At 44.3% G+C, this 284,071-nt stretch overlaps 2 protein-coding genes and 2 long non-coding RNA genes across 5 annotated transcripts; 2 read left to right on the top strand and 2 right to left on the bottom strand.

Annotated features, from left to right (window-relative positions):
• Positions 1 to 103,418: 103,418 nt before the first annotated feature.
• On the bottom strand, positions 103,419 to 226,514 carry AP3S2 (adaptor related protein complex 3 subunit sigma 2). Of its 2 annotated transcripts, XM_069766187.1 has the most exons (6): positions 226,358 to 226,514; positions 224,891 to 224,982; positions 223,798 to 223,909; positions 156,540 to 156,611; positions 119,185 to 119,292; positions 103,419 to 105,012 (listed from the first exon to the last, which is right to left on the bottom strand). In XM_069766187.1, exons 1-6 carry the CDS (start codon positions 226,424 to 226,426, stop codon positions 104,884 to 104,886), a joined length of 582 nt encoding a protein of 193 aa, XP_069622288.1. In that variant the 5' UTR covers positions 226,427 to 226,514; the 3' UTR covers positions 103,419 to 104,883. The 2 variants fall into 2 exon arrangements, with proteins under 2 accessions (XP_069622288.1, XP_069622289.1); XM_069766188.1 differs by lacking the exons at positions 156,540 to 156,611; positions 223,798 to 223,909; positions 224,891 to 224,982; positions 226,358 to 226,514 and adding an exon at positions 124,505 to 124,977.
• LOC138674241 (uncharacterized) lies at positions 189,855 to 192,643 on the top strand. Its single transcript, XR_011320544.1, has 5 exons — positions 189,855 to 190,150; positions 191,722 to 191,799; positions 191,879 to 191,986; positions 192,078 to 192,149; positions 192,278 to 192,643. It is a non-coding gene; the product is annotated as an uncharacterized lncRNA (long non-coding RNA).
• A 28,164-nt stretch (positions 226,515 to 254,678) lies between the features above and the next one.
• LOC138676671 (uncharacterized) lies at positions 254,679 to 258,249 on the top strand. Its single transcript, XR_011320803.1, has 2 exons — positions 254,679 to 254,868; positions 257,014 to 258,249. It is a non-coding gene; the product is annotated as an uncharacterized lncRNA (long non-coding RNA).
• ARPIN (actin related protein 2/3 complex inhibitor) lies at positions 258,162 to 283,454 on the bottom strand. Its single transcript, XM_069766186.1, has 6 exons — positions 283,096 to 283,454; positions 276,180 to 276,255; positions 266,496 to 266,628; positions 261,879 to 262,085; positions 260,988 to 261,154; positions 258,162 to 258,847 (listed from the first exon to the last, which is right to left on the bottom strand). The coding sequence occupies exons 1-6, from the start codon at positions 283,185 to 283,187 to the stop codon at positions 258,839 to 258,841; spliced, it is 684 nt and encodes a 227-aa protein (XP_069622287.1). The 5' UTR covers positions 283,188 to 283,454; the 3' UTR covers positions 258,162 to 258,838.
• Between the last annotated feature and the right edge of the window lie 617 nt (positions 283,455 to 284,071).

The following is a 284,071-nucleotide window of genomic DNA, read 5'->3' as shown; positions in this document are numbered from 1 at the left end:
TGGCATCTCTTTGAGTGGTCAGTCTTACCCCTCCCTCACTTTATGACCTTTGCTTAACTCTCTACATCTGGTCTCCCATACCCAGCCACCCCCTCATTCACACCTGATTGCCCTTAACTGGGGATATATTCACATGCAGGAGTCTGCTATAGACTCAGTCTGCTGCAAATCATCTTTTAACTTCCATCTTTTAAATTACATCTTTTTAATGATGATTCTGAATTAGACTGAATTGGACTGGAATTGACTGGAAGGTAACAGAACACTAACCACTACAATGTTTCGGTTTCTTTTCTCTTTCACCCCCATACTACTTTCCTTCTTACAATCTCCTGCAATCCCTCCTCCTAGTAAGGAACTAGTCATTTCTTCCTCCATACTCCCCAGCCATCTCACCTTCCCCTCAGAACTGTTCCTCCACATACAATCCTTTTTATCCAGACACACACGGCCGCATCATGTCCTATCCTGCTCCCACCTTCTAATGATCTGTCTGTTACTCCTCATTGCTGGTGACATATCCCCAAATCCCGGCCCTCCCCAATTCATCCCCACACTCGTTTCTATCCCCCTGCCACGATCCTCCGCACGTTTTCCCAACCACGACAACCTCATACCCATTCACATCCAGCCCCCACTCCCCCGCTCCCCCTACTTGGAGCACTATGGAACGCACGCTCCATCTGCAACAAACTGCCATTTATCCATGACCTCTTCATCACCAACAAACTCTCCTTCCTCGGCCTCACTGAAACCTGGCTCACCCCCTCTGACTCGGCCTCTCCAGCTGCGCTCTCCTATAGCGGATTCCACCTCTCTCACACCCCTCGCCCCAGCAACAAACGCGGTGGAGGAGTTGGCTTGCTCCTGTCCGACACCTGCTCCTTTACTCCAATCCCGCTACCACCCTCCGCTACTCTTCCCTCGTTTGAGGTGCACTCTGTCCGCATCTATTCCCCCTCCAACCTCCAGCTGGCTGTCATCTACCGCCCCCCAGAACTAGCCATCTCCACCTTTCTCGACCACTTCACCACCTGGCTACTTCATTTCCTCTCTGTTGACATCCCCACTATCATCATGGGTGATTTCAATGTCCCCATTGACACTTTCACCTCAGCTACCTCTAAACTTTTATCACTGACTGCCTCCTTTGGCCTCACTCAATGGTCCTCTGAGGCCACTCACAAAGATGGCCACACGCTGGACCTCATCTTCACCCGCCTCTGCTCCCTTACTAACCTCACTAACACACCCCTCCCCCTGTCTGACCACAACCTACTGACATTCTCGTCCCTCTCCTCTCCTAGTGTGCAACCCCCACTCCACAAACTCACTCACCCTCGCAGAAATCTCAAACATCTCAACTTACAATCACTCTCTGAGTCCCTTCTCCCTCTCACAGACATAGCCTCCCTTCATGACACAGATGCTGCTGCCACTTTTTATAACACCACAATAACAACAACACTCGATTCGGCCACCCCACTCATGCATAGTAAAACTCGTACAATTAACAGGCAGCCCTGGCTGACCAGCCTGACCAAAGAATTGAGACGGGCTTCCAGGATTGCTGAGCGGAGATGGAAGCGATCCCACTCTGCCGACCACTTCACTGCATACAAGCAGTCCCTCGCCAGCTTCAAGTCTGCGCTCACTGCCGCAAAACAAACTTACTTCTCATCCCTCATATCCTCCCTGTCCCACAACCCTAAACAGCTTTTCAACACTTTCAATTCTCTACTCCGTCCCCCCGCACCTCCTCCCTCCCCCCTCATTTCTGCTGATGACTTCGCCTCTTTCTTTAAACAGAAGATCGATACGATCAGAGAAAGCTTTGGCCCACAGCGCCCACTGCCCCTCTTAGCTGCTCAACCCTGCTCCTCCAAAACCAGCTTCTCCACCATGACAGAAGATCAGCTCTCCACCCTCCTGTCAAGATCACACCTCACCACCTGCACGCTTGACCCGCTCCCATCCCACCTCATCCCTAACCTTTCCACGGTCTTCATCCCAACCCTAACACACCTCTTCAACCTCTCACTCACAACAGGTGTCTTTCCCTCATCCTTCAAGCATGCCAAGATCACACCCATCCTCAAAAAGCCCTCCCTCGACCCATCCTCTGTGTCTAGCTATCGCCCAATATCTCTTCTCCCTTATGCCTCCAAATTGCTGGAGCAACATGTCCATCTTGAACTGTCCTCCCACTTCTCCTCCTGCTCCCTCTTTGATCGGTTACAATCAGGCTTCCGTTCCCATCACTCAACTGAAACTGCCCTAACTAAAGTCACCAATGACCTACTAACTGCCAGGAGCAAGCGACACTACTCTGTCCTCCTTCTCCTGGACTTGTCTTCTGCCTTTGACACTGTAGACCACTCCCTTTTGCTACAAATCCTCTCATCCCTTGGCATCACAGACTTGGCCCTTTCCTGGATCTCGTCATATCTGACAGACCGAACATTCAGTGTCTCCCTCCCCCACACCACCTCCTCACTTCGCCCCTTGTCAGTCGGTGTTCCTCAAGGCTCTGTTCTAGGACCCCTACTCTTCTCCATCTACACTTTCGGCCTGGGACAGCTCATAGAATCCCACGGTATGCAGTACCATCTCTACGCTGACGACACGCAGATCTACCTCTCCGGACCTGACCTCTCCTCCTTGCTTACCAAAATCCCGCACTGTCTGTCTGCCATTTCAGCCTTCTTTTCTGCTCGCTTTCTACAACTGAACATGGACAAAACAGAATTCATCATCTTTCCCCCATCTCACTCTACCCCTCCACCAGACCTACCCATCAATGTCAATGGCTGCTCACTATCCCCAGTCCCACACGCCCGGTGCCTCGGGGTGATCCTCGACTCTGCCCTCTCTTTCAAGCCACATATCCAAGCCCTTGCCTCCTCCTGTCGTCTCAAACTCAAAAATATTTCCCGGATCCGTGCTTTCCTTGACCGCAACACTGCAAAAACGCTAGTGCATGCCCTTATCATCTCCCGCCTCGACTACTGCAACCTCCTACTCTCTGGACTCCCCTCTAGCACTCTGGCACCACTCCAATCCATCCTACACTCTGCTGCCCGACTAATCCACCTGTCCCCCCGCTATTCCCCAGCCTCTCCCCTGTGTCAAGCCCTTCACTGGCTTCCTATCGCCCAGAGACTCCAGTTCAAAACCCTCACACTGACATACAAAGCCATCCACAACCTGTCTCCTCCATACATCTGTGACATGGTCTCCCGGTACCTACCTACACGCGACCTCCGATCCTCCCAAGACCTCCTTCTCTACTCCCCTCTCATCTCTTCTTCCCATAACCGCATCCAAGACTTCTCCCGTGCTTCCCCCATACTCTGGAACTCTCTACCCCAACACATCAGACTCTCGCCTAACATAGAAACCTTCAAAAAGAACCTGAAGACCCACCTCTTCCGACAAGCCTACAGCCTGCAGTGATCCTCAACCTACTGAACAGCCGCGCAACCTGCCCTACCCTCTCCTAGTGTATCCTCACCCACCCCCTGCAGACTGTGAGCCCTCGCGGGCAGGGTCCTCCCTCCTTATGTACTCGTGTGCCTTGTTATCTGCTCATGTTTAATGTATTTGTCTATATTTGCCCCGTATTCACATGTAAAGCGCCATGGAATAAATGGCGCTATAAAAATGTATAATAATAATAATAATAACACACAAACTCCATGCAACAGTTTTTTGAACAACTCTCCAGATGCCTACTCCAAACACGAACTTCACCTCCAACTCCTAAGCAGGCAGTAAAAACAATCACTGGCAATTCCCAAGCATATATAGCAGGGTGGAGTGGCCAACACTGACCAGCTGAGAAGACAATCCAGCTTAGAGAGCTCCAGGAGATCAACTGAACTGATTAACCTTTGCACTGCCAGCAAGGAATTAACCTGAACTGTTTAATAAGAAGGTGAAGCTGTTCTAATCAGTGCAGGAGTTCATGAAACCAGACACTGAGATATTCTGGCCCCTCACTGTCCTGGTATTCCGGTGACAGCAATATATTTGTTTGAGCAAGATGCTTAGTGGTGCAACAGATGACGGTATTATCTGAGCGCTATATAAATTTATTAATTTCATTATTAAGTGCTAGTGTGGTGTTTGCAGTTTTAGTAACATATGTATTACTGATTTTATTGTTGTATCTAGTAGAGATGATCAAAGCTTTTGAAAATTGAATTTTGTCAGGTTTAGCAGCATTTTTTTCCCAAAATTTGATTTGCTGCAAATATATTCATGGTAAATCTTAAGTAGTCCAATTGCTCTAAAAACATATGAATAACATTCTGAGGTACCTTAAGAGTGTAGCCATTCTGTTTTATTTTTGAGGTAGAGGGGCAGGGGGAAAGGCTGAGGAAAGGGGAAAGTATGTGTGTGTGGGGGGGGGGGGGGGGGGGAGAAATGGAGGTGGGAGAGAGACCCCAAGCACATTGTCTGACACTGCTTTTATGATTTTATATTCCAAACGATTGTACTGCTTTTTGCTGAAAGAAGGTTGAAAAATATGTTTAATTTGAATACAAATACAGCAGACTTTATACCAGATAGACCATATCTTTAGTCAATTCCACTGGCACTGCCACTTAACCTATCTTTCTCTATTCCTATTGTATCGCAGACTACAACTCTCTTCTTCTTGCAGATATTCTACATTAGGCCAGGTTCCCATTAGCGTATGACATCCGATAATTCTCTCATGCGAGAGCATCGGATACGACATGCCAATGACACCCGGCTCCTGCTCTGCTTGGTGCGTGCGATCCAATTCTCGGGTGCAATCACAGCATGAGAAAATAATCGAAGATGTGAGCTTCACAATAAAGAAACATTGGGGTGAGTGCAAACTGCAATTTTTTTATCAGATTGCACTCGTCTGACTGTATCGCAAGTGGGAATAAGCTCACACAGACTGAATGGTTAAGGGTCCGTTTACATGGACCAGCTGGCGGCATAATAAGACTGATCTGCGGTGGTTTAAATGCCTATTTACACATGCAGACCAGAGAAACCAATGTTCACCAAGTGATCTATTATAGATTGTTCAGTGCACATAGCCTGCACTGTTTCTCGGCAGACTCAGTACAGGACGATGCACTGTCAAGAATGATGAGTTTTTGGGCTGTGCTAACCAAGGAAGAGTGTTTTGCTCATTCATCGTGTGATTAGCAGCCTCTTTATGTGGCAAAATAATTGTGAAATGAGCCTTTTTGCAACTCTTGTTATTTTGCAGTATAAATGCAGCTTTAGGCACTGTCTTCTTGTCTCTTTTGCTGAGTTCTAACATCTTTTAGCGGGCCTAAAATCACCCTAACATAGCTCCTGCAATCCCTGCCTCAGCTTTTATACAGGCTATGATAGTCCCTTCTGATAGGCTGTGCTATACCATGTGATAAGAAATCTTACAGGCACTAAGGGGAAGCCGAATGAGCTCATGTCAGCCTTTTCTGACTGATACAGTCTTCTTCAATTTGTATAATGCTGATGGACATTTTTTTTCATTCACGCAATCAAATTTCAAGTTGTTTGAATTTGTCGGGACATGTGATTTTCATTAACTTGGAATTAAAGTCAATTTACGGCAGATCGATTGATCATCTCTAATATCTAGTGTATAAATGTATTATAAAGATTGAATCTTCATAAGTCACAGGATAACATGCATTCTCTTAGGTTTTGCTGAGCCATCTAAGACCATCTACATATGTTTGCACATGGATTATCCCTACACAGGTGCTCTAGGGATACTGAGCTTCTAGCTTCTATTATAACCTTGAGAATCTATGAACTTTTTATAAGTGGTTCACACTACAAGATTTTATGCCAGAAAGCAGAAAAAGTATGAACTTAATAGCATAATAGAATTATAAATTTTCACAGATTACTTTACTCTCTGGAAAAGATGATGTAGCACCAGTAAAGGGGATGGATGGAGTAACACAATAGGTACAACGTTCACCCATATTTACATGGGGAATCAGTGTGCTCCTATGACATAGCAGGTAGCAAAATAAGCACATCAAAGTAAGGAGGCATCCATGATAAGTCCAGGTTACATGCAGGCACTACAATAATGCAAGAAATGTCAAAAGGCCGAAGGATTAGAGAGAATTATTGTAATAGTTAATTGGCCCCATAATGGCTTGTCTAGAGGTACCTTCACACATAACGATATCGTTAGCGATATCGTTGCAACGTCACATTTTTTTGTGACGTAGCAACGATCTCGCTAACGATCTCCATATGTGTGACAGCGACCAACGATCAGGCCCCTGCTGGGAGATCGTTGGTCGTGGGGAATGATCAGGACCTTTTTTTGGTCGCTGATCACCCGCTGTCATCGCTGGATCGGTGTGTGTGACACCGATCCAGCGATGATTTCACTTGTAACAAGGGTAAACATCGGGTTACTAAGTGCAGGGCCGCGCTTAGTAAACCGATATTTACCCTGGTTACCATTGTAAAAGTAAAAAAAAAAAAACAGTACATACTCACATTCCGATGTCTGTCACGTCCCCCGCCGTCAGCTTCCCTGAACTGACTGTCAGCGCCGCCGGCCGTAAAGCAGAGCACAGCGGTGACGTTACCGCTGTGCTCTGCTTTACGGCCAGCACTGACACAGTCAGTGCGGGAAGCTGACGGCGGGGGACGTGACAGACATCAGAATGTGAATATGTAGTGTTTTTTTTAACTCTTACAATGGTAACCAGGGTAAATATCGGGTTACTAAGCGCGGCCCTGCACTTAGTAACCCGATGTTTACCCTGGTTACCCGGGGACTTCGGCATCGTTGAAGACAGTTTCAACGATGCCGAAGTCTTTCCCCGGATCGTTGGTTGCTGGAGAGAGCTGTCTGTGTGACAGCTCCCCAGCGACCACGCAACGACTTACCAACGATCACGGCCAGGTCGTATCGCTGGTCGTGATCGTTGGTAAGTCGTTTAGTGTAACGGTACCTTTTGGGTAAGGCAGATAAGACCAAATCGTCTGACACTGCTGCAAGTGCCTTTTACTTTCCAGACAACAGATCAATATATTCAGCACATCAGGGGAAACAAGCGCTTTTGTTTCTAAGTGTAAGCTTCTGTTTTGACAAAACACTGCATCTTTTATATTCGCACTATGGTCTTTCGCTAACATCCGGATGTTTATCTTACGCCTATATTTATCTCTTCCCAGAGTTAGCAATTTTCTAATTACTGGCTTCAGTATATTCTGTCTAATTATTTTTCTTGCTTATATATTTTAATTCTATTTCAGGACAAAGATTTTCTATTTTTTGTCAAAGTTGTCAACTTCCTTCAAGTTGCGTATAAATCAGATTTTACTGATTGACAGCATAATAATCATTTTTTGTATTTGTTTCAGATTGTTTCAGTTTTTGTAACTGTAATTTGTCCTTGACATTCATCGTTTATTTAGAGAACTGTAAATACTCATGTGATAAGCACTTGTACATTCTCATACACTCCTGTCTCTTTTACTTTGCTTTTTAATGTAAAAATATCTAATTTATCTCTAATCAGTTATACACAATGTATAGCACGTCTCCAGATATGGCACAATGAGTACCATTACTGCCTTGTAGCACTACATCACATGGATAATATAGGATAACATGTTAAAGAACTGGAGTTTCCTAATATTTAATACCATGGCAGCTGTAAGGCTGGGTTCCCATTGCGTTATGGGAACGCGCTTAACGGACAGCGTTGCACGGCGAAATTAACGCCGTGCAACGCGTCCGTTAGCGCGCCCATTCAATGGGAACGCGCAGCACTAGCGCGTGCCATGTTCGGCATGCGCTAGCGACGCGCCGGTGTTTCCTGGCGCGCCACGGACGCTGCTCGCAGCGTCCAAGGCGTCCCCGCGGTCCGTTCCCCGCTCTCGCAGATCGGGGATCTGCGAGAGCGGGGACGTTACCGCGACCCCAGGACGCGGCCCCATTAAAAACATTGCGTTAGCGCAACCCGCTAGCGCTAGCGCTAAACGGGTTGCACTAACGCAATGTGACCCTAGCCTATAGATGCCAGTCACCTGAGTAAACCACTTTAACCCCTTCACGACCTAGCAATTTTCCATTTTTGCACTTAAGTTTTTTGCTCCCCTTCTTCCCAGAGCCATAACTTTTTTTTCTGTCAATATGACCACAAGAGGGCTTGTTTTTGTAGGATCAGTTGTAATTTTGAGTGGCACCATTGATTTTACCATATATTATACGGGAAAACGGGAAACAAATTCCAAGGGCGTTAAAATTGCTAAAGAAAAGTGCAATTCCACAATTGTTTTAAAGGTTTTTTTTAACCATGTTCACTAAATGCTAAAACTGACCTTCAATTGGCGGGCACTAATGTAGCTCATATTAGCATAATACCAAAAGGGAAAAATGAGGAGGACCCAGCATCCTATAGACCTATATCCTTGATAAATCAGGATATTAAAATATCCAAACTCATGGCAAGCAGACTAGCAGAGATACTCCCAATATTAGTAACTCTCACACAGGTGGGCTTTGTGAAAGGTAGGAGTGCGGTCACAAATGTAAGACGTACACTGTTAGCCATAGATGTAATAAATAAAAGAGAAAACAGTCAAGGTAAGCCGCCTTTGGTTACATTAAATGCAGAGAAGGCTTTTGATAAGGTGAAGTGAAATTGGGTAGGACAAGTTTTGGACAAAATTGGACTGGTGGGAAATTTCAGAAATGTTATAAAAGCCCTGTATGCTAACCCCGCAGCAAGAATTCGAACCCCGGATCATCTATCGGCAAATTTTCCACTTGGAAAGGGAACGCGTCAAGGATGTCCTTTTGTCCCCCTTATATTTGACCTGGCACTAGAACCCCTGGCGCAATACATAGAACAACATGAAGTATTTGAAGGGATACCAATAGGGGACATGAAGCTTAGGTCCTCGTACTTTGCAGATGATATAATACTCTACATGGCTGAGGTAGCAAGAGATCTGCCAGGTGTCCTAGATCTTATGGAAAATGTTGGTAGGTTTTCGGGATTTACTCTAAGTAAAAGCAAATGTGAAATTCTCCACTTAACAGATAAAGGTTGAAGTAATATGGTAAAAAAAAAGGAAATATGTGGTATTCCGATATCCAAAACACATATAACATATTTGGGTATCAAGCTGGGTAGAAAACCAGAGTCAGAATATAATTTGAGCTTTCCTCCAGTCATCTCCAAAATCAAACAAGAATTAGAAATATGGCAAAATTTGCCTTTGAGTCTTTTGGGCAGGATTCACCTTTTAAAAATGATGAGTTTCTCAAAACTCATGTATCCATTATAGACCATCCCTGTTCTAAAACATGTGGACATGAGAAAAGTATACTGGGCTATTAGAAAATTTATCTGGAAAGGTTGAAGATCCATACCCGTGGAAATTAGTCGCCTTATTACACACACCATAAAGCCTAATGCCTAAAAATATAAAAAATTCAATAGTTCAATAGTGTACAGAGACACAATAGCCACGTGGAAGGAGCACGGGCAGCACGGTAGCGCAGTGGTTAGCACAGCAGCCTTGCAGCGCTGGAGTCCTGGGTTCAAGCCCCACTAAGGACAACATCTGCAAAGAGTTTGTATGTTCTCTCCGTGTTTGCGTGGGTTTCCTCCGGGCACTCCGGTTTCCTCCCACATTCCAAAGACATACTGACAGGGAATTTAGATTGTGAGCCCCAATGATAATGTGTGTAAAGCGCTGCGGAATATGTTAGCGCTATATAAAAATAAAGATTATTATTATTAACTTAGGAGAAAATTCAAATTATCATGGAAAATCTCAAGAGATTTAGTCATGTGGGGGAAACCCAGCGTTACAACAAATAGCAGAGAACAAACTATTTCAGGAGTGGAGGGTGAAAAGGATCCATAAAATTGCTAATCTACATGAAGAAGAAAATAGGTGGCTGAGTATGGAGGAGATAATATCAAAATTCAAGCTTAGTGAACAGCAATACCTACAATTTGGACAAATAAAAGGAATGATTATGACACATTTGATAAATATGAGGGAAGCAACAAGAAGGAATGCAATGGATAATCTATTATTTGACCGAGTAGGCACACACAATATATCCACAATATACAGAAGTCTAAAAGACATCCTTGGGAAAATGGACATAGAGCAAACATTTAGATTCTAGGGTAAACAAATAGAGGGTGAGGAAAATGGGGGAAAAATACTAGCAGGTTGGCAGGCAGTAAGGAAAAATATTTTGAGTGAAGTTTGGAGAGACACACAATTTTGGATTATGCATAAAGCTATACTGGCCTTCAACATACCAGTATCTAGAGCAATGAGAGTTTGCCTGGTACATTGTCCAAAATGCAAAGTTAGAGAGTCCGATTTACTACACGGACTATGGGGCTGCCCTAAAGTACAAGAATTCTGGAAAGACATAAAGCATATGATGGAAAATTTGGGCATTAGGAATATATCATTGCACCCGTTAACATTCCTTTTCCTTCACTGGAAAGGAGATGGAGCCACTCAACAAAAAGGGAAGGAAACATTAAAGGTACCTTCACACTGAACGATATCGCTAGCGATCTGTGACGTTGCAGCGTCCTGGCTAGCGATATCGTTGAGTTTGACAGGCAGCAGCGATCAGGATCCTGCTGTGCCATCGTTGGTCGGAGCAGAAAGTCCAGAACTTTATTTCGTCGCTGGACTCCCGCAGACATCGCTGAATCGGCGTGTGGGACGCCGATTCAGCGATGTCTTCACTGGTAACCAGGGTAAACATTGGGTTACTAAGCGCAGGGCCGCGCTTAGTAACCCGATGTTTACCCTGGTTACCAGCGTAAACGTAAAAAAAAAAAAACACTACATACTTTCATTCCGGTGTCTGTCCCCCGGCGCTGTGCTTCTCTGCAGTGTAAGCGCCGGCCAGAAAGCAGAGCACAGCGGTGACATCACCGCTGTGCTCTCCGGCTGGCGCTCACAGTCAGTGCAGAGAAGCACAGCGCCGTGGGACAGACACCGGAATGTAAGTATGTAGTGTTTTTTTTTTTTACGTTTACGCTGGTAACCAGGGTAAACATCGGGTTACTAAGCGCGGCCCTGTGCTTAGTAACCCGATGTTTACCCTGGTTACCAGGGGACTTCGCATCGTTGGTCGCTGGAGAGCTGTCTGTGTGACAGCTCTCCAGCGACCACACAGCGACGCTGCAGCGATCGGGATCGTTGTCTAGATCGCTGCAGCGTCGCTAAATGTGATGGTACCTTAACTCCAATGTTCCACTTAATTTGTCTGGCAGCCAAAAGAAGCCTATTAAAGGATTGGTTGAGTGATTCCATTCCAAATACGAAAGCTATAATAGGTCAACTGAAGACTTTATTTCACTTAGAATGGCTGGAAGCAGAGCGCAACAAGGAACAGAGTATAAAATCACTCATGACTAAGTGGAAAAGCTTTTTACTTAAACATTATACAAACAAAGAACTTCAGGGAATTGTGAAACTCTTTGAACAGACCAGCTGGTACATATTGGAGGACATGGGTGGAACATTCAAGAGAATGCCAAGAGTGTGCAAAGCAGCCATCAAAGCAAAAGGTGGCTACTTTGAGGAACCTAGAATATAAGACATAATTTCAGTTGTTTCACACTTTTTTGTTAAATACATAATTCCACATGTGTTAATTCATAGTTTTGATGCCTTCAGTGTGAATGTACAATTTTCATAGTCATGAAAATACAGAAAAATCTTTAAATGAGAAGTAGTGTCCAAACTTTTGGTGTGTACTGTATTTATTAATAATATTTTTTATATTTTTAAATTGTAAGCTATATGGAGTACTAATGGCAGGTATAAATTTATTCTTATTATTAGTTTTTTTTTTTTAGGTTTCTCCAACAATTCTATTCATTTTTTCCACTATATTTTTATAGGAATTGTCAACATTTTATTTTTATGCCCTCTATTTTCAATCTATTTTTAATAATCATACGTATTCTAAAAAATGCTTCTCTTTTGAACACGTGTTTTACTCGTAATAATTCTGAATATGGTATTGCATTTAAAGTATGATTAGGGTGACAACTGTTTGCATGAAATACAATGAAATACAAAGTAATGTAATAGATAAACCATTATTTCTTATTTTTAGGGACTCTATAGCGACAGGGTCTGTTCCCCAGGATTGGCGCATAGCAAATGTGGTGCCAATATTCAAAAAGGGCTCTAAAAGTGAACCTGGAAATTATAGGCCAGTAAGTCTAACCTCTATTGTTGGTAAAATATTTGAAGGGTTTCTGAGGGATGTTATTCTGGATTATCTCAATGAGAATAACTGTTTAACTCCATATCAGCATGGGTTTATGAGAAATCGCTCCTGTCAAACCAATCTAATCAGTTTTTATGAAGAGGTAAGCTATAGGCTGGACCACGGTGAGTCATTGGACGTGGTATATCTCGATTTTTCCAAAGCGTTTGATACCGTGCCGCACAAGAGGTTGGTAGACAAAATGAGAATGCTTGGTCTGGGGGAAAATGTGTGTAAATGGGTTAGTAACTGGCTTAGTGATAGAAAGCAGAGGGTGGTTATAAATGGTATAGTCTCTAACTGGGTCGCTGTGACCAGTGGGGTACCGCAGGGGTCAGTATTGGGACCTGTTCTCTTCAACATATTCATTAATGATCTGGTAGAAGGTTTACACAGTAAAATATCGATATTTGCAGATGATACAAAACTATGTAAAGCAGTTAATACAAGAGAAGATAGTATTCTGCTACAGATGGATCTGGATAAGTTGGAAACTTGGGCTGAAAGGTGGCAGATGAGGTTTAACAATGATAAATGTAAGGTTATACACATGGGAAGAAGGAATCAATATCACCATTACACACTGAATGGGAAACCACTGGGTAAATCTGACAGGGAGAAGGACTTGGGGATCCTAGTTAATGATAAACTTACCTGGAGCAGCCAGTGCCAGGCAGCAGCTGCCAAGGCAAACAGGATCATGGGGTGCATTAAAAGAGGTCTGGATACACATGATGAGAGCATTATACTGCCTCTGTACAAATCCCTAGTTAGACCGCACATGGAGTACTGTGTCCAGTTTTGGGCACCGGTGCTCATGAAGGATATAATGGAACTAGAGAGAGTACAAAGGAGGGCAACAAAATTAATAAAGGGGATGGGAGAACTACAATACCCAGATAGATTAGCGAAATTAGGATTATTTAGTCTAGAAAAAAGACGACTGAGGGGCGATCTAATAACCATGTATAAGTATATAAGGGGACAATACAAATATCTCGCTGAGGATCTGTTTATACCAAGGAAGGTGACGGGCACAAGGGGGCATTCTTTGCGTCTGGAGGAGAGAAGGTTTTTCCACCAACATAGAAGAGGATTCTTTACTGTTAGGGCAGTGAGAATCTGGAATTGCTTGCCTGAGGAGGTGGTGATGGCGAACTCAGTCGAGGGGTTCAAGAGAGGCCTGGATGTCTTCCTGGAGCAGAACAATATTGTATCATACAATTATTAGGTTCTGTAGAAGGACGTAGATCTGGGGATTTATTATGATGGAATATAGGCTGAACTGGATGGACAAATGTCTTTTTTCGGCCTTACTAACTATGTTACTATGTTACTATGTAATGTTGCCACTTACTAGTTTACAGAACATATGAGTGTGAAAAACTTCCAAATTTTTGGTCAACAATTAATTCAATGTCCAGAAACTGTTTTTTTCTTTTGACCAGGTGGCTGTAAATCTAATATTAATTTCATTGAAATTTAGATAATAGTTAATAAAATTTGGTATGGTCGCCGTGTTGCCTCTCCAGATCATGAGGATATTGTGCTTTATAACATTTCTGTCAGTAAACTGATAACATGGTTCCTTAGAAAGTAGAGTAGAAAAGTTTGATAAGTGCCCAAAAATACATAATTGTGATCAAGGGTGCAAAAAGGTTGTATAGATTTCTGCTATAACCATTACAAAGAAGAACTACACAATGCTTCCTATAAACTTATTCAATGATTGTGTCTTGTGACATGGCCTACATGTCTTGTAATTTTCGTCGCCATGAATTTTCTTGCTGAGAATTAAAATTTTGGGAAATACTAATTCAGTAAGAAGTGAGTAAAAATTTTTAAATATTTTTAAAAATATGAAAAAAATAAAAATCACCCCCCTTTTGCCCCATTAAAAAGAAAACAATAAAAAAATACACATATTTGGTATCGCTTCATTTGTAAAAGTCTAACCTATCAACATCTAAAATAAATAAATCCCATTTGTAAATAGCGTAACAAAAAAAAAAAAACAACAGAATTAGTTTTTTTTGGCACCGCAATATTGCAATAAAACAACGCATACTGTATACCCTAAAATGCTATCAATAGAAACGTCAGCTCAGGGTGCAAAAAATAAGCCATCACACAGCCCCATATCTGAAAAACAAAAACATTACAGATCTCTGAAAGAGGTGGCATACTTTTTTCGCAAAATGTTTTTTTCTTAAAAACTACCAATTTTGTTTTCACCACTTAAAAAAAACTATACATGTTTGCTATCTGCATACTCGTAATGACCAGGAGAATCATATTTCCATGTCAGTTTTAGCATATAGTGAACATAGTAAATAAAAAACCCAAGCAATTATGAAATTGCAATTTTTGCAATTTCAATGCACTTGGAATTTTTTTCCTGCTTTCCAGTCATCACATGATAAAACGAATGGTGTTTCAAAAGTTCAACTCATCCAGCAAAAACTAGCCTTAATACAGCTATATTGACAGAGAAATAAAAAAGTTATGGCTCTTGAAATAAGCGGAAGAAAAGACAAAAAAAAAATCGCAAGGTCATGAAGGGGATAAAATTTCTCAATTTAACTGGCAAAAAGGAAATAAAAATTGTTAAAGAGGACCTGTCACCGGGTCAAAAGTGGTAATTTTTAGCTCTTATTTAATTCCTGCTGCTCCCCTGAATATACCATGTGGTATGCGGTGCTCATAAACATGACTGAATTGCTTTAACCCCTTAACCCCCAAGGGTCGTCTGCATGTTAATGACCGGGCAAATTTTGACAATTCTGACCACTGTCCCTTTATGAGGTAATAACTCTGGAACGCTTGCATGGATCCCGGTGATTCTGCAATGTCTTCTCAAGACATATTGTACTTCATGTTAGTGGTAAAATATCCTCGATATCACTTGTGTTCATTTGCGAATAAAATGGAAATTTGGTGAAAATTTAGAAAATTTTGCAATTTTCCAACTTTGAATTTTCATGCCCTTAAATCACAGAGATATTTCACACAAAATACTTAATACGTAACATTTCCCACATGTCTAATTTTCATCAGCACAATTTTGGAACCAACATTTTTTTTTTTTTAGGAAGGTATAAGGGTTAAAAGTTGACCAGCGATTTCTCATTTTTGCAACACCACTTTTTTTTAGGGACCACATCACATTTGAAGTCACTTTGAGGGGTTTATATGAAAGAAAATACCCAAAGGTGACACCATACTAAAAACTGCACCCTCAAGGTGCTCAAAACCACATTCAAGAAGTTTATTAACCCTTCAGGTGCTTCACAGGAATTTTTGGAATGTTGAAAAAAATGAAGATTTAACTTTTTTTCACAAAAAATTTACTTCAGATCCAAATTGTTTTATTTTACCAAGGGTAACAGGAGAAATTGGACCCCAAAAGTTGTTGTACAATTTTTACTGAGTACGCAGATACCCCAAATGTGGGGGGGGGGGGGGGGGCGGGGGGGAACCACTGGGTGCATGGCAGAGCTCGGAAGGGAAGGAGCACGGTTTTACTTTTTCAACACAGAATTGGCTGGAATTGAGATTGGATGCCATGTCGCATTTGGAGAGCCCCTGATGTGCTTAAACAGTGGAAACCCCCCAATTCTAACTCCAACCCTAGCCCGAACACACCCCTAACCCTAATTCCAACCCTAACCATAACCTTAACTGTTATGATCTGGTGGTTTAGGAGCAACATGGGACGAGCTCTGAAGGAGGTGGTACCTGTACTGACCGCATTTCCTAAGCTCAACACAACACTAGAAGTAGCCGTGGGATGTTCCTGTCACTCCCTAGACACCTCATCACAGCCTGAGAACTAACTACCCCTAAAGATAGAAACAGGAAAGCTATCTTGCCTCAGAGAAAATCCCCAAAGAATAGATAGCCCCCACAAATAATGACTGTGAGTGGAGAGGGAAAAGACATACGTAGAATGAAACCAGGATGTAGCAAAGAAGGCCAGTCTAGCTAGATAGATAGGACAGGACAGAATACTGTGCGGTCAGTATTAAAAACTAGAAAAATCCACACAGAGTTTACAAAAATCTCCACACCTGACTAAAGGTGTGGAGGGTAAATCTGCTTCCCAGAGCTTCCAGCTTAACTGAATAAATCCATACTGACAAGCTGGACAAAAACATAGAATGTACAGAACAATTAAGTCCACTACATGTGGACAGAAAAGAGCAAAGCAAGGACTTATCTTTGCTGAACTGGTCAGGATATCAGGGAAATCCAAGCAGAGATGTGAATCCAACCAGGAACCATTGACAAATGGCACTGGCTGAAGGGAAGAGCCAGGCATAAGAGCCGAGCAGAAAGACAATCAGTGGAAGCAGCTGCAGACTGCTAAATCCAAGGAGCAGCCATTCCAATTAAAACCACCGGAGGGAGCCCAAGAGCAGAACTCACAAAAGTGCCACTTACAACCACCGGAGGGAGCCCAAGAGCGGAATTCACAACACTTAACCACACCTGTAACCCGAACACGCCCCTAACCCTAGTCCCAGCCCTAACCACACCCCTAACCCCAACACACCCTTAACCCCAACACACCCCTAACCCTTATCCCAACCCTAACCATAACTGTAACCCCACCCTTACTGTGACACACCCCTAACCCTAATCCCAACCCTATACCAAGCCATAAACATAATTCAAACCCTAACACCATCTCTAGCCCCAACCCTAACTTTAGCCCCAACCCTAACTAGCCCCAACCCTAACTCTAACTTTAGCCTCAACCCTAACCCTAACTTTAGCTCCAACCCTAACTTTAGCCCTAGCACAAAGGCTTCTTTTACACATACTGGGTTTTTTGCGGCCCGTTATTGCGGGCCTTTTTTGCCGGCCGTATCACCGCAATTTTCACGGTCTGCCGCCATGACGGACTGTGAAAAACTTTCAGATCGCCGTTTTTTCGTTGTTCTGCAAAACTGGAATTCCAGGCTTGATCATCACCAATCCTTCCTCCACCAAATTTCACAGTAAGTGCAAGACACTCCAGGTCTCTGTCTAACCATTAGATGACCAGGTGTTGATCTGAGGATGCGTCAGCAAGGCTGGAATTGGGCAGGTTAATCTTTGTGAAGGACGTATGAATCAAGCAGCTTACAAGGTTATCCTGGAAAAAGTGTTGATTTTATTAATTCTTAACTCTTCCTGAGTTAAAACATTAGTATTGTTATTTCTAAATGATTATGAACTTGTTTTTTTGCATTATTTGAGGTCTACAAACAATGCATTTTTTTGTTATTTTGACCATTTCTAATTTTCAGAAAATAAATGCAAAATTTATTGCTTGGAACTTCGGAGACATGTTGTCAGTAGTTTATAGAATAAAAGAACAATTTATATTTTACTCAAAAATATACTGTACCTAAAAAGAGAAAAATCAGACAAACTGAAAATTTTGCAGTGGTCTCTTAATTTTTGCCAGAGCTGTATATATAAAAGGATATTTCCTCTGAAAACCATTTTTAAATGACAAAGAATTACTCTGCGTTAAAACTTATGTTAAAATAGCATTGAATACAGATTCGATTTTCATGTTACTCGGATGTCATTCGGATGCTATTTGATAAAAATCACATTGTACTTGCATGAAAATCGCATGCCACTTGCATGCCACTCATCTGACTTTTCAGTAAAAACATTGGACAAAGTTTTTTCTCAACTGTTATGGGTATGAGCCCTTAACCTTGCAAAATCTCTTTAAGATAAACCTGCTTTTCTATTTTTTCCGCATTAGATTACCATACATGTTGTAGATCACACTAGTGAAAGGCATTTGCTATACTTCATATTTATGCCTGGCAATCAAATGGCCATGCTTAAATTGTAACTTTCAAATTGCACATAATAAAGCATTAAAAGTTAATGTTAAAGTTAATCACCCGATATATAGGGCCATAATAAGCAATATGAAATATTTTTAGAGTAAACAAAACTGTTCAGGTATTTATATAAGGGTTACAGTTATGTGAATCAGTGCTGTCTTATGTCTAAAAGAAATTTAATGCAATTTACAGATCATTTCTCTCGGTTCCATTTCACGCAAACATGTCTCAATCAGGGGACCACTCTGTGGTTATCATATGCCCCAATACAAAATGCATTGCATCTGTATTATCATTATACTGTGTTATTTCTGAGGCCCTAATACATCCAAAATGAACACAAAATGTGATTCAGGACCTTTTCAGCTGGATTATGTATGGCTGGCTAAAAAGACAATTGACATTTTATTACTGATGCTATAGTTCAAATAAAAAGTCGTGCAAGCAATGTCTCTTCTGTTATCCCTTCATATATTCGTCTACCATAAGGAGCAGTGTAATTGGTCTGTATTACAGATCTAACTAACCCTTACCACCAGGGCCGGCTCCAGGTTTTCGAAAGAGTCTCAGTGGGCCCCTTTAACACATACCACAATTCATAATGCACAGTTACAGCAGAGAAATATACAGTGCCTACAAGTAGTATTGAACCCCCTGCAGATTTAGCAGGTTTAATAAGATGCAAACAAGTTTAGAGCCTTCAAACAAGAGCAGGATTTATTAACAGATGCATAAATCTTACAAACCAAAAAGTTTTGTTGCTCAGTTAAATTTTTATAAATTTTAAACATAAAAGTGTGGGTCAATTATTATTCAACCCCTAGGTTTAATATTTTGTGGAATAACCTTTGTTTGCAATTACAGCTAATAATCATCTTTTATAAGACCTGATCAGGCCGGCACAGGTCTCTGGAGTTATCTTGGCCCACTCCTCCATGCAGATCTTCTCCAAGTTATCTAGGTTCTTTGGGTGTCTCATGTGGACTTTAATCTTGAGCTCCTTCCACAAGTTTTCAATTGGGTTAAGGTCAGGAGACTGACTAGGCTACTGCAACACCTTGATTTTTTGCCTCTTGAACCAGGCCTTGGTTTTCTTGGCTGTGTGCTTTGGGTCGTTGTCTTGTTGGAAGATGAAATGACGACCCATCTTAAGATCCTTGATGGAGGAGCGGAGGTTCTTGGCCAAAATCTCCAGGTAGGCCGTGCTATCCATCTTCCCATGGATGCGGACCAGATGGCCAGGCCCCTTGGCTGAGAAACAGCCCCATAGCATGATGCTGCCACCACCATGCTTGACTATAGGGATGGTATTCTTGTGGTCGTATGCAGTGCCATCCAGTCTCCAAACGTCACGTGTGTGGTTGGCACCAAAGATCTCAATCTTGGTCTCATCAGACCAGAGAACCTTGAACCAGTCAGTCTCAGAGTCCTCCAAGTGATCATGAGCAAACTGTAGACGAGCCTTGACATGACACTTTGAAAGTAAAGGTACCTTACGGGCTCGTCTGGAACGGAGACCATTGCGGTGGAGTACGTTATTTATGGTATTGACTGAAACCAATGTCCCCACTGCCATGAGATCTTCCCGGAGCTCCTTCCTTGTTGTCCTTGGGCTAGCCTTGACTCTTCGGACAAGCCTGGCCTCGGCACGGGAGGAAACTTTCAAAGGCTGTCCAGGCCGTGGAAGGCTAACAGTAGTTCCATAAACCTTCCACTTCCGGATGATGCTCCCAACAGTGGAGACAGGTAGGCCCAACTCCTTGGAAAGGGTTTTCTACCCCTTGCCAGCCTTGTGACCCTCCACGATCTTGTCTCTGATGGCCTTGGAATGCTCCTTTGTCTTTCCCATGTTGACCATGTATGAGTGCTGTTCACAAGTTTGGGGAGGGTCTAAAATAGTCAGAAAAGGCTGGAAAAAGAGATAATTAATCCAAACATGTGAAGCTCATTGTTCTTTGTGCCTGAACTACTTCTTAATACTTTAGGGGAACCAAACAGAATTCTGGTGGGTTGAGGGGTTGAATAATAAATGACCCTCTGAAAAGACTTTTCACAATTTAAAAAACAAAAACAAAGAAATAACATTCTTTTTTGCTGCAGTGCATTTCACACTTCCAGGCTGATCTACAGTCCAAATGTCACAATGCCAAGTTAATTCCAAATGTGTAAACCTGCTAAATCTGCAGGGGGTTGAATACTACTTGTAGGCACTGTAGGTATAGTACATTGCCAAAGATTTCACTTCTTACATTACATGAGTGATATCAATTGTAAATTCTTGAATAGGTCAGAAACTGGAAAGTATAGTCCTCTATACAGTATTATGGGCTTCACATAATGCTCCATGCAGAATAATGTGCCCCATATATTGCTCCTTACAGTATTATGGGCACCACATAGTGCTCCATACAGAATAAAGTGCCCCATATATTGCCCCATACAGTATTATGGGCACCACATAATGCTCCATACATAATAATGAGCCCCACATATTTCTCCATACAGAATAATGAGCAACATATATTGCTCCATACAGAATAATGGACCCCATGCAATGCTCCATACAGTATAATGAGCCACATAAAATGCTCCATACAGTACAATGAGCCACATATATTGCATCGTACAGTATTATGGGCACCATATATTGCTCCATTTGGAATAATAGGCCCCATATAATGCTCCATATAGAATAATGAGCCCCATATATTTATCCATACAGAATAATAGACCTCATATAGTGCTCCATATAGAATAATGAGCCACATATATTGCTCCATACAGTATATAATAGGCTCCATATATTACTCCATACAGTATAATGAGCACCATGTATTACTCCGTACTGTATAATGGGCCCCATATGTTGCTCCATAAAGTATATGATGGGCTCCATATAATGCTCCAGTATATGATGGGCCCCATATATTGCTCCATATGTAGCGGGCCACATATAATGCTCCATACAGTATAGGGTGAGCCCCATACAGTATAATGAGCCCCAAATAATGGTCCATATAGTATAATAATCCTCACATAATGCTCCATACAGTATATGATGAGCTCCATAAAATGCTCCATATAGAATAGTTCCCATATAATGCTCCATATATAATGGGCCCCATATATAATGCTCCAGTGTATGATGTGCACATATCATGCTCCATATACTGTATAATTGGCCCCATATATGATGCTCCAGAGTATGATGGGCCCATATATGATGCTCCAGTGTATAATGAGCCCCATACATGATGGGCCCCATATATGATGCTCCAGTGTATGATGGCCCCCATATATAATGCTCCAAACATAAAAAAATTAAATACTCATCTCTCATCGCCGGCTGCTGCTTTGCTCCAGACTCCTCAGCGTCGTCGTCTTCCAGCTCTCTGAACTGTGACTGCTCAGGCAGAGGGCACACAGATGTGACATCATCGCACCCTCTGTCCTGAATGTCACAGTCATCAAACACCGCAGCAGTTCAGCTGGGAGAGGTAAGTATCACAAGTGACGGGACCCTGATCAAGCGGAGGGGCCCACTCGCTGGTGTCTGCACTAGCACAGACACCAGGCCCCCATAGTGCGCCAGTGTCCCCGATGGCGAGTGGGGCCCCACCTGCTCAGGGCCCTGGCCCTTGCCTGGGTACGCCGGGTGCTGATGCCGACCCTGCTTACCACCATGACACAATGTATGTGTTGGAATAGAAAATACACTTAAACTGAGGGTCTTTCACTTAAACTGCAACCCATTCTTGACTGAAAGATTTTTCATTTTTACGTTTTTGTACTTTCCGCCTTTTTTCCCCAAGAAGCATTCTGCCATTGTTTTTGGAGTTTGTTATATTTCAGTGGCTCAAACCATTCAGAACTTTGTAAAAACACATTTGTGGTTTGTTTTAGCGTTTTCTGAGACCGAAAACTCTATAAACTTTGCAGTTGATGGAGCTGTGTGAGCGGTAGTTTTTTAGTATGGAGAGCTGACATTTTACTCACATTATTGTATGGTACTTACAGTGTTTTGATTGATTTTTCTAAAAACAAATTGGGGAAGTTGTGGCAGGCAAAATAGACAATTCTGATGTTTTCTTTTCTGTTGTCTATTCTTACCTTTCAGATTGCCGTAAATTTATTTGTTCATATATTGGATTTTTACAGAGGTTGCTGATACCAAATATGGGTAATTTTTTTATTTTTCAAAATTTTGTTATTTTTGAACTGGGAAAATGGGCATTAAACATATTTTTTCAATAATTCATACTTTATTTTGTATCTCTTCGGGGACTAAATCTTGCAATCATTTGATCGCCTGTTCCGTATATTGCAATACCATAGTATTTCACCATTAGTAAAATTTCTGTAGACTTACAGCTGTGGCATCCATACAACACATTGATTATTATTATTATTTATTGTTATAGCGCCATTTATTCCATGGCGCTTTACATGTGAGGAGGGGTATACATAATAAAAACAAGTACAATAATCTTAAACAATACAAGTCATAACTGGTACAGGAGGAGAGAGGACCCTGCCCGCGAAGGCTCACAATCTACAAGGGATGGGTGAGAATACAGTAGGCGAGGATAGAGCTGGTCGTGCAGCGGTTTGGTCGATCGATGGTTACTGCAGGTTGTAGGCTTGTCGGATAATTTCATTGCGGGAGTGGAAGTGTTAAAGGCCCCTTCACATTAAGCGACGCTGCAGCGATACCGACAACGATCCGGATCGCTGCAGCGTCGCTGTTTGGTCGCTGGAGAGCTGTCACACAGACCGCTCTCCAGCGACCAACGATGCCGGTAACCAGGGTAAACATCGGGTAACTAAGCGCAGGGCCGCGCTTAGTAACCCGATGTTTACCCTGGTTACCATCCTAAAAGTAAAAAAAAACAAACAGTACATACTTACATACCGCTGTCTGTCCTCGGCGCTCTGCTTCTCTGGTCTGGCTGTGAGCACAGCGGCCGGAAAGCAGAGCGGTGACGTCACCGCTCTGCTTTCCGGCTGACCGACGCTCACAGCCAGTACAGGAGGAGAGCAGAGCACAGCGCTGGAGGACAGACGGCTGTAGGTAAGTATGTAGTGTTTGTTTTTTTTTTACTTTTAGGATGGTAACCAGGGTAAACATCGGGTTACTAAGCGCGGCCCTGCGCTTAGTTACCCGATGTTTACCCTGGTTACCAGTGAAGACATCGCTGGATCGGTGTCACACACGCCGATCCAGCGATGTCAGCAGGAGTCCAGCGACGAAATAAAGTTCTGGACTTTATTCAGCGACCAACGATCTCCCAGCAGGGGCCTGATCATTGGTCGCTGTCACACATAACGATTACATTAACGATATCGTTGCTACGTCACAAAAAGCAACGATATCGTTAACAATATCGTTATGTGTGAAGGTACCTTAAGGTAGCGGGAAGAATTGCACTATTGAATCACAACATTTACATGCTACTGTCAGAAGATGAGTGGTAGATGGCAACTTTGTGTTCCAGCTAGCAACCACCATGTATGGATTGACTTAGCTCCATATATCCAGACCAAACATAGGGCATATTAGTGTATTGCTGGAATAAACGTTCATTTCTCGGTCTGCGGAAACAAGACAAAAATCAGCCAACAAACGAGTAAAATGCTCATTCATTGGGTAAAATTATTTTTGAACTTACAATGATAGCACAATGCCCTATGTAAACAGAAAAAGTGCTTCCGAGAACAATGATTTTCTATATGCATAGAGTAATAATATGAAAGTGAACCTGTCAGCAGGATTGTGCAGACTGTCAGGTCGGCGCCGTTATTCTGATTACAAAGATACCTTGGTTGATGAAATCCATCTTGTGGTTGTTGTTTAATCTTTATTTTCACTTTTGAGTCAATGATATGCTCCTGCTTTGGGGTGGCCTGTGGGGGGTCTTCATGTGGTGCTTTGCTTAGGTATTCATAATGCAGACTTCTGACAGGTCACTAATCCCTCACTGACCTGTCCCCTAGTTTGCATGATGAATATCTGTACATACTGAAGAAACAAAAAAAACCTACTGCAAGGAGGTGCCAGCCTCTTCGCCAAGATGTCTTGTTTTCTTCCATAATCAGGGCTTCAATCTGCTTTGCAGTTAAGGCCCCTTCACACTAAGCGACGCTGCAGCGATACCGACAACGATCCGGATCGCTGCAGCGTCGCTGTTTGGTCGCTGGAGAGCTGTCACACAGACCGCTCTCCAGCGACCAACGATGCCGGTAACCAGGGTAAACATCGGGTAACTAAGCGCAGGGCCGCGCTTAGTAACCCGATGTTTACCCTGGATACCATGCTAAAAGTAAAAAAAAACAAACACTAGATACTTACCTACCGCTGTCTGTCCTCCAGCGCTGCGCTCTGCTTCTCTGTCCTCCTGTACTGTCTGTGAGCCGGAAAGCAGAGCGGTGACGTCACCGCTCTGCTTTCCGGCTCACAGACAGTACAGGAGGAGAGCAGAGAAGCAGAGCGCAGCGCTGGAGGACAGACAGCGGTAGGTAAGTATCTAGTGTTTGTTTTTTTTTACTTTTAGCATGGTATCCAGGGTAAACATCGGGTTACTAAGCGCGGCCCTGCGCTTAGTTACCCGATGTTTACCCTGGTTACCAGTGAAGACATCGCTGGATCGGTGTCACACACGCCGATCCAGCGATGTCTCCAGGGAGTCCAGCGACGAAATAAAGTTCTGGACTTTGTTCAGCGACCAACGATCTCCCAGCAGGGGCCTGATCGTTGGTCGCTGTCACACAGAACGATTTCATTAACGATATCGTTGCTACGTCACAAATAGCAACGATATCGTTAACAATATCGTTATGTGTGAAGGTACCTTTAGCTTAAGTGATTTTTACAGAAATTTAACAGGTCTACACATAGTCTCGTGGCTCGCATAGTGTCTCCCCGTGGTATGTACTTTGTTTCCAGGTTCTGTGGGGCATTCGGCAAGAAGATCTCTTTGGACTTCTCAGCTTATCAGTGATTACCCCCAAGTAATGGGTAGACTGAGAAAATCAATCAGTTCATGGAGCAATATTTATACATTTTCTTCAAGTCCCATCAAGATAATTGGTTGCATTTACTTTCTTGGGCTGAATTCAAACAATTCAGTTTAAGAGTCTTCTGGTAAACCTCTGCTTGCTATAGTGTATGGTAAAGAACTTTATCTTTCCCCTACTAATTGAACCTAAAAGTCTTCTCCGTTGTAAATATCAACAATCAGGACATTCATAACAATTGGAGATTGCAGACCGGGCCGAGGAGATTTACATACAACGCAGGAGGGATAAAAAAGGTATTCATCAAAGGTGGGGAGTCAGTGGGTATCAAAGGTACTGCTGTAATGCAGAACTGACGCTGAATTGATGGATGTTTTTACCTCATATGATAAAAATGGGGTGACAGATTCCCTTTAACCTGGTCACTTACTGTCCAAACTTACCTCCCGCTCTAAAAATAACTAATTTCATGTCTCTGTACTAGCTCTCAATAAAGTCTCTCCTAATGCCAAGACAGTTCCTACTTTTGCCTGTGTTCTAGACATGGAGAGTGACATCAAACAAATTCTGGACTGGAAGAAGTTTTGTGGGAATCTCTTCTACTTGATTGACACAAATGGATATAATCCAGAGGAGAGATGCTAGGCACCCAAAAGGTGCACTAATGCTCCAATCTTTATCAAGAGATTTCATGCTAAGCATTTGTTTTCTTCTATCTGACTGTTCTGAGAGGGGTTCAAGCTTTTCGCTGTGCACCACGTTGGGTTTTGCAAATCATCTGGTGTCTCTGTGATATCATCTCTCTAGGCCTCTTAAAGCCTAGGTATAGGTATACAGGTGTCTTAGTATAGGGATTCTAGCATTCAGTCATTGTTTACATTGTTCCACCTTCCATTCACACTGTATAGCTCTGTGATTGCCGCATGCCTCCAGGCCTGCTGTTTAACCCTCTGCTAACCACCTTCCAAAATAACCCTTCAGTGGTAGTAAGGAACTGGTATGGCACTCTATTCATGTGGCTCCCTCATACCCCCAGTCCTTCTATTTGATCTACTGCTCCCTTCTCCTAGTTATGCCATCAGTTGCAGTATGTTACGAACTGTTATTAGACTGTTCATATTGTGGATTTATCATAGCAACGCTTCTGTAATTCATCTGTGTTCCAATGTGTGTTGCTTCAGAATTGCCATTTCCCCCTTCATCTTCCTTGCTGGTGCTGTGGTTTCCAGTGTGCCCCAGTCTTTGCAGTTCCATGTGCTCTCCAGCCTTATGCACTAACGCTCTTGGTCCATGTGTCTACACTGACCTGCATCTTTTTGAGTCCACCTCGCCTAACATAATCTTTCTGTGAGCATGGAAATGCGGTCAGCCTGTATAAACAGGCTATTAAATGATCGCCGATTGGCTTCCATTGGTCATTTAATGGCCATAGTTGACAGTGCAAATTCACCCTAAGGCTACGTTCCCATGATGAGTGTTTTAGGGTTTGTTAAACGATTGCCAATCAGCTGCATGCAAGTCAATCATGTACATAGTATATAATGTTATTGGCAGCACAGTTCTGCTTACAAAGGACAATGTGCTGCCGAATATTAAGAAAGTAAGCACTCTTGTGTGGAGGAGTCAGGAGAAATAACTGCCAGATGAAAGTTCATTCAGCCATCACCTATCTATTGTGTGTGGCCCCTTACTCTGACTTATACAAGGGGTCTTAGGTGGGCGATATCATTTATGACACCCATATGCAAACGGTTTGTTAGGGTAAGACAATCTCACTAACCATAATCATCACCTTTAAATAGGAAATGATTCATTTTATGACAAACTGACTATGGAAACAATGTACAAATGTACAGTACAGACCAAAAGTTTGGACACACCTTCACATTTAAAAATTTTTCTGTATTTTTTATGACTATGAAAATTGTACATTCACACTGAAGGCATCAAAACTATGAATTAACACATGTGGAATTATATACTTAACAAAAAAGTGTGAAATAACTGAAATTATGTCTTATATTCTAGGTTCTTCAAAGTAGCCACCTTTTGCTTTGATGACTGCTTTGCACACTCTTGGCATTCTCTTGATGAGCTTCAAGAGGTAGTCACCGGGAATGGTCTTCCAACAATCTTGAAGGAGTTCCCAGAGATGCTTAGCACTTGTTGGCCCTTTTGCCTTCATTCTGCGGACCAGCTCACCCCAAACCATCCCAATTGAGTTCAGGTCTGGTGACTGTGGAGGCCAGGTCATCTGGCGTAGCACCCCATCACTCTCCTTCTTGGTCAAATAGCGCTTACACAGCCTCGAGGTGTGTTTGGGGTCATTGTCCTGTTGAAAAATAAATGATGGTCCAACTAAATGCAAACCGGATGTAATAGCATGCCGCTGCAAGATGCTGTGGTAGCCATGCTGGTACAGTATGCCTTCAATTTTGAATAAATCCACAACAGTGTCACCAGCAAAGCACCGCCATACCATCACACCTCCTCCTCCATGCTTCACAGTGGGAACAAGGCATGTAGAGTGCATCCGTTCACCTTTTCTGCGTCACACAACGACACGGTGGCTGGAACCAAAGATCTCAAATTTTGACTCATCAGACCAAAGCACAGATTTCCACTGGTCTAATTTCCATTCCTTGTGTTCTTTAGCCCAAACAAGTCTCTTCTGCTTGTTGCCTGTCCTTAGCAAGGGGTTTCCTAGCAGCTATTTTACCATGAAGGCCTGCTGCACAAAGTCTCCTCTTAACAGTTGTTGTAGAGATGTGTCTGCTGCTAGAACTCTGTGTGGCATTGACCTGGTCTCTAATCTGAGCTGCTGTTAACCTGTGATTTCTGAGGCTGGTGACTCGGATAAACTTATCCTCAGAAGCAGAGGTGTCTCTTGGTCTTCCTTTCCTGGGTCGGTCCTCATGTGAGCCAGTTTCTTTGTAGGACTTGATGGTTTTTGCCACTGCACTTGGGGACACTTTCAAAGTTTTCCCAATTATTTGGACTGACTGACCTTCATTTCTTAAAATAATGATGCCCACTCGTTTTTCTTTACTTAGCTGCTTTTTTTTGTCATAATACAAATTCTAAGGCCATGTTCACACGATCCTTTTTTTCATGCGGAATTGCCGCGATTTTCCCGCTGCGGGTCCGCAGCTGTTTTCCATGCAGGGTACATTACATTGTACCCTATGGAAAACAGGAACTGCTGTGCCCACAATGCGGAAAATAAAAAAAAAAAAACCGCGCTGAATAGCTGCGGGAAAAAAGAAGTACCATGTCACTTCTTTTTTCGGAGCCGCAGCGGTTCTGCACCCATTGACCTCCATTGTGAGGTCAAACCCGCAGTAAAACCCGCAGATGAAAAAAATATCTGCGGGTTTTACTGCGGTTTGTGGTGCCGAACCGCTGCAGCAGGAAGTGTGGGGAAGCGGGCGGAAGTGCGTGGGCGGAGTGTGGCTGCCCCCCCGTGCTCCGGTCCCGCCCCCCCCGTGCTCCAATCCCACCGTCCCGTGCTCCGATGCCCCCCCAGTGCTCCGATGCCCCCCCCCCGTGCCCTAATCTCCCCCCCTTATACTTACCCGGCGTCCCGGTGTCCGTCCGGCCGTCTTCTCCCTGGGCGCCACCATCTTGCAAAATGGCGGGCGCATGCGCAGTGCGCCCGCCGAATCTGCCGGCCGGCAGATTCGTTCCAAAGTGCATTTTGATCACTGAGATATAACCTATCTCAGTGATCAAAATAAAAAAAAATAGTAAATGACACCCCCCCCCCCCCCCTTTCAAGTATCAAATATAAATAGTAAAGCCGCACCCTATAATGGCAACGTCTCTATGGACAGCAGAGTGCACGTCCTCACCAGGGGATCCATCCCAGTAGGTAAATCCAGAAGCACATGAAGAAAAGGACAGCACCACAGCAATTGTGAAAAGACAGCTCCAAAGTTTATTCTGCCATCTGCAACGTTTCGGTCCGTGGACCTTTTTCAAGCATAGTGAAAAGACAATACAGCCACCATTATATACCCTTAGGCCAAACCCATTAATTAACAAGCAACCAATGGTGTGGCTCCATATACCTGGAAAAAATACATCATAGTGCAACGTACATATATACATATAAAAACAGTCCCACATTGCCAGCCCCCTATATATACTAGCCGCTAACATAGTCCAACTACCTCTGATCGCTCGCCACTATTGTGTGACACTCGTAAATCCCCAATAAGTCCCCAAAGTCCACAATGTAAACAAATATCACTCGCACCAATCCAGGTACTGCATCCACCATCGTCATGGCATTGTGGGCGTGTTCAAAACAAGAGCAGTCCAATCAGCTCCTCAATCTTAAATCATGTGATCGACATATACCCAGCATGCAGTGCTCCTCACCGCACTAGTTCATAGGCTGCTGGACCACATGTCAGTGGTAAACAAACACCGCCCACTCTTGTCCAATGGTGCACATTGTATTGTACATGTCCGTGACATTATCCCTGTCCGTAGCTCATATGCGCATGTCGCAGTCCCGGACTCCAGTACAATCAGCACACTGAGTCCATATAGTCAGCGACTGCGTATGACAAAGGAATTCTCCATAAATCTCTTCATGACAGATGGTTCCAGTGAGCGGTCCCATAGCGCTATAATGACGGAATCCAGCATAGTCAGCACACTGAGTCTATTTAATCGGCAACTGCAAAGTAATGCTCCATAGACTTCTTCATAATAGATGACTCCAGTGAGGGGTCACATAGCGCTACAATCAGCGCACAAAAGTACATCCAGGCTCATAGCTAGGTATAGTATTTTTTCACTCCAGGTCCATAGTATACAACGGTATACAATATGACATTTCTCCACTGGACACCTTATATATTTATCCCCAATATCGACTATTCATATATTATGTGATCCGTCATTTTAAATATTTACATCTATTCATACGCGCCTGTAATGAAAAACGACATATACCGAAAAAACAACCATCATAATAGCTTAAACTCAGTCCGTATAAAACTCCTTGCAAGGACATACATACATTACAAACACCTTTGGTACCAGGGATTCCCAGCCCGTCTCCCATGTTGGCAATTGCCCAGCCTCAAGCTGCTTAGCATTTGGGATCTGACGAGAGCAGGCACATTAACTCCATAGACATCTATATTTTTTTTATCCTGGAAAAACTACATCCAAGCATAAAAAGGGAAAAAGGAGGGGAAAAAAAACGGATTAAGGTAGATATCAGGGATTCCCAGCCCGTCTCCCATGTTGGTAATTGCCCAGCCTCAAGCTGCTTAGCATTTGTGATCTGACGAGAGCAGGCACATTAACTCCATAGACATCTATATTTTTTTAACCTGGAAAAAATACATCCAAGCATAAAAAGGAAAAAGGAGGGGAAAAAAACACAATATATAAAAAAACGGATTAAGGTAGATATCAGGCAAATAGCCACACTCTCCTCAGATCAAATTGATCAAGAGGCTACATTTGTATATATAGGACAGATCTAAAAAGCAACTGTTAATGAGACCACCCCTAACAAAAATAAACAGTATATAATAGAATTAAAAACAATAATACACCGATAAGGTACCACAAATGACCAAAAAGAACCTTACAGGAGACAACTTTGTTGATAATCAATATTTAAGCCTTTTGGAGAGAGAGTATCAAGCTCATAGATCCATTTAAATTCTTTTCTCTTCAGAAGAGAGACCCGATCGCCACCCCGTCTTGGCATAGGTACATCATCAATGACTCGGTATCTGAGCTGATTAACCGAGTGCCCGAACTCATGGAAGTGCCGAGGTACTGGAAGGTCAATCAAATTCGTTCTAATAGTACTCTTATGCTTTGAAATTCTCGCTTTGACCTCCATTGTGGTCTCCCCTACATAGTAGAGACCACACGGGCAGCTAAGGATGTAGACCACAAAACTACTTCTGCATGTATATCGTTTCCGTATCGTATACGGGGATACCACATGGTTGGTGTCATTTGATGTTACATCTCTATACACTTCCATCGAGCATGCCAGGGGGTTGTCTGCTGTCGGTGTGGCGCTGGCCGGCTCCGACATGGCCCCAGACTGTGCACGGTTCGCCCTGGCGCTGCTGGAGTTCATTCTTGAGAGGAATTTTTTTCTCTTTGGGGATGATTTCTTCCTGCAGTGCCGCGGGACAGCCATGGGGTCCAATGTGGCCCCTACGTATGCTAACATCTATATGGCTGTCCTGGAGGGCGAACACGTGTACAAGTCGCAGTTTTGGGGCCATGTTAGGGGCTGGCGGCGCTACATCGACGACATCTTCCTGGTTTGGGATGGTGATTATGATGAGCTCGTACAATTCCACCTTTTTTTGAATAATATCTACTCTGGGTTGGGTTTCACAATGGAGTGCTCTCAGACCAGGATGCAATTTCTGGATACATGTGTCTATAAGAGTGAAGGTTTTTTATATACTGACCTGTTTGTCAAAAAGACAGACAGGAATAATGTTTTACATTTTTCCAGTGAACATCCACGGAGAATGGTGGAGTCCCTCCCATGGAGCCAACTCCTAAGAGTCAGGAGGATTGTCTCGAGTGACTCTCTTATAGATTTGAGGCTTAATGAGATGTGCCAAAAATTTCTGGCGAGAGGATATCCTAAGGAGGACTTGGATACATTCAAAACTAAAGCATTGTCTAAAGGAAGAGATGAGCTCCTTACTCCCAAGGTTGCTATAGAATCTGATAAGAGGATACCATTTGTGACAGCATTTAATGGTTTGAGTGGCCAGATCTCGGATGTGATTCGAAGGCACTGGTCACTTTTGGGGAGGGGACATGACAATGTGAGTGAGTTTCAGTCGCCCCCATTATTCTCATATAGGAGAAATAGAAATCTGAAGGACGAGCTGGTGGTGTCTGATGTGGGCAGCTCAAGGAGGGATCCGCAGACTACTTTAAGCCGTCCGAGCCTGGGTAATTTTCCCTGTCTCGGATGTGCAAGCTGCAATAATTTAATCAAAGGGGCATGTTTTTATCATCCCCACACTGGAAAAAAGTATACGATACGGAAACGATATACATGCAGAAGTAGTTTTGTGGTCTACATCCTTAGCTGCCCGTGTGGTCTCTACTATGTAGGGGAGACCACAATGGAGGTCAAAGCGAGAATTTCAAAGCATAAGAGTACTATTAGAACGAATTTGATTGACCTTCCAGTACCTCGGCACTTCCATGAGTTCGGGCACTCGGTTAATCAGCTCAGATACCGAGTTATTGATGATGTACCTATGCCAAGACGGGGTGGCGATCGGGTCTCTCTTCTGAAGAGAAAAGAATTGAAATGGATCTATGAGCTTGATACTCTCTCTCCAAAAGGCTTAAATATTGATTATCAACAAAGTTGTCTCCTGTAAGGTTCTTTTTGGTCATTTGTGGTACCTTATCGGTGTATTATTGTTTTTAATTCTATTATATACTGTTTATTTTTGTTAGGGGTGGTCTCATTAACAGTTGCTTTTTAGATCTGTCCTATATATACAAATGTAGCCTCTTGATCAATTTGATCTGAGGAGAGTGTGGCTATTTGCCTGATATCTACCTTAATCCGTTTTTTTTATATATTGTGTTTTTTTCCCCTCCTTTTTCCTTTTTATGCTTGGATGTATTTTTTCCAGGATAAAAAAGTATAGATGTCTATGGAGTTAATGTGCCTGCTCTCGTCAGATCACAAATGCTAAGCAGCTTGAGGCTGGGCAATTACCAACATGGGAGACGGGCTGGGAATCCCTGATATCTACCTTAATCCGTTTTTTTTCCCCTCCTTTTTCCCTTTTTATGCTTGGATGTAGTTTTTCCAGGATAAAAAAAATATAGATGTCTATGGAGTTAATGTGCCTGCTCTCGTCAGATCGCAAATGCTAAGCAGCTTGAGGCTGGGCAATTACCAACATGGGAGACGGGCTGGGAATCCCTGGTACCAAAGGTGTTTGTAATGTATGTATGTCCTTGCAAGGAGTTTTATACGGACTGAGTTTAAGCTATTATGATGGTTGTTTTTTCGGTATATGTCGTTTTTCATTACAGGCGCGTATGAATAGATGTAAATATTTAAAATGACGGATCACATAATATATGAATAGTCGATATTGGGGATAAATATATAAGGTGTCCAGTGGAGAAATGTCATATTGTATACCGTTGTATACTATGGACCTGGAGTGAAAAAATACTATACCTAGCTATGAGCCTGGATGTATTTTTGTGCGCTGATTGTAGCGCTATGTGACCGCTCACTGGAGTCATCTATTATGAAGAAGTCTATGGAGCATTACTTTGTAGTTGCCGATTAAATAGACTCAGTGTGCTGACTATGCTGGATTCCGTCATTATAGCGCTATGGGACCGCTCACTGGAACCATCTGTCATGAAGAGATTTATGGAGAATTCCTTTGTCATACGCAGTCGCTGACTATATGGACTCAGTGTGCTGATTGTACTGGAGTCCGGGACTGCGACATGCGCATATGAGCTACGGACAGGGATAATGTCACGGACATGTACAATACAATGTGCACCATTGGACAAGAGTGGGCGGTGTTTGTTTACCACTGACATGTGGTCCAGCAGCCTATGAACTAGTGCGGTGAGGAGCACTGCATGCTGGGTATATGTCGATCACATGATTTAAGATTGAGGAGCTGATTGGACTGCTCTTGTTTTGAACACGCCCACAATGCCATGACGATCGTGGATGCAGTACCTGGATTGGTGCGAGTGATATTTGTTTACATTGTGGACTTTGGGGACTTATTGGGGATTTACGAGTGTCACACAATAGTGGCGAGCGATCAGAGGTAGTTGGACTATGTTAGCGGCTAGTATATATAGGGGGCTGGCAATGTGGGACTGTTTTTACATGTATATATGTACGTTGCACTATGATGTATTTTTTCCAGGTATATGGAGCCACACCATTGGTTGCTTGTTAATTAATGGGTTTGGCCTAAGGGTATATAATGGTGGCTGTATTGTCTTTTCACTATGCTTGAAAAAGGTCCACGGACCGAAACGTTGCAGATGGCAGAATAAACTTTGGAGCTGTCTTTTCACAATTGCTGTGGTGCTGTCCTTTTCTTCATGTGCTTCTGGACCCCCCCCCCCCTTTGTCACCCCCATAGGTAGGGATAATAAAAAAAATTAAGAATTTTTTTTTTCCACTATGGTTAGAATAGGGTTAGGGGTAGGGTTAGGGTTAGGGGTAGGGTTAGGGGTAGGGGTAGGGTTAGGGGTAGGGTTAGGGGTAGGGTTAGGGGTACGGTTAGGGGTAGGGTTAGGGTATTTTCAGCCATTTTAACTGCATAGAAAACTGCATAAAAAAAAGGATCAAAAAAAGGATCAAAAAAAGGATAAAAAAACGCATCAAAAAAGGACAAAAAAAGGACCAAAAAAAGGACCTGCGTTTTCTGCCAAGAGCTGCAGTTTTTTAAAAAACAGTCCTGAAAAAAAAAGGATGGAAATCAGGAACGTGTGAACATACCCTAACAGTCTATTCAGGAGGACTATCAGCTGTGTATCCACCAGACTTCTGCGTAACACAACTGATGGTCCCAACCCCATTTATAAGGCAAGAAATCCCACCTATTAAATCTGACAGGGCACACCTGTGAATTGAAAACCATTCCCGGTGACTACCTCTTAAAGCTCATCAAGAGAATGCCAAGAGTGTGCAAAGCAGTCATCAAAGCAAAAGGTGGCTACTTTGAAGAACTTAGAATATAAGACATAATTTCAGTTGTTTTACACTTTTTTGTTAAGTATATAATTCCACATGTGTTAATTCATAATTTTGATGCCTTCAATGTGAATGTACAATTGTCATAGTCATGAAAATACAGAAAAATCTTTAAATGAGAAGGTGTGTCCAAACCTTTGGTCTGTACTGTATATAATTAGTAAGTGGTCAATAGGATAAGAAAGTAGTAGGAAAGAAACAATAGGAAAAACAGGAGAAAAGTCAGTGCAAAGATACTGCTAATAGAAGAGATAAATGTTATAACAGAAACCACATAAAATATTCCAATGTGCAAAGTACCTTCTGCAATAAATGACTTCATGACTTGAGTTTCATTTCACGCTCTTGGAAACTATCTAGAACTTTAGTCTAAAGTAAGGACTTAGAAGAGTAATTCAGAGACATGAAGAGCTGGATCCCAACAACATAAACAGCACTTGCACCCCTGGACTTTTTCCTGTTTTATAGTAAAATGACATTGGATCACACTAGACCTAATGAGGTTATTTGACAATGATCAACAGAAAAAGACATGTGAATGTCAGATCTCTGAAACGTGCTCTATACCTAGAATGCTCTATTAAAGGGAATCTGTCACCTCCCCAAAATCGAAGATGAGCTAAGCCCACCGGCATCAGGGGATTATCTGCAGCATTCTGTAATGCTGTAGATAAGCCCCCGATGTATCCTGAAAGATGAGAAAAAGAGGTTAGATTATACTCACCTAGGGGCGGTCCCGCTGCGGTCCGGTCCAGCGCCTCCCATCTTCTTACGATGATGTCCTCTTCTTGTCTTCAAGATGTGGCTTCGGCGCAGGTGTACTTTGTCTGCCCTGTTGAGGGCAGAGCAAAGTACTGCAGTGCGCAGGAGCCGGGAAAGGTCAGAGAGGCGCAGACAAAGTACACCTGCGCCGGAGCCGCAGCCTGAAGACAAGAAGAGGACGTCATCGTAAGAAGATGGGAGGCCCCGGACCGGACCGCGACGCCCATCGAATCGGACTGCCCCCCCAGGTGAGTATAATCTAACCTCTTTTTCTCATCTTTCAGGATACATCGGGGGCTTATCTACAGCATTACAGAATGCTGTAGATAAGCCCCTGATGCTGGTGGGCTTAGCTCATCTTCGATTTTGGGGGTGACAGGTTCCCTTTAAGTGTAAAAGTAAATGCAAAAAAATTCACCTGTTGCAGTTTTTAGTAGGGAAGCCTAAGGCTCTGTTCACACATTTTTTGTTGTGTTTTTGTGCAAATTGAAAGCTGCTTTTTACAGTACCAGCAAAACCTATGAGATTTCAGAAATCTCATGTGGTTTTTTTTCTGACAGAATTGGGAAACTGTTGCATTATTTTTAAAACTGCAGCACGGCACTTCTTTCGGCATTTTTGCATGGTTTTGTAACCCATAGAAAGCAATGAGCATGGTAAGTGCAAAAACAGAAAAATACTGCTATCAGTTTTGCAGCATTTTTTGTGAGAGAAGTGCAGGTACAGCAGGATGTAAAACCCATTTGTTTTTGTGATTTTCCCAAGTTTAAACCATAATGTCTTGGCATCCTTCACATGAGCATGGATGTTAGTAGTAGTACATTTTAATTAAATTAATGATATGTGTGAAAGTACACAATGCTCTACCAACTCAATGCCCTACAAATGTATGAAAGTAAACGATGTCTGACCAACTCAATGTCCTACCAATCAGTGAAAGTAAACAATGTCCAACCAACTCAATGCACTACCAATATGTTAACCCCTTCACCCTGAAAGCTGTTTTCACCTTTCTGACCAGGCCAAGTTTTACAATTCTGACCAGTGTCGATTTATGTGGTAATAGCTTTGGAACACTTCAACGGATCCTACCGATTCTGAGAATGTTTTCTTGTGACATATTATACTTCATGACAGTGGTAAAATTTGTTCAGTATGACTTGCATTTATTTGTGAAAATATCGAAAATTTGGCAAAAATGTTATAATAATAATAATCTTTATTTTTATATAGCGCTAACATATTCCGCAGCGCTTTACACACATTATCGTCGCTGTCCCGGTTGGGGCTCACAATCTAAATTCCCTATCAGTATGTCTTTGGAATGTGGGAGGAAACCGGAGTGCCCGGAGGAAACCCACGCAAACACGGAGAGAACATACAAACTCTTTGCAGATGTTGTCCTTGCTGGGATTCGAACCCAGGACTCCAGCGCTGCAAGGCTGCAGTGCTAACCACTAAGCCACCGTGCTGCCCAAAATGTTGCAATTTTCAAACTTTAAATTTTTATGCCCTTAAATTAGAGAGTTATGTCATACACAATAGTTAATAAATAACATTTCTCACATGTCCACATTAGCACAGTTTTTGAAACATGCATTTTTTTCTTTTTAGGAAGTTATAAGGGTTAAATTTGACCAGCGATTTCTTATTTTTCCAACAAAAGTTACAAAATCTTTTTTTAGGGACCACATCACATTTGAAGTGACTTTGAAGAGACTATATGACAGGAAATACCCAAAAGTGACCGAATTCTAAAAACTGCACCCCTCAAGGTGTTCAAAACCACCTTTAAGAAGTTTATTAACCCTTCAGGTGCTTAACAGGAATTAATGGAACGTGGAAGGAAAAAATGAACATTTAACGTTTTTTCACAAAAATTTTACTTTACACCCAAATTTTTTTATTTTCACAATGATAACAGTAAAAAACGGACCTCAAAATTTGTAGTGCAATTCCTCCTGAGCACCCTGTATGGGGAAAACCACTGTTTTGGCACACGGTAGAGCTTGAAAGGGAAGGAGTGCCATATTGAATTTGGAGAGCCCCTGATGTGCCTAAACAGTGGAAACCCTGCACAAGTGACCCCATTTTAGAAAATAGACCCCTCAAGGAACTTATTTAGATGTGGTGAGCACCATCAAACCCAAGTTGCTTCATAGAAGTTTATAACGTTGAGCAGTAAAAAATCAAATTTTCCCCACAAAAATGTTCATTTAGCCCCAAAGTTTTTATTTTCACAAGGGTAACAGGAGAAAATGGATGCTAAAATTTGTTTCTTCTGAGTACGCCAATATCCCATATGTGGAGGAAAACTACTGTTTGGAAGCATGGCAGGGCTCCGAAAGGATGAAGTGATGTTTTCTAACTCAAATTTTGATGGAATGTTTTGTGGTTGTCATGTCGCGTTTGGAGAGCCCCTGATGTGTCTAAACAGTGGAAACTTCCCACAAGTAAACCCATTTAGGAAACTAGACCTCTCAAGGAATTTATCTAAATGTGTGGTGAGCTCCTTCAACCCCTAAGGTACTTCACAGAAGTTTATAACATTGGGCCATGAAAATATTAAAAAAAAAACACATTTTCCTCACAAAATGTTCTTTTAGAGCCAAACTTTTTATTTTCACAAGGGTGACAGGAAAAAATGGACCCCAAAAATTGTTGTGCAATTTCTCCTGAGTACACCAATACCCCATATGTGGTCAAAAACTACTTTTGTGACACAGTGCAAAGCTCAGAAGAGAATAAGCACCATATTGGAGTTCAGATATTGCTGGACTGGTTTGAAGGAAACATGTCACTTTGGTAGAACCTCCTGAGGTGCCAGAACAGCAGAAACCTCCATAAGTGACCGAATTTTACAAACTACACCTCTCAATGAATTCATGTAGGGGTGCAGTGATCATATTGACACCACAGGTGTGTCACCAGGGGCTGACTGGCAAATTTTAGCCTGGGGGGCAAGCACACAGCAGTGGCCCATGAGTAGCGGCTCATCCTTAAAGGGGTTGTCGGATCTTATGCTACATGTCTACAGACACTATGTGTGAATCCTCATATCGTGCGCTGTGAAGATTCTCTGGTGCCGGCAACAGGTGGTCTTGTGACTGCAAGCATGCGATATATATATTCCCAGCCACATTTCGACTAGACTGTTTTGGGCCTTGTTCAATACAGTTGCATTAGGCCATGCAAGTCTGGTCGGCATGTGACCGCATGTATGCAAATCACAAACTTACAGCCACATACCCGCCAAATGACCACAGCACTGCCAGCAATGTGAGAAGCACAAGTCTGCAGTCCAAAGAATGACAGAGTGAATGCACCAATGACACACACACAGCCTCACTGTATAATGACAGACACATGCACAGCCCCACTGTATAATGACACACACACACAGCTACACTGTATAATGACACACAGCCCCACTGTATAATGACACACACACAGCCCCACTGTATAATGACACACAGCCCCACTGTATAATGACACACACACACAGCCACACTGTATAATGACACACAGCCCCACTGTATAATGACACACACACACAGCTACACTGTATAATGACACACAGCCCCACTGTATAATGACACACACAGCCCCACTGTATAATGACACACACAGCCCCACTGTATAATGACACACACACACAGCCCCACTGTATAATGACAGACACATGCACAGCCCCACTGTATAATGACACACACACACAGCCACACTGTATAATGACACACAGCCCCACTGTATAATGACACACACACACAGCTACACTGTATAATGACACACACATAGCCCCACTGTATGACACACACAGCCCCACTGTATGACACACACACACACACAGCCACACTGTATAATGACACACAGCCCCACTGTATAATGACACACACAGCCCCACTGTATAATGACACACACAGCCCCACTGTATAATGACACACACACAGCCACACTGTATAATGACACACACATAGCCCCACTGTATGACACACACAGCCCCACTGTATAATGACACACACATAGCCCCACTGTATGACACACACAGCCCCACTGTATGACACACACACACGCACAGCCCCACTGTATAATGACACACACACAGCCCCACTGTATAATGACACACACACACGCACAGCCCCACTGTATAATGTCACACACACAGCCCCACTGTATGACAGGCACACGCACAGCCCCACTGTATAATGACAGGCACACACACAGCCCCACTGTATAATGACAGGCACACGCACAGCCCCACTGTATAATGACAGGCACACGCACAGCTCCACTGTATAATGACACACACACAGCCCCACTGTATAATGACACACACACAGCCCCACTGTATGACACACATACGCACAGCCCCACTGTATAATGACACACACACGCACAGCCCCACTGTATAATGACACACGCACAGCCCCACTGTATAATGACACACACACGCACAGCCCCACTGTATAATGACACACACACGCACAGCCACACTGTATAATGGCATACACACACAGCCCCACTGTATAATGACACACACACACGCACAGCCCCACTGTATAATGACACACACACAGCCCCACTGTATGACAGGCACACGCACAGCCCCACTGTATAATGACAGGCACACGCACAGCCCCACTGTATAATGACAGGCACACGCACAGCCCCACTGTATAATGACAGGCACACGCACAGCCCCACTGTATAATGACACACACACACAGCTACACTGTATAATGACACACACACAGCCCCACTGTATAATGACACACACACGCACAGCCCCACTGTATAATGACACACACGCACAACCCCACTATATAATGACAGGCACACGCACAGCCCTACTGTATGACACGCACAGCCCCACTCTATAATGACACACACACGCACAGCCCCACTGTATAATGACACACACACAGCCCCACTATATAATGACATACACACACACACACATGTACAGCCCCACTGTATAATGACACACACACGCACAGCCCGACTGTATAATGACACACACACACACACACGCAACAGCACCACTCTATAATAACAGGCACACGCACGGCCCCACTATATGACAGGCACACGCACGGCCCCACTGTATAATGACAGGCAAACGCACGGCCCCACTGTATAATGACAGGCACACGCACAGCCCCACTGTATAATGACAAACACACACAGCCCCACTGTATAATGACAGGCACACGCACGGCCCCAATGTATAATGACAGGCACACGCACGGCCCCACTGTATAATGACACACCCACACACAGCCCCACTGTATAATAACAGGCACAAGCACAGCCCCACTATATAATGACAGGCACACGCACGGCCCCACTGTATAATGACACACACACGCACGGCCCCACTGTATAATGACACACACACTCACACACAGCCCCCCTCTGTATAATGACAGGCACACGCACAGCCCCACTATATAATGACAGGCACACGCACGGCCCCACTGTATAATGACACGCACACGCATGGCCCCACTGTATAATGACACACACACACACACACACCCATTGTATAATGACAGGCACACGCACGGCCCCACTATATAATGACAGGCACACGCACGGCCCCACTGTATAATGACACGCACACGCACGGCCCCACTGTATAATGACACACATGCAGCTCACAGATGCACGCAGCACACACACGCACGCAGCTCACACACACGCACGCAGCTCACACACACGCACGCAGCTCACACACACGCACGCAGCTCACACACACGCACGCAGCTCACACACACGCACGCACGCAGCTCACACACACGCACGCAGCTCACACACACACGCACGCAGCTCACACACACGCACGCAGCTCACACACACACATGCACGCAGCTCACACGCACGCACGCAGCTCACACACACACGCACGCAGCTCACACACACGCACGCAGCTCACACACACACACGCACGCAGCTCACACACACGCACGCAGCTCACACACACACGCACGCAGCTCACACACACACGCACGCAGCTCACACACACACACACTCTCCTCATACACACACACACTCTCCTCATACACACACACACTCTCTCCTCATACACACACACACTCTCTCCTCATACACACACACACTCTCTCCTCATACACACACAGACACTCTCCTCTGTGGTGCAGGGGCGGCTGATGTCCATGTGCAGCGCTTCAGTTTCTCCTGCTCACAGCTCTGCACTGTCCCGGCACCTCCCCCATCTCTCCTTCTCTGCCGGGATAGCAGATAAGAGCAGGAGAAGCCGGAGCTCCGTGCATACACAGGCCGGTATGCCGGTATTCTGACCTTTCATCTTGGCTGCTGGCTCTCTCCCTCAGAGTGGCAGTGGCGCATAGGAGCCTGCTCATCACATACCCCTGCAGCTTGCATGTTAGGGCTGCTGGCGGGATGACACCATCGCGCACTACAGGTGCGCTATGTATTAGTCACTGCCAGTCCTCCAGCGGCCCTGTGCAGCTGCTTAGACACCGGCCCGGGGGGCATATGCATTTCTGCCACCTGGGCCAGCCCGCGCCTGTGTGTCACAGAATTTTATATCATTGGGTAGTGAAGAAAAAATAATTACAGTTTTACCACCAAAATTTTGTTTTAGTCCCAAATTTTACATTTTCACTCTGGGACATGGGTAAAAATTGTACCAAAATTTGTCCCACAATTTCTGATGAATGTAGAAATACCTAATATGTGCCTGTACAGTACTACTTAGCCATATGGCAAGACTTAGGAGGGACGGAGCACTATTTGCCTCCTGGAGTACAGATTTTTCAAGAATAGTTTGAGGACTTTATATACAGAGCCCCTAAGTGCTAAAAGGACAGAATCCCCAGTCAAGTGACCCGATTTTGGAAACTATACCCCTTTGAGAGTTTATCTACAGTTGTAGTGACGATTTTGACAAAAAAAAGGGTAATGCCAGCTCACCATTGAAGTAAGTAGGAATCCAGCATCCACGGAACCACGAGTTGACCAATTGGCAATATAGGAAAGGAGGAAAAGTTCCAGCTTCTGGTAAACTTTCAAATATAATCTTTATTCCATCAAAAAAAAAATTAAAAATTTTTGGACAGGATGGTCAGCTCTGACCGACGGTCCTACCAGCGGTAGCATTACCGCCAATAAGAACTACCACGCCGGTGTTTCTCATGATGTCACACATATGACAGTGTGGGAAACCCGTAAAAAATGCAAACAAAAACTCAGCAAATCCACAGCAAATACGCAAATATTTTAATACCTGCATTTTTGCTGACTCAATTGAAGTCAATGTGTGAAAAACGCTTAAAATCCGCTCAAAGAAATGACATGCTGCAGAAAAAACGCACTGCAAATACTCAAGGAAAATTACTGATCATGTGCACAACACTTCAGGATTGTCATTAAATTACCTAGCATAAGGTTTCCATAGCGTTTGTGGTCCATTTCCAAGTGCAAAAACCACCTCCAAAACGCATCAAAAATGACTGTATTTTTAGTCCGAGTGCTATCCATGGAAAAAACTGAGATCACATGGAAAGAACTGGGACCAATGTTATTCACCTGTGCTGTTCAGATGACTTTTTTTTTACATAGTCCGAATGTCTGTGGGTGCACAATAAAAATCATATTCTATACAGATCAACCAAATAGATTCTGATTTTACAGATACATTGCCATTATTAACATAGGAAACTGTCCTTGGTCTTGTAAATTTTATCCACTGCTGATGTATAAAAATATGGATGCTATACAGATTGCATATGAATAACAAGTGGATGACAAAGCAGATGAAAAATCGTCCATTTTTTTCTGTATGAAAATCAGATGATTTTTTATACCCTCGTGTGAACTTAGCCTAATGAGCAGCAAGCTGTGATGTACGGACACCTATCACAGCCAGCAGAAACCTTTTTAACAATTTGCACTATATTAATTCTTCTGTGTAAAAGGACAACCTGGTAAAACCCTTACTACCCACGAGGATCGATGAGCCTTAAAGTTAAGGTACCGTGTTTGTAGGTCATTAATAAATCACGGTAATGTAGCATAACATGCTGCTATAAGCAAGTTTGAAATGCATGTGAAACAGATTTCATGTGTTATATGAGTTTAAAGAATGCACTGGGGGCTGACATCTTGGTTTTGCAGCAGTAGCAGGGCACTATCAGTGTCAGATTACGGCACCCCATGGACATAGGAGATAATAGACCGGTGCTGACCCTATCTCTAACATTGTAGCAGCATTAGCAGTGAGCTGGGCACGCTTCTGTGGGCTGCACACTCACTGCTGTAGGTGTGACTAGCTGCCATTTTATTATAGCCCTGTGCTATCTGCTGAGCTCCACTTACTCTCTATCGCAGGACAGAAGAAGCCCTCACTGCTCCTCTGTACTCCAAGCAGGCACATTCTCTGCTCCTCACATGCTGCCCTGTGTGCTTCTCCTGCTGTGTCTCTGGCTCCCCCTCACACACAGTCCCTGTGATCTCTGGTAAGCTGCACTCACAGCCTGCAGAGAGGGAGGTGACACCTGGAGAGAGAGCAGGGCAGCTGACAGGACAGGGATTAAGGTGGGGGAAGGGAGATGGCAAGAATGTTATTCACAAAAAATGCTGCTGAGCCCACTGTGTTCTGCTCCTCTGTAAACAAGCTGTGCCTCTGATGCAGTAACTGCTGGTGATAGCAGGTCACAGGGCAGTCACACACAAAATGGTGCTGCCCTGTGATGCTGCTCTTCATTCTGCCCCAGGGACATTAGACCACCCAAAAGGGGAGGGAAATGGTGATGTCAGCAGTTACTGCCCCAATTTTGCTGCTAACAGTAAAGCTGCTAAATCTTACTACAGCTGCTTGAGGTCTAAAACGAAAAATGCTCCCCCTAGTGGTAAATATGTATATTTGTAGAAAAAGATATATTTTTCATATAGAAATGTTTGCAAACAGTGCAAACATTGCATTAATACACTTTAATTACTATTTTAAGCTTAATTTCACACAAAAAACAAAATACAAGAAAACTGGTGGCACCTTCCCTTTAAGATCTCTGTTTCTGGTTAGATGTTTGTCCTTCTTGTATCACTATTAGTAACTACTCATGGCATAACAGATAAGGTTTGCCATTTTGGAGATGATCTAACCCATTTGTCTAACCGTAAAACTTTGGCTCTTTTCAAAATCACTCAGATGCTTCCTTTTTCCCATATTTTTGTGAAACAAAATTACAAAAACTCATTAGTGAAACAAACGGACCGCCCTCGGAGCAATGGGACAGTGCAGATGAGCAATATTTTTTCAGTGACTGAATCTGCATGTGAAAAAAATTGCAGTGTGCACTAGTTACTTCTGTAAATCGGATGAGACTCAGACATTCAAGTCTATTGGTGCAGTAAAAAAATCAGATGCCATACAAAGTCACAGTACATTATTTGATTTTTACGGATACATTGAAATTCTGTAACATAGGAATGTGCAAATGGTCCTGTAAATTAACCTCTAACCTATAGTATGATGTACTATTAGGTCATACGCCGGATCCCTGCCTTTAATCAGCCATCATGTGACTCAAACAGCAGCAGGTGGTGTGGAGCATGATGTGATCGTGGAGCACCGATGGGTTGTCAAGAAAGCTGCGGGTCTTGTGAAGACCACTGTGCCTGTCATTACAAGTCTGGGTTGGCGCCATAGCAGATTGTGATTTTAGCTATACATAGAAGTGCCCGAGCACATGAACTGCTGTGACGTCATCCCTGGCATTTTCCCAAGGTCCTGAAGTCACAGAAGTTTAGGCCGGCTGCGAGAACAGCTTCAGTGAACAGAGGTGATGTCACTGATGCTGCGCTCCCTCACAGCCTGACCCGCACTTAACTCTTTAGCGTGGGAAAATCAGCTGCCATTTTCCCACGCTCAAGAGTTCATCTGAGGCTGTGAGGGAGCGCAGCTTCAGTGACGTCAGCGCTAGTCACTGAAGCTGCGCTGGCAGCATTTCATTCATTCCCCAGTTGTTTACAGCCGGGGCGGTCACATTAGCACCGCTCCCGGTTGTAAACTGTATATACCCCAGATATGGATTACGGCGTGGGACTGAACGCCAGACAGGTATGGATATATTGTTGTTTTTTTTTGTTTTTTTTTTACAGGAGATCGAGGGTGTTGCATGGATTAGCAGTAACAATAAAATGATCAAACTGTGTTTAGTGTTTTATTTCATTAAAACACTTTTCTTGCTGTGTCTATTTTTAATCCATTAAGAACTATAGGATTAGTAATGGATAGGTGTCTTATTGACACCTCTCCATTACTAAGCCATCTTCATGTCACCTTATAATACAAAGGTGAAATTAACCCCCTATTACCTCTTATGCCACCGCTACAGGGCAGTGGGAAGAGAGAGGCTAAGTGCCGGAATTGGCTCTTCTCACAGATGCGCCATTTCTGGGGCGGCTGTGAGCTGGTGTTTGTAGCCGGGGGGGGGGGGGGGCAATAACCATGGTCTCTTCCTAGGCTATGAATATCAGCCCTCAGCTGTCTGTATAGCCTTTTCTGGCTATTAATTATAGGGGGACCCTCACGTCTTTTTTTGGGGGGTCCCCTTATTTTAATAGCCAGTAAAGGCTAAATATAAAGCTGCGAGCTGAGATTCATAGCCTGGGAAGATCCATGGGTATTAACCCCTTCCTAAGCTATAAACATTGGCCCCAGTCACTGGCTTTCCCTCTCTGGCGCAGAAAATTGTGCGGGAGCCCAAGATATATTTTTTCCCCGAAAAGATTCTTTTGTTAAATACATACATGTCCCCTAATTTGCACACACAATATACTATTTACATTGGTCACTGACATCTATATATCTAACTATTCTGCATGGATTTACTGTATGTAATCCATGTCTTCTATCCTTTCGGCTTCCGCATTGATTTAACAGAAGCTGACAAATGAATTATCGGCTAATCTTCTATCTGTCTATGAAATATAAAGATATATATATGTGTGTCAGTGACATAGAATATATATTGTATATATATATATATATACAATATATATTCTATGTGTATTTATGTAATGTATCTTTTCTATTGGAACCTGTCAGTGTGTTTTTACATTAACCGCATATGAAATGCCAGCTTTTCAAAGGACACTGGTGCGTAAAAATCGCACAGCACTCGCATGGTGCAAGTGCTGTGCGATTTTTTTTCTCGCACCCATCGACTTCTATTTTTTCTGATTACAATCGCAGTATGCTGCGATTTTTTTTTCAGCCCGATCGTGATACAATATAAGCTGGAAAAAAAAACACAGATGAGCACACCATCATAAATTAACATTGGTCCAAATTCAATCCGATTTTTTATCGGATTGAATTCGTCCGATTTCATCGCAAGTGAGCATGAGCCCTAAGGGTACTATTAAATAAAAAAAAAAAAGTTTCTAAAAATATGAAAAAAAATAAAAAAAAACACAAAAGTTCAATTTGGTATAAGTCCTATGTATCAGAATATAAAATAAATTAATTGGTAAATGGTTTAATGATAAAAAATTGAAAGGTCAGAATTATATTTTTTGCAAGATTGCAATAAAATGCAATAAGAGGCAATGAAAACATTGTGTCTACTCCAAAACGGTATAAAAAAAATGTCAGCTTAGGGTGCTTTTTTTTTAACGAACTTCCACATTTTTTTATTACCAATTAAATAAGAAAAGCTACACATGTTTGGTATCTGTATACTCGTACTGACCTGGAGAATCATATTGCCAAGTGAGTTTTACCGTACAAAGAACATGATAAAAAAAAAATATATGAAATTGCACTTTTTTTTGCAATTTCAGTACACTTGGAATTTTTTTCCCGCTTTCCAGTGCATCACATGATAAATGAATTGTGTCATTCAAAAGTACAAGCCTCATATGGCTATATTGATGGAGAAATAAAAAAGTTATGCCTCTTGGAAGAAGGGGAGGGAAAAACAAATGGAAAATGGCCACAGCGTGAACGGGTTAATAGCTGCTACTGTGAAAAAACAGATTGCACATGGATGACAAGTGGGAAAAAAATCATCCCACCTTTCTGGATGAAACTGAGGCTGTTTTTTTTATATACGCAGGTGAACCTACTCTTAGATGGGTGCTATTGATAATCAATGTTATTTACTTCAACCGCGGGTGTTTTATTGATGCGGCTGAGCGGTGTACACCTTTGTTGTGTCTCCGCAATATTAATAATAATAAGTAGTTTGATAAGATAAGGAGAATAGCTGTAAATCTGGATTGCTCAGTTATATCTGAAAAGGAAATATTAGGTCTGAGTTAATATAATTAATTTTCTTCCTACATGAGCCGTTATCACTCCATGCCTTTATTGTTTTGTGGAATTTATAAATCATCAGAAAGTGGGGAGATCTTGGAATAAGGATTATGTGTCTGTTCTAAGAAATTCATTCTATGTTAATGAGGGTATAGTGTCATATCACAGATGTTATCAAACCTGGTGCAATAAAGTGTAATACATAATGTACCTTTATTGTTTTATTTTCTGTTTAGATAATAATGAGAATTTGTGATTTTAATGATTTGTGTCTGTGAGAAACCCAACAAATTCACGTGTCCTTAAGTTCCCTGGGTTTGTAAAAGCACCTCATGTGGCCTTTTAGATGCCAAATGCTGTAAATCAATGACTGAACCAGTCTGTGAGTAACTTCCCGAATCTAAGTGCGCTAGGAGTCAGAGTTCTAGAAGCTGCATTGCATTGTTAAAGGGTTAATTAACAAAATAGTAAGTTAGACTCTATCAATAGGATATGGAATAAGTTACTGAATGTTGGGGGTCTAACTGCTGATTCAGCAATCAGCTATTTCCATCAGTCCCATAGACAATGAATAGGTCAGAGGTCGAGCATGTGCACCTCCTATACTTGCACGATATGCAGAGCCCAAGTTCTGAGTTCTAGAGCGCCATTCTCAGGAATTGCTGGAAGGACCAGGGGTCAGACCTTAAAGGGAACCTGTCACCTGAATTTGGCGGGACCGGTTTTGGGTCATATGGGCGGAGTTTTCAGGTGTTTGATTCACCCTCTCCTTAGCCGCTGGCTGCATGCTGGCCGCAATATTGGATTGAAGTTCATTCTCTGTCCTCCGTAGTACATGCCTGCACAAGGCAATACTGCTAGTGTGACGGTAGCCTTAGACGTTCGTGTTGAACGTACATGTTTTATCCATTTTCTCATGGACAGAACACATACCCCGTATCTATGGTGCTACTCACATGTCAGTGTTTTGTTACAGACCATGTTTCTGTGCAAAACTCACTGAGACATGTCCGTTTTTCTCTGGTATTATCGATGAAAAGTACCAAAACAAGTCTATGGGTCCATAGAAAACATGTGAAGAACACAGATAGCATCTATGTGCCATCCGTGTGCTGTCTGTATTTAACATTGCAAAGGATGGAAGAAGTTTTGTAATTCATTTATCAATTTGTGAAAAACACTAATGGCAAAGTTATGGTAAAAACACACATGGACCATACACTGATGAAACACTGATCCAAAATACTGATTACACGGGAACTACTTGTCAAATACCTGTTTAAACATGGACGTCTGATTGAGACCTTATTAATGTCCAAATAATCTCAATATATCTGGCTGTAGAAAAACACATTGCAACTGGCATCCAACCACCGATTTAACAACACACTGCAATATCAGACTTTTTAGGCTACTTCAATTGTAATAACAATCTAAAAAATGATCCATTTTGGGGGACAGAAGCCTTCCCTGCTGGTGTTAATACACAGGACACTAAAACAGAAAAACACATGGCTTTCTCCCATGGGGTGGTACCAAAATTATCATTGTTTAGGCAGTATCAAAAGCTTTTTTTCTTTGCTAAATGAAGAAGCACTGGCTTTTTCACAAGATGCACCAAAATGATCCCTTTATTTAGAGAACAAAAACAGGTGTACTGTTTTAAAAGTAAAGAAGTAATGATTTTTCAAACAGCAGGTTTGCTTTTGTCATAATAATTAAAGGAATCTGTTACCCCCATGAGACATATATGACCTATTAATATGTCTTAATATGTATTAATATGGGCATAAAGGGAATAGAAATGTCACACTAGTCATACCTGTCTGCCTCATATTAACCCCTTCACGACATGCTCCGTACTAGTACGGCGCATGTCGTGTCTCCCCTTTGATGTGGGCTCCGGCGGTGAGCCCACATCAAAGTTGCGACATGTCAGCACCCACATCAAAGTTGCGACATGTCAGCTGTTTTGTACAGCTGACATGTGCGCGCAATAGCGGCGGGTGAAATCCCAATTCACCTGCCGCTATCAAATACTGACAGCGGCATTTAAGCGGCGCTTCCGGCCGCGCGGCGGGAAATGCTTGTATCGCCGACCCCGTCACATGATCCGGGGTCAGCGATGCATCAGTATAGCAACCATAGAGGTCCTTGATACCTCTATGGTTACTGATACCGGTTTGCTATGAGTGCCACCCTGTGGTTGGCGCTCATAGCAAGCCTGCAATGATGATCGCTGTTATGTAGCTGAGCCGATCCAGTTGTGCCAGCTTCTAGCCTCCCATGCAGGCTATTGAAGCATGGCAAAAGTAAAAAAAAGTTTTAAAAAATATGACGTCACCGCTGGGCTTTCCGGCCGCTGTGCTTACACAGGGCAGAGAAGCAGAGCGCCGAGGGACAGACAGCAGTAGGTAAGTATGTAGTGTTTTTTTTTTTTACTTTTACGCTGGTAACCAGGGTAAACATCGGGTTACTAAGCGCGGCCCTGCGCTTAGTAACCCGATGTTTACCCTGGTTACCGGCATAGTTGGTCGCTGGAGAGCTGTCTGTGTGACAGCTCTCCAGCGACCAAACAGCGACGCTGCAGCGATCTGGATCGTTGTCGGTATCGCTGCAGCTTTGCTTAGTGTGACGGTACCTTTAGATTAGACTCTTATTTTGATAATTGGGCCTTGATTGCATCCAGATCATATCTGTTTATATCTATTTTTACCTAGACCATATTCATATTTATCATATTTATCACCTATTCTAAGGATCAGTTTAACTCTATCTTTAAACTTAAGGTATATTTATGTATATTTCTAACATTTTGCCATTACATTTTTTTTTAAATAGGGGAATACATTTTCATAAGTAAGCCTAGATTATATAAAGCAAAGTGGAGTAATCTTAAGATATCATCACGTTCTACAACAATACCCATTCTCCTGTTTTGATTTATGCGTGACTCCTTTTAGGCTAAGGTACGGAGAATAAAGGAAGTTACCATAAGTCATAATGATAAGGTGGCTATAGCACAGTCCACAAGAAATATGAACCTCGCTGTGGAAGAATAAACTATTCTACATCTTTCTACACTGGAGATCTATTTTAAAAAGCATGCGTTTATGTATTATTGGGCTGAAGGCACATCTACAAGAAAAACTATGCTGTTTGGGCAGAAGTTAGAACTTATGGTTAACTATGTGAATCAAGTGTGTAAAAATAAAAAAAATTATGTTTCCAAAAGAAGGATATAATTGGGTTTACTTGCCCGTATTACCCTTTTAACCAGTAGCATTAGATAATTAATCCCTATATGTTAGCATTGGCCACTGGCCAGGCATTAATTTTTACTGTAATTTACGTGGAAGATTGATTGTAGCTTTGGGGGTTAAAGCTGATACATAGAGAAGGGAAAAGTATAAGTCCTTACTTTATTTCAATAAATATCTATTGTTTAGTATTTCAATATACTCGTACAGTACATGAAATAATATTTATACGCCTTTAAATTGCAGATTAAAGCCCCATTACTCACTGCAAGCAGTCAAATATCTCAATTTTACTTTATTTCCTATTTAACAAGGAAGGAATAAAGAAAGAAAATAAGAGAAAGGTATCAATGAAAGCTGTCCGAGAAATAACAATTATAAGAAAGCTGCTGATCAAAATCACTCTGGGAAGCAATGTCAAACAATATCAGTATTTCACCACAGTCAATGCACTTGGACAATTGTTCATCAGGGTATGGGGAAGTTTTCTCATTGGAGATTTTGTCATCAGTCATGTGTCAACTGGTCAATTGGAAATAAATATGCATCACTAATAATGCTTTTACACTATATGATTCTGAAGGAATAATGAAATTAGGAAGTGGCAGTGATTAGTCAATGCAGAATGGAAAAAGTATTGAATTATTTAAAAGCATTGCTGCAGGACATTAAAATAACATTAATTAATTGGACACAATGTTGTTAAATGCAAAGTAAGAGGAATAAAGGTTTGATAGAGAGTTCTTTCTTACCTCCATATGTCATGATAGGTTAGGTTTAATCATTAATTAAAGGTTACGTTCTTTAAGACCGTTAGACACTTATTAGAGAATAGGAAAAATCTCATGCCTGCATAAGTAAATATATTTGCAAACAGTGAAGCTGACCATTTTTGAAAATGAAGTCCAATTTTTAAATCCCCAAAAGTTATTATGATGCATATGCAGATGTCCTATGTTCAATGCTTTTATATTGAGATTGCCATAACCTACAGTATTTAGTATGTGGCAAAAATGACTCTATAAAGCCCACTAGCTCTAGGCAAATAGCTATATCATTTAAAATACACAGACAATTACAACAGGAATACTTGTGGTTTTTCTGCCTTTTTCACAAAACAATGGGAAAAATTAAAAGTAATAAAAAGAGACATAATTATAACATATACAATTTGCGAGATTGTTGATTTGTTCAACAATTTTGGTTCTCAAGTCCTCAGACAGTTCTCTTCTTCTCTTTCTGTTCTCCATGTTTAGCGTGGCACACTCAGACACACAATGCAAAGATTGAGTCAACATCTCCCCTTTTTATCTGGTTTAGGCTGGAGTCACACACAACGTATAAAAATACGGTCCGTTTTTTACAGACCAAAAACGCAGAAATGTTCCCTGAACAGTGATCCGTATGTCATCTGTAGGCAAGGTGTGGCTACATATTTTGCGCATGTAAACCTCCGGATGGCATCCGTACGGTGAGATTTTCTCACCGGCTTGCAAAATGGACATAGAATGGATCCATGGGCTCAAATATTTGTGAAAACATATATACAGTATATATACCGTATATGTCAGTGAGACATATATATAAATATATATATATATTTATATTTTATACAGCGCTAGATAGCAGAAAAGCCAGTGATTCAATTGCCGGCTTTTGCTATCTCCTTATCGAACCCGACAGGATATGAGACATGGTTTACATACAGTAAACTATTTCATATCCCTTATATTTTTACATATTCCTCACTAATAATGTTAGAAGTGTCTGCGTGTAAAATTTGGGAGCTCTAAGTGTTAAATTAAAGGGTTAAATCACGGAAAAAACTGTCGTGGGCTCCCGCGCAATTTTCTCCGCCAGAATGGGAAAGCCAGTGACTGAGGGCAAATATTAATAGCCTAGAGAGGGACCGTGGTTATTGGCTCCCCAGTGGCTAAAAACATCTGCCCCCAGCCACCCCAGAAAAGGCACATCTGGAAGATGTGCCTATTCTGGCACTTAGCCACTCTCGTCCCACTCCCTGTAGCGGTGGGATATGGGGTAATAAAGGGTTAATGTCACCTTGCTAATATAAGGTGACATTAAGACTGGTTAATAATGGAGAGATGTCAGTAAGACATCTATCCATTATTAATCCAATAGTAATAAAGGGTTAAAACACACACATTATTAATAAAGTATTTTAATGAAATAAATACACATGGGGTTTTAAACATCTTTATTGTACATCTTTATTTTCTTTTCATTAACATCTACAGAATTCATCTAGAGTGTTAGGGTACCGTCATACTATACGATTTACCAACGATCACGACCAGCGATACGACCTGGCCGTGATCGTTGGTAAGTCGTAGTGTGGTCGCTGGAGAGCTGTCACACAGACAGCTCTCCAGCGACCAACGATGCCGAGGTCCCCGGGTAACCAGGGTAAACATCGGGTTACTAAGCGCAGGGCCGCGCTTAGTAACCCGATGTTTACCCTGGTTACCAGCGTAAAAAAAACCAAACACTACATACTTACCTTCCGGTGTCTGTCCCTTGCCGTCTGCTTCCTGCACTCACTGACTGCCGGCCGTAAAGTGAAAGCACAGCACAGGGGTGACGTCACCGCTGTGCTCTGCTTTCACTTTACGGCCGGTAGTTAGTGAGTGCGGGAAGCAGACAGCAAGGGACCTGATGGACACCGGAATGTAAGAAGATAGAAGATCGTTGGGTACAGCCGGGACCAGCTGCTTGGAAAGAATCACCAAACCAGGGATTCAAGCTTGAGGAGGCTAATTTGCATATTCCAGGTCCCTTCTGGGAAAAGCGAAGAGTCTCCCTAAGCTAGAAGATCGTTGGGTACAGCCGGGACCATCTGCTTGGAAAGAATCACCAAACCGCGCGCCTTACGGCGAATTTTTGCCTGTAGGACATTATTGCAAGAGAGCTTGGCTGAGTAGATTACACAAGAAGGAAAACACACAGCAAGTCAGCAGGATCTAGGAGCAACATGGCAGATGTGACAACCTACATGGTGAGCTGCAGCATGTGCTACATGTTCACAGATCGACCAGAAGAAGAATCAAATTTCACCTGTCAGAAGTGTAGACTAGTGGCCCTTTTAGAAGAAAAGGTGCGGGGTCTGGAAGAAAGAATAGCAACTTTGAAACTCATCAAAGAGAATGAAGACTTTCTAGACAGAACAGAAGCATCTCTACTGGTCACAGAAGGTGAAAAAAGTGTCAGAGAACCTCCAAAAGCAGATGAGTGGAAGCATGGGACCAAAAGAAGCAAGAAGACCATGGAGAAATCACCAACCACACAACTGAAGAACCAATATCAAATCTTTGTAGAGGATGAAGATGGCACACCTAAGGATGAAGCAATACCAGCAAGCAAAAAAGAAAAGGGCACACAGCAACAAGTGACAGCAAAAAGTACAGCCAAGAAGCAACGAAGAGTGGTGGTGGTGGGAGACTCACTACTGAGAGGCACAGAAGCAGCCATCTGCAGACCGGACATAACTGCAAGAGAAGTATGCTGCCTTCCAGGTGCGATGATCAAGGATGTGACCGATAGGATACCAAAGCTCTTCAACTCCAAGGACGTCCACCCATTTCTTCTGATACATGTTGGCACCAATGACACGGCAAGGAAGGACCTACCGACAATCTGCAAAGACTTTGAAGAGTTGGGGAAGAAAGTAAAGGAACTGGATGCACAGGTAGTTTTTTCTTCTATCCTTCCAGTAGACGGGCATGGCACCAAGAGATGGAACAGGATCCTTGATGCAAACAACTGGCTAAGACGGTGGTGCAGACAACAAGGATTCGGATTCCTGGACCACGGTGTGAATTACTTGTACGATGGACTCCTCGCCAGAGACGGACTACACCTCAACAAACCTGGGAAACACACATTCGCCAGAAGACTCGCTACACTCATCAGGAGGGCGTTAAACTAGAAGAAGAGGGGACGGGAAGAAAAATATTAGACTTGAACAAAGGAAATCCAGGAAAACATACTCAGAAGGGAGGTAAGAACATTTCTAAAACAATCCACAGCGAGGAGATTGGAACAAAACAAAATCCTCTAAACTGCATGCTCGCAAACGCCAGAAGCCTGACAAACAAGATGGAAGAACTAGAAGCAGAAATATCTACAGGTAACTTTGACATACTGGGAATAACCGAGACATGGTTAGATGAAAGCTATGACTGGGCAGTTAACTTACAGGGTTACAGTCTGTTTAGAAAGGATCGTAAAAATCGGAGAGGAGGAGGGGTTTGTCTCTATGTAAAGTCTTGTCTAAAGTCCACTTTAAGGGAGGATATTAGCGAAGGAAATGAGGATGTCGAGTCCATATGGGTCGAAATTCATGGAGGGAAAAATGGTAACAAAATTCTCATTGGGGTCTGTTACAAACCCCCAAATATAACAGAAACCATGGAAAGTCTACTTCTAAAGCAGATAGATGAAGCTGCAACCCATAATGAGGTCCTGGTTATGGGGGACTTTAACTACCCGGATATTAACTGGGAAACAGAAACCTGTGAAACCCATAAAGGCAACAGGTTTCTGCTAATAACCAAGAAAAATTATCTTTCACAATTGGTGCAGAATCCAACCAGAGGAGCAGCACTTTTAGACCTAATACTATCTAATAGACCTGACAGAATAACAAATCTGCAGGTGGTCGGGCATCTAGGAAATAGCGACCACAATATTGTACAGTTTCACCTGTCTTTCACTAGGGGGACTTGTCAGGGAGTCACAAAAACACTGAACTTTAGGAAGGCAAAGTTTGACCAGCTTAGAGATGCCCTTAATCTGGTAGACTGGGACAATATCCTCAGAAATAAGAATACAGATAATAAATGGGAAATGTTTAAGAACATCCTAAATAGGCACTGTAAGCAGTTTATACCTTGTGGGAATAAAAGGACTAGAAATAGGAAAAACCCAATGTGGCTAAACAAAGAAGTAAGACAGGCAATTAACAGTAAAAAGAAAGCATTTGCACTACTAAAGCAGGATGGCACCATTGAAGCTCTAAAAAACTATAGGGAGAAAAATACTTTATCTAAAAAACTAATTAAAGCTGCCAAAAAGGAAACAGAGAAGCACATTGCTAAGGAGAGTAAAACTAATCCCAAACTGTTCTTCAACTATATCAATAGTAAAAGAATAAAACCTGAAAATGTAGGCCCCTTAAAAAATAGTGAGGAAAGAATGGTTGTAGATGACGAGGAAAAAGCTAACATATTAAACACCTTCTTCTCCACGGTATTCACGGTGGAAAATGAAATGCTAGGTGAAATCCCAAGAAACAATGAAAACCCTATATTAAGGGTCACCAATCTAACCCAAGAAGAGGTGCGAAACCGGCTAAATAAGATTAAAATAGATAAATCTCCGGGTCCGGATGGCATACACCCACGAGTACTAAGAGAACTAAGTAATGTAATAGATAAACCATTATTTCTTATTTTTAGGGACTCTATAGCGACAGGGTCTGTTCCGCAGGATTGGCGCATAGCAAATGTGGTGCCAATATTCAAAAAGGGCTCTAAAAGGGAACCTGGAAATTATAGGCCAGTAAGTCTAACCTCTATTGTTGGTAAAATATTTGAAGGGTTTCTGAGGGATGTTATTCTGGATTATCTCAATGAGAATAACTGTTTAACTCCATATCAGCATGGGTTTATGAGAAATCGCTCCTGTCAAACCAATCTAATCAGTTTTTATGAAGAGGTAAGCTATAGGCTGGACCACGGTGAGTCATTGGACGTGGTATATCTCGATTTTTCCAAAGCGTTTGATACCGTGCCGCACAAGAGGTTGGTACACAAAATGAGAATGCTTGGTCTGGGGGAAATTGTGTGTAAATGGGTTAGTAACTGGCTTAGTGATAGAAAGCAGAGGGTGGTTATAAATGGTATAGTCTCTAACTGGGTCGCTGTGACCAGTGGGGTACCGCAGGGGTCGGTATTCGGACCTGTTCTCTTCAACATATTCATTAATGATCTAGTAGAAGGTTTACACAGTAAAATATCAATATTTGCAGATGATACAAAACTATGTAAAGCAGTTAATACAAGAGAAGATAGTATTCTGCTACAGATGGATCTGGATAAGTTGGAAACCTGGGCTGAAAGGTGGCAGATGAGGTTTAACAATGATAAATGTAAGGTTATACACATGGGAAGAAGGAATCAATGTCACCATTACACACTGAATGGGAAACCACTGGGTAAATCTGACAGGGAGAAGGACTTGGGGATCCTAGTTAATGATAAACTTACCTGGAGCAGCCAGTGCCAGGCAGCAGCTGCCAAGGCAAACAGGATCATGGGGTGCATTAAAAGAGGTCTGGATACACATGATGAGAGCATTATACTGCCTCTGTACAAATCCCTAGTTAGACCGCACATGGAGTACTGTGTCCAGTTTTGGGCACCGGTGCTCAGGAAGGATATAATGGAACTAGAGAGAGTACAAAGGAGGGCAACAAAATTAATAAAGGGGATGGGAGAACTACAATACCCAGATAGATTAGCGAAATTAGGATTATTTAGTCTAGAAAAAAGACGACTGAGGGGCGATCTAATAACCATGTATAAGTATATAAGGGGACAATACAAATATCTCGCTGAGGATCTGTTTATACCAAGGAAGGTGACGGGCACAAGGGGGCATTCTTTGCGTCTGGAGGAGAGAAGGTTTTTCCACCAACATAGAAGAGGATTCTTTACTGTTAGGGCAGTGAGAATCTGGAATTGCTTGCCTGAGGAGGTGGTGATGGCGAACTCAGTCGAGGGGTTCAAGAGAGGCCTGGATGTCTTCCTGGAGCAGAACAATATTGTATCATACAATTAGGTTCTGTAGAAGGACGTAGATCTGGGGATTTATTATGATGGAATATAGGCTGAACTGGATGGACAAATGTCTTTTTTCGGCCTTACTAACTATGTTACTATGTTACTATGTAAGTATGTAGTGTTTTTTTTTTTTTACATTTACACTGGTAACCAGGGTAAACATCGGGTTACTAAGCGCGGCCCTGCGCTTAGTAACCCGATGTTTACCCTGGTTACAAGCGAACGCATCGCTAGATCGGTGTCACACACACCGATCCAGCGATGACATCGGGAGATCCAGCGACGAAAGAATGTTCCAAACGATCTGCTACGACGTACGATTCTCAGCAGGATCCCTGATCGCTGCTGCGTGTCAGACACAGCGATATCGTATGGATATCGCTGGAACGTCACGAATCGTACCGTCGTAGCGACAAAAGTGCCACTGTGTGACGGTACCCTTAGGTTAAGTTCCCATGATGAGTTTTTGGTGAGATTTTGACCTTGCGTATTTTAGCGGTGTAAAAAATGCAGCATCTATCTGTTCCAGCAAAGTGGATGGGATTTATAGAAATGTCATGCCCAATATGATTTGTTTTACACTATATAAAGTGACCTGCGTTGCTTTTTTAACCCCTTAGCGACCGCCGATACGCCTTTTAACGGCGGCTGCTAAGGGTACTTAAAACACAGCGCCGTTAATTAACGGCGCTGTGGAAAAAGTGAATAGCGCCCCCCAGAGTCGGATTTTCTCCGGGGTCTCGGCTGCTGAGGGTAGCCGAGACCCCAGAGAACATGATTCGGGGGTTTTTTAACCCACCCCGCATTTGCGATCGCCGGTAATTAACCATTTACCGGCGATCGCAAAAAAACCAAAAACGCGATCTCTTTTTAATTTCTCTGTCCTCCGATGTGATCGCACATCGGAGGACAGAGAAAAGGGGTCCCAGGTAGCCCCCCAATACTCACCTATCTCCCCCAATGCTCCTCGTGTCTCCCGGTGGGCGCCGCCTGTTTCAAAATGGCGGGCGCATGCGCAGTGCGCCCGCCGGCCGGCCCCGCGAGAATCTTTGGGGTCTCGGCTGCCGGGGGTAGCCGAGACCCCAAAGAGCATGATCGGGGTCGGTTTTACCGACCCCTGTTTTGCGATCGCCGGTAATTAACTGTTTACCGGCGACCGCAAAAAAAAAAAAAAAAGAAGTCAAAGTGTAATTCTCTGTCCTCTGATGTGGTCGCACATCAGAGGACAGAGAAATAGGGTGATTCGGGGACCCTGCCATACTCACCTGTGTCCCTGGGTCCTCCTGCTGCTCCTCCTGGCCGCCGGCAAAAGAAAATGGCGGGCGCATGCGCAGTGCGCCCGCCATCTGTCTCCATCTGCCGGCCGGCAGGAGAAGAGCAATTGGGGCTAAAATTAGGGTTAGGGGTAGGGTTAGGGCTAGGGTTAGGGGTAGGGTTAGCGGTAGGGTTAGGGTTGGGGGTAGGGCTAGGGGTCGGGTTAGGGTTGGGGTAGGGTTAGGGGTAGGGTTAGGGCTAGGGTTAGGGGTAGGGTTAGGGCTAGGATTAGGGTTAGGACTAAATTTAGGGTTAGGGTTGGGGCTAAATTTAGGGTTAGGGTTGGGGCTAAATTTAGAGTTAGGGTTGGCGCTAAATTTAGGGTTAGGCTTCTTTCACACTTACGTCGGTACGGGGCCGTCGCAATGCATCGGCCCGACGCACGTTGTGAAAATTGTGCACAACGTGGGCAGCGGATGAAGTTTTTCAACGCATCTGCTGCCCAATCTATGTCCTGGGGAGGAGGGGGCGGAGTTACGGCCACGCATGCGCGGTCAGAAATGGCGGATGCGACGTACAAAAAAACGTTACATTGAACGTTTTTTTGTGCTGACGGTCCGCCAAAACACTGATCCAGTGCACGACGGACGCGACGTGTGGCCATCCGTCACGATCCGTCGGCAATACAAGTCTATGGGCAAAAAAGCATCCTGCGGGCACATTTGCAGGATCCGTTTCTTGTCCAAAACGACGATTTGCGACGGATGCCAAACAACGCAAGTGTGAAAGTAGCCTTAGGGCTAGGGTTAGGGTTGGGGCTAAAGTTAGGGCTAGGGTTGGGGCTAAAGTTAGGGTTAGAGTTGGGATTAGGGTTAGGGTTTGGATTAGGGTTGGTATTAGGGTTAGGGTTGGCATTAGGGTTACGCTTGGGATTAGGGTTAGGTTTGGGATTAGGGTTAAGGTTAGGGTTGTGATTAGGGGTGTGTTGGATTTAGGGTTTTGATTAGGGTTATGGTTAGGATTGAAATTAGGGTTGTTTTGGGGTAAGGGTTGTGATTATGGTTAGGGTTAGTGATTAGGATTATGGATCAGGTTGGGATTAGGGTTAGGGGTGTGTTGGGGTTAGGGTTGGAGCTAGAATTGGGGGGGTTTCCACTGTTTAGGTACATCAGGGGGTCTCCAAACACGATAGCCAATTTTGCGCTCAAAAAGTCAAATGGTGCTCCCTCCCTTCTGAGCTCTGCCGTGCGCCCAAACAGTTGGTTACCCCCACATATGGGGCATCAGCATACTCGGGATAAATTGGACAACAACTTCTGGGGTCCAATTTCTCTTGTTACCCTTGTGAAAATAAAAACTTGGGGGCTACAAAATCCTTTTTGTGGAAAAATATATATATATTTTTTTTATGACTCTGCATTATAAACTTCTGTGAAGCACTTGGGCATTCAAAGTTCTCACCACACATCTATATAAGTTCCTTGGGGGGTCTAGTTTCCAAAACAGGGTCACTTGTGGGGGGTTACTACTGTTTAGGTACATCAGGGGCTCTGCAAACGCAACATAACGCCCACAGACCATTCTATCTAAGTCTGCATTCCAAAACGGCGCTCCTTCCCTTCCGAGCTCTGCCGTGCGCCCAAACAGTGGTTTACCCCCACATATGGGGCATCAGCATACTCAGGATAAATTGGACAACAACGTTAGTGGTCCAATTTCTCCTGTTACCCTTGTGAAAATAAAAACTTGGGGGCTACAATATCTTTTTTGTGAAAAAAAAATATTTTTTATTTTCACGACTCTGCATTCTAAACTTCTGTGAAGCACTTGGGCATTCAAAGTTCTCACCACACATCTAGATAAGTTCCTTGGGGGGTCTAGTTTCCAAAATGGGGTCACTTGTGGGGGGTTACTACAGTTTAGGTACAAAATAAAGATTATTATTATTATCAGGGGCTCTGCAATCGCAACATAATGCCCACAGACCAGTCTATCAAAGTCTGCATTCCAAAAAGGCGCTCCTTCCCTTCCGAGCTCTGCCGTGCGCCCAAACAGTGGTTTACCCCCACATATGGCGCATCAGCGTACTCGGGATAAATTGGACAACAACTATTGCAGTCCAATTTCTCCTGTTACCCTTGTGAAAATAAAAAACTTGGGGGCTACAATATCTTTTTTTGTGGAAAAAAAAAATATTTTTTATTTTCACGACTCTGCATTCTAAACTTCTGTGAAGCACTTGGGCATTCAAAGTTCTCACCACACATCTAGATAAGTTCCTTGGGGGGTCTAGTTTCCAAAATGGGGTCACTTGTGGAGGGTTTCTACTGGTTAGGTACATCAGGGGCTCAGCAAACGCAACATAATGCCCGCAGACCATTCTATCAAAGTCTGCATTCCAAAACGGCGCTCCTTCCTTCCGAGCTCTGCCTTGCGCCCAAACAGTGGTTTACCCCCACATATGGGGTACCAGCATACTCAGGACAAATTGGACAACTTTTGGGGTCCAATTTCTCTTGTTACCCTTGTGAAAATAAAAACTTGGGGGCTAAAAAATCTTTTTTGTGGAAAAAAAAATATTTTTTATTTTCACGACTCTGCATTATAAACTTCTGTGAAGCACTTGGGCATTCAAAGTTCTCACCACACATCTAGATAAGTTCCATGGGGGGTCTAGTTTCCAAAATGGGGTCACTTGTGGGGGATTTCTACTGTTTAGGCACATCAGGGGCTCTCCAAACGCGACATGGCGTCCGATCTCAATTCCAGCCAATTCTACATTGAAAAAGTAAAACGGCACTCTTTCTCTTCCAAGCTCTGCGGTGCGCCCAAACAGTGGTTTACCCCCACATATTGGGTATCGACGTACTCAGGAGAAATTGCACAACAACTTTAGTGGTCTAATTTCTCCTGTTACCCTTGTAAAAATAAAAATTTGTGGGCAAAAAGATCATTTTTGTAGAAAAAATGCGATTTTTTTTTTCACGGCTCTACGTTATAAACTTCTGTGAAGCACATGGGGGTTCAAAGTGCTCACCACACATCTAGATAAGTTCCTTAACGGGACTAGTTTCAAAAATGGTGTCACTTGTGGGGGGTTTCCACTGTTAAGGCACATCAGGGGCTCTCCAAATGTGATATGGCGTCCAATCTCAATTCCAGCCAATTCTACATTGAAAAAGTAAAACGGCGCTCCTTCACTTCCAAGCTTTGCGGTGCGCCCAAACAGTGGTTTACCCTCACATATGGGGTATCGACGTATTCAGGAGAAATCGCACAACAACTTTTGTGGTCTCATTTCTCCTGTTACCCTTGTGAAAATCAGAATTTGTGGGCGAAAAGATCATTTTTGTGTAAACAAAAGCGATTTTTTTATTTTCACGGCTCTACGTTATAAACTTCTGTGAAGCACTTGGGGGTTCAAAGTGCTCACCACACATCTAGATAAGTTCCTTAAGGGGTCTAGTTTCCAAAATGGTGTCACTTGTGGGGAGTTTCCACTGTTTAGGCACATCAGGGGCTCTCTAAACGTGACATGGCGTCCAATCTCAATTCCAGCCAATTCTGCATTGAAAAAGTCAAACGGCGCTCCTTCACTTCTAAGTTCTGCGGTGCGCCCAAAAAGTGGTTTACCCCCACATATGGGGTATTGGCGTATTCAGGAGAAATTGCATAACAAAATTTATGGTTACATTTCTGTTTTTACACTTGTGAAAATAATAAAAATGGTTCTGAATTAAGATGTTTGCAAAAAAAAGTTAAATGTTCATTTTTTCCTTCCACATTGTTTCAGTTCCTGTGAAGCACGTAAAGGGTTAATAAACTTCTTGAATGTGGTTTTGAGAACCTTGAGGGGTGTAGTTTTTAGAATGGTATCACACTTCATTATTTTCTATCATATAGACCCCTCAAAATCACTTCAAATGTGATGTGGTCCCTAAAAAAAATGGTGTTGTAAAAATGAGAAATTGCTGGTCAACTTTTAACCCTTATAACTCCCTAACAAAAAAAAATTTTGTTTCCAAAATTGTGCTGATGTAAAGTAGACATGTGGGAAATGTTATTTATTAACTATTTTTCATGACATATCTCTCTGATTTAAGGGCATAAAAATACAGTTTGAAAATTGCAAAATTTTAAAAATTTTCGCCATATTTCCGTTTTTTTCATAAATAATCGCAAGTAATATCGAAGAAATGTTACCACTAACATGAAGTACAATATGTCACGAAAAAACAATCTCAGAATCAGCGGGATCAGTTGAAGCGTTCCAGAGTTATAACCTCATAAAGTGACAGTGGTCAGAATTGCAAAAATTGGCTCGGTCATTAAGTACCAAATTGGCTCTGTCACTAAGGGGTTAAACATCTCAGTTTCTCTCTCATACGCAGATTCTCAGCATTGAATTGCAAAAGATTCGGAAAATCCGCCGACAAATAACACATATAATTCGTACATCACTGTTAGCAGGTGCGCATCTATGGGGAAGGGGTTAGGCAAGGCATTTGTATTGGGTAAACCAATAATAGACTCATCGAAGAAAAACAACTTAAAAACACCCCATTAAAAAAAAAAAAAAAAGAAAGGCAGTCTGGTTAATGGTATGTCATAATATGACAAGAAACAGTAAAAAAAACAAAAAACAATAAATCAGTATTAAATCATAACAAGGAAGGTTTTAAAGTGGGTTAGTAACTGGGTTAGTAACTGGCTTAGTGATAGAAAGCAGAGGGTGGTTATAAATGGTATAGTCTCTAACTGGGTCGCTGTGACCAGTGGGGTACCGCAGGGGTCAGTATTGGGACCTGTTCTCTTCAACATATTCATTAATGATCTGGTAGAAGGTTTACACAGTAAAATATCGATATTTGCAGATGATACAAAACTATGTAAAGCAGTTAATACAAGAGAAGATAGTATTCTGCTACAGATGGATCTGGATAAGTTGGAAACTTGGGCTGAAAGGTGGCAGATGAGGTTTAACAATGATAAATGTAAGGTTATACACATGGGAAGAGGGAATCAATATCACCATTACACACTGAATGGGAAACCACTGGGTAAATCTGACAGGGAGAAGGACTTGGGGATCCTAGTTAATGATAAACTTACCTGGAGCAGCCAGTGCCAGGCAGCAGCTGCCAAGGCAAACAGGATCATGGGGTGCATTAAAAGAGGTCTGGATACACATGATGAGAGCATTATACTGCCTCTGTACAAATCCCTAGTTAGACCGCACATGGAGTACTGTGTCCAGTTTTGGGCACCGGTGCTCAGGAAGGATATAATGGAACTAGAGAGAGTACAAAGGAGGGCAACAAAATTAATAAAGGGGATGGGAGAACTACAATACCCAGATAGATTAGCGAAATTAGGATTATTTAGTCTAGAAAAAAGACGACTGAGGGGCGATCTAATAACCATGTATAAGTATATAAGGGGACAATACAAATATCTCGCTGAGGATCTGTTTATACCAAGGAAGGTGACGGGCACAAGGGGGCATTCTTTGCGTCTGGAGGAGAGAAGGTTTTTCCACCAACATAGAAGAGGATTCTTTACTGTTAGGGCAGTGAGAATCTGGAATTGCTTGCCTGAGGAGGTGGTGATGGCGAACTCAGTCGAGGGGTTCAAGAGAGGCCTGGATGTCTTCCTGGAGCAGAACAATATTGTATCATACAATTATTAGGTTCTGTAGAAGGACGTAGATCTGGGTATTTATTATGATGGAATATAGGCTGAACTGGATGGACAAATGTCTTTTTTCGGCCTTACTAACTATGTTACTATGTTACTATGTAAAGTGCTTGCAGAAAAACATGCAGGATAGTCATTCATATTGCACTTTAATGATGGTGAGCGCTGGTGGGTATTGGTGCTATTGCACATTGCACTGTAAAGGTACTCTCTCCTGCATATCAGTTGTCTCATATTTTATTATTCAGTCGGGTCAGAGACTCATTGAAGGATCTATATATGAACTAAAGTTCTGGTACATTCATTATGATATAATCAGGTTTGTGGTTCCTTGATTATTTTTGTGTATCTGATTGTTTTTGCGCAAGCAGGTTAAAAGGATCCTGTCACCTGAATTTGGCGGGACTGGTTTTCGGTCATATGGGCGGGGTTTTTGGGTGTTTGATTCACCCTTTCCTTACCCGCTGGCTACATGCTGGCCGCAATATTGGATTGAAGTTCATTCTCTGTCCTCCGTAGTACACGCCTGCGCAAGGCAATCTTGCCTTGCGCACGCGCAGTTTGCTTTGCCCAACTGCTGGCAAAGCCGAAAAGCATTAGAGCGCATGCGCCGGCGCACTATGTCCTGGAACACAGCGAAATACTTCCGGGACATAGTGCGCCGGTGCATGCGCACTAATGCTTTTCGGCTTTGCCCACAGTTGGGCAAAGCATACTGCGCGTGCGCAAGGCAAGATTGCCTTGCGCAGGCGTGTACTACGAAGGACAGAGAATGAACTTCAATCCAATATTGCGGCCAGCATGCAGCCAGCGGGTAAGGAAAGGGTGAATCAAACACCCGAAAACTCCACCCATATGACCGAAAACCGGTCCCCCCAAATTCAGGTGACAGGTTCCCTTTAAATTAATTGTGTGTTCACTGTTTATAATTATTTATGATTAATACAATTATTTTTTCATATTTCCTTTGATGAGTCTATTATTGGTCTATACTGCTTTTTGGGAGACTCTTATTAATAATAATTGTTTGCTATTTTAGTATGGGTCTCTGGATCCAGTTTTGGTTCTTAACCCTCCATCAGGGGCAACTGATCTGACAGGCGCAGCTCACTTCGTTACATTTCTCTATTTTCAGTGGTTTGTCTGGGTAACACCATCCTCCCAGTAACTTCATAACTTTAAAGACTGTGTGAAACCTGAGAAGCCTCTTGTGCTGCAGGAGATCAGATATCTGTGTTTTGGCTTCTCAGGCTCATTGCCCCTGAATGAGTCACACCTTTGACGATTAGAATTTGCTGTTTTTATTCATCCCAATAGTTTTTTTTAGCTTGTTTTATGAATAGCTAGTGCTAAATTTGTGTATTTGTCATAGAAGGTTTTGTTAGAAAGAAGAGTGTGCTTCTCTGGCACATTGCGCCCTAACACATATTCTCTCTTGCTTCTGCTTTTCTTATGAAATGGCGAGGAGAATATTTGACTTGTCCAATGCCTTTCATGTTGAGCAAGTGCAGAATATACTGCTTGATGATGAGACAGACCCCTTACAGCTAGAAGATTTAGGCTAAGTGCACAAGCTGCGGATTCCATTGCGGAATTTTTCGCAGCGGATTTGCTAAATCCGCAGTGAAAAAACGCTGCGGTTTTTACTGCGGATTTACCGCGGTTTCTTTTGCGGTTTCCTCTGCGGATTTTCACCTGCAAATTTCTATTGGAGCAGGTGTAAATCCGCAGCGGAATCCGCACAAAGAATTGACATGCTGCGGAAAATAAACCGCAGCATTTCCGCGCGTTTTTTTCCGCAGCATGTGCACTGCGGATTTGGTTTCCCATAGGTTTACATTGTACTGTAAACTCATGGGAAACTGCTGCGGATCCGCAGCAAAATCCGCAGCGTGTGCACATACCTTTAGGGGAAGAAAGTGACATTGATTCAGAAGATGATGTGGAAGAATGTCCAGATGTGTCTGATACAGATCAAGATGGAGAGAGTGAGGAGGATGCTCAAGACATAGAAACATATTACTTTTCTGGTTATTAAACACTTTTTTTACACCTGATTATGTGTATTCTCATTTATTACATTCCTATTAAGGTAACTGATCACTTTTAGAGTATTGAAATTTTTAAAAAAGGAAAATATAGCCAATTTTCTAGCCTGTGCCGGACAGGCGCAATGCCCCTAAACTCGTTATGAAACATATTGCCCCTGATGGAGGGTTAACCATTTGCTCTGGGTGCAGCCTGCAGGGTGGCGCCGTTAGTATGCCTGATGAGGTGATCTGAGATCTTTTACAGGCGGCTGTATTTTACCAGCTGCAAAGTGTGAGCCGGCTGCTTTCTCAGCGTGGTGTCAATCTGACACCTTGCTCAGAGAAAATGTAACATGCCAGCTCCCAGCTTTCAATTTTACTCGCAGCTTTCAGGCGTGAGTTCAAATGAAGCTCTGACTCACGGCACCTTTGTTTCAGTGTGACGTCAGCAGTATGATAGGAACGGCTAATCATGCTACTGACATCACAACTGCACCACACAGGTGGTGGATGGCTGCAATGTGAGAACTCCAATAGACTTGAAGACATAGGAGTTCTAATGGGGGAATAGTGTGAAGAAACAACAGTATGGGGGAAGTAGGTCAATGTTTGCGGTGACAACAACATGAGGGGAGTGGGTAAACGTGTGAGGAGACAACAGTATGTGGGGAAGTGGATAAGTGTTTTAGGAGACAGTCACTCTTCTGTGCTGCATAATAAATGGTTAGCCAATAAAGGTATCACTCCCAGAATACTTCTGTCATCATTGGGCAGGAAAGTATTCACATTGATTGAGGAATCTTGTGAGAGGTCAGTAAAGGAGAGAGAGGAGATTAACCCCTCTGTGACCTTAGACCTACTATCCCAACGAGGTGCCCTGGGCTTATCTGACCCTGGACGGGATAGTACGTCATAGCGATCGGCAGCGCTCACGGGGGGAGCGCCGCCGATCGCGGCCGGGTGTCAGCTGCTTATCGCAGCTGACATCCGGCACTATGTGCCAGGTGCGGTCACGGACCGCCCCCGGCACATTAACCCCTGGCACACCGCGATCAAACATGATCGCGATGTGCCGGCGGTGCAGGGAAGCACCGCGCAGGGAGGGGGCTCCCTGCGGGCTTCCCTGAGCCCCCCGCAGCAACGCGATGTGATCGCGTTGCTGTGAGGGTCTCACCTCCCTCCCTGCTTCCTCCAGCCCCGGATCCAAGATGGCCGCGGATCCGGGTCCTGCAGGGAGGGAGGTGGCTTCACAGAGCCTGCTCAGAGCAGGCACTGTGAAGCAGCCTGCACTGCTATCAGATCAGTGATCTGACAGAGTGCTGTGCAAACTGTCAGATCACTGATCTGTGATGTCCCCCCCTGGGACAAAATAAAAAAGTTAAAAAAAAATTTCCAAATCTGTAAAAAAAAAAATAAAAAAAAATATTCCAATATAATGAAAAAAAAAAAAAATATTATTCCCATAAATACATTTCTTCATCTAAATAATTAAAAAAAAAAACAATAAAAGTACACATATTTAGTATCGCCGCGTCCGTAACGACCCGACCTATAAAACTGGCCCACTAGTTAACCCCTTCAGTAAACACCGTAAGAAAAAAAAAAAAAAAACGAGGCAAAAAACAACGCTTTATTATCATACCGCCGAACAAAAAGTGGAATAACACGCGATCAAAAAGACAGATATAAATAACTATGGTACCGATGAAAACATCATCTTGTCCCGCAAAAAACGAGCCGCCATACAGCATCATCAGCAAAAAAATAAAAAAGTTATAGTCCTGAGAATAAAGCGATGCCAAAATAATTATTTTTTCTGTAAAATAGTTTTTATCGTATAAAAGCGCCAAAACATAAAAAAAGATATAAATGAGGTATCGCTGTAATCGTACTGACCCGAAGAATAAAACTGCTTTATCAATTTTACCAAACACGGAACGGTATAAACGCCTCCCCCAATAGAAATTCATGAATAGCTGGTTTTTGGTCATTCTTCCTCACAAAAATCGGAATAAAAAGCGATCAAAAAATGTCACGTGCCCGAAAATGTTACCAATAAAAACGTCAACTCGTCCCGCAAAAAACAAGACCTCACATAACTCTGTGGACCAAAATATGGAAAAATTATAGCTCTCAAAATGTGGTATTGCAAAAAATATTTTTTGCAATAAAAAGAGTCTTTCAGTGTGTGACGGCTGCCAATCATAAAAATCCGCTAAAAAACCCGCTATAAAAGTAAATCAAACCCCCCTTCATCACCCCCTTAGTTAGGGAAAAATAAAAAAAAATGTATTTATTTCCATTTTCCCATTAGGGCTAGGGTTAGGGCTAGGGTTAGGGCTAGAGTTAGGGCTAGGATTAGGGCTAGGGTTAGGGCTAGGGTTAGGGCTAGGGTTAGGGCTAGGGTTAGGGGTTACAGTTGGGGCTAAAGTTTGGGTTAGGGTTTAGATTACATTTACAGTTGGGAATAGGGTTGGGATTAGGGTTAGGGGTGTGTCAGGGTTAGAGGTGTGGTTAGGGTTACCGTTGGAATTAGGGTTAGGGGTGTGTTTGGATTAGGGTTTCAGTTATAATTGGGGGGTTTCCACTGTTTAGGCACATCAGGGGCTCTCCAAACACGACATGGCGTCCGATCTCAATTCCAGCCAATTCTGCGTTGAAAAAGTAAAACAGTGCTCCTTCCCTTCCGAGCTCTCCCGTGTGCCCAAACAGGGGTTTACCCCAACATATGGGGTATCAACGTACTCAGGACAAATAGGACAACAACTTTTGTGGTACAATTTCTCCTGTTACCCTTGGGAAAATACAAAACTGGGGGCTAAAAAATAATTTTTGTGGGAAAACAAAAAGATTTTTTATTTTCACGGCTCTGCGTTATAAACTGTAGTGAAACACTTGGGGGTTCAAAGTTCTCACAACACATCTAGATAAGTTCATTGAGGGGTCTAGTTTCCAATATGGGGTCACTTGTGGGGGGTTTCTACTGTTTAGGTACAATAGGGGCTCTGCAAACGCAATGTGACGCCTGCAGACCAATCCATCTAAGTCTGCATTCCAAATTATGCTCCTTCCCTTCCGAGCCCTCCCATGCGCCCAAACGGTGGTTCCCCCCCACATATCGGGTATCAGCGTACTCAGGACAAATTGGACAACAACATTTAGGGTCCAATTTCTCCTGCTAACCTTGGAAAAATACAAAACTGGGGGCTAAAATATAATTTTTGTGGAAAACAAAAAGATTTTTTATTTTCACGGCTCTGCGTTATAAACTGTAGTGAAACACTTGGGGGTTCAAAGTTCTCACAACACATCAAGATGAGTTCCTTAGGGGGTCTACTTTCCAAAATGGTGTCACTTGTGGGGGGTTTCTACTGTTTAGGTACATTAGGGGCTCTGCAAACGCAGTGTGACGCCTGCAGACCATTCCATCTAAGTCTGCATTCCAAATGGCGCTCCTTCCCTTCCGAGCCCTCCCATGCGCCCAAACGGTGGTTCACCCCCACATATGGGGTATCAGCGTACTCAGGACAAATTGGACAACAACTTTTGGGGTCCAATTTCTCCTGTTACCCTTGGGAAAATACTAAACTGGGGGCTAAAAAATAATTTTTGTGGGAAAAAAATTTGGTTTTATTTTTATGGCTCTGCATTATAAACTTCTGTGAAGCCCTTGGTGGGTCAAAGTGCTCACCACACATCTAGATAAGTTCCTTAGGGGGTCTACTTTCCAAAATGGTGTCACTTGTGGGGGGTTTCAATGTTTAGGCACATCAGTGGCTCTCCAAACGCAACATGGCGTCTCATCTCAATTCCTGTCAATTTTGCATTGAAAAGTCAAACGGCGCTCCTTCCCTTCCGAGCTCTCCCATGCGCCCAAACAGTGGTTTACTGACACATATGGGGTATCAGCATACTCAGGACAAATTGGACAACAACTTTTGGGGTCCAATTTCTTCTCTTACCCTTGGAAAAATAAAAAATTGGGGGCAAAAATATAATTTTGTGAAAAAATATGATTCTTTATTTTTACGGTTCTGCATTATAAACTTCTGTGAAGCACTTGGTGGGTCAAAGTGCTCACCACTCCTCTAGATAAGTTCCTTAGGGGGTCTACTTTCCAAAATGGTGTCACTTGTGGGGGGTTTCAATGTTTAGGCACATCAGTGGCTCTCCAAACGCAACATGGCGTCCCATCTCAATTTCTGTCAATTTTGCATTGAAAAGTCAAACGGCGCTCCTTCCCTTCCGAGCTCTCCCATGCGCCCAAACAGTGGTTTACTGCCACATATGGGGTATCAGCGTACTCAGGACAAATTGGACAACTTTTGGGGTCCATTTTCTCCTGTTACCCTTGGTAAAATAAAACAAATTGGAGCTGAAGTAAATTTTTTGTGAAAAAAAATTAAATGTTCATTTTTATTTAAACATTCCAAAAATTCCTATTAAACACCTGAAGGGTTAATAAACTTCTTGAATGTGGTTTTGAGCACCTTGAGTGGTGCAGTTTTTAGAATGGTGTCACACTTGGGTATTTTCTATCATATAGACCCCTCAAAATGACTTCAAATGAGATGTGGTCCCTAAAAAAAAAATGTTGTTGTAAAAATGAGAAATTGCTGGTCAACTTTTAACCCTTATAACTCCCTAACAAATAAAAATTTGGTTCCAAAATTATGCTGATGTAAAGGAGACATGTGGGAAATGTTACTTATTAACTATTTTGTGTGACATATCTCTGTGTTTTAATTGCATAAAAATTCAAAGTTTGAAAATTGCGAAATTTTCAAAATTTTCGCCAAATTTCCGTTTTTTTCACAAATAAACGCAGGTACTATTAAATAAATTTTACCACTATCATGAAGTACAATATGTCACGAGAAAACAATGTCAGAATCACCAGGATCCGTTGAAGCGTTCCAGAGTTATAACCTCATAAAGGGACAGTGGTCAGAATTGTAAACATTGGCCTGGTAAAGGGGTTAAGCAGGCAATATGAAGAGAGGGAAATGTGTGGGGAGACAGTATGATGAGTGGAGTTGATAGGTGGGAATGTGTGAAGATACAGACAGTATGGTGAGTGGGGGAGATAGTGGGGAATGTGCCAAGATACAATATAGGAAGTGGGGGAATGTGAGCAAATACTATATGGTGAGTGGAGGGAATGTTTGAGGAGACAGTGTGGGGAGCGGGGAGGAATGTATGTGGAGACTTTTCAGGGAGTGATGGGAATGTGTGTGGAGACAATTTAGGCAGCAGGGGGGTATATCTTAAATAGTCTCAGGTGTAATTTTCACTTTTTATCATAAGAACTGTTGTGAATTCTGTGGCAGAGCTCCCTCCTGTGGTCACAAGTGGTACTTCGGCTGATTCTCTCTGTGAGCTTCTGTTGGTGGAGGGAAGTGGTACTGCGGCTTCTGAGTTTCCTCCCTCAGGTGATCTGGTGAGGTCGTTAGGTGCTTCTCTACTTAACTCCACCTAATGCTTTGATCCTGGCTTCCTGTCAATGTTCCAGTGTTGGACTTGCTTCTCCCTGGATCATTCCTGTGGCCTGCTGCTCTGCATAGCTAAGTTCTTCTTTGCTATTTGTTTGCTATTTTTTCTGTCCAGCTTGTCTAATTTGTTGCTGGAAGCTCTGGGGCGCAGAGGGTGTACCTCCGTGCCGTTAGTTCGGTACGGAGGGTCTTTTTGCCCCCTTTGCGTGGTTTTCTTTAGGGTTTTATGTAGACCGCAAAGTTGCCTTTTCTATCCTCGCTCTGTTAAGAAAGTCGGGCCTCACTTTGCTGAATCTATTTCATCCCTACGTTTGTCTTTTCATCTTACTCACAGTCATTATATGTGGGGGGCTGCCTTTTCCTTTGGGGTATTTCTCTGAGGCAAGGTAGGCTTATTTTCTATCTTCAGGCTGGTTAGTTTCTCAGGCTGTGCCAAGTTGCATAGGCAGAGTTAGGCGCAATCCACGGCTGCCTCTAGTGTTGTTTGGAGAGGATTAGGGATTGCGGTCTGCAGAGTTCCCACGTCTCAGAGCTCGTTCTATGATTTTGGGTTATTGTCAGATCACTGTATGTGCTCTGACCGCTATGTCCATTGTGGTACTGAATTGCCTTTCATAACAAAGAACTACCCAGGGTATACTTTCTAATGAATATACCATGTCTTACTAAAACATATAAGTTACGGTAAATACTGTCATAATTGCATTGACAAAAAAGTGGCTAATGTGAATGGCATATTTATTCTTACTGACTCCTTGGATAATCCCTGCCCCTAAGGGGACAAACAAATCCAGTGAAAAGTGAGAAAAAAAAATATGAATAAAAAAACACAAAAGTTAAAATCACCCTCCTTTTGGCCTATTAAAAAAAGCAATTTAAAAAAAATATATATATATATATACACACACACATGTGGTCAAAATTGTTGGGACCCCTCGTTCAATGACAGAAAAACTCACAATGGGCACAGAAATAACTTGAAGCTGGCAAAAGTAATAATAAATAAAAAATCTATGAAAATGAACAAATGAAATTCAGACATTGCTTTTTAACCATTCTTCCACAGAATTAAAAAAAAATAAAACTCATGAAATAGGTCTGGACAGAAATGATGGTACCCCTGATAATAATGTGACAAAGGGGACATGTTAAATCAAGGTGTGCCCACTAATTAGCATCACAGGTGTCTACAATCTTGGATTCAGTGGGTGGGCCTGTATATAGGGCTACAGATACTCACTGTGCTGTTTGGTGAAATGGAAATGACTACATATCAGTAGCATAGCCCTGCCCTCTAAGGGGCTCATCTAGCGCTATGCTACTGTAACTGTATCGGCGAGCACAGCGCGCCCATACAGTTATATTCTGCAGCAGTGCAGGGAGACTCGATCTGCCTGCACTGCCACCTGGCCACTATGGGGAACGTGAGGCGAGGCGGGGGGACTGTAAGCTGAAGATGTGAGCCGAGGGGGGCCATCATCGAGTGTGCCATCTTCGACCCCCATCATCGCAAGTTCATCTGTGTCGGCTGGATGCCAATACAGTAGAAAGCAATGAGACAGAGAGCAAAACGCTCCCTCTCCCATCAATCCCCTCTGCGTCTGACATCAATGACGCAGACACTGACAGCTAATGCAATGACATCAAGACATGTGCCCACTGTGCTGAGATGAGCGGGCACTCAGAGAAGCGGGGAAATGAGGAGAGGCGAGTATTGTATTTATTTTTTATGGGGCGTGTATTACACTGTATAGAGGCCTATGGGGAGTGCATTATACTATATGGAGGCCTAAGGAAGGTGCATTATACTATATGGAGGCCTATGGGGAGTGCATTACACTATATAGAGGCCTTTGGGGAGTGCATTATACTGTATAGAGGCCTATGGGGAGTGCATTATACTATATGGAGGACTACTTAAGGTCACTATATGGTGGTGTTATCAGCGTTGGTCTTTGTGTAGAGATACTTATTAGTAACAGCCCAGTCCTCTGCTCAGGTTCTCCAACATGTCAGGGCATGTTAGATTAGGCTATGGGTTGAACTAGATGGACTTAGTCTTCCTTCAACCTTAATAACTATGTTACTATGTTACATCCACTATAAGGATGCGTCACCCAGTTGTAATCAGGGTTACCTGGTTAGGAGCCCACTCACAAGTTTGCCCACATCCCCACACCAAAACCCTAGCTACGCCTCTGCACATATGTATATGTATACGTTTTCCTCCTCAGCTTCCTCTTTGCTTACTTCATGCATAGCTTTTTATGGGCTTTCATATATCATTAGGCATTTCAGTGACTCCGATTTTCAACATATCTCTCTGTCTTTTCCAACCAAAGCTTCATAAACAGCATTCTTCACTGTGATAAGAGCACATGATTGCTGACATTCCTCTGCTATTTAATCTACTCACTCTGAATTAAAGGGTTATTTCCCCCCAAAATCAAGAACCTATGCATCTTCCAGTCAGAGCACTAAGATGGTCGCATTTTAGAAGACTGGTTTACCAGACAGTCATAGAGTAAGAATATGGACTAAACAGGAGGGACAATGGCTCCAATTCAATATTGTTGCTTCTCCAGTTTTCCGTAGTGACTTGCTCTTTTTTAGTTTCCTTAGTAAACTCACCTTATGCTTATCTTTTGTGCCACCTTTAAAGTTATCTTTCTATTTTAATTCTTTTTCCATTTGTGCTCGGCCACATTGCTTATCCAGATGTTTTTGACAAATTTATGAAAGGTGACTTTTTCAAAAGTTCCATCTCGTGTAACTCACTCTAGTTCCTTTTTGAAGTAAGGTTTCAGGCTGAGCTAAAATGTGGCAAAAACCGTTAAAGGCAAAAAATAAAAAAAAGGCCCAATTCATCATTTGCCTTTTCTTAAAGGGAACCTGGCTGCAGCATTTTACTAAGCAAAGTACAAGTTTATAAAAAAAAATGTCTATATAGTAAATAACTGGCACTTCAAATCAAAACATAAACACAAATTTGGGCTAACACAAAAAAATAGATGAACGAAGAGAACCAGAGGATAAAATAGAAAACAGCCTTTATTAAATCATTAAAAGACTAGTAGATTAAAAATACACATACAATAATATCCCAAAACAGAGTGCTCAGAAGAAGGGACACTTTGCTGTCCAGTAGGGCTAGTATAATGCATAGGATGTTGTCAAAAATACTAAGAGAGCGGGGATGATGTTGCAATCAAAATATAAGGTCAAGTGACCCCCCACCAATAAACAAGAAAGTAAACCTGTATGGCTCCCTGTGCTGCAATACACACAGCCGACCAATCAGAATCCGGAAGCTCACATCGGCGTACTTTGTCAGGCAGGTCAAAGCCAGCTTCCGGCTTCTGTGCCGGCTATAGAAGAGGACGTCGTGCAGCGACCCATGCCCAGGCCTGGGTCGCTGCACGACGTCCTCTTCTATAGCCGGCGCAGAAGCCGGAAGCTGGCTTTGACCTGCCTGACAAAGTACGCCGATGTGAGCTTCCGGATTCTGATTGGTCAGCTGTGTGTATTGCAGCACAGGGAGCCAGCAGGTCACTGTGCCGCATTGCATTTCAGCTGAATGTGTATCCTCAGACGTACTTGCAGCTGAAATAGTCGCTAGTGATGATGGGCCCCCTCCACCTCTGGGCCCCAGTGCAGTTGCATCAGCGGTATGACTGCCCTTGGTGCTGGGTGTAGGCCCTCAACCCATCTGATATTGGTGATCTATCCAATTGACAACTTTAAAGGGGTTTTCTCACGAACAAAACTTAATGTTAATCAATAGATCTTGGAATAATAATAATTTCCACAACTGGATGTGTTTAAATAAAACGTTCCTGTGCTGAGATAATCTTATAAATGTGCCCCTGCTGTGTACTGTGTAATGGCTGTGTCTGACTGTACAGGAACATGGTCTGATCATACCACAGCTCCTGGGCAGGGGAGGACACAAAAGAATATACAGACAGGACAGCATGAGATCACTGCTGATTCTTTCTTTGAAGTAACACATCGTTTAAAAAAAGGTAGGTAAATGTTTTACCTCACATAAATATATCAGCTGTGATCCCCTGCTGTAATGTCTGCATACTTTCTTTCTTCCTCCCCTATCCAGGAGCTGTGGTATGATCAGACCATGTCCCTGTATGGTCAGACACAGACATTACACAGCAGGGGCACATTTATAAGATTATCTCAGCACAGGAACATTATTTAAACACATCAATTGTGGAAATTATTATTATTCAAAAATCTATTGATTAAAATCAACTTTTGTTCATGGGAAAACCCCTTTAAGGACAGAAATGTCCAGAGAGAATGGGAAAACCCCTTTAATGATCGGGTACACATATACAGTGTGACGATCAAAAAAGATTATCCAATCCATCCCGAGTCACTAAGAGATACAAATAATAGAATTATGTATTACGCATACTGTTTGAAACTAAGCTAAGATAGTATCTGGCTACAGGTATGAGAACTACAAGTGCTGGTGGTGACGGGTCAGCAGTGACTGTCTTTCGTAATGGATTTTAATAGAGTCATAAATAAATCCTATGACTTTTCTTTGACATATGAATTCTGAAATTTGTCTTTTTTGGAAGTTGCAAGTGTCACTCTGAATATCCATGGATTATGCAAGAAGGTAAGCAAATCTAACCTCAAGGAAATGACTAAGAAATGTATCTTTTATACCCAAGGAACTATTTTTAATGCTTATATATTATCTATTAAAAGATTTACAAATTAGTTGCATCAGCAATTTCAGTCTTAAACATGTGTACTGTCATTCAGGGTCAAGTTGTGCAACCAGAGAAGTATTGCCATTTATGGCATAACCACTGGATTTTCATATTATATAGACTTTAAAGCACCTGGAATTTTAACCCCATCTTGCACTTCACATTTCCGGCTCTGGTGGGTGGTAGATCAAACAAATGTAAGATGCCAGCTCATCAGCAGTGGGTGTAAGTTGTAAAACATAGCTGACACAGTGCTTCAAATCCCAAGGTCACAGCTAACTTTTGCTTCCAAACTTCTTCTTTTTTTACCCCATAGATGCAGATATCACTGCAGCACCAAAGTGAACTTACAGGGGGAGGGGGATCCCTTTGTAATTCTTTTGATGTTGGCGGGTTGCCATTGTAGCCAAGAACCTTCAAAAGCCCCAAAGTCTGCTATTATTACTATTAAGGTACCTTCACACTAAGCGACGCTGCAGCGATACCGACAACGATGCGTCGCTGTTTGGTCGCTGGAGAGCTGTCACACAGACAGCTCTCCAGCGACCAACGAGGTCCCCGGTAACCAGGGTAAACATCGGGTTACTAAGCGCAGGGCCGCGCTTAGTAACCCGATGTTTACCATGGTTACCAGCGTAAACATTTAAAAAAACAAACACTACATACTTACCTTCAGCTGTCTGTCCTCCGGCGCTCTGCTTTCCTCTGCACTGTCAGCGCCGGTCAGCCGGAAAGCAGAGCGGTGACGTCACCGCTGTGCTTTCCGGCTGGCCGGCGCTGACACAGGACGCAGGAGGAGTGCAGAGAAGCAGAGAGCCGGGGACAGATAGCTGAAGGTAAGTATGTAGTGTTTTTTTTTTTTTTTTAACGTTTACGCTGGTAACCAGGGTAAACATCGGGTTACTAAGCGCGGCCCTGCGCTTAGTAACCCGATGTTTACCCTGGTTACCAGTGAAGACATCGCTGGATCGGCGTCACACACGCCGATCCAGCGATGTCAGCAGGAGATCCAGCGACGAAATAAAGTTCTGGACTTTCCTCAGCGACCAACGATCTCCCAGCAGGGGCCTGATCGTTGGTCGCTGTCACACATAACGATTTCCTTAACGATATCGTTGCTACGTCACAAAAAGCAACGATATCGTTAACGATATCTTTATGTGTGAAGGTACCTTTAGTATTAATTTATATAGCACCATTGATTCCATGGTGCTGTACATGAGAAGGGGTTACATACAAATTACAGATATCACTTACAGTAAGCAAACTAACAATGACTTTATATGACCATATCTATAATTACCCAAATTGTAAAGAAATTTAGATTTGCCTGCATTATCAACACTTAAAAAATTATTTAAAAGCACTGTCAGAATACACTGTGTTCCAAATTATTATGCAAATTGGATTTAAGTGTCATAAAGATTTAATTGTTTTGTTTTTCAAATAAACTCATGGATGGTATTGTGTCTCAGGGCTCAATACATAACTGAAATCAATCTTAACCCCTTTACCCCCAAGGGTGGTTTGCACGTTAATGACCGGGCCAATTTTTACAATTCTGACCACTGTCCCTTTATGAGGTTATAACTCTGGAACGCTTCAACGGATCCTGATGATTCTGACATTGTTTTCTCGTGACATATTGTACTTCATGATTGTGGTAAAATTTCTTCGAAAGGATTTGCATTTATTTGTGAAAAAAATGGAAATTTGGCAAAAACTTTGAAAATGTCTCAATTTTCCAACTTTGAATTTTTATGCCCTTAAATCACAGAGATATGTCACACAAAATGCTTAATAAGTAACATTTTCCACATGTCTACTTTACATCAGTACAATTTTTGAACCAAAATTTTTTTTTGTTAGGGAGTTATAAGGGTTAAAAGTTGACCAGCAATTTCTCATTTCTACAACACCATTTTTTTTTAGGAACCACATCTCATTTGAAGTCATTTTGAGGGGTCTATATGATAGAAAATACCCAAGTGTGACACCATTCTAAAAATTACACCCCTCAAGGTGCTCAAAACCACATTCAAGAAGTTTATTAACCCTTCTGGTGCTTCACAGGAATTTTTTGAATGTTTAAATAAAAATGAACATTTAACTTTTTTTCACAAAAAATTTAATTGAGCTCCAATTTGTTTTATTTTACCAAGGGTAACAGGAGAAAATGGACCCCAAACATTGTTGTACAATTCGTCCTGAGTACGCCAATACCCCACATGTGGGGGTAAACCACTGTTTGGGCGCATGGCACAGCTGGGAAGCGAAGGAGCGCGATTTGACTTTTCAATGCAAAATTGACTGGAATTGAGATGGGACGCCATGTTTCGTTTGGAGAGCCACTGATGTGCCTAAACATTGAAACCCCCCACAAGTGACACCATTTTGGAAAGTAGACCCCCTAAGGAACTTATCTAGAGGTGTGGTGAGCACTTTGACCCACCAAGTGCTTCACAGAAGTTTATAATGTAGAACCGTAAAAAAAAAAAAATCATATTTTTTCACAAAAATTATCTTTTCGCCCCCAATTTTTTATTTTTCCAAGGGTAAGAGAAGAAATTGGACCCCAAAAGTTGTTGTACAATTTGTCCTGAGTACGCTGATACCCCATATGTGGGGGTAAACCACTGTTTGGGCGCATGGGAGAGCTCGGAAGGGAAGGAGCGCCGTTTGACTTTTCAATGCAAAATTGACAGGAATTGAGATGGGACGCCATGTTGCGTTTGGAGAGCCACTGATGTGCCTAAACATTGAAACCCCCCACAAGTGACACCATTTTGGAAAGTAGACCCCCTAAGGAACTTATCTAGAGGTGTGGTGAGCACTTTGACCCACCCAGTGCTTCACAGAAGTTTATAATCCAGAACCGTAAAAATAAAAAATCATATTTTTTCACAAAAATTATTTTTTTGCCCCTAATTTTTTATTTTTCCAAGGGTAAGAGAAGAAATTGGACCCCAAAAGTTGTTGTACAATTTGTCCTGAGTACGCTGATACCCCATATGTGGGGGTAAACCACTGTTTGGGCGGATGGGAGAGCTCGGAAAGGAAGGAGCGCCGTTTGACTTTTCAATGCAAAATTGACAGGAATTGAGATGAGACGCCATGTTGCGTTTGCAGAGCCCCTAATGTACCTAAATAGTAGAAACCCCTCACAAGTGACACCATTTTGGAAAGTAGACCCCCTAAGGAACTTATCTAGATGTGTGGTGAGCGCTTTGACCCACCAAGGACTTCACAGAAGTTTATAATGGAGAGCCGTAAAAATAAAACAAAAATTTTTTCCCACAAAAATTATTTTTTAGCCCCCAGTTTTGTATTTTCCCTAGGGTAACAGGAGAAATTGGACCCCAAAAGTTGTTGTCCAATTTGTCCTGAGTGCGCTGATACCCCATATGTTGGGGGGAACCACCGTTTGGGCACATGGGAGGGCTCGGAAGGGAAGGAGCTCCATTTGGAATGCAGACTTAGATGGAATGGTCTGCAGGTGTCACATTAATAATAATAATAATAATTTTTATTTGTATAGCGCCAACATATTCCGCAGCGCTTTACAAATTATAGAGGGGACTTGTACAGACAATAGACATTACAGCATAACAGAAATACAGTTCAAAACAGATACCAGGAGGAATAAGGGCCCTGCTCGCAAGCTTACAAACTATGAGGAAAAGGGGAGACACGAGAGGTGGATGGTAACAATTGCTTTAGTTATTCGGACCGGCCATAGTGTAAGGTTCGGGTGTTCATGTAAAGCTGCATGAACCAGTTAACTGCCTAAGTATGTAGCAGTACAGACACAGAGGGCTATTAACTGCATAAAGTGAATGAGAACATGATGCGAGGAACCTGGTTTTTTTTTTATATATATAAATAGGCCACACAGGGATCGTTAGGTTAATGCATTGAGGCGGTAGGCCAGTCTGAACAAATGAGTTTTTAGGGTACGCTTAAAACTGTGGGGATTGGGGATTAATCGTATTAACCTAGGTAGTGCATTCCAAAGAATCGGCGCAGCACGTGTAAAGTCTTGGAGACGGGAGTGGGAGGTTCTGATTATTGAGGATGCTAACCTGAGGTCATTAGCGGAGCGGAGGGCACGGGTAGGGCGGTAGACTGAGACCAGAGAGGAGATGTAGAGTGGTGCAGAACCATGGAGAGCTTTGTGGATGAGGGTAGTAGTTTTGTACTGGATTCTGGAGTGGATGGGTAGCCAGTGTAATGACTGGCACAAGGTAGAGGCATCGGTGTAACGGTTGGTGAGGAATATGATCCTGGCAGCAGCATTGAGGACAGATTGGAGTGGGGAAAGTTTGGTAAGAGGGAGGCCGATTAGTAGAGAGTTACAATAGTCCAGACGAGAATGAATAAGTGAAACAGTAAGAGTTTTTGCAGAGTCGAAAGTAAGAAAAGGGCGAATTCTAGAAATGTTTTTGAGATGCAGGTAATAAGAGCGAGCCAGTGATCGAATGTGGGGGGTGAATGAAAGGTCAGAATCAAGGATGACCCCAAGGCAGCGGGCATGTTGCTTTGAAGTAATGGTGGAACCGCACACGGAGATGGCAATGTCAGGCAAAGGTAGGTTAGTAGAGGGAGAGAACACGAGGAGTTCAGTTTTTGACAGGTTTCAGATAGAGGGAGGACATGATGTTAGAGACAGCGGTAAGACAATCACTGGTGTTTTCTAAAAAGGTCGGCGTGACAACAGGAGAAGAGGTGCATTTGCAGAGCCCCTAATGTACCTAAACAGTAGAAACCCCCCACAAGTGACACCATTTTGGAAACTAGACCCCCTATGGAACTCATCTAGATGTGTTGTGAGAGCTTTGAACCCCCAAGTGTTTCACTACAGTTTGTAACGCAGAGCCGTAAAAATAAAAAATCTTTTTTTTCCCACAAAAATTATTTTTTAGCCCTCAGTTTTGTATTTTCCCAATGGTAACAGGAGAAATTGGACCCCAACGGTTGTTGTCCTATTTGTCCTGAGTACGCCGATACCCCATATGTTGGGGTAAACCCCTGTTTAGGCACACGGGCGAGCTCGGAAGGGAAGAAGCACTGTTTTACTTTTTCAATGCAGAATTGGCTGGAATTGAGATCGGACGCCATGTCGCTTTTGGAGAGCCCCTGATGTGCCTAAACAGTGGAAACCCCCCAATTATAACAAACCCTAATCCAAACACTCCCCTAACCCTAATTCCAACGGTAACCCTAACCACACCTCTAACCCTGACACACCCCTGACCCTAAACCCAACCCTATTCCCAACTGTAAATGTAATCTAAACCCTAACTGTAACTTTAGCCCCAACCCAAACTGTAACCCTAGTCCTAACCCTAGCCCTAATGGGAAAATGGAAATAAACACATTGTTTTAATTTTTCCCTAACTAAGTGGGTGATGAAGGGGGGTTTGATTTACTTTTACAGCGGGTTTTTTAGCGGATTTTTATGATTGGCAGCCGTCACACACTGAAAGACGCTTTTTATTGCAAAAAATATTTTTTGCATTACCACATTTTGAGAGCTATAATTTTTCCATATTTTGGTCCACAGAGTCATGTGAGGTCTTGTTTTTTGCGAGACGAGTTGACGTTTTCATTGGTAACATTTTCGGGCACGTGACATTTTTTGATCGCTTTTTATTCCGATTTTTGTGAGGCAAAGTGACCAAAAACCAGCTATTCATGAATTTCTTTTGGGGGAGGCATTTATACCGTTCCGCGTTTGGTAAAATTGATAAAGCAGTTTTATTCTTCGGGTCAGTACGACTACAGCGACACCTCATTTATATCATTTTTTTATGTTTTGGCGCTTTTATACGATAAAAACTATTTTATAGAAAAAATAATTATTTTGGCATCGCTTTATTCTCAGGACTATAACTTTTTTATTTTTTTGCTGATGATGCTGTATGGTGGCTCGTTTTTTGCGGGACAAGATGACGCTTTCAGCGGTACCATGGTTATTTATATCTGTCCTTTTGATCGCGTGTTATTCCACTTTTTGTTCGGCGGTATGATAATAAAGCGTTTTTTGCCTCTTTTTTTTTTTTTTTTTCTTACGGTGTTTACTGAAGGGGTTAACTAGTGGGCCAGTTTTATAGATCGGGCCGTTACGGACGCGGCGATACTAAATATATGTACTTTTATTGTTTTTTTTTTATTTATTTAGATAAAGAAATGTATTTATGGGAATAATATAAATTTTTTTTTTCATTATTTAGGATTTTTTTTTTTTTTTTTTTACACATTTGGAATTTTTTTTTTTAAACTTTTTTACTTTGTCCCAGAGGGGAACATCACAGATCGATGATCTGTCAGTTTGCACAGCACTCTGTCAGATCACCGATCTGATAGCAGTGCAGGCTGCTTCACAGTGCCTGCCCTGAGCAGGCTCTGTGAAGCCACCTCCCTCCCTGCAGGACCCGGATCCGCGGCCATCTTGGATCCGGGTCTGGAGCAGGCAGGGAGGGAGGTAAGACCCTCACAGCAACGCGATCACATCGCGTTGCTGCGGGGGGCTCAGGGAAGCCTGCAGGGAGCCCCCTCCCTGCGCGGTGCTTCCCTGCACCGCCGGCACATCGCGATCATCTTTGATCGCGGTGTGCCAGGGGTTAATGTGCCGGGGGCGGTCCGTGACCGCTCCTGGCACATAGTGCCGGATGTCAGCTGCGATAGGCAGCTGACACCCGGCCGCGATCGGCCGCGCTCCTCCCCTGAGCACCGCCGATCGCGCTGGACGTACTATCCCGTCCGTGGTCATAGGGGTCCACCCCACCTCGATGGGATAGTACGTCCGATGTCAGAAAGGGGTTAAACACATGTGATAATTGGCTTTCCAGGTGATTTTAATTAAAGGAAAACTTCTCAAAAATGATGTTCCACATTATTAAGCAGGCCAAAAGGTTTCAAGCAATATGAGAAATAAAAAGGATCTCTCTGCTGCTGAAAAGCATTAAATAGTGCAATGCCTTGGACAAGGTATGAAAAAATTAGATATTTCACAAAAACTTTGTGATCATCATACTGTGAAGAGATGTGTGACTGAAACAGAGCACAGACAGAGTTCATGCAGATAAAGGAATAATGAGGAAGGTTTCTGCCAGACAAATTCATTGGATTAAGAGAGCAGCTGCCAAAATACCATTACAAAGCAGCAAACAGTTATTTGAAGCTGCTGGTGCCTCTGAAGTCCCTCGAACCTCAAGGTGTATGATCCTTCAAAGGCTTGCTGTGGTGCATAAACCTACAAATCGGCCACCCATAAACAGTGTTCATGAGCAGAAACGGTTGCAGTGGGCCCAGACATACATGAAGACTAATTTTCAAACAGTCTTGTTTACTGATGAGTGTCGAGCAACCCTGGATGGTCCAGATGGATGGAGTAGTGGATGGTTGGTGGATGGCCACCATGTCGCAACAAGGCTGCGACTTCAGCAAGGAGGTGAAGAAATCATGTTTTGGGCCAGAATCATGGGGAAACAGCTGGTGGGGCCCTTTAAGGTTCCTGAAGATGTGAAAATGACCTTTGAAAAGTAAATAGCGTTTCTGACTGACAACTTTGTTCCATGGTCTAAAAGCAGAAACGTGCCTTCAGGAACAAAATCATCTTCGTGCATGACAATGCCCCATCTCATGCTGCAAAGACTACCTCTGAGTCATTGGCTGCTATGGGCATAAAAGGAGATAAACTCATGGTGTGGCCACCATCTTCCCCTGACCTCAACCCTATAGAAAACCTTTGGAGTATCATCCAGCACAAGATCTATGAGGGTGGGAGGCAGTTCACATCAAAACAGCAGCTCTGGGAAGCTATTCTGACTTCATGCAAAGACGTACAAGCAGAAACTCACCAAAAACTCCAGAATGAAAGAATTGTGAAGGTGATATCAAAGAAGGGGTCCTATGTTAACATGTAACTTGGCCTGTTAGGATGTTTTGGAGTCAAATAGTTTTTGCGTTCAGTGAATGTGATCTCCTAATGCTGCAAACTCCACAAATGAGCATTTTCAGTTCTTTAAAACATATCAAACGTTTAGAAATTCTACTGTGCCTAATAATTTGGAACAGTGCGTTTTGAGTTTTTATTCATTTTGGAGATTATACTGTTATCATTGGGAGGTTTCTTCAATAAAGTTCAATGTATACTCTAACGGGTGATGACTTATTGGACTGTCACTTGCACCGACCATTTAGGAAAATCCGAGAAAAATGTCATCTGCATAATAATTTGGAACATAGTATATTTAAAAAAAACAGTGATGAAAAAGTCATACAGTGTGGAAAATAAGTATTTGATGCACCGACGATTTTGCAAGTTTTCCCACCTACAAAGAATGGAGAGGTCGGTAATTTTTATCGTAGGTACACTTCAACTGTGGGAGACAGAATCTAAAAATAAAAAACAGAAGATTGTATGATTTTTACACAATTAATTTGCTTTTTATTGTATGATATAAGTATTTGATCACCTATCAACCAGCAAGAATTCTAGCTCTCACAGACCTGTTAATTTTTCTTTAACCCCTTTCCGACAATGAGCGTAATAATACGCCGATGACGGACTCCCTCCATTTGATGTGGGCTCTGGCAATGAGCCCACATCTTTTCCGGCACATGTCCATGTCTGGGCAGCTGTTTTGAACAGCTGACATGTGCCGCTAACAGCCGGGGGAGGAATTGCGTTCCTCCAGCGGCTGTTAACCCGTTAAAACTCTGACAGCGGCATTTAAAATGCGCTTCCGTAAAGTAAGGTGCAAATCAGCACCATCAGTGACCCCCGTCACGTGATTGCAGGTCAGATAGGTTGGCATGACAACCAAAGATCTCCTGCAGACTTCTATGGTAGTCACTGCCGGATTTCTTTGAGCGCTGCCAAGTGGTCGGCGCTCATAGCAGGTAATTCTGCTACATAAAGGCGATCTGATCATCACCTGTATGTAGCAGCGCCAAATGGGTTATGGCAGCTTCTACTGTCCCATAGAGACTATTGAAGCATACCAAAAGTAAATATATATATTTATTAGATGGTGGCTGTTGTGAATTCTGTTATCGAACTCCCTCCTGTGGTCATGAATGGTACTTCAGCGAGTTCTGCCCATGGACTCCCTCTGGTGGCTGTGAGTGGAGCTGCTGCTTCTGAGGTTCCTTCCACAGGTGACGTAGTTTATTCTTTGGCTGGCTGTTCTATTTAACTCCACTTAGATCGTTACTCCATGCCAGCTGTCAATGTTCTTGTACTGGTTCAGTTCGCTCTTGGATCTTTCTGGTGACCTGTCTACTCCAGCAGAAGCTAAGTCCCTGCTAGTTATTATTTGTTCATTGTTTTCTTGTCCAGTTGGCTATCATGATTTTGTCTTGCTAGCTGGAAGCTCTGGGATGCAGAGTGGCACCTCCGCACCGTGAGTCGGTGCGGAGGTCTTTTTGCACACTCTGCGTGGTCTTTTGTAGTTTTTTGTGCTGACCGCAAAGATACCTTTCCTGTTGTGAATTCTGTGGTCGAGCTCCCTCCTGTGGTCACAAGTGGTACTTCGGCTGATTCGGTCTATGGGTTTCCGTTGGTGGATGTGAGTGGTACTGCGGCTTCTGAGTTTCTTTCCTCAGGTGATGAGGTTAAGTCGTTAGGTGCTGCTCTATTTAACTCCACCTAGTGCTTTGATCCTGGCCTCCAGTCAATGTTCTAGTATTGGTCTTGCTTCCTCCTGGATTGTTCCTGTGGCCTGTCTCCCAGCATAAGCTAAGTTCTGCTTGTGTTTCTTTTGTTTGCTTTATTTTCTGTCCAGCTTGCTATATTGGTTTTTCTTGCTTGCTGGAAGCTCTGAGACGCAGAGGGAGCACCTCCGTACCGTTAGTCGGTGCGGAGGGTCTTTTTGCCCCTCTGCGTGGTTGTTTGTAGGTTTTTGTGTTGACCGCAAAGCTATCTTTCCTATCCTCGGTCTATTCAGTAAGTCGGGCCTCACTTTGCTAAATCTATTTCATCTCTGTGTTTGTATTTTCATCTTAACTCACAGTCATTATATGTGGGGGGCTGCCTTTTCCTTTGGGGAATTTCTCTGAGGCAAGGTAGGCTTATTTTTCTGTCTTCAGGGCTAGCTAGTTTCTCAGGCTGTGCGGAGTTGCATAGGGAGCGTTAGGCGCAATCCACGGCTACCTCTACTGTGGTGTGATAGGATTAGGGATTGCGGTCAGCAGAGTTCCCACGTCTCAAAGCTCGTCCTATGTTTTTTGGTTATTGTCAGGTCACTTTGTGTGCTCTGAACTTCAAGGTCTATTGTGGTTCTGAATTACCTATTCATAACACTTTCCTATCCTCAGTCTGTTTAGTAAGTCGGGCCTCTCTTTGCTGAAACCTGTTTCATTTCTGTGTTTGTGACTTTCATCTTAACTCACAGTCAATATATGTGGGGGGCTGCCTTTTCCTTTGGGGAATTTCTCTGAGGCAAGGTAGGCTTTATTTTCTATCTTTAGGGCTAGTTAGCTCTTAGGCTGTGAAGAGGCGCCTAGGTCGTGTTAGGTACGCTCCACGGCTATTTCTAGCTGTGTGATAGGATTAGGGGTTGCGGTCAGCAGAGCTCCCACTTCCCAGAGCTTGTCCTGTGTGAGTTTAACCATCAGGTCGTTCCGGGTGCTCCTAACCACCAGGTCCATAACAGGTGGCCCAATTCTAACGCATCGGGTATTCTAGAATATGCATGTCCACGTAGTATATTGCACAGCCCACGTAGTATATTGCCCAGCGACGTAGTAAGCGCTGCGGAATATGTTAGCGCTATATAAAAATAAAGATTATTATTATTATATTGCCCAGCCACGCAGTATATTGCCCAGTCACATAGTATATTGCCCAGCCACGTAATATATTGCCCAGCCACGCAGTATATTGCCCAGCCACATAGTATGTTGCCCAGCCACGCAGTATATTGCCCAGTCACGTAGTATATTGCCCAGCCACGCAGTATATTGCCCAGTCACGTAGTATATTGCCCAGCTACGTAATATTGCCCAGCTACGTTGTATATTGCCCAGTCACGTAGTATATTGCCCAGCCACATAGTATGCTGCCCAGCTTCGTAGTATATTGCACAGCGACGTAGTAGAGCACAGAGCCACGTAGTATACAGCACAGACACGTAGTATATTGCCCAGTCACGTAGTATATTGCCAAGTCACGTAGTATATTGCCCAGTCACGTAGTATATTTCCCAGCCACGCAGTATATTGCCCAGTCACGTAGTATATTGCCCAGCCACGTAGTATATTGCCCAGCTACGTAGTATATTGCCCAGCTACGTTGTATATTGCCCAGCCACGTAGTATATTGCCCAGTCACATAGTATATTGCCCAGCCACGTAGTATATTGCACACCTCCGTAGTATATTGCACAGCGACGTAGTAGAGCACAGAGCCACGTAGTATACAGCACAGACGCATAGTATATTGCCCAGTCACGTAGTATATTGCCCAGCTACATAGTATATTGGCCAGCCATGTAGTATATTGCCCAGTCATGTAGTATATTGCCCAGTCACGTAGTATATTGGCCAGTCACGTAGTATATTACCCAGTCACATAGTATACAGCACAGAGCCACGTAGTATACAGCACAGAGCAACGTAGTATACAGCACAGAGCCACGTATTATACAGCACAGAGCCACGTAGTATATTGCCCAGCCACGTAGTACATTGCCCAGCGACGTAGTATACAGCACAGAGCCACATAGTATAAAGCACAGAGCCACGTAGTACAGTTATATGAAAAAGTTTGGGCACCCCTATTAATCTTAAGCTTAATGTTTTATAAAAATAGTTTTTTTTGCAACAGTTATTTCAGTCTCATATCTAATAACTGTTGGACACAGTAATGTTTCTGCCTTGAAATTAGGTTTATTGTACTAACAGAAAATGTGCAATCTGCATTCAAACAAAATTTGACAGGTGCATAAGTATGGGCACCCTTATCATTTTCTTGTTTTAAATACTCCTACCTACACAGGTACAGTTCTTGTTAAGGCCAGAAGTGGCAGGCCAAGAAAAACATCAGAAAGGCAGAGAAGAAGAATGGTGAGATCAGTCAAGGACAATCCTCAGACCACCTCCAGAGAGCTGCAGCATCAACTTGCTGCAGATGGTGTCACTGTGCATCGGTCAACTATACAACGCACTTTGCACAAGGAGAAGCTGTATGGGAGAGTGATGCGAAAGAAGCCGTTTCTGCAAGCACACCACAGAATCGGCTGAGGTATGCAAAAGCACATTTGGAGAAGCCAATTTCTTTTTGGAAGAAGGTCCTGTGGACTGATGAAACCAAGATTGAGTTGTTTGGTCATACAAAAAGGCGTTATTCATGGCGGCCAAAAAACACAGCATTCCAAGAAAAACACTTGCTACCAACAGTAAAATTTGGTGGAGGTTCCATCATGCTTTAGGGCTGTGTGGCCAATGCCGGCACCAGGAATCTTGTTAAAGTTGAGGGACGCATGGATTCCTCTCAGGATCAGCAGATTCTTGACAATAATGTTCATGAATCAGTGACAAAGTTGAAGTTACGCAGGGGATGGATCTTTCAGCAAGACAATGATCCAAAACACCGCTCCAAATCTACTCAGGCATTCATGCAGAGGAACAATTACACTGTTCTGGAATGGCCATCCCAGTCCCCAGACCTGAATATCATTGAACATCTGTGGGATCATTTGAAGAGGGCTGTCCATGCTCGGCTACCATCAAACTTAACTGAACTGGAATTGTTTTGTAAAGAGGAATGGTCAAAAATACCTTCATCCAGGATCCAGGAACTCATTACGAGCTACAGGAAGCGACTAGAGGCTGTTATTTTTGCAAAAGGAGGATCTACTAAATATTAATGTCACTTTTCTGGTGGGGTGCCCATACTTATGCACCTGTCAAATTTTGTTTGAATGCAGATTGCACATTTTCTGTTAGTACAATAAACCTCATTCCAAGACAGAAACATTACTGTGTCCAACAGTTATTAGATGAAACTGAAATAGCTGTTGCAAAAAAAACAATTTTTATAAAACATTAAGCTTAAGATTAATAGGGGTGCCCAAACTTTTTCATATAACTGTATATTGCCCAGTCAAGTAGTATATTGTCCAGTCACATAGTATATAACACTGCCCACACAGTATATAACAGTGGCGACGTAATATCTAGCACAGCCACGGAGTATATCACACAGCCCACATAGTATATAACACTGCCTATGTAGTATACAGCACAGAGCCACGCGGTATCTAACACAGCCCACGTAGTATACAGCAGTGTGGGAACCATATCCCTGTTAAAAAATAATTAAAATAAAAAATAGTTATATACTCACCCGCCGGGATCGAATCCAGCAAGGCTCTGGCGCAGGCGATAAGCGTGGCTGCCGCCATCTTCCGTTCCCAGGATGTATTGCGAAATTACCCAGATGACTTAGCGGTCTCGCGAGACCGCCAAGTCTTCTGGGTAATTTCGCAATGCATCGCTGGGAACGGAAGATGGCGGCAGGCGCGAGCGGCTCGGCGGACTACGGAGGTTGAGTATAGCAGGGTTTTTGTTTTTTTATTATTTTCAACATTACATTTTTTTACTATTGATGCCGCATAGGCAGCATCAATAGTAAGAAGTTGGGGACACACAGGGTTAATAGCGGCGGAAACGGAGTGCAACGCGGTCCATTACCGCCGGCATTAACCCTGTGTGAGCGGTGACCGGAGGGGAGAATGCGGGCACTGGGCACTGACTGCGGGGAGTAAAGAGCGGCCATTTTCTTCCAGACTGTGCCCGTGGCTGATTGGTCGTGGCTGTTTTGACGCGACTAATCAGCGACTTGGATTTCCATGACAGACAGAGGCCGCGACCAATGAATATCCGTGACAGACAGACAGACGGAAGTGACCCTTAGACAATTATATAGTAGATATATTGCCAAGGAAAAATTAACTTTGCAAGTTGGTAAGTCTTACCCCTCAAATTTGTTCCTTTTGGCATAAGGATTCACCATGTAAAATATGTTGACATTAAATTTAGATTTACCACTTGCTCAAAGCATGTGAATTATTCCATGTTTCTCATTTTCCACAATATTGTACACACAATAACCACTCAGTTTGTCATCATATCTTTAACTGGACATACTATTTATAATTCAAAAAACATATAATGGCAGTAAGCATTCTATTACTGTAAAATATGCATTACACAATTATGTACATTGTACATGTATCAGTACTTAGTAGCAATCAGTTCAGTTTTTTGCGTAAATATAATTAATCTTATCGGTAAACGGCATAACATACCATACATAATGTGGGATATGCATGACGATAAATACTAAACAAACATTTAAAACCGCAATATGATGTGCCATTGAGCAACCAGTAAATGATAACTAATCTTAAAAAAAGAAAATTATAAAATATCTATGACCAAAAAGGAACAAAATTAGGAGGTAAGACCTTCAAAAACTTGCTACTTAATTTTTACCATGCATTTCCTTGGTGTGTGTATATATATATATATATATATACACACATACATATACACACACAGTACAGACCAAAAGTGTAGACACACCTCATTTAACCCCTTTACCCCCAAGGGTGGTTTGCACGTTAATGACCGGGCCAATTTTTACAATTCTGACCACTGTCACTTTATGAGGTTACTAGATGGCAGCCCGATTCTAAAGAATCGGGAGTCTAGAATCCATATATACTTGAAATTCGGCAGGAGCTTGAAGAGCAACGTCACTGGGCCCGCCTCCACGCAGTAGAAACTTGCTGTGAGGTAAAAATTCAAAAATCACACCAAAATGGCGGGCGGAGTGTGTCACAGTACGGCACGTTTCTGATTGGTCGCTCGCAGCAGGCGGCAACCAATCAGACACTGGACACTGTTGACGTCACTTATCTCCGGACATTAACTCCGGACATTAGCTCCGGACAAAGCCACGGCAGTTGGCACAAATTGCAGGAAGTAGTATTCTAGGCAATTATATATAAGATAACTCTGGAACGCTTCAACGGATCCCAGTGATTCTGACATTGTTTTCTCGTGACATATTGTACTTCATGATAGTGATAAAATTTCTTTGATATTACCTGCGTTTATTTGTGAAAAAAACAGAAATTTGGCGAAAATTTTGAAAATTTCGCAATTTTCTAAATTTGAATTTTTATGCCCTTAACCCCTTTACCCCCAAGGGTGGTTTGCACGTTAATAACCGGGCCAATTTTTACAATTCTGACCACTGTCCCTTTGTGAGGTTATAAATCTGGAACGCTTCAACGGATCCCAGTGATTCTGACATTGTTTTCTCGTGACATATTGTACTTCATGACAATGGTAAAAATTCTTTGATAGTACCTGCGTTTATTTGTGAAAAAAACGGAAATTTGGCGAAAATTATGAAAATTTCGCAATTTTCCAACTTTGAATTTTTATGCAATTAAATCACAGAGATATGGCACACAAAACACTTAATAAGTAACATTTCCCACATGTCTACTTTACATCAGCACAATTTTGGAACCAAAATTTTTTTTTGTTAGGGAGTTATAAGGGTTAAAAGTTGACCAGCAATTTCTCATTTCTACAACACCATTTTTTTTTAGGGACCACATCTCATTTGAAGTCATCTTGAGGGGTCTATATGATAGAAAATACCCAAGTGTGACACCATTCTAAAAACTACACCCCACAAGGTGCTCAAAACCATATTCAAGAAGTTTATTAACCCTTCTGGTGCTTCACAGGAATTTTTTGAATGTTTAAATAAAAATGAACATTTAACTTTTTTTCACAAAAAATTTAATTCAGCTCCAATTTGTTTAATTTTATCAAGGGTAACAGGAGAAAATAGACCCCAAACATTGTTGTACAATTTGTCCTGAGCACGACAATACCCCACATGTGGGGGTAAACCACTGTTTGGGCGCATGGCAGAGCTCGGAAGCGAAGGAGCGCCATTTGACTTTTCAATGCAAAATTGACTGGAATTGAGATGGGACGCCATGTTTCGTTTGGAGAGCCCCTGATGTGCCTAAACATTGAAACCCCCCACAAGTGACACCATTTTGGAAAGTAGACCCCTTAAGGAACTTATCTAGATGTGTGGTGAGCACTTTGACCCACCAAGTGCTTCACAGAAGTTTATAATGTAGAACCGTAAAAATAAAAAATCATATTTTTTCACAAAAATTAACTTTCGGCCCCCAATTTTTTATTTTCCCAAGGGTAAGAGAAGAAATTGGACCCCAAAAGTTGTTGTACAATTTGTCCTGAGTACGCTGATACCCCATATGTGGGGGTAAACCACTGTTTGGGCGGATGGGAGAGCTCGGAAGGGAAGGAGCGCTGTTTGACTTTTCAATGCAAAATTGACAGGAATTGAGATGGGACGCCATGTTGCGTTTGGAGAGCAACTGATGTGCCTAAACATTGAAACCCCCCACAAGTGACACCATTTTGGAAAGTAGACCCCCTAAGGAACTTATCTAGAGGTGTGGTGAGCACTTTGACCCACCAAGTGCTCACAGAAGTTTATAATGCAGAGCCGTAAAAATAAAACAAAAAATTTTTCCCACAAAAATTATTTTTTAGCCCCCAGTTTTGTATTTTCCCGAGGGTAACAGGAGAAAGTGGACCCCAAAATTTGTTGCCCAATTTGTCCTGAGTGTGATGATACACCATATGTAGGGGGAACCACTGTTTGGGCGCATGGGAGGGTTCGGAAGGGAAGGAGTGCCATTTGAATGCAGACTTAGATGGAATGGTCTGCAGTTGTCACATTGCGTTTGCAGAGCCCCTAATGTACCTAAACAGTAGAAACACCCCACAAGTGACACCATTTTGAAAAGTAGACCCCCTAAGGAACTTATCTACATGTGTGGTGAGCACTTTGACCCACCAAGGGCTTTACAGAAGTTTATAATGGAGAGCCGTAAAAATAAAACAAAATTTTTTTCCCACAAAAATTATTTTTTAGCCCCCAGTTTTGTATTTTCCCGAGGGTAAGAGGAGAAATTGGACCCCAAAAGTTGTTGTCCAATTTGTCCTGAGTACGCTGATACCCCATATGTTGGGGGGAACCACCGTTTGGGCGCATGGGAGGGCTCGGAAGGGAAGGAGTGCCATTTGGAATGCAGACTTAGATGGAATGGTCTGCAGGCGTCACATTGCGTTTGCAGAACCCCTAATGTACCTAAACAGTAGAAATCCCCCACAAGTGACCCCATATTGGAAACTAGACCCCCATGGAACTTATCTAGATGTGTTGTGAGAACTTTGAACCCCCAAGTATTTCACTACAGTTTATAACGCAGAGCCGTGAAAATAAAAAATCTTTTTTTTTTCCACAAAAATTATTTTTTAGCCCCCAGTTTTGTATTTTCCCAAGGGTAACAGGAGAAATTGGACCCCAAATGTGGTTGTCCAATTTGTCCTGAGTACGCTGATACCCCATATGTTGGGGTAAACCCCTGTTTGGGCACACGGGAGAGCTCGGAAGGGAAGAAGCACTGTTTTACTTTTTCAACGCAGAATTGGCTGGAATTGAGATCCTGATGTGCCTAAACAGTGGAAACCCCCCAATTATAACTGAAACCCTAATCCAAACACACCCCTAACCCTAATCTCAACAGTAACCATAACCACACCTCTAACCCTGACACACACCTAACCCTAATCCCAACCCTATTCCCAACTGTAAATGTAATCTAAACCCTAACCGTAACTTTAGCCCCAACCCTAACTGTAGCCTTAACCCTAGCCCTAACCCTAGCCCTAGCCCAAACCCTAACCCTAGCCCTAACCCTAATGGAAAAATGGAAATAAATACATTGTTTTAATTTTTCCCTAACTAAGGGGGTGATGAAGGGGGGTTTGATTTACTTTTATAGCGGGTTATTTAGCGGATTTTTATGATTGGCAGCCGTCACACACTGAAAGACGCTTTTTATTGCAAAAAATATTTTTTGCGTTACCACATTTTGACAGCTATAATTTTTCCATATTTTGGTTCACAGAGTCATGTGAGGTCTTGTTTTTTGCGGGACGAATTGACGTTTTTATTGGTAACATTTTCGGGCACGTTACATTTTTTGATCGCTTTTTATTCCGATTTTTGCGAGGCAGAATGACCAAAAACCAGCTATTCATGAATTTCTTTTGGGGGAGGCGTTTATACCGTTCCGCGTTTGGTAAAATTGATAAAGCAGTTTTATTCTTCGGGTCAGTACGATTACAGCGACACCTCATTTATATCATTTTTTTATGTTTTGGCGCTTTTATACGATAAAAACTATTTTATAGAAAAAATAATTATTTTTGCATCGCTTTATTCTCAGGACTGTAACTTTTTTTTTGCTGATGATGCTGTATGGCGGCTCGTTTTTTGCGGGACAAGACGATGCTTTCAGCGGTATCATGGTTATTTATATCTGTCTTTTTGATCGCGTGTTATTCCACTTTTTGTTCGGCGGTATGATAATAAAGCGTTGTTTTTTGCCTCGTTTTTTTTTTTTTCTTACGGTGTTTACTGAAGGGGTTAACTAGTGGGCCAGTGTTATAGGTCGGGCCGTTACGGACGCGGCGATACTAAATATGTGTACTTTTATTGTTTTTTTTTTTTTTATTTAGATAAAGAAATGTATTTAGGGGAATAATATATATATATTTTTTTTTCATTATTTAGGAATATTTTTTTTTTTTTTTACACATTTTGAAATTTTTTTTTTAACTTTTTTACATTGTCCCAGGGGGGACATCACAGATCAGTGATCTGACAGTGTGCACAGCACTCTGTCAGATCACTGATCTGACATGCAGCGCTGCAGCCTTCACAGTGCCTGGTCTGAGCAGGCTCTGTGAAGCCACCTCCCTCCCTGCAGGACCCGGATCCGCGGCCATCTTGGATCCGGGGCTGGAGGAAGCAGGGAGGGAGGTGAGACCCTCGCAGCAACGCGATCACATCGCGTTGCTGCGGGGGGCTCAGGGAAGCCCGCAGGGAGCCCCCTCCCTGCGGGAAGCTTCCCTATACCGCCGGCACATCGCGATCATCTTTGATCGCGGTGTGCCAGGGGTTAATGTGCCGGGGGCGGTCCGTGACCGCTCCTGGCACATAGTGCCGGATGTCAGCTGCGATAAGCAGCTGACACCCGGCCGCGATCGGCGGCGCTCCCCTCGTGAGCGCCGCCGATCGCGCTGGACGTACTATCCCATCCATGGTCATGGGGGCCCACCCCACCTCGACGGGATAGTACGTCCCATGTCAGAAAGGGGTTAAATCACAGAGATATGTCACACAAAATACTTAAGTAACATTTCTCACATGTCTACTTTACATCAGCACAATTTTCGAACCAATTTTTTTTTTTTGTTAGGGGGTTATGTTAGGTTGGTCTGCAAGTCAGACCCTCAGGGATATTGGATGGCTGCCAAATATAAGGATGCTCGAGCATTGATGGACAAAGACAGACGTAATCTGTTCAGATGCCATAGAGTTTACTGGTTACATGCAGTTATATACCCTTTTGGGTAGGCGAATACATTAAGGTCCGTGCGCAAATCAGCTGTTTATTACATATGAGATCATTCTTAATTCATCAGTTTATTCCTTATAAGGAGAGAACTGTGCACAGGTATGTGGTGTGAGAGGTCCTAAGTCTCATCTTGATTAGCATTACCTCTCTCAGTAATTCTAATTGGTAATCAATAGTCAGCAAAGTGACTTAGCAAAGTTAGGCATGTCCGGGCATATTCTGCTAGACTCAGAAACATATGAATGTGTATGAATTATAAGAATATATCAAGGTGGTCCCTGATTTCCCCATCAGTTATAAGGGTTAAAAGTTGACCAGCAATTTCTCATTTTTACAACACTTTTTTAGGGACCACATCATATTTGAAGTCATTTTGAGGGGTCTATATGATAGAAAATAACCAAGTGTGACACCATTCTGAAAACTGCACCTTTCAAAGTGCTCAAAACCACATTCAAGAAGTTTATTAACCCTTCGGGTGTTTCACAGGAATTTTTGGAATGTTTAAAAAAAAAAATGAACATTTAATTTTTTTTCACAAAAAATTTACTTCAGCTCTAATTTGTTTTATTTTACCAAGGGTAACAGGAGAAATTGGACCCCAAAAGTTGTTGTACAATTTGTCCTGAGTACACCGATACCCCATATGTGGGGGTAAACCACTGTTTGGGCGCATGACAGAGCTCGGAAGGGAAGGAGCGCCATTTGACTTTTCAATGCAAAATTGACTGGAATTGAGATGGGAAGCCATGTTGCGATTGGAGAGCTCCTGATCTGCCTAAACATTGAAACCCCCCACAAGTGACACCATTTTGGAAAATAGACCCCCTAAGGAACTCGTATAGATGTGTGGTGAGCACTTTGACCCACCAAGTGCTTCACAGAAGTTTATAATGCAGAGCCGCAAAAATAAAAAAATCATATTTTTTCACAAAAATGATCTTTTCGCCCCCAATTTTTTATTTTCCCAAGGGTAAGAGAAGAAATTGGGACCCCAAAAGTTGTTGTGCAATTTGTCCTGAGTATGCTGATACCCATATGTGGGGGTAAACCACTGTTTGGGCGTATGAGAGAGATCAGAAGGGAAGGAGCGCCGTTTGACTTTTCAATGCAAAATTGACTGGAATTGAGATCAGACACCATGTTGCGTTTGGAGAGCTCCTAATGTGCCTAAACAGTGGAAATCCCCAATTATAACTGAAACCCTAACCCAAACACACCCCTAACCGTAACCCCAACCACACCCCTAACACCAACACACCCCTAACTCTAATCCCAACCCTAACCACACCCCTAACCCTAATCCCAACTGTAAATGTAATCCAAACCCTAACCCCAACCCTAGCCCTATCACTAACCCTAGCCCTAATGGGAAAATGGAAATAAATACATTGTTTTAATTTTTCCCTAACTAAAGTGGTGATGAAGGGGAGTTTCATTTACTATTTATAGCGGGTATTCTAGCGGACTTTTATGATTGGCAGCCGTCACACACTAAAAGACGCTTTTTATTGCAAAAAATATTTTTTGCGTTGCCACATTTTGAGCGCTATAATTTTTCCATATTTTGGTCCACAGAGTCATGGGAGGTCTTGTTTTTTGCGGGACAAGTTGATGTTTTTATTGGTTACATTTTCGGGCACGTGACATTTTTTGATCGCTTTTTATTCTGATTTTTGTGAGGCAGAATAACCAAAAACCAGCTATTCATTGCTTTATTCTTAGGACTGTAACTTTTGTATTTTTTCGCTGATGACGCTGTATTGCGGCTCATTTTTTGCGGGACAAGATGACGTTTTCAGCGGTACCATGCTTATTTATATCCGTCTTTTTGATCGCGTGTTATTCCACTTTTTGTTCGGCGGTATAATAAAGCGTTGTTTTTGCCTCGGTTTTTTTATTTTTTTTTACGGTGTTCACTGAAGGGGATAACTAGTGGGAGTTTCATAGGTCGGGTCGTTACGGATGTAGCGATACTAAATATGTGTACTTTTATTGTTTTTTTTATTTTGATAAAGAAATGTATTTATGGAAACAATATATATATATTTTTTATTTAGGAATTTGTTTTTAATTTGCAGGACCCGGATGCAGCCCCGTGGCCATTTTGGATCCGGGGCCTGCAGGGAGGAGATGCTCGGTACAACGCGAGCACATCGCGTTGTACCGAGGGTCTCAGGGAAGCCCGCAGGGAGACCCCTCCCTGTACGATGCTTCCCTATGCCCCTGGAACACTGCGATCATGTTTGATCGCCGTGTGTCGGGGGGTTAATGTGCCGGGGGTGGTCCGTGACTGCTCCTGGCACATAGTGCCGGATGTCAGCTGCGATAGTCAGCTGACACCCGGCCGCGATCAGCCGCGCTCCTCCCGTGAGCGTGGCCGATCGCTATGAAGTACTATCCCGTCGGTGGGCATACGGGCCCACCTCGACGGGATAGTACTTCTAATGTCAGAAAGGGGTTAAAGACTTATGTATTTTCATGACTATGAAAATTGTAAATTCACACTGAAGGCTTCAAAACAATGAATTAACACATGTGGAATTATATACTTAACAAAAAAGTGTGAAACAACTGAAAATATGTCTTATAATCTAAGTTCTTCAAAGTAGCCACCTTTGCTTTGATGACTGCTTTGCACACTCTTGGCATTCTCTTGATGGGCTTCAAGAGGTAGTCACCGGGAATGGTTTTCACTTCACAGGTGTGCCCTGTCAGGTTTAAGAAGTGGGACTTCTTGCCTTATAAATGGGGTTGGGACCAGCAGTTGTGTTGAGAAGAAGTCTAGTGGATACACAGCTGATGAAGTCATTCCGAAAATTTGGGAAAACTTTGAAAGTGTCCCCAAGTGCAGTGGCAAAAACCATCAAGCACTACAAAGAATCTGACTCACATGAGGACCGACCCAGGAAAGGAAAACCAAGAGTCAACTCTGCTTCGGAGGCTAAGTTCATCCGACTCACCAGCCTCAGAAATCACAGTTTAACAGCAGCTCAGATTAGAGACCATGTCAATGCCACACAGAGTTCTAGCAGCAGACACATCTCTACAACAACTGTTAAGAGGAGACTTTGTGCAGCAGGCCTTTATGGTAAAATAGCTGCCAGGAAACCACTGCTAAGGACAGGCAACAAGCAGAAGAGACTTGTTTGGGCTAAATAACACAAGGAATGGATATTAGACCAGTGGAAATCTGTGCTTTGGTCTGATGAGTCCAAATTTGAGATCTTTGGTTCCAACCTCCGTGTCTTTGTGCGACGCAGAAAAGGTGAACGGATGGACTCTACATGCCTGGTTCCCACAGTGAAGCATGGAGGAGGAGGTGTGATGGTGTGGGGGTGCTTTGCTGGTGACACTGTTGGGAATTTATTCAAAATTGAAGGCATACTGAATCAGCATGGCTACCACAGCATCTTGAAGCGGCATGCTATTCCATCCGGTTTGTGTTTAGTTGGACCATCATTTATTTTTCAACAGGACAATGACCCCAAACACACCTCCAGGCTGTGTAAGGGCTATTTGACCAAGAAGGAGAGTGATGGGGTACTATGCCAGATGACCTGGCCTCCACAGTCACCAGACCTGAACCAAATCGAGAAGGTGTGGGGTGAGCTGGACCGCAGAGTGAAGGCAAAAGGGCCAACAAGTGCTAAGCATCTCTAGGAACTCCTTCAAGATTGTTGGAAGACCATTCCCGGTGACTACCTCTTGAAGCTCATCAAGATAATGCCAAGAGTGTGCAAAGCAGTCATCAAAGCAAAACGTGACTACTTTGAAGAACCTAGAATATAAGACATAATTTCAGTTGTTTCACACTTTTTTGTCAAGTATATAATTCCACATGTGTTAATTCATAGTTTTGATGCCTTCAGTTTGAATGTACAATTTTCATAGTCATGAAAATACAGAAAAATCTTTAAATGAGAAGGTGTGTCCAAACCTTTGGTCTGCACTGTATGTATATATATATATATATATATATATATATATATATATCTATATATATATGTATATAGAAAAATTGGAGGCAGCACACCATTTGTAGTGAAAGAGAGCTATTTAACCAGCCCAGAAAGCGACGTTTTGGTCCCAACAGGAACCTTTATCACGCCTGAGACATTGGGACCGAAACGTCGCTTTCTGGGCTGATTAAATAGCTCTTTTTCACTACAAACGGTGTGCTGCCTCCAAATTTTCTTTTTTTATAATTGAGGTTTGAATTTGCCTGGGGGGCTCTGCACCCGGACTCTTTCTTTGTGCTGCTCTAATTTTCTTTTATATATATATATATATATATATATATATATATATATATATATATATATATATATATATATATTATATCCAGGCACTCTTCATCACTTGCCCAATACAATCCCAACAGAGAAACATGGTGGTGGCAGCATCACGCTATGGAGGTGTTTTTCAGCTGCAGGGACAGGACGACTGGTTGTCATTGAAGGAAACATGAATGCAGCCAAGCACAGAGATATCCTGGATGAAAACCTCTTCCAGAGTGCTCTGGACCTCAGACTTGGCCGAAGGTTCACCTTCCATCAAAACAATGACCCAAAGCACACGGCTAAAATAACAAAGGAGTGGCTTCAGAACAACTCTGTGACCATTCTTAACTGGCCCAGCCAGAGCCCTGATCTAAACCCAATTGAGCATCTCTGGAGAGACCTGAAAATGGCGTCCACCAACATTCACCATCCAACCTGACGGAACTGGAGAGGATTCTGCAAGGAAGAATGGCAGAGGATCCCCAATTTTTTGTGTGAAAAACTTGTTGCATCATTCCCAAGAAGACTCATTGCTGTACTAGCTCAAAAGGGTGCTTCTTCTCAATACTGAGCAAAGGGTCTGAATACTTATGACCATGTGATATTTAATTTTTTCTTTTTTGATAAATTTGTAAAAATTACTACATTTCTGTTTTTTCAGTCAAGATGGGGTGCAGAATGTACATTAATGAGAAAAATTTAAAGGGGTATGATTACTTTCCGTACCCACTGTACGTTACACCTAGAGTTACTTGACCAAAAAAAGGGGGACTAGATATAGAGATCAAAGGAAATGGACAAGAACTGCAGGGTGTTTCATCAATTAGCCAATACTTTTAATTGCCTGCCTTTCATAGGGCACATTAAAAAAAAAGCCAAACAATAGGGCATCATAAATAAATGCACTTATCTGCATCTTGTGCTGTTTAAGGCTTCTTTTACACTTACTGTGGTTTTGCGGCCCCAATAGATTTCTATGGGGTCACAAAAACGGGCCGCAATAATTCCACGGAGTTCCATTAGGGCCGTTTTTACGGCCATGAAAAAATATCAAGCCTGAAAATCAATGGGGCTGAAAAAACAATGGAAGCTTGTTTTTGCGGTGCACCGTGACTTCTGGTTTTGCGGAACGCCGTTTTTTCCCCAATACTTTTTCCATAGTATTGGAAACCCAAAAAATGCGATCCGTTATTGCGTCAGACTGTGAAAATTGAGGCGATACGGCCCGCAAAAATCCCGGTAAGCGTAAAAGAATCCTTAGTAGCCTCAACGCATTTCCCCTCCGCCATCTGATTCATCAGGAGGCTCCAGAAAAAAACTGACATCATATACGTGTGTCATCCATGATGTGATGTGGACTCATTGTAGGTCATAAACCACACAGTGGATGATTCATATGAATTTGTGTAATAAGCTTAGTCCGTGATATACTTTTGGCTATTATGAAGGCTGGATGACTTTGGTATTTGAAGTCCCTATGGGATCTGGTTCTGGATTGGTTTAATTTGTTTTTGTTTACAAATATATTGGAGGAGGGATCTACAGGACCTGATCGGGTCCGTTGACATTGAGCAGAAGCGCAACTGGCACTCATCAATAGGGTGACAACCTCCAATGCCACAATATATATCCAACTGTGTCATTGGTTTGTGGTTTCTATTGTCAACTTTTTTTTGTGGATAATTAACCACCTCTGAATTGAGGCTATTTTGCCTTTTAAATATACATATTTTTAAAGTAATTATTAAAAGTTTATTTTTAATGGGTATTCTTTCTTGTTAAACTATGAATAAGCAGTGTACCAGAGAGTTAAAATGAAGCTAAATCATCAAAGTGATAGGCCGGATTCACACACATTACGAGATCCCAGTACGGATCATTGTACATGGACGCGTAGTTGGTCCGTGCATCACTGTTCAAGTATGGACTGCAAGAAACAGATGTGCAAATCTGGCCGTAAACTATGTGCCCAGGCTGAAATGAAATCACAAAAGAGGAAACAATGCAACACATAGGCTGTACACCAAGAGTCAGATTGCCTACCAAACTGATACTGATGGCCAATTATAACAAAAGGCGATCAAAGACTCGGAAAACATCTTTGACTCATAACTTTTAAAAAGTGGTGGAACCCAAAGAGTAGGAGAAGCCCAGATAAAGTTACTGAACTCACACCTAAAAAAAAATGTTGAAATAATTAAAAATCCAATTTCACTTATATAAAAGTAGGTTTAATTTCCAAGGCAAAGGAACTTAATGGAATCAACTCAAGGCACACTTAATATATTACCGAACTTGCTTTTCACGCTACGGAGACAATTTATCGAGAAACAGAAAACAACAAGCGAACATCCACAGGATGGAAAATGGAAAACAAAAATATTTCACATCATCATCAAGAATATTTTCTCCCCTAACAAATATTCAGCGTTTATAGGTCAGTATTATAGTGAACAAACATTTCATATTATATTGATAATAAATACATAAAATGATACATTCCCTTTTTTGACTTACTTCCTATGAAGAGCAGTGTGGCACCAAAAGATGTATATATATATATATATATACATATATATATATATATATCTCATTAACCATTTGCCTTGGGCTCTGTTCACATGGGTGTTGTGGCTTCTCCACTAACATATAATGGGGTCTGTCGGGCTCCACTGAGATGTCCAACACATTAAAGGGAATCGGTCATCAGGTTTTTACTCCCCCATGTGAGTTAAGCATAATCCAGGGGTGGAGACCCAGATGCCAGCAATGTGTAACTTACTTTACTGGTTTGTGCAGTTTCGATCCTATCCTTGTTTTCTCTGCTGCAGATCTATCAGTTCCCTGAATGCTGAGCTCTGTATAACCCCACCAACACCAATGATTGACACTGTGTACACTGTGCATAGGCACAACGCTGCCAATCAGTGGTGGGAACTCATGATTATGGAGGATTACATGGCAGCAGGTTTACTAGTCCTCTAGTGATAAAATCACGGTTTTATAAGCAGGAGATCATCAAATCTACGGCAAGCAGCCCATTAAATGACACATTGCTGGGAGCAGGGTCTGTCTCAACATTATGCTGATCTTAGATTAGGTAGCAAAAACCTGGTGAAAATTTCCCTGATTCCCTTTAAATGGAAAATATAATGCTGCATGCAGGTTTTTGTTTTTCCTATTACAAAAAATAGAACAAAAGGAATCCTTGAGCCTCCAGAGCAGAGGTGAACAAAGTCTTATACTGAAGAAAGGCCGATGAGTATATACCTATGCCTTTGGTTTTATAGCCAAAGAGATTGCTCCCTAAATATGGTTGCAGTCTCTCCATAATGTAGTGGAATCCCTTTTCTCACCTGTGCACACTGACCCAGGACGTGTGAGACAGATTGTGTGCAGTTTCTGCGGTAAGCTGCCAGTAACATTTATTCTGCATTCATTATCAATTGGTGTGCAGCCCGCTGAATTGATAGATTAAGCACACACTCTGTCTACCTACCACCATTATATATGAGAAGACTGGCTTCCATTACATGTCACAATAACATACAGTAGTAGGTCTACAACATCCTATTCTCTGAATACAGATAAAATGAGAATAAAAACAGTCCAGAGTATAAGTGTGAGATGAGCGGCTGCGCCAGAACAGTTACACCCGCAGGTCTTGGCCTCTTTTATACCAGGTGAGAGAGATTGGGAACCTTGATGTTGATGTCACCAATATTGATATTTCGTGGCAGCTCCGGTAAATTCATACTCTTCACTGCGGAAACCGCTCTGGCTGGAGCGGCAGAAAATCCAGTCTGTCAGAAATAAAGTTCACGTAGAAAAGAAGACAAAAAATAAATGGTAAGACCTCAAGATAAGTTACAATAGAAAAATACACTTAGGCATGTCAACTAATGATCTCTTAAAAGTACCAATCTGGCATTTCTTTACATCACCCCCTGAAGTATTACAGTATCGTCCATTACACGCATCTAGTAAAGTACTTACCAGCTGCCATCTTCTGCTGCTCTCGGCGCCGCTCCGGTCATGATCTGCTACTTGTGACCTGCCGGATCGCTTAAGTCACTTCTCAATGTAAGTCTGTGGGAACCAGAACAAGGCTCACATAGACTTACACTGAGAGATGTGGCGCTGTGGTCACACGATGGTGGCATGGAACAGGAGTGGCCCCAGGAAGAGCAGAAGACGGCAGCTGGTAAGTATCTTACTACACACAGGCAATAGACATTAGTGATACCACTCAGGTGGTGAAATGGGAAAGAAAAGATACTGGGGTGGTGGTCTAGGCTTGTACTACACAAAGTATGCTGTTAGATACAATGCACGCTCAGCTAAGCATGTATGTATGTGTAATAAATGGGGAGAGGGGGATTAGATGCCGCCACACACCTCTAGTGTCTGCAAAATGTAATAACTGTAGACTGATGGATCACACATTCTTCTGTCTAAAATAACGTAGAGCTGCTGCGCTGCTTAAAAAAGAACACCACAATAAACCTTTAACAATACCTACTACATATTGACTCAGGATCAGAAAAGCCACCTGAAATACGGTGGCAGCATGGGTGATCCTCTATCCAGCTAGCATACTGGGAAGAAATGCATGGCTATAATCCCGATAAAGGATTCTCTGGTCTTCTCTGCAGAGTTCTGCAATTGGCAGAATGGTAAGGCCAGGAAAGCAAAAAGAAACATAAAACAATTGGCAACAGTCTGATTGTTACTGGAACAGAAACTCCCAGCTCTTTATAACTTAATCCAGGTTACAGATTACAGAATACAGAAAGTCTATTGTGCAGAGCCCCGAGCAATGCAAGTATAGCGTCCAGTATCAGCCCGCCCCCAGATTTTCAGAATGAGTGCACTGAGTCACCAGTTAACTATCATAAAATGCACGCTAAAGTATAATATTTGTAACATAAGCCCCAAAATGTATACTGGCCAAAACCTCCCCACAAATACTCGAGCGAGAAATACTGGGCAAAGTACCAGGCCCTTGCAGCCATTACTGGAAAACAATCTTGTACAGCTGTTTTTCACAATGCAATACGCACCCCAGACCTGAAGGTCAAGTCATGATGCGATGCTGAGGGCCCGACAGAGCAGAGTGCATTGCTTTCCCAGCAGCCATTTTTCTGAAGCCATGGGCCGCCAGAGGCGGCGCATGCACAGACTGAGATCTCAGACCGGCTGAAATGTCTATCTGTACAAGCCGTGGGCTTAAGGGAAATGGCCTCTGGAGGCGGCGCTTGCGAAGATTGAGATCTCGGAACGGTTTCAGAAAAATGGCTGCCGGGAAAGCAATTCACTCCACTCTGCCTCACCGCCCACACCGGGCCTGCAGCATCACACCGCTTGTGCCGCTGACAGTTTCCTGCCTCCTGTGACCCTGCTCAACCACCGCAACCCTCCGGTAAACTACATTCGTAATATAAGACAGACCACATTTTCCCAAAAATTTTTAGGGGGAAAAGAAGTGTGTCTTATAGTCCAAAAAATATGGTAAATACCTTTATTTTGAAAACGTGGACGAGGGACCGCCACAGGACAAGGGGTACAGCAACACTCAGCAGACACGCACAAATATTAGTAAATATTACCGTATTTTTCACTTTGTAAGATGCACTTTTTTCCCCCAAATTTGGGGGGGGGGGAGGGAAATAGGGGTGCATCTTACAATGCAGATATACCACTTACCGGTACCGTTACAGGCTGGGATGAGGGGGTGTCCGCCGCCGCTGCCCAGGGTGATGCTGGTGTCTCGGCGCTGCAGGGGGGCTCTGCTGACATTTTGTGAAAGGCCAGAGCCCCCCCGGCAGTTTGTCCATGCTTTTCTGTACTGTTGATCTTGGGAAAATAGAGATCTCAGGACCAAGATCTTGGGAGATGAGATTTCAGCACTGAGATCTCATCTCTCGAGATCTTGGTCCCGAAAACTCCATCTGCGCATGCGCCGCCTCCCTGAGGCCATTTTCCCGAAGTCCACCGTACAGAAAACCATGGACGAACTGCCGGGGGGGCTCAGACCTTTCACAAAATGTTGGCAGAGCCCCACCCCGCAGCACCGGAGACGCCAGTATCACCGGAGACACCCCCGCAGCACAGGGCCCCCCCGCAGCACAGGAGCCCCCCACAGCACAGGACACCTGCATACCCCCTCATCCCAGCCTGCAGCAACGCTCCACACCTGCCTCCTCCAGCAGTGACCCTGGGACCCTGCTTCTCCGCAGCCACCACCCCCGGTAAGCAATAAGATGCATGGATTATAAGAAGCACCACCATTTTATTAAAAAGTTTTTTTTCCTATATTTATCCTAAAAAATTGGGGTGTGCCTTATAATCCGGAGCATCTTACAAAGCGAAAAATACGGTATATTATCTTACCAGTTTATTTAAAAAAAGGAAAAAGGAAAGGATGGTCGTTATCCAGTGTATTAGTAACAAATACAATGACAGCTGTTCCTCTCAACAACACCGATAAAGAGTATACGCAGGTACACTTAAAACACAATTAGCAGTTATAAGAGAGCAAAACACAACATGATTAACCCTTTCTATGCATAAATCAATAAAACTTCACTATTGTGTCAGTACTTTAGTAATCACCTACTCGTAGCAGTTTTCAAAGCGTCTCTTACAGAAGAGGCCTTTTCTCCTAACTGGACCTCTATATGGTTATTTATATATGCACATATATTCATGTATATGAGGATATATATTCAGATGTAAGATGGTACCGGTATGTTCTGAAACTGAAGTAGAAGGGTCATTGCTGGGCTGAGTCCCGAATAATCAGAAACGCCGTCTTGAAACTCTTAGGGAATGCCCATCTCTCCAACACAGGGCTTCCCCAAGTCCTTAGACATAAGGCCCCATGTTGCCTAGCCCAAGATGCTGTGTACTTGGTTGTCCTCAAAGACTCGGCTAATGTGAAACCGAACAACGCGTCCTAGAGTCACCAACAGATGCAGACTTTCACCACCCTATCCAGACTTTTTCCAAGGATCAGCAGCTTCACTTCCACTCGTACTTTACTTCAATTCCTCCCAACCGCCCACCAACCACCAAAAACCCCCACGCTCCAACTATGGCCTCTCGCTGCTGCCCTCTACTGGGCAGATTATATATTAAATCAGAAATCTCCGACAATACAGTAAACTGTGATTAACCCTTACAATTTCTCAAATCTTTCTGTAACCTGAGCTGCTCTCCTAGTCTCCACATGATCTTTGGCAGAGAATCCCCTAACTTCCTGTGATATCAAGTCAAATTCTCCCCGAGTTCCAGAGCTCTGAAAATTGATGGGCGGGTGTGGCTTGCTGTGTAGGCTGGGCTACATTCTGCAGAGCTCCCCCTGCTCCTGCTGTTACACACAGCTTCTGCCCCCTTCCCGCAAACACCAATACTCCTGCATGTACAGCCCTCCGCCCCTCCTGGCACAGCTCTCTGCAGACAGACTAAAAATATAGGTATTGGCTTATTTTAAGTTTTGTTGCAAAAACTGCTACAAAAAGGAAGACAGAAAATATTCTTTTTAGCTTTTTGTGAACTGTATTTTCTTTTTTTCTGCTACAAACCATTTTCAACTCTATACAGTCACCTGTATACTGAGAGGGATCCACAGTAACCAGACGAAACCCACACAAACAATGGAATAACATACAAGTTCAAAGCAGGTGTTGTGCCATGTCTGATTTGTACCTTGACTGCAGGACAATAATACTATCCACACTGACACCCTGCTGCAACGGGACTATAAATGTATATAGCAAGTATTTGAAATATTAACAAATCTTAAAACAGTCAAATGTGTCCAATCAAATCATAACTAAAGAGTTCTACAATATGCACCACTCGTATATGCATGCCCTCTTAGGGCAAAAAAAACACAGTGAGTGTCCTGCTGGAAACCAGCCTGTACTAGCTAAAATTAGATACATGCACATGCTGAAAGACTGGTGGTTGTGGACCCTGGGTCACTGGCTGGACTTTCCCTGGAGGAGCATGACTATGTGGCTACATGGTCTTCACTAGCACCTCTAATGGCGAGGAATAGCTTTGGCCATGGGATAGCCACAAGGTGCCACTCCAGGGCAGTCTCTATGCCTGCAGCATTTGACCCACAGATCAGAGCATGTATGCAAGGTACAGAAGGAACCATAGTTAGACGGTCCGGGGTTGGGGCAGACAATATAAGTTCAGGATACAAAGCCAAGGTCAGGAGCGGAGAGAACAGACAGGAGAAGAACACAAGCTTGGTCAGTAACAGAAGGTATAAACAACAGAACACCTTGACGGGGCATAGAGGTAAACTGGAACCCAAGCTCAGGTACAGGTGTGGAGGAGAGAGCTGCCTAATATAGCACCTGCTCTATGGCGATTGGCTGGGGAGTCCAGACCCTGGAGGACACAGCAGGGTTAAATTCCAGCAGGATCTGGCCTTGCCTCCAATAGCCATGTGGATAAATCAGGGATAAGTAGTAGAGTTGGTAGTGCTGCTTGGACTCAAGAGTGGCGGCCATGCAGAGCAGCAAACGCAGTAACACGGTGCCGGGAACACAAGCTAATTACCGCCATGACATATGCACTATATGATTGATCTCAATGGACACTGTATAGAGAGGGCCTATAATCTGTAAACATTTAAGGCTAATAGGTAACATGGGTATAGAAGCACCAACATGTGGCTTTCCAATTTTAGGCCAGATGGTGTCGTTTACATAAACCTGGGGATGTAGCTTTTTTAAGACCTGTCAACAAGAATCCATCAATTATTTTAATGTTTCATTTTGGTCTTTTGACACACTCCGTCCCGAACAGGGTCACAGTGACTAGGTGGGGTGGCTTTTATGTTGTTTTTGTTTAATTAAAATTACCGTATGTCAACTAAGAGCCCTATATTATATTCCTGCACTACTGCTATTCATTTCTTTTTTGCAGGGTATTTGCTTATTATGCTTTTATCCTGAGTTTTGATTGTATAAAGATCTATATTGTATAAAGTTCTATAAACTGTAAACATCTAAGGCTAATAAGTAACATGGGTAAAAAAGCCCCAGCATGTGGCTTTTCAATTTTAGGCCAGATGGTGTCATGTAGCATAAAACTCAGGATGTTATAGCTTTATTAAAGACCTGTCAACAAGGATCCCTCAATGATTTTAATATTTCATTATGGTCTTTTGACACCCTCTTTTTAAGTTCATTACTTAATGTGGTTGAATAACTCTTCTTATATTTGAATGTCAATCTCAAGCTTAAAAGGAACCAGTTACCATAAAAAATGGTATTTACCAGCAGCCCTAGTGATGGTCTTTTACAAAATATTCGATAGGCCAATATGATGTTTGGCTGCAAGGCAAAAATTAAGTTCCTGTATATTCTCCCTGCAGCTGTTTGCCTTCAGTCATCCAGGTAGCACTAGGGCTGTGATCTCTCTCCCTGCCCCTTGTATGACATCTTGCATGCAGCGCATGTGCAGAGAAGGCTGTCACTCAAGAAGCAGGAAGACCGATTTTATTTGGGGAATGAGGATAGGTGTTAGCCTTATTTATTATTTTTTATGACCTGTGTCACTGTTTTGTTATTTGCAATAAAACTTTTTGCATATGTTGATTCCATAGCATTTGTATATTTAGTTCTTCTTTTGTTTCAGGAAGACCGATCACAGCACACTGTAGAAAGCACGGACGGCTCAATGCTGGTGATGTCGCCCACTAGACAGGAAGTGAGCGGCTGCAGGGAGAACATAACTTAATTTTCTCCCTGCTATCAAACATCACATCTAACAGCCACATATGTTTGAAAAGTTATTAACCTGTAGATTAGCACCCTGACTGCAAGAAAAGACTGGTTTTAATTTACAAAAAAAAGGTTCACAAAAATAAATAAATAAAATAAGGGATCTCCGAGTTGTACTAATCTTTTGGAATCCACATAGACAGCTGCATCTGACAAGCTAAGTCAGATAATCAGGGCACTGTTAATGTCCATCATAAAGAATAGAACAGAGTAAATTGTACCAGAAATTTATGATACAACACACAATGATATAACCACATATTTTATAAATACAGAAGTAATTGAATAGATGCAGATAAGGACAATGAATTGGTTCACTCTACCCAAAACACGTTGTGTTCTATTTAGCTGTCCGTGATGACACATTATCTACGGAAGTAGTTTAATCTGTAATGTCCATTATAGATAACTGAAGTCAAATTCCAGCAGATTCTAGAAAGAGAAGTCATGAACTTTCCCTAGTATTACTACCTAGTCTCACAATGTGCAGCTCCTCTCATACCCGAGATCTGGCCCATCCCAGACACAAGACACGGAGTAATAATGCTCAGGAGATCTCGGTGAAGATATCAAACATATCATCTGTATATTGCTCACAAATGTGTAATATGCATAGTGAAAAATGGAAATAACTGGAAAATTAATTTTCTATTATTAAAAATCCTATTACTAAATCTCTGCAAAAAGTGGATTATCACACAGTGCTTGTATTTTAATGTTCAGTGGAACAATGATTTATACTATTCTCTCTATTGTTTAGGACTACATATCATCTCAATATGTAGCAAAGCCAAGCAACACAAAGCCAATATCTAAACACCTTTTCTGGCTAATAAAAAAAGTGATAGCACTTTATTATTAAATGGGTTGTCCACCTTTGGGGAAAAAACATAGTTACTTACCGATAACATTACTTCTCAGAGCCCATGACAGCACCACAGAGAGAGGGGATCCGCCCTTCAGGGACAGGAAACCTACAGGATAAAAGGGCGGTACCTCTCCCCTGCATCAGTTTGGTTTACAGAGCACCGGAGGACCTCCAGGTTTGTGACAATAAAAAATATACAATTTTATCATATTGCTTAACAAGTGAACACCGTGTCTATATAGAAAAAACACACGTCATACAAAACAATGTGCTCACTGCACACGTGATGAGGGGGGTAAATAAGCAAGTGCTGTCATGGGCTCTGAGAAATACCGTTATCGGTGAGTAACTATGCTTTTCTCAGTCCCCCATGACAGCACCAGAGAGAATTGCAGAGATTATTGCTTAGGGAGGGACCACAGCCTGCAGAACCCTTCTTCCGAAGGTTAGGTCAGATGAAGAGGCTAGGTCTAAGCGGTAGTGTCTAAAAAAGGTTGAAGGTGATGATCAAGTGGCCGCCTTACAGATTTGATCTAATGGTACCTCCGACCTTTCGGCCAAGGAAGTCGCCATAGCCCTTCTAGAGTGGGCCTTCAGTCCCTTCAGAACGCCGTTCCCAGTGGATGAGTATGCCAAGGCTATCGCGTCTGTTACCCATCGAGCTATAGTGCCTTTAGAGGCTCTGAGCCCTTTCCTGGGTCCCTGGAAGCAGATAAAAAGAGACCCTTCCTTCCTATGCTGCTGGGTGGAATTTATATACTGAACTAGACACCTTCTCACATCTAATGTGTGGAACTTTTCTTCTTTCTTATTTCTAGGGTCTGGACAGACAGAAGGAAGGAAGGATTATTTCCTGAGACCTATGGAATGTGGACACTACTTTTGGTAGATAGGCAGGGTCTGTTTTTAGTACAACCTTATCATCCAGGATTTGTGTAAACGGAGGGTTTGCAGACAGGGCGTGGAGATCACTTATTCTGCGGGCCGATGTTAGGGCTATTAGGAGGGCAGTTTTAAGTGATACAATTTTAAGGGGTATTGATTCTATAAGCTCAAACGGGGATTCTGTTAAAGCTGACAAGGCTAGATTTAAATCCCAGGCTGGTAACGTATGTATAGTTACTGGTCTAGAGCTTGCGGCTGCTCTGACAAACCGTGTTACCCAAGGGTTGGCCGCTATGTTTTCACAGTACAATGCTCCTAGGGCTGCTATCTGTACTTTTAAGGTACTTACTGAAAGGCCTAGATCTAAACCCTTTTGTGGAAATTCTAATATTTCAGCAACTGGGACTCCATCTTGTAATCTTACCCCGGAGGTGGACAAAAATTTTTTCCAGGTTTTGCCATAGATTTTTGTGGTCACGGAACTTTCTACTTTTCATTAGAGTAGAAACTAACTTGTCCGAAAACCCTAACTTTTCCTCCAACTATCCTCATCTCAGCAGTTCTGCGAAAAGTCAGGGAGGACAGGTCCAGGCTCATCCTAATAGCCCCCTTCTGGCCCAAGAGGACCTGGTTCTCCTGGCTGAGGATGTTATCGGTCACCGATCCCTGGGTTCTTCCGGACCTCCTATCACAGGGACCGGTGTTCCACCCTCAGAGAATCTCCACTTGACAGCGTGGAATTTGAGAGGTCACTATTGAAGGAAAGAGGATTTTCGGACAAGTTAGTTTCTACTCTAAGGGTACCGTCACACAGTGCCATTTTGATCGCTACGACGGTACGATTCGTGACGTTCCAGCGATATTAAGATAAGGGATCCTGCTGAGAATCGTACGTCGTAGCAGATCGTTTGGAACATTCTTTCGTCGCTGGATCTCCCGCTGTCATTGCTAGATCGGTGTGTGTGACACCGATCTAGCGATGCGTTCGCTTGTAACCAGGGTAAACATCGGGTTACTAAGCGCAGGGCCGCACTTAGTAACCCGATGTTTACCCTGGTTACCAGCGTAAATGTAAAAAAAAACAAACAGTACATACTTACATTCCGGTGTCCGTCAGGTCCCTTGCCGTCTGCTTCCCGCACTCACTGACTGCCGGCCGTAAAGTGAAAGCAGAGCACAGCGGTGACGTCACCGCTGTGCTGTGCTTTCACTTTACGGCCGGCAGTCAGTGAGTGCGGGAAGCAGACGGCAAGGGACAGACACCGGAATGTAAGTATGTACTGTTTTGGGTTTTTTTTTTAACGCTGGTAACCAGGATAAACATCGGGTTACTAAGCGCGGTCCTGCGCTTAGTAACCCGATGTTTACCCTGGTTACCCGGGGACCTCGGCATCGTTGGTCGCTGGAGAGCTGTCTGTGTGACAGCTCTCCAGCGACCACACTACGACTTACCAACGATCACGGCCAGGTCGTATCGCTGGTCGTGATCGTTGGTAAATCGTATAGTGTGACGGTACCCTAATACTCTTGCATACGCAAGACTCTGTGTCCAAGGAATCGTGAATGCATCTACGGCCTGAGGGTTCCCCCTGGGGTCTAGGGAACAAAAGGTTTTCACTTTTCTGTTGTGCATATTGGCAAAGAGGTCTATTACAGGGATTCCCCACAGATCTGTAATTTTGTCGAAGATGTACTGATTTAGAGACCATTCTCTGTGTTTTAATTGGGTATGGCTAAGGAAGTCCGCTTTCTGGTTCTCTACTCCTCTTATATGTAGGGCAGAAAGGGATAGGAAGTTGTTCTCTACTGGGCTGAAAATTTCAGAGATGGTTTTCATTAGTGCTTGAGACCTGGTCCCCCCTGGTGGTTTAGGTAGCCTACCACTACTCTGTTGTCCAAAAATACTCGGACATGATGCCCTTGTAATTTGTTTAGGAAAAACAGTAATGCACGACTCACTGCCCACAGTTTGAGGAAGCCCCGTGTTATTGACCTGTTCATACCCCCTGAGTGACCCTGTTGTCTAAATGAGCTCCCCACCCTGTGGGACTTGCATCTGTGGTAACTATCCGAGATACCTCTATCACCCAGGGAATCCCTTTTGACAGGTTGTTGGGATCCATCCACCAAGCTAGGGAATGAATAGTAGATAAACTTAAGAGTCATGTGACTTTCTAAACGTCCCCTTAGTATAACCTGGTTTCTCAGAATGTCCCACTGGAGATGTCTCGTGTGGAGTTGTGCCCACTGAACTGCTGGAAGGCAAGCAGAGAGGGACCCCAGTAATGACATCGCCTTTCTCAGAGTCATGGAAGGGTTTTTAACGAGCTTCTGACACTTGATTTATTATCTTTTGCCTTTTCTGGACTGGGAGGCGACATTGTTGAGAAATAGAGTCCAAGATGAGACCCAAAAATTCCTGAACTCTGGTTGGTTCTAGTTTTGATTTTTTAAGGTTTAGTAGCCATCCTAAATTTTTTAGAGTATCTATCACTCTGTAGCATTGTTGACGGCAGAGTTGGGTCGAGTTGCTCACAATCAGAAAGTCGTCCAAATTTGAGACTATCAAAATGTCTTTCTCTCTCAGATGGGCTATCATCTCTGCTATCAGTTTGGTAAATATGCGGGGTGCAATTGATATGCCAAAGGGAAGAGCTCTGTATTGGTATTCCCTTATCTCTCCTTTCATTACCACTGCTAGTCTGAGGAATTTTTGACACTTCTTGTGAATGGAGATGTGGTAATACGCGTCGCTGAGATCCAGTACTATCATGAAACAGTTTAGAAACAGGTTTTTGATCGTTGACTTTATTGACTCCATTTTGAATCTCTGGTTCCTTACATAAGTGTTTAACTTCCGTAAGTTTATTATTGTTCTGAAGGACCCGTCCGGCTTGGGAACTAGAAATAATGGGGAGTAAAATCCCATCCCTCTCTCCAGAGGGGGGACTTCCTGGATGACAGCTTTGTCTATCAGTTTTATAATTTCCAGTTCTAGGGCTTCTTGTTGTTGAGGAGAGGACCTCAGTGGCGTTACAACATAGTTTTGGGGAGGTAGGGATAGAAAGTCTATTCGAAGCCCCAACCTTATTAAGGTTAGCATCCAAGGGCTAGTTGAAATTTTCTCCCAGGCCGGGAGGAACTGAGATAATCTCCCTCCCACCCTGGAGGAGTTGTCACTTGGGGGGGGGGGGGGATTTCCTATCCCGTGAGGAATTACCAAAAAGGAACCCCTTGTCTCTTCTTTTCCCTTCATCCCATCTGCTCTGCTCCCTCAGTGGTTTTTTCCTAAAATATTTCCTATTCCGAAAGGGCCGTTTAGTGAATGGTGGGGCCAGGTAAGGGAACCCTTTTTTCTTGTCACCTGCTTTCTGCCAGATATCATCCAGAGTCTCTCCAAAAAGAAACTTGCCCTCACATGGGATTGAGCAAAGATTTTGTTTAGTTTGTAGGTCACCTGGCCAACTCTTTAGCCATAATGTCCTCCGGGCCGCATTTGAAAGGGCTGCAGATTTAGATGCTAGTTTATTTGAGTCGGCTGAAGAATTTGCCAAAAAAGCCGCCGCTCCTCTTGTCATAGGGATAGACTCTAATACTTTATTCCTAGGCACCCCATCCCTCAGCTGTTTTTTTAAGCTGTCAACCCAAATCATTAGGGATCGCGACGTGCAAGCAGCTGCTATGGCTGGTCTTAAACATCCCCCTGCCGATTCCCAGGCCCCTTTAAGGAAAGCATCTGCTCTTTAATCAAGAGGATCTTTCAGAGTTCCCATGTCCTCAAAGGGTAGTTTTAGCTACCGCAACGTCGAGTTTGGGGGCTTTATCCCATGAAGTAGAAGCCTCCTCTTCAAAGGGATATTTTCTTTTAACCGATGAGTTCTTTCTCTCTGGTTTTTCCCACTCCTTTTTAATTAAGGCTTGGATGTTCTCATTAAGGGGAAAACCTCTACGCTGTTTTTGACCTAGTCCTCCAAACATTATATCTTGGACCACTTTGTCAGGACGAGGGTCCAACACCCCCACAGTAGACCTTACTGCCTTTACAAGTGTGACTTCATCTAGGGGGAAGCAATGACGACCTCCACTCTCATTATCTGAGGAGGAGAAGGAGGAGTCCTGTGTATCTGAGTCTCTACTCTCGGAGCTGGAAGAATCAGGCTATGTGCACACGTCACGATTTCTGGCAGAAATTTTCCTGACAAAAACCTGACATTTCTGCCAGAAATCCGCATGCGGTTTTTTTTCGCGTTTTTGATGCGTTTTTTCCAAATGCATAGAATAGCGGGAAAAACGTGAAAAAACCGCAAAATTAATGAACATGCTGCTTTTTTTTACCACGATGCGTTTTTTTTGTGGAAAAAAACGTATCATGTGCACAAAAATTGCAGAATGCATTCTAAATGATAGGATGCATATGTCTGCAGTTTCTAATGCGGTTTTATCGCATTTTTATCGTGAAAAAACCTGAACGTGTGCACATACCCTCACAGTGAGGGTAGGCAATATGTTCCTTCCTTTTAATTTCCCCCCTCCTTTAAGTCAGTTTCTACCTCTGACTTAATTATGGATCGTAACTCAGAATCAAAATTTGGGGTTTCCTCACAGAGGACTCGTCCTATACAGGAGTCACACAACTTCTTATCCCAGGATTGCGGTAAAGCTTTTTCGCACAAGGGGCAGGTTCTGTGTTTTGTTTTCCCCAATCTTTTCCTTGGCTAAGATAAACGGAGAAGAGGGAACCCCAATTACAATAGCGAACTTTCACGAAGATCACTCACCAATCTGATGCAACCACAGGTACCGGTTCTGGAGGAGGGGTAGGTTCCTGTAGAGTAGGGTCCGTAGTTGGTAGCTGTTTAAGCACGTGGGAGCTTTTGCTGCGCTGTGTGGAAAGGCTGCTGGACCTAGAACTCAGGGTGCCATCAGGAGTTCGTTTTTTCTGTATATCTGGTTTTGTCCGTTGGTGGTGGCGCAGTTGCTGCTGCGGCGGTTGGAGCTGCTGGTCGCTGTCTTCCATGGTGTACCCTTAGGATGGCATGCAGCAAGGAGCTCCTTATATCTACCGCTTTTTAAAAATTTGTGCTTATTAGCCCCTCCCCTGTGGCTGCGTCGCTGAGGAAGCGCAATCTTTGTTTTTCCCCTTATCCTCTTCTCTGCGCATGCGCACGCCAAATGACCCCGAAATGCTGTATATAGATCCGGGGCGGCGGCCATCTTGGTAAACCTCATGTACTCAATGCACACGCGCCCGCCCCAAACCGGAAGTTTGTTATCATTTCCAGTGTCGGCGCCATCTTGGAACTCCTCGTGCGCGTCCAATCGTGGTAGCCCCTATCTCCTATCCAGAGTGGCGGCTGCGCTCCCCCTGCTCACGCTCCAAACCCCTCGGTCTCAGCAGTGGTGGCTTCAGACACCACCGCACCAGCTGTAACAGGGGCATCCCCGCTGCCAGGACTCGGACTGGCTTTGGAACACTTCAGGTACCATCCTAGCAGGTTTCCCATCAGGGACAGGAAACCAAAACTGATGCAGGGGAGAGGTACTGCCCTTTTTATCCTGTAGGTTTCCTGTCCCTGAAGGGCGGATCCCCTCTCTCTGTGGTGCTGTCATGGGGGACTGAGAAATTCTATTTTTCCTACACAAAGGGAACCTGTTGCATGATTCGTGCTACACAAGCAGCTGGCAGCACAACTGCAGACATATATCCCTCTCTAGAACACTCCAGAGGTTCAGAGACAATATATAGACACAGGAGAAGCTTTTCCCAATGCCGCCGCAGGTGACTGAAATGTGTCTCGCGATGGGGAGAGACCTGGCAATCACCTGGAGAACAAAGGCAGAGACGAGACTAGTCCAGCTCCACCCATGGCCGGCTCTTCACAGCACTGCTAGAGTTGATTGACAGGTCTCTCCTATATTGAGACACTTAACTACCTGCAGCCATGCTGAGAGAATATATTTAAAAAGTATGTTTTCTCTGAAACACTCAATATATACCTGGCAGCAATCTTACAGCCAGGCCCTAATTCATGTTGCCTGCAGTTTGGGCAGCATGAAGAAAGTGGCAGGTTCCTTTAAATGCGTGTAACTGTGGCTAAAGATCATTTTTGCAATTGGGTTTCATGAAAATTTTGTGCAGTGATTGCCTTCTACTCACTGGCTGCAGAATATGTTATCTGAAAAAATTGTCAAGTCAGCCCACTAGGAATTTTTGAGAGGGAGGTTGTAACTCGTACCTGTCTTTTTCGGAACTCTCCTAAGCTGATCTATGACCAAATAAGAGTTCAACGTGAAAAGACACAAAGAACCGTTAAAGGCAAACTCTTTACATGCAAGTAAAAAATAAACGTCGCCAAAGGTGGATATCAAAATCGCAATATGAAAAGTATTTGCTGTTCTTCATAGAAACTCACCTCTGATTTTTCCAATTTGTTTTGGGCTTCAACCTGGGCAACAACTTCATTCATATTTGTCTCCAGGACCATACCACCCATCACCATTTCATGTAATATATAATGTACCTGCAGGCAAAGCAAAAAACAATCACTGACCTGGTCTCAAATCGTGCTTTACCTTTAAAGGGATATTAGAGTTGTGTTTTCAACACCACAAAACTCTCCAGTTTCATTACTTGTTGCTTGGGGGGTAGGCCCTCCAACTATGTCTGGCCAGTAGATTCTCCTGGTACAACACATTAACCATGTGTCAGTGTTCTGAGTCTAAACGGTTATCTATTCTTGCATATATATTTGAACAAGCACATGGAAAGGGTAAGTGAGAGCCATGATTAGAAGTGCAATGGAAGCTGTGTGCTGGTGGGGTTCAGAGGATAGGGATCCTACAAGACTGATAACAGGTCAGGAGCTGTAGGAGAGGTAGGTGAATGCTGTATAGAAATCAATGGGCTAGACAGATATGATCTCAGGAGTTAAAGAGGTTGTCTGAAACCTAACTGAATTTGTTATGATTTTCTACTTAATGTAAAAAACTAAGCACATTTCTAATTAACTTTAAAAAAAAAACAATTCTTATCCTTCCCTCTCTAACATCATTTTTTTTTCTTACAACTGATCACATTTCATTTGAATCTCAATATGGTATCCCCGGTCGCCAATGTGTTACATACATTGAGCTTTGACAATGTCCTCCCGCCCCGGCTATTAAGAGAAGTGTCGAGCTGGTAAAATCTCTTGCTGGCTCGTCACTTCCCTTTAGAGCTGACAAGGACGTGCGTGGTTAGTGCGTAATGACATGAACACAGTGTTGATCAGGGGCAGCATACAGAGCATGTGTCAGTACTGAAAACCAGCTCAGTAATAGCAGAAAATAGCCCAGCCCCTGAAAGAGTCTTCCCTTATGGTCCATTTCAGGGTGGAGGCAGCAGCTACGGTAGTGACCACAGCACCTGTCCCCCTCCCCCCCCCCCCCCCCTTCCCGATGATGTCTCATTTGAGAGTCCCCACTGTATGCTGGGAGATTCAAATAAAACGTCATGGGGTGTCAGAAAAAAAAGACCAATAGCAAGAAGAAAGGGTTGAAATTCTATTTTAGGAGATTAGAAAATGCTTAGCGTTTTTCAGAATAAAAAGAGTATCATATTAAACTCAGCTATGTTTTAGATAACCCCTCTGAAGCCTGGAACGTTACTACTGCACATACATGGCCAGGGTTTGGTGGTCAGTCTCCTTGGCAACATGCTGTACACAGCTTAAAAAAATACCCCTGAAAAATGAACCTTTATTAGAACAATTATTAAAAACGTTAAACCAATACAGCAAAGAAAAATAATTAGATATAATCAAGATACAAGATACAAAATCTTCAAGTATAGCCCCAACAATTGCACATATATCAGGACAATGCCCAGAAAGAAAATACTGCAGCTTTCCCTGTATGGCCCTAACCCAGCACAACCTTACCACGGAGGTTGGCACCCTAGGATTAGCGCAAATGACACACTCACTCAACGGTGGTCTGCCCTGTGCGGTCCTATTAACCCCTTAGTGACGGAGCCAAATTTTTGAAATCTGACCAGTGTCAATTTATGTGGTAATAACTCTGCAACGCTTCAACAAATCCCAGTGATTTTGAGACCTTTTTTTTCGTGACACATTATACTTTATGATAATGGTAAATTTAGGTCAATATGTTTTGTGTTTATTTATAAAAAATATCAAAAATTTGAGAAAAATGTTAAAAAATTAGCAATTTTCAAAATTTGAATGATTATCCATTTAATCCAGATTGTCATACCACAGAAAACCATTAATAAATAACATTTCCCACATGTCGGATTTACATCAGCACCATTTGTAAAATGTTCTTTTATTTTGTTAGCATTTTAGGAGGTTTAAAAATGTAGCAGCAATTCATCATTTTTTCAAGGAAATTTACTAAATTTATTTTTTAGGGACTTAACCATATTTGAAGCGACTTAAGGGGTCTCATATATTGGGAAACCCCCAAACGTTATACCATTTTAAAAACAGCACCCCCTGACATATTGAAAACTGCTCATAAAGTAAAGGAAGGCTGACAGCACTCACTCTCATAGGGCGCTCGTTCCACGTCCAGGGAACCCTTCCCGGATATCTTAACAGCTTCAAGGTAAAGGGACAGCGCTCCAGTCGGGTGTTTAAGGTCCAAAATTTTTTATTCCAGCCATGATAAAAAGATTAACAGCAACGTTTCGACCGTACAATCGGTCTTTTTCAAGCATACACCAGAGTGTTTGGGGCCGTCTTAAATAGTGTGGACACCACGCAGGGAGCCAATCACCATTACAGACCCGCCCCCTTAACCATATAATATATACAAATAATAAAAACAATCCCAAAAGGGACATCAAACATATGTGCAAGTGTGCATCGCATAAAACCAAGACATCGCCATATAAGTACATGCATTTAATAGCGCACAATAGTTCAAAGAGACCATTATGCAGAGACGCCTCGCGTTAAGCTGCGGCTCCATCCCGATCATGTGATGGGCGTGGCTATGACGTGGAGCGCTGACGCCTGCACTCCATGACGGATGCCCGCATCTGCCGTTCGGTGCAGGGACCCTATAGGAGCTTGTGGCGTATAAGCGTAAGTACATTCCTCCTGACAGAATCAACTTAATTGGAGACGCTGTGCCGCACATAGTATACCGGTTAATTTGATTGGCCAAATGTGGAACATGGCGCCAGTGGACATGAGTGTTCAGAAGCACACAGGAAGTGCCCCCTATTGGTGATCCATTACTATGGAGACGAATATACAGCGTATAATTGCATGAAAATCAGAAGATGAACGGCATATCTTTGAACTATTGTGCGCTATTAAATGCATGTACCTATATGGCGATGTCTTAGTTTTATGCGATGCACAATTGCACATATGTTTGATGTCCCTTTTGGGATTGTTTTTATTATTTGTATATATTATATGGTTAAGGGGGCGGGTCTGTAATGGTGATTGGCTCCCTGCGTGGTGTCCACACTATTTAAGACGGCCCCAAACACTCTGGTGTATGCTTGAAAAAGACCGATTGCACGGTCGAAACGTTGCTGTTAATCTTTTCATCATGGCTGGAATAAAGATTTTTGGACCTTAAACACCCGACTGGAGCGCTGTCCCTTTACCTTGAAGCTATATTGAAAACTGCTGTCAGGTAGATTATTAACCCTTCAGGTGCTTTACAGGAATTAATGCAAAGTGGTATGACAGAAATGAAAATGTGCATTTTTATTACCTAAATGCCGCTAACTTCTGAACAGATTACTAGAGATGTCAGTCTCTAAGGCCACTATTTGGTCATGAATTGCCATGGCAAACATCAGGACCACAAAATCATGATCTGAGGGCACCAATTGGGATAAAGAAGAAGCCCCCACACTCTGTTAACCATTTATAATGATGTAGTCACTATTTACAGCAGCATCTAAGGGGTTAAACAGATTTGGACGGTGCAAACACTGATCGTGGCTGATACAGCAAGTTGTTAGCTATAGTGTACAGCCGACAGCTGCTGGATTGTCAACTGTATGGGGAGGCTATTCTCTTATATGTCAGGTCAGTTAAAAGACGTATTGGCTGTCATTAAGGGGTTAAAAGACTAAATTATTGGTAAACACTTCACAAAATATAAGATCTAATGAAGCTCAAAGTAGAGCAAAAAATCTATGCAAAAGCATCTCAATAATAATATCAGATAAGTCAAAATGATGAGCTCACAGGAGTATAGAAAGGCAATAAAAAACATGAGAACCAACAAGTGTACAATAATCAATCAATAAAGAGTATAATAGTTGTATCAAATTAGTCCATACACTGTAAAAGGGGGCTATGTGGGCAAAGATAAGGTTATAACCTGTGTGTAAACTCATTAGATACGTTCAAGATTAGTTCCATAAAAAAAAAAAAAAGTTTACTGTAGAGGCGTGCCCCTAGTCAAAGCACGGCCTTGCTCCATACAAATGTATGGAGCAAGGCCGGGTCCACTAGTCGGGTTCCAGACAGGATTATGCATAACCAGGGCCGTATTTAAATTTTCTGCTGCCCTAGGCACTGTTAGTGCTGCCTCCCCCATTGGTGAGTATGACACTATCGGCAGTGACTTTGCCATAAATCGCTGACGTGAAAGTAGCCTTTTGCAGCAGATTCGGCAGTTTTTCCGCATCTGTCGCGTAACGGATCACTTACGGCAACACTGTGTACGGCCTCATTCATTCCTTATGGGAGTTGCGGACATGTGCGGTTTTGCTGCGATCCAGCAAATGCGGTACTTGCAGCAATGGAAAAAAACACTGCTAGCAGTGTTTTTTTGTCTCACCGCAAGTGCAAAACCGCAAATGCCGCACATGTCCGCAAGTAGCCATCACTACCTGTCCCTGCACCTTGCTAGCTCATCCTTAACCATCCCTCCCTGACCTAAAACTACATTAGAAAGCTTTAGAAAAATAATTTATTAACTGACATATTCCTATGATAATGAGGGCTTCAGGCTACGGCGTAGACAGGGAAGGACAGTCTCCGGGTCTCCATTCTCTCTCTGTACACACCCTCAGTCCCTGCCTCACTACCTGTGCTGCACTGCGCACATACATCCCTCCACCAGACCCGGTAATCACCGCTCACAGTAGCATACCGGCAGAGGTGAATGTCGGTTTTCTTGTACCCGGGGTAAGAATTCATTTTGCCCCCCCCGGCAAACACATGCGATTTGCACAATTAGTCATGTACCTACAAGCTCTCAATGTTCAGTGAAAAGCAGAGAGAAGCAGAAGAGAAGCTCGTTGTCATCTGACCATAAGTGTGAAAGTCGCATGTGAGTGAAGTGTCCATGTGACGACTACTGGAACCTGCAGAGCTGAATCCTGACATCGCAGCTTCTGAATTCTCACAACGCATGCACTGCACATTTTTATGATTCTCCCTGGCCGGTGGACAGTCATGTCAGCACAAGCATGTGATTTGTATACTTCTGACTAGACGTGCCTGGCCTCGCTCAGTTCATTTTCATTGAGTGAGGCCACACATGTCTAGTCAGCATGTGACCACATGTATGTAAAAATCGCCAGCACGAGAGAATCCTGACAGCGTGCAGGGTGCACTGTGAGAAGTCAGAAGTCTAAAGACACATAGAATGACTGCAGACTCATTACAAACCTGGACATCCCCTTTAATGCTCCTAACATAAATAAAACATGAGAGTTAGTTAGTATCACAAATAACATTTACATCCAGGTACCTGATAGATGACGTCGCCTCTGGAGCCGTTCTCCTTTTCTTCATCTTGTCCAGATCCCATGATGAGTTTTCTCATCCACAGCGGTCTCTGCAGACCTCCATCTTCTCCGCTCTTTTGCAGAAAATCTCCACATGACGCCCTTAAAGATACACGTGTCATTATAATGCTCCTGACTGAAATATTGCCCCTCACTAAATTGTCTGCACAAAACATGACCCCCACACTGTCACTCTTATGGTACATGCTCTTTACACTGACCTCTCCTTTCCATACCGGCCCCCTCTTCCCACTGTCCTCTCATACTGTGTCCCCCTCTATGGGCCCAGTATTTATACTGTACTCTCTCATCACAATCCCCCTCCTTGGTATACTGTCCGCTCCTGGCTCTGCCCTTACACTGTCCCCCATGCTACAAACCCACTACTCAAGTCTCTATTCTGTGCCCACTCACTTTTCTCCCCCCATACTGTCTCATCACACTATTCCCCTCCCTCCTCATACTGTCTCCTCTCACATCCCTCCTGTTCACCATACTGTCTCCTCATATATTTACCCCCTCGCTTTCTAAACTGCCTGTGCACTTGACTCCCCATACTGTGTCTGCACACATCCCATCACCCTCACTCCCCGTACTCTGTCCACATACATTTTTCACATCGCTACTCATACTGTGCCCGCATACATTCCCCCGTTCGCTCCCCATACTGCCTGCACCCATCCCCCGTACTGTTTCCTCAGACATGCCAACCATTGCCCATACATGCCCCCCATTCCCCAGTACTGTTTCCTCATACATGCCCCATTCCCCCGTACTGTTTCCTCATACATGCCCCCCATTGCCTAGTACTGTTTCCTCATACATGCCCCCCATTCCCCCATACTGTTTCCTCATACATGCCCCCCATTCCCCAATACTGTTTCCTCATACATGCCCCCATTGCCTAGTACTGTTTCCTCATACATGCCCCCCATTCCCCAGTAGTTTCCTCATACATGCCCCCATTTCCCCATACTGTTTCCCCATCTCCACCTTTGCTCTTCATTTTGTGTCCTCAAATATCCCCCCACAGATTAAATCCCCCATCCCCACTCAAATTCTCCCCACACATAATAAATCCCCCTATCCTCACTCAAATTGTCCCCACACATAATAAATCCCTCATCCCCACTCAAATTGTTCCCCCTCCCATCTTGTATGAATGGCTCAGCTTTCCTCCCCCTTGTATGAATGGCTCAGCTTCCCCCTTTGTATGAATGGCCCAGCTTTCCCCCCCCCTTGTATGAATGGCCCAGCTTTCCTCCCCCTTGTAGGAATGGCTCAGCTTTCCTCCCCCTTGTATGAATGGCTCAGCTCTCCCCCTTGTATGAATGGTTCAGCTTTCCTCCCCCTTGTATGAATGGCTCAGCTCTCCCCCCCTTGTATGAATGGCTCAGCTTTCCTCCCCCTTGTATGAATGGCTCAGCTTTCCTACCCCTTGTATGAATGGCTCAGCTCTCCCCCTTGTATGAATGGCTCAGCTCTCCCCCCCTTGTATGAATGGCTCAGCTTTCCTCCCCTTGTATGAATGGCTCAGCTCTCCCCCCCTTGTATGAATGGCTCAGCTCTCTCCCCCCCCCCCCTTGTATGAATGGCTCAGTTTCCTCCCCCTTGTATGAATGGCTCAGTTTCCTCCCCCTTGTGTGAATGGCTCAGCTCTCCCCCTTGTATGAATGGCTCAGCTCTCCCCCCCTTGTATGAATGGCTCAGTTTCCTCCCCCTTGTATGAATTGCTCAGTTTCCTCCCCCTTGTATGAATGGCTCAGTTTCCTCCCCATTGTATGAATGGCTCAGTTTCCTTCCCCTTGTATGAATGGCTCAGTTTCCTCCCCATTGTATGAATGGCTCAGCTCCCCCCCCCCCCCCCCTTGTATGAATGGCTCAGCTTTCCCCGGCTCCTGCTCCCATCTTACACGCATGGCTCGCTCCCCCATCCACCCTCCTTCATTCCTCCCCCCCCCCCGTCCTCCCTCAGTCATACCCACCTTTCCACTACAGCGCCTAGGCATGCTCCTGATGAGGCAGCGGATGAGGGATCTCCTCCCAGACCTGGATTAACCCCTTCCCAACCTGTGAGGCCACGTAGGCGTCATGAAAGTCGGTGCCAATCCGACCTGTGACGCCTATGTGGCGTCATGGAGGGATCGCGTCCCTGCAGATCGGATGAAAGGGTTAACTCCAATTTCACACGATCTGCAGGGACAGGGGGAGTGGTACTTCAGCCCAGGGAGGGTGGATTCGATCGCTCTGATTGGCTGTTAAAAGTGAAACAGCCAATAAGCGCAATTTGTAATATTTCACCTATGAAAAGTGGTGAAATATTACAATCCAGCCATGGCCGATGCTGCAATATCATCGGCCATGGCTGGAAACCCTGATCTGCCCCCCGCCACCGATCTCCTCCCCAGTCCTCCATTCTGTCCCGTACTGTGGTTCGCTCCCCTCCGTCCTCCTGTCCACTCCCCCGTCCACCTGTCCGCTCCCCCCGTGCTCCGATCCACCCCCTGGTGCTCCGATCCACCCCCCCTCTCCGTGCTCCGATCCCACCCCCTCATACTTACTGAGCCTCCCGGTGTCCGTCCGTCTTCTCCATGGGCGCCGCCATCTTCCAAAATGGTGGCCGCATGCGCAGTGCGCCCGCCGAATCTGCCGACCGGATCCAGGTACATTTTGATCACTGTAATAAAACCTATCACAGTGATCAAAATAAAAAAAATAGTAAGTGAACCCCCCCTTTATCACCCCCATAGGTAGGGACAATAATAAAATAAAAAAAAAATGTTTTTTCCACTAGGGTTAGGGTTAGAATTAGAACTAGGGTTAGGGTTAGAATTAGGCTATGTGCACACGGTGCGGATTTGGCTGCGGATCCGCAGCGGATTGGTATCAGTTTTCCATGAGGTTTACAGTACCACGTAAACCAAATCCGCTGTGCCCATGGTGCGGAAAATACCACGTGGAAACGCTGTGTTGTATTTTCCGCATGTCAATTCTTTGTGCGGATTCCGCAGCGGTTTACACCTGCTCCTCAATAGGAATCCGCAGGTAAAATCCGCACAAAAAAACACTGTAAATCCGCGGTAAATCCACAGGTAAAACGCAGTGCCTTTTACCTGCGGATTTTTCAAAAATGGTGCGGAAAAATCTCACACGAATCCGCAACGTGGGAACATAGCCTTAGGGTTAGGGTTGGAATTAGGGCTAGGGTTGGAAATAGGGTTAAGATTAGGCTTGTGGTTAGGGTTATGGTTAGGGGTGTGTTGGGGTTAGGGTTGTGTTATGTTTGCTAATGACAGGTGTTATGAAGGCAATCCAGAAACACAGTGTGCTTAGCGATCAGAGCGCACACAGTGATCTGACAAATACCCAAAAATACAAGAACGAGCTCTGAGACGTGGAAACTCTGTAGACTGCACACCTGATCCTATCCTAAACACAACTAAAAGCGGCTGTGGATTGCGCCTAACAACTACCTAGGCAACTCGGCACAGCCTAAGTAACTAGCTAGCGTGAAGATAGAAAAATAGGCCTGACTTGCCCCAGAGAAATTCCCCAAAGGAAAAGGCAGCCCCCCACATATAATGACTGTGAGTAAGATGAAAAGACAAAACGTAGGGATGAAATAGATTCAGCAAAGTGGGGCCCGATATTCTAGGACAGAGCGAGGACAGTAAAGCGAACTTTGCAGTCTACAAAAAACCCTAAAGCAAAACCACGCAAAGGGGGCAAAAAAAACCCACCGTGCCGAACTAACGGCACGGCGGTACACCCTTTGCGTCTCAGAGCTTCCAGCAAAACAAAAGACAAGCTGGACAGAAAAAAAGCAACAAAAAAGCAAAAAGCACTCAGCTATACAGAGCAGCAGGTCACAGGAGCAATCAGGAGAAGCTCAGATCCAACACTGAAACATTGACAAGGAGCAAGGATAGCAGCATCAGGCGGAGTTAAGTAATGAAGCAGCTAACGAGCTCACCAGAACACCTGAGGGAGGAAGCTCAGAAGCTGCAGTACCACTTGTGACCACAGGAGTGAATTCAGCCACAGAATTCACAACAGTACCCCCCCCCCTTGAGGAGGGGTCACCGAACCCTCACCAGAGCCCCCAGGCCGACCAGGATGAGCCGCATGAAAGGCACGAACAAGATCGGAAGCATTAACATCAGAGGCAAAAACCCAGGAATTATCTTCCTGAGCATAACCCTTCCATTTAACCAGATACTGGAGTTTCCGTCTACAAACACGAGAATCCAAAATCTTCTCCACAATATACTCCAATTCCCCCTCCACCAAAACCGGGGCAGGAGGCTCAACAGATGGAACCATAGGTGCCACGTATCTCCGCAAAAAACGACCTATGGAATACATTATGTATGGAAAAGGAGTCTGGGAGGGTCAAATGAAAAGACACAGGATTGAGAACCTCAGAAATCCTATACGGACCAATAAAACGAGGTTTAAATTTAGGAGAGGAAACCTTCATAGGAATATGACGAGAAGATAACCAAACCAGATCCCCAACAAGAAGTCGGGGACCCACACGGCGTCTGCGATTAGCGAAAAGTTGAGCTTTCTCCTGGGACAAGATCAAATTGTCCACTACCTGAGTCCAGATCTGCTGCAACCTATCCACCACAGAATCCACACCAGGACAGTCCGAAGACTCAACCTGTCCTGAAGAGAAACGAGGATGGAACCCAGAATTGCAAAAAAATGGAGAAACCAAGGTAGCCGAGCTGGCCCGATTATTAAGGGCGAACTCAGCCAACGGCAAAAAGGACACCCAATCATCCTGGTCTGCAGAAACAAAACATCTCAGATATGTTTCCAAGGTCTGATTGGTTCGTTCGGTCTGGCCATTAGTCTGAGGATGGAAAGCCGAGGAAAAGGATAGGTCAATGCCCATCCTACCACAAAAGGCTCGCCAAAACCTTGAAACAAACTGGGAACCTCTGTCAGAAACAATATTCTCAGGAATGCCATGCAACCGAACCACATGCTGAAAGAACAAAGGTACCAAATCAGAGGAGGAAGGCAATTTAGCCAAGGGCACCAGATGGACCATTTTAGAAAAGCGATCACAGACCACCCAAATGACTGACATCTTTTGAGAAACGGGAAGGTCAGAAATGAAATCCATCGAAATATGTGTCCAAGGCCTCTTTGGGACCGGCAAGGGCAAAAGCAACCCACTGGCACGAGAACAGCAGGGCTTAGCCCTAGCACAAATCCCACAGGACTGCACAAAAGTACGTACATCCCGTGACAGAGATGGCCACCAGAAGGATCTAGCCACTAACTCTCTGGTACCAAAGATTCCAGGATGACCAGCCAACACCGAACAATGAAGTTCAGAGATAAGTTTATTAGTCCACCTATCAGGGACGAACAGTTTCTCTGCTGGACAACGATCAGGTTTATTCGCCTGAAATTTTTGCAGCACCCGCCGCAAATCAGGGGAGATGGCAGACACAATGACTCCTTCCTTGAGGATACCCGCTGGCTCAGATAAACCCGGAGAGTCGGGCACAAAACTCCTAGACAGAGCATCCGCCTTCACATTTTTAGAGCCCGGAAGGTACGAAATCACAAAGTCGAAGCGGGCAAAAAATAACGACCAACGGGCCTGTCTAGGATTCAAGCGCTTGGCAGACTCGAGATAAGTCAAGTTCTTATGATCAGTCAATACAACCACGCGATGCTTAGCTCCTTCAAGCCAATGACGCCACTCCTCGAATGCCCACTTCATGGCCAGCAACTCTCGATTGCCCACATCATAATTACGCTCAGCGGGCGAAAACTTCCTGGAAAAGAAAGCACATGGTTTCATCACTGAGCAATCAGAACCTCTCTGTGACAAAACCGCCCCTGCTCCAATCTCAGAAGCATCAACCTCGACCTGGAACGGAAGAGAAACATCTGGCTGACACAACACAGGGGCAGAACAAAAACGACGCTTCAACTCCTGAAAAGCTTCCACAGCAGCAGAAGACCAATTAACCAAATCAGCACCCTTCTTGGTCAAATCGGTCAATGGTTTGGCAATGCTAGAAAAATTACAGATGAAGCGACGATAAAAATTAGCAAAGCCCAGGAACTTTTGCAGACTTTTCAGAGATGTCGGCTGAATCCAATCCTGGATGGCTTGGACCTTAACTGGATCCATCTCGATAGTAGAAGGGGTAAAGATGAACCCCAAAAATGAAACTTTCTGCACACCGAAGAGACACTTTGATCCCTTCACAAACAAAGAGTTAGCACGCAGGACCTGAAAAACCATTCTGACCTGCTTCACATGAGACTCCCAATCATCTGAGAAGATCAAAATGTCATCCAAGTAAACAATCAGGAATTTATCCAGATACTCACGGAAGATGTCATGCATAAAAGACTGAAACACAGATGGAGCATTGGCAAGTCCGAACGGCATCACTAGATACTCAAAATGACCCTCGGGCGTATTGAATGCAGTTTTCCATTCATCTCCTTGCCTGATTCTCACCAGATTATACGCACCACGAAGATCTATCTTAGTGAACCAACTAGCCCCCTTAATCCGAGCAAACAAGTCAGATAACAATGGCAAGGGATACTGAAATTTAACAGTGATCTTATTAAGAAGGCGGTAATCAATACACGGTCTCAGCGAACCATCCTTCTTGGCTACAAAGAAGAACCCTGCTCCCAGTGGTGATGACGATGGGCGAATATGTCCCTTCTCCAGGGATTCCTTCACATAACTGCGCATAGCGGCGTGTTCGGGCACGGATAAATTAAACAATCGACCTTTAGGGAATTTACTACCAGGAATCAAATTGATAGCACAATCACAATCCCTATGCGGAGGTAGAGCATCGGACTTGGGCTCTTCAAATACATCCTGATAATCAGACAAGAACTCTGGGACCTCAGAAGGGGTGGATGACGAAATCGACAAAAATGGAACATCACCATGTACCCCCTGACAACCCCAGCTGGCTACCGACATGGAATTCCAATCCAATACTGGATTATGGGTTTGTAGCCATGGCAACCCCAACACGACCACATCATGCAGATTATGCAACACCAGAAAGCGAATAACTTCCTGATGTGCAGGAGCCATGCACATGGTCAGCTGGGCCCAGTATTGAGGTTTATTCTTGGCCAAAGGTGTAGCATCAATTCCTCTCAATGGAATAGGACACCGCAAAGGCTCCAAGAAAAACCCACAATGTTTAGCATAATCCAAATCCATCAGATTCAGGGCAGCGCCCGAATCCACAAACGCCATGACAGAAAACGACGACAAAGAGCATATCAAGGTAATGGACAGAAGGAATTTGGACTGTACAGTACCAATGACGGCAGACCTAGCGGACCGCTTAGTGCGCTTAGGACAATCAGAAATAGCATGAGTGGAATCACCACAGTAGAAACACAGACCATTCAGACGTCTGTATTCCTGCCGTTCAACTCTAGTCATAGTCCTATCGCACTGCATAGGCTCAGGTTTAACCTCAGGCAGTACCGCCAAATGGTGCACAGATTTACGCTCGCGCAAGCGTCGACCGATCTGAATGGCCAAAGACAAAGACTCATTCAAACCAGCAGGCATAGGAAATCCCACCATGACATCCTTAAGAGCCTCAGAGAGACCCTTTCTGAACAAAGCTGCCAGCGCAGATTCATTCCACTGAGTGAGTACTGACCATTTCCTAAATTTCTGACAATATACTTCTATATCATCCTGACCCTGGCACAAAGCCAGCAAATTTTTCTCAGCCTGATCCACTGAATTAGGCTCATCGTACAGCAATCCGAGCGCCAGGAAAAACGCATCGACACTACTCAATGCAGGGTCTCCTGGCGCAAGAGAAAATGCCCAGTCTTGAGGGTCGCCGCGCAAAAAAGAAATAATAATCAAAACCTGTTGAATAGGATTACCAGAAGAATGAGGTTTCAAGGCCAGAAATAGCTTACAATTATTTTTGAAACTTAGAAACTTAGTTCTATCTCCAAAAAAACAAATCAGGAATAGGAATTCTTGGTTCTAACATAGATTTCTGATCAATATTATCTTGAATTTTTTGTACATTTATAACGAGATTATCCATTGAAGAGCACAGACCCTGAATATCCATGTCCACACCTGTGTCCAGAATCACCCAAATGTCTAGGGGAAAAAAAAAAAGTGAACACAGAGCAGAAAAAAAAAAAAAAAAAATGATGTCAGAACTTTTTCTTTCCCTCTATTGAGAATCATTAGTTTGGGCTCCTTGTACTGTTATGTTTGCTAATGACAGGTGTTATGAAGGCAATCCAGAAACACAGTGTGCTTAGCGATCAGAGCGCACACAGTGATCTGACAAATACCCAAAAATACAAGAACGAGCTCTGAGACGTGGAAACTCTGTAGACTGCACACCTGATCCTATCCTAAACACAACTAAAAGCGGCTGTGGATTGCGCCTAACAACTACCTAGGCAACTCGGCACAGCCTAAGAAACTAGCTAGCCTGAAGATAGAAAAATAGGCCTGACTTGCCCCAGAGAAATTCCCCAAAGGAAAAGGCAGCCCCCCACATATAATGACTGTGAGTAAGATGAAAAGACAAAACGTAGGGATGAAATAGATTCAGCAAAGTGGGGCCCGATATTCTAGGACAGAGCGAGGACAGTAAAGCGAACTTTGCAGTCTACAAAAAACCCTAAAGCAAAACCACGCAAAGGGGGCAAAAAAAACCCACCGTGCCGAACTAACGGCACGGCGGTACACCCTTTGCGTCTCAGAGCTTCCAGCAAAACAAAAGACAAGCTGGACAGAAAAAAAGCAACAAAAAAGCAAAAAGCACTCAGCTATACAGAGCAGCAGGTCACAGGAACAATCAGGAGAAGCTCAGATCCAACACTGAAACATTGACAAGGAGCAAGGATAGCAGCATCAGGCGGAGTTAAGTAATGAAGCAGCTAACGAGCTCACCAGAACACCTGAGGGAGGAAGCTCAGAAGCTGCAGTACCACTTGTGACCACAGGAGTGAATTCAGCCACAGAATTCACAACAGGGTTGGGATTAGGGTTGGGATTAGGGTTAGGCGTGTGTTGGGGTTAGGGTTGTGGTTAGGGGTGCGTTGGGGTTAGGGTTAGGATTAGGGTTGGGATTAGGGTTAGGGGTGTGTTGGGGTTAGGGTTGTGGTTAGGGGTATGTTGGGGTTAGGGTTGTGATTAGGGTTATGGCTAGAGTTGGGATTAGGGTTAGGGGTGTATTGGGGTTAGTGTTCGAGTTAGAATTGAGGGGTTTCCACTGTTTAGGCACAAGAGGAATCTCCAAACGCAACATGGCGCCACCATTGATTCCAGCCAATCTTGTATTCAAAAAGTCAAATGGTGCTCCCTCCCTTCCGAGCCCCGACGTGCGCCCAATCAGTGGTTTACCCCCACATATGGGGTACCAGCATACTCGGGACAAACTGGGCAACAATTATTGGGGTCTAATTTCTCCTGTTACCCTTGTGAAAATAAAAAATTGCTTGCTAAAACATAATTTTTGAGAAAAGAAAAATGATTTTTTTATTTTCACGGCTCTGCGTTATAAACTTCTGTGAAGCACTTGGGGTTTAAAGTGGTCACCGCACATCTAGATTAGTTCCATGGGTGGTCTAGTTTCCAAAATGGGGTCACATGTGGGGGAGCTCCAAACGCGACATGGTGTCCACTAAAGATTGAGTCAATTTTTCATTGAAAAAGTCAAATGGCGCTCCTTCTCTTCCGAGCCCTGCCGTGTGCCCAAACAGTGGTTTACCCCCACATATGGGATATCGGCGTACTCGGAACAAATTGTACAATATCTTTTGGGGTCTAGTTTCTCTTTTTACCATTGGGAAAATAAAAAATTTTTTGCTTAAATGTTCATTTTTTCCTCCATGTTGCTTCTGCTGCTGTTAAGCACCTAAAGGGTTAATAAACTTCTTGAATGTGGTTTTGAGTACCTTGAGGGGTGCATTTTTTAGAATGGTGTCACTTTTGGGTATTTTCAGCCACATAGACCCCTCAAACTGACTTCAAATGTGAGGTGGTTCCTAAAAAAATGGTTTTGTAAATTTCGTTGTAAAAATGAGAAATCGCTGGTCAAATTTTAACCCTTATAACTTCCTAGCAAAAAAAAATGTTTCCAAAATTGTGCTGATGTAAAGTAGTCATGTAGGTAAAGTTATTTATTAACTATTTTGTCATATAACTCTCGTTTAACAGAATAAAAAATAAAAATTTGAAAATTGCGAAATTTTCAAAATTTTAGCCAAATTTCCATTTTTTTCCCAAATAAACGCAAAAAATATCGACCTAAATTTACCACTAACATGAAGCCCAATATGTCACAAAAAACATTCTCAGAACTGCTAGGATCCGTTGAAGCGTTCCTGAGTTATTACCTCATAAAGAACACTGGTCAGTATTGCAAAAAACAACCAGGTCATTAAGGTCAAAATAGGCTGGGTCATGAAGGGGTTAAAACATCAGTCAACTCCAGGGATTAGGGATTCAAGCTTCAGGAGGCTAATTTGCATATTCCAGGTGCCTTCTGGGAGAAGCGAAGTCTCCCTAAGCTAGAAGATCGTTGGGTACAGCCGGGACCAGCTGCTTCGAAAGCATCACCAAACCAGGGATTCAAGCTTCAGGAGGCTAATTTGCATATTCCAGGTGCCTTCTGGGAGAAGCGAAGTCTCCCTAAGCTAGAAGATCGTTGGGTACAGCCGGGACCAGCTGCTTCGAAAGCATCACCAAACCAGGGGTTCAAGCTTCAGGAGGCTAATTTGCATATTCCAGGTGCCTTCTGGGAGAAGCGAAGTCTCCCTAAGCTAGAAGATCGTTGGGTACAGCCGGGACCAGCTGCTTCGAAAGCATCACCAAACCAGGGATTCAAGCTTCAGGAGGCTAATTTGCATATTCCAGGTGCCTTCTGGGAGAAGCGAAGTCTCCCTAAGCTAGAAGATCGTTGGGTACAGCCGGGACCAGCTGCTTCGAAAGCATCACCAAACCAGGGATTCAAGCTTCAGGAGGCTAATTTGCATATTCCAGGTGCCTTCTGGGAGAAGCGAAGTCTCCCTAAGCTAGAAGATCGTTGGGTACAGCCGGGACCAGCGGCTTCGAAAGCATCACCAAACCAGGGATTCAAGCTTCAGGAGGCTAATTTGCATATTCCAGGTGCCTTCTGGGAGAAGCGAAGTCTCCCTAAGCTAGAAGATCGTTGGGTACAGCCGGGACCAGCTGCTTCGAAAGCATCACCAAACCGCGCGCCTTACGGCGCGCAAATTTTTGCCTGTAGGACATTATTGCAAGAGAGCTTGGCTGAGTAGATTACACAAGAAGGAAAACACACAGCAAGTCAGCAGGATCTAGGAGCAACATGGCAGATGTGACAACCTACATGGTGAGCTGCAGCATGTGCTACATGTTCACAGATCGACCAGAAGAAGAATCCAATTTCACCTGTCAGAAGTGTAGACTAGTGGCCCTTTTAGAAGAAAAGGTGCGGGGTCTGGAAGAAAGAATAGCAACTTTGAAACTCATCAAAGAGAATGAAGACTTTCTAGACAGAACAGAAGCATCTCTACTGGTCACAGAAGGTGCAAAAAGTGTCAGAGAACCTCCAAAAGCAGATGAGTGGAAGCATGTGACCAAAAGAAGCAAGAAGACCATGGAGAAATCACCAACCACACAACTGAAGAACCGATATCAAATCTTTGTAGAGGATGAAGATGGCACACCTAAGAATGAAGCAATACCAGCAAGCAAAAAAGAAAAGGGCACACAGCAACAAGTGACAGCAAAAAGTACAGCCAAGAAGCAACGAAGAGTGGTGGTGGTGGGAGACTCACTACTGAGAGGCACAGAAGCAGCCATCTGCAGACCGGACATAACTGCAAGAGAAGTATGCTGCCTTCCAGGTGCGATGATCAAGGATGTGACCGATAGGATACCAAAGCTCTTCAGCTCCAAGGACGTCCACCCATTTCTTCTGATACATGTTGGCACCAATGACACCGCAAGGAAGGACCTACCGACAATCTGCAAGGACTTTGAAGAGTTGGGGAAGAAAGTAAAGGAACTGGATGCACAGGTAGTTTTTTCTTCTATCCTTCCAGTAGATGGGCATGGCACCAGGAGATGGAACAGGATCCTTGATGCAAACAACTGGCTAAGACGATGGTGCAGACAACAAGGATTTGGATTCCTGGACCACGGTGTGAATTACTGGTATGATGGACTCCTCGCCAGAGACGGACTACACCTCAACAAACCTGGGAAACACACATTCGCCAGAAGACTCGCTACACTCATCAGGAGGGCGTTAAACTAGAAGAAGAGGGGACGGGAAGAAAAACATTAGACTCGAACAAAGACGACCCAGGAAAACATACTCAGAAGGGAGGTAAGAACATTTCTAAAACAATCCACAGTGAGGAGATTGGAACAAAACAAAATCCTCTAAACTGCATGCTCGCAAACGCCAGAAGCCTGACAAACAAGATGGAAGAACTAGAAGCAGAAATATCTACAGGTAACTTTGACATAGTGGGAATAACCGAGACATGGTTAGATGAAAGCTATGACTGGGCAGTTAACTTACAGGGTTACAGTCTGTTTAGAAAGGATCGTAAAAATCGGAGAGGAGGAGGGGTTTGTCTCTATGTAAAGTCTTGTCTAAAGTCCACTTTAAGGGAGGATATTAGCAAAGGGAATGAAGATGTCGAGTCCATATGGGTTGAAATTCATGGAGGGAAAAATGGTAACAAAATTCTCATTGGGGTCTGTTACAAACCCCCAAATATAACAGAAAGCATGGAAAGTCTACTTCTAAAGCAGATAGATGAAGCTGCAACCCATAATGAGGTCCTGGTTATGGGGGACTTTAACTACCCGGATATTAACTGGGAAACAGAAACCTGTGAAACCCATAAAGGCAACAGGTTTCTGCTAATAACCAAGAAAAATTATCTTTCACAATTGGTGCAGAATCCAACCAGAGGAGCAGCACTTTTAGACCTAATACTATCTAATAGACCTGACAGAATAACAAATCTGCAGGTGGTTGGGCATTTAGGAAATAGCGACCACAATATTGTGCAGTTTCACCTGTCTTTCACTAGGGGGACTTGTCAGGGAGTCACAAAAACATTGAACTTTAGGAAGGCAAAGTTTGAACAGCTTAGAGATGCCCTTAATCTGGTAGACTGGGACAATATCCTCAGAAATGAGAATACAGATAATAAATGGGAAATGTTTAAGAACATCCTAAATAGGCAGTGTAAGCGGTTTATACCTTGTGGGAATAAAAGGACTAGAAATAGGAAAAACCCAATGTGGCTAAACAAAGAAGTAAGACAGGCAATTAACAGTAAAAAGAAAGCATTTGCACTACTAAAGCAGGATGGCACCATTGAAGCTCTAAAAAACTATAGGGAGAAAAATACTTTATCTAAAAAACTAATTAAAGCTGCCAAAAAGGAAACAGAGAAGCACATTGCTAAGGAGAGTAAAACTAATCCCAAACTGTTCTTCAACTATATCAATAGTAAAAGAATAAAAACTGAAAATGTAGGCCCCTTAAAAAATAGTGAGGAAAGAATGGTTGTAGATGACGAGGAAAAAGCTAACATATTAAACACCTTCTTCTCCACGGTATTCACGGTGGAAAATGAAATGCTAGGTGACATCCCAAGAAACAATGAAAACCCTATATTAAGGGTCACCAATCTAACCCAAGAAGAGGTGCGAAACCGGCTAAATAAGATTAAAATAGAGAAATCTCCGGGTCCGGATGGCATACACCCACGAGTACTAAGAGAACTAAGTAATGTAATAGATAAACCATTATTTCTTATTTTTAGTGACTCTATAGCGACAGGGTCTGTTCCGCAGGACTGGCGCATAGCAAATGTGGTGCCAATATTCAAAAAGGGCTCTAAAAGTGAACCTGGAAATTATAGGCCAGTAAGTCTAACCTCTATTGTTGGTAAAATATTTGAAGGGTTTCTGAGGGATGTTATTCTGGATTATCTCAATGAGAATAACTGTTTAACTCCATATCAGCATGGGTTTATGAGAAATCGCTCCTGTCAAACCAATCTAATCAGTTTTTATGAAGAGGTAAGCTATAGACTGGACCACGGTGAGTCATTGGACGTGGTATATCTCGATTTTTCCAAAGCGTTTGATACCGTGCCGCACAAGAGGTTGGTACACAAAATGAGAATGCTTGGTCTGGGGGAAAATGTGTGTAAATGGGTTAGTAACTGGCTTAGTGATAGAAAGCAGAGGGTGGTTATAAATGGTATAGTCTCTAACTGGGTCGCTGTGACCAGTGGGGTACCGCAGGGGTCAGTATTGGGACCTGTTCTCTTCAACATATTCATTAATGATCTGGTAGAAGGTTTACACAGTAAAATATCGATATTTGCAGATGATACAAAACTATGTAAAGCAGTTAATACAAGAGAAGATAGTATTCTGCTACAGATGGATCTGGATAAGTTGGAAACTTGGGCTGAAAGGTGGCAGATGAGGTTTAACAATGATAAATGTAAGGTTATACACATGGGAAGAAGGAATCAATATCACCATTACACACTGAACGGGAAACCACTGGGTAAATCTGACAGGGAGAAGGACTTGGGGATCCTAGTTAATGATAAACTTACCTGGAGCAGCCAGTGCCAGGCAGCAGCTGCCAAGGCAAACAGGATCATGGGGTGCATTAAAAGAGGTCTGGATACACATGATGAGAGCATTATACTGCCTCTGTACAAATCCCTAGTTAGACCGCACATGGAGTACTGTGTCCAGTTTTGGGCACCGGTGCTCAGGAAGGATATAATGGAACTAGAGAGAGTACAAAGGAGGGCAACAAAATTAATAAAGGGGATGGGAGAACTACAATACCCAGATAGATTAGCGAAATTAGGATTATTTAGTCTAGAAAAAAGACGACTGAGGGGCGATCTAATAACCATGTATAAGTATATAAGGGGACAATACAAATATCTCGCTGAGGATCGGTTTATACCAAGGAAGGTGACGGGCACAAGGGGGCATTCTTTGCGTCTGGAGGATTGAAGGTTTTTCCACCAACATAGAAGAGGATTCTTTACTGTTAGGGCAGTGAGAATCTGGAATTGCTTGCCTGAGGAGGTGGTGATGGCGAACTCAGTCGAGGGGTTCAAGAGAGGCCTGGATGTCTTCCTGGAGCAGAACAATATTGTATCATACAATTATTAGGTTCTGTAAAAGGATGTAGATCTGGGGATTTATTATGATGGAATATAGGCTGAACTGGATGGACAAATGTCTTTTTTCGGCCTTACTAACTATGTTACTATGTTACTATGTAACTCCTGGACAGTCTGTGGTGCAATGTGGCGTTGGTGGATGGAACGAGACATGATGTCCCAGATGTACTCGATTGGATTCAGGTCTGGGGAATGGGTGGGTCAATCCATAGCATCAACGCCTTCATCATGCAGGAGCTGCTGACACACTTCAGCCACATGAGGCCTAGCATTCTTATGCATCAGAAGGAACACAGGGCCCACTGAACCTGCAGATGGTCTCACAGTGGGTCTGAGGATCTCATCCCAGTAACTAAAGGCAGTCAGGGTACCTCTGACTAGCACATAGAGGGCTGTGCAGACCTGCAAAGAAATGCCTCCCCACACCATTACTGACCCACTGCCATATCGGTTATGCTGTAGGACGCTGCAGGCAGCAGAACGTTCTCCTTGGAATCTCCAGATTGTCTGTCACATGTGCTCAGTGTGAACCTGCTCTCATTCGTGAAAAGCAAAGGGCGCCGATGTCAAATTTGCCAATCTTGGAGTTCTCAGGGAAATGCCAATCCCCTTCACGGTGTAGGGCTCTAAGCACAACACCCACTTGTGGGCCCTCATGAAGTCTGTTGTTTCTGACAGTTTTAGCAGACACATGGATGTTAATGGCCTGCTGAAAGTCATTTTGAAGGGCTCTGGCACTGCTTCTTCTTACACAAAGGAGGATGTAGAAGTCCTGCTGCTGGGTTGTGGCTCTGTCACGGCCCTCTCCATGTCTCCTGGTGTACTGACATGTCTCCTGGTACCGTATCTGCTCCATGCTCTGGACACTGTGCTGACAGACACAGCTACCTTCTTGCCACAGATCGTATTGATGTGCCATCCTGGATGAGCTGCACTACCTGAGCAACTTATGTAGATTGAACTGTAGACACCGCCTCATGCTACTGTACAGTACCTCTAGGGGTGTGAGCAATGACAAAATTCAAAAGTGACCAAAACAGCCAAAAAGGATGAGAACAGAGAAATGGTCTGTGGTCACCCCCTGCAGAACCTCTCCATTATAGAGGTGGTCATTTCTACCTGTTGTCTGATCCATTTGCACAACAGCAGGAGAAATTGATTCACAATCAGTGTTGCTTCATAACTGGACAGGTTGATTTCACAAATTTAGAATATATAACTTCCATATTTTATCTGCACTTTGCGGTCAAAGCGGGGACTTATATCTAATATTATACAGTTGTGGCCAAAAGTATGGACACCCCTGCAATTCTGTCAGATAATACTCAGTTTCTTCCTGAAAATGATTGCAATCACAGATTCTTTGGTATTATTATCTTCATTTAGTTAAATGAAAAAACACAAAAGAGAATGAAGCAAAAAGGAAAACATTGATCATTTCACACAAAACTCCAAAAATGGGCCAGACAAAAGTATTGGCACCCTCAGCCTAATACTTGGTTGCACAACCTTTAGCCAAAATAACTGCGACCAACTGCTTCCGGTAACCATCAATGGGTTTCTTACAATGCTCTGCTGGAATTTTAGACCATTCTTCTTTGGCAAACTGCTCCAGGTCCCTGATATTTGAAGGGTGCCTTCTCCAAACTGCCATTTTTAGATCTATCCACAGGTGTTCTATGGGATTCAGGTCTGGACTCATTGCTGGCCACCTTAGAAGTCTCCAGTGCTTTCTCTCAAACCATTTTCTAGTGCTTTTTGAAGTGTGTTTTGGGTCATTGTCCGGCTGGAAGACCCATGACCTCTGAGGGAGACCCAGCTTTCTCACACAGGGCCCTACATTATGCTGTAAAATTTGTTGGTAGTCTTCAGACTTCATAATGCCATGCACACAGTCAAGCAGTCCAGTGCCAGAGGCAGCAAAGCAACCCCAAAACATCAGGGAACCTCCGCCATGTTTGACTGTAGGGACCATGTTCTTTTCTTTGAATGCCTCTTTTTTTCTCCTGTAAACTCTATGTTGATGCCTTTGCCCAAAAAGCTCTACTTTTGTCTCATCTGACCAGAGAACGTTCTTCCAAAACGTTTTAGGCTTTTTCAGGTAAGTTTTGGCAAGCTCCAGCCTGGCTTTTTTATGTCTCGGGGTAAGAAGTGGGGTCTTCCTGGGTCTCATACAGTCCCTTTTCATTCAGACGCCGACGGATAGTACGGGTTGACACTGTTGTACCCTCGGACTGCAGGGCAGCTTGAACTTGTTTGGGTGTCAGTCGAGGTTTTTTATCCAACATACGCACAATCTTGCGTTGAAATCTCTTGTCAATTTTTCTTTTCCGTCTACATCTAGGAAGGTTAGCCACAGTGCCATGGGCTTTAAACGTCTTGATGACACTGCACACGGTAGACACAGGAACATTCAGGTCTTTGGAGATGGACTTGTAGCCTTGAAATTGATCATGCTTCCTCACAATTTGGCTTCTCAAGTCCTCAGACAGTTCTTTGGTCTTCTTTCTTTTCTCCATGCTCAATGTGGTATACACAAGGACACAGGACTGAGGTTGAGTCAACTTTAATCCAGGTCAACTGGCTGCAAGTGTGATTTAGTTATTGCCAACACCTGTTAGGTGCCACAGATAACTTACAGGTGCTGTTAATTACATAAATTAGATAAGCATCACATGATTTTTCGAACAGTGTCAATACTTTTGCCCACCCCTTTTTTTATGCTTGGTGTGGAATTATATCCAATATGGCTTTAGGACAATTCTTTTTGTGTTTTTTCATTGAAGACAAATTAAATGAAGATAATAATAACAAAGAATTTGTGTTTGCAATCATTTTCAGGAAGAAACTGAGTATTATTTGAGAATTGCAGGCGTGTCAATACTTTTGGCCACAACTGTAAGTGTAAATCAATACCATTCATTTATTAAGTGTTCACTGATGGAAACGACCATCATACAGTATTAGCATTATAATAGCATAAGTCAGTTACTATTGTAAAACAATAGAAAAAAAAGAAGGTATAGCGGATGGTATAAATATCACTGGAACCTGAAGGTGATGTACATGACATACATGATATATTTATAAAGGTGATGAACTTGATGTACCGGATAAGCCAGTAGAAGTATATTGAGCCTTTTAATTATCAGCCATACCAAGTGCAGTGACATCAATGACAATCTGAGAAACGTGCTACGTGGTGAATGTATGACGGCACCAACCATGGTTGAAGCCATAAAACACTGGACTGTTTTCTAATCTGCTAATTTTTTCTTTTGTGTTTTTTTTATGTGTGACAGTCAAGCCTGTACTAGCTTTTTTTTCTGGTATCATTAGGTAATGTTTTTACAATTCTGACCACTGTCACTTTATGGCTGTGTGCACACGATGCAGATTTGGTGCAGAATTTTCTGCATAAAATCTGCACTAAATCTGCATCTCCTGGCAGAATCCGCAGGTGCGTTTTTTGTGCGTTTTTGTGCACAAATCTGCACAAAAAACGCATCAAAAACGCATAAAAAACGCACAAAATGGATTTCTATCATGGAGGGGTGCAGAAACGCTGCAGAAATGCACAAAAGAAGTGACATGCACTTCTTTGAAATCTGCAGCGTTTCTGCGCAGATTTTTCTGCACAATGTGCACAGCTTTTTTTTTTCACATTGATTTACATTGTACTGTAAATCACAGTGCAGTTCTGCAGCGTTTCTGCTGCAGAAAAATCTGCTGCAGTTCTGCACTAAATCTGCATCGTGTGCACATACCCTAAGAGTTTATAGCTCTGAACACTTCAAGGGATTCCACTGATTCTGAGATTATTTTTTCATGACATATTGTACATGTTCGTAGTAAAATTTATTTGATATGACTTGCGTTTATTTATGAAAAAAAATGGAAATTTGGCACAAAATAGGTAATAAATAACATTTCCCACATGTCAACTTTACATCAACACAATTTTGGAAACATTTTTTTTTGTTAGGACGTTATAAGGGTTAAAAGTTGCCCTTATAAAAGGATTTCTCATTTTTCAAACAAAATTTACAAGACCATTTTTTTAGGGACCACCTCACATTTGAAGTGAGTTTGGGGTGTCAATATGACAGAAAATACCGAACAGTGACACCCTTCTAAAAACTGCACCCCTCAAGGTGCTCAAAACCACACTTAAGAAGTTTATTAACCCTTCAAGTGCTTAACGAGAACAAAAGCAAGGTGGAAAGACCCAAACTTTTTTATTTTCACAAGGGTAACAGAAGAAAATGTACCACAAAATTTGTTGAGTAAATTCTCCTGAATACACAGATACCTCGTATGTAGGGGAAAGCCACTGTTTGGGCGCATGGTAGGGCTCAGATAGAAGGGAGCACCGTTTGACTTTTTGAACACAAAATTGGTTGGAATAAATGGTAGGCACCATGTTGCATTTGGAAATCCCTTGATGTACCTTAACAGTGGAAACCCCCCAATTCTAACTCCAACCCTAACACAGCCTTAACCCCAACACACCCCTAATCCTAATTCCAACCCTAACCCCAACACCACAATCCTAACCCCAACACCACAACTCTAGCTCAATCCCAACCCTAGCTCTAGCCCCACCCCTAACCCCAACCCAATGGAAAAAAAATACATTTTTTCATTTTTTATTTTTACCTAACTAAGGGGGTGATAAAGGGGATTTTATTTACTTTTTTTTATTTTTATCACTGTGATAAAATGAACCAATAGGAAAAATCTACTATTGTTGCCGAGGGCTGGCCGGCAGATCTCGGTGGGCGCACTTGCGCATGTGCCCACCATTTTCTTCCAGGAAGAAGACGCCAGGGATGGAGCCGGAGGGTCTGCGGATACTGGGGGGGTGGGTCGGCGACCCCATTTCTCTTTACTCGGGTATGCTAGATCATATCAGAGGAGAGAGAAATGAATGGGAAATAGGACATTTTTTTGTGATCGCTGTTATTCCATGATAAACAGTGATCACGAGACTGGCGACGGTAAAAGCTGACCCGAATCATGTTCTCCAGGGTCTCAGCTACTCCCAGTAGTAGAGACCCCGGAGATTTTCCGACGTGGAGAGGCGCTATACCCTTCTTTCTCAGTGCCATTAAAAAGCGGTGCGGAGAAATAAGGCCCCTTAACTACCGCCGTTAAATGGCGTATCGGCGATCATTAAGGGGTTAAAGAATCAGTAAGTAAACACCCAATTCCTTTGATCCATTGTCCGAGATAGTAATCAAAATGATGAGAAATGTATAAATATCACCATGTCTGTCCCAGGAAAACAAACATTTCCCTCTCCTACTGTCTGACTGTGAAATAATTGGCTGCAGAAGGAGCCTCTCCTCACCACTGTCTGTAAGAAGATGAACAACCACACACCTTCCTCATTAGTCAGACAAAAAGGGAAGGGATCCAGGGGAAATTAAGACACGAGTCACAGTCAAAATTCATAACTAATAATGGAGAGGTAGCATCTATACACTATAAAGGGTTAGGTAACAGGAATAAACTCAAGTTTGTTAAATTATTGACAGGTTTTTAATATCAAGGTATTTCCATTCACTTGCATTGCTTCTATGGGTGGTGGACTTCTTGCAACACAGACTACAACAACTACAGGAAAATGGGGAATCAGTACATTGTCATTGCATGGCAGAAGCATATAAACTGCAGCCACTGTATTGGAAAGGTACAGTGGAATGTAAAAGTTTGGGCACCACTGGTCAAAATTACTGCTGTCATTGTGAACAGTTAAAGGGAAGGTGCCATCAAAATTATTTTTTTTCAGAAATTGTAAAAATGTAAAGAATTAATGATTACATTTTCTTAAAAAATATTATCATTTGTTTATAATTTAGTAAAATATGAAAAATAATTTGAAAAGTTTTGGAATTTCCACTTTTAAACACTAGGGGGAGCAGCTGCAGAAATTTCAGAAAAACCTAGTGTACAAATAGCTCACATTACAGCACTGCAGTAATTATGGGCGGAGTCTGCTGACGTGTGTGATGTCTCCTCTCCTCCCCTTCTGGGTGTTTGCTAAGGGATTAGAGAGGATGATAGTCAGGAACCCAGTGAGCAGCCATTTTGTTGGTGACTGCAGAGTATGGTCAGTATTTTACATCAGTATTTGTAAGCCAACACCAGGAGTGGAACAATTAGAGAAAAAGGATAATAGAAACATATGCACCACTTCTGTATATATCATTCACTCCTGGTTTTGGCTTACAAATACTGAGGTAAAATACTGACCAAATACTGATAGTGTGAAAGCAGCCTTATACTGACAAGTAGACAGTGACCGAGGATGGCAGGTGTCACGATATGGTATGAAATATCATATAAGTAGTTTCTCTTGCAGCAGGCTGTGGGCTAAAAAGCCCCCCCCCCCCCCCTTCCCTTTCACTCAGCCAAGAGCTGCTTTGCCAATGTACTGGGGGGAGTTTTATGGCCAAAAGGTATTTACGACCAGGTTAGAATCTTCCTCCAGCTAGAACAGGAGTCTAAGTTTACAGAAATGCATGGAAGTTCTTTGTTGTTTTTGTAAGATATTATGCCAACCGTTTACGTTACGAACACGAAAATATATATTCTTAATCTCACTCGGTGGACCTACCCATCCCTCGAAACACGGGCTTCTAACTCCATCTGGTAAAGAAGTAGGGATTTCTCTGTAAATATGTATCCCAGATAGGACATATTTGATCTCATTAGAATGCTCACGTTAATCCAAGATGAATGATAAGTTTGTTATGACTATGACATGTTTTGTAGCGGAGTTACTGAAATCAGATATAGATTAGGATAAAATGAGTTAACTGAAGAGGTAGGAGGGACGAGGTGATCCAACCCCTTTCTGGGATGTCACAGGCTGAAGCTATAACTGTCTGCCACGATCCCCAGCTCAGTCGTCTTCTTCTTGACTTCGTGTCTCCTCCTGAAGCCCTGAGCACGTCCAATGAGCTGGGACATATGGTTGCCTGCCATGCAATGAACTGAGAACGTGTGAGTGTTATCTTTTCTCATTTAATCCCTGTTTATTTTATAATTACCCTTGTACATATTTGCAATTGTCTCATTTGTAACATCTTTATAAAATATTTTTTGATAAAGAACTGCCTAATTTTTATGGGATATAATATTTAATATTAGTTCATTCTCCATGCTCTAAACGTACCCTAAGTCTTCTGAAGGGAAATACGCTACTGTGTTGGGTTAGCTTCGGACCCGTTTAATCGAAGCTGGTGGCAGTGATACCGGGTGCAGACTTTTGGGTGATGTTGCAGCGACTGCGGGGTTGATAATTATTGTTCCTGCCTGAGTGGAGAGTAGTTTATCGCGTCGCTGCAGCGTGCCTAATAGCCAGTATATAGCAGGCAGCCTGTCTGGCGACTAATTACCCAGGGTGCAGTACCTAATCTGACCTGAGAGTAAGGGGGGCGCCAGAGAGCTGCAAGTGTTAAGTGGAACTGTAAGCGGGATATACATAAATCCCTGCAGTTCGTGGTATATTGAAAAGCAGTGGGATACCTACAATAAGCCCCTGCTGTAAACTAAGAGGTCAATAGCCTTGTGTGTGTTTTCTCATCACATTGTTAGCAGTGGAGGGATAACTAAGATAAGCCCCCCTGCACGTGATAGCCGTCTGTTGGCCCAAAGTCACCCCGACCAGCGACGTAGGGGTGACGGTCACGGTGTGAATCGTGACAAATTGGTGGCAGCGGTCAGGGGATTCCTGACAGCAGGCAGCAAGGATTCTGGGAGATATGTGGTGGAGGGAGCAGGGTGATAGCAGCACAGAGTATTTCAGGAGAGCAGTGTGCTGGTCTATGGGGGGCCCCCTGTTCGGTGTGCGGAGCAGCCAGGGATTGTACATAGAGTGCTGTCTTTTATACACATGGATGGACCGTCTGCTTGTCTGCTCCACAGAAATCCAGGAAACATTTCTGCGGATTGATGGCCTGGTCTGATCCAGACTTTGCATACAGACCCCATTTCCCTCCTCAGATCCTGTCTTCCCCATCCTGTCCTGGCAATGTGTGAAAGCGAGGCGACAGGCGCAGTCTGGGGTGATACTGGGAAGGAAATGTAGCCATATAGTAACGATAAAAATGAGACCCCTCTCTTCAGCTACCTCACCAGCCTTCCCCTGACTGCACCTAACTGGAGGTCATGCTGCCTCCTCTATTACCCCAGACCCGCGTGCAGGTGCTCAGCCAGAACCACCATAGAATGGGTCCGCTTTCTGAAGATAATACTGCCATAGTGTTCTCACATAATACCACCATATAGATCACACATTACCGCCAGTGTTCTCACATACCGCCATATAGATCACACATATAATACCGCCAGTGTTCTCACATACCACCATATGCTTCTAACATAATACCGCCATATAGATCACCCATAATGCCGCCACATAGATCTCACATGTATTGTAAATACTCGGCCAGAATAAAGTCCTTTATTAATCTTTTTTAAACCATACCGAACGCATAATCCTCGACTCCCTCATCTCCCACAACAAAAATAATAAACCACAATGGAGAAAGACACGCAAGGGGGAGAGGAGTGCATAGGAGAGGATTAGATACTGACTGCTGAGCCGTGTATCTAATCCTGTCCTGTGTGATACTGTGCAGCGCCGTGTATCTAATCCTATCTTGTGTGATACTGTACACAGGACAGGATTAGCTACACAGGACTAGATTAGCTACACAGGACTAGATTAGCTACACAGGACAGAGGTAGCAGTGGTAGATGGTATATAGAGGCAGGCAGCAGTGGTAGACGGTATATAGAGGCAGGCAGCAGTAGTAGATAGTATATAGAGGCAGGCAGCAGTGGTATATAGGGGCAGGTATCAGTGGTATATAGAGGCAGGTAGCAGTGGTATATAGGGGCAGGTAGCAGTGGTATATAGGGGCAGGTAGCAGTGGAATATAGGGGCAGGTAGCAGTGGTATATAGGGGTAGATAGCAGTGGTATATAGGGGCAGGTAGTGGTATATAGGGGCAGGTAGCAGTGGTATATAGGGGCAGGTAGCAGTGGTATATAGGAGCAGGTAGCAGTGGTATATAGGGGCAGGTAGCAGTGGTATATAGGGGCAGGTAGCAGTGGTATATAGGGGCAGGTAGCAGTGGTATATAGGGGCAGGTAGCAGTGGTATATAGGAGCAGGTAGCAGTGGTATATAGGAGCAGGTAGCAGTGGTATATAGGGGCTGGTAGCAGTGGTAGGTGGTATATAGAGGCAGGTAGCAGTGGTATATAGGGGCAGGTAGCAGTGGTATATAGGGGCAGGTAGCAGTGGTATATAGGGGCAGGTAGCAGTGGTATATAGGGGCAGGTAGCAGTGGTATATAGGGGCAGGTAGCAGTGGTATATAGGGGCTGGTAGCAGTGGTATATAAGAACAGGTAGCAGTGGTATATAGGGGCTGGTAGCAGTGGTAGGTGGTATATAGAGGCAGGTAGCAGTGGTATATAGGGGCAGGTAGCAGTGGTATATAGGGGAAGGTAGCAGTGGTATATAGAGGCAGGTAGCAGTGGTATATAGGGGCTGGTAGCAGTGGCATATAGGGGCTGGTAGCAGTGGTAAATGCATAAGAAAATAAAAACTCTGTACTTACCTTCAGTCCTCTCCCAGGAAGTGCTGAATCATGTTCAGGGCAGAGCAGTGTGACGATCTCCCTGCTCTGCTCTGAACAGGTCGGCAGTGAGCAGTGATTGCGGCCTGTACTGTAATAATAAGTACAGGCTGCAATCACAGCTCCTGGCTGCAGATACTCACCCCGACCCTCTCTTCCCAGCAGCAGCTTCTCCCTGGCAGCTCCTGCTATGATCGCACACACTGAGCTGTGTGTGCGATGACAGAGGAAAATAAAAAACAAAATGGCCGCGAACTCCTCTCACAGCTGTGACGTAGCAGCTCAGTGGGCGTGCCCAAGTCACAGCTGAGAGGCAGGAGAAGCGGCCTCAATGTAAGAGATGTGGTCGGGTCCAACCGTTGGCTCCTATGTCCATGGCTGCCGTAAGTGAGGAGTGCAAGTGTCGTGCCCAGACACTTACACCCACACTAATGAAAATGGCGGCCTCCAGTGGTAAAAGTAAAAATGAATAAATAAAAAAGTATGAAAGTAGTACATTTACTTTTGTATTAAAAATAATTGATTATATAACACTTGGGAACAATTTGAAAAAAAATTTCTGTTGAGTTAGGTTTTTGAGCTGATTTATACTAAAATTGGCATGCTGATTCCAAAAATGTAGTCAGTTTTTTTCTAGCACGTCAAGTTTTTCCTCCACAACTTACCTGCCAGAGAAGCACAATTGCACTGATATCTGTAATTAGACTTGTTATCTGATTACAATTCGACTCATATAGAGCTATGTGGCAACTTGTAAGAGTAGTCACAACTGAGACAGTGTGGTGATAGGTGTGTGCAGTTCCCAATACGTCATAATTATCAATATCTTTATCATAGTAGGAATAAATAGGATTTGTGATAGCTTTTCTCTTTACATTGGGCGCTTAGTTGTAATTTATATATCTTTTATGATTTTTTTCTTTGTTAGTTTTCAAAGCTTATAACTTTCCATCTCAGTGTTTTATTTACATATGTACATATTTCCTTTGTTTCAGATCATGTCTGCTCCTTCTTCCTCTCGTGGTAAATGCCTATTTGTACTATTTAAAAAAACAACCACTTTTTAGGTACAGTAGTTTACATATTTTTGAGAAGACAAAAATCCTATAGTTCAAAAACTTGACGTGATGGAGAAAAACTGAGATCATTTCTGGATTCAGCATCCAAAAATTAGTTAAGAACAGTTGTCTGACCTAACTCCTAAAAAATTGTGTTCCCCAGTGTAATCAATAATTACACTGGGGAACACAATTTTTTAAGAGTTAGGTCAGACAACTGTTCTTAATTAATTTTTGGATGCGGAATCCAGAAACTCAGTTTTTCTCTATCACGTCAAATTTTTGAACTATAGGATTTTTGTCTTCTCAAAAATATGTAAACTACTGTACCTAAAAAGTGGTGTTTTTTTTTAAATAGTACAAATATGAACAAAAAATGAAATATATAAGAAATAGGCATGACAAAGTTGTGACTACTCTTACAAGTTGCCACGTAGCTCTATATGAGTCGAATTGTAATTAGATAACAAGTCTTATTACAGATATCAGTGCAATTGTGCTTCTCTGGCAGGTAAGTTGTGGAGGAAAAACTTGACGTGCTAGAAAAAAAACTGACTACATTTTTGGAATCAGCATGCCAATTTTAGTATAAATCAGCTCAAAAACCTAACTCAACAGAAATTTTTTTTCAAATTGTTCCCCTGTGTTATTAATACAAAAACTAAAATCACGGCACCCTCCCTTTAAGCAAGTTTAAGTGGAAATGATCTCTAAAAGGGCTAAAGTAAAAAATGACAAGTTTACTTTGTATGATTTTTACACAATTATTTCATGCAATATAATGCAAATTAATTAAGTATTTGATCACCTACCAACCCGCAAGAATTCTGGCTATCACAGACCTGTTAGGCCATGTTCACACGTTGCGGATTTTACTGCGGATCCACGGCGTTTTTGACGCTGCAAATCTGCAGCAGTTTCCCATGCGGTTTACAGTACCATGTAAACCTATGGAAAGCCCAATACACTGTGCACATGCTGCGGAAAAAAACGCGCAGAAACAGAGCGTTGTTTTTTCGCAGCATGTCAATTCTTTGTGCGGATCTGCAGCGTTTCTGCACCTACTGACTTGTATTGAGTCGGGCACATCTGCAGCAAAACCGCAGATGTAAAAAAGGTTTGCGGTTTAGCTGCGGGGGAAACGCTGTAGATCGGGAGGAGGGAAGTGTGTGGGCGGAGACTGTGCATGCGTGTGTGCGGGCGGGGTCTGCGTGTGTGTGTGTGGGTCTGCACGGGAGCTGCCGGGGGTCTGTGCGGGGCTGTCGGGTGTGTGTGTGTGTGTTTAGGCATCGTCTGATGGGACTACAAGTCCTATCGGGCTATGCCTGCTACAGTGACAGTGATTGACACATTAGCCAATGATGGGACAGTAGTAGTCCCATCATCCGGCTAATGTGTTGAATGTAAAAAAAAAAACATATAACAGTACATACAACATATAACAGAACATACAACAGTACATATATGTTCTATGTTGTATGTACTTATATGTTATAACAGTACATACAACATATAACAGTACATACATGTGCCAGTACATACAACATACAACATATAACAAAACATACAACATATAACATAGCAGTACATACAACAGAACATACAACAGAACATACAACGTATAACAATACATACAACATACAACAGTACATACAACATACAACAGTACATACAACATACAACAGTACATACAACACTACATATAACAGTACATACAACATATAACAGTACATACAACATACAACAGTACATACAACAGTACATACAACATATAATAGTACATACACCATACAACAGTACATACAACATAACAGAACATACAGTACATACAACATATAACATACAACACAACATACAGTACATACAATATATAACATACAATACATACATACAGTACATTCATACATTACATACAATACATACATATAGACATATAGTACATACAACATAGAGTACATACCGTCACCTTGATCCCCAAAGCCATTGTCACCTGTAAAAAATATTAAAATAACAAACAAACAATATACTCCCTGATGCGCAGATATCCAATTAAAACAAGTGTCCCACGACGATCTCCCATGGAGAGCTGCAGCATCAGCTGATGCGACCGCTCTCCAGGGGTTCCAGGAATACAATGACAGAAGGTATCCTTCCGCAATGTATTCCTCTACGCCTGTGAGAAATAGTCCCTAGTCTCACTTGTGGCACTGCTGTGTGGCAAAATTCCCACGCAGCATTGCCATAAAGTGAGACCCTGAACTCAGGTAACCTCTTCAGTGATGCACTGCAGAAGCCATTGTCTCCTGTCAGTATGTCACTGGAGGTCCTATAGAGCAGTGACGTCACCCAATGTCACTGTTCTAAAGGGGAGATCATCGTGGGACACTCGTTATTAATTGGACTACGGTGTAAAGTGAGTATAAGGTTTACTATTTTTAATTTTTTGCAGGCAATCGAGTATGGTAAGTATGGTTAAATTAAGAATATTAAAATACTTTTTCTGGCTGTGTCTATTTTTTTTTTACTTTTTCACTACTATAGGATCTTATTGACGCCTCTCCATTATTAACCGGGCTTAATATCATCTTACATTAGCAAAGTGACATTAACCCCTTATTACCCCATATCCCACCGCTACAGGGGAGTGGGAAGAGAGGGGCTAAGTGCCAGAATTTATGGAGAGGCTGTGGGCTGGTATTTGTAGCCGGGGGGGTGGTCAAATATCCATGGCCCCTCTCTAGGCTATGACTATCAGCCCGCAGCTGTCTGCGTAGCCTATCTGGCTATAAAATATAGGGGAACCCCACATCATTTTTGTGGTGGGTCGCCCTATTTTAATAGCCAGTAAAGGCTACAAAGACAGCTGCGGGCTGATATTCATAGCCTGGGAAGGAGCCATGGGATTTACCCCCTTCCCAGGCTACAAATATTGGCCCCCGGCCTTCGGCTTTCCCCCTCTGGCGCAGAAAACTGCGGTGGAGCCCACGCCATTTTTTTCCATTTTTTTTTTTTAATTAAACGTTCATTAATAAACATAGGGATTGCTATTATATATCTATGGATGGATAACTATGGATATATCTATCTATAGATATATTTAGAGATAGATATATCTGTAGATACATAGATATATCTATCTGGCTACTTTCACACATCAGGTTTTTACCGTCAGGCACAAGCTGGTGAGTTTTGAAAACAACAGCTCCGTTTTTTTTCCGCCGGATCCGTTTTTTCCTCAGAGTTGAATTAGCGCCGGATTGCACCTGATGGCCACACGTTTCATCCGTTTTTTGCAGGATCCATCAAAAAAGCTGTTTCCAGCAGACGGAGAAAACGTACAGAAGAATGGTTTTTCTGTTCGGCAAAAAAGCGCACAGCGAAGGATCCTTCGAAAAACGTATGAAACTGAGATGTGAAATGATGAATTTGGCCTCCGAATCCGTTTTTTCATGTTTCCATTCAAATCATGCACATTTTCCGTTCTCTCTAAAAAAAAAAAACGGATCAGTTGCATCAGTTTTTCACTATTTGCATTGGGGTTTTTTTTCAAAAATTCGCCGGATCCTGCCTGACGGAAAAAAACTGATGTGTGAAGGTAGCCTAACTATCCATATATCTTTCTACATCTATCCATAGATCGATAGATGTAGATAGATATATCTCGTTCCTTCTATCTATCTATCTGTGTGTGTAATGGAGTGTGGGTTGGACAAATGTAAAAGAGGGGGTTGGACAAGACATGACAAATCTTTTCTTTTTGTTTAATAATACATCTTTATTTAGCTTTCAAAAATGCATAAAAAAGCATCAAAAAACACAAAAAACGCGCAAAATTGTATCAAAAACGCACCTGTGTTTTCTGCAAAGAGCTGCGGATTTAGAGCAGAAAAATCCGCAGGCAAATCTGCAACATGTGCACATACCCTTAGTTCTTCTTTAAGAAGCCCTCCTACTCTGCACTCATTACCTGTATTAATGGCACCTGTTTGAACTTGTTACCTGTATAAAAGACACCTGTCCACACACTCAATCACACTCCAACCTCTCCACCATGGCCAAGACCAAAAAGCTATCTAAGGACACCATGGGCAAAATTGTAGACCTGCCCAAGGTTGGGATGGGCTACAGGACAATAGGCAAGCAGTTGGTGACAAGGCAACAACAAGGTGGAATTATTAGAAAAAGGAAGAAACACAAGGTGACTGTGAATCTTCCTTGGTCTGAGGTTCCATGCAAGATCTCACCTCGTGGGGTAAGGATGATTCTGAGAAAGGTCAGGAATCAGCCCAGATCTACACAGGAGGACCTCGTCAATGGCCTGAAGAGAGCTGGGACCACAGTCTCAAACATTATCATTAGTAACACATTACGCAGTCATGGATTAAAATCCTGCAGGGTGCTCAAGGTCCCCCTGCTCACGCCAGCACATGTCCAGACCCGTTCGAAGTTTGCCAGTGACCATCTGGATGATCCAGAAGAGGCATGGGAGAAGGTCATGTGGTCAGAGGAGACCCAAATAGAACTTTTTGGCATCAACACCACTTTTCGTGTTTGGAGGCAGAAAAATAATGAGTCCAACCTCAAGAACACCGTCCCATCCTTGAAGCATCATGTGGGATACATCATACTTTGGGAGTGCTTTCCTACAAAGGGGACAAGACTGCACTGTATTGAAGGGAGGATGGATGGGGTCATGCATCTCCATATTTTGTAGGTTGGAAACCTTACAAAAATTGGCAGTGTATCAAATACTTATTTTCCCCACTGTATATATACAATGCAGTGACTACAGTGACTGTATTCTAGCAGACAGTATCACATACATGAACGTTTGTCTTATCAATACAATAAATATAGTTCTAAACAGTATTAACTTTATTAAGGCAATAACTTGGGATTAGAGTCCATAAAACTATATTGTAAGGTTAGGGAAGAAAAATACTGTATTATGCAAGGAAAAGGAAGAGAACATGTCAGCAATTTTTATCTGAAGAGATAACGGAATGTGGTACCATAAAAGCGTGGCAACCTACAGCGTGCTGCTCTCCAGCTATTTCACGTCTAATGACGAATACAGCATCTAATTGGTGTTTGGTGATTACTTTATTGCCGTGTTGTGAACAGATAACAAGGCTGTAATGGCGTATCAAGAAAAATGCACGGGGGGCTATAACTATGACAACGCAATATTTACATGGTCAGCACCAAAGCCAAAAAAAAAAATGTAAACCACCACAACTGAGAGGTTTTTAATGAGGCATGCCTTTCTCATCGCAGATTTGCTGCTTCATGTGGACCAAAACTAACACAAAAGGGAATGTAGCTGCACCACTCTAGAGTAGAGATGGGCGAACCAGAACAGTGAAGTTTGGTGTCCGTACCGAACACTTACTGTTTGGGCACGGACACCGAACACGGATTTCACCAGAAAGATTGTTACTGTTCGGGTTCGGCACCCCGAACACTGAGTGTTTGTTGCACTGTCAGGTGCATGACAGCATGGCAAACTCTGCTTCTGATCGGCTGACGAACACTCCCATCAGCCGCCTGCTCTCACTGTTATTAGCGGCAGCAGGAGTAGGCTGATGGGAGCAGTAGTCCCATCAGCCGAAGCCAGTGACCGGAGGTAAACTTTTTACTTCCGATCATAGCTGCGGGATCACGCTGTCATTAGGACAGCGTGGGATATTTGGCTGCCTGACTGGCGGTAATTATTTTACCGCCGATCAGAAGCAGTGTTTGCCATACTGTCATGCACATGACAACGTAGCAAGCACGGGATGTTCGGGCCCCCATTCAAGTGAATGGTATCCAGGTTCGGTTTTGGTGCCCAAACTCAAACTTTTTATAACTGTTCGGCTGGACCCGAACATCCAGGGTTCGGCCATCTCTACTCTGGAGAAATGGGTAATATCCTTACTGAAGGAAAAAGAATGTCAAACAACATATTTTATGTAAGACATTCCCTGCTAAATTCACAAAAATTGCAAAATAGTAAATCAATAGTCCCTTCGAACTCACCTTATCCACATTAAAGATCAAGTCAAGCTCACATACATTTTCAAAGCATTTATCCAAAGTTTCCACAAAAACCTGCAAATACAGAACAAAGTCAGATTAATAGTGAATTCTCCAAAGTTTCTCCTACGCTGCGGTACTTAGGACCCAGGAATTACATCCCGATGGTGATGCCCAGTAAGTACGGTGATAATGGCTGAATGGACTGTTGAGCTTTTGACACTATTTATTGCCATTGACGGCAGATAATGTGGAGTACATATCATTATACACATTAAGGCGGATTATGGTAAGGCTTAACTTGCACGAAATGTCATTTTTTGCAGCTCCTCTGTTATGCCATCTGTAGAACGAGTTTTTTTTTAGGTGGTCAAAAATAACAAGCTTTGGAAGAAGAAATTGCTGAAAGAAATCTAGCCTTCTTTGACATCCGAGTGCAGTCCGATGTTTCATACACATCCTTTGACTTGTATGGGTGAGCATGATTCGAATATCGGAGCCACTGCAGCAAACTGAATTTTTTTCTCATGCCGAAACGGAGATCTGCACTGACCTTATTGTATAACATTGGGCCGAGTGCCATCAGATGAAACATCACATAGCACTAGGCCGTGTTATATGCTGGTGTAAGCGAGGCCTAAATCGACAGCACACGTTACCACTGCAGCTAATCTTGGGCTCAGTTATTGGCAGCAGCGGTGAGGTGTGCGGCCACAATAATATTGAGAAAAGGCTAACCCAACAGTAGTGTACATACCCAACATTTACTAAAAGATACAGACTATTAGAAAACAAGAATATATATAGAAGACCAAGCAAATTTCCACTTACAGAAAACCATTTGAAACATCACAAAATGTATTATGGTTGATAGGAGCTGAAACCATGGTCTCAAAACCCATAATAAGAGAGTACTATGCGATAAGCCACCAAATGTACTCAAAACACAAGAAGTGGAAGATTAGGGGATCAAACCAGTCAATGAGAACAGACCCAGGATATAAATAAAAAGAGCGTCAAATGCGTAAGACACCAGATGCATTTAATAGGATACTGAATAAGAGAATCAGAATGTAATGAATAATATCATATACAACGTATGCACAGATCATCTACGGTAGTTAGCGTATGACGCCTGAGTAGTGGGGTTAATAGAGGATCATAAAAAAGAACCCCACTCACAACAATGTTAAATCAGGGCTTCACTATGAAACTCACCACTGCAGCAAACACCCGCTGACTCGAGCACCGGCGGGGAGCTGGCACTGGAGACTAGGAGAGAGTACTATCTGGCTTTGCCATTTTACATTACAAGAATCACTTGGATCCATTTTTCTAAAGGATGGAAAACCCCGTTAGCATTGGAATGACTACAAAGTGTCTTTCAATCATTTTTAGGCAATTTTTGTGGTGTTTTTGGAATAGATCTGCTCCAACAGACTCTGGTAAAAATCCCTGTCTGCACATAGCCTTAGTATGTTCTTCTGCTCGGTCACAAAGCACTGCTTTCCTATCTCCTCCCAATAAAATCAGCTCGTAGCCATGTTAGAGTTTACAGGGATCAAAATGTATCTGTAATTTACGCATACAAAACTACTACTCCTCCATTGCACCAATACCATTCAAAGAGGAGGCACAAAGATTGTGATTAAAAGCAAACCTGTCACTAAATACCCCCAAACTGCCACCAACTTTTGTTACCCAAGGAGGCAATAGCTTGGTTTTTATGCATTTTGGCTGATTTGGCATAGGGTAGAAAATGTAATTGGTAAGTCAGTACGGGCCACTATTTCGATGACCTTCACGTGCTTCTGGGTCTTCTAGTGACCCACACAATCTTATGTGTTATATATGATAGCGCAGAACCTCATGAACTTGATGTTGGTATTGATGATTTCATAGCCTCTTACTATGGTGTCGGTTTCATTACGAACCTTGATCCAAAAAAAGGGCTATTGTAATTTTTTCTTTGTGAAATATTCAGTAGAATAGACATGTCACAAATGTTGCTGGTCAGCATACTGATCATTGGCTTAAGCTTGCGTTCCTGTATATTCCAGTGCTGTAATCTGAATTCTGTAGGATTTATAACTGAAATGTCCCAACCTATTCAGTGACAAGACTGACCACCATATCTGATGACAAGCAGTAGGACCGTAAGTGCAGCTCTGAGGTGTGATGGACAATCAACCATTGCTGTGTGACAGTAATGAGATGCCTTATAAAGTTACTCAACATTTCTGGAGATTATATAAGTAAAAGAGTTCACACATGAGGACATAGCTTTTAATTCTCAAGGGTTTAGGGCTTTGTTATCAGATATTATGGGAGAAGATCTTACGGTGCCAGTCAACGAGCTCTTACTGGTGCTGCAATCCTAAGGGTGGGTCCGAGTATCACGCCCTCACTTTCCTAGCTTCTTCAAAAATAAAGATAACATGAAGAGCTTTATTCACTGTCCCAATCAATCCTACAACCTAAAACCTCTGAGGTTACACCTAACACCCATCCGCTGAGAAACCACCTGGTGTGGACTTTATCAGTACTTCGGGGAAACGTGATAACTGCTAGCGGATAGTAACAGCCAGGCTGTGTGGTGTAACAGCATCGTGCTCCATGCCTTGATCATTAGGTCATAGTAGATTAACAATGACTTTCCATATCCTCCATGATTACCGAGACACTGTTTATAGGATCGGCTGTGACCAGCTACTTATAAAACCATTTGTAGCCATTGAGGAGAACAATGTGTTTGCATATGGCACAGTATAATAAAAAAGTTATGTCCTTCCAGCCAAATAATCCCGCTCCATCCAGCCAAAACATACTGAAAAGGCCATTTAGTCTCTTGAAGCTCCACTTGATATGAGGTTAGTATGTACCCACTTAAAATTAGGTTATTGCTCTTACAATCTGTAAATGAGGCAATTTATTATTTTCTTTCAATGCATAGATCCTTAAAGACAATGATATTCTATTATTACATCAGCTACATTTCATTTTATACGAGGTGTGATCAGAAGTATATATCATAATATAGTAACATGATGGCAAAACAAGTCACGTCAAGATTTTATTGCTGCCAACCAAAACCTAGTCATCAACGATTAGTAACAGCTTATTTACCATGGATTGAAAGAAGGTGCCAAGGTAAAAAGCATGGTAGGGCACACCACACATATAAATAAAAATAATAGACAATGTCGTGTGATCATCATTTGAAGAGAACTTGTCAGAAATGCTTACCCCCCTGAGGTCGCTGAGGGGAGATAAGTATCATTGTGGTTTGTAGCTTCGGTGATGTGAGCTCGAAAGCATGCTCCAGCACATATAGTGCAGAGAGAGTCATTAGGGCATTCCAGGGAAGGAATGACTGCTCACATATCTCAACTCCAAGGGTGTGGTTTGGCAGATAAGATGGGGACGGAGTGTCTCGAGATGTGTGGATCTCCTGAGTGCTGCTAAGTAAGGCTGGGTTCACATTGCGGTGAACCCGTCCGTTAGATGGACTACGTTACACCGCGGCATAATGCGGTGTAACGCAGTCCGTTAACGCCACCATCGTATCCAATGTCGGACGCATCGCTAGCGCACGCCCACAATGGGCGTGCGCTAGCGATGTGCCGTCATTGAGTGACGGACCCCGAGACGCGGGCTGCAGCGTTTCCGGGTCCGTCACCGCTATCGCAGGCAGAGCTAGCAGATGCTCTATCTGCGCTAGCGTGCTGCCATACCGACGCTTGCGTTAACAGCAGCCCGTTAACGTATGTGTTGAACGGGCTGCTGTTAACGCAATGTAAACCTAGCCTAAGGCCTAAAGAACTGGACACTATCCTATCCACTGTCCTATATTGCATGGACGTTTTACTTGGTGTTATCACTTTGTTCCAGAAACGGCTGTGCTTTTGCTTTGCTGAGCGGTTTATGCACTCTTAATAAAACTGCCTGGACGTTTCACCAATACCGCTTCCTGTGCCTACATCAACCGCAGCTGAGGGAGTACAAACCTCTACACCTACCAATCAACCGGAGGAGAGCTGCTCTAAAACAGGGATTACAGTGTGAGGCTGAGAGGCTAGAAATGCATCATTACACCCCAATGCACTTCGAGACAACTTCAAAATGCTATTTTGCAGTGAAAAAAGTTTTTTGGGTCATAAATGGACTTATTGGCTTATTTCTCAGGGCTATACAGACATATAAATGGCTTGAGGGGTAAAAAATTTATGACATGTTCCCTTTTAAATTATATAAATTAACAGTGTCTGAAGATCTGTCATGTTAGATTCTTTTTTTAACTGTCACGTAGAAGAAAAGTCCAAGCAGGTGTCAAAGGGCAAATAAGTCACCAACTCAAGGAATTAATAAGGTAACCAAAAAGTAAACAGGTGTCAGCATCCACCAACATGATACAAAAAGTTAGAAACTGTATTCCTTCAATGTGAATGGGAACCGCTGATCAGTGGTCGTTGGTCTGCCTATGATGGCTTATTGGTGACTTGTAACTCATCAATTTTTTTCAGCCTTAGACTTAGACAACTCCTTTAACGATAGATAGATACATAGATAGATAGATAGATAGATAGATAGATAGATAGATAGATAGATAGATAGATAGATAGATAAACACTGCTCAAAAAAATAAAGGGAACGTTTAAACAACAGAATATAACTCCAAGTAAATCAAACTTCTGTGAAATTAAATTGTCCACTTAGGAAGCAACACTGTTTGACAATCAATTTCACATGCTGTTGTGCAAATGGAATAGACAACAGATGGAAATTATTGGCAATTATCAAGACACACTCAAAGGAGTGGTTCTGCAGGTGGGGACCACAGACCACCATCTCATTACCAATGCTTTCTGGCTGATGTTTTGGTCACTTTTGAATGTTGGTTGTGCTTTCACACTCGTGGTAGCATGAGACAGATTCTACAACCCACACAAGTGGCTCAGGTAGTGCTGCTCATCCAGGATGGCACATCAATTCGAGCTGTGGCAAGAAGGTTTACTGGGTCTGTCAGCGTAGCGTCCAGAGGCTGGAGGCACTACCAGAAGACAGGCCAGTACACCAGGAGACGTGGAGGCGGCCTTAGGAGGGCAAAAGCCCAGCAGCAGGACTGCTACCTCAGCCTTTGTGCAAGGAGGAACAAGAGGAGCACTACCACAGCCCTGCAAAATGGCCTCCAGCAGGCCACAAATGAGCATGTGTCTGCACAAACGGTTAGAAACTGACTCCATGAGGATGGTCTGTCTGAGTGCCCGACGTCCACAGATGGGAGCTGTGCTCACAGCCAAACACCATGCAGGACGATTGTCATTTGTCACAGAACACCAGGATTGGCAAATTCGCCACTGGCGCCCTGTGCTCTTCACAGAGGAAAGCAGGTTCACATGGAGCACGTGACAGATGTGACTTGAGTCTGGAGACGCCGTGGAGAGCTGTCTGCTGCCTGCAACATCTTTCAGCATGCCCGGTTTGGCAGTGGGTCAGTAATGGTGTGGGGTGGCATTTCTTTGGAGGGCCGAACAGCCCTCCATGTGCTCACCAGAGGTAGCCTGACTGCCATTAGGTACCGAGATGAGATCCTCAGACCCCTTGTGAGACTATATGCTGGTGCGGTTGGCCCTGGTGTTATGATCAGGTGGCCTTGGAGCAGCATGAAAAGACCTTCGCTGGAGCAGTGGTAACTTTACTGACCGCAAACCCTGATCCTATCACGGCAACTAGAAGTAGCCGTGGGGTGTGCCTAACCAGACCTAGACACCTCGACACAGCCTAAGGACTAAATATCCCTAAAGATGGAAATAGGAAAACTCTCTTGCCTCAGAGTAGATCCCCAAAGGATAGGCAGCCCCCCACAAATAATGACTGTGAGTAGGAGAGGAAAAGACACACGCAGACAGAAAACAGGGATAAGCAAAGGAGGCACTTCTACCTAGATGGGAAAGGATAGTACAGGATACTATGCGGTCAGCATAAAACACTACAAAATATCCACAGCAGATAAATACAAAAACTCCACCACCTAACTAAAAATGTGGAGAGTATATCTGCGACTCCAGCGAGTCCAACTAGAATGAGAAAAACATCAGGCACAGTCTAGCAGGAACAAAATAGAAACAAGATAAGCACAGAAAATAAACACACAGCAGTGTGTCTAAAAAAAATGAAGCAAACACTTATCTTAGCCGAATTGGCAGCAAGCAGGAGAGGCCAGGCAGGGAACCAACACTTCCAAAGGAACATTGACTACTGGCAAGGACTAATGAGTCCTGCACAGCTAAATACCCCAGTCAGAATTGCAATTAGTCGAAACACCTGTCCAAGACTGCTGCTCAGGAATAACTGCATTACCATCAACAACCACCGGAGGGAGCCCAAGAGCAGAATTCACAACACCCTGGGTTCCTCCTAATGCAGGACAATGCCAGACCTCATGTGGCTGGAGTGTGTCAGCAGTTCCTGCAAGATGAAGGTATTGAAGCTATGGACTGGCCCGCTCGTTCCCCAGACCTGAATCCGATTGAACACATCAGGGACATCATATCTCACACCATCCACCAACGTCACGTTGCACCACAGACTGTCCAGGAGTTGGCGGATGCTTTTGTCCAGGTCTGAGAGGCGATCCCTCAGGAGACCATCTGCCGCCTCATCAGGAGCATATCCAGGCGTTGTAGGGAGGTCATACAGGCACGTGGAGGCCACACACACAACTGAACATCACTTCCTTGTCTTGAGGTATTTCCACGGAAGATGGACCAGCCTGTAATTTGAATTTCCACTTTGATTTTGAGCATCATTCCAACTCCAGAACTCAGTGGGATATTAGTTGCGATTTATGTTGATCATTTTTATGTTTTATTGTTCTCAACACATTCCACTATGTAATGAATAAAGATTTGCAACTGAAATACTTCATTCAGTGATATCTAGGATGTGGGATTTTAGTGTTCCCTTTATTTTTTTAGCAGTATAGGACTACTGTAACGCTCTATTAATAAGCCTCATCCTCACTCGACTTTCCCCTCTCCTGTCCATCCTTAATGCAGCAGCCAGGGTCGTTCAGCTAGCTAATCATTACTCGGACGTGTCCGCTCTTCGCCAGTCGTTACACTGGCTACCCATTCATTACAGGATACAATTCATAGTACTTGTTCTCACCCACAAAGCTTTCCACAGTGCGGCACCCCCTTACATCTCCTCCCTCATTTCTGTCTATCGGCCTAGCCGACCGCTGCGCTCTGCAAATGACTTTCGACTAACCTCTGTACTAATCCGTACCTCCCACTCCCTACTCCAAGACTTCTCCCGCGCTGCGCCAATCCTCTGGAATGCTCTACCCCAAGATATTAGGACCATCCACAATTTGCATAGTTTTAGGCACTCACTCAAAACACATTTGTTCAGAGCGGCCTACCACGTTCACTAATCAAAGTCATTTTATGTGTGTGGGTGTAGCCCATTCACTATCCCCATCTATCCCCCACCCCCGGAAGATGGCTGGACCATCATTGAAAATACATCATTGTAAATACACACCTGTACTTTGTATCTCTCCCACCTCATTGTAGATTGTAAGCTCTCACGAGCAGGGTCGTCTTATTTCGCTTTAAAGGGAACCTGTCACCCCGTTTTTTCAGATTGAGATAAAAATACTGTTAAATTGGGCCTGCGCTGTGCGTTACAATAGTGTATGTAGTGCACCCTAATTCCCCACCTATGCTGCGAAATATATTACCAAAGTCGCCGTTTTCGCCTGTCAATCAGGCTGGTCAGGTCGGGTGGGCGTGGTCACAGCGCTGTTTCTTCCTCAGCTTTACGTTGGTGGCGTAGTGGTGTGCGCATGTCGCAGTGACGAATCCACTGCGCGCACGTGAAGAAGCAGCGCGCGATCTGCGCTATTACCCCCTGTCATCGGTGGGGGCGGCCATCTTCCTGGGGCCGCGCGTGCGCAGATGGAGTGCTCTGCTGCACGGGGCTTCAGGAAAATGGCCGCGGGATGCCGTGCGTGCGCAGAAGAGACCGCGGCGGCCATTTTCCCAAAGCCGAGTTTGCATCTCGGCTTTGGGAAAATGGCCGCCGCGATCTCTTCTGCGCACGCGCGGCATCCCGCGGCCATTTTCCTGAAGCCCCGTGAAGCAGAGCACTCCATCTGCGTACGCTCGGCCCCAGGAAGATGGCCGCCCCCACCGATGACAGGGGGTAATAGCGCAGATCGCGAGCTGCTTCTTCACGTGCGCGCAGTGGATTCGTCACTGCGACATGCGCACACCACTACGCCACCAACGTAAAGCTGAGGAAGAAACAGCGCTGTGACCACGCCCACCAGACCAGCCTGATTGACAGGCGAAAACGTCGACTTTGGTAATGTTTTTTGCAGCATAGGTGGGGAATCAGGGTACACTACATACACTATTGTAACGCACAGCGCAGGCCCTATTTAACAGTATTTTTATCTCAATCTGAAAAAACGGGGTGACAGGTTGCCTTTAATTATTGTATTGTTAACGTTGTTACTTATGACTGTTGTGTTTGAAACTGTTAAACTGTAAAGCGCTGCGGAATATGTTGGCGCTATATAAAGATTATCTATCCATATACATATAGCTCCTGTGAATGTAGGTTGTGACAAAGTGTATAGGAGCCACATCTAAAGGTACCTTCACACTGAGCGACTTTAGAACGATAACGATAGCGATCCGTGACGTTGCAGCGTCCTGGATAGCGATATCGTTGCGTTTGACACGCAGCAGCGATCAGGATCCTGCTGTGAGATCGCTGGTCGGAGCTAGAAGGCCAGAACTTTATTTCGTCGCTGGATCACCCGCTGACATCGCTGAATCGGCGTGTGTGACGCCGATTCAGCGATGTCTTCACTTGTAACCAGGGTAAACATCGGGTTACTAAGCGCAGGGCCGCGCTTAGTAACCCGATATTTACCCTGGTTACCATTGTAAATGTTAAAAAAAAAAAAAAAAAAAACATTACATACTTACATTCCGGTGTCTGTCGCGTCCCCCGACGTCAGCTTCCCTGCACTCCTCCTGCATCCTGTGTCAGCGCCAGCCGGCCGTAAAGCAGAGCACAGCGGTGACGTCACCGCTCTGCTTTACGGCTGGCACTTACACATTGCAGGGAGGCTGAAGGCGGGGGACGCGAAAGACACCGGAATGTAAGTATGTAGTGTTTTTTTTTTTTTACATTTACAATGGTAACCAGGGTAAACATCGGGTTACTAAGCGCGGCCCTGCGCTTAGTAACCCTATGTTTACCCTGGTTACCAGGGGACTTCGGCATCGTTGGTCGCTGGAGGGCTGTCTGTGTGACAGCTCTCCAGCGACCACACAACGACGAAACAGCGACGCTGCAGCGATCGACATCGTTGTCTATATCGCTGCAGCGTCGCTTAATGTGACGGTGCCTTTACACAGTTTATTGTTTAATCTGCAAAAACAGGCTCAGGACGGATGCACAAATCTGTTTTAAAAAAAAAAAGGATGTGTGTATTTTTCATTAAATGTGTTCTGTGTTTTGGAAAGTTCTTTTCTTCTATATGACAGTTACTAAAGAAACTAAGAGGTCACATCATTGAACATTGTGAACAGATATCATTTTAAAATGATGATCACCCGAAATTGGCCATTATTTTTATTTTTTAATTTAAAAGGGTTGTTCACTATTTGCACAACCCCTTCTTAAAAGAAAAAGGGCCCCACAGAAAATAAAAGATTGTCCCAGCGATGTCGGGGGGAGTATTAGAGGGTGTTCTCGTGATGTCAGCACCCAATCAAATGCCGGGGCCCTGCGCAGGCGGGGGGCCCACTCACCGTCGGGGACACCGGCGCGCTATAGGGGCCTGGTCCCTGTAACAGTGTCCGCAAGTGGGCCCCCCCGCTTGCTCAGAGCCTTGGCACTTGCGATATTCACCTCTCCCTGTTCCACCGCTGCAGCGTCTTCCGCATCCTCTGACTCCGACGTTCAGGTCAGAGGGCGTAATGTCGTCACGTCTGTGCGCCCTCTGCCGGAACAGTCACAGTGCAGAGAGCCGGGAGCGAGGATTTTATTTTTTTTACGTTTTTTAAGGGCCAATTCCACATGGAGAATCTTACGGGGCCAATTCCAGATGGAGCATTTTACGGGGCCAATTATATATGGAGCATCATATGGGGCCCATCATATAATGGAGTATTATATCGTGCCCATCATATACTGGAGCATTATATTGTGCCCATCATATATCGTATGAAGCATTATATGGAGCTCATTATACTGTATGAAGCAATATATGGGACATTATTCTCTATGGAGCACTATGTGGTGCCCATAATACTATATAGAGGACTATACTGTACGAGTCCTGAGCTATTGATATCACTCATGTAATGTAAGAAGTGAAATCTTTGGCATTGTACTATACCTAGATTTCTCTGCTGTATCTGTGTATCAGCAATTGTGGTATGTGTTAAAGGGCCCCACTGAGACTCTTTCGCCCGGGGTCCACGAAAACCTGGAGCCCTGACGTGAGTGCTGCAGCCAATCAGCAGCCCCTAGTAGGCTGCAGTGCTTACACTACGCCTGGACATCAGAGAGAAGGGTGAGTGAAGAAGCCCATTAGCGCCCAATGATTAACTGCATCACTCAAGTGACATAATGTCAAGAGTGGCGGCAGACACAGCGCCAACATAGCAGAATCAGTGTCAGTTGGGGCGATGAGTATAAACGGTTTTTAATTTAACGGGACCATGTTTAATTTAAGGGGTTGTCCAAGTAGTGAACAACCCCTATATAATGTGTGTACCTAACCTTATTTTTCAAGTGAAAACGATAAACTGCAGCATAAGTATTGTGTGAGACTGCAGTGTTCCACCTTGTACACTGATTATAGCCTTAAGGTACCTTCACACTAAACGATATTACTAGCGATCCGTGACGTTGCAGCGTCCTGGCTAGCGATATCGTTCCGTTTGACACGCAGCAGCGATCAGAATCCTGCTGTGATGTCGTTGGTCGGGGCTAGAGGGCCAGCACTTTCTTTGGTCGCTGTCTCTTCCGCTGACATCGCTGAATCGGCGTGTGTGACACCGATTCAGCGATGTCTTCGCTGGTAACCAGGGTAAACATCGGGTTACTAAGTGCAGGGCCGCGCTTAGTAACCCGATGTTTACCCTGGATACCATCCTAAAAGTAAAAAAAACAAACGCTTCATACTTACCTTCGGCTGTCTGTCCCAGGCGCTGTGCTTACCTGCACTCACTGTGAGCACAGCGGCCGGAAAGCAGAGCGGTGACGTCACCGCTCTGCTTTCCGGCCGCTGTGCTCACAGCCAGTACAGAGAAGCAGAGTGCCGGGGACAGACAGCTGAAGGTAAGTATGTAGTGTTTGTTTTTTTACTTTTAGGATGGTAACCAGGGTAAACATCGGGTTACTAAGCGCGGCCCTGCGCTTAGTAACCCGATGTTTACCCTGGTTACCGGCATCGTTGGTCGCTGGAGAGCGGTCTGTGTGACAGCTCTCCAGCGACCAAACAGCGACGCTGCAGCGATCCGGATCGTTGTCTGGATCGCTGCAGCGTCGTTTAGTGTGAAGGTACCTTTACACAGGTCAAGAATTGTTCAGTCCTAGCCAACCTCTACGCTTTCCTCCTTTTTGTTCATCCTTATCTGTTGCTGAAGCACTGAGTTAAGGCTAAAGATTTGCACCTTTACAGCCAGGTCAGGACGATTCAGGAGCAACAAGACCATGAACCTCCAGCAAATAAGACGGATAGATGCAGACAAGGAAATACGGTATACAGAACCAACAATTTATTGACTGTGAGGAAAACAAACAAAAAAATTGTGTTTCTTTTACAATCTATCTGAAAAACAAAAATAAAAACTGGAGCTCAAAGCAGCTTTACCTGGCATTGCTCAGGTGAGTAGAAGACAATCCTCAGACTATGATAGAATTCTTCATCTCTGCCAAGTAAAATTGGAAGAAGCCAAACCGGCCCTGGCCTCTTACCGGGGGTCTCACAGCCCAGATATTACTTATGAAACAATCTGCTGTTCAGTAGACACATCAGAAATTTCCAAGAACTGGCAATGCTCCTACAATAAACCTTGCTTGAATAAAGGTACTGTCACACTAGACGATATCGCTAGCGATCCGTGACGTTGCAGCGTCCTCGCTAGCGATATCGTCCAGTGTGACAGGCAGCAGCGATCAGGCCCCTGCTGGGAGATCGCTGGTCGGGGAAGAAAGTCCAGAACTTTATTTCGTCGCTGGATCTCCCCGTAGACATCGCTGAATCGGCGTGTGTGACACCGATTCAGCGATGTCTTTGCTGGTAACCAGGGTAAACATCGGGTAACTAAGCGCAGGGCCGCGCTTAGTAACCCGATGTTTACCCTGGTTACCATCCTAAAAGTAAAAAAACAAACACTACATACTTACCTACAGCCGTCTGTCCTCCAGCGCTGTGCTCTGCTCTGCTCCTGCTCTGGCTGTGAGCGTCGGTCAGCCGGAAAGCAGAGCGGTGACGTCACCGCTCTGCTTTCTGGCTGCCCGGCGCTCACAGCCAGACCAGAGAAGCAGAGCGCCGAGGACAGACAGCGGAAGGTAAGTATGTAGCGTTTGATTTTTTACTTTTTAGGATGGTAACCAGGGTAAACATCGGGTTACTAAGCGCGGCCCTGCGCTTAGTTACCCGATGTTTACCCTGGTTACCGGGGACCTCGGGATCGTTGGTCGCTGGAGAGCTGTCTGTGTGACAGCTCTCCAGCGACCAAACAGCGACGCTGCAGCGATCCAGATCGTTGTCGGTATCGCTGCAGCGTCGCTATGTGTGACGGTACCTTAAGCTTAATGAAAGTCAGAGACACTAAAGAGATTAAGTGTGTGTCAGCAGGAGAGCTTTTACTGTTTTATGGCAAAGGCAATAATCTCTATAGCCGTTCAATTGCAATCTTGAAGATTGCAAAAAGGATCTGTGAACTGGGCCTAATCATCAAACCTCTGTATAGGGGCAAAGTGACAATGGTGCCAAACTGTGACTATAAAGTGCTATCTGCAGCCTATTTTATGGTCCACGGGTTCCCTGCTTAACCCTGCTGTTCTGTTCGCATTTGCTATACACTTGTACTGTTCCCGGGTCAATATGGCCCCACCTATTAATTCTTGATTTTTAGCTACTCTAAGGCCATGTTTACACGTTCCTGATTTCCCTGCTGTTTTTTCTGCACTAAAAACCGCAGCTCTTGGCAGAAAACGCAGGTGCGTTTTTTGGTGCTTTTTGGTGCGTTTTTTGATGCGTTTTTTAGTGCAGTTTTTTATGCAGTTTTCTCTGCAGAGTCTGTGTGTTTTCTAGGAAGTTTTTTTAGGGTTAAAATGGCTGAAAATACCCTAACCCTACCCCTAACCCTAATCCTACCCCTAACCCTAACCCCTAACCCTACCCCTAGTTCTAACTGTAGTTGGGGAAAAAAAAAAAATCTTTATTTTATTATTGTTACTACCTATGGGGGTGATAAAGGGGGGGGGGGGGCATTTACGTTTTTTTTACTTTGATCACTGTGAGGTTATCACAGTGATCAAAATGTGCCCGGAACGAATCTGCCGGCCGGCAGATTCGGCGGGCGCACTGCGCATGCGCCCGCCATTTTGGAAGATGGCGGCGCCCAGGGAGAAGACGGCCGGACGGACACCGGGAGGCCCGGTAAGTATAAGGGGGGGAGATTAGGGCACGGGGGGGCGTCGGAGCACGAGGGGTGGCATCGGAGCACGGGGGGGTGGGATTGGAGCACGGGGGGGCAGCCACACTGCAGCGGTTCTGCACCACAAACCGCAGAAAACCCGCAGATATTTTTTTCATCTGCGGGTTTTACTGCGGGTTTGACCTCACAATGGAGGTCAATGGGTGCAGAACCGCTGCAGTTCCGCAAAAAGAAGTGACATGGTACTTCTTTTTTACCGCAGCTATTCAGCGCGGCTTTTTTGGGGATTTTCCGCAATGTGGGCACAGCAGTTCCTGTTTTCCATAGGGTACATTGTAATGTAGAGAAAAGAAAAAAAAAAGTTGAATTCCAGCTCCTTAAAACATGACGTTTATTGTATCCAAATAAAAAATCCAAATGTCCATGGTGTGCAACCTCCCACCGGTAAGTGCCTGGGATGACAGAGATAAACGGCTACGCGTTTCGATCGGAGTGATCTTTATCAAAGCCATACCTGGATCAGGCAGCTTCTCCTACTTATAAGGAGGCTCACCCAACCAGATCATTCATTTGAGTCACATGGCAATTTGACAGGTCCTTTCATCTAAAATCATTGTTCTATATGTAACAACATAACAAAAATAAAGGATTAAAATCACATTCAGCAATAATGTAACATAACTTCATGTCTTTTATTCAATCCTGTTGGGACACAGGTGTTCAATTGGAAAATCCAATATGCTTCTCGTGTGAGAAGCCGGCGTCTAATGTCACCACCCCGACTAGGGGTATTAACCCGTTCTATGCCCTGAACCTGAAGAGTGACAGTGCTGCGTGCATGGTGCCTAACAAAATGTTTGGATGCTGCTGATATATTCCTGTCATTATTCTGAGTGTTACCTATGTCATATAAGTGTTCCCTAATGCGTGTTTTCAATTTTCTGGACGTACAGCCCACATACGACAGGTTACACTCTATACATTTGATTTTGTATACCACATTGCAAGAATTACAATTGATGTACTGCTTTATATCAAATTTGATAGTTTCAGCCGCATTATAAAATGTCTTTTCAATACTGGCGAATTTACATGTGCTACAATTTCGTGTGCCACACCTGAAAAATCCTGGATAATTTAACCAGGTTCTGATGGATTTATTTTTGGAGCAGAACAAGCTAGGGGCTATTTTATTACCAATGGTCGGGGCTCTTCTCGACACCACATTAATGCCAGAATTTAGTATGTTATACAGCTGCGGATCTTCATATAAAATAGGTAAATATCTGTTGACAATATCTCTAATTCTAGCGAACTGCGGGCTATATTGAAAGCATATGTATGGCTTTTGTTCCATTTGTAAATTTCTATGCTTTTGTGCTGTAACTAGTTCTTTACGATCTTTTCCTGCTACTATTTTTTTGGCCCGATTAATTGTCCATTGAGGGTATTGTCGATATGTTAATTTATTTGCTATTTGCTCGATTTCACCCTTGAGATCTTTTTCTGAGCTGCAATTCCTTTTAATCCTGGTGAACTCACCCACCGGAATTGATTTAATTGTATGCCTGCTATGGCTGCTTTTGGCATGCAGTATTGTGTTACCCCTCACTGGCTTGTGATGTGTTCTGGTGACGATATTTGAATCTATTTGCCCCGTGAGCTCCAGATCTAGAAATGATATACTTTTGCTATCTGCCCTATGCGTAAATCTAATATTGTACTCATTCTGATTCAGGTACTCCATGAAGCGCGGTATGGCAGACACATCACCCTCCCATATCATGAGCGTATCATCAATGTATCTGCCATACCACGCCACATATTCCAAATACGGATTGTTCACGGAAAAAACGCACTCCATCTCCCAAAAGGACATAACCAAATTAGCAAGGGAGGGAGAGTATTTCGCACCCATGGCCACTCCAGCTTGCTGCATATAAAATTGATTATCAAATGCAAAAAAGTTACTAGTGAGCAAAAAATGTATTACCATCAGCAGATATTCAATCAAATCCTCAGAATACTGACTGAATTTGACAAGGTGATATTGGATCGCTCTTATTGCTAGATCGTGCGGGATGCATGTATATAAAGATATAACGTCGCAGCAGAGCCAGGAATAATTTTTTTGCCATATCTTACCATCAAAAATACGTAATACCTCCTTAGAGTCTTTTATATATCCAGGGGAACGTTTTACAAGTGGCTGGAGGAGAGAGTCTACCCATTGACAGAGTCTTTCATTGCAGGACCCGATTCCAGATACTATGGGTCGCATTGGGGGAATCCCCTCTTTTTTATGTATTTTAGGGACCCCATATATTATAGGAGTGACTGGACATTCAACTATTAGATATTCCATTTGTGTTTTAGTTAATACCCCCAGATCGAATCCCTCCTTGATAATGACATCTCTCTTTTTAATAATTTCTTGTGAGGGATTATATGTTAGTTTCTTATATGTGATTTGATCAGATAATAGTTCCAGCAATAAAAAAACGTAACGCTATAAGAGAGCTACAAAATATGCCAGATCTTACAATTAAAATGTCAGATAAGGGAGGGGTGGTAGTGGTATTGGACACAGTGGACTATCAGAAAAAAATGCTGGAACTATTATCTGATCAAATCACATATAAGAAACTAACAAATAATCCCTCACAAGAAATTATTAAAAAGAGAGATGTCATTATCAAGGAGGGATTCGATCTGGGGGTATTAACTAAAACACAAATGGAATATCTAATAGTTGAATGTCCAGTCACTCCTATAATATATGGGGTCCCTAAAATACATAAAAAAGAGGGGATTCCCCCAATGCGACCCATAGTATCTGGAATCGGGTCCTGCAATGAAAGACTCTGTCAATGGGTAGACTCTCTCCTCCAGCCACTTGTAAAACGTTCCCCTGGATATATAAAAGACTCTAAGGAGGTATTACGTATTTTTGATGGTAAGATATGGCAAAAAAATTATTCCTGGCTCTGCTGCGACGTTATATCTTTATATACATGCATCCCGCACGATCTAGCAATAAGAGCGATCCAATATCACCTTGTCAAATTCAGTCAGTATTCTGAGGATTTGATTGAATATCTGCTGATGGTAATACATTTTTTGCTCACTAGTAACTTTTTTGCATTTGATAATCAATTTTATATGCAGCAAGCTGGAGTGGCCATGGGTGCGAAATACTCTCCCTCCCTTGCTAATTTGGTTATGTCCTTTTGGGAGATGGAGTGCGTTTTTTCCGTGAACAATCCGTATTTGGAATATGTGGCGTGGTATGGCAGATACATTGATGATACGCTCATGATATGGGAGGGTGATGTGTCTGCCATACCGCGCTTCATGGAGTACCTGAATCAGAATGAGTACAATATTAGATTTACGCATAGGGCAGATAGCAAAAGTATATCATTTCTAGATCTGGAGCTCACGGGGCAAATAGATTCAAATATCGTCACCAGAACACATCACAAGCCAGTGAGGGGTAACACAATACTGCATGCCAAAAGCAGCCATAGCAGGCATACAATTAAATCAATTCCAGTGGGTGAGTTCACCAGGATTAAAAGGAATTGCAGCTCAGAAAAAGATCTCAAGGGTGAAATCGAGCAAATAGCAAATAAATTAACATATCGACAATACCCTCAATGGACAATTAATCGGGCCAAAAAAATAGTAGCAGGAAAAGATCGTAAAGAACTAGTTACAGCACAAAAGCATAGAAATTTACAAATGGAACAAAAGCCATACATATGCTTTCAATATAGCCCGCAGTTCGCTAGAATTAGAGATATTGTCAACAGATATTTACCTATTTTATATGAAGATCCGCAGCTGTATAACATACTAAATTCTGGCATTAATGTGGTGTCGAGAAGAGCCCCGACCATTGGTAATAAAATAGCCCCTAGCTTGTTCTGCTCCAAAAATAAATCCATCAGAACCTGGTTAAATTATCCAGGATTTTTCAGGTGTGGCACACGAAATTGTAGCACATGTAAATTCGCCAGTATTGAAAAGACATTTTATAATGCGGCTGAAACTATCAAATTTGATATAAAGCAGTACATCAATTGTAATTCTTGCAATGTGGTATACAAAATCAAATGTATAGAGTGTAACCTGTCGTATGTGGGCTGTACGTCCAGAAAATTGAAAACACGCATTAGGGAACACTTATATGACATAGGTAACACTCAGAATAATGACAGGAATATATCAGCAGCATCCAAACATTTTGTTAGGCACCATGCACGCAGCACTGTCACTCTTCAGGTTCAGGGCATAGAACGGGTTAATACCCCCAGTCGGGGTGGTGACATTAGACGCCGGCTTCTCACACGAGAAGCATATTGGATTTTCCAATTGAACACCTGTGTCCCAACAGGATTGAATAAAAGACATGAAGTTATGTTACATTATTGCTGAATGTGATTTTAATCCTTTATTTTTGTTATGTTGTTACATATAGAACAATGATTTTAGATGAAAGGACCTGTCAAATTGCCATGTGACTCAAATGAATGATCTGGTTGGGTGAGCCTCCTTATAAGTAGGAGAAGCTGCCTGATCCAGGTATGGCTTTGATAAAGATCACTCCGATCGAAACGCGTAGCCGTTTATCTCTGTCATCCCAGGCACTTACCGGTGGGAGGTTGCACACCATGGACATTTGGATTTTTTATTTGGATACAATAAACGTCATGTTTTAAGGAGCTGGAATTCAACTTTTTTTTTTCTTTTCTCTGATGATTGGATCGTCTTCCTGCAGCGGAGTTCCGTGCACCTGCGGTGATTTACCGGTGAGCTGGCTACAAACTCCTTTTCTCTTTGTTACATTGTAATGTACCCTGCATGGAAAACAGCTGCGGACCCGCAGCAGGAAAATCGCGGCGGTTCCGCATTAAAAAAAGGATGGTATGAACATGGCCTAAGTGTTTTATTTGAATACTTTTTTCATTATTATACTGTATGTGAACATGGTTGATCATAAACTAATGAAAAATTTAAATTTAAACTTAAAGGGAACCTGTCACCCTGTTTTTTCAAGAAGAGCTAAAAATAGCGTTAAATAGGGGCAGAGCTGTGCTTTACATTAGTGTATTTTGGAGCCTTTATTCCCCACCTATGCTGCCGAAATACCTTTGTAAAGTCGCCGTTTTGGGCTGTCACTCACGCTGGTCAGGTCATATGGGCGTGGTGACAGCGCTTTTTCTCCCCCAGATCTCCGTTGGTGGCGTAGTGGTGTGCGCATGTCCAAGTGGCGAATCCACTGCGCAGCTTCAAGGAAAATAGCGCGATCTGTGCTATTCAGCCGTTTATCAGTGGGCGCGGCCATCTTTGTGAGGCCGCGCATGCGCAGATGGCTCTTCTCGGCTTCCCGGGGCTTCAGGAAAATGGCCGCGGGATGCCGCGCGTGCGCAGATGGCGATCTTGACTGCCATTTTCCTGAAGCCGAGTTCGCATTCCGACGCTAGTGTGAAAGAAGCCTTACTTGGTATATATTGTCTGAATGGGCACCTACCTCGGAATGCCACAAGTTGCTCATCAACAGTTACATTTTCACCACTATTATACAATTTTGGTAGAATCTCTACCCATTGATTCCAAACATTTCTAATAGGTGCTAGTTTATCTTTAGCTCTTCTTTCCATTCTATCTGTTTTAGAATCAAACCGCAGTACTCTAGAAATTTCATGAAACCTTTCAAGACAGATCGTAGCTCTAAATATGTGGCGACCGGTTTCGCAATTCCACAAACTTTTAGTTGATTCACCGTAAGATTTGTATACTCCCGCAAAAAGAAGTAAACCAATATAAGCATTTAGAGCTGTCACATCTAATTTTTTCCATTTATCACCATAACCTGCTTGTCCCTCAATGTTTGTCATTTGTATTATAATATTTAGGATAGTCATATTTAGGAACAATGCGAATGCTGACCCTATATCAGATATTCTTGATGTAGCGTACCTTGTAGGATCAGGAGATGAAGTACACATAAAAAAAACATAACTTTTGCAGTCAGAAATAATCAGAGACCTGTAGAACAGTATAAAATGCTATCGGGTCATATTGACCCAAACAGTACAAGTGTATCAATCAGCGTGCAGCAAAAAGTAAACAAAAAAAAAAAAAAATACATAGAGCTCCACAAATGAGGAGAAGTCAAGATACCACTAGTTTCAAATCCTCATAAAGAAATCTACAGGGTCTCAAAAATCATTTCGGGTCATATTGACCCGAACAGTACAGCAGGGTTAAAGAGAACCTAACTAGATAACTGACATATTCCTCAGCGTCCATCAGCCAGCAGTCTGCGCTTCCCATCAAAATAGTGTACCCAAAATCAATTAAAAGTCTCCTTGGTCCATATCAAAACCTATGTAGAGTAACATAACACATAGGAGGAGGGGACGTGCAGCTGTATTTCTCGCTCTATCAAACCTGCAATACATCGGCAAATGTGACCCTGACAAGAGAGGATGAGCGAGACAGTACTATGACACAGCGGCATACACCTGGGGGTTCAAGCACTGCCTTTCCTGAAAGGACGGGAACGGTCACCATTACATCAGTCTACGGATAAATCCCCACACAGTGAAGCATCATAAAGAGGAGAGAGGAAAGAGTAAAGGAGGGAGGCATCCGTCAGTTCTACCATCACGCCAGGAAGAGTCGGATACTCAAGTATGAATAAAGAACACGGAGACAAGAACAGGGTTTCCATATTAAAGCTTCAGCTTTTGCAGTAGCCTCCAGCCAAGTTATCATTCTTCTTTTTCATGGTGCTTTATTGGGGAAAAAACACTCAAAAAGGAAGGATAGTAAATAAATGAGAAAAAATAAAAAAATATATTACATATGTGTATGTATATAACTTATGCTTTGCGTTTTGAAATCTATCGCAAGTCCTGTGATAACGTTCTCCATAAAGGTGGTACGATGAGCATTTCCCATACATGTATCTATAAAAGAAAATGGATGAAGATTACAGAAAGTATTAACCCCTTAATGACCGCCAATACGTCTTTTTACTGACCTGAGATATAAGAGAATAGCCTCCCCATACAGGTGACAATCCAGCAGCTGACAACTTGCTGCATCAGCCACGATCAGTGTTGGCACTGTCCATATTTGTTTAACCCCTTAGATGCTGCTGTCAGTGACTACATCATATAAATGGTTAACAGAGTGCGGGGGCTTCCTCTTTATCCCAATCGGTGCCCTCAGATCATGATTGTGTGGTCCTGATGTTTGTGATGGCAATTAATGACCAAATAGCGGCCTCAGAGTCTGACAGCTATAATAATCCGTTCAGAAGTTGGCGGCATTTAGGTGGTAAAAATACACATTTTCATTTCTGTCACGCCACTTAGCATTAATTCCTGAAAATCACCTGAAGGGTTAATAAACTACCTGACAGCAGTTTTCAATATATCTAGGGGTGTGGTTTTTAAAATGGTATCACTTTTGGGGGTGTTCCAATATATGGGAGCCCCAAAGGCACTTCAAACATGGATAGGTCCCTAAAAAAATAAATTTTGTAAATTTCCTTGAAAAAAAATGAAAACTTACTGCTGCATTTTTAAACCTCCTAAAATGGTAAACAAAATAAAAGAACACTTTACAAATGGTGCTGATGTAAAGCCGACATGAGGGAAATGTTATTTATTAATGTTTTGCTGTGGTATGACTCTCTGGATTAAAGGGATAATCAAAGTTTGAAAATTGCTATTTTTTTTACATTTTTCTCAAATTTCTGATATTTTTTATAAATAAACACAAAACATATCGACCTAAATTTACCATTATCATAAAGTATAATGTGTCATGAAAAAACAGTGTAAAAATCACTTTGAGGTGTTGAAGGGTTCCAGAGTTATTACCACATAAACTGACACTGGTCAGATTTCAAAAATTTGGATCCGTCACTAAGGGGTTAAAAGTGTACAGATCTTTCCTCCAGAGCACAATGCTGCCAGACAAACATTATGTTAAGGGTACCGTCACACTAAGCGATGCTGCAGCGATACCGACAACGATGTCGATCGCTGCAGCGTCGCTGTTTGGTCGCTGGAGAGTTGTCACACAGACAGCTCTCCAGCGACCAACGATCCCGAAGTCCCCGGGTAAACATCGGGTTACTAAGCGCAGGGCCGCGCTTAGTAACCCGATGTTTACCCTGGTTACCGTTGTAAATGTAAAAAAACAAACACTACATACTTACATTCCCGGTGTCATGTCCCTCGCCTTCAGCTTCCCGCACTGACTGAGCGCCGGCCGTAAAGTACAGCGGTGACGTCACCGCTGTGCTTTACGGCTGGCCGGCGCTCACCAGTCAGTGCGGGAAGCTGACGGCGAGGGACCTGACCAGACACCGGGAATGTAAGTATGTAGTGTTTATTTTTTTACATTTACACTGGTAACCAGGGTAAACATCGGGTTACTAAGCGCGGCCCTGCGCTTAGTAACCCGATATTTACCCTGGTTACCAGTGAAGACATCGCTGGATCGGTGTCACACACGCTGATTCAGCGATGTCTGCAGGGAGTCCAGCGACAAAATAAAGTGCTGGACTTTCCCCAGCGACCAACGATCTCCCAGCAGGGGCCTGATCGTTGGTCGCTGTCACACATAACGATTTCGTTAACGATATCGTTGCTACGTCACAAAACGCAACGATATCGTTGACGATATCGTTCAGTGTGACGGTACCTTTAGAGGGGAAAAAAAAAGAATCCAGCTCAACAAACGTAAAATCTTCTGTTTCATTTGGAAAGTATTACAAACAGTGTATCCAAGAATCGTGACCAGGCCTAAGGGGAATTTTCTGATACAATGATTTTGCACTACTTTCCAAATAAAAATGAAGAATTTATATCCGTGGAGCTGGTTCCTTTTTTTTCTCTGAACATGATGGCTAATCTCATTCGAGGCATTAACGGTTTTCGAGCTCCAGAGAGAAATAGGCAGTGACGGTGAGCTGGCTTCCTCTTTTCCCTTTGCTTCAAAAGACAGCGTCATGGTTGCGCCGCTGATCCTAATTTTTCGCTCACAAATGCTGCTAGCAGTGGCAGCTTTACCTCCGCAGCATCTACTATATAATTGTCTAAGGGTCACTTCCGTCTTTCTGTCTGTCTGTCTTTCTGTCACAGATATTCATTGGTCGTGGCCTCTGTCATGGAATCCAAGTCGCTGATTGGTTATGGCAAAACGCCCACGACCAATCAGCGACAGCCGCAGTCCGGCGGCAACATGGCCGCTCTTTCCTCCCCGCAGTCAGTCAGTGCCCGCTCCATACTCCCCTCCAGTCAGCCCTCACACAGGATTAATGCCAGCGTTACCGGACCGCAGTGTAACGCACTCCGGTTACGCAGCTATTAACCCTGTGTGACCAACTTTTTACTATTGATGCTGCATTTGCAGCATCAATAGTAAAACGATCTAATGTTAACCCCTTAATGACCGCCAATACGTCTTTTAACTGACCTGAGATATAAGAGAATAGCCTCCCCATACAGATGACAATCCAGCATCTGTCGGTTGTACACTATAGCTGACAACTTGCTGTACCAGCCACGATCAGTATTTGCACCATCTAAATCTGTTTAACCCCTTAGATGCTGCTGTCAATAGTGACTACATCATTATAAATGGTTAACAGAGTGTGGGGGCTTCTTCTTTGTCACAATTGGTGCCCTCAGATCATGATTTTGTTGTCCTGATGTTTGCCATGGCAATTCATGACCAAATAGTGGCCTTAGAGTCTGACGGCTGTAGTAATCTGTTTAGAAGTTAGCAACACTTAGGTGGTAAAAATACACATTTTCATTTCTGTCATACCACTTTGCATTAATTCCTGTAAAGCTCCTGAAGGGTTAATAAACTACCTGACAGCAGTTTTCAATATGTTTAGGGGTGCTGTTTTTAAAATGGTATCACGTTTGTGGGTTTCCCAATATATGGGACCCCTAAAGTCACTTCAAACATGGATAAGTCCCTAAAAAAATAAATTTTGTAAATTTATTTGAAAGAATGAAAAATTGCTGCTACATTTTTAAACCTCCTAAAATGCTAACAAAATAAAATAACATTTTACAAATGGTGCTGATGTAAAGCAGACATGTGGGAAATGTTATTTATTAATGGTTTGCTGTTGTATGACTATCTGGATTAAAGGGATAATCATTCAAATTTAGAAAATTGCTAATTTTTTAACATTTTTCTCAAATTTTTGATATTTTTTATAAATAAACACAAAAAATGTTGAACAAAATTTACCATTATCATAAAGTATAATGTGTCACGAAAAAACAATCTCAAAATCACTGGGATTTGTTGAAGCGTTGCAGAGTTATTACCACATAAAGTGACACTGGTCAGATTTCAAAAATTTGGCTCGGTCACTAAGGGGTTAAATATAATAATAAAAAAAAAACCCTTATTCTCACCCTCCGCCGTCGTGTCCTCTCCTCGGCGCTGCAAGCGGCAGCTTCCGCTTCCAAAGATGCTATGGGAGAAGGACCTTCCATGACGTCACGGTCATGTGACCGCGACGTCATCACAGGTCTTGCGCTCATACCAATCCTGGGACCGGAAGCTGCCGTGTGCACCGCACACAAGTGCCGGAGCTACAACGAGCTCTTCAGATGGTGAGTATATATTTATTTTTTATTTTTTAACCTGTTACATACGCGGCTGGGCAATATACTACGTAGCTGGGCAATATACTACGTGCCTCTGTGCTGTATACTACGTAGCTGGGCAATATACTACGTGGCTGTGCAATATACTACGTGGCTGGGCAATATACTACGTAGCTGGGCAATATACTACGTGGACATGCATATTCTAGAATACCCGATGCGTTAGAATCGGGCCACCATCTAGTTGTAGTATAACTGGGGAACTAAATCTAGTGGGATCCAGCGATCTGGCCCTCAACCGAATGACATTTCCAAGTTATATAGCAAACAGCTTGCAAGTGCAAACTTCATGCTTAGGTGGCCGGTAACCTAGGCAACAAGCAGTAAACAAGTGCTGTGGATTAGGTAAGCAAGACCACCGACTCATTTTCCCTGCCTCCGACTCCACAGTACTGCCCCCTACTGAGCATGCACATAAAGTGCAGCAGATTCATCTCAACTAAAAGCCCAGATCCTTAGATCAGGAACAGAACAGACATTTATAGCACGTTTCATAACTTTCCCAAATTCCTAAGAAAACATTTAGAGCACATCCTGCACTGAACTACTGACCCAAATTTATTATATATTTTAGGAGTCAGAGTTGGTCCATTTGATACCGACTCCACCAAAATGGACACCGACGAACCGCAGTAATCTATAGAATTTAAGATCCCTCTGTTCTAAAGAATAGAGAGGAATAAGTAATAAGTAAATTGCACAGTAGCTTGTCTTTATAATCTTAACCATTACTGATAATGAGATAACACCTTTAAGTGGTGTCAATGTATATTAGCAAACAAGGACAAAGGGAATGAGCCCAAAGGTCACAGAAACAACACATCTTATTGTCGAAGATGGAAACACTAGGCACTGTAATGGTGGCAGGGTGGATAAAAATCAATGTTTTTTAAAAAAAAAAATCAAAAAAATCGGATTTTTTTTATTTAAATCTGATTTTTTTCAATAAACTGCTTTTTGAGGAAAATATTTTACCATCCAAAGGTTCTTCCATCATGAGATAAAGCTGAGTTGTTTAACTCAGTAGAATAAAGGCTGTATATGTGTAACATTCACAATGCCATGCTCTTCCAGAGGTTTCTGTAGGATTAGTGGGCAGTTTCTCTCCTATATTATCACAGACGCTCGCTTTACTTACGCAGTTCTCAAAACTGAATTTGACTCCGCAGAGGTCCCAGCCTCTTCTTCACGGCAAAAATGTTACAACATGAACAGAGTTGAGAAAAAGACCTTAATCCTATTGTTCTACAAACCTATGAATACAGAATCAACCCCTTCAGTGCCAAGTCCAAGAAGTTAGACAATATGTTTCTGATTGTTTGGAGTGGAATAGATCTGCACAACACAAGAAGAATGTGAATCTAAGTGTGAGGAGGAGGAAGGGCAAGCAGACAAGAAAATGAAAGTGAAACTTTGAGCACAGTACTGCAGCATAGCCACAGACAGACAAGTCTGGATCTGTTTGTGTGTACGATCTGAGGTTTATTACATTCTTTCCTTATAATGGCAGCAGGCCGTAAAAGAGACCCAGTTTGGGAATATTTTAATGAAGCTCCTTCGCCTATCGGTAAGGCAGGCATGCGTGCAAAATGCAAACGATGCAACAAAGAGATGCAAGGCCTGGTGGCGCGAATGAGGCAACATCATGAGAAGTGCGGTGATGAAGATGAGTCATCTCCAGGCTCTAGAAATTGACGTGACGTCAGCAGCAGGCGTGACCAGCCCCCACAGTCTGCAGTCACTCAGCAAGAGTGACTGGGCTGGGGGCTGCCTGCAGGGCTGTGTTGGGGGCGGCGCGGCTCTGTGTGTGCTCACTGCTCAGTGGCATGCTGGGATCTGAGGACGGGGCTGTGCTGCGGTCGCCGGGGGTCTGCCCGCCGGCGCTGGTGTTTCTGCCCGCCGGTGCCTGCCGGTGCTTGTGCCCGCTGTGCCTGTGTGTGTGTGCCGGTGCTGTGCCTGTGTGTGTGTGTGTGCCGGGGCTATGCGTGTGTGTGTGTCGGCGCTGTGCCTGTGTGTGTGTGTCTGTGTGCCGGCGCTGTGCCTGTGTGTATGTGTGTGCCGGTGCTGTGCCTGTGTGTGTGTGTGTGTGTGTGTGTGTGTGCCGGCGCTGTGCCTGTGTGTGTGCCGGCGCTGTGCGTGTATGTGTGTCGGCGCTGTGCGTGTGTGTGTGTGTGTGCCGGCGCTGTGCCTGTGTGTGTGTGTGTGTGTGTGTGCCGGCGCTGTGCCTGTGTGTGTGTGTGCCGGCGCTGTGCCTGTGTGTGTGTGCCGGCGCTGTGCGTGTGTGTGTGTGGGCCGGCGCTGTGCGTGCGCGTGTGTGTGTGTGTGTGTGTGTGTGGGCCGGCGCTGTGCGTGTGTGTGTGTGTGTGCCGGCGCTGTGCGTGTGTGTGTGCCGGCGCTGTGCGTGTGTGTGTATGCCGGTGCTGTGCGTGTGTGTGTGTGTCGGCGCTGTGCGTGTGTGTGTGTGTGTCGGCGCTGTGCGTGTGTGTGTGTGCCGGCGCTGTGCCTGTGTGTGTGTGTCGGCGCTGTGCCTGTGTGTGTGTGTGGGCCGGCGCTGTGCGTGTGTGTGCCGGCGCTGTGCGTGTGTGTGTGTGTCGGCGCTGTGCGTGTGTGTGTGTGTGTGTCGGCGCTGTGCCTGTGTGTGTGTGTCGACGCTGTGCCTGTGTGTGTGTGTCGGCGCTGTGCCTGTGTGTGTGTGTGTGTGTGTGTGTGTGTTTGCCGGCGCTGTGCGTGTGTGTGTGTGTGTCGGCGCTGTGCGTGTGTGTGTGTGTGTGTCGGCGCTGTGCGTGTGTGTGTGTGTCGGCGCTGTGCCTGTGTGTGTGTGTCGGCGCTGTGTGTGTGTGTGTGCCGGCGCTGTGCGTGTGTGTGCCGGCGCTGTGCCTGTGTGTGTGTGTGTCGGCGCTGTGCCTGTGTGTGTGTGTGTGCCGGCGCTGTGCCTGTGTGTGTGTGTCGGCGCTGTGCGTGTGTGTGTGTGTGTGTGTGTGTGTGTGTGTGTGTGTGCCGGCGCTGTGCGTGTGTGTGTGCCGACGCTGTGCGTGTATGTGTGCGCCGACGCTGTGTGTGTGTGCCGGCGCCGTGCATGTGTGCCGACGCTGTGCGTGTGTGTGCAGGCATCGTCCGATGGGACTACAAGTCCCATCGGGCTCTGCCTGCTACACTGACAGTGAGTGACACATTAGCCAATGATGGGACAGTAGTAGTCCCATCATCCGGCTAATGTGTTGAATGTAAAAAAAAAAAAAAAACACAGTACATACATACATACAACACACACCATGCGACTACATGCACCATGCGACGACATGCACCATGCGACATGCTGCATGCACCATGCGACGACATGCACCATGTGACGACATGCACCATGCGGCGACATGCACCATGCGGCGACATGCGACATTACCATGCGGCGACATGCGACATGCACCATGCGACGACATGCGCCATGCGACGACTTGCACCATGCGACAACATGCACCATGCGACATGCACCAAGCGGCTACATGCACCATGCGGCAACATGCGACATGCACCATGTGATGACATGCGCCATGCGACAACATGCACCATGCGACGACATGCACCATGCGCCGACATGCTACATGCACCATGCGCCGACATGCGACATGCACCATGCGACATGCACCATGCGGCGACATGCGACATGCACCATCCGACATGCACCATGCGGCGACATGCACCATGCGGCGACATGCGACATGCACCATGCGACATGCACCATGCGGCGACATGCACCATGCGACGACATGCGACATGCACCATGCGACGACATGCACCATGCGACGACATGCACCATGCGACATGCACCATGCGGCGACATGCGACATGCACCATCCGACATGCACCATGCGGCGACATGCACCATGCGGCGACATGCGACATGCACCATGCGACATGCACCATGCGGCGACATGCACCATGCGACGACATGCGACATGCACCATGCGACGACATGCACCATGCGACGACATGCACCATGCGACGACATGCACCATGCGACGACATGCGACATGACCATGCGACGACATGCGACATGCACTATGCGACGACATGCACCATGCGGCTACATGCACCATGCGACGACATGCGACGACATGCACCATGCGACATGCACCATGCGGCGACATGCGACATGCACCATGCGACGACATGCACCATGCGACGACATGCTACATGCACCATGTGGCGACATGCACCATGCGGCGACATGCACCATGCGACGACATGCACCATGCGACGACATGCACCATGCGGCAACATGCACCATGCGACGACATGCGACATGACCATGCGACATGACCATGCGACATCATGCACCATGCGGCTACATGCACCATGCGCCGACAAGCACCATGCGACATGCACCATGCGATGACATGCGACATGCACCATGCGATGACATGCGACATGCACCATGCGACATGCACCATGCGGCGACATGCTACATGCACCATGCGCCGACATGCGACATGCACCATGCGACGACATGCACCATGCGACGACATGCACCATGCGACGACATGCGACATACAGTACATACATACTACAGACATACAGTACATATAACATAGAGTACATACTCACCATCACTTGTCACTTTGTTCCCCGAAGCCATTGTCACCTGTAAAAAATATTAAAATAATAAACAAACACTATACTCCCTGTCCGCAGAAATCCAATTAAAACGAGTGTCCCACGACGATCTCCCGTGGAGAGCAGGAGCATCAGCTGATGCATTGCTGGGTGAGACATTTTCCCACGCAGCAATTGCCATAAAGTGAGACCAGTGAACTAGAGTAACCTCAGTGATGCACTGCAGGAGCCATTGTCTCCTGTCAGTGTGTCACTGAAGGTCCTATAGAGCAGTGACATCACCCGATGTCACTGTTCTATAGGGGAGATCGTCGTGGGACACTCGTTATTAATTGGACTGCGTCGGACAGGGAGTATACGGTTTATTATTTTACTTTTTTTTGCAGGCGCTGAAGTATGGTAAGTATTGTTAAAATGAAGAATATTAAAATACTTTTTTCCAAATGTGTGTGTGTTTTATTAAACCTTTCTTACTATTGGATTAGTAATGGATAGGCGTCTTATTGACGCTTCTCCGTTATTAACCCGGCTTAATGTCACCTTACAATAGCAAGGTGACATTAACCCCTTATTACCCCATATCCCACCGCTACTCGGGAGTGGGAAGAGAGGGGCTAAGTGCCGGAATTGGCGCATCTTACAGATGCGCCATTTCTGGGATGGCTGCGAACTGGTATTTGTAGCCGGGGGGGGGGGGCAATATCCATGGCCCCTCTCTAGGCTATGAATATAAGCCCGCAGCTGTCTGCGTAGCCTTTCTGGCTATAAAATATAGGGGGACCCCACGTCATTTTTTTGGGGGGTCCCCCTATTTTAATAGCCAGTAAAGGCTACGCAGACAGCTGCGGGCTGATATTCATAGCAGGCTACAAATATTGGCCCCCGGCCGTCGGCTTTCCCCCTCTGGCGCAGAGAATTGCGCGGGAGCCCACGCCGTTTTTTTCTTTATTTTTAAAAAATTCAACGCTCATTAAGGCCTCTTTCACTCTTGTGTCGGTACAGGTCCGTCGCTATGCGTCGGGCCGACGTACCGACACACGTTGTGAAATTTGTGTACGAAGTGGGCAGCGGATGCAGTTTTTCAACGCATCCGCTGCCCATTCTGAAGTGCGGGGAGGAGGGGGCGGAGTTTCTGCCGCACATGCGCGGTAGAAAATGGCGGGCGCAACGGCCAAAAAAACGTTCACTTGAACGTTTTTTCGTGCCGACGGTATTCCAAAACACGACTGATCCGTAGCACGACGGATGCGACTTGTGGCCATCTGTCGCTAATACAAGTCTATGGGTGAAACGCATCCTGCGAGCACATTTGCAGGATCTGTTTTTTTCCACCGGAACGTTTTTTTTCCGCCGGATCCGTTTTTTTCCGCCGGATGTTTTTTTTTTCCACCAGATCTGTTTTTTCCACCGGATCCGTTTATTTTCGCCGAATCCTTTTTTTTACGCCAGATCCGTTTTTTCTCATAGAGTTGTATTAGCGCCGGATTACACCTGATGGTTTTTTGCAGGATACGTCAAAAAAGCTGTTTCCGCCGGACGGAAAACACATACAGAGAAACGGTTTTTCGGTACGTCGAAAAAATGCACAGCGACGGATCTAGCAAAAAACGGATGAAACGTGTGGCCATCAGGCGCACTCCGGCGCTAATACAACTCTGAGAAAAAAAACGGATATGGCAGAAAAAAAAAGATCCGGCGAAAAAAAAACGGATCCTGCAAATGTGCTCGCATATAGTATATAAGACAGCCTCCCCCATAGAATATAATATACCCCCCATAGTATATAAGACAGCCTCCCCCATAGAATAGAATATACCCCCGCAGTAGTATATAACACAGCCACATCTATAATATAACACTGGGAGCGTCACTCTGTCCGAAGCCTTTATAGACTGCGCAAGCGCTGGCGCAGTCTGGACCTCACAGAGTGACGCTCCCAGGAGATCGAGGTATGCGTAAACGGAGAGGCAGGGACGCGCCAGGAGGGTAAGTATAAGCTATATTCACCTGTCCCCCGTTCCAGCGCTGTGTGCGGCACCGTCTCCCGGGTCCTCTGCCTGTGATTTTCACAGTTCAGAGGGCGCGATGACGCGCTTAATGCGCGCCGCCCTCTGACTGAACAGTCACAGCCAGAGGACCCGGAAGAAGTGGCGTGCAGCGCTGGAACAGGGGACAGGTGAATATAGCAAGTGTCAGGGGCCTGAGCTAGCGGCAATACCGGCACCTGACCCCCACAGCGCGCACCGGTGTCCCCGCCTGCTAAGGCCCCCCAGCACTCGGCGCCCAGCGACGATAGGTGAGTATGTTACTTTTTTTTAGATATATATATATATATATATATATATATATATATATATATATATATATATATCGCAGCAGCATACGGGGCATATAATACTATGGAGCATCTTATGGGGGTCATCAACATTTATGGAGCAGTGTACGGGGCATATACTATGGAGCATGTTATGGGGGCCATGAACCATAATGGAGCAGTGTACCGGCCATATGCATGGGAGCAGCAAATTACAGAACGGTGGCGCAGGATGGGAGCACATGACAGAACGGGGGCGCAGGATGGGAGCAGCGCATGTCAGAATGGGGCTGCAGGATGGAGCAGCACATGACAGGATGGAGACCATATACCAATATAAATGCTCGCCACCTGGGCGTAGAACGGGTTCAATAGCTAGTAGTATAAAACACGGCCTCCCCCATAGAATATAATATACCTCCCATAGTATATATCAAAGCCCGCATATAATATAGCAAAACTTGCATAGTATATAGCACAGCCCGCATAGTAGTATACAGCACAGCCCATGTAGTAGTATACAGCACAGCGCGGGTCGTAGTATATACAGCACAGCCCGTGTAGTAGTATACAGCACAGCCCGTGTAGTAGTATACAGCACAGTCCGGGTCGTAGTATATACAGCACAGCCCACGTAGTAGTATATACAGCACAGCCCGCGTAGTAGTATACACAACACAGCCCACACAGTGGTATATACACAGCACAGCCCACACAGTGATATACTGTATACACAGCACAGCCCACACAGTGGTATATACACAGTACAGCCCACACAGTGGTATATACACAGCCCACACAGTGGTATATACACAGCACAGCCCACACAGTGGAATATACACAGCACAGCCCACACAGTGATATATACACAGCACAGCCCACACAGTGGTATATATACAGCACAGCCCATACAGTGGTACATACACAGCACAGCCCATACAGTGGTATATACACAGCACAGCCCACACAGTGGTATATACAGCACAACCCACATCTCATCCCCCCGATAATGGCTCCACACTCTCCTCACCTTTCCTCTTGCCTGCGCTGCTCCTGTCTCGGCGGCTGCAGTCTGCCCGGGACACAGCAGGTGTGCGATGATACGACGTCATCGCGCACCCGCAGTGTCAGAGGCAGAGCGGGGAATGATGGGAGAGGGAGCGTCATTGCATTGCATTATTGCATTGAACTATACCGGCGTCATAGACGCCGGTATAGTTGAATGCGGCGGCGGCACTGGCGGAAGGAGGGGGAAAGAGTGCAGCGGCCCACTACTGGCACCGGCCCTTCTGGCATTTGCCAGAAGTGCCTGATGGCCAGTCCGGCCCTGGTCACCGCCCACACACTTCCCTCCTCCTGAACTGCAGCATTTCTCGGACCCTCATCCGCAGCAAAACTGCAGATATTTGTTACATCTCAATGAAAGTGTAAGGCCGGAGTCACACTACAGCGAGATACGGCCGAGTCTTGCAGGTTAAATCCAAGCTCTGGCACCGGCACTCCGGGGCGGAGCGTGCGGCTCCATTTATTGCTATGCGGCCGCACGCTCCGCTCCAGAGTGCCGGTGCCAGAGTTTGGTTTTTAGGCCTCTTTCACACTTCAGTCTTTCGGCGTCAGTCAAAAACCGCCATTTTCGTGAAATGGCGGATCCGCCATTTTTTTTTGGCGGATCCGCTATTTTCCCATTGACTTGCATTAGAGACGGATTGTGGCGGATGGCCGTCCGTTCCATCCGCCATGCGACGGATCCGTCGATATTTGGCGGACGTTGTCTAGACATTGACGGACTTTGTAACGTTTTTTGGCGCCGCCGAAAAGGCGGACCGCGGCGGATCCGTCGTGTCCGCCTTTTTTTAGAATGGGCGCCTATGGGCGACGGATCCGTCGCGATCCGCTTTTTGGCGGATCCGTCGCCTCAATCCGCTTTTTTTGATTGAGCATGCTCCAAAAAGTGGATACTTTGCCCAGACAACCCAAAAACTATATAAGGACAGGTCATTCCCAAATGTACCAGCCAGCAAGACAGACCCTTCAATGCAAGAGAGACCCAGCCAGACCCTGCCAGCAAGACCTTGCCAGCCAGCCAGAGAGGCCCTGCCAGCTAGCCAGAGAGGCCCTGCCAGCCAGAGAGGCCCTGCCAGCCAGAGACACACTGCCAGACCCTGCAAGCAAGACCTTGCCAGCCAGGCCCTGCCAGCCAGCCAGAGAGGCCCTGCCAGCCAGCCAGAGAGGCCGTGCCAGCCAGACCCTGCCTGAGACAGCCATGTGAGTACTGACATCCAGCGTGCATGTGTGTGTGTGTGTGTGTGTGTGTGCATTTGTGTATGACGTACTGAGTACAGCAAGAGCTTTTAAAACCTGAATCCAACCTGAGGCCTGCCGTCGTCCTGCAACAGCCAGTGCCCTGCTACAGTCCAGATCCACCCCGAGGCCTGCCACTGTGAATATATCAAGCTCCAGCTGGAGGACTGATGGCCGTGTGTGTGTGTATTTTTGTACTGCTGTGTGCTTTTGTATGTATGTGTTCATGTGCCTGCACCTTATTATGCCTTCGTCAATATTACGCCTGTTCATGTGTTATGCTTGCGTTATGACTCTGCTTGCAGGTATGTTTGTGTGCATCTTGTTGGTTGCATGTGCATTTGTCAATGCCATATTGGTTAATGTTGATTTTTGATGTATTTACTAAAGGTACCGTCACACGCTGCAGCGATACCGACAACGATCCGGATCGCTGCAGCGTCGCTGTTTGGTTGCTGGAGAGCTGTCACACAGACCGCTCTCCAGCGACCAACGATGCCGGTAACCAGGGTAAACATCGGGTTACTAACTGCAGAGCCGCGCTTAGTAACCCGATGTTTACCCTGGTTACCAGTGTAAAAGTAAAAAAAAAAAGGTAAATTCCGCTGTCTGTCCCCGTGCTGTGCTTCTCTGCATTGTGAGCGCCAGCCAGCCGTAAAGCAGAGCACAGCGGTGACGTCACCACTCTGCTTTCCGGCCGCTGTGCTTACACAGGGCAGAGAAGCAGAGTGCCGAGGGACAGACAGAAGGTGGCTGTGTGTGCGTGCGTGTGCCTGCCTGCCCTGTTTATATGTTTTTCATACTATGCTGGTATTTTGAATAGCTGTGGTGTAAAATTTGTTTTGTGTGTGTGTATAAATGATGTGTGATGTGTTCTGCATCTTTGTTGTTTTCCATAATGTACTTGTATTTCAAATAAAGAGCAGTGTAGCTCCTACTGTACCCTAAAAAAAAGAAAATTTAAAAAAATATAGTAATAAAAATTTCACAAAACTGTCAGTAGTCTCATTTCAAGATAAATGTAATATTGGGTAAACATACAGTAAAGGTTATATATACAAATGTGTAATGCAAATCTTTGCTATAGAATATGTTATCTGGTTTTAGAAAATACAAACTGTAGGGTAATCATAATTAACAATTTTGGGGATTGGTATTTTAATTTCGAATGAGGAACATTTTTTATAAGGTTAAACTTTGTTTAGGTGGGTTTTACCAGCATGCGCATTGCGCATATCAAGTTCTAAGTAGTTTTGGTGTTGTTTTAAAGGGATTTTTTTGGGGGGGGTTTTTATGGGGAAACAGGAGGTAGAGGGTTTGGAAGCTTGTGCATCAAGTTTGACGGTAGAATTTTTTTTTTCTTTTGTGGTGGGGGAAATCAAAAATAAGTTGGCACTGTAGGTACTGTAGTAGGTACTGACCCAAAACGTACACAAGCAGGCTCCCCATTTTTTTTTAAAAGTTGTAAGTGTAAAGTCCTGAAAGCTGCATCTATCCTTTTGTATAGTTGCTTAGAACTCTCTTTATGCTTGCAGATTCTAGGGACCAAGAGGACCCAAGCAAGGGACCGACCGACCCAAGCTATAGGCAAGCCCCAAGTTTTGGAAACAGATGTAAGTGTAAAGTCCTGAAAGCTGCATCTATCTATCGATCCTTTTGTATAGTAGCTTAGAACTCCCTTTATGCTTACAGATTCTAGGGACCAAGAGGACCCAAGCAAGGGACCGACCAACCCAAGATAGACGCAAGATCATAATGTCTTCTTCTGAGAGCCCCCCAGCACATCATCAGCAAACTGAGGTGTTAATTTTTTTTCTTCATAAATTTTTTATTTTGGTGCAACAATGGCAATTGTATTTTAAGCCTTTATGTGTTTATTCTGTATTCACAGGAATATGAAGCAGAGGGGCTAACAGAAGGAGACGGACAGGGTGGAGAAATACAAGGAGCGGGAGCGCATAGTGTAAGTTTTGAACAGACCGATCCTCACATACAATGCACTACACCCAACACAAACATTCAGCACAGCACACACAATACATATGCCTCGATCAAAGAACATTATTAATTTTATTTTTTTTTTTAAATTAGTCTTCACAATCCGGGGCTCGACGTAGAGTTCCTCAAAGCACCTCCCATAGTCGTCGGAATGATAATCGCGGCGGTCGCCGAAGAGTAAGTTCCTTTTTGGTTTGGTGTTTAGTAAAATGTAAAATTCATGTGTTGTAATCTTTCCCTTTTTATTCTTATCTTTTTGTTAGGCTTCACAGCGTGCTCCCGAACAAGATGATGAAGAGGAGGGCATCGATGTGAACACCCTCATCGAAGCAGTACAAAGTCGGGAGCCGCTGTGGAACATGTCGGACCGCCGCCATGCTGACCAGTTAATCACCCGACGGCTATGGGAGGAAGTGTGCAGTGCTGTTATGGATAACTGGGAGGAACTCGATGCTGGGGCCCAGGATCTAGCGCGTAAGTATTCACACTTCATAACCTTATGTTAGGCATGATTTAATGTGGTGTATAGTAACCAATTTTTGCTTTCTCTTTCCAGGTAACAGGATTATCGTGCGGTGGCGGTCACTCAGGGATCGCTTCAAGAGGGAGTTTAATAAGGAGATGCAGGCCCCGAGTGGATCTAGAGGACGCAGGAGCAGATACAAACATGCCAGAGCCCTGTCGTTCCTCCGGTCGACGCTGCTGAGCAGAAGGTAAATATTCAACACCACATATTTTCAGTCAAACTGTAAAAATGTGTAACCTTCAATTTTTTTTGCAGCAAGGGCAATTGTAATATCCAGATACTAATTTTTTTTTTCTTCTTTAACAGCACTTTCTGCAGCACTCGGGAGCCTGCATCAGAGTTGCACCCCTCTGGAGCGATCCCTCAAGAGTCCGCCACCGGGGACCACGTCGACCCCTCATTTTCTGCACCTTCCCTTTCGTTTGATCCCTCAGCCTCATCCACCAGCGCTGGAGCAGCAGGGCGGACTTCGTCACTTGAAGCTGCAGGTGATGAGTTAGAGTTCCCTTTACCCCACCCCTCTGCCACTGCCGCAACATCTAGACCAACTTTGTGGTCAGGACGGCAGCGCCAGAGAGGTCAGGAAAGGAGCTATGCGCCTGACTTTTTGCAGCTGAATGCATCCTTTCACAGTGCCATCAAGCTTTTGAGTGAGCAAACGTCTGCTGGGTACAATATGCTTAACAAAAGCATACTTGAACTCAGCAGTCGTCTTGATAGGATGCAATCAGATGCAAATCAGTCACCAAGGCACTGTTTTTTTCAGTCAGTCCTCAGGCACATGGAAAATCTAACTCCTGACCTGCAGATGCATGTGATGCAAGGCTGCCACACTGCTCTAGCGCAGGCGATGTCCCATGCCCCTCCACCTACCCTTCATGTGTCAACACCTTTCCCCTCTCAATCCGCCGTCTATCCTCCCGTCCGTCCTCCTCCTGTCCGTCCTCCTCCCGTCCATTCTACTCCTTCGTCATTTGTTCCTTCCCCCCTTAGTCTTTCCCAGTTTTTACCGTCCCCCTTCCATTCTTCCCCTTTAACTTCTCCGTTCCCAATCCCACCAACACCTTCATACCTCCCACACACCACATCTGCACCTCAACTCTCTACACAACCTCATGTTTTCACCACCCATTCTACTTCTGTTCCTCCCCGTGATGTCCTGTCCCCCACTCTTGACGTGGTCCGCCCTGTCAGCCCCTCCGCTACTATCTCCACCCCAAACTATGAGAATCTGTAAATAAATAAACAGTTTTTTGGTTTAAAAACAATTTTATTGTCTTTCTCTTTTTTTTTTTGTAAAGTTTTTAAATCACCAAGGTAATGGCAATAGTAACAATAACAGTGTTTAAAGGGTACCGTTGCAAAACATACAATGCTGCATTAAAGTACAAAGATTTTGTAAGCAAACAAAAAATGGTATTTTTACAAGTGTAAAAAGAAAAATTTTTTTACACCATTTCATACTGCCAGTCAACTGATCCTGCAGGAGACATGAAGTAGTCTGCAAAACTGTCCCGCATTCTGGAGACTGCTACTGGACTGCGAAAAGTGGGGTTTTGGTAATCCCGTAAGGTGCTTTCAGAAACATTATCCTCCAGGGAAACTTGTTCTTTTGATAAAACAAAATTGTGCAGGACAACGCAAGCTTTGACCACATCATCGACAGTTTCAGTCTGCAGTTTAATTGCAGTTAGCAGGACTCTCCATTTGGCAGTTAAGATGCCAAAAGCACATTCCACAACTCTTCGTGCTCTGGTTAAGCGGTAATTGTAAATTTTTTTCCTCTGGGTCAGTCCAATACTTCCAAAGGGTTTCAGCAAGTGTGGGGAAAGCTGGAAGGCATCATCTCCAACACAAACAAATGGTAATGGTGGACTAGTGGTTCCAGGGAGAGGTCTAGGGGGCGGAAAATCAAATGTCTCTCCATATAAACGGCGCCCCATTGGTGAATTTTTAAAGATTTGTGAATCATTTGCGCGTCCATATGCACCGATATCAACAGCGATGAACTTGATTTGTGCATCGGCTATGGCCATCAACACAATAGAGAAGTACTTGTTATAGTTATAAAACTGTGATCCAGAGCCTGAAGGTTTGACGATCCGTATGTGCTTTCCATCAACTGCTCCAACACAATTTGGAAACTGGCAAATTTGCTGAAAATTTTGGGCGATCTCCAGCCACCTCTCCTGTGATGGCTCTGGGATGTATTCCGCTTGTAGGCACTCCCACAATGCCCGGCAGGTATCTCTGATGATCCCCGAGATGGTGGATATCCCAAGTCGATACTGAAAATGGAGGGATGAGAACGACTCTCCAGTTGCAAGGAATCTGTTAACAAAACGAAAAGACAATAATTAATAAAAAAATTCAAAAAACAACATTACAGTTATAAGTCTGATGAATGAGAATCATTTAAAAAAAAAAAATTACTTACCGAATAGTCACCATGAGACGCTCTGCTGGTGATATTGAGAATCGCATCTGGGTGTCTCGTCTACGTATACAGTCTTCCACATAGCCCAATAAAAACTCGAAATTTTCAGCTCTCATCCTCACATAATTGAAGAACTTTTGAGGGTTTTCCCTTAGTTCCATGTAAAGCGTGGAATAAACACCACGGGTCATACGTTGTGCTGTGATGGGATGGATCCACAGCCTTCTCTTCCGCCGCTGCCGTAGGATGCGCAGTCTTTGTTCCTCCCTCTCTCGAACGCTGACTGCCAACTGATTTGCCTCAAAAGTAAAATCCGCATAGATCTTTGCAATGTTCGCCAGGACTCCTTCCATTTCTGCCACTTTCTCTACAACCTTTCAAAGATGTGGTGTAAATACACGCTATATATAGTTTTGCAGTAGTATCCAGTAGCCAATCACATTGAAATCCTCCCCTTTTAAAAAACGGATCCGTCAAAAAACGGTTACAACGGATGTAAAAACGGTCGCAACGGTTCTAACGGATCCGTTTTTTAAACGGATCGGGGCAGCTGATCCGTCAAAAAAACGGATCCGTTAGAACCGTTTTTCAACCAAATTTGACGGATCCGTCGATCCGCCACGATGTCGGACCTAACTGACGCCACACAACTGAAGTGTGAAAGAAGCCTAACCTGCGAGACTCGGCCATATCTCGCTGTGTGTGATCCCGGCCTAAGGGTGCAGAAACGCTGCAGTTCGGCACAAAAGAAGTGACATGCTGCGGAGAAAAAAAAAAGCTGCGTTTCGGTGCGGCCTTTTCCGCAGCATGTGCACAACAAGTCTGTGGCTCCCATAGACTTACATTGGTTGTGCACAACACTGTGGATTTAATGCAATTCCGTACGGCAAAAAATGCTGCTAATCTGCAATCAAATCCGCAACGTGTGCACACAGCCTTAGCATTTAGTGAACCTAGCAAAAAGGCAAGCAAAAAACAAGTGTGGGATTGCACTTTTTTTGCAATTTCATCGCACTTTGAATTTTTTTCACATTTTCTGTTACACGACAACATGGTAAAACCAATGGTGTCGTTCAAAAGTAGAACTTGTCCCGCAAAAGATAAGCCCTCACATGGCCATATTGACGGAAACATTATGGCTCTGGAAAGAAGGGGAGCGATAAACGAAAAAAGCTCCAGGGGTGAAGGGGTTTAGAAACATGGAAATGGACATATCTATGGAAATAGATATATAGATCTATCTGTTTGTATTTATCCCATATCTATCTAATTCTATCTGTCTGTCTGTGTCTATCTATCGATCTATCTATCTATCTATCATCTGTCTATTATCTATCTATCCCACATCTATCTATCTATCTATCTATCTATCTATCTATCTATCTATCTATCCCATATCTCTCTCTCTCTCTATCTCCTATTTATCTATCTATCTATTATCTATCTATTTATCTATCCCATATCTATCTATCTATCTATCTATCTATCTCTGTATGTAATGGAGTGTGGTTTGGACAAATGTAAAAGACGAGTTGGACAGAAATGACACCACAAATCTTTTTGCAGAGAGAGGAGGGAGAGGAGGGAGGGGTTTGGGTGTGTTTTTGCTAGATTCGGGCTTGGTGGCAGTGCAAAGCATCATGGAACTTGTAGTATTAGGTCACAATAAGGAAGTTGTCGATTAACCCCATGAGAGCTGAATCCAGCACTGAAGATGTGCTGCTACAGCATGATAACAGCTAATATTGCTAAAATAAACACAGTAGATGTTTTCAGTGGCACATAATAGCAAGATTTATGAAAAAAAAAAAAAACTTTATAGTACTGGACAACTTCTTTAAATATAAGCCTATACCTGACACCAAAAATATTAGAACTTCCATAAAACCTGCTAAACCTAAAAGGGCAAGATTAAAAAAAATCATGTTTTCTTCTAAAATCAGGTAATTCCAAAATTCCAGTCCTCAGATTGTATGCGGTGCTACAGGTCAACAACACAATGGAGCTGAACTGCATCACACATCCCAAGGACACGAGTGGTGCTGTTTTGCTAACCCTGTACAAACCTTTTGATGATGCCTATAAGGGTCAGTATGCATCCTTTGCACAACTGATCTGCCACTAAATGTCTCTGATTCTACTATGACACAGACCAATACCTTGTTTTTGTGGCTTCTCTTGCAATAACATTTCTTAAAAGGGGTAAACTGGCTCTGCTCATTTCCTCAGTGGAAGGCGAGTAGGCCCGGTGATGTCACATCTACAGATTAGCGTGCACATAAAGCACGTATCATGCTCCTTTCCTAGTCTAAAGAATTGGGATAGTTCCCTAAATCAGAGTTCTATCGCAGGACTCTAATACCCATAACCTGTAATATTACAAGCATCTAGGCCCAGGGGAATAAATCACCCATCACACTGTGTGACAGAGAGTTCCATAGCCTCAGCAATGTCAGACTTCCAAACTGGCGTTCGCCCCAATGCTTATATACAGTCAAACAGCCAGGGGGCCATCTTTTTTACATACACCTTTGCCTAATCTTTCCTCCGACACTTAACTGCCATTTGTTTCCCAATAGGAAACAGATTTTGGCTATTGAGCTTACGATTGGTAAATGTAGAGATCTGCCATTTATTCGTCACCGCACAGATCAGCCATGACAACTTCTATGACAACTCTTCATCGAGTCTAAATGGTACTAGTCAGTTTACATGCTATACACTTATGTGTCGGATTTGGGTATCTTGGGTTATGATGGTGATGGCTCCCCACTTATTTGGTGAGCTTACAGAGTTCACTTTACTGTTTTTCTATGTTCAGATTAATTACACTACATACGTTAACATTCATTGTTTTATAGTTTTTATGGTTGAAAGTAGACAAATTAATTGAGGTCAACTTATAGCATAAAATATATCCAATCTGTCATATACAATGGCAAAAGTTTGGGCATCCCTACTGTTATGAATAGTTATGCAAGTTGAAAATGAAATGATCTCTAAAAGGGCTAAAGTTAAAGATAACATTTCCTGTGAATTGAAGCCAAAAAGGAAAATGGGCCAATGCAAAGGGTTGGGCACACTTGGAGATTTGTTTGTTCATATATCTTTGACCAAGGTTTGAGACCTTAATTAACTTTTTAAGGTTATGGCTTGTTCAGTATTATCGTTAGGAAAGGCCAGGTGATGCAAATTTCCCAGCTTTATAAAAACCCAGCCTCTAACCTTGTGCCAAAAAACTGCAGCCATGGGTTCTTCTAAGCAGCTGTCTAGCACTCTGAAAATGAAAATGGTGGAGGCCCAGAAAGCAGGAGAAGGCTATAAGAAGATAGCAAAGCGATTTCAAATTGCCCTTTCCTCAGTTCAAAATGTAATTAAGAAATGGCAGTTACCAGGAACAGTGGAGGTCAAGAGAAGGTCTGGAAGACCAAGCAAACTTTCAATGAGAGCTGCTTGCAGGATTGTTAGGGAGGCAAATCAGAACCTATGCTTTAGTACTGTTAAAGACCTTTAGAAAGCTTTAGCAGACTCTGGAGTTGTACATTGTTCTACTGTTCAGAGACACCTGCACAAATATGGATTTTATGGAAGAGTCTTCAAAAGAAAACCTCTCCTGTGTCCTCACCATACAATTCAGCGTCAGAAGTAAGCAAAAGAACATCTAAACAAGCCTAATGCATTTTTTTAAACAAGTCCTGTGGACCTATGATGTAAAAATAGAACTCTTTGGCCACAATGATCAAAAGGTATGTGTGCAGAAAAAAGGGCACAGAATTTCATAGTTACATAGTTAAATAGGTGGAAAAAAGACCTAGGTCCATAAAGTTCAACCTTTCCCCATCAATTGTACATTTCATCATTAATTTAACTATAACCCACAATGTTACATGTATCAAGGAAATCACCCAGCCCTTTTTTAAAAGCTGTTATAGTGTCTGCCATTATTACCTCCTGTGATCGGCATTCCACAGTGTGACTGCTCTAACTATAAAGAACCCGTTCCTATTTAGCTACCGGAATCGCCTTTCTTCCACCTGTAATGAGTGCCCCCTAGTCCTCAGCACGGTCTTTGGAAGGAGTAAGTCATGTTCCGTCCTCTGTACCGTCCTCTGTACTGAGCACACATATACATATACATGTAAATGAGATCTTCTCGGAGGCATCTTTTTTCTAAACTAAACAAGCCAAACTTTTCCAACCTCTCCTCCTCATGAGAGACCTTCCATCTCTTGTAATAATCTAGTTAAAGCCCATCTTTGAACCGATTTTAACTTCTGAATACCCTTTTTAAAATGTGGAGCCCAACACAGGATCCCATATTCTAGATGTGGCCTTACCAGTGATTTATAAAGGGGTAATAATACGTTGGGATCATGGGATTTTCTCTTTCTTTTTATACATCCTAAAATCTTGTTTGCTTTTGCGGCTGCTGCTTGACATTGAGTACTGCTGCTCAGCTTACCTGTAACCAAAATACCCAAGTCCTTTCTCCTGTTCTGTAGTCCCGAGTATACTCCCATTTAATGTATATGCAGCAATAGGATTGCTCTGTCCTAGGTGCATTACTCCACATTTATCTACATTAAACCTCATTTGCCAAGTGTTTGCCCATTCAGACATCTTATCCAGATCGTTTTGCAATATTGTAATGTCAAGGTCAGACTTTAATATTCTACATAGTTTGGCGTCGTCAGCAAAGACTGACACTTTACTCAATCCCATCCACAAAGTAATTAATAAAGAGGTTAAAAAGAATCAGTCCTAGCACAGATCTCTGCGGTACCCCACTGCTGACCATATCCTATTTAGAGAACGTACCATCATTTCGGGTGCGGGGCTGGTCCCTGCACGGTGCAGTGTGCAATGTGCACATTGACAGCACCCGCTCTCATCAGTTCAGATCTGCAGTAATGAGCCAAGAACACAGCGGTGTAATAATACCCTAAATGCAGGAAATCAGCGTCGCCCCCGCAGGTGACGTCACTGGTCTCTGCTGGGTATTGTAACACCACTGTGTTGCCGGTTCATTATTGCAGATCTGAGCCGGTGACAGCGTGTGCTGTCACTGTGCACATTTCGCACTGCACAGTGCAGGGAACAGTCCCGCCCCCAATATGAACGTCACTAATGATACTTCGTTTCAGGGAGGGTGCAGAGGCTGTTACATTGACCGCAGCTTCTGCCTCCTACTTTGATCACACTTCTTTTGAGTATTCCAAGATGCGCTGGGGACTCTCAAACAAATTGTCATCAGATAGGAATACAGGCTCACAAAATAAAGTCCCTCTCAGTATGTTTTTGCAGGAGAGCATTAGAATATACACAATCTTTGCAAATGGTAATGATCAAGCGTTTCACTGAGTTTCCCGTCATTTTGATGACTACTATTGTGAGGCATGCAAAGTTATTTTTCCCATAAAAAGTGCCCGCCTATGAAACTTCACAACATCGATATAAACCAAGACTTCATTATCTCTGGGAAAGTTATGAATTTTTTCTAGAAATAAAGATATAGAAACAACACAAAGTCCTTTTCATGAGATATACCCGTTACATAGCACTTCAGTAAAACATTAAAGAAGGACTCATAAAAATGTTTATCCTCTTATTATATTGTAATATGCCTGACATGAGGTACAGAGATATAGCCAGGGAATTGATCTCTGCATGAGAAATGTCAGGTTGTCCCTCCTCCCCCAGAAGAAGCTGGACTTAACGCGCGTCGGGATTGCAGGGGCACAGGGACTGACATCATGCAGAGATAGATGTGTCAATAAAGGTATATCCAGTTCATCATTACATTACAAATATGACCATGCTATTTATGCATCTTGTATCTAACATACAGTAGGTTATTGAATATGGTGAGAACATATGCTGTATATCAATATTTGACATGCGGTTTCCCGCTACTATATCATTCTCACTTGTTAGTGCATCAGTATATTATTGCCTGGCTATATCTGTGTCCCTGATGTGAAGCATTTTTTATATGTTTTTTAATGTATGTAACTTTTAATAAAGTTTTATTGATTTAATTCATTTAGTTCACTTCTTTATGTCCTGAGGTTTATTGTAATCTTAGGCTGATGAGGTATTTAGAACTAAGGACAGTAGATTACCCATTCACGAGTTATAGTGCAACTTTAAGGTTATTACTTTCTGCCTATATATGAAAAAAAGCACCGCAATCCTACGTTTCTCTTTATGGTAGGTTGTAAAGTAAGTTTACCAGGTTCCCTCAATGTGTATTCCAGACATTAGTATTTATCATCTAACCCTAGTGATCACTAAAGAAGCGGAACCCTGGTCCTGATCTCTTACCCCCAGCACTTGGGAAGGAGTTGGATGGATTGATGGAGGAGCATGCCTACTACTGCTCCATACATCTCTTCGGGAGGTATAGGATCACCAACGTGTGGGCGCCATGGACAATGCAGCAAAGAAATAACTTGTATGAGATAGACAAATCAACCTCCAAACATCATGGCAAACTACCGCACCTGAACTTCACTCTACCAAAGTCTCTGGATTAAACTGTGTTTTTGTCTTTCCATTTTTCTTTCATACTTTGCGGTAAACATTCATGCAACATTGCAGCAAATAGGTTTGGAATGGGCATGGTCTATCTAAAGCTACAGTTTGCATAGTGCAGTCCCATTTACACATTGCAAAGCCTCTTCAAAGAAGAGGACTAGAACTCTAGCGCCACCTATAGGAAGCAGCAATCCTAACAGTCAATACTGACCTTTAAAGGGGATGTATCTAAGCACTAACAGGCAGGTAATTTCAGCTTACCTGCCTGTTGTGCACGACATAGCTCTTCCCCGCCACAGACACTCCTGCCAGGGATTCAGAAGCCTCTGCTGATGTCACGACTACATGGTGGAGACTGAGGTCATTCTGATTGACAGCCGAGTCCCCGCTGTCTAAATGTGGGAGCCGACTGTCAATCAGAATAACCTAGGAAGTCCTGCCCTGTCGTGTTAGAAGAGGGAACCTAATCCCAGGCAGCAACGGTCTGTGACCATTCTGTGCCGGGAAAGAACGGCCCCCTGCACAACAGGCAGGTAAGCTGCAATTACCTGTTAGTGCTTAAATAGATTTTTTTTTAAAGTCCTTGATATCTCCTTTAACAAGCCATATGACCTAGGATAAAAGCCAAACGTATCACTCTCCACAAGGAGAAACGTTACCTCTTAGGCCGGGGTCACACTTGCGAGTACAATGCAAGAAACTCGCATGAGTCTCTAACATCAATAACCGGCACTTGGGACCGGAGCGTGTGGCTGTATGTAAATCTATGCAGCTGAACGCTTCAGTCCCGAGTGCCGGCTCTTGATGCGAGAGACTTGTGCGAGTTTCTTGCATTGAACTTGCAAGTGTGACCCGGGCCTTAGTCTTAAGCCTCTCACCTAGCCAAATGAGAGCTCACACTTTGCAATGACGAGGGGCAGTGCCCTGAAACACCGTGTCTGCAAATTGAAAACCGGGCTTGGCTTAAATTCTAAGTCATATGGCAAGGCTCGTTAAAAGGTCGATATTGACATTTAGGATTGGTACTTCCAATAGTTGGCTCTAGAGTTCAGGTCCTCTTCCTCTCTGAAGAGACAATTTGCATATTTAGTTTCCCAGAGGAGCATAGCATGGCATAGAAGTCTCCTCACTCGTATGACATGCCAGGCCTGGCTTGTCACGCTCCACAAAAGAAACGTAACCGCTTAGATATATTGCAAAGGAAATATAAGGTTTTGATAATATGTTAGTTATATAATTGTTCTCAGTGGGAGAAACAAAAGGAAACAAGACCTAAAGACTTGTGATGCCACCTACTGGACAGAACACACAATAGCAAAAAACTACGGTATTCTTTTCATACCATATTCATCGCTGAAATGTTAATTGGCCAATGTACCCACAGAGGAATTAGATATCAGTTGGATTTTTTGTCCAACAGTAAATCTTATAAGAGAAAAATATCTTCAAGGGAACCTGTCACCTGAATTTGGCGGGACCGATTTTCGGTCATATAGGCAAAGTTTTCGGGTGTTTGATTCACCCTTTCCTTACCCGCTGGTTGCATGCTGGCCGCAATATTGGATTGAAGTTCATTCTATGTCCTCCGTAGTACACGCCTGCGCAAGGCAATCTCAGTCTATTACCCTACAGCTTTCCTACCCTCCGCAGTGGTAACAGCTGATCATCCAGGTTTCAAGGCAAGATACAACAAAACTTAACCAGCTCCCTGAATATGCACGCATTTTCTCTGTGAGCATGGAAAAAGCACTCCAGCCAGGAAATACCCTTCAACTTTCAATCTACTATATCATTGTCTAAGGGTCACTTCCGTCTGTCCTTCTGTCTGTCACGGATATTCATTGGTCGCGGCCTCTGTCTGTCATGGAATCCAAGTCGCTGATTAGTCGTGGCAAAACGCCCACGACCATTCAGCGACGGCCACAGTCCGGCGGCAACATGGCCGCTCTTTCCTCCCCGCAGTCAGTGCCCGCTCCATACTCCCCTCCAGTCATCCAGTCAGCCCTCACACAGGGTTAATGCCAGTGTTACCGGACCGCGGTGTAACACACTCCGGTTACTCAGCTATTAACCCTGTGTGACCAACTTTCTACTATTGATGCTGCGCATGCAGCATCAATAGTAAAAAGATCTAATGTTACAAACAATAATAAAAAAAAACAAAACGTTATTCTCACCCTCTGACATCGCGCTGTCCTCGGCAGTGCAAGCGACAGGTTCCGGTGCTAAGGATGCTATGCGAGAAGGACCTGCCATGACATCAAGGTCATGTGATCGCGACGTCATCACAGGTCCTGCGCTCATACCAACCCTGGGACCAGAAGCTGCCGCGTGCACCGCACACAAGCGCCGGAGCTACAACGGGCTCTTCGGATGGTGAGTGTATGTTTCTTTTTTTATCTTTTAACCTGTTACATACGTGGGTGGGCAATATACTACGTGGCTCTGTGCTGTATACTACGTGGCTGGGCAATATACTACGTGGCTGGGCAATATACTACGTGGCTGGGAAATATATACTACGTGGCTGGGAAATATATACTACGTGGCTGGGAAATATATACTACGTGGCTGGGAAATATATACTACGTGGCTGGGCAATATACTACGTGGCTGGGCAATATACTACGTGGCTGGGCAATATACTATGTGGCTGGGCAATATACTACGTGGCTGGGCAATATACTACGTGGCTGGGCAATATACTACGTGGCTGGGCAATATACTACGTGGCTGGGCAATATACTACGTGGCTGGGCAATATACTACGTGGCTGGGCAATATACTACGTGGCTGGGCAATATACTACGTGGCTGAGCAATATAGTACGTGACTGGGCAATATACTACGTGGACATGCATATTCTAGAATACCCGATGTGTTAGAATCGGGCCACCATCTAGTTGTAGTATAACTGGGGAACTAAATCTAGTGGGATCCAGTGATCTGGCCCTCAACAGAATGACATTTCCGAGTTACCGTATATAGCAAACAGCTTGCAAGTGCAAACTTCATGTTTAGGTGGCTGGTAACCTAGGCAACAAGCAGTAAACAAGTGCTGTGGATTAGGTAAGCAAGACCACTGACTCATTTTCCCTGCCTCCGACTCCACAGTACTGCCCCCTACTGAGCATGCACATAAAGTGCAGCAGATTCATCTCAACTAAAAGCCCAGATCCTTAGATCAGGAACAGAACAGACATTTATAGCACGTTTCATAACTTTCCCAAATTTCTAAGAAAACATTTATAGCACATCCTGCACTGAACTACTGACCCAAATTTATTATATATTTTAGGAGTAGGAGTTGGTCCATTTGATACCGACTCCACCAAAATGGACACCGACGAACCGCAGTAATCTATAGAATTTGAGATCCCTCTGTTCTAAAGAATAGAGAGGATTTTTAATAATAAGTAAATTGCACAGTAGCTTGTCTTTATAATCTTAACCATTACTGATAATAAGATAACACCTTTAAGTGGTGTCAATGTATATTAGCAAACAAGGACAAAGGGAATGAGCCCAAAGGTCACAGAAACAACACATCTTATTGTCGAAGATGGAAAAACTAGGCACTGTAATGGTGGCCCCATTTTTATCTTCTATGTTATTGCCTCTCTTTGTTGTATGGACACCGAGTGACAAATGCAATTTTTCCTCATTCAAAAATAAATAACAGCAAACTTTTTGGAAGTTTTCTGTCATAAAGAAAAAAGTTAAGGTTTTAATTGTTCAAGATCCGGATACCAAAGAAGTGAGAGTTGAAAGTAGGAAAGGGAAGGGTTGAGTAGAAGAAGAGATGCTGTTAGCAAATATTGCAGAGTCATGTCTAAATCGACATTTTCTTGTGTAAAGGTACTGTCACACATAACGATATCGTTAACGATATCGTTGCTTTTTGTGACGTAGCAACGATATCGTTAACGAAATCGTTATGTGTGACAGCGACCAACGATCAGGCCCCTGCTGGGAGATCGTTGGTCGCTGAGGAAAGTCCAGAACTTTATTTCGTTGCTGGACTTCCCGCTGACATCGCTGGATGGGCGTGTGTGACACCGATCCAGCGATGTCTTCACTGGTAACCAGGGTAAACATCGGGTTACTAAGCGCAGGGCCGCGCTTAGTAACCCGATGTTTACCCTGGTTACCAGCGTAAACGTTAAAAAAACAAACACTACATACTTACCTTCAGCTGTCTGTCCCCGGCGCTCTGCTTCTCTGCACTCCTCCTGCATCCTGTGTCAGCGCCGGCCAGCCGGAAAGCACAGCGGTGACGTCACCGCTCTGCTTTCCGGCTGACCGGCGCTGACAGTGCAGAGGAAAGCAGAGCGCCGGAGGACAGACAGCTGAAGGTAAGTATGTAGTGTTTGCTTTTTTAACGTTTACGCTGGTAACCAGGGTAAACATCGGGTTTCTATGCGCGGCCCTGCGCTTAGTAACCCGATGTTTACCCTGGTTACCAGGGACCTCGGGATCGTTGGTCGCTGGAGAGCTGTCTGTGTGACAGCTCTCCAGCGACCAAACAGCGATGCTGCAGCGATCGACATCGTTGTCGGTATCGCTGCAGCATCGCTGAGTGTGAAGGTACCTTTAGGCAATGTGTAGGCAGATTGACCTGTCACTAAAGCTAATCAGTATCACACTACAAAAACAGACGCCACCGGGTATAAGCATATCTACATACCGTACATATCAACAAAGGAAACAAGTAATAACAGAAGGGCCATAAATACTCTATATAGTCTAAAAGTCTACATACCGCACCCATTCACATATTTTATATGCACACTCAAGTGCATAGTAGAAAAAATCCAAGAACTTCCGGCCACCGCTGTTGAGGTTAAAAGCTGATCAGTGTGGGTGCCGGGTGTTGCACCCCCATAAGCAGATATTGATGATTTATACGAAAAGATAGGTCATCAATAAAAAGGTAGTGGCCAGCCCCTTAAATATAAGCCTATACCTGACACCAAAAATATTAGAACTTCCATAAAACCTGCTAAACCTAAAAGGGCAAGATTAAACAAAAATCATGTTTTCTTCCAAAATCAGATAATTCCAAAATTCCAGTCCTCAGATTGTATGCGGTGCTACAGGTCAACAACACAATGGAGCTGAACTGCATCACACATCCCAAGGACACGAGTGGTGCTGTTTTGCTAACCCTGTACAAACCTTTTGATGATGCCTATAAGGGTCAGTATGCATCCTTTGCACAACTGATCTGCCACTAAATGTCTCTGATTCTACTATGACACAGACCAATACCTTGTTTTTGTGGCTTCTCTTGCAATAACATTTCTTAAAAGGGGTAAACTGGCTCTGCTCATTTCCTCAGTGGAAGGCGAGTAGGCCCGGTGATGTCACATCTACAGATTAGCGTGCACATAAAGCACGTATCATGCTCCTTTCCTAGTCTAAAGAATTGGGATAGTTCCCTAAATCAGAGTTCTATCGCAGGACTCTAATACCCATAACCTGTAATATTACAAGCATCTAGGCCCAGGGGAATAAATCACCCATCACACTGTGTGACAGAGAGTTCCATAGCCTCAGCAATGTCAGACTTCCAAACTGGCGTTCGCCCCAATGCTTATATACAGTCAAACAGCCAGGGGGCCATCTTTTTTACATACACCTTTGCCTAATCTTTCCTCCGACACTTAACTGCCATATATTTCCCAATAGGAATCAGATTTTGGCTATTGAGCTTACGATTGGTAAATGTAGAGATCTGCCATTTATTCGTCACCGCACAGATCAGCCATGACAACTTCTATGACAACTCTTCATCGAGTCTAAATGGTACTAGTCAGTTTACATGCTATACACTTATGTGTCGGATTTGGGTATCTTGGGTTATGATGGTGATGGCTCCCCTCTTATTTGGTGAGCTTACAGAGTTCACTTTACTGTTTTTCTATGTTCAGATTAATTACACTACATACGTTAACATTCATTGTTTTATAGTTTTTATGGTTGAAAGTAGACAAATTAATTGAGGTCAACTTATAGCATAAAATATATCCAATCTGTCATATACAATGGCAAAAGTTTGGGCATCCCTACTGTTATGAATAGTTATGCAAGTTGAAAATGAAATGATCTCTAAAAGGGCTAAAGTTAAAGATAACATTTCCTGTGAATTGAAGCCAAAAAGGAAAATGGGCCAATGCAAAGGGTTGGGCACACTTGGAGATTTGTTTGTTCATATATCTTTGACCAAGGTTTGAGACCTTAATTAACTTTTTAAGGTTATGGCTTGTTCAGTATTATCGTTAGGAAAGGCCAGATGATGCAAATTTCCCAGCTTTATAAAAACCCAGCCTCCTCTAACCTTGTGCCAAAAAACTGCAGCCATGGATTCTTCTAAGCAGCTGTCTAGCACTCTGAAAATGAAAATGGTGGAGGCCCACAAAGCAGGAGAAGGCTACAAGAAGATAGCAAAGCGATTTCAAATTGCCCTTTCCTCAGTTCAAAATGTAATTAAGAAACACCAAGGTTACTTACTGGTAGCCGGTTTTTCCGGAGCCCATGACAGCACACATGAGAGAGGGGATCCGCCCAGTCAGGACAGGAAACCTACTGAAATAAAAGGGCGGTACCTCTCCCTCGCTTCAGTTGGTTTTCAAAGCATGAGAGGCCTCCTTGGTTAGTACACATGGTAATCCACCACCACATTATAATAATAACAAAAACACCCAACTAAAAGTGCACGCCAAAGGGTGAAAAAAGGGAGGGAATATACAGGTGCTGTCATGGGCTCCGGAAAAACCGGCTACCAGTAAGTAACCTTGGTGTTTTCCCGTCTCCCATGACAGCACACATGAGAGATTTTTGTAGAAAGGAACACCTTAGGGAGGGACCACCGCTTGCAGCACCCTTCTACCAAAGGTAAGGTCAGTAGAGGAGGATAGATCTAGTCGGTAGTGTTTAAAGAAGGTAGACGGTGAGGACCAGGTAGCAGCCTTACATATCTGATCAAGCAATACCTCTGCTTTTTCTGCCCAGGAAGTAGCCACGGCCCTGGTGGAGTGAGCCTTGATGCCTTCAGGGATCGGAACGCCACATGCAGCATAGGATAAGCTAATGGCCTCCCTAATCCACCTGGCAATAGTACCTTTGGACACCCCATGACCTTTCCTGCTACCCTGGAAAGCTACAAATAGAGACTGATCCTTCCTCCACTGACTAGTCAAGGATATGTACTGTAACATAGACCTTCTTACATCAAGAGTGTGAAACCTCTCCTCACCTGGATTTTTTGGATTAACACAAAAAGAGGGTAATACAATTTCCTGACTCCTATGAAATTTAAGGACTACCTTAGGTAGGTAAGCCGGGTCTGGTCTTAGAACCACCCTGTCGTCATATATCTGAGTGTATGGAGGACAAACTGACAGGGCTTGTAAGTCACTCACTCTACGTGCGGACGTCAAGGCTACCAATAGCACTGTTTTTAAAGTAAGAAATTTTATTGATAATTCTTGCAAGGGCTCAAAAGGTTTCTTAGTTAGAGCATCTAAAACGAGATTTAAATCCCAGGGAGGAATTTTTTGAATTACTACAGGTCTAGACCTACTGCATGATCTAATGAAACGGGCAACCCATTTATTGGAAGCTAAATTGCAATGATATAAAGCTCCTAACGCTGACACTTGAACCTTAAGTGTATTGGTAGCCAGTCCTAGCTGTAAGCCTGCTTGCAGAAACTCTAAAATAGCACCCACAGGAGCCTCATCTGACAAAGGTTGTCCTAAAAACTCTAGAAATCTCTTCCATGTCCTACCATAACTTCTTGATGTAACCGGCTTCCTGCTTTTCAACAGGGTGGAGACTAACCCTGGCGAGAATCCCTGTCGGCTCAGTAATGCCCTCTCAAATTCCAGGCTGCCAGATGGAAGCCCTTCACTTCCATGGATCGGTTACCGACATTTGTCTTAGGAGAGAGAACCATGGCCTTTTTGGCCAGAATGGAGCAATCAGAATCACTCTTGCCTGCTCCGTCCTGATCTTCCTCACTACAACCGGTATTAACGCTATTGGGGGAAACACGTAAGCGAGGCTGAACTTCCATGGTATGCGGAGGGCATCTACTGCAACCGGGTTCCCCCTCGGGTCTAGCGAACAGAACCTCTTCACCTTCCTGTTGTGAAGCGTGGCAAACAAGTCTATTGCCGGTTCTCCCCAGGCCTGCACTATTTGTCGGAATACCCTGGGATTCAGTGACCATTCTCCCTGTCTTAGCTTTTTTCGACTTAAGTAGTCCGCCTTCGTGTTCTCGACCCCCTTTATGTGTAGAGCTGTGAGGGACAGTAGGTGAGATTCCGCTAATTGAAGGAGCACCGATGTTGCCTTCATGAGTGAAAAGGATCTCGTTCCCCCCTGATGGTTGATATATGCTACTACCGCGTAATTGTCGGACATTACTCTGGTATGACGACCCTGAAGAATTGGAAGGAAATGTTTTACTGCCCTTTCTACAGCCCATAACTCTCTTATATTGGATGTTTGATGTTTTTCTGTATGGGACCAGGACCCCTGGATGGAAAGGGTCCCTAGATGTGCACCCCATCCTGTACCACTCACGTCTGTTGTGATCACGTCCTCTACTGGAGTCAGCCACTGAACCCCTGAGCTCAAGTGATCCCTTACTGACCACCAGGCTAGGGAATCTCTGACGCGTATTGAGAGGTGAATTTTTCCCTCTAAATGCCCTTCTAACAACCTCTGTGTTGACAGGACCTCCCACTGTAATTGCCTCAGGTGAAGTTGTGCCCATTTTACAGAGGGAATACAGGATGTTAGTGACCCTAGCAGGGACATCGCCTTTCTTAGTGTCATCACAGGTTGATGTATCACCAGTTCCACAAGACTTTGTATGTTGGAAATTTTGTTCTCCGGCAGGAGACAGAGTTGACGCGTGGAATCCAGAATCAACCCCAGGAAGGATTGAACCTTCACTGGTGTTAATCTCGACTTGGCGACATTTACCTCCCAACCTAATACTGCTAGGGTCGTAGTCACTTCTTTTATTTGCGCAAGACAGTGATCCACTGATCTGCCTATTATCAGGAAGTCGTCTAGGTACGGGACGATGACTATGTCCCGGGAACGGAGGAAGGACATGACCTCTGACATTAATTTTGTAAATATCCTTGGCGCTATTGATAGACCAAACGGAAGGGCAGCATACTGGTAGTGTTTGAGCTGACCTTGGACAAACAGTGCTACCCTCAGAAATTTTTGATAGTCTTGATGAATTGGGACATGGTAGTACGCGTCCTTTAAGTCTATAGCTGCCATGAAGCAGTCTGGAAACAGCATCTTTATGGCTGAGCTTACCGACTCCATCTTGAAGGAGTAATTTTTTATTGACCGATTTAGTTTTTTTAGGTTGACAATAGTCCTTAGTGAGCCATCTGGTTTTCGTATTAAGAAGAGAGGGGAATAAAACCCTTCTCCTTCCTCTACTTTTGGAACTTCTACTAGGACCTTTTTTAGAACTAGCCCCAATACCTCTGTTTCCAGAGCTAGCTGTTCTTCTGGAAGTTTCCTGCATGGTGTTAACACAAAAGTCTCTCGAGGTAGATGAATAAACTTTATTTTTAGTCCGTCGTTGACAACATTCAACGCCCAACGACTGGGGGAAATATTCAACCAGGAATGAAGATAGAACGAAAGCCTTCCCCCTACTTCTAGCATGGCGTCATTGGGGGGGGGGGCTTTTTTGTGGATGTGGAGGGGCCCTTAAACATGTACCCCGATCCTTTCCTATCTCTATAGTCCCAGTTTCTTCTATCTCCCGGAGGGCGACCTCTATTGAATTTTCCCCTCCGAAAATAAGGCCGTCTGATATCCACTGGAAAACGGGGAAAACCTTTTTTCCTGTCGCCAGCTTTTTCTAAAATGTCCTCTAGTTTCTGACCGAAGAGGAATTTGCCGTCGCACGGAATGGAACAGAGTCTATTTTTTGAGGGTAAGTCCCCTGGGCACCCTTTCAACCACAAGGCACGTCTTGCCGCGTTAGACAATCCCGCTGCCCTAGCTGCAAGTCTTACAGAGTCGGCTGAGGAATCCGCTATAAAGGCCGCTGCTCCTTGTGCCATTGCCATATTGGCTAGGATTTCATCTCTCGGCACTCTAGATTTTAATTGATCCTCTAATTGTTGCAGCCAGACTATAAGGGAGCGGGCAACACATGTACCAGCTATTGCCGGTTTTAAACCTCCTGCGGCTGCTTCCCAGGTATGTTTTAAAAAAGCATCAGGCTTTTTATCTAGAGGGTCTCTAAGGACGCCTGAATCATCCAAGGGTAGGGAAGCTCTCTTAGAAGATCTGGCCACTGCACCATCAATTTTAGGGGCTTTATCCCATATTTCTGAATCCTTATCATCAAAAGGATAACGTCTCTTGGAGGCTGAGGGAAGACTACCCGACTTTTCAGGCTTTTTCCACTCCTTTTCTATAAGGGTTTTAACTCTATTATTTACAGGGAAGGTACGCTTCCTTTTCTCCTCCAAACCACCAAACATAACGTCCTCCACTGATCTGGACTCCTTCTCATCCTTAAGGCCCATTGTAGCCCTAACAGATTTAACCAGTTTATCTGTATTCTCAGTCAGGAAGCATGGTCGGCCCCCAACGTCACTATCCGAAGAGGAGCCAGAGAACACAGAAGAGGATGAACAGGGAGACAGAGGTCGTTCTTGATATTCCTCATCAGATTGAGGGGTATCAGAATCTGGAACAGTCTCTAAGACCATGCTACTTCTCTTTTTAAGGGCTGATTTTAAAGACCCTTTAACCTCTGCCCTAATCATGGCCCTGAGGCTAGCGGCAAAGTCAGGGGATTCATCTTGAATAGTTTTTTCAATGCAGTCCGCACAGAGGCTTTACTGCCATTGGACTGCTAGCGGGGCTTTGCAGAGGGCACATTCTTTGTTCTTGGACTTGGCACTAGCCTTCCTCGGCGCCTGATGAGCAAGCAGAGATATGCAGCCCATTAACACCAAGTGACATTCACGAAGATCACTCACCACCCGCTGACACTCAAGGGTACCGGCTTTTGAGGCTGATCTGGAGTACGGATAACGTCCCTCCTAGAAGCTGAGGAGTCCTGTGATTTCCGATCCGGACGACTGCCGCTTCTCCTCCTAGCATGCTGGTGAGCAGACATAACTCCTGATAAGCTCTCCTGCTGCTGCTGCTGCTGCTGTGGTGATGACTGATTTGAGTGTTGCTCCATACAGTCTTCCACAGTTGAGCTCTGTATATGCGAGCACTTTTCTTGTGGATCCACTCCCTTTTAAAGGGTGATCCACTCTGCTCACCGCCTCCTCCGGTACCATTTCCTGCCCCTCCCCCGCCTCTGCGCCCACCGGAGACCGCCAGGGGATTCCTGAGACGCCGCAGCGTTTGTTCATGGGCGCCGCCATCTTGGATCCGACGCGCAGCAGTGACGTCACGAGGCCACGCCTACTCCCAGCATGCCCCGCGCGCATCACCGCCGCGCACCCGGAAACCAGAGCCGGCGGCAGCAGAGGGGGAAGAGAGTGGCGTGGCAGCCGCAGAAAAGCCCCAGGACCTGCGAACGGCGCTTCCACACCCTGAAGGCCGGCCTACAGGCATTCTGCCTGTTCTTCCAGAGCCGGGACAGGAGTGGGTGAGTTGGAATCTTCAATCAACATACCGCCGTACATTCAGTACAAGGGTTCCCCTCAGGACAGGAAACCCAATTGAAGCGAGGGAGAGGTACCGCCCTTTTATTTCAGTAGGTTTCCTGTCTTGACTGGGCGGATCCCCTCTCTCATGTGTGCTGTCATGGGAGACGGGAAAATGGCAGTTACCAGGAACAGTGGAGGTCAAGAGAAGGTCTGGAAGACCAAGCAAACTTTCAGTGAGAGCTGCTTGCAGGATTGTTAGGGAGGCAAATCAGAACCCATGCTTTAGTACTGCTAAAGACCTTCAGAAAGCTTTAGCAGACTCTGGAGTTTTACATTGTTCTACTGTTCAGAGACACCTGCACAAATATGGATTTTATGAAAGAGTCTTCAGAAGAAAACCTCTCCTGTGTCCTCACCATAAAATTCAGCGTCAGAAGTAGGCAAAAGAACATCTAAACAAGTCTAATGCATTTTTTTAAACAAGTCTTGTGGACCGATGATGTAAAAATAGAACTCATTGGCCACAATGATCAAAAGGTATGTGTGCAGAAAAAAGGGCACAGAATTTCATAGTTACATAGTTAAATAGGTTGAAAAAAGACCTAAGTCCATAAAGTTCAGCCTTTCCCCATCAATTGTACATTTCATCATTAATTTAACTATAACCCACAATGTTACATGTATCAAGGAAATCACCCAGCCCTTTTTTAAAAGCTGTTATAGTGTCTGCCATTATTACCTCCTGTGGTCGGCATTCCACAGTCTGACTTCTCAAACTATAAAGAACCCGTTCCTATTTAGCTACCGGAATCGCCTTTCCTCCACCTGAAATGAGTGCCCCCTAGTCCTCAGCACGGTCTTTGGAAGGAATAAATCATGTGCCGTCCTCTGTACTGGCCACAGATATACATATACATGTAAATGAGATCTTCTCGGAGGCATCTTTTTTCTAAACTAAACAAGCCAAACTTTTCCAACCTCTCATATGAGAGACCTTCCATCTCTTGTAATAATCTAGTTAAAGCCCCTCTTTGAACTGATTTTAACTTCTGAATACCCTTTTTAAAATGTGGAGCCCAAAACTGGATCCCATATTCTAGATGTGGCCTTACCAGTAATTTATTAGGGGGGAATAATACGTTGGGATCGCGGGATTTTCTCTTTCTTTTTATACATCCTAAAATCTTGCTTGCTTTTGCGGCTGCTGCTTGACATTGAGTACTGCTGCTCAGCTTACCTGAAACCAGAATACCCAAGTCCTTTCTCCTGTTCTGTAGTCCCGAGTATACTCCCATTTAATGTATATGCAGCAATAGGATTGCTCTGTCCTAGGTGCATTACTCCACATTTATCTACATTAAACCTCATTTGCCAAGTGTTTGCCCATTCAGACATCTTATCCAGATCGTTTTGCAATACTGTAATGTCAAGGTCAGACTTTAATATTCTACGTAGTTTGGCGTCGTCAGCAAAGACTGACACTTTATTAATTACCTTGTGGATGGGATTGAGTAAAGAGGTTAAAAAGAATCAGTCCTAGCACAGATCTCTGCGGTACCCCACTGCTGACCATATCCTATTTAGAGAACGTACCGTCATTTCGGGTGCGGGGCTGGTCCCTGCACTGTGCAGTGTGCAATGTGCACAGTGACAGCACCTGCTCTCATCGGCTCAGATCTGCAGTAATGAGCCAAGAACACAGCGGTGTAATAATACCCTACATGCAGGAAATCAGCGTCTCCCCCGCAGGTGACGCCACTGGTCTCTGCTGGGTATTGTAACACCACTGTGTTGCCGGTTCATTATTGCAGATCTGAGCCGGTGACAGCGTGTGCTGTCACTGTGCACATTTCGCACTGCACAGTGCAGGGAACAGTCCCGCCCCCAATATGAACGTCACTAATGATACTTCGTTTCAGGGAGGGCGCAGAGGCTGTTACATTGACCGCAGCTTCTGCCTCCTACTTTGATCACACTTCTTTTGAGTATCCCAAGATGCACTGGGGACTCTCAAACGAATTGTCATCAGATAGCAATACGTTCAGTTCAGAGGGCGCGATGACGCACTTACTGCGCGCCGCCCTCTGACTGAACAGTCACAGCCAGAGGACCCGGAAGATGGAGCGGCACGCAGCGGTGGATCAGGGCCAGGTGACTATAGCAAGTGTCGGGGGCCTGAGCTAGCGGCAACTCCGGCACCTGACCCCCACAGCGCGCCGGTGTCCCCGCCTGCTCAGGCCCCCCAGCACTCGGCGTCTAGCGACGATAGGTGAGTATGTTATTTTTTTTTTATATATCGCAGCAGCATACGGGGCATATAATACTATGGAGCATCTTATGGGGGCCATCAACCATAATGGAGCAGTATACGGTGCATATACTATGGAGCATCTTATGGGGGCCATAAACCTTTATGGAGCAGCATACGGGGCATATACTATGGAGCATCTTATGGGGGCCATCAACATTTATGGAGCAGCATACGGGGCATATACTATGGAGCATCTTATGGGGGCAATCAACATTTATGGAGCAGCATACGGGGCATATACTATGGAGCATCTTATGGGGGCCATCAACATTTATGGAGCAGCATACGGGGCATATACTATGGAGCATCTTATGGGGGCCATCAACATTTATGGAGCAGCATACGGGGCATATACTATGGAGCATCTTATGGGGGCCATCAACATTTATGGAGCAGCATACGGGGCATATACTATGGAGCATCTTATGGGGGCCATCAACATTTATGGAGCAGCATACGGGGCATATACTATGGAGCATCTTATGGAGGCCATCAACATTTATGGAGCAGCATACGGGGCATATACTATGGAGCATCTTATGGGGGCCATCAACATTTATGGAGCAGCATACGGGGCATATACTATGGAGCATCTTATGGGGGCCATCAACATTTATGGAGCAGTATACGGGGCATATACTATGGAGCATCTTATGGGGGCCATCAACATTTATGGAGCAGCATACGGGGCATATACTATGGAGCATCTTATGGGGGCCATCAACCTTTATGGAGCAGCGTATGGGGCATATGGATGGGAGCAGCAAATTACAGAACGGTGGCGCAGGATGGGAGCAGCACATGACAGAATAGGGCAGCACATGACAGAACGGGGGTGCAGGATGGAAGCAGCACATGACAGAACGGGGGCTCAGGATGGAAGCAGCACATGACAGAACGGGGGCTCAGGATGGGAGCAGCACATGACAGAACGGGGGCTCAGGATGGGAGCAGCACATGACAAGATGGGGGCGAAGGATGGGAGCAGCAAATGACAAAATGGAGGCGCAGGATGGGCGCAGCACATGTCAGAATGGGGGTGCAGGATGGGAGCAGCAAATGACAGAATGGAGGCGCAGGATGGGAGCAGCGCATGACAGGATGGGGGAGCAGGATAGGAGCAGCACATGACAGAACTGGGGCGTAGGATGGGAGCAGTACATGTCAGAATGGGGGCGCAGGATGGGAGCAGCACATGACAGGTTGGGGGAGCAGGATGGGAGCAGCAAATGACAGAATGGAGGCGCAGGATGGGTGCAGCACATGTCAGAATGGGGGTGCAGGATGGGAGCAGCAAATGACAGAATGGGGGCGCAGGATGGGAGCAGCACATGTCAGAATGGAGGCGCAGGATGGGAGCAGCACATGACAGAACTGGGGCGTAGGATGGGAGCAGTACATGACAGGATGGGGGCTCAAGATGGAAGCAGCACATGACAGCATGGGGGCACAGGATGGGGCTGCACATGACAGGATGGGGGTGCAAGATGGTAGCAGCACATGACAAGATTAGGGCGCAGGATGGAAGCAACACATACCAGGATGGAGACCATATACCAATATAAATGCTCGCCACCCAGGCATAGAACGGGTTCAATAGCTAGTACTGTATATCAATATTTGACATGCGGTTTTCCCCTACCCCCCTATGATTCTCACTTGTTAGTGCATCAGTATATTATTGCCTGGCTATATCTGTGTCTCTGATGTGAAGCATTTTTTATATGTTTTTTAATGTATGTAACTTTTAATAAAGTTTGATTGATTTAATTCATTTAGTTCACTTCTTTATGTCCTGGGGTTTATTGTAATCTTAGGCTGTTGAGCCATTTAGAACTAAGGACAGTAGATTACCCATTCACCACTTATAGTGCAACTTTAAGGTTATTACTTTCTGCCTATATATGAAAAAAAGCACCGCAATTGTTAGTTTATATTTTTCCTACGTTTCTCTTTATGGTAGGTTGTAAAGTAAGCTTACCAGGTTCCCTCAATGTGTATTCCAGACATTAATATTTATCATCTAACCCTAGTGATCACTAAAGAAGCGGAACCCTGGTCCTGATCTCTTAGGCTACGTTCACATTAGCGTTACGCTAATGTGCGTCGCTGTTGCGTCGGCGACGCAGCGGCGACGCGCCCCTATGTTTAACATAGGGGACGCGTGCGTTGTTTTGGTGGCGTTTTTCGCCACGTGCGTCGTTTCCGACGCTAGCGTCGGACGCAAGAAAACGCTACATGTAGCATTTTCTGTGCGTCCGATTTTCGTCAAAAACGACGCACGCGTCGCAAAACGCGCGCGGTTTTGCGCGCGTTTGCGCGCGTTTTTCCGTGCGTCGCCGACGCAACGGCGACGCGACGCTAATGTGAACGTAGACTTACCCCCAGCACTTGGGAAGGAGTTGGATGGATTGATGGAGGAGCATGCGTACTACTGCTCCATACATCTCTTCGGGAGGTATAGGATCACCAACGTGTGGGCGCCATGGACAATGCAGCAAAGAAATAACTTGTATGAAATAGACAAATCAACCTCCAAACATCATGGCAAACTACCGCACCTGAACTTCACTCTACCAAAGTCTCTGGATTAAACTGTGTTTTTGTCTTTCCATTTTTCTTTCATACTTTGCGGTAAACATTCATGCAACATTGCAGCAAATAGGTTTGGAATGGGCATGGTCTATCTAAAGCTACAGTTTGCATAGTGCAGTCCCATTTACACATTGCAAAGCCTCTTCAAAGAAGAGGACTAGAACTCTAGCGCCACCTATAGGAAGCAGCAATCCTAACAGTCAATACTGACCTTTAAAGGGGATGTATCTAAGCACTAACAGGCAGGTAATTTCAGCTTACCTGCCTGTTGTGCACGACATAGCTCTTCCCCGCCACAGACACTCCTGCCAGGGATTCAGAAGCCTCTGCTGATGTCACGACTACATGGTGGAGACCGAGGTCATTCTGATTGACAGCCGAGTCCCCGCTGTCTAAATGTGGGAGCCGACTGTCAATCAGAATAACCTAGGAAGTCCTGCCCTGTCGTGTTAGAAGAGGGAACCTAATCCCAGGCAGCAACGGTCTGTGACCGTTCTGTGCCGGGAAAGAACGGCCCCCTGCACAACAGGCAGGTAAACGACAAATACCTGTTAGTGCTTAACCCCTTCATGACCCAGCCTATTTTGACCTTAAAGACCTGGCCGTTTTTTGTAATTCTGACCAGTGTCCCTTTATGAGGTAATAACTCAGGAACGCTTCAAGGAATCCTAGCGGTTCTGAGATTGTTTTTTCGTGGCATATTGGGCTTCATGTTAGTGGTAAATATAGGTCGATAATTTTTGGCTTTATTTGTGAAAAAAAATGGAAATTTGGCTAAAATTTTGAAAATTTTGCAATTTTTATTCTGTTAAACGAGAGAGTTATGTGACACAAAATAGTTAATAAATAACATTTCCCACATGTTTACTTTACATCAGCACAATTTTGGAAACAAAGTTCTTTTTTGCTAGGAAGTTATAAGGGTTAAAATTTGACCAGCGATTTCTCATTTTTACAGCAAAATTTACAAAACCATTTTTTTTTTAGGGACCACCTCACATTTGAAGTCAGTTTGAGGGGTCTATATGGCTGAAAATACCCAAAAGTGACACCATTCTAAAAACTGCACCTCTCAAGGTACTCAAAACCACATTCAAGAAGTTTATTAACCCTTCAGGTACTTCACAGCAGCAGAAGCAACATGGAAGGAAAAAATGAACATTTAACTTTTTAGTCACAAAAATGATTTTTTAGCAACAATTTTTTTTATTTTCCCAAGGGTAAAAAGAGAAACTGGACGCCAAACGTTATTGTACAATTTGTCCTGAGTATGCTGATACCTGATATGTGGGGGGAACCACTGTCTGGGCGCACGACAGGGCTCGGAAGGGAAGGAGCGCCATTTGACTTTTTCAATGAAAAATTGGCTCCAATCTTTAGCGGACACCATGTCGCGTTTGGAGAGCCCCTGTGTGCCTAAACATTGGAGCTCCCCCACAAGTGACCCCATTTTGAGAACTAGACCCCCCAAGGGAGCTTATCTAGATGCATAGTGAGCACGTTGAACTCCCAGGTGCTTCACAAATTGATCCGTAAAAATGAAAAAGTACTTTTTTTTTCACAAAAAATTTCTTTTAGCCTCAATTTTTCATTTTCACATGGGCAACAGGATAAAATGGATCCTAAAATGTGTTGGGCAATTTCTCCTGAGTACACCAATACCTCACATGTGGGGGTAAACCACTGTTTGTGCACACGGCAAGGCTCGGAAGGGAAGGAGCGCCATTTGACTTTTGAATGAAAAATTAGCTCCAATCATTAGCGGCCACCATGTCGCGTTTGGAGAGCCCCTGTGTGCCTAAACATTGGATCTCCCCAACAAGTGACCTCATTTTGGAAACTAGACCCCCCAAAGAGCTTATCTAGATGCATAGTGAGCACTTTGAACCCCCAAGTGCTTCACAGAAGTTTATAACGCAGAGCCGTGAAAATAAAAAATCATTTCTCTTTCCTCAAAAATTATTTTTTAGCCCACAATTTTTTATTTTCACAAGAGTAACAGGAGAAATTGGACCCCAATAGTTGTTGCTGAGTTTGTCCTGAGTACACCGATACCCCATGTGTGGGGGTAAACCACTGTTTGGTCACACGTCGGGGCTCGGAAGGGAAGTAGTGACTTTTGAAATGCAGACTTGATGTAATGGTCTGCGGGCGTCATGTTGTATTTGCAGAGCCCCTGATGTGCCTAAACAGTAGAAACACCCCACAAGTGACCACATTTTGTAAACTAGACCCCCCAGGGAACTTATCTAGTTATGTGGTGAGCACTTTGAACCCCCAAGTGCTTCACAGAAGTTTACAACGCAGAGCCGTGAAAATAAAAAATCATTTTTCTTTCCTCAAAAATGATGTTTTAGCAAGCAATTTTTTATTTTCACAAGGGTAACAGGAGAAATTGGACCCCAATAATTGTTGCCCAGTTTGTCCTGAGTATGCTGGTACCCCATATGTGGGGGTAAACCACTGTTTGGGCGCACATTGGGGCTCGGAAGGGAGGGAGCACCATTTGACTTTTTGAATGCAAGATTGACTGGAATCAATGGTGGCGCCATGTTGCGTTTGGAGACCCCTGATATGCCGTAACAGTGGAAACCCCTCAATTCTAACTCCAACACACCCCTAACCCTAATCTCAACTGTAGCCATAACACTAATCACAACCCTAACCCCAACACACCCGTAACCCTAATCCTAATCCCAACCCTAACCCTAACCACAGCCTAATCTTAACCCTATTTCCAACCCTAAGGCTATGTGCCCACGTTGCGGATTCGTGTGAGATTTTTCTGCACCATTTTTGAAAAATCCACAGGTAAAAGGCACTGCATTTTACCTGCAGATTTACAGCGGATTTCCAGTGTTTTTTGTGCGGATTTCACCTGCGGATTCCTATTGACGAACAGGTGTAAAACGCTGCGGAATCCGCACAAAGAATTGACATGCTGCGGAAAATACAATGCAGTGTTTCCGCGCGGTATTTTCCGCACCATGGGCACAGCGGATTTGGTTTTCCATAGGTTTACATGGTACTGTAAACCTGATGGAAAACTGCTACCAATCCGCTGCGGATCCGCAGCCAAATCTGCTGCAGATCCGCAGCCAAATCCGCACCGTGTGCACAAAGCCTAATTCCAACCCTAATTCTAGCTGTAACCCAAACCCTAAGGCCAGGTTCACGTTGCGCTAGCAGCAGCCCGTTCAGCACATACGCTAACGGGCTGCTGCTAGCGCAAGTGCCGACGTTTGCATCGCGCTAGCGCAGATAGAGCATCTGCTGGCTCTATTTGCGCTAGCAGTGACGGACCCGGAAACGCTGCAGCCCGTGTCTCCGGGTCCATCACTCAATGACGGCACATCCCTAGCGTACGCCCATTGTGGGCGTGCGCTAGTGATGCGTCCGACATTGCTGTCAATGGCGGCCGTAACGGACTACGTTACACCGCGTTTATGCTGTGGTGTAACGTAGTCCGTCTAACGGACTGCTTAGACGCAGTGTGAACTAACCCTAACCCTAGTGGGGCAAAGAAAAAAAAAAAGTTATTTGTTTTATTTTTGTCTCTACCTATGGGGGTGATAAAGGGGGGGTTTATTTATCATTTTTTTTATTTTGATCGCTGTGATAGAACCTATCACAGCGATCAAAATGTACCTGTAACGAATCTGCCGGCCGATTCGGCGGGCGCACTGCGCATGCGTCCGCCATTTTGGAAGATGAGGGGTATGAAGTATGAGGGGGGGGGGGGGGTGATCGGACAGCGGGGGGGGGGGGGGTGGGAAGGACAGGAGGGGAGCGGAGGAGAGCATTTGACAGGAAGGAGGACAGGAAGCATCGGCCATGGCTGGATTGTAATATTTCACCAATTTTCATTGGTGAAATATTACTATCGCTCTGATTGAAAGTGAAACGTCACTTTCAATAGCCAATCAGAGCAATCGTAGCCACGGTCCCTGCAGGCCGGGTGAAATTACAGTTAACCCTTTCACCCGGCCTGCAGGAGCCCAATCCGGCCATGACGCATATGCTGCGTCACAGGTCGGATTGGCACAGGTTTTCATGACGCATACGGTGCGTCAAAGGTCGGGAAGGGGTTAAATAGATTTTTTTTTTTTTTTTTAAGTCCTTGATATCTCCTTTAACAAGCCATATGACCTAGGATAAAAGCCAAACTTATCACTCTCCACAAGGAGAAACGTTACCTCTTAGGCCGGGGTCACACTTGCGAGTACAATGCAAGAAACTCGCATGAGTCTCTAACATCAATAACCGGCACTCGGGACCGGAGCGTGTGGCTGTATGTAAATCTATGCAGCTGAACGCTTCAGTCCCAAGTGCCGGTGGCAGTGCCGGCTATTGATGCGAGAGACTTGTGCGAGTTTCTTGCATTGAACTTGCAAGTGTGACCCGGGCCTTAGTCTTAAGCCTCTCACCTAGCCAAATGAGAGCTCACACTTTGCAATGACGAGGGGCAGTGCCCTGAAACACCGTGTCTGCAAATTGAAAACCGGGCTTGGCTTTAATTCTAAGTCATATGGCAAGGCTCGTTAAAAGGTCGATATTGACATTTAGGATTGGTACTTCCAATAGTTGGCTCTAGAGTTCAGGTCCTCTTCCTCTCTGAAGAGACAATTTGCATATTTAATTTCCCAGAGGAGCATAGCATGGCATAGAAGTCTCCTCACTCTTATGACATGCCAGGCCTGGCTTGTCACGCTCCACAAAGGAAACGTAACCGCTTAGATATATTGCAAAGGAAATATAAGGTTTTGATAATATGTTAGTTATATAATTGTTTTCAGTGGGAGAAACAAGACCTAAAGACTTGTGATGCCACCTACTGGACAAAACACACAATAGCAAAAAACTACGGTATTCTTTTCATACCATATTCATCGCTGAAATGTTAATTGGCCAATGTACCCACAGAGGAATTAGGTATTAGTGGGATTTTTTGTCCAACAGTAAATCTTATAAGAGAAAAATATCTTAAAATGTATAAGACAGTCCAGTTCAGTCTATTAAACTACAGCTTTCCTACCCTCCGCAGTGGTAACAGCTGATCATCCAGGTTTCATGGTAAGATATAACAAAACTTTACCAGCTCCCTGAATATGCACGCATTTTCTCTGTGAGCATGGAAAAAGCACTCCAGCCAGGAAATACCCTTCAACTTTCAATTATGTATATTTTTCTAATAAAAATACTTAGTGCACCTACGACATAAGGCATGCAACTTTCTAAGTTGTACAAGCGACTGAGAAAGTCACATGTACTTCTTCAGTTGTCCAATAAGTCACCACTACTACATTAGTGGTCAGACATAGAAAGCAGATTGAAAAGTTACCGAGATGATAAAAAGCATCAGGATTAATTGTTTTGTCCAGGATCCAATACAAAACGTGACCTAACACAGCGAAATCCAACCGTCTGCTTCACGTTCAAGGAAGGAGACGGCACTTAAGTCGATGGGTAAAGCCAAGATTGATGGGTGAAACCACACAAATGATTATTCCAATTTACCACCCTGATAATAACATTTACCTGGATGAGATCCAGAATTCCTAGTTCACTCTCCGAGGAATCCACACAGAACACAAAGTAAAGAGTGGCATAATGGCGATAGATCAGCTTATAGTCAGATCCGCCAATTAAACTGCAAAGAAATTACAAAGGCTATGTAAGTCATTGAGCAACAATAAGCTTTTAAAGGGAACCTGGCAGCTGATACATGCTGTGTGATTTCAGCCATGGCTATTGGACTCCTGGGACCTTGTTACACAGGAGACTAGTCGGAGAGGTGGGTTCCATGGCACCATGCCGTGCTTCAGGCAGCATGTATCAGCTGCAGTTCCCCATATATATTCTTGGCTCCACTAGCAGGGCTTATTCAATAATCACAACATTGTTTTGCATTTTTAACCTCATGTTTTTCTCCATTCATCCCCCATCTTGCTCCCTAGCACTGATCGGTCCTTTATGTGAATGATGAGAGCCGGCCCCTTAGTGAGATCTACTTACAAATTTATGAGTGACTTTTAATAGAGTGTGTACAGACATGTAACAAGGATCCATGCGAGATCCTAAAGAGTTGAATCTTTTTGGTGAGTGGAGCAAAATGAACCAAATCACCAATAAGAGCTCATCAGTCATCACCAATTCCTAGAGTATCCCCACACTCTGCTGAATCCCATATTGCACTAGTACAGCATCACATGACCAGATGGAGCCAGTGCCATCTCTATCAGGTATCAGCACACAGTAAGGGGGCTGAGCTGTGACAGGAGCTGTGCAGTCATCATCATTAGCTTTGTTATCACTTTCTGTCCCTCCCCCTCATGGAGGGTCACCATAAAATCTCATGACTAACTGAAGTGCAATGGGAAACTAAAACGGGGAGTATGAACTGAAAAAATAGCTAGAAAATATGTATATTTTGCATATATAGGACTAGTGACTACATGAATTTAGAGAAAATGAATGCTGAAAAACTTGACTGCTGCTTTAAGGTCATCGTTCACAACGAGAACATGTCTTTCTACACTCGAATTTTCAATCATGTCTATGGCCACCACCCTCGCAGGATGTGACATGGGGATGGTTATATGGAGCTGCACACTAGTTCTCACGCTTGTACCTTCCTCCCTCCAGGAAGTTGCAGACATTGTCATCCCTCTTAGACACCAGGTGGAAGGTCTCCCTCACTATCTGCTGCTGCATCTCTTCAGTCTACAGGAGAGAACACAAGGTAATGAGCTGCTGTCAGAGCAGAAGGGTTCATCAACAGGAAGGGGGAGGTTAGAGCAGAGCGGTACAACCCAGGGAAGAGGGTGTCAGAGTGGGGCGGCACAGCCCAGGGAGAGGGGCAGTAGGCAGGGGCAGCACAACCCGGGGATCGGAGCGGCACAACACTGAGGGGACTGAGAGCGGAGCAGTACAGCATGAGGGGGGGCGGCACAGCCTGGGGAGAGGGGCGTCAGGGCAAGGCAGCACAACCCAGGGAAGGGTGGCGCTCAGAGCGAAGCGGCACAATGCTGGGGGGGTTCAGAGCAAAGCGGCACAATGCTGGGGGGTCAGAGCAAAGCGGCACAATGCTGGGGGGTTCAGAGCAAAGCGGCACAATGCTGGGGGGTTCAGAGCAAAGCGGCACAATGCTGGGGGGTCAGAGCAAAGCGGCACAATGCTGGGGGGTCAGAGCAAAGCAGCACAATGCTGTGGGGGTCAGAGCAAAGCGGCACAATGCTGGGGGGTTCAGAGCAAAGCGGCACAATGCTGGGGGGTTCAGAGCAAAGCGGCACAATGCTGGGGGGTTCAGAGCAAAGCGGCACAATGCTGGGGGGGTTCAGAGCAAAGCGGCACAATGCTGTGGGGGTTCAGAGCAAAGCGGCACAATGCTGTGGGGGTCAGAGCAAAGCGGCACAATGCTGGGGGGGCTCAGAGCAAAGCGGCACAATGCTGTGGGGGTCAGAGCAAAGCGGCACAATGCTGGGGGGGTTCAGAGCAAAGCGGCACAATGCTGTGGGGGTCAGAGCAAAGCGGCACAATGCTGGGGGGGCTCAGAGCAAAGCGGCACAATGCTGTGGGGGTCAGAGCAAAGCGGCACAATGCTGGGGGGGCTCAGAGCAAAGCGGCACAACGCTGTGGGGGCTCAGAGCAAAGCGGCACAACCCTGGGGGGCTCAGAGCAAAGCGGCACAACCCTGGGGGGCTCAGAGCAAAGCGGCACAACCCTGGGGGGCTCAGAGCAAAGCGGCACAACCCTGGGGGGCTCAGAGCAAAGCGGCACAACCCTGGGGGGCTCAGATTGAAGCAGCACAATGCTGGGGGGCTCAGAGCGAAGCGGCACAATGCTGGGGGGTCAGAGCAGAGCGGTACAACGCTGGGGGGCTCAGAGCGAAGCGGCACAACACTGGGGGGTCAGATTGAAGCAGAACAACGCTGGGGGGCTCAGAGCGAAGCGGCACAACACTGGGGGGTCAGAGCAGAGCGGTACAATGCTGGGGGGCTTAGAACGAAGCGGCACAACACTTGAGGGGTGGGGTGTGAGCAGTAGCTGGGGGTCTGGCTGGTTCCGGGTGGGCAGTGCGGTACACACGGTCACTCACAAAGTGCTGGTAGAAGCGCATGAATCGCGGCTTCCCATGATTATTAAACACCAGAATGGCTTTTATCATCCTGACACAGCGACTCTGACACCAAAATTCCTGCTCCCAGCGGGAACCCACTTCCGGTCCCGGTGTCACAGTGGAAGCCTTCCCCCGGCGGAGCTACTTCCGGTACGTGTTGGTGCCCGGGATCAGCGGTCCGGGCTGCTCTCTGCGGCTCACCCGGCCGGTGCTGTGGCTGCTGCCCCCCACATTCTCATCATTAGAGGCCTTGTTTTTATGTATTAACCCTTCCCGTGCCGGCCCGTGCCTTCCGTGTGAGGGATGGCTGTGCGGGGCGAGTTGCAGGTTTCACACCATGACATTTTCAGGACAATGCGCTGCGAACGTGTGGAATAAAAATGTGCAATTCCGGCTTTGTCTTCCAGGATCCTTCCAGTCAGTGCGATGATTACTGCCATGTATAGAAATGGTCAGAACCTTGTTGGTTTGTGTCCAAATCTCCCTTGTTTTCCTGTGCTGAGCTGTTGGGCTGTTGTACACTTTTTGTTGGTACATGAAAGCTTTGTTCACGCTTTAGCCCATGTTTTGGGGGGATCCAGAATCACTTTAATACTGTTAAACCTTTTTTTTGTCGCCATTTTTTAGTTCCCCGTCTTGAGCCTGCGATCATTTGATATATTGTACTCTGTATTCAGTATTAAGGTTTATTATAAAAATGATAATCTATGAAGCCCACACAGGTGTCATGGGAGTACAAAACTGGCTGACATGGTAAGCCATTGGCACTCCTCTCATGGATGCCTGAAGGGGCTGGCACAGAGATGGGAACCATTTAAATGCCGCTGCCAGAGGTTGAAAATGGCATCTAAATGTTTAAGCAGCAGCAATCGGCACTGGCTCAGGTAGCTGCTGTATAACGCAGGCTTCACCCGCCCTGTATGAAGTGGGTTCCCCTCCTCCTAGGCTATTTCTGTTGGTTCCTCCATCTGGAAGGGGTTAATAGGCTTCCTGGCCCCCTAGCAATGTCTCCTTACAGACTTAGCAGCAGGGTGCAGTCAGACAGCTGTATAAGGCCGGAGTCGCACACAACGTATAAAAAATCAGTCCGTTTTATACGGATGAGAATCGCAGAAATGTTCCCTGAACAGTGATCCGTATGTCATCCGTGTGCAGTGCAAGGATGGGATTTTCTCACATGTAAGCATCTGTGTGACATACGTATAGCGAGATTTTATCGTCAGCTTGCAAAATGGACATATAATGGATCCATGGGCTGAAATATTCGTGAAAACATATATATATGTTACAAAATTGGAACAGCACCAAATACAGTACCTTAAGGCCGGTTTCACACGTCCAGATAATTCCGGTACCGGAGAAATTGGTACCGGAGTTATGTGTTTCCGTATGCTCACGTGGCACATCAGTGTGGCACACGTGCGGCAGCCGTGTGCCGCCTGAGGACCTCACGGACAGTGCAGGAGACAGCGCTACAGTTCAGAGCTGTCCCCTGCTTTTGGTGCTGAAGCCGGCATTCATTCCTTCTCTCCAGCAGCGTTCGCTGGAGAGAAGGAATGAAAAATCAAGGTTTTTTTTTATTTTTTTAGGTAAAAACAAAGTTTGGGGGTCACCTCCCGCCTCCCATCCCCTGTGCGCCCGCCCGCTTGCAGAGAAATACCCAGCTCCCGCGATGTCTCCTCTCAGCGGCCGCCGGCAGCTTGTCCTGTGTGAGCGGTTACGCGGTACCGCTCATTACAATGATGAATATGTGCATATTCATCACTGTAATGAGCGGTACCACGTGATTTTTCATTCTCTCCAGCGAACGCTGCTGGGGAGAAGGAATGAATGCCGGCTTCAGCACCAAAAGCAGGGGACAGCGCTTACTGTAGCGCTGTCTCTCCTGCGGGCAGTATGTGCACACGGAGGAGAGTGCACACTGTTCTCCGTGTGCACGTGTGCGGGATGTATTGCGGTACGTGCTGCCGGCGGAAAGCGGACATGTCTCCGTGTTTTGAACATGGACACAAGGTCCGTGAAAAAACGGAGACATGTGCATAGACCCATTCATTTGAATGGGTCTACGTGTGTCAGCGTTTCCGGTACGTGAGAAAACTGTCAGTACACGTACCGGAGACACTGACGCCAGCAATCTCAGAAGGCTTCTTGCAAAAGTAGAAAAAAGGGGAAACAGCACAGCAGACTTCCAGAAAAAAAAGTGATGTTTATTGTCCAAATGGCGTGGTGACGTTTCGGATACAATCCTTTCTCAAGGCTTGAGAAAGGATTGTATCCGAAACGTCGCCATGCCATTTGGGCAATAAACATCTTTTTTTTTTTTCTTCTGGAAGTCTGCTGTGGTGTTTCTCCTTTTTTTTCTACTATATATCCATATATATCAGTGAGACACACACACATATATATATCTATATGTATAATTGCCTAAGGGTTTTTCCGTCTGTCTGTCTGTCCTGGAAATCCCACGTCTCTGATTGGTCGAGGCCGCCAGGCCTTGACCAATCAGCGACGGGCACAGCGACGATGATGTCATAAAGGACGTAGAAATCCCACGTTTCTGATTCAGCGACGGGCACAGTATCGACGTAGATGTCATAATGGTTGCCATGGCGACGATGATGTCATAAAGGTTGCCTCGACCAATCAGCGATGGGCACAGTCTGCCGCGAATTCTAGAATCATCATTGTCCATATACTACGGGGACATGCATATTCTAGAATACCCGATGCGTATCCACAATCTAGTATATATATATTTATATATATATATATATATATATATATATATATATATATATATATATATATACATTTATTTATATTTCATAGAGAGTTAGCAGAATATGGATCACTGTCCAGGGAACATTTCTGCTATTTTCGTCCGCGTAAAACGGACCCTTTTTTATACTGTGCGTGTGACTCCAGCCTAACATGGATGATCGCACCACATTGCTCGGACTGGCCAGCAGCTCTCCTGCTCCGAGTGTGACAGCATGTATTTCTATGCAGCGGTCACGCTTGGGTCGGGAGAGCCGGCGGCCAGTCCATACACTGCGTTGCAATCATACGGCCGGCTGACTGCGCTCTTAGACTCGGTTCACATTGCGTCCAGGCAGTCCGTTAGACGGACTATGTTACACCGCGGCATAAATGCGGTGTAACATAGTCCGTTATGGCCGCTATTGACTGCAATGTCGGACGCATCGCTAGCGCACGCCCACAATGGGCGTGCGCTAGGGATTTGCCGTCATTGAGTGACGGACCTGGAGACGCTGGCTGCAGTGTTTCCGGGTCCATCACTGCTAGCGCAGATAGAGCTAGCAGATGCTCTATCTGTTATTATTAAACGCCGGCACTTGCGCTAGCAGCAGCCCGTTAGCGTATGTGCTGAACGGGCTGCTGCTAACGCAGTGTGAACTTATCCTTATATGAGGTCTCATGTCATATCACATGACTGTAGCGACTTTGCACTGGCCGCTGTGATGTCATATCACAAAAATGACCAACATCCACAGTGATAATGTGACATCTTCATCACATCATTGCGTTTTGGTGACATCAAGAATCTTTAGAAGAGTAACATAGTAACATAGTTAGTAAGGCCGAAAAAAGACATTTGTCCATCCAGTTCAGCCTATATTCCATCATAATAAATCCCCAGATCTACGTCCTTCTACAGAACCTAATAACTGTATGATACAATATTGTTCTGCTCCAGGAAGACATCCAGGCCTCTCTTGAACCCCTCGACTGAGTTCGCCATCACCACCTCCTCAGGCAAGCAATTCCAGATTCTCACTGCCCTAACAGTAAAGAATCCTCTTCTATGTTGGTGGAAAAACCTTCTCTCCTCCAGACGCAAAGAATGCCCCCTTGTGCCCGTCACCTTCCTTGGTATAAACAGATCCTCAGCGAGATATTTGTATTGTCCCCTTATATACTTATACATGGTTATTAGATCGCCCCTCAGTCGTCTTTTTTCTAGACTAAATAATCCTAATTTCGCTAATCTATCTGGGTATTGTAGTTCTCCCATCCCCTTTATTAATTTTGTTGCCCTCCTTTGTACTCTCTCTAGTTCCATTATATCCTTCCTGAGCACCGGTGCCCAAAACTGGACACAGTACTCCATGTGCGGTCTAACTAGGGATTTGTACAGAGGCAGTATAATGCTCTCATCATGTGTATCCAGACCTCTTTTAATGCACCCCATGATCCTGTTTGCCTTGGCAGCTGCTGCCTGGCACTGGCTGCTCCAGGTAAGTTTATCATTAACTAGGATCCCCAAGTCCTTCTCCCTGTCAGATTTACCCAGTGGTTTCCCATTCAGTGTGTAATGGTGATATTGATTCCTTCTTCCCATGTGTATAACCTTACATTTATCATTGTTAAACCTCATCTGCCACCTTTCAGCCCAAGTTTCCAACAAATCCAGATCCATCTGTAGCAGAATACTATCTACTCTTGTATTAACTGCTTTACATAGTTTTGTATCATCTGCAAATATCGATATTTTACTGTGTAAACCTTCTACCAGATCATTAATGAATATGTTGAAGAGAACAGGTCCCAATACTGACCCCTGCGGTACCCCACTGGTCACAGCGACCCAGTTAGAGACTATACCATTTATAACCACCCTCTGCTTTCTATCACTAAGCCAGTTACTAACCCATTTACACACATTTTTCCTATCGCCACGACAGCACCCACAACGAGAGAGGGGATCCGCCCACCTTCCGGACAGGAACCTACAGGTTAAAAAGGGGCGGTCCCCCTCGCCCTCCAGTTTGGGTTCCTGTCCGGACGGCGGGAGCCTACAGGTCTCATTCACCTACCCGGGTCCGCCAAGCCTCTGTGCGGTGTCCAAGTGAGAACGGCAGAGTCGGGGGCCCGGAAGCAGCGTCGGGGGAAGTCCTGTGTCCAGCTTCCCCCCTCGTCTGGCAAGGAGCGGCTGAATGCCGAAGTGGCGTTCCCAGGGGAAGGCACGCCGCCCTGGGTCGTCCACACGCGCGCGACGCTGCAGGAGCAGGTCGGCGCTTATGACCCGGAAGTGATCGATCGACTTCCGGGGGAGACCGGGAGGAGGAGCGCGGGACTTTTGAAAAGGAGCAGCGCTCAGGTGAGATGTGTGTGCGGCAACATGTCTTCGGCAGGAGACGCTGAACACCGACAGGCAGGAGAGCACAGGTCTCATAGCGGCGAACGTGGGCAGCAGGATCCTGGCAAACCAGCGTCACGTCGCGCCTAACCCCCTCAAAAACCGGTACTCTACATTTTTTCAGCAGTGGTGAGTGTAATATGTAGACCATTGCCTGATACAGCCGTTTTCTACACTATGCTTTATTATAGGGGAAAAAGGTCTCCAAATCCAAGCATAAGCAGTGTGCTGTATGCACAGAGCCTCTACCTGACACCTATGTTAAAAAGTTATGCCAATTATGCATATGTCGTATGTTAGAAGAAGAGGCCCCTCTCCGGGTATCGGATCTGAGGGAAGTAATTAGGGAAGAAATAAAATCATCCCTTAAAACCAGACGGCATGAAAAAAAGCAGTGTGGAGTTGGTGTCCGATTCCAGCCCTTCGGTACAAGAAGGCGAGTGTTCGGAAAGTTCTTCGGCATCCTCTTCAGATGAGGAGGGAAGGCCTTGCTTTTCCACGGATGGTATGGAAACCTTAATTAAGGCAGTCCGTGCAACTATGGGGGTTGCAGAGAGTAAAGAACCAAAAACAACCCAGGAGATCATGTTCGCAGGGCTGAGCCAGAGAAGTCGAAAAGCTTTCCCAGTGGTGGATTCAGTTAAAGATCTGGTCAAACGGGAGTGGGATAAGCTGGATAAAGGGTTTTTACCTTCAGCTGCAAAAAGAAGGTACCCCTTTGAAGATGACACTTTATCACAGTGGATGAAGGTTCCTAAAATAGATGCGGCAGTAGCCTCTACTTCAAAAACAGCCTCATTTCCATTAGAAGATGTAGGGCTCCTCAAGGATCCTTCAGACAGAAAGGCTGACATGCTCCTTAAAAAACTATGGGAGTCATCATCTGGAGCCTTTAAGCCTGCTATCGCAGGCACCTGTACGGCCAGATCAATCATGGTCTGGGTGACTCAGCTGGAGGAGCAGCTCAAAGCGAAGGTACCCAGGGATAAGTTGCTGAATTCCCTGTCTCAGGTCAGAGAAGGAGCAGCTTATCTAGCAGACGCCTCAATTGATTCTCTGAAATTGGCCGCAAGATCGGCAGGTCTTTCGAATGCAGCCAGACGGGCTCTATGGCTAAAGACATGGAATGGGGATGCCCAGGCTAAGGCCAAACTTTGCTCCATTCCATGTAGGGGTGAGTACCTATTCGGCCCGGTGCTGGATGACATCCTTGCAAAGGCAGAAGATAGGAAGAAGGGATTTCCTAAAACGTTTAATCCCACTTTTAGGAACGCCTTCCGAAGACGCATGTCCTTCAGGAGATTCCAGCCAGCAGGGATATAATCGCGACTGGGAAACATCAGACCATAAGAAGAAAGGTGGATACTATAAGAACTCTTCATCTTTCTCAAGACGTAGGCGCAATTACAGATAAGACAGATCTACCAGTAGGCGGAAGACTAAAGTTCTTCTCAGATAGATGGAAAAAAATTACTTCTAGTGCCTGGATAATGGGGGTGGTTGAGTCCGGATTAAAATTAGAATTTTTGAGAACTCCCCCAGATCAGTTTGTGATAACATCACTGGACACTCCGGCCCAACAACAGGCCTTAGAATTAGAGATTCAACAATTGCTTACAAAGCGAGTTATTGAAGAAGTACCAAAACATCAGGAGAAGACGGGGTTTTATTCTCCGCTATTCTTAATCGCTAAACCTGATGGGTCCTTTAGGACTATCATAAATTTACGTAAATTGAATAAATATCTTCAGTACCACGCTTTTAAGATGGAATCCATTAAGTCAACAACTAAGCTTTTGTTTCCTAGGTGCTACATGTCGGTCTTGGATCTAAAAGATGCGTACTACCATCTTCCAGTTCACAGAAATCACCAGCAATTTCTCAGGATGGCAGTATGGGTAAACCATCAAATTAAGCATTTTCAATTTTTGGCAATGCCCTTTGGCCTGTCCATGGCACCTAGAGTTTTTACTAAGGTTGTTTCAGAAGTAATGGCACATATCAGGGAGAGAGAGACCCTTGTGGTGCCCTATCTAGACGATTTTTTGATAGTAGGAAATTCAATTGATCAGTGTACGTCTAGGGTAAATGCCATAATATCATCCCTACAGGAGCTCGGATGGATTATCAACTGGGAAAAGTCAAAACTGGAACCCACAAGACGTCAAATGTTCCTAGGAGTTCTTCTAGACTCAGAAGATCAGTCATCCTTCCTACCAGAAGAGAAGAAGCGGAAGATCGTTCAAAGGATCACGGCTGTAAGGAAAGCTCCAAACTTAAGTCTAAGAGACGCAATGTCGCTTCTAGGATCTTTGACTGCGTGTATATCGGCGGTAAGATGGGCTCAGGCTCATACCCGAGAGCTTCAGTACGAAGTTCTTCAAGCAGAAAAAGATCTTCACGGTGCTCTGAGCAGAAGGTTCAAATTATCACCCGCCACTCTTCAGGATCTGAGATGGTGGCTCAATCTAGCACATTTGTCAAAAGGAGTTCTCTGGACCATCACTCCGGACAACATAATTACAACAGATGCCAGTCCGTTCGGTTGGGGAGCCCATATGGGAGACATTCTAACCCAAGGGCGATGGTCGATTCAAGAGTCCCAAAATTCCTCAAATCTAAGAGAGCTTACGGCAGTCAATCAGGCTCTTCTTTCCTTACTACCATTCCTGAGGAATATGCATGTACAGATACAAACAGACAATATGACTGTAGTAGCCTACATCAATCATCAGGGGGGGACAAGATCTCGATCCCTGATGACCACTTCAGCACAGATATTGTCTCTGGCCGAGAAACACTTACAATCCCTGTCGGCAGTTCATATAAGAGGGGAACTCAATATAGAGGCGGACTACCTCAGTCGCCATTCCCTTCGTCAGGGAGAGTGGGCCCTGAACCATCAGATAGTCAATCTGTGGGGGTTGCCGACAATAGATCTGTTCGCTACGAGAAAGAACAGGAAGGTCAGAAGGTTCGCATCTTTACAGATAGCAGACCAACCATTTATAGTGGATTCCCTTCGGATCCGTTGGGACTTCCAGCTGGCATATGCCTTTCCCCCAATGTGTCTGATTCCGATAGTTCTCAGGAAAATCCGGGAGGAAAGAGCCAGAGTGATCTTAATTGCCCCTTTCTGGCCCAGGAGGCCTTGGTTCTCTCTCCTCAGGACAATGTCTGTGACCGATCCATGAGTGTTGCCAGTGGTTCCGGAACCCCTCTCTCAGGGGCCATTTCGTCATCCAAATTTGGAGACTCTTCACTTAACGGCTTGGAACTTGAGAGGGAGCTTCTGAAGGAGAGGGGGTTCTCTAATGCTTTAATAGATACCTTATTGAAAAGTAGAAAGGAGGTCACTACAAAGATCTTCACAAAAATTTGGAAAAAATTCCTTTTGTTTTATCAGCAACCATTAGGAGATAAGGCTCCGATTTCAGCTATTTTAGAATTTCTTCAGAAAGGCTGGGAATTGGGTTTAGCAGTCAACACTCTAAGAGTTCATGTTTCAGCCTTGGGAGCTCTATATAACAGTGATATAGCTGGTAATAGATGGGTTGCTAGATTTATTAAGGCATGTCAGCGGTCTAACCCAATCCATATTGTAAGAATACCCCCTTGGGATTTAAATTTGGTGCTTGAGGCGTTGACTGAACCTCCTTTCGAGCCATTAGACTCTATTTCAATAAAAAATTTAACCTTAAAAACAGCTCTACTCTTAGCATTAACATCTGCCAGGAGGGTCAGTGATATACATGCGTTATCAGTAGATCCTCCCTATCTAATAATTATCCAGGATAAGATTGTCCTAAAACCCGATCCTGCATATTTACCAAAAGTAGCAACTAAATTTCATAGAAGTCAGGAGATTTATTTACCATCTTTCTATGAAAATCCAGGTTCAGAAGAGGAGAAAAAATATCATACTCTAGATGTAAAGAGGGCGATATTAGAATACCTGGATAGGACACAAAGCTGGAGACAGAGTAGGGCTCTGTTTATTTCTTTCCAGAATCGGAAAAAGGGTTCTGGTGTCACGAAGAACTCTATCGCTAGATGGATTAGAGAAGCGATATGTCTTGCCTATTCTGCCAGGGGAGTAACACCACCAGAAGGCATCAGGGCGCACTCCACTCGGGCCATGGCATCATCCTGGGCGGAGAAGGCGGATGTCCCCATTGAAATGATATGTAAGGCGGCAACTTGGTCATCACCTTCCACCTTTTATAAGCACTATCGTCTTGATCTATCTGCTAATTCCAGCTTACAGTTTGGCCGTTCAGTACTTAGTGCTGTGGTCCCTCCCAGTTAAATAGTCTTTGAAAGTCTCTCGTTGTGGGTGCTGTCGTGGCGATAGGAAAACCGGTTTTTACGTACCGGTAATAGGATTTTACAGAGTCCACGACAGCACCCATACATTCCCCCCCGTAGTTAGTTACTTATTCCTGCACTCTGTTGAAAGGTGTGCCTTAGAGATCACTCTATAGAGGTGGTGGTATTTAGTATTGTTTAATATGATATTGTCATGTACTGATTCATTGGCGGTAACCCTTGTACTCTGGAACACAAACTGGAGGGCGAGGGGGACCGCCCCTTTTTAACCAGTAGGTTCCTGTCCGGAAGGTGGGCGGATCCCCTCTCTCATTGTGGGTGCTGTCGTGGACTCTGTAAAATCCTATTACCGGTACGTAAAAACCGGTTTCCCCCAGACCAAGCATTCTCATTTTGTGTACCAACCTCTTGTGCGGCACGGTATCAAACGCTTTGGAAAAATCGAGATATACCACGTCCAATGACTTACCGTGGTCCAGCCTATAGCTTACCTCTTCATAAAAACTGATTAGATTGGTTTGACAGGAGCGATTTCTCATAAACCCATGCTGATATGGAGTTAAACAGTTATTCTCATTGAGATAATCCAGAATAACATCCCTCAGAAACCCTTCAAATATTTTACCAACAATAGAGGTTAGACTTACTGGCCAGGTTCACTTTTAGAGCCCTTTTTGAATATTGGCACCACATTTGCTATGCGCCAATCCTGCGGAACAGACCCTGTCGCTATAGAGTCCCTAAAAATAAGAAATAATGGTTTATCTATTACATTACTTAGTTCTCTTAGTACTCGTGGGTGTATGCCATCCGGACCCGGAGATTTATCTATTTTAATCTTATTTAGCCGGTTTCGCACCTCTTCTTGGGTTAGATTGAGTAAGGTAAGGTATCATAAGATTTGGCAGTTTGCAGGGGTAAGAACCTCCTTTCAATGAGAGAAAACTCAATTTTGTGCAACAGATCTCAAACCTACCTAGAAGGTAAGACGTAGGCCTCATTCACACATCTGTGTTTACACTTGTACATGCAAAAAAGGTATCAGTGTATGGTCCATTTTTACCATCAGTGTTTTTTGCAGATGGATAAACAAATTACAAAGCTTCTCCTATCCTTTGCAATGTTTAATACGGGCAGCACTCGAACTGTACACAGATCCGTGTGCTGTACATGTTTTTTACGGACCCATAGACTCGTATTGGCCCCTTTCATTCGTGATACCAGAAAAGTGTCTCTGTTTGCTCAGACAGTGCACCCAGATATAAATGTATGACTTTTCAGACACCGAGTAGATGCCGCCATCTACTGAGCGATATTTAGATTGAACAGAAAGGCTTGCATTACATGTTGGGCTCTATTCACATTGCGATTGCAGTTAGCAAAGATAGAACAATCTTGTAAGGTTTAAAAGAATAGTATAAGACCAAAGGTCATGCACACAATTATGATAGAATCATATAGAGAAAATGGTTACAAAATAATAACAAAAAAGTATAATAAAAATGCAAAATTGCATTAAAAAGAAAATAGGATACATAAATATCAGCTGAACCAAATGATGGGACACGTCACAAAAAAGGTTAATCAAATATTCAATTTTTTAGAGTGCTAATAATATCGCCAAATAGATTATGCTGGGATCATAGATGCATAGTCCCATACAATCAGAGCCAGCTTGTATAATCATACAAAGATTTAGATTAGTAGAAGAAGGCAAGCGCCGAAACACACGTAGGGGACCCGACTGCACGCTCACGCTCTGGGTAAACTGAATTCTTTATCTCCATCTACTCTTACTGCACATGCACTTTACTTAGTATAACTTTGTATCAGCCAGCATTAATTTAACACGCAAAATGTTTGGCAGGCTAATAGCATCCAGTGACTTACAGGTGCTTCCCACAAAATTAGAATATCATCAAAAAGTTAATTTATTTCAGTTCTTCAATACAAAAAGTGAAACTCCTATATAGAGTCATTACAAACAGAGTGATCTATTTCAAGTGTTTGTTTCTGTTAATGTTGATTATGGCTTACAGCCAATGAAAACCCAAGTCATTATCTCAGTAAATAAGAATACTTTATAATACCAGCTTGAAACATTATTTTAAAATCCGAAATGTTGGCCTCCTGAAATGTATGTTCAGTAAATGCACTCAAAACTTGGTCGGGGCTCCTTTTGCCTCAATTACTGCATCAATGTGGCGTGGCATGGAGGTGATCAGCCTGTGGCACTGCTGAGGTGTTATGGAAGCCCAGGTTGCTTTGATAGCAGCTTTCAGCTCGTCTGCGTTGTTAGGTCTGGTGTCTCTCATCTTCCTCTTGACAATACCCCATAGATTCTCTATGAGCTTAAGGTTAGGCGAGTTTGCTGGCCAGTCAAGCACAGTGATACTGTTTGTATACCAGGTATTTTTACTTCTGGCAGTGTGGACAGGTGCCAAGTCCTGCTGGAGAATGAAATTTCCATCTCCAAAAAGCTTGTCGGCAGAGGGAAGCATGAAGTGCTCTAAGTCTATGTGCACACGATGCGGATTTAGTGCGGATCCGCAGCGGATTTTTCCGCGCAGAAACGCTGCATATCCGCACTGTGATTTACAGTACAATGTAAATCAATGTAAAAAAAAAAAGCTGTGCAGATGGTGCGTAAAAATCCGCACGGAAACGCTGCGGATTTAAAAGAACTGCATGTCATTTATTTTGTGCGGATCTGCAGCGTTTCTGCACCCTAGAAATCCACAGTGGTAAAAACCGCACAAAATCCGCATCAATTCCGCATAAAAACTGCACAAAATCTGCGGCAAATCTGCACCTGCGGTTTCTGCCAGGAGATGTGGATTTTGTGCAGAAAATTCTGCACCCCATTCCACAACGTGTGCACATAGCCTAAAATTTCCTGGTAGATGGTTGTGCTGACTTTGGTCTTGGTAAAACACAGTGGACCTACACCAGCAGATGACATGGCTCCCCAAACCATCACTGATTGTGGAAACTTCTCACTAGACCAACAGCAGCTGGGAATGTGGCCTCTCCACTCTTCCTCTAGACTCTGGGACCTTGATTTCTGTTATGATCTGGTGGTTTAGGAACAACATGAGACAAGCTCTGAAGGAGGTGGTATCTGTACCTACCACAAACCCTGAACCTAGCAGCGCAACTAAAAATAGCCGTGGGGGGTACCTGACGCTCCCTAGACCCCTCGGCACAGCCTAAGATCTAACTTCCCCTAAAGATGGAAACAGGAAACCTATCTTGCCTCAGAGAAAATCCCCAAAGGAAAGATAGCCCCCCACAAATATTGACGGTGAGAGGAGGGGAAAATAACATACGCAGAAATGAAATCAGATTTTAGCATAGGAGGCCAGTCTAGCTTGATAGATAGGACAGGAAAGGATACTGTGCGGTCAGTATAAAAACTACAAAACAATCCACACAGTTTACAAAATCTCCACACCTGACTAAAGGTGTGGAGGGTAAATCTGCTTCCCAGAGCTTCCAGCTAACAGAAAAAATCCATACTGACAAGCTGGATATATAGAATGCACCGAACAATAAGTCCACAACATGTGGACTGAAATGAGCAAAGCCAGATCTTATCTTTGCAGAACTGGTCAGGAAACCAGGAGAATCCAAGCAGAGATGTGAATCCAGCCAGGAAACATTGACAAGTGGCACAGGCTGAAGAAAGAGCCAGACTTAAATAGCGGACGATAAGTGGAGGCAGCTGATGACAGCTAACTCCAAGGAGCAGCCATACCACTAGAAACCACAAGAGGGAGCCCAAGAGCAGAACTCACAAAAGTGCCACTTACAACCACCGGAGGGAGCCCAAGAGCAGAATTCACAACAGATTTACAAATGAAATGCTAAATGTAGTTTCATCTGAAAACAACACCTTGGACCACAGAACAACAGTCCAGTTCTTTTTCTCCTTGGCCCAGGTAAGAGGCTTCTGACATTGTCTATTGGTCATGTGTGGCCTGACACAAGGAATGCGACATTTGTAGCCCATGTCCTGGATACGTCTGTATGTGGTGGCTCTTGAAGCAATGACTCCAGCAGCAGTCCACTCCTTGTGAATCTCCCCAAAATTTTTAAATGGCCTTTTCTTATCAATCCTTTCAAGGCTGCGGTTATCCTGGTTGCTTGTGCACCTTTTTCTACCACACTTTTTCCTTCCACTCAACTTTCCATTAATAGGCTTGGGTTCACACTCTGTGAACAGCTAACTTCTTTAGCAATGACCTTTCGTGGCTTACCCTCCTTGTTGAGTGTGTCAATGACTGCCTTCTGGACATCTGTAAAGTCAGCAGTCTTCCCCATGATTGTGGAGCCTACTGAAACAAACTAAGTCACCTTTTTAAATGCTTAGGAAGCCTCTGCAGGTGTTTTTGTTAATTATTCTAATTTACCGAGATAATGGCTTTTGGGTTTTCATTGGCTGTAAGCCATAATCAACATTAAGGCCGGGGTCACACTTGCGAATTGAATGCGAGAAACTCGCGCCAGTTCCCTGCACTGCCGCCGGCACTTGGGACTGGAGTTTGTGTTGCATGTATTTCTATGCAGCTGAACACTCCAGTCCCGAGTGCCGGCGGCAGTGCAGGGAATTGATGTGAGAGACTCGTGCGAGTTTCTCACATTGAACTCGCAAGTGTGACCCCGGCCTGACAGAAATAAACACTTGCAATAGATCACTCTGTAATGACTCTATATATGAGCTTCAGTTATTGTATTCAAAAACTGAAATAAATGAACTTTTTGTTGATATTCTAATTTAGTGAGAAGCACTAGTACTTTGTACTCAGTGTTCTCTGCATGTTTCATTCATTTTTATCTGATACAATGAGAAGTCACCAGGCAAATAAAAGATCAGACAGTCTGCCTTCTCAAGGTTATAAAAAAAGCTGAGCAGAAAGTGAATGAAAAATACAGGCAATAACACACAAAAAAAAACAAAAACGGTCATTTTACACAGATATAAAAATAGACATGGATGTGTGAATGTAGCCTCTGGCAATGTATTTGTAAGCCAAACCAAGGAGTGGGTGATAAATACAGAAGTGGTGAATATGTTTCTATTATACTTTTCCTCTGTTCCATTCGTGATTTTGGCTTACCAATATTAAGGTAAAATACTAAACATGTGAACACGGCCTTAAGATGACACACTGAAAATGAATGATAAAGTATCCCATAGACAGCATAATGCACACACTGGCCACAGGTCTTATGATCCGAGTGTGACTGCTTCATATAGGTCTATGAGATTATGATGCTCGGGTCGGGAGAGCCGTGGCCAGTCTGTGCATTAGTCCGTCCTTGGACCAGTTTGCAAAAACATTTAAATAAGCCCTAAGTATTCCTTCACACAATTGAAAGGGGTAGTCCACTACTGGACTGCAGCTACTTAATACATTATGGTGTCATCTATATATATAATCGTCTAAGGGGTACTTCCATCTATTCTGTAACGGAAATCCCGCGTCGCCGGCCACGACCAATCAGCGACAGGCTTAGTCCGGCTGCGAATTGGCCCCTCCCTACTCTCCTCCAGTCAGCGCCAGTGTGTCGCCCCATTCCGGACCAACTTTTTACTATTGATGCTGCCTATGCAGAGTCAATAGTAAAAAGATATAATGTTAAAAAAAATAAAAAATTGTGCTATTCTCACCTTCCGCCGTCCACCCATGCGCGCTAAGTCATCTGGGTAATTTCGAAATGCATCACTGGCAACGGAAGCTGGCAGTAGCATCGCGCGCATCGGGACAGCTTCATTGGACGCCAGAGGATGAGTATATAACTATTTTTTTTATTTTAAAGGGAACCTGTCACCCCGTTTTTTCAGATTGAGATATAAATACTTTTAAAGAAGTTGTCCACTACTATAAAGTTTTTTTTTTTTTTTTTTTCATAAATCTTGCTATTATGTGCCACTGAAAACATCTACTGTGTTTATTTTAGCAATATTAGCTGTTATCATGCTGTAGCAGCACATCTTCAGTGCTGGATTCAGCTCTCATGAGGTTAATCGACAACTTCCTTATTGTGCCCTAATACTACAAGTTCCATGATGCTTTGCACTTCCACTAAGCCTGAACCTACCACACCCACTCCAAAAACACACCCAAACCCCTCCCTCCTCTCCCTCCTCTCTCTTCAAAAAGATTTGTGATGTCATTTCTGTCCAACTCCTCTTTTACATTTGTCCAACCCACACTCCATTACACACAGATAGATAGATAGATAGATAGATAGATAGATAGATAGATAGATAGACACAGACAGATAGATAGATAGATAGAATTAGATAGATATGGGATAGATAGATACATACAAATATATCTATATATCTATTTCCATAGATATGTCCATATCCATGTTTCTAAACCCCTTCACCCCTGGAGCTTTTTTCGTTTATCGCTCCCCTTCTTTCCAGAGCCATAATGTTTCCGTCAATATGGCCATGTGGGGGCTTATCTTTTGCGGGACAAGATCTACTTTTGAACGACACCGTTGGTTTTACCATATTGTGTAGTAGAAAATTTGAAAAAAATTCAAAGTATGATGAAATTGCAAAAAAAGTGCAATCCCACACTTGTTTTTTGCTTGCCTTTTTGCTAGGTTCACTAAATGCTAAGGCTGTGTGCACACGTTGCGGATTTGATTGCAGATCCGCAGCGTTTTTTGCAGCACGGAATTGCATTAAATCCACAGTGTAGTGCACAACCAATGTAAGTCTATGGGAGCATCAGACTTGTTGTGTACATGCTGCGGAAAAGGCCGCACCGAAACGCAGCTTTTTTTTTTCTCTGCAGCATGTCACTTCTTTTGTGCCGAACTGCAGCGTTTCTGCACCCTTACGCCGGGATCACACTACAGCGAGATACGGCCGAGTCTCGCAGGTTAAATCCAAGCTCTGGCACCGGCACTCTGGAGCGGAGCGTGCGGCCGCACAGCAATACATGGAGCCGCACGCGCCGTGCCGGAGTGCCGGTGCCAGAGCTTGTATTTAACCTGCGAGACTCGGACGTATCTCGCTGTAGTGTGACTCCGGCCTTACACTTTCATTGAGATGTAACAAATATCTGCAGTTTTGCTGCGTTTGTGGGCCCGAGAAACGCTGCAGTTCAGGAGGAGGGAAGTGTGTGGGCGGTCACCAGGGCCGGACTGGCCATCGGGCACTTCTGGCAAATGCTAGAAGGGCCGGTGCCAGTAGTGGGCCGCTGCACTCTTTCCTGTTGTGAGTTCTGTTTTTGGGCTCCCTCTGGTGGTTACTGATGGTACTGGGTGATTTGTGTTCTGCTGTCTCTGGTGTCCACCTGTTCTATTAGGATTTGGGAGTTTCCTATTTAACCGGGCTTTCTTGTCATTTCCCCGCCGGCTATCAAGGTTATCAGAGTGTTTTGTTACCTCAGCTTCTGGCTTCAGTAATCTTCAGGACAAGCTAAGTTTTTGATTTTCTTGTTCCACGTTTTGCTTTATTTTTGTCTTGTCCAGCTTGCATATAATTGTCTCTTTGCTGCTGGTTGCTTTAGTGGGCTGTAATTGCTCCTCATGTTCCATGAGTTGGAACATGAGTTCAAGTAATTACAGGATGGTTTTTTGAAGGGTTTTTTGCTGACCGCGCAGTTTACTTTTGTATCCTCTGCTATCTAGTTTTAGCGGGCCTCATTTTGCTGAATCTGTTTTCATACTGTGTATGTGCCTTCCTCTCATTTCACCGTCATTATATGTGGGGGGCTGCTATTTCTGTGGGGTATTTCTCTGGAGGCAAGAGAGGTCTGTGTTTCTTCTAATAGGGGAAGTTAGATCTTCGGCTGGTGCGAGACGTCTAGGATCAACGTAGGCACGTTCCCCGGCTATTGTTATTTGTGTGTTCAGGTTTAGGGTCGCGGTCAGCTCAGGTTCCATCACCCTAGAGCTCGTTGGTGCTTGTCCTTTTGTGATTCCCTGCCATTGGAATCATGACACTTTCCCCCTTACTCCCGCCAGTGCCGCCGCCGCCGCATTCAACTATACCGGCGTCTATGACACCGGTATAGTTCAATGCAATGATGGAGGAGAGGGCGTCCATTGACGCTCCCTCTCCCATCATTCTCCACTCTGCCTCTGACACTGCGGGTGCGTGATGACGTCATATCATCGCACACCTGCTGTGTCCCGGGCAGACTGCAGCCGCCGAGACAGGAGCAGCGCAGGCAAGAGGAAAGGTGAGGAGAGTGTGGAGCCATTATCGGGGGATGAGATGTGGGTTGTGCTGTATATACCACTGTGTGGGCTGTGCTGTGTATATACCACTGTGTGGGCTGTGCTGTGTATATACCACTGTGTGGGCTGTGATGTGTATATACCACTGTGTGGGCTGTGATGTGTATATACCACTGTGTGGGCTGTGCTGTGTATATACCACTGTGTGGGCTGTGCTGTGTATATACCACTGTGTGGGCTGTGCTGTGTATATACCACTGTGTGGGCTGTGCTGTGTATATACCACTGTGTGGGCTGTGCTGTGTATATACCACTGTGTGGGCTGTGCTGTGTATATACCACTGTGTGGACTGTGCTGTGTATATACCACTGTGTGGGCTGTGTATATACCACTGTGTGGCCTGTGCTGTGTATGTACCACTGTGTGGGCTGTGCTGTGTATATACCGCTGTGTGGGCTGTGCTGTGTATGTACCACTGTGTGGGCTGTGCTGTGTATATACCACTGTGTGGGCTATGCTGTGTATATACCACTGTGTGGGCTGTGCTGTGTATACTACTCCGCGTGTTGTGCTGTATATACTACGACCCGGGCTGTGCTGTATACTACTACACGGGCTGTGCTGTATACTACTACGCGGGCTGTGCTATATTATGTGGGCTGTGCTATATACTATGCAAGTTGTGCTATATTATATGCGGGCTTTGATATATACTATGGGAGGTATATTATATTCTATGGGGGAGGCCGTGTTATATACTATGTGGCTGTGTTATATACTATTGCGGGGGTATATTCTATTCTATGGGGGAGGCTGTCTTATATACTATGGGGGGTATATTATATTATATGGGGGAGGCTGTCTGATATACTATGGGGGGCTGCATTATATTCTATGGGGGCTACATTATACTCTGGGGTGGCTGCATTATACTCAGCAAATTCAGATGTAAGGCTACTTTCACACTTGCGTCGGTACGGGGCCATCGCAAACCTTCGGCCAGACGTACCAACGGACGTTATGCTAACTTTAGCACAACGTGGACAGTGGATGCAGTTTTACAACGCATCCGCTGCCCGTTGTGATGAGCGTGGAGGAGGGGGTGGAGTTCCAGCCAAACATGCGCGGTCGGAAATGGCAGACACGTCGCACAAAAAAAGTTACATTGAACTTTTTTTTGTGCGTTGTGTCCGCCAAAACACGACGGATACGTTGCTAATACAAGTCTATGGGTACAAAACGCATCCTGCGAGCACATTTGCAGGATCTGTTTTTTTTCGCCGGATCTTTTTTTTTCTGCCGGATCTTTTTTTTCCGCCGTATCCATTTTTTACCACCTGATCGTTTTTTTCCGCCAGATCCGTTTTTTTCTCATAGAGTTGTATTAGCGCCGGAGTGCGTCTGATGGCCACACGTTTCATCCGTTTTTTGCTAGATCAGTCGCTGTGCATTTTTTCAACGTACCGAAAAACCGTTCCTCTGTATGTGTTTTCCGTCCGGTGGAAACAGCTTTTTTGACGGATCCTGCAAAAACAGATTAAACGTGTGGCCACCAGGCGCAATCCGGCGCTAATACAACTCTATGAGAAAAAACAGATCTGGCGGAAAAAAAAACATCCGGTGGAATAAAATGGATCCGGCGAAAAAAAACGGATCTGGCGGAAAAAACGATCCGGTGCAAATAAACGGATCCTGCAAATGTGCTCGCAGGATGCGTTTTACCCATAGACTCGTATTAGCGACATCGCCTCCGTCGTGCTACGGATCCGTCGTGTTTTGGCGGACCGTCGGCACAAAAAAAACTTTCAATTGAAATTTTTTTTGGCCGGCTCGCCCGCCATTTTCTACCGCGCATTTGCGGCAGAAACTCCGCTCCCTCCTCCCCGCACTTAAGAATGGGCAGCAGATGCGTTGAAAAACTGCATCCGCTGCCCACGTCGTGCACAAATTTCACAACGTGCGTCGGTAGGTCGGCCCGACGCATAGCGATGGACCCGTACTGACGCAAGAGTGAAAGAGGCCTTAATGAGCAATGAATTTAAAAAGAAAAAAAAAAAGCGGAAAAAAAACGGCGTGGGCTCCCGCGCAATTTTCTGCGCCAGAGGGGGAAAGCCGACGGCCGGGGCTAATATCTGTAGCCTGCTATGAATATCAGCCTGCAGCTGTCTGCGTAGCCTTTACTGGCTATTAAAAGAGGGGGACCCCCCCAAAAAAAAAAAAAAATGATGTGGGGTCCTCCTATATTTTATAGCCAGAAAGGCTACGCAGACAGCTGCAGGCTGATATTCATAGCCTAGAGAGGGGCCATGGATATAGCCCCCCCCCCCCCCCCGTCTACAAATACCAGTCCGCAGCCGCCCCAGAAATGGCGCATCTGTAAGATGCGCCCGCCAATTCCGGCACTTAGCCCCTCTCTTCCCACTCCCGAGTAGCGGTGGGATAAGGGGTTAATGTCACCTTGCTATTGTAAGGTGACATTAAGCAGAGTTAATAACGGAGAGGCGTCAATAAGACGCCTATCCATTACTAATCCAATAGTAAGAAAGGGTTAATAAAACACACACACACACATTTGGAAAAAAAGTATTTTAATATTCTTCATTTAACCATACTTACCATACTTCAGCGCCTGCAAAAAAAAGTAAAATAATAAACCGTATACTACCTTTCCGCCGTAGTCCAATTAATAACGAGTGTCCCACGACGATCTCCCCTATAGAACAGTGACATCGGGTGATGTCACTGCTCTATAGGACCCTCAGTGACACACTGACAGGAGACAATGGCTCCTGCAGTGCATCACTGAGGTTACTCTAGTTCACTGGTCTCACTTTATGGCAATTGCTGCGTGGGAAAATGTCTCACCCAGCAATGCCAATAGTGAGACTAGGGACTATTTTCTCACAGGGGCGTAGGAATACCTTGTGAGGAATACATGATGGAAGGATACCTTCCATCATTGTGTTCCTGGAGCCCCTGGAGAGTGGTCACATCAAATGATGCTCCTGCTCTCCACGGGAGATCGTCGTGGGACACTCGTTTTAATTGGATTTCTGCGGACAGGGAGTATATTGTTTGTTTATTATTTTAATATTTTTTACAGGTGACAATGGCTTCGGGGAACAAAGTGACAAGTGATGGTGAGTATGTACTCTATGTTATATGTACTGTATGTCTGTAGTATGTATGTATGTACTGTATGTCGCATGTCGTCGCATGGTGCATGTCGTCGCATGGTGCATGTTGTCGCATGGTGCATGTCACATGGTGCATGTCGTCGCATGGTGCATGTCGTCGCATGTAGCATGTCGCATGTTGTCGCATGGTGCATGCAGCATGTCGCCGCATGTCACATGGTGCATGTCGCATGTCGTCGCATGGTGCATGTCACATGGTGCATGTCGTCGCATGGTGCATGTCGTCGCATGTTGCATGTCGTCGCATGTAGCATGTCACATGTTGTCGCATGGTGCATGCAGCATGTCGCCGCATGTCACATGGTGCATGTCGCATGTCGTCGCATGGTGCATGTCACATGGTGCATGTCGTCGCATGTTGCATGTCGTCGCATGTAGCATGTCACATGTTGTCGCATGGTGCATGCAGTATGTCGCCGCATGTCACATGGTGCATGTCGTCGCATGGTGCATGTCGTCGCATGGTGCATGTCGTCGCATGGTGCATGTTGTCGCATGGTGCATGTCGTCGCATGGTGCATGTTGTCGCATGGTGCATGTAGCATGTCGCCGCATGGTGCATGTCGTCGCATGGTGCATGTCGTCGCATGGTGCATATAAAGAAAAAGAACCCAGCACTCAACTGATGCTTTAGTGCAATTTTAATCGTAGTAGTACCCAATAAACGTTTCGGTCCTTGAATGGACCTTCGTCAGTAACGTACTGTAGAATAATAGAATAGACCGTATGGTCATAGGGTACAAAAAAGCAGCGTCTTATGTGTGAGTCAGATAGGAGCGGTACTGAGGAGACCGAGCTGGATGGTGGTGCTGTCAGACGCGGTGTCCACCACGTCTGACAGCACCACCATCCAGCTCGGTCTCCTCAGTACCGCTCCTATCTGACTCACACATAAGACGCTGCTTTTTTGTACCCTATGACCATACGGTCTATTCTATTATTCTACAGTACGTTACTGACGAAGGTCCATTCAAGGACCGAAACGTTTATTGGGTACTACTACGATTAAAATTGCACTAAAGCATCAGTTGAGTGCTGGGTTCTTTTTCTTTATAGTCTATGAAGGTGTGGGAACCTAACCTAGCACCATTCTTCTCCAGTAGTGCACACGGTTTTTGTGTCGCATGGTGCATGTCACATGGTGTATGTCGCATGCAGCATGTCGTTGCATGGTGCATGTTGCATGTCGTCGCATGTAGCATGTCGCCGCATGGTTCATGTCGTCGCATGTAGCATGTTGTCGCATGCAGCATGTCGCCGCATAGTGCATGTCACATGGTGCATGTCGCATGTCGTCGCATGGTGCATGTCGTCGCATGCAGCATGTCATCGCATGGTGCATGTTGTTGCATGGTGCATGTCACATGGTGCATGCAGCATGTCGTCGCATGGTGCATGTCGTCGCATGGTGCATGTCGCATGTTGTCGCATGGTGCATGCAGCATGTCGCCGCATGGTGCATGTCACATGGTGCATGGTGCATGTCGTCGCATGCAGCATGTCGTAGCATATTGCATGTTGCATGTCGTCAAATGTCGCATGGCGCATGTCGTCGCATGGCGCATGTCGTCGCATGGCGCATGTCGTCGCATGGCGCATGTCGTCGCATGGTGCATGTCGTCGAATGGTGCATGTCGTCGCATGGAGCATGTCGTCGCATGTCGTCGCATGGTGCGTGTTGTATGTATGTATGTATGTACTGTGTATGGTTTTTTTTTTCACATTCAACACATTAGCCGGATGATGGGACTACAACTGTCCCATCATTGGCTAATGTGTCACTTACTGTCAGTGTAGCAGGCAGAGCCATCGGACGATGCCTGCACACACACACACATCGCCGGCACACACACACATAGCCGGCGGGCAGGCACCCGCACATGCCGGCGGGCAGACCCCCGCACATGCCGGCGGGCAGACCCCCACACATGCCGGCGGGCAGGCACCCGCACATGCCGGCGAGCAGGCACCCGCACACGCCGGCGGGCAGACCCCCGCACACGTCGGCGGGCAGACCTCCGCACACGTCGGCGGGCAGACACCCGCACACGCCGGCGCACACGCCGGCGGGCAGAGCCACGCACACGCCGGCGGGCAGGCACACGCACACGCCGGCGGGCAGACACCGGCACCGGTCCACAAAAACCGGCGCCGGCGGGCAGATCCCCGGCGACCGCAGCACAGCCCCGCCCGCAGATCCCAGCAGCAGTGAGCACACAGAGCCCCGCCCGCCCCCAGCACAGCCCTGCAGGCAGCCACCAGCACCGCCCACAGCCCAGTCACTCTTGCTGAGTGACTGCTGACTGTGGGGGCTGGTCACGCCTGCTGCTGACGTCACGTCAATTTCTAGAGTCTGGAAATTGACGTGACGTCGGCGGAAATGAGCAGCGGCTGCAGTCTGGGGGTCACGTGACCCGGACTCAGCAGGCAGAATAGCGCCGCTCACAGGCGAAAACGGCAACGCAAGGTATTTGCACAATTTATTAGGGGCCCCGGGGGGGTACATTGGGGGGTTAATTGAAAGTAGTGGACAACCCCTTTAAATAGGGCCTGCGCTGTGCGTTACTATAGTGTATGTAGTGTACCCCGATTCCCCACCTATGCTGCGCAATGCATTACCAAAGTCGCCGTTTTCGCCTGTCAATCAGGCTGGTCTGGTCAGGTGGGCGTGGTGACATCGCTCTTTTCTTCCCCAGCTTTGCGTGGGCTGTGTTATATACTGCGTGGGCTGTTATATACTACGTGGGCTGTTATATACTGCGTGGGCTGTGTTATATACTATGTGGCTGCTATATACTACGTGGCTGAGCTATATACTACATGGCTGTCTGTGTTACATGAGCTGTGCTATATACTATGTGGCTGCTATATACTACGTGGCTGTGCAGTATACTACGTGGCTGTGCAGTATACTACGTGGCCGCCTGTTTTATATACTACGTGGCTGTGCTATATACTACGTGGCTGTCTGTGTTATATACTACGTGACTGTGTTATATACTACGTGGCTGTGCTAAGCGCGACGAGTTAGAATCGGGTCACCAATACTGTACACTCACTTGTTGCAACAGCACCGCTCCAACGACATTGGCACTGCTGTTCCTGGAGGATGTGACATTATGTCACGTGACAACTGCAGCCAATCAGTGACCACTGTGCGAGGCGAGTATGTATAGTTTTTATGTTGTTTGGGTCTTGAGTTGATTAAGTCCACTAGTTGTACATCACTTTAGTATAGAGGACTGTTCACACTAGTGAGACCTTCCAGCAGCATTTGATCTTATAAAGAAATATTTGTATTACACTAGCCATGTTTGCCAAAATTTTTAAGTATGCAAAAAGACGCTATAATTATATATATACACACGTAGCTTTTTATGCGTTTTCTTCATGAAAAGCACACTATGGCCATTTCTATCATCTGCCCTGTTTTTCAATATAACAACACCAGGCTGCATCTTGCTGGTGCTACTGTGAGCAGCCTGCATGGCCTAAACATGCATCATGGCCTGCAGCATCTCTGGACTGTTCTCCTATCCCTTACATCTGGGACATTGGTTGACAATTGCAAAGGGAGCTGCGGGCGGCGGATCTTGATGACTTTTGAGCCCAAGTGCATTCAGCGTGGCAGAACACTCAGCAGACAACACAAATAACCTCATTGATAACATGCCAAGGTGTGTAAGGGCAGTCTCACACGTCCAGACAATTCCGGTACCGGAAAAATCGGTACCGGAATTATCCGTGTCCGTGTGCCGGTGCGTTTCTGTGGCACATCAGTGTGGCACACGTGTGCCGCCCGTGTGCCCACTGGGTACCACAAGCACCGTGCAGGAGACAGCGCTAAAGTTTAGCTCTGTCCCCTGCATCTGGTGCTGAAGCCGCGATTCATATCTTCCCTGCAGCAGCGTTTGCTGTAGAGAAGATATGAATAATCGTGTTTAAAATAAAGATCCATGACCCCACCCCCCTCCCACCCCCTATACAAGTTTGCTTCAGATGATGCATGACAACACACACACATTATTTAGTGAAACATTGACTCTCTTCTGAAGTATAAAACCACAAGGTGTTCTGGTCTCTAACTTAAACATCGAAAAGCCACTAACCAAAAGTCTGTGTTTCATGTCACCTCCCCCACGGAGGTCTGAGTATTTTATCCTATGCCAAATACCAGCATTTAAATGATTTGTTTGCTGGTTGCATGTGTACAGCGGCTTCCATTGGCATATTACGACACAATTATGGGGACCAATAGGTTACCATGGCAGTTGGGGACCTGTTGAAAGACCCCAATGCTTCCATCTTAGTCCTCATATAAAACCCAGCTTCAACTAGACTTCATAGGAAAACGATAGCGACGCTATGTATTGCAGTGTATTGTATGACCAAACAATCCCTAAAGGGGACAAAAAAATAAGAAATGTGAAAAATAAAATCTAAAAGTTTAAATAACCTCCTTTTCAAAAACAAAAAGAAAATGTAAAAAAATAAAAAAAAGTACAATAAATGCCAAAAAGAAAAAATGGAAAACACCAGAACTGCCATTTTTATAGGATACAGTAGGTGAGGATAGAGCTGGTCGCGCCGTGGTTTGGTCGATCTTGCCAGAAGAGCTAGGTCTTCAGGTTCTTTTTGAAGATAATGTGTGCAACCTGTAAAGCGCTGCGGAATATGTTAGCACTATATAAAAATTAAAAAAAATAATAAAGATTTCGATGGTAGGTGAGAGTCTGATATGTTGTGGTAGAGAGTTCCAGAGTAGGGGTGATACGCGAGAGAAATCTTGTATGCGATTGAGGGAAGAGGATATTAGAGGAGAGTAGAGAAGGACGTCTTGTGAGAATCGGAGGTTGCGTGCAGAAAAGTACCGGGAGACGAGGTCACGAGGTCACAGATGTATGGAGGAGACAGGTTGTGGATGGCTTTGTACGTCATGGTTAGGCTTTTGTACTGGAGTCTCTGGGTAATGGGGAGCCAGTGAAGGGATTGACAGAGGGGAGAAGCTAGGGAATAGCGGGGGGACAGGTGGATTAGTCAGGCAGCTGAGTTTAGAATAGATTGGAGGGGTACAAGAGTGTTAGAGGGGAGGCCACAGAGCAGGAGGTTACAGTAGTCGAGGCGGGAGATGATGAAGGCATGGACTAGGGTTTTTGTAGATCCTTGGTTTAGGAATGTACGGATCCGTGAAATATTTTTGAGTTGAAGGCGGCAGGAAGTGGAAAGGGCTTGGATATGCGGTTTGAAGGAGAGATCAGTGTCAAGGATTACCCCGAGACAGCGAGCTTGTGGGATTGGGGAGAGTGGGCAGCCGTTTACTGTAATGGATAGGTTCGTTGGGGGGGGGGGGATGGTCGCGTGAGATGGGGGAAAGACAATGAATTATGTTTTGTCCATGTCAAGTTTTAGAAATCTAGCGGAAAAGAAGGATGAAATAGCGGATAGACATTGAGGGATTCTGGTTAGTAGGGTGGTGATATCTGGTCCAGAGATGTAGATCTGTGTGTCGTCCGCATAGAGATGATACTGAAAACCGTGAGATTCTATGAGCTGTCCCAGGCCAAAGGTGTAAATGGAGAAGAGCAGGGGTCCTAGAACTGAACCTTGCGGGACTCCGACAGATAGGGGGCGAGGTGAGGAGGTGGTGTGTGAGTGGGAGACGCTAAATGTCCGGTCAGTTAGGTATGACGAGATCCAGGATAGGGCCAAGTTTGTGATGCCAAGGGATGAGAGGGTCTGCAGCAGCAGGGAATGGTCCACTGTGTCAAAGGCAGAGGACAGGTGCAGGAGGAGGATAGAGTAGTGTCGCTTGCTCTTGGCGGTTAAAAGGTCATTGGTGACCTTAGTTAGGGAAGTTTCAGTGGAATGTCGTGACCAGAAGCCTGATTGTAAGCGGTCGAAGAGGGCGCAGGAAGATAGATGGGAGGACAGTTCAAGATGGACGTGTTGTTCAAGTAGTTTTGAGGCATAGGGGAGAAGTGATATAGGGCGATAGCTAGATACAGAGGATGGGTCAAGAGAGGGATTTTTGAGGATAGGTGTGATTGAGGCATGTTTAAAGCTTGAGGTGAAAACACCAGTTGTTAGTTATAGGTTGCAGAGATGGGTTAGAGTTGGGATGAAGACTGTGGCGAGGTTTGGGATGAAGTGGGAAGGGATCGGGTCAAGTGCACAGGTGGTGATATGCGATCTTGAGAGCAGAGTGGAGAGTCGATCTTCTGTAATGGTGGAGAAGTTGGTTTTGGAGGTGGAGGGCTGGGTAGTTGGGAGGAAGGGGTCTGGGGGTTGTCCACTAAAACTGTCTCTGATGTTCTCAATCTTCTGCTTGAAAAGTGAGGCAAAGTCTTCAGCTGAGATGAGTGGGGAGGGAGGAGGTGCTGGGGGACGGAGGAGAGAGTTGAAGGTGTTGAATAACTGTTTAGGGTTGTGAGACATGGAGGATATGAGAGATGAGAAGTACAGTAGGTTTGTTTAGCTGTGGCGAGTGTGGTCTTGAAAGTAGTGAGAGACTTAACTGTTTGAATGCGATAAAGTGTTCGTTGGAGTGGGATTTTTTCCATCTCCGCACTGCAGCCCTGGATGCTCGCCTCAGTTCTTTGGTCAGGCTGGCGTGCCAGGGCTGTCTGTTGACAAGCATGAAGATTTGGTCTCTGGCGAGTGAGACTTGGTTCGATCCTGCTCGGGAGATGATTATATGAGAACGAACTTTGTTTTGAATGGAATAAATTCGCTGATTTTTTTCAGCATCTTGGCTGTGCATTACCATTCATTTGCTAGTTTCTTATGGAGAATGCATAAATATGTATATCATCATTATGTACCTCTACTAATTATATATTATGGACATCCATGTGTGTATGTATTTTTCATGTCATAATATCTAGTGTGGCATTCACACATCCTTATGCCTTATGCAACTTCTCTTTCAGATTAGGGGGCACGTTCTTCTGCCCTCCATCTTTTTCTTGGGCTTATATGACAGCGTTTTATTTATGTCACCATAGGACTTATCTTTGTCCCCTCTCTCTGCATATGTGCACAAATAATTTTATCTTTTCATTTTTCAGTGGGTTCTCTGTGGCACTGTGACAGTCGAGCATGTTTGACTGTCACATCTCCCGCTCCCGGGAGCCGCGCGTGCGCTTTAGCATTTCCTATCTATTTGTCTTCCCCTGCTCCAGTTTCTTATTTATTTATTCATTTATTTTTTCCTCTGTGCGATCCGTTGGTCTGGCAGGCCGGCACATGCGCTGTTCATCCACCAGGGGTCAGTGCAATATCCTCTTACTACAGCCTCTGACGCCATCGCTCCTGATTACCTGCGCACCAGACTGCGATCTGTTTTATTAGATCGGGTATATACAAGCGCTGTTGGTGCTTTTAGAGCTCACTTCCCCTGACGAAGCTGTCTTGAACAGCGATACGCGTAGGGCTCTCCCTCCGTTGCCCTTCACTTGCTGGCTGCCCAGTTATTGCTATATTTTCTCTATATTTTGTGAGCCTTCTGTCTGGATCACCTTCTAGCTGCCGCAGCATGTTCCCCTCTTTTGCTCAGGACGGGTGACAGCCGTGCTCCTTCTTCCTATTTGGGGTAATTATTTGGCCGTATTTGCTTGTGCCCTACTCATTATATACTAGGAGGACTATTTGCTGTGGGTAAGCTGCAGCCTGACAGGGTTTTGCTATCGACAGATATATCTTTTGCTGATCAGGACAGGGCGGATTTTTGCCAGTAATTAATTATATGTGTATACTATCTGACTATCTGCCATATTTGAAGCATGTTTTCCACTACTATATGGAAGTATTGTGTATTGGGCAGTGTTGGGCACACGTATATGGAGGGAGTTTTGTATGTATGGTTTTAATTGTTTTTATATGTTACCAATAAAGCTTGTTTGACTTATTATAACTTTTGGTGGTGTGCATACATTATAGTGGCTTTCCTTTTCTTGTTTATTATCTGCTCTGCGTATTAGCCATTGTTTTGCACCCCCAATATATATTTATTTATTTGATATCATTGTGGTGCGCCAACTAATTTTTCTATGAGGGCTGTCTGTTGATTTTGCGAGCTTTGGGCAAGAGATTCCAAAGCTGCAGCTATTGTGATGTTTTATAGAGTGGCAGCGTCATCCACTGTGTAGGGAACTTATGTCTGTGAGAGGGAGGACGGATTCAGAGAGTGAATGTAGATCAAGGTGTTTAAGATTTCTGCGAGGGTGTGCATGTTTGTGGGGTGGGGATTGTAGACAAGGAGTGGAGAGGGAAGAGAATGTGAGTAGATTGTGGTCAGAAAGAGGAAGAGGTGAGTTAGAGAGGTTAGATAGGGAGTAGAGGCGGGTGAAGATGAGGTCCAGTGTGTGGCCATTTTTGTGAGTGGCTGCAGAAGAGGCTGAAGGAGGAAGTGAGAGATAGAAGTTTAGAGGCAGCTGAGAGGGAAGTGTCAATGGGGATGTTGAAGTCGCCCATGATGATAGTGGGGATGTCCGCAGAAAGGAAATTAAGTAGCCAGGTAGTGAAGTGGTCAAAGAAGGTGGTGGTTGGCCCTGGGGGGCGGTAAATGACAGCTAGTTGGAGGTTGGTGGGGGCATAGATGCGCACAGAGTGCACCTCAAAGGAAGGGAGGGTAACAGAGGGTGGCAGTGGGATTGGGGTGAAGGAGCAGTTATCTGACAGGAGAAAACCAACTCCTCCGCCATGCTTGCTGCTAGGGCGAGGTGTGTGAGAAAGGTGGAAGCCACCATAGGAAAGTGCAGCAGGAAAGGCTAGTTGGAGGTTGGTGGGGGCATAGATGCGCACAGAGTGCACCTCAAAGGAAGGGAGGGTAACAGAGGGTGGCAGTGGGATTGGGGTGAAGGAGCAGTTATCTGACAGGAGAAAACCAACTCCTCCGCCATGCTTGCTGCTGGGGCGAGGTGTGTGAGAAAGGTGGAAGCCACCATAGGAAAGTGCAGCAGGAAAGGCTGTGTCAGAAGGGGTTAGCCAGGTTTCGGTGATGGCGAGGAAAGAAAGTTTGGTAGTAACAAAAAGATTGTGGATGTAGGAAAGCTTGTTGCAGACAGAGTGAGCGTTCCACAGAGCTCCTGTTAGTGGGACTGGGGAAGCAGGGGCTGAGCATATGGGTATAAGGTTAGAGAGGTTACGGAAAATTGTGATAGAGCGTGGATGGGAGGTAGAACTTACTGTGGGGATGTGGTGAGGAGGACCAGGATTTGGAGATATATCACCAGCAGTGAGAAGGAGCAGAGAAAGTGTTAGCAGGTGGGAGCAGGAGATGGCATGAGGTGGCTGTCTGTGCTTGGAGACAGAGGATTGTATGTTGAACAGTTCTGAGGAGGTGAGATGGATGGGGAGGATTGAAGAGGAGATGATCAGTTCTTTACTAGGAGTAGGGATTAGGGGAGTTTGCAGAAAGTGAAGGATTATAGGGGTGAGAGTGACAACAAACAGAAACATTGTTTACAGTGACTGGCCAGTTACCTTCAGTTCCCTTCTGGTTCAATTCTGGTTTTAATTCTAAATCAATCTTCACACTTCTAGGACACACTTATAGGAATCACACAGCATATAAAAACGTTTGCATCACCATAATAGTACTGAACTGTAGAATCCAATTGTCTGGTCATTGTTACTACACGCCGAACGGCGTAAAAACAAAACTTGAGAAAAATAGCGGAACTGACGTTTTTCACTATTTTGCCCCACTAAGAATTTGTTTCTTGTTTTTTTCCAGGACATTTGTTTGGTAAAATGGACACTGTCATTCAAAACTACAACTCGTACGTAAGCTTGCTTTTTGATGGACGACTATGATGAGGGGAAAAATAAAAGTTACGGTTCTTGAGAGAAGTGGAGGAAAAAAAATGAAAGCGCAAAGTGGAAAAAAATATAGCCAAGTTTTGAAAGGGTTAAGGACGTACATGCTGGAGCACATGTGGGTTTTACAATTGGAAATTGCCTGCTGCATAGGAGCTCCGAACATTCTAGATAAATACAAACCATTTATTTGTGGGTAAACCAGTTATTTTTCATGTTGTCCATTAAGGGATATCCTCTTTTAAAAAGGGTTCATTAAAAGTGCTATCTGGGACTTTCACACTGACAGCCTATCCTTACAAAAGGTCATTAATGTCTGAACAATGGGGGAGTAACATGCGGCACCTCCGCCGATCAGTTGCTCCCAGAGTTGGCCAGAACTGCTCAGTTGCACAGCATAGCTTCATGGATGGAATAGTGGCCGAAACCAGGTACTGCACGTCCGCCCCCCTACTGATTTGAATAGGTTGGCGGATGTGTAGTACCCGGCTGCAGCCACTACACAGTTGACGGAGCTGCGCAACTGAGCAGTTCGGGCCGCCGATACCGGGAACAGCCGACACTCCCCACTGATCAGACATTTATGACCTATTCTAGGGATAATCCCTAAATCTTAGTCCCAGATAACCCCTTTAGTCTTTTTTCACGAAGACTTGAATTCTGTATTCCAGTCGTAATGATGGGTGTGATGGAGTAAAATAAGCCTAACTCATTAGGCGCATTTTATCGCTGGTGTGTACCTCACCAGGAATGTTACTCTACTCAGAGTCTGGTGTATATTTCTGGCATAAGTTTTGTGGCGTAGTTTTTAAATATTTTTTTTGCCGTGCTTTGCCAAGCCCGTCGATGCTCTGCCCACTTTGGTGAATCTGGATGGACTGGCATGAACAGCTTCGAATTGAGCAAAGCTTTTGCAACTTTTCAAAGTGCATTATGACAGAAATCTGGCAAAAACACAGATGAATTAGGATCTATGTAAGAGAAATCAAGGCAAAAAGCATTACCATGAGATTACCGCAGGATTTATGCTGCAGCAAGCTGTAATCTCTGAATAATGACACCATGAAGTATACAAATGATTTATTTACCTTGTATAAAAATATTACAGATTATCATCACTCGCGTACATTTTAGTGCAGACGTTTTTTTTTTTCCAGAACCGTGAAATTAAAAAAATCCAAAATTTAGAATACAAATGATACATTTCCCAAAGCTGAAATGTTCTGTATTACTAGATTAATTACAAGTAAAACATCATATATATGAAAATCTATAACAGTGCCACCCCTATACACTGGGCAGGGCAATGCAGCGCCAGTATGCTACCAAAAATGCCTCCTAGTAAAAGGAAAGATCTATTCCATGAAAGACTGCCACTTCTAGCTGGAGCAATAATGCAAAGGAGTGCAGCTCTAATGTAATTGCCAAGGACATGGAGGAACCGCCTAGGCGCACGGTCCTGCACTACACGGACATAGCCATAGTCTAGGACCCTGTGATTGGCACATAAGTCTGAATGAAATTATATGTATTTACATACAAAACACACAAAGAAGTATATGGGGTATATACAGGCAAACACTGAAGATTGGTGCAGGGAGTGACCGCACCCGTCGTGCCAGTAGCAATATGGCAGGCCAGGCTACACGTGCAATTCAGAAATGTTACAAATGATGGTCCAACTTGTTCAGCCTGGGAGCTGGCCCATATTTTGGAGCTGTACTCAACCAGCAGCAAGTACTTCAATTATCCTGTAAAATATCCAAACAGACAATAGGTATTAAAGGCAACATCCCATTAACAAGTCATATGTTCTCATGCCACCAAGCTGGTGGCCTCATCTGAATAGCCGCCATGGCGTCCCCATGCAAAAATCATTGGTTTGCGGGTAGCAGAACCTGAGGCGATTGGATGAGACAACCACTTAAAGGGAATGTGTTATCAGAAAATGAGCTATTGTTTAAAATCAGGTTTATGTTTAACTTTTTTTGTTTTTTTTTTGTTTTTTTTAAATTCTGACAAGGTTTTATTTTGTTTTGTTTTTTGTCCATATCATGGTGTGTTAAAAACAAAACTAGTAATATTGCAGTTTACACATTGGCCACTGGGGCATTTTTAGACTCACGCTTCCTGTCCTTTCAGGAAGTTTTCGGTAGGCTCATTATCATTAGAGGCAGGATTCCAAAGACAGGCAACACTTCTGTACACGGCTGATTACATGAGATCCGCCAATCACAATAGGTGATGTCATGCGCCCCCTCCTTCCACAATGACTTTTGTACATGCTCATTAGATGCTTCAATACAAAATATAGGGTGCAAGTCTGTCTATTGCTGATAATGTACATATGGATGTTCTAAAATAAGAAGTCAAAGTTCAGAATATCTTCATTGGTAAGTGTTCAAACTGCACCATTTATGTTTATTTTTAATACAGATTGTGATATGGGCAAAAAGAATTGTTAGGTTTTTTTTAAAAAGCCGATTTACGCAATAGACCAGTTTCAGATAACTTGTTCCCATTAACATCATGTAATAACTGCATTAACATAAAGGTGTCACATAGCTAAACTATTGCTCATGAAAATTGTCACTGTTTTCTGAATATGTTCCTTTTTTCACCCTTACTAATAACAAATATTCTGTGTGTGTAATAAATATGGCATTCAGCAAGATTGTCACACTAGCTATGGTATATGTGCCACCGATTTTCTTCATATACAGTATTAGTCCACCCACAATAATAATAAATGGCAGGTAGTATTAAGCTGAAAGATATGTGCTAGATGGAAGATGATACAACATTTGCCGCTTAATGGTGAAAGAAAATATAGAAGAATTAAAAGTTAAAACTAAATATAGGAAATTGACAAAAACGGAATTTAAAAAAGCTAGCTTGTATTTAGTGTACCAGCGTTGGCTTGCATTGTCGTTGATAGGTAGGTTAAAGGTCATGTACCTTATATGTTGTAGTGGTTGTGTCAGAAGGGGTCACATGAACAAGGGCCCGATTCATTAAGGCGTTGTGCATTGGAGCAGTGATGAGCGAGCGTGCTAGAACAAGGTGTTATCCGAGCATGCTCAGGTGTTAACAGGGTGACCTCGGCACGCTCGAATACTATGCACGAGTCCCCGCGGCTGCATGTCTCATGGCTATTCGACAGCCACAACACATGCAGGGATAGCCTGTTTGCTAGTATGTACTGTAAATGCAGGATGTGCTGTAAATGTTTTCAGATTAATTTTGGAAAGTTATGAAATGTCCTATAAATGTATGTTCTGTTCCTGATCTAAGGATCTTGGCTTTCAGATGAATCTGTGCTGCACTTTATGTACATGCTCAGTAGGGGGCAGTGGTGTGGAGTCGGAGTCAGGGAAGTTGAGGAGTCGGCGGTTTGGCTTACTGACTCTACATCCCTGGTGCTAAAATATACTTATAGAGTTAACCATTAAATAAAAAAAGCATATAGTGATACCACTACACTGTGTGTCACAGTGAGGCCATGGTGGCTCTCCGACAGCTGTTGTGTAATTGATATATCAGAGTCTGAGGATGGATATCCTCGTTAGACAGGTTCCACTGCCCTCATAGTAGCAATGGTGGTTTATGCCTTTAACGGAATCCGAATCATCTTGCACATATATTTTTTTACTTCTTGTATCCATGAAAGCTTCTTATTTCACTCAAAACAAAAACAACTGTGCCATGTTCCATCGGGTTCCATATCCAGGAGCCATGCTGCCATGCCATACAGCGGTAAGTCAAAGCTCTGTGGCTTCAGGATGCATACATACAGCATACTACGAGTTGGTTATACACATTTTCATGTAGAAAGTGGCCTATCCCTTTAAAAGTATATTGGTTATTGGACAGTTCTTTTACTTTTCATACCCATTCATCATCTTCAGCTCCATCACCTTGGCCACGAGACTCCGGTGCGGGCTCAGCACTGCGAGATTTATTGGCCATAATGTTGTCTGTCCATGAAGCTCCAGTCTGAGCGTCCCCAGCAAAATTACATTTTGTCACTGTCCCAATGTCAATTTTTGCCAAGGAAACTAAAAGAGAGAAAAGACATTACTTAAGGTTGGCTTTGGCAATATCGATGCAAAAGGGAGACGAACCCTGCCATTAATACAAGAATAAAGTGTGAATAATCTGCCAACACGGCATGGATCTGACACAGCCTAAACATTGATAGAAAATCTGACTACTGTTATCGAATCCATCATATTTTATATAGTGTAACTTGCTAAATCATAAGGTCTTGTATCTACAGCAGCCTCTGCGCAGATAGATGCAGGCTGTGCAGTGTGAGAGCATAATAAGAGCTAGTATACCACTATAATACCAGTATACAGCTATATATATGTGTGGCAACTGATGGATTTATGAAGTCGAGTCAACAATAAAGCAGGTAACAAAACTAAAATAATCTAAGGGTATGTGTCCACGTTCAGGATTGCATCAGGATTTGGTCAGGATTTTACGCAGTTGTTCATGAGTTGTTTGAGCATTGTAAGGACATGCTGCGTTCTGAAAAGACGCGCCGCATGTTCGTTTCCGCGGGTCTGCCGCATGCGTCTTTTAATGCATAGTGGAGACGGGATTTCATGAAATCCCCTCCACTATGCTGTAACATCTGGACGCTGCGTGCTTGATGCTGCGGCTCTACGCAACGTCAAACACACAGCGTTTCCTGAACGTAGAAACATACCCTAAGATGTTGGAGAAGTTAGGGAAGTGCTTCTGCACAGAGTATTATTGGGGCAATGACCTTACATATAAATGGTCCGTCTCCCAGGGTTTTCACTCGCAGCTGGTCACCAAACTCAAGTTCGGTCTTCTCCATTTCGGCTTCTGGCAACCAAAATGCAACGCTGTCTTTGGGGGTAAATCTCAGGCTGATTTTCAGCAGCTCCTCCTTGTTAATGAGACGGTTCAGCTCCTCTGTTTGGAGTCTGTCGGTCTCCCCTTTTGCTTCCACCTCTGGTACAGAAAATATAGTTATTAATGGAACAATTGTGACGCCAATTCAGTACTGTGTAGAGGATTTAGATCATGGAGATTTCTGGTCTCTACGGTTCTAATACGTTGTGAAGATCTGTTCATGTAGACACAGACCTAAGTGACGGACACGAGCTCTGCACATATTGTAGCCTCCGCTTTGGTTTGTTTTATGGCCACAATTTGGAATTTATATCAGGTACATATTCTACAAAATGTTAATGCCTAAAATTGTAATGTGCTGGGTGGCAATTTTCCAATCTGTTGTGAAAAAGGCTAAAGGGGTTAAACAATTATCAAATCTTGTCAATCAGACAGATATAAAGGTACCTTCACACTGAGCGACGCTGCAGCGATACCGACAACGATGTCGATCGCTGCAGCGTCGCTGTTTGGTCGCTGGAGAGCTGTCACACAGACAACTCTCCAGCGACCAACGATCCCGAGGTCCCCGGTAACCAGGGTAAACATCGGGTTACTAAGCGCAGGGCCGCGCTTAGTAACCCGATGTTTACCATGGTTACCAGCGTAAACGTTAAAAAAAAAAACAAACACTACATACTTACCCTTCAGCTGTCTGTCCTCCGGCGCTCTGCTTTCCTCTGCACTGTCAGCGCCGGTCAGCCGGAAAGCAGAGCGGTGACGTCACCGCTGTGCTTTCCGGCTGGCCAGCGCTGACACAGGATGCAGGAGGAGTGCAGAGAAGCAGAGCGCCGGGGACAGACAGCTGAAGGTAAGTATGTAGTGTTTGTTTTTTTAACGTTTACGCTGGTAACCATGGTAAACATCGGGTTACTAAGCGCGGCCCTGCGCTTAGTAACCCGATGTTTACCCTGGTTACCAGTGAAGACATCGCTGGATCGGTGTCACACACGCCAATCCAGCGATGTCAGCGGGAGATCCAGCGACGAAATAAAGTTCTGGACTTTCCTCAGCGACCAACGATCTCCCAGCAGGGGCCTGATCGTTGGTCGCTGTCACACAACGATTTCCTTAACGATATCGTTGCTACGTCACAAAAAGCAACGATATCATTAACGATATCGTTATGTGTGAAGGTACCTTAAGATCCCTAAACGGATCACTGACCCCAGCACTCATCTACTGCGCAAATCTGACCCATTCGCAGCAAGCTAAAGCATTAGGATATGCTCACACGTTTTTGCAGTGTTTTTTCCCACAGAAAAAAATTAAATCTAGAAAAATCTGCATTAATAGCTGTGCTTTTTAATATGTCCACTGATGGGCTGGAGCACACAAGTGAGTACTATGGGGGACTATAGGATATAAAAAGGGGTTGTCCACTGACCTAGATATTATAATGTTAATGGCTTATGTAAATTTGTGTACATAGGGATCTTTAACCCCTTAGTGACCGAGACAATTTTGACCTTAATGACCAGGCCAATTTTTGCAATTCTGACCGCTGTCACTTTATATGGTTATAGCTCTGGAACGCTTCAACATACGAGGGGCAATCCAAAAGTAATGATAATCGGTTATTTCTATTGCACACAGAAATTAAAATAAAATGTTTTCTTCTCTCTTAGGTACCCACTAGTCCAGGGAAAAAAAATCACTTAAATAGACCACGATTCCCGGGAGCTACATTCATTTGAATATGAACTGCCGAGGAGTGAACATCAAAATGGAAAAAAATGAGCTCAGAGCTTTCATCAAATACCTCTGCTTGAAGAAAATGACTACCAAAGACATACACAGCGACTTGGTGGAAACATTGGGGGACTCTTCTCCTCCATATTCCACAGTTGCATGCTGGGCCAAGGAATTTAAGCTGGGAAGAACATCGACGGAAGATGAACATCGTCAAGGATGCCCATCCACGTCCCTCAATGAAGAAAACGTGAAAAAAGTTGAAGAAGTTGTATTGGCAGATCGAAGAGTGACTATCAGGCATGTATCTGAGGTCCCAGGGGTCTCATATGGCAGTATTCAAAGAATCCTTGCAAAAGAACTGCATATGAGAAAGGTCTCCGCGCGTTGGGTGCCAAAAATGTTAACCGACGAGCAAAAGAAGAACCGAGTTGACATTTCAATAGCAAATCTCGAAAAGTTCCAAGCAGACAAGGAAAATTTTTTGTCACGTTTTTTTGACCATGGACAAGACCTGGATCCACCACTTTGATCCGGAAACTAAACAACAATCGATGACGTGGAAACGAGCCGACGCCGAAGAAATTCAAAGTGTCAAGCTCAGCAGGGAAGGTTATGGCGTCCGTTTTTTGGGACGATGAAGGAATTATTATGGTGGACTATTTGGAGAAGGGAGCCACTATTACGGGCTCCTACTACGCAGAACAAATAAGAAGATTGTGGGAGGCTATCAAGGAGAAAAGGCGCGGCAAACTGCGGGCTGGAGTGCTGTTTCACCAAGATAACGCGCCGGCTCACAAAGCTGCAGTTCAAGCTACCATTCAAGAAGCGGGCTTTGAACTGGTGGAACACCCCCCCTATTGGCCAGATCTAGCCCCCAGTGACTTCTTTCTCTTTCCTCGACTCAAGGAACACCTCCGGAAAAGAAATTTGATGACAATAGCGATGTGATAACCGCTGTTGGGGATTTTTTTGAGGGTCAAGATCAAGAATTTTTTCTAAGGGAATTCTAAGTTTAGAAAAGAGATGGACTAAATGTATAGACTTGATAGGAGACTATGTAAAAAAATAAAAACATTTTTTTGACTATATTCATTGTGTTTAGTATTGATATCATTACTTTTGGATCGCCCCTCGTATCCCACTAATTCTGAGAATTTTTTTTTCGAGACATATTGTTATTCATGATTGTGGTATCATTTCTTTGATATGACTTGTGTTTATTTGTGAAAAAAATCAGAAATGTCAAATTTTAAACATTTTGCAATTTTCAAACTTTTAATTTTTATGCCCTTAAATCAGAGTCATGTCACATAAATGACAAACTAGTTCATAAATAATATTTCCCGCATGTCTACTTTACATCAGCACAATTTTGGAAACAGGAGAAATTGCACAACAAATGTCGTGGTCCATTTTCTCCTGAGCTTGCCGATTACACCATTTGTTGGAGAAATCTACTGTTTGGGTGCACGACAGGGCTTGGAAGGGAAGGAGCACAGTTTGACTTTTTGAATGTAAAATTTGCTGGAATAATTAGCGGATGCCATGTCACATTTGGAGAAACCCTGATGTCCCTAAACAGTGGAAACCGCCCACAAGTGACTCCATTTCGGAAACCTACTCCAGTTTGCATCGGGTGCTCAGATATGCATCGAATATTGCGGGGGCTTGAGTGACATGCTCGAGTCCCTGCCCCGTATGTTTCACAGCTGTTAGACACCCAAAAAAGAAAAAACATGCGGGGGATCTGCGATAGTCCGTGCATACTCAAGCACCTGATGCAAACTCGAGTAGCGAGCACTTGCGCTCAAAACTAGTTGGCATATCGTTTGTTTTTTTACTTTTGAAAAAAAACAAAAAAAAAACAACCCTAACACACCCCTTACCCTAACATAACTCCAACCCTAACTGCAATGAATGGAAAAAAAGTAAAATTATTTTATCATTTTTACCTATCTAAAGGGGGGTTTGATATACTATACTGCGCATGTGCCCACCATTTTTTTTCCCAGGAAGATGACGATGGGAGGGGGACAGATCATGAGGGACCGGGGGATGGCAAAGGTATCAGGGGGGATCTTTGGGGGCATCTTTTCTCTCTCCTCTGACATGTATATCATGTCAGAAGAGAGAAATAATTGAAACAGCCGGCACACTTTTTTGTCATCACTGTTATTCACTGAATAATGGCGATCACATGACCGGACACTGGAAAATCCAGCCCAGATCATGTTTTCGGGTCTCAGCTACCCCCGGTAGCCAGGACCCCGGAGATTTTTTGACTCTAGGGGGTGAACAGCCTTATTCTCGATCGCAGTTTTAAAATGGCAATGAGGGAATATGTACCCATAGCGGCCACCGTTTTAATGCAGTCGTTATAGGGTTAAGGGCATGAAAATTAAAAGTTTAAACATTTTCGACAAATTTAGGATTTTTTCACAAATAAACGTAAGTCATAATGAACATGTTTTAACACTATCATGAAGTCCAATATGTCAAACAAAAAACGATCTCAGAATCACTGGGATCCGTTGAAGCGTTCCAGAGTTATAACCTCATAAAAGGACAGTGGTCAGAATTGTAAAAATTGGCCCGGTCATAAAGGTTAAAACAGGCTTGGAGGATAAAGGGGTTAAGTTATCTTAGTGACTGCATTTCCTTTATGACTTTATTGAAGAACGAATACAAGGTATGTGTTAGTGAAAATATTTTTATAGTTACAATGTATACTATTACTCTATAGCGCTACAATTAATATTTGTGTGTAATACGTACTGTAAGAAGACATGAGATGGCCAGTGTTAACCTTCTTTGTATCACTAAAGTTAGGCTCAATTTCATTCCCTTTACTGTCAAACTTCCTCCGATGTATGGTGCTTGGTCTCATGTAGAGAATGTACCAGCGTTCCTAGTAATAATAATAATAATCTTTTTATTTAAATAGCGCCAACATACTCCGCAGCACTTTACAGTTTGTACACATTATCAGTACACCAGAAGGACGGTCATAAAAAAAAAACACAACAACAAAACACAGGGCTAAAAACCATAATCGGGAACAAAATAAGGACACGGCCTAATTTAGCGTCCTTGATCAAACATTGCATTTCTGGAGCTATAATATATTATCTTGGCGTAGCGGTACCACAGGCTGCAGGATTTCTATGGGACCATTTTGCTGTACATATAACTTGCTATATAACTTTTTACATACAGTGACTTGCGGAAGTACTCAACCCCCTTGGCATTTTACATGTTTTGCTACCACCCAACCGGAAATTTTACTGTTTTTTGAGTGCTTGCATCAGTTCATGTAGAGAACAAGCGCCTATAACTGTGAAGCAAACAACAAATAGGACAAAATAACTGAAAACTTCAGTGTGCATAACTAATCACCCCCTAACGTGAGTACTTTATAGAGCCTCATTTTGAAGCAATTATAACTGCAAGTTGCTTTGGATAAGCCTCTATGAGCTTTCCACATCTTGCCAATGAAATTTGTGCCCATTCCTCAAGGCAAAACTGCTCCAGCTCCTTCAAGTTAAGGTACCTTCACACATAACGATATTGTTAACGATATCGTTGCTTTTTGTGACGTAGCAACGATATCGTTAATGAAATCGTTATGTGTGACAGCGACCAACGATCAGGCCCCTGCTGGGAGATCGTTGGTCGCTGAACAAAGTCCAGAACTTTATTTCGTCGCTGGACTCCCTGGAGACATCGCTGGATCGGCGTGTGTGACACCGATCCAACGATGTCTTCACTGGTAACCAGGGTAAACATCGGGTAACTAAGCGCAGGGCCGCGCTTAGTAACCCGATGTTTACCCTGGTTACCATCCTAAAAGTAAAAAAAAACAAACACTACATACTTACCTACAGCCGTCTGACCTACAGCCGTCTGTCCTCCAGCGCTGTGCTCTGCTCTCCTCCTGTACTGGCTGTGAGCGTCGGTCAGCCGGAAAGCAGAGCGGTGACGTCACCGCTCTGCTTTCCGGCCGCTGTGCTCACACAGACAGTACAGGAGGAGTGCAGAGCACAGCGCTGGAGGACAGACGGCTATATGTAAGTATGTAGTGTTTGTTTTTTTTTACTTTTAGGATGGTAACCAGGGTAAACATCGGGTTACTAAGCGCGGCCCTGCGCTTAGTTACCCGATGTTTACCCTGGTTACCGGCATCGTTGGTCGCTGGAGAGCGGTCTGTGTGACAGCTCTCCAGCGACCAAACAGCGACGCTGCAGCGATCCGGATCGTTGTCGGTATCGCTGCAGCGTCGCTTAATGTGAAGGGGCCTTTAGATGGTTTCTTCTGGTGAATAGCAGTATTCAAATCTGACCATAGATTCTCAATTGGATTAAGATCTGGGCCACTACAAGACATTTTCACATTTCCTTTTAAACCACTTGAGCATTGCTTTAGCAGTATGCTGTGGGTCATTGTCTTGCTGAACTGTGAACCTCTGTCCCAGTCTCAAATCACTAACAGACCAAAACAGGTTTGGCAAAACAATATCCCTGTATTTCGGACCATCCATCTTCCCTCGACACATGACCATTTTCCTGTCCCTGCTGCTGAAAAACATTCACAAAGCATTATGCTGCTACCACCATGTTTCAGTGTGGGGATGGTGTTCTTGGTGTGACGAGCAGTGTTAGTTTGGCGCCAGACATAGCATTTACCTTGGTGGCCAAATAGTTCAATTTTGGTCTCATCTGACCACAGAACCTTCCTTCATACATTTGGGGAGTCCCCCACATCTTTTGGTAAACTCCAAGGCCTCTTTCACACATCAGTTTATTGCCGTCAGTGACAATCCGTTGGCTCAACGGATCCGTAGATTGTGAAAAACTGATGCGGCGGATCCGTTTTTCATCCATTTCTTCTGTTTTTTTTATCTGTTTTACGACGGATCCGTTTTTTTAAAAAGGCCCATGGGAGGCTCCCAAACGTTATTGGCTAATGAAAACCTATATATACAGTGTTTCTACAGCACATCTTTGACAGGTTGTAGAGCAAGTGGCAAGAATGGAAGGCGTGATGGCAAACATTGTGAAGATTTATGTGGATTTCACTTCTGAGGCGATCGTTTGGAAGCGATTGTTCTGGAAAAGGAGCGCGAGACAGAGCATCATGCGTCTGCGCCGTTTTTGGATCCACCCAATTACTGCACAGAGAATGATACGTGGGGAGTATTCTACATTGTATATGGAGTTGCGAGGAAACACCGAGAGGTTTGGTAGCTATGTTCGGATGAAAGTGTAGAACTTTGATTTTTTTGGTGAACGTATTGGACACATCAGCCAGCGAAATGACACATATTGCCGCTTGTCTGTTTCACCGGCAGAGCGTCTGATGGTGACTCTACGGTAAGCCATTTTTATTGTATGTCTTCCTTAAAGCTGACTCATAACTGTAATGTTATTGCTGGTATTTTGTACTAATTTTTGTCTTTTTTTCAGATTTCTTGCAACTTGCGAATCCCTTTCCTCACTCCATTTTCAATTCAGACTCGGGATTGCCACCATATCGGGGATTGTTAAACACACCTGCCGCGCATTGTGGGACTGTTTACATGAAGAATTTATCCCACATCCCACAACGGAGAGTTGGCTGGACATTACAGAAAAATTCTAAAATATTTGTCAGTTTCCCAATTGCTTAGATGCAATGGACGGGAAACATTCATATTGTCAAACCTGCTGCATCTGGATCTGAATATTTCAACTACAAGAAATATTTCTCCATTGTGCTCCTGGCCATTGCAGATGCCCAATAAAAGTTTATAGCGGTCGATATTGGGGCCTATGGACGCTCCAATGACTCAAGTTTTTAAAGTGTCTGCAATAGGGCGTCATTTACGGTATATACTCTAGTATAAGCCGAGATTTTCAGCCCCTTTTTTGGGCTGAAATTCCCCCTCTCGGCTTATACTCGAGTCATACCCAGGGGTCGGCAGGGGAGGGGGAGCGGGGACTGTCTAATCATACTCACCTGCTCCTGCCGCGGTCCCTGCAGGTCCCTGGTTCTACTGGCGCCCCAGCTTCTTCCTGTACTGAGCGGTCACATGGTACCAGAAGAAGCTGCAGCATCGGGGAACCAGGGACTGCACCGTGCCAGGAGCAGGTGAGTATAATGGGAAGGGGTAGCGCAGCGCTGCACGATATTCACCTCTCCTCGTTCCGGGCGCCGCTCCGTCTTCAGCGTCTTCTGCAGTGACGCTCAGGTCTGAGGGTGCGATGACGTGGATAGTGCGCGCCCTCTGCCTGAACGTCAGTGCAGAAGACGCTGAAGACGGAGCAGCGGCCGGAAAGAGGAAAGGTGAATATTTTATGTGCCGGGGGCCTGAGCGACAAGAGGCGAGTATGTGATTTTTTTTTTTTTTTTTCATCGCAGCAACAGCAAATGGGGCAAGTGTCTGTATGGAGCATCTCATGGGGCCATAATTAATGTTTGTGCAGCATTATATGGGGCAAATATCTTTATGGAGCATCTTATGGGGCCATTATTAACGTTTGTGCAGCACTATATGGGGTAAATATCTCTATGGAGCATCTTATGGGGCCGTAATCAACATTTGTGCATTATATTGGGAAAATGTGTCTATGGAACATCTTATGGGGCCATTATTAACTTTTATGCAGGATTATATGGGGCATATTTTAATATGGAGCATCTTATGGTGCCATCATAAACTTTATGGAGCATTATATGGGGCGTATTTTGTATGGAGCATCTTATGGGGCCATCATGAACTGTATGGAGCAATTATATGGGGCTACTGATTCAATATGGATATTCAAAAACACTTAACCTACTGATGTCTCAATTAATTTTACTTTTATTGGCATCTATTTTTACTTTTGAAATTTACCGGTAGCTGCTGCATTTCCCACCCTGGGCTTATACTCGAGTCATTGAGTTTTCCCAGTTTTTTGTGGCAAAGTTAGGGGGGGTCGGCTTATACTCGGGTTGGCTTATAATTGAGTATATACGGTATATTTCCACCACCACCAAGGCCGCTTCCTGAAACCTCTGGGCCACCAATGCTGTTTTTAAATGTATTGGAGATGAAGCGTTCCAACTCTCGGAACACCTGCTGAAGCCATATGCAAGTAGTGGAATGACGCAACAAAAAGTTTTCAATTGCGCTTTTGGCATTCTAACATCCAAATGGCGAGTTCTGTTGACCGCTATAAACCTGAAGACTGACACTGTGAATGAGGTGGTGAAAGCTTGTGTGGTCCTGCACAATTTCATAATATGCCAGGAACAGACTGCCGTGGATGACAACTTTGTTGAAACCACCTTGAATGATTATCATAATATTACTTTTCAAAGTCCTGTGTCAGTTTCAAGAATGAGGGACAAATTCGCAGAGTACTTTATTTCACCTCAAGGAAGAGTAGACTGGCAGGATGAGATAGTTTGATAGCTTTGTCTTGGACCTTGTTTTACCCAAAGTACTGGACCTTGTTTTACACACAGTATTGTACCTGGTTTTACCCAAAGTATTTTACCTTATAATAAATGAAAGACAAACCTTTTTATAAAAAATGTTTTTATTATTATTTACACATTTATTAATTCATGTAGTGTGTGGTGGAGATAGTACTGGAGGAGGCTGACAGATCGGACCACTTCGACAATGGGAGTGTGGAGAGAGGATTGTGGTGGTGATGGATCGGAAACAACAGATGAAGGGGTGGAGAAAACAGGACTAGGGATTGGATTTGGTAAGGTTTGAGGGGTGGAGTGGAGGGATTGGGAGGCAGAAGAGGTGTTAGGTGGAGAAGAGGGTTGTGTTTGGGGAATGATGGGTGTGGAAGGAGACTGGTGGTAGTGGGCAAGGAGTACAGGTTGGGCAGGGAGTGGAGGCACAGATGATGTGGTTGGGAACTGGTATGGGGCAGGAATGGGGAAGGAAGATGGTATTGTATAAGAGGGGAGGAGGGACAGTGGCTGGAGGGGGGGCAGGTGGAGGGGCTCGGGAGCTAATCTGCGCTAGGGCAAGCTGGAGGGCTTGCATTAAATGCATCTGCTGGTCAGGAGATAGCTTGTCTATGCGCTCGACTACTGCCTGGAAAAAAGGAGTGATTTGGCGATTTACTTGCATCTAAATGCATCCTATCCAGTCGTAAGCTCAACTCAAGAATACTGTTGTTCATTAGGCTGAATCCAGCAGTGACTTGCTCTGACAACAGTTTGAGACAGTTCTGGAAGGCTGCATTCAGATGCAAGAACTCGGGCGCATAGCTCTTTTCCTGACCCCTCTGGCACTGTCCCCTGAACCCACAGGTGTTCTAGAGGTGGCAGAAGGTCAGAGGGGTGGGGTAAAGGAAAGGATATATCCTCTTCAGCAGCTTCATGTAACAAAGTCTGCAACGATGCTCCAGCGCTGGTGGATGGGACCGAGGGACCAGATGTGAGGGAAGGAAGGGAAGATCCTGATAGGTCAGGTCTGTTGAAGTGGTCCCCGGTGGTAAACATTTTTTAGTAAATGGGGTGGGAAATATTTACCTTCTGCTAACCATAGTCGACTGGAGGAACGACAGGGCTGTAGTATATTTATACTTGCTCCTGCGTCCTCCCGATCCACCGAGGCCTGCATCTCCTTGTTGAACTCCTTCTTAAAGCGATCCCTGAGTGACCGCCACCACTTCACAACTCTGTCCACTGTGAAATGAAAGCACAAATTGGTTAGTATCCAACACATTACATCCAGCAACATAAGTTACTGAACTGTGAATAGTAACGCGCTTGATTCTGGGCCCGAACCTCAAGGTCCTCCCAATTGTCCACAACTTTGTGACATACTTCCTCCCAGAGCCGTCGGCTCACACTAAGATCAGCGTGGTGGCAGTCCCCCATGTTACACAGCGTCTCCCGCTCTCAGACTAGATCGACCTCCTCACCTTCAGAGTCCGGACAACGCTGTGACGCCTGTTAAAGACAAAAAACAAACATTAGACTCAAATCATCAACATGAAGTGGAAAAATACAAATAAATAAATAAAAAAGGTACTTTCTTGGTGGCGACCGCCCCGACACTCACGCTGACAACCCTGGGAGGTGCTTTGAGGACCTCTACGGCGAGTCCCAGGTTTGGAAGACTAAAAAAAAAACTAAAAACACATTATGTGCTTGGATGTAGGCTTATGTGTTGTGTGTACTGTGATGTCTGATGATCTGTTTCTGCGATGCATGTAAGAAACTTAGTAGACGCGTGCCCGCTCCGGGTATATCTCCACCACGTTCATCTCCTTCTGGAAGCACCTCTGATGTAGCAGCTTCCTGTTAAAGAAGAATTAATGCATACTGTTAGGTGAACATCACCACAAAAAAAATTATATATATTTACCTCACAGCGCTGACGATGCGAGGGAGGGCTCCCAGAAGACATTGAGACTGGCTGGCCTGGTAGGCTCTGTGGCTGGCTGGCCTGGTAAGCTCTGTGGCTGGCTGGCCTGGTAGGCTCTGTGGCTGGCTGGCCTGGTAGGCTCGGTGGCTGGCTGGCCTGGTAGGCTCCGTGGCTGGCTGGCCTGGTAGGCTCCGTGTCTTGCTTGCTGGCTGGTACATGGATGAGTGAAGCCCTACCTGGCAGGCTTTATATACCTTTCCTAATTGGGGGCTGGCCAATTGTATCCTAATTAAATCGGAACATGCGCAGATAAAAAAAAAAGGCTTCCATTCTAGCAAACGGATCTGTCCGATTTTTTGACGGAGACAAAAAACGTTACTTTTTCCGACGTCTCCGGCCGCTGGACAAACAATTTTCGACAGTTCCGGCGAACGACGGATGAAATGTGACGCCATCAGTCGCTAATAAAAGTCTACGAGAAAAAAAACGGATCCAGCGGCATCAGTCACCAAACAGGTGTTTGCATACTTCCGGCTGCATTCTGACTAGACGTACGTGGCATTGCTCACTTCACTTGTATATATAGTGAGGCAGCGCACATCTAGTTCGAATGTGGTGGGGAGTATGCATATTGCTTATTTTTTGTCACATGACCACCCGCTCCCAGCACCAGAGAAACCAGACAGCACGCACTGTGAGGATTCACAAGTCTGCAGTCAGATACAATGACTGTAGATTTAAACCACTCATAAATATGGCTTAAAAAAATAAGGTGTACACTGCCAAAGCAACAATGCCATCTGAAATCTATAATGTGGCCCGCAGTCCGAGACAGCCAAAGGGCTGAAATGCCTGGCCCACAGGCGGCACAATGCAGCCACTCTCCCCTGCCCAGCGTCTAGATGTCACCATTATCTGCATCAAATAGCGGTGAAAATGGTGAAGGAGGGAGCGCCGGCTCCTTCTTCCATCATTCAGCATGTGTGACTGAGACAGACGCGATTACATCATTACATCACATCTGCTGTGCGGAGTCAGTGCATACAACAAAGACCGAAGAGGGGAACAGGAGCGAGGTATGTGGGTTTGTTGCTTTATATTTGTGAATGTTTGCGGGATGTGTGTCTGTATATAGGGGTGCTGTGTGTGAGAACATACTGTATATCAGAGGCTATGTGTGTGGGCTCATAATGTATATTGGGGGCCTGTATGGGCTCATACTGTATATAGGGGAGCTGTGTGAGCTCATACTGTATATCAGAGGCTATGTGCGTGGGCTCACACTGTATATTGGGGTCCTATATGGGCTCATACTGTATATAGGGGTGCTGCCTGAGGGCTCATACTGTATATCAGAGGCTATGTGCGTGGGCTCATACTGTATATTGGGGGCCTGTATGGGCTCATACTGTATATAGGGGTGCTGCGTGAGCTCATACTGTATATCAGAGGCTATGTGCGTGGGCTCATACTGTATATTGGGGTCCTGTATGGGCTCATACTGTATATAGGGGTGCTGTGTGAGGGCTCATACTGTATATCAAAGGCTATGTGCGTGGGCTCATATTGGGGGCCTGTATGGGCTCATACTGTATATAGGGCGGCTGGGTGGTGGCTCATAGTATATAGGAAAATGTCAGCATACTTACTTCTGCTCAATATTGAGCAGAATTAAATTGAATCTATTGGTTTGGCCTCCACATTAGTCATGATCTCTCATGTGGCCGTCAGCTCGAACAATTCAGAAAACTTATTTGGATCTCATTTTACTTGTGAAAAAGATAATGACAGCACTGCGTTCCCCATCTCTGGGCCTGTATTCTATCTCAGGACACAGACTATGACTCCATGCTCGATATGACACCTGTTCACTGTGATGTCTGTCTCACTAGTCGTGGACGCCATCACTCAGCACTGCTTTTCGCTGGTATCACGCCTACGACAGCGAGACTGACAAACCAGCATAAAGAGGAGGAGAAATGAGATTTTTTTTTTCAGACAGCACTTAACAGTTAGTTGTAATAAAGGCATGATTAAAAACATTATTAGGACTCTGATAAAGTGCTACTATTGCATTAAAGGGGTAAATGCCCTTATCCGGTTCCCTATAATACACATCAAAGAACTAAAACAAAACAGCAAAAAAACAAAACAAAAGAACACGCCAGGCGAGTGAACATCAGAAAATAGACAAGTGATTACTTGTAAGCAGTATTATTATACATTTTTTATAGCGCCATTTATTCCATGGCGCTTTCATGTGAATACGGGGTAAATCTAGACAAATACAGTAAACATGAGCAAAAACAAGGCACACAGGTACAGGAGGAGGGAGGACCCTGCCCGCGACGGCTCACAGTCTGCAGGGGATGGGTGAGGATACACTAGGAGAGGTTTAGCAGTAGAATTGATCCTCCTAGCTCAGCGGCACCGTATTCACCATGCAGTTTACAAACTCATGTAGATGTCTGAAATATAAAAGGACTATTTGAGTAAGCCTAGCCTCCTTAGTGCAATCTATAGACCTCGCCCCAGTCCTTGTTCATCATTATTCCAACTGCACACTGAGCAGCCTTTGTATGACATTAGAGCCCTACAGAGGTACTTCTACTAGATGCCCATACACTAGAATGTGCCCTGTAACCCCAACTACCCAGGAGAAAGGAGATAACACCATGTCGGTGTACCACACCAGCTGCAGATCGCAAATGACACATAAAAACGCTGATGGACTCCCTAATGGACAATTACAGTAGAGAACAAAATCTTCTCTGTAGGGCTTATAAATAAGTATAACTATGCCAAAGAGGACGTGTGAAATAATCATGTGCCCTGTGAGCGTAGGCTGGGCTAATACTGCATAAGTGGATGGAGTCAGGTGAAAATATAGGTATCCACATTTTGGATGAGCGTGGTAGTATGGACCCTCATGGTGTAATCCTGCCCCATTGTTATATGCGATGCTACAGATAAAATATGAATAAAATGTCAGTCTCCAAAACACATCGGATAAAACACCTGTTCAGATGACACTGCACCCATACTGCTATAGTACAGACTGAAGATAGTGGAGGGGATTTAATGACATGTCCGCTCACCTTCTTCCCACTGATGTCTGTGATAGTATGGCGAGAGTAATCCACTAGTGCCCCTTCCAGAAGAATGCCTGGTCCACTGTAAAACAAAATATACAGGGGGACAATAATCCACAGTGGATATACATCCTGAAATTATGGGACAATTAGTAGCATCTACTGTACCCTGGGGGAGCACAATGCTAAAGGTACTTCGTACAAGGTGTATCTAATTATGGATGGTCTCTATCGCTAATATCCTACCACTCCATGTGCCAAGCCAGGTCTCATCTAAGCTGGGCAAGTGAAGGCAAACCAGGCACACAATTACAACTAAAACCTTGCTTAGGACAGATGTGCCTAGGAAAGATGTCTAGATAAAATTAAAGGGGTTGCCCACTACTAGCACAACCCCTTCTTGATCAAAATGTTTGGCTCCCATAAAATAATGCTTATACTCGCCTCCCATGTCAGCACCATTCCGACGGTCTCAGGTGCTGTTGTTGTAACACGTGACCCTGGCGCCCAATCAGCGCTGGCGTTACTGTCCCCGCCTTCGGACAAATCGAACATAAAGAGGAAGTCCAGGATGTAGCTGATCTCTGACTTCCTCTTCCTGCACAATTTGACAGGAGGCGGGCACAGCGTTGCCAGCATCATGTATCACAAGCGCAGCACGGGAGGCCCAAGAGACAGGGTTCTGACCCCAAGGGAACAGCGCCAGCATAGGATAAGCTTTAGTAATTTATGGGGCATAACAAGAAGTTGTCCAAGCAGTGGACAACGTCTTCAATATCCAGTAGCATCGTTGCACTCTATCCAATATACAGATATATACATACATTACTAAAGTACTGCGGGCCCTTTTTGTAGTATAGATTGTGGAGTGTGGCCCCTGCAGGACTCCGCACCATGTCTGCACATCCTTCAAGACAAGTATGTAGTTGCGAGCTGTGAGTCTGGTTTCCTTTCACTCCCCTGGCTCAGATGGGGCCTGATTTGGCATACAGAGAGGTAGGACCTTAGTGATGAGGACCATCCATAGTTAGGGGATGGTTAGATGGCTTTTGAACAAAAAATGTAAACTCAGTACCTTACGTTTCTAACATACGCAGCAATAGTGGAGTTTATGTATTCATTAATCGCAGAGTGCGGACACATTGTGTATAAATATGTTTGTTCTCTAATTGCATACTGTATAAATTGTGTTGGCAATGATTAGCACTGTAGCTTTGCAGCACTGGGGTCCTGGGTTCAAAGACCACTGAGAATAACATCTGCAAGAAGAATCTTCTCCCCGTGTTTGTGTAGGCTTCCTCCCAAACTCCAAAGACATACTGATACGGAATCTAGATTGTGAGCCCCATTATGGACCGTGAGGATAATGTCAGTAAAGCGCTGCGGAATATTATTGGGCTAAATAAGCAAAACACAATAAATAAGCTTACTCATCAGCAATCTCATAGTTATGAGCAGCTAATTCTTAGGTCACTATTAGGCTATGGCTACGCAGACACATCGACAGGTCGCAACACACAAGACACAGCCGCACACTGCTTGTAAGTCATGTGCAACTTGCAATCTGTGGTCAAAAAATAATCAACGAGTTTGTTTTTTTTCACCAGTCGCAGTTACTGCAACTTTAGCCCCACTGCCCTTCATTAGGCAGCGCCAGGTGTCACACAGCACTGCCATATTACAGATAATGACTTCCTTTGATACTGCAAGGTGTCAAAAATATACCAGATATTCTATTGCACGTGGCTCACTGGCCACACTTCAGCACATGTGAGACTTGGCCATAATAAAAGTGTCACATGACAGCAAGTCGCAGACAAGAAGCACCAATATTTTTGCTCATGCAACACATCACGGTGTAACCACAGCCTCCGATGCCGTGATGTGCAGCCCTGATCTTCAGGGTTTATTCGGACGTCCGTGCCAATCTTTCTAAGCACGGACCGTCCGCGGTCTTCCGAACACAGCGTGACACGTTCTTATATTTCTATGAGGATGTCTCCGTGCATTGCGGTACGATATCGCACCGAAATCCACAGACGTCTGCATGAGCCTTTATAAACGTGTCCTACTAATCACTCCTGCATGACAATTTATCCACATCAAGCAGCTGAGAGGCGACATCGGGCCCAATTCATCATTGTCATTTATTTTAAGTCACTTATGTCCTATTCATTATTGCATTTGTACCTTATATTCCATAGTTTGGGTTTTTTTCACCTGATTTTCATTTACACCTTATTCTTCTTGCAATTTGTGAACTTTATAAAATCCTATTTTATACATATTCCCTGCCTCTTTTTTTTCCATTTGGGTTTTCCAGATTTTTTTAATCACCTGATTCATCGATTGCATGGCAAAAATCAAAAAACATTTTTATGTGGCGCAAAATTCATTAACCACTTGAGCCATTTTGATGAATTTGGTGAAAAAAAAAGTGCCATAAAAACAAAAAAGAGAAAAGCGCCTTAAAATACAAATTATGAATCTGGCTCACTTTTCTTCTTCTGTCTTGTGGCAAATACCTAAAAATGGCATATGTGGTTCATGAGTTCTTGAATGATCAAGGTCAAAAATGCTCCAAAATAACATCTAAAAAAAAAAGAAAAACAGCTGCTGCCCCTCGGCTGGAGATAAATCTTCCAGGAAGTATTGGTTCCACTAGGATAAAACACATTAAGGGACCTGTCACCGGGTTTGACTGATATGAGATACGGCCACCACCATTCAGGGCCGATATATAGCATTCTATAACGCTGTATATCTGCCCCCAACCCGACCTGCAAGACAAGAAAAAGAGCTTTTATTAAACTCAACCGGGGAGGGGCAGTTCGGTCCGACACTGGTCTTGGTTCGGCGCCTCCCTTCTTCTTACGATGCCGTCCTCCTCCTTGCTTTGTGTGATCCTACGTCAGCCGCTACTTCAATAGTGATGATAAAAAGGGTTTTTATGTACAATGCATTTCAACACCGCGTCACATCTTAGACAGTTGGGGCGGTTTGCATAGTAATAACGCCAGTATAGCATTGAAAAGTGTTGAGAATTAAAAAGAAAAACTTATCATCAGTATTGAAGACGCGGTTCATTTCAGCAGCTCAGCCAATCCAATGTGTTTTATCCAACTGGATCCAATTTTGAAGAATGGCATTGAAAACCACAAATAGAAATAAGAAAAGAGACTTAAAAGTGCGCAAAAAGCCTCATGTTTCCCTAAAGTGATGACAAATTTGAAAAAATTCCAGGGGACCTAAACATTAAAGGGAATATGGCAGAAACTGCCAGAAAACACAATGAAATGGATTTTGGTGTCTTCATGCTAGTTTCGGAGAGGTCCATCAAAATGGGCAATGCATCGAGGGGCGAGGACAGAGCTACACATGACTACACCTGCCCCTGAAATTCTGCAACAATCGCTGCATTCTTGGCGAGGCGCCGCACCACTAACGAGAGGCGCCGCACCACTAACGAGAGGCGCCCCACCACTAACGAGAGGCTCCGCACCACTAACAAGAGGCGCCCCACCACTAACAAGAAGCGCCGCACCACTAACGAGAGGCGCCGCATGTCATGATATGTACTTTTGCCCTGTCCTGTATTTGAATAATATGCCATTTGATGTATGTAACTGTTCTCTGGTTTCTATTAGCTGTTATTTATGTATTTTCTTGTGCTGGGAGTTCACCTGTAACAATATGTCTCCTTCCCCCAATACTTGCAGCCCTAAGCTATAATGTAATTAAGCTTTGTCAACACCACTAGTGAAGAATAGCCATTCTTCCTCACAGCAGGTGGCTAGTCATATGTACATACTAGATAGACTAAGCGGAGCCGACCAGTCTAGAATCTTCTGGTGGACCCAACCATTGAATAGAAGGTGTGACCCCTACCCCCCTTCATGGGCGGATCCCAGGAACTCAGTCAATCCATTCTTATTTTTGAGATCAGATGTGAGTTGATCCTTAAAGGAGAAGGAGTGGGGATTCTTAGCTGAGGCAAGACCCATCTGTGACTGCGGAAGCGAACGGGGCGAGACTTGAGCTGAGGACATATCTCTTCGTTCGTGAGATTGTTTTGGGATCCCTTGGACTCGTGTGGACTATTGCTTTGTTAACTGGCACAAGGATTATCGGGAGGTGCCCCCGAATCTGTTCCGTTGGACTAATTGTGGACTCTGTAGATCTACCTGCATGTGTTGTTCCAGCGTTCTTGATAATAAATCTGTTGAATCATCCCTCGGCCTGTTGTCCCTTCTTGCTCTGCCGTACACCCTGTCACACCGCACCACTAACGAGAGGCGCCCCACCACTAACAAGAGGGGCCACACCACTAACAAGAGGCGCCGCACCACTAACGAGAGGTGCCGCACCACTAACGAGAGGCGCCGCACCACTAACGAAAGGCGCCCCACCACTAACCAGAGGCGCCGCACCACTAACAAGAGGCGCCGCACCACTAACAAGAGGCGCCGCACCACTAACAAGTGACGCCACACCACTAAAAAAAATTTACAGGATCCTGTTTTTTCCCATAGACTTGTATTAGCGACGGATTATGACAGATGGCCATCCGTTTCATCCGGCGCGCACTGGATCCGTTGCAAAATAGCGGTCCGTCGGGAACAAAGAAAGTTCAGAGGAACATTTTTGTCCATGTCGGAAAATCGTTCTGCGACGGATCCTGCGTTGTCCGTCGTCGGCTACAATGAAAGCCTATGGGCGCAGGATCCGTCGCTGACCGTCACACACAGGAATCCAGCGACGGATCCAGTTTTTTCATTGTGAGCATGCCCGGAAATATTTTCAGACCCGGAAAAAATTCATATTCTCTCTCTCTCAAAATTTCTCCATTGAAATTGTGGCAACGACGCATCCGTCATTACACTGGATGCGTCACACGTTTTTCACTATTTTCATAACGTCCTTCGATGCGTCATTTTACTGCATAACGACGCACAGCAGAAGACAGAAGTGTGAAAGGGGCCTAAGGCTTCTTTCACACTGCGTCGGTACAGGTCCGTCGCTAAGTGTCGGCGCGACGTACCGACGCACGTTGTGAAACTTTGGCACGACGTGGGCAGCGGATGCAGTTTTTCAACGATTCCAGTGCCCATTGTAAAGTCTCAGGGAGGAGGGGGCGGAGTTCCGGCCGTGCATGCACGGTAAGAAATTGCGGGCGCGACGTACGAAAAAACGTTACCTTGAACGACAGTCCGCCAAAACACGACGCATCCAGTGCACGACGGATGCGACGTATGGACATACGTCGCGATCCATCGGCAATACAAGTCTATGGGCAAAAGACTCATCCTGTGAGCACATTTGCAGGATCCGTTTTTTCCCCAAAAGACGCATTGCTACGGATTCCAAACGACGCAAGTGTGAAAGAAGCCTTAAAGGCGCACACCACCAATGAGGCGCACACCACCAATAAGAGGCCCACACCACCAATAAGAGGCGCACACCACCAATAAGAAGCGCACACCACCAATAAGAGGTCCACACCACCAATAAGAGGCGCACACCACCAATAAGAGGCGCACACCACCAATAAGAGGCGCACACCACCAATAAGAGGTCCACACCACCAATAAGAGGCGCACACCACCAATAAGAGGCGCACACCACCAATAAGAGGCGCACACCACCAATAAGAGGCGCACACCACCAATAAGAGGCGGCACACCACCAATAAGAGGCGCACACCACCAATAAGAGGCGGCACACTTATTAAGTGTCATAAGCCTCACAATGAAGTCCGCCATCTTAGGCAACGTTCACATTAGCGTTTCCCGACACTGCGTCGGGAAACGCTGCAGCAACGCATGCGTCATGCGCCAATATATTTAACATGGGGGGCGCATGGACATGCGTTGTGCAACGCATGCGGTTTTTTTTTGGCCGCAAGCGTTGGGCGCAGAAAATGCAACAAGTTGCATTTTTCTTGCGTCCAAATTTCGGCAAAAAAGGACGCATGCGTCGCAAAACGCAGCGTTTTTGCGTGCGTTTTGGTGCATTTTTATTTGCGTTGTGGAGGTGGTGGTGGCGAGGAGGTGGTGATGGCGAACTCAGTCGAGGGGTTCAAGAGAGGCCTGGATGTCTTCCTGGAGCAGAACAATATTGTATCATACAATTATTAGGTTCTGTAGAAGGACGTAGATCTGGGGATTTATTATGATGGAATATAGGCTGAACTGGATGGACAAATGTCTTTTTTCGGCCTTACTAACTATGTTACTATGTTAGGGTACGTTCACATTTGCGGTTTGCGCCGCAGCGTCGCCGCCGCAACAAAACGCATGCGTCGTGCGGCCCTATCTTTAACATTGGCGCCGCATGGGGCCGCATGTGCATGCGTTGTGTTGCGTTTTACGCCGCATGCGGCGTTAGGGCGCACCTGTCTGGGCGCGGCAAACGCAACGTTGGATTTTTTGTGCGGCGCCGACCTTTTAAAAAACGCATGCGTCGTGCGGCCCTATCTTTAACATTGGGGCCGCATGTGCATGCGTTTTGCTGCGTTTTTGTTTGCGTTGTGCGTTGCGGCGACGACGCTGCGGCGCACAACGCAAATGTGAACTTAGACTTACTATGTTGTGCGTTGCGTCGCCGACGCAGCGGCGCACAACGCAAATCTGAACGTAGCCTTATTTATGCACGCGCCTCATTAACCCTTGGCTCAGGTGGCCTTTTGTGACAAGAATTGGGAGTTTTCAATAAGTCACCAAGGATGAACCAGGAGAAAACATCTGGAAAGCCCGAACCCGGCCCAGAGCGGAGCCCGTACACACAGTAGGCGAGCTGCACACACAGAAGAGGCGCACATGCCATAATGAACCGGCCCGTCTGGTGATAACACCTGAGCAGCCTCAGTCCGCTCCTAGATCCGGGCACTGCGGGCACCGTGTCCTCGTCCTGGCGCTCATACCTGTGATAGGCGGCCGGCTGCCAGGCCCCGGACACCCGCTCATCGTGGACCGGCTTATTCTGCAGGGCGCTATCGTGATAGATCCTGCTCATCGTGACAGCAGCTCAGGACAGAGAGCGAGAGGCTGTGGGCAGAGGCCGGAGGAGCAGTGCAGTGATCCCGGGTGGAGGTGACAGGAGCCGGATGTGCACATAACATTAGCACTGGTGTACACCCCGTGTATTACGTCACTACACACACTATATAGGCTGGAATGTCCATGTATACATATAATATATACTGTGTGTATCACGTCACATCACTCCCCTACTGCTGAGCGCACATGGTACGGTCTGATCAGAATCCTTCCTTCCTGGACTGGAGGCTGCTGGAGAATCGGTCATCAAAGAGGGGAGTATAGAAGGGACTACAGGAGAGGGGATATACAGAGTATACAAGGGACTACAGGAGAGGGGATATACAGAGTATACAAGTGACTACAGGAGAGGGGATATACAGAGTATACAAGTGACTACAGGAGAGGGGATATACAGAGTATACAAGTGACTACAGGAGAGGGGATATACAGAGTATACAAGTGACTGCAGGAGAGGGGATATACAGAGTATACAAGTGACTACAGGAGAGGGGATATACAGAGTATACAAGTGACTACAGGAGAGGGAATATACAGAGTATACAAGGGACTACAGGAGAGGGGATATACAGAGTATACAAGTGACTGCAGGAGAGGGGATATACAGAGTATACAAGGGACTACAGGAGAGGGGATATACAGAGTATACAAGTGACTGCAGGAGAGGGGATATACAGAGTATACAAGGGACTACAGGAGAGGGGATATACAGAGTATACAAGTGACTACAGGAGAGGGGATATACAGAGTATACAAGTGACTACAGGAGAGGGGATATACAGAGTATACAAGTGACTACAGGAGAGGGGATATACAGAGTATACAAGGGACTACAGGAGA

The sequence above is a fragment of the Ranitomeya imitator genome, chromosome 4, assembly GCF_032444005.1.
Source record: "Ranitomeya imitator isolate aRanImi1 chromosome 4, aRanImi1.pri, whole genome shotgun sequence".
In the NCBI taxonomy this organism is placed as follows: Eukaryota; Metazoa; Chordata; class Amphibia; order Anura; family Dendrobatidae; genus Ranitomeya; species Ranitomeya imitator.
The sequence above is the reverse complement of the archived record's forward strand: the minus strand, read 5'-3'. Positions and strand labels throughout refer to the sequence as shown.

Bases quoted from the DNA above. Each gene is read 5' to 3' on its own strand.
- ARPIN (XM_069766186.1), bottom strand. From the start codon at position 283,187: ATGAGCAGGATCTATCACGATAGCGCCCTGCAGAATAAGCCGGTCCAC. The intron at 276,256-283,095 runs GTATGAGCGCCA...TTTGTTTTACAG, and splicing joins CAGCCGGCCGCCTATCACAG to TGGACCAGGCATTCTTCTGG. The intron at 261,155-261,878 runs GTAAGGTCATTG...TCTCTCTTTTAG, and splicing joins GGGAGACGGACCATTTATAT to TTTCCTTGGCAAAAATTGAC.
- AP3S2 (XM_069766187.1), bottom strand. From the start codon at position 226,426: ATGATAAAAGCCATTCTGGTGTTTAATAATCATGGGAAGCCGCGATTC. The intron at 224,983-226,357 runs GTGAGTGACCGT...TCTCTCCTGTAG, and splicing joins TGCGCTTCTACCAGCACTTT to ACTGAAGAGATGCAGCAGCA. The intron at 223,910-224,890 runs GTACAAGCGTGA...ATTTCTTTGCAG, and splicing joins AACTTCCTGGAGGGAGGAAG to TTTAATTGGCGGATCTGACT.